Below are 242,924 nucleotides of genomic sequence, written 5' to 3' on the forward strand. Positions count from 1 at the left end.
ACGGTACCCCCCGATTTTCGTAATACTGAAGATTGTGACGTCAATATCCCACCAAAATGGCTGAAATTCGTTATTTAGTCCTCCAAGAGTTATAAAATATTCCAGAAGAGTATTATCAGTATAGGTTCACGTCTTCTTATATCCCCATAAAAGCGTACTTCTTGATTTTCGGTATTTTTTAAGTTTAAGCCACATTCTCTTACCGAAATATAGGAAATTTGGTATTTAGTCTTCTTTGAGTATAAAAACTTTCCGTCAGAAATTTGTCGGTACAGATTGACGTTTTGATCTATACCGAAATTACCATTTTACTTCAATACAACTTATGGTGGAGGGTATAACAAGTTCGGCCAAGCTGAACTTAACGCCGTTCTTACTTGTTTTATAATAAAATGGAATGAGTGTTATTTTAGGCATTTATAGGCAAAAGTTCATTCATTTTCACTATAGGAAATGATTTATTAGAACAATTTTTATATCTTCGACCGGCGAATTTTTCGATGTGTTACACTGTGATGTGATGTGTTACAAAAACACCTAAAATCCGGAGACACCGATATATGGGGATTATACCAAAACTAGGTCCATGTTTTGGTCCACAATTTTTGGTAGATAAGCTTCTTGACCGCTAGGAACCCTAAATGGCAAAATAAAACTCATTCAGTTTGAAAAGGTAGGTAAAAACGTCAAAACACTTGAAATCGGGTGGTACCGTTATATGGGTGTCATTCCAAAACATGGACCTATGTTTACAATTTTTGGTAAATATGTTTTCTGACCACTAAAAACCCTAAATGTCAAATTATAGCTAATTCGTTTTGAAAATGTAGCAAAAAACGTGAGAATACCTGAAATCGGATGGAATAGGAGGGTATATCAAAACATGGACTTATGTCCACAATTTTTGGTAAAGAAGTTTTTTGGACACCAGTAGTGCGATTCTGTAACTTTTTTTAATAACGAACCGACATCGGTAGTTAACGAAAATATTGGGTTGAGTTAACGAATGTGCTATTCTGTAACTTTATGTTAACGATTGTAGAAATCGTTAACTCATACCGACGAAAATCGATAGGAAGGAAATGTCAAATATTATATTTTAATATTAATTAAAATATATTTTGAAGCTGAAAACATTATTTCGTCGCGAGTACAAAACATAAAGCGTTTAAGAAGGAAACAATTCAGATTTTTGAAGGAATTTGGCTCAAATGTGTGTCTTTTGGATGAATACGGATGCCAGTAAAGAAGGATTTCTTAAGATGTTTTTATTGTGTGTGTGTGATTTAAAAGTAATAAAATAGATAAAACCATCATTAATCTTTTTTAAAAGCGCAGTTGTATTTTTTTAATTAAAAGTTGGGATCATATTTTGGGTTGTGGCGCTCTGTATGGAAATTCAGCTTTGATAGTTGACATGACTTAAGCAGCTTCAGTAATCGTGGATCCACGTTACCGTCATTTGAGTTTATATACTCACATATTCAATTCACGCCCACATTAAATGAAATTTATCGTAGCAGAGAATATGAAAAGTTCGAAAATCCAGCTTATACGCCATTTTTAGCATTCTGATTGTTAGTGATGCTGAGTTAAAATCTATAAGATTATCACAGAACAAAGTAGGTTATAGTAATACTATTCACGTGTTGGCCTCAATGCTAAATTAAAGCCAACGAAAACCTCATAGAAAGATAGTGTTACGGACATTGGTATAGGTCTTACATAGCAGTACCACACTTGAGTTCTTTTGAAGCATTAGATAACGTTTTTCCTCTTTAGTAAGTAAAACAAAGGTTAGCGTAGTCTTCATATGTAGGATAGCATGGGGCAGCTTCGCCACTGTTGCGCCTTCGCCAGCGCCGATTTAATTGATGCTACATGAAGGTGGTCTAAAGGAAATTTATGAGTTAATCGAAGATCAAAGAGAACTTTGAAGAAGATCGGCGCTGGCGAAAGCACAACAGTGGCGAAGCTGACCCATGTTATCATACATTGTTAACCCTTATGTAAACGCTTTAAGAAGATTTTTTTCTCAATAAGGCAGAATTTACCTTGTGTACACTCCTCATTAACATAACATATGCTCATATAAAAACGCCGTTTTTAAAAGAAATCAACAAAATATTGCAATAATGTACTGTCGTTAAGACTTAACAACAACTTTTTTTTGGTTGTTAACTTAACAATAATTTTCGGTAATTAACGACAAAATTTACCGACAAAAATTGTTAAAATTGGTATACAGAATAGCACTTACCGAAAATTATCGTTAACTACCGACATTCGTCGTTAATTCTGTCGTTAAGGAGTTACAGAATCGCACTACAGGAACCCTAAATGCCAAATTATACAAAAATCGGTCTGACAATGTTGCTAAATAAGTCAAAACCCCGAAACCGCGAAATACCGTTAATGGGGCTATAGCTAAATAAAAGTCCATGGGCGTAGCCAGGAATAGCGCAGCTGCCCCTCCCTAGATCCTACAAAACAGTTCATTTGTATGTATAAAATTATAAATATTACGAAAAACAAGCATTAGCCCCCCTAGAACGATCAAAAAGCATTCCTCGCTACGCCCATGCCTATGTCAATAATTTTTGGTAGATAAGGAATTTAAATGGCAAAAAATTAAAAATATGCCTATTGCTATATCTCCGTTGTTTGACCACCTACAGCAACCTACTTTGCATTAGTGTAAATGTGAGATGTTCTACTTTCATTGGCATAGGCTTCTTCCTCACTATCTATAAAATTGCGACCTGTAGAGTGATTACAAGTCGAACTTTTGAAAATTTTGTTTTGGGTGACGTTAGGATGTGAATGATACCGGCTTTAACTTGGGCCCTCTTTCATATCAAGTGGACACTGACTGACCAGGCACAATAAAAAGGTTGGGCAATCACAACAGATAACCGAAACTGATAACACATCAGCACAGTGGCAGAATATTGCACACTCCATGCAAACAACCGCAAAATCCATACTTGGATACCGAAAAGCAACCCATGGTATAACAAGGACTTTTGTGCTTCTGTCGAAGAGAAAAATGAGGCATATAGGGCTACTATACAATCAGTAGCAAAGCGTATCGGACGAAAGAGGTATCGGAAGAAGATGAAAGAAGAAAAAAGTGTTTTCCGCCGAAAAAAGAGAGAGTGTGAAAAGCGGGAGAGTGAAAAACTCGAAATGCACAGGAGCCAAAATTAAGTACGAAAATTCTACCAAAGAGAGAAACATCAAACTGATGCCTTTGTTACAGCCAAATCCTCCGATCGAGAAGAGCAAGGTAGTGTGGTAAAGGACACAGATAGATAGCTCAGGATATTTTCTAAATTGACCAAAAATTTACCTTGTGGAAAATGGCTTTGCCACTAAAATATGCAGGTTAACACTTACCATATTTTTGTCGATTATAAAGTAACCTTCGACAGTCCCCTACGTTCAAAGACATCCCAAAGCTCCTTTAGCTCTGTAAGATGAGACTAATTGATACCCGCTTCTCAGTCAAAGTGGGAAAGAACCTCTCCCACCAGTTTAGTACCAAAAGAGGTTTCAGCCTTTCATGTGACCTCTTGAACATCCTGCTGGAAAAGGTTATACGAGATGCAAGTTTTAAAAGAACGGGCACAATATTCACAGACAGCCACATGTTAGTTGCTCATGCCGACGATATCATTATCATGGGTCTATCAGTAATAAAAGTAACTCAAAGAGAATCTGCTAAAGGATGTCTGTCAGTAAAGGTTGACAACACCAAATTGATGGTATCGACGCGCAATGTGTCTACTGAACTCCGACAAACTGTGGAAGTTGGTATCTATAATTTGAGGAAGTTAAAGTCTTGGTCTACCTCGGCACTGCCAAAAACACAACACACAATCAGTTGTGAAATAAAAAGAAGAATAGTACATACAAACAAAAGTCATACTTAACAAAACACTGATACTACCCGACTAAAGTATGCTTCCAAAGCATGGCAAGAGGATCAGGCAGTGCTTGGTGTGTTTTACAGAAAAAATATTCGAAACGGGCCAATATGCGTTGACGGTGAATATCGATGTCGCATGATCCACGAGTTGTATGGGCTATACAACGAGATAAACGATTGCGTTGGTTAGGCCATGTCATAAGAATGAGCGATGAAGACGTATAAATACTGGCCGCACGGCGGTACACGCAGAACTGAAAGGATAATCGAAGGAGTAAACAAGTGGAAGATGAAATCAAAAAATGCGATATTTCAAATTTGGAACGAAAAGCAACAAATTAAAATGTTCAAAACCGATTCAGCTCCCCGAAAAATTCATTTGAATATCCTCAGCCTTTAGGTAACGTACATATGTAGATAAAGAATGTCCTTCATGGAAACAATGGTTTTAGACCCCATGGTTGTTTAAAAGAACTCCATTTCAGACGTTCCATCAGGCTGGATGGAGCATACGATACATTTCGAACGAATCAATCAATTTGGCCCAAAATTTGGTTCTCGCAAAATGTTGTCAAACTTAAATCAAGTTCGAAGAATCTTCAATTAATAGATTTAGCGTTCTTTTGAAAACAAAAATCGCCAAATAGGCAACATTGTTGCAAGTTCCAACATTTAGGCTTAGTCGGATTATTCACTCCTTGTTGTTTTGTTAAAAATGGATTTGAATGATTTGTTAGGATTTCTGCTACTTTTTTGTTTTTGTTTTTTTTTATTGTTTTTGTTGGCGTTATCGTTTCATTGCTGCAACAAATCAAGCACATATGAATGTCGTTGATTATTGAGTGGCAATCTTTCACCTTTGGAAATTTCTACGTGATACATATTGTTGCTGTCTTTACGCTGCAAAAGAAAGCAATAGTGTTTTTGTTTTCTTTATTTAAATATGTAAAATGCAAATATATCAGCATTATAATGACTAATTGCTTTTGATTTGATTGTTTTGCTCATATAAATGCATATGTGTGTATGTGCATATACATATGTTATAATTATAGTAGTAAAACATGTTATAATTATGGTAATGTTATCATAAAGACTCTGAATAATATTTACATATTTATGTAAAAACACTGAATGCAACAACACTGAATACCTTTTGCTGGGATTAGAGTGATTCAGTGGCTTGACTTCGAAGTTACCAATACCACACAAAGTAATACAATTCGTAAAGTGTTCAAATTTCATTGATTGTCGGGAATATGGAGCTTAGAATCAATGGGATCCATCATTGACTATAGGAATGATTTTTTTATAGAAGAATTCAACACATTTCGAATAAGAAACAACTAAAAACAGACAAACTTAACGGCCAAACCGAACTTTTTATAACCTCCACCACGAATTGTACAGAAGTAATATGGAATAATTACTTTCTAATACAATAATTACTACTAACCTTTTTCGCCAAGCCATTCGTATGATTCATATCAATGAAACTTCAATGTTTTCTACGCATAGCAGTTCCCCGAGGGAACAAGACTTCTCTCATACCAATGTTTGCACTCCGATTCATATTAGCTCAGTTGTATGGGATCTACTTTTTATAGCCGAGTCCGAACGGCATGTTTTACGACTCCATTTCTAGAGAATTAGAACATGGCTGAACTTCTTAGGAAATGTAAAAATCTACAAATACTTATAATCGGGAGATACCGTCATAACGGTCTTATACATTACTACCACCTTATTTTTTTCCATTTGATTCAAAACCTTATGTATGAAATTGTATGGTTAACGTTAACCTGTGCCACGTGAGCAATCTTTGTTAGTAAAGGGGAATTTTTACGAAAATGCTCTAAATACCGCATTTAAAGTTCAATCGACCAAAAAGTCCATTGTTGTGGCTACAAAATGGTTTCTACAAAAATTTATGATGATCGGTTAACGTCAACCCGTGTCTCTCTCTGTATTTCCCATAGTGATTTGTATGAGGACCAAAGGCGAATTTTAGCGAAACCGCTGTAAAGGCCACATTTATCTTCCAGTCGATGAAAATTTGTTACCAGTTCGTTGTTGCGGCTAAAAATATGCCGTGGCATAACTCCCAACATTTTTGGCAGCTTTATTCGACCCCATAAGTTTAGATCAAGTCCGAAAATTGTGCAATCTTCTACAGAAATCCTCCCCACAAAATTTCAAAAATGTCAATTAATTTCATTTGTTTATACAGATAGTGAACGAAATTATTCTACCGTCGTACAATGGTTCAGGAATCGATTTTCCTGGCCAAAACTCCATTTTTTGTCGTCGCCGATTGTCAATTTCCATTTCGGATTCGATAGTAAACATATTGAAACTAAGGAAACAAAAAAAAACAAGTAAGAACGTCGTTGAGTTCGGCCCGGTCGAACTTGTTATACCCTCCACAACGAGTTGTATTGAAGTAAAACTGAACAATTAGTTTCCTTTCGTTTATGAAGAAGACTAAATACACAATACACAGCAATTTCGGCAAAACGATGTGGCTAACTTTCAAAATACCAAAATTCGGGAGCTACCGTTCACCTGTACCGTTCACTATATGAGCTGTGCGGACAAATTTCGGGGGGAACGTATTATAAGACCAACGAAGACTAAATACCAAATTTCAGCCATTTCGGAGAAATATTGAAACCACATCCTTTAAAATACCGAAAAACTGGTGATTCAAAATACCGAAAACTGGGAGGTGCCGTTTTATTTGGGTACATGAAGGCGAGGGCCTATACCGACATATTAAATACCAAATTTAATGGGTTATTGTAGCCATAACCATGAAAATACCGAAAATCGGGAGGTACCGTTCTGTGGAGCTATATTAAAGCGTGGACCTGTATGGACACATTTCCGGGGAAAAGTATTATACCACCAACGAAGGCTTAGTAAAGAACTACAGCCATTTAGGTGGAATATTGAGACCACAACCTTCAAAATACCGCAAATCCGGAGGTACCGTTTTATGGGGGCTATATGAAGGCATGGGCCTATACCGACAAAATTCATATGGAAAGTTTTATACCCCAACTGAAGCCTTAATACCAAATTTCCGCCATTTGGGAGGAATATTGAGGCCGCAATCCTCGAAATAAGAAGGTACCGTTCTATGGGGGCTATATGAAGGCGTGGACCTATACCGACAAAAATCTGGGAAAAAGTTGTATGCCCCAACGAAGACTAAGTACCAAATTTCAGCCATTTCGGTGTGATAATGAAGCCAAAACCTTTAAACTACCGAAAATCGGGCGGTACCTTTCTATGGGGGCTATATCAAAACGTGGACCGATATAGTCCATTTGCAATACCAAACTTCTATACCAAATTACAAAGCATTATCTTAAAAATTGCGAGCTGTATCTTCACGCAGAGAAAAAATATTTTTCGCTTTTGTTGGAACAAAAATATATGTTTTGGTTCCAAAAATGTATTTGTTTTGTTCAAACATTGTAATCCAAATCCAAAAATACCATCTTTTGTTCCAAACATAGAAAACAAAAACAACTTTCGAATTTCCGCAATATTGTTAAAATCGTTAACAATACCGATTGTAGGAACTATCATAATCTAATTTTGTTTACAAAAAGTATTGTCAATACAGAAAACCAGCCCAGAAATTTTTGATTTGAGTGCATATACTTCTCATATACACTTTTCGCATAACTTGGATATAAATGTCGCGTATAATATTGCAATCATTGATGAACACAATACATGGTTTGCTGCATTGGCTGACAACAAAGACAAACAAAAAGCCACAAGAACCCACCACAACATAAGGAATAATTAAACACCATAACAAACATGAAAAGGAAAGAAGAATGAAACAAAACAGAAACAAATAAAAACAAGAGTCTCACAAGTACATACACACAAAAACAAAGGTAAAGGCAGCATGTCATACAAACACACCACAACTCACCAAAATTGTTTTTTCAACACGGCATCGAATAGCGAGAGAAGAGAAACAAATTTTCGAAGAAAAGAGAGAAATATTGTTCAGTTGACACAAACTATTTTTGGATTTACAATACTACATGAGGAATCCAACAATATGTTAACAATACATATTTTGCTCTTGGAATATTGTTGGATCAAACATATTTTTTTCTCTGCGTGTTGATTTCAACAGATGGGCGGACTGACAGACGGTCATGTTTATATCGACTTAGAATTTTACCCTGATCAAGAATATACAGTGACTGTCCCTGAAAATGATGCAACCTGAAATAAAAAATGTAAACATTGATAACTTGATAACGAGTAGATATTTTTTAACAATTCAAAAAACAAATTTGTAGACTGAAAAGTTGTCTTTAAGATGACATACAAAAATATTCCATTTACAATACCGTTATCTAAAATTTTACCGGAAAACAAAAAATGGGCATTTTTAAAATGAACATTAAAAATGATGCACCACAATAATCGATTAATAATTTCCAAAATTGTCGCTTTGTATGCCATTTAAGTCATCAGAATGGTGGAATAATTGGTTTTGTACCGTTTTCAGTAGTTTTGTCATTGATTCAGACAGAAAGAATGATGTTCCTGACGTAATTTTGGCATGATAGTAATTATTGTCCCAAGTTTTTGAACTCGATTAATTCAATTAATAAAAACTTTCATAAATAATGGTCTTCGTCCTAAAAAGACAATAATAAATAAAAACTCACAGCAGAGCCCGGCTGCCCCGGCTGTGGTTTGAACAGACAATGTTGTCGAGGTCTTAGCGTTCTAAGCCACTGCCAACCTATCATATCAGCACTTCTTGATATGATATCAACAAAAACACTTCCGAAATGGAGGGCATTACAATTCATGAAGGAAACCCCCTTCGATTGTACATGTGTATGTATTGAGAAAATGATTCCTAGACAAGACACTAGGGTGACTTGATATAGAAAAAGACTTCAAAAAGTACTTCATATCTACAAAAAAATGGTTGTATAAATAGAAGTTATCAAAAATCAGCCTTTGTCTTCTAGCCATTTATATTCAAAATATGCCTGATGACCTGGCTTAAACCACCAGCGAAACGATCGTAGCATAGTGGTTGGGTGTGTGGTACTTCGCTAGAATACAATACAATTTTTCAATACAAATTCCTTAGGCCATGTTAGCTCGATTAATTCAATTAATTAATTAAAAACGTTCATAAAAAATGACAATAATAAATGAAAAAAATATTTTTTTTTTAAATTTTACGAATTTTTTAGTTTTATGGTTTGTTTATTGGTGTTTGACCTTTTTTAATAGATTGGAACATATCGCACCTTTATTCAAAGAGTGATACCACTCAAAAAATCATGTTTCGAGGAAAACGTCGGCGATTGAAATTTGACTTCCAAATTTAAAAAAAAAAATTATTACACAAAAAATAAAATAACTATTTGGACCATATTATGCAAGCCAGATATCAGTGCTAAATTTCTGTGCATGATCAAGAATGATTTGATGTGTTTTAGTGTTTCATAAACTCAAAAAACATTCTTGTTGATTTATGCCAAACTCCTAGTAAAGGAACTGTAACTCGTTGTGTTTTAGAGATATCAACATGAAAATTTGATACGAGATAAAGTATATGTCGTAGAAAAATAGAAATTACTATCACAAAAAACTCATTTAAAAAAAACTCAAAAACTCATTTTGATGCAAAATATGAAAACAAATCTAAATGTTACCTTTTAATTTTAACCATAGACTAATGAAATATTGACGAAGGATAACTCAATTTTTCGGCGGTGAAATCACTCAAACCCGAAAACTCAAAAAAGTCCGAAGACGATTTCTGGGGAAAATTACAATATTTTCTTGGATATTTTTATCTGAGAGTATAGTTTCTATCAGAAACTAACACCATGTAGTCTTTTGCCATAACAAAATATTTTTTAGCTTGTATTTTTCTTGGCATTTTTTCGAACATACTTGGTGAGAGCATTCCGTCATCTATACCTTCATTAGTCTATGTTTTAACTTCAATCCCTCTGCAACTACTAGACCGAATTTGAATGCATCGGAAAGAAGATTTTGCTATCTGTCGAACAAAAAAATATGAAAATATTTCTATCCGTTCAAAAGTTACAGCGTTTTGATCAGAAACAAAAACATTTTGAACCACTATGCTTCACACATAGGGTTGAAAGCGCTAAAAACGGAGATTGATTCAGAGAATCTTTTAGGGGTTCAACATTTTGTATTTTTTTTTTTTTTTTTTTTTTTTTGTTTCAATAATCGGCTGAAAAAACAGTTTGTAAACATAAGTTAGAGATAATAAATATTTAAGATTCACATTGGCAAATAAAAGGCAATAAATGTGTTTTTGTTTATTTTTTTAATGTTCCTCCCTCAGATCGCCAGATGTGTTTGAATAACATAATATGTACATATTACTCATTTTATAGCTGAAAAATCATAAAACTCTCTATAAATATGTATGTATGTGAGTGAAAGTAAAACAAAGCCAAGGTTCGCCCCATTATGACACCCGAACTGTTATGTCAACTGTCGATGTTAATACGTTTTTTTATGTTTTCATTCGATTGCTGCTTGAATCTTACAAATTGCGGATATATGTCCAAAGTAAGAAGTTGAAGAATACAAAATGATGACACTTACACTATGCAACACTGCAAATGAAAACAACTTCTAGCATGCATTTTTTGAAAGTACATATTTAGACTACAGAAACCCTAGTAGGGTTTTGTCCTGCCAGATCCAGTTCGGATTTTATGGCCTCATCTAAATCGGGCTAAATCTACACTTTTTTGCATTTATCAGGCCTTTATCTCAGAAACAAATAGGAATTTGGCCTTGCTGTCTTTAGCAATATTAGCTGTGTTCCTGTACTTACCTGAGGTTACCATTTTAACCGTTTGTTACCATTTTTAACCTGCAAAGCGTTCCTTAACCCCGAAAAGTGGCAAAACTGGAAGCAATTTTTAAGAGAGTGAGAGGGGAGAGAGAGCGAAAATGGCTTTCTCTTCTACCACAGGCTACCAGCAAAATTTCTGCAGGTAGAAAATGGCAGAACTGATTTTTCGACTTTTGTTTGACGATTATTTCACAAAATGGACGAAAAATCGAAGAAAAAGTCGAACACTGACAACACTAAATTAAAAACTGTGAAATAAAAGACGAAAATTGATTTTTTTATGTTTTTTTCTGACATTGCTGCCGGATCTACCATTTTTCCGTTCCTTTACTTTTCTGGTAAAAATGTTCATGAGAGAGCAATTTTGAACAATTTTTACACTTTTCTCTTTTACCACTCTTACCATTAAAAAAGTAAAGGAACAAAGCTATTGTTGCCCTAAACTAGTAGAAATTACCCTGTGAAAAAAACACCTGAGAAAAACTCCATCTAGGGCATCAAAATCTATAAAATATAGAAATAAAACGAATTAGGCCCAGAAATTTTTGCATATCGTGCATATTTTGACATATTTGCATAAAATGAGCATATGCAAAATCATATGCAAAAATATATACAAGGATTTGTGGTCTAAAAATCCAACCGAAATGACTGAAATGTGGTATTAAATCTTCGTTAGGTGTATGCAACTTTACACCTGAAATTTGTCCGCATGGGTCCACGTCTTCACATAGCCCCCATAGAACGGTACCTCCCGATTTCCGATATTTTCAAGGTTGTGGCCTCAACATCACACTTCAATGAATGACATTTGGTATAAAGTCTTCGTTGGGAGTGTAAAACTTTCCACCTGAATTTTGTCTGTATAGGTCCACGTATTCATATAGCCCCCAAAGAACAGTACCTCCCGATTTTTGGGTATTTTGAAAGTTGTAGCCTCAATATCCCTCCGAAATGGCTGAAATTTGGTATTAAGTCTTCGTTGGGGGTATAAAACCTTCCACCTGAAATTTGTCGGTATAGGTCCACGTCTTCATATAGCCCTCATAGAATGGTACCTCCAGATTTTCGGTATTTTGAAGGTTGTGGCCTCAATATCCCACCGAAATGAGGGAAATTTGGCATTTTGTCTTCGTTGTGGGTATAAAACTTTCCACCTGAAATTTCTCGGTATAGGTCCACGTCTTCATATAGCCCCTATAGAATGGTAACTCCAGATTTTCGGTATTTTGAAGGTTGTGGCCTCAATATCCACGTATTCATATAGCCCCCATAGAACCGTACCTCCCGATTTTGGGTATTTTGAAAGTTGTAGCCTCAATATCCCACCGAAATGACTGAAAATTGGTATTTATTCTTCGTTAGGGATATAAAACATTCCACCTGGAATTTGTCGGCATAGGTCCACGTCTTCATAAAGCCCCTATAGAATGGTACCTCCGAATTTCTGATATTTTGAAGGTTGTGTCCTTAATATCCCTCCGAAATGGCTGAAATTTGGTATTAAGTCTTCGTTGGGGTATAAAACCTTCCACCTGAAATTTGTCGGTATAGGTCCACGTCTTCATATAGCCCTCATAGAATGGTACCTCCAGATTTTCGGTATGTTGAAGGTTGTGGCCTCAATATCCCACCGAAATGACGGAAATTTGGCATTTTGTCTTCGTTGTGGGTATAAAACTTTCCACCTGAAATTTCTCGGTATAGGTCCACGTCTTCATATAGCCCCCCATAGAACGGTACCTCCGGATTTCTGGTATTTGGAAGGTTGTGGCCTCAATATCCCTCCTAAATAGCTGAAATTTGGTATTAAGGGTTCCTTGGGGATATAAAACTTTCCACCTGAAATTTGTCGGTATAGGTCCACGTCTTCATATAGCCCCCATAGTACGGTACCTCCAGATTTCCGGTATTTTGAAGGTTGTGGCCTCAATATCCCACCGAAATGACGGAAATTTGGCATTTTGTCTTCGTTGTGGGTATAAAACTTTCCACCTGCAATTTGTCGATATAGGTCCACATCTCCATATAGCCCCAATAGAACGGTACCTCCGGATTTCTGGTATTTTGAAGGTTGTGCCCTCAATATCCCTCCGAAACGGCTGAAATTTGGTATTAGGTCTTCCTTGGGGGTTAAAAACTTTCCACCTAAAATTTGTGTGTTTAGGTTCAGGCCTTCATATAGCCCCCATAGAACGATACCTCCCGATTTTCGGAATTTTGAAGGTTATAGCTGTGGTTATACATTTCTCTATTTAATTGATTTGTCTGAAGAGAATTTTAAACAGAAAAAATATACACACAAGCATCTTTGTACCTATTATTGAAATATTTGTTGCATAAGAAAATATATAAAATGCATAAATTTTGCATATGCAAATTTATGCATTTTACATATAACACAAAAGTTTGTAAAAATTTATACAAACTTTTACAAAATACTGTTCGATAACAAACTTGTTCAATAAAATAGAAATGAGAAGTAGTTACTAGTACACTTGCAAATATTTTTTACTTGCGAAGTTATCGAACAGACCTAATGCCATTTTACCCATTAATAGACGGCGGAATTTTATGCAACCCCTATTTTTGGTCCGATTCATGTCAAATTTTGGGACTGGGCATATTTTTTGGCTTCTGATTAAATTGCAATCGAAACATATGACATATGCAAAATTATGCAAAATGCATAAATTTTGCATATGTATAATTTTTTACAAACTTTTGTGTTATCGAACAAACCTAGTAGTAGACTGACAGGCATCCTTACATGTTGTGCAGGAAACAGTGAATACAGGTACTTTTATAGCGGCTCTTAAAATAAAGGACGAAAAGGACATTGAAGGAAGCGAGTTAGAAGGTCGAAGTGCTCTACGAAAATAATCCTTATTCGATTTGACTGAAGACATGTCATCTCAAAAACAAGCTAAATCAACAGTGAACAAAGATATAGCGCTAACTCCTAATGGCTTACAGGGTCTCTAGCAAAAACTTCATCACGCCATAACGCGGAAGTTCGACTCACGGCGGGTCTGTCCTTCGGGATTCTTAATATACTCACCAAGGGCTTTCATCTCCAAAAGGAATTATCTGTGCCCCAAAATTTGTGTTCACAGTGTTATTTGATTGTCATACATAAATATACAACGATGGGGCATAACAAAAAAAATATGTTCAAGGTCAAATAAATATTGTTATTACCTTCACACTCTGCCGATTAATTAGTAGACCTATTTTGTAAATACAAATGCGTATCAAAAGCCCCGTTTAAAATAAAGACGTAATCAGCGATAACAGTTAAACAAAACAACAAAGCAAAGTCATTTTGACAATTTCAAAATCAACGGAAGTTTAATAAGAGGAACTCTGAGAAAATTATAATTTGGAGCATTTCCATCCATTCCATTCCATTTATCAAGTTCAAAATATTAATATAAATTTGTTGTGGAATTAAAAATTACAAGCATAAATTCACCTCTATAACGAATACTATCCCACACCATGAATGGAACAATAAAACAACAATCATTATTCCTAAAGCGATAGTGTATTGTGTGTATATAATATGCCTCTAATAACGCCCTAAGGTCGTGCACTGCAACTAAATCATATCGTTAAATATCTTCATTTAACAGCTAATGATAGTCATAACAGGTTCCGTTGGAAAACAAAAGGTAAGTGGAAAATCATGTCTTAACTTCTTACATCAAAGCGAAAAAGACAAGTCTGCAATGACTCAAAGCAAAAAAAAAAAACAAAACAAAACAAAACAGAAAAACAGAAGGTTTTGTTATTGGGAAAATAAAGCAAAAACAAAAAAGAAGTGAAACAATAGAAAAGAAAAGTGTTTGTTGACTCCATGAAAATTTCTTATAAGATTTTTTTCGCTTGTGCAAATGTTTGATCCGGGGGGCATAAGCAACATGCCCTCTTCTCCATCATCATGTTTCCAACAAAAGTGTAAGTGATTTTACTGTAAGACCAAAACAACAGTTACTAACACTTACAGCCGCCATCGTTGGAGATGCTGCCTGCTACTTGCCTTTGATGGCAGACATACCAAGAAGAAGACAATACGAGTTTTCGGTACCCAAAAAATCCCATACCCAAAGAGACGTGTTATCTCTTATCTAAACTGAAGACCGCTAAATAAATGTAAGACTTCAGGGAAATATGTAGCTACAACAAGCCGCTGTTACAAACATCACAAAATTGTGCATCCGACCGAACCATACAACGTGTTTGTTGTAAATATCCGTTCTTTGGGACATCTATCGGATGTTTAGATTCAATATGAATGAATAGCCGAATACTCGTAAGGAGGATATTTTGCTTGTTGCAGTTTATGTTTTAACCAGTCTCGCTGCGCACAATATTCCTGTGAGTGTACAGTGTTTAATATTTCAGACTAATAATAATAATAATAATATGTGAGATGTAATATCCCTCTTTTATACCATCCACTCCGTTTGTAACTAGAGCTCCGAAATACTCGAATTCTACTCGCGAGTGAAATTCGAGCGAGTTCCAGCGGGAGTACTCGCGCGATTAGAAGTATACTCTATTTTTACTCGTCACTCGCGAAGCTTATTTCAGACTTTCTCGTTTTTACTCGCGAGTGAAAAGTGTTTGCGAGTACGAGTACTTGAAGAGTACGAGTTTTGCAAGAAAAAACGAGTGGGAGTGAAAATGCTCGTAATAGAGTACGAGTTTAGTCAAAGAATAAAATCGAGTATAATCGAGTAGGAAAAATTTATTTGTTTTTTTATTGTTTTTTTACCGTTTGTGTATTCGGCGGTTCGGATGAGGTTATTCCGAAGTTAGGAGGAGGGTGGTCGAGGTCCAGAGGAGGTTGTTCTGAAGTTCGGAGGATGGTGTTCGGAGGTCCGGAGGAGGTTGTTCCGAAGTTCGGAACTCCAAACTCCTTCCTTTGAACCTCCGACCAACCTCCTCCGGACCTCTGCCCACCCTCCTCCGAACTTCGGAAGAACCTCCTCCGACCACCCTCCTCCGAACTTCGGAAAAACCTCCTCTGGACCTCCGATCACCCTCCTCCGAAATTCGGAACAACCACCTCTGGACCTCCGACCACCCTCCTCCGAAATTCGAAACAACCTCATCCGGACCTTCGACCACCCTCCTCCGAAATTCGGAACAACCTCGTCCGGACCTCTGACCCCCCTCCTCCGAACTTCGAAACAAGCTCCCCTGGACCTCCGACAACCCTCCTCCGAACTTCGGAACAACCTCCTCCGAACTTCGGAACAAAACCTCCTTTGGACCTCCGAACCACTTGTTCTTTCCATATTCAGTCCACAGGAACATCAAAACCTGTTTGCTACTACAGACGCAACAACACACAAGCAGCAAAAAAATATTTTTTTCACTCGATTTTACTCTTCGAGCAAACTCGTACTCTATTTCGAGTACTCCCACTCGCAGGTATTTTTCACTCGCGAGTAAAAACGAGCAAATCGGAGTTCTGTTTGTAACACATCGACATATTCGTCTGAGCCCCTATACGAGTAAAGTATATATGTATATCAGCATAAAGTTCTAAGGCGCTATAACCATGGCGTGATGTAGGGGATGGAAGATACCAAGGAACGGTCCTGATCGGCTTTAACATGGCAAAGCCCAGGATTTATCATGGGCCCTCTTTCATCTCAAGGGGACACTGACCTCCCCGTGGTGTCACCTGGGGAGCTGCCTTTAACACCCGTTAAAGTTAGTGAGCTAACATGTGCCGCGCGTTCACCCATAAGAATGTTAAAAACTTAGGTTTGGGCGTCGGGTTAGTAACCCTGCCCTAGAAAAAGTAATCTACTATGAAAAAACGAGAGAAAAGAAAAACAAACCCCCTCTAAAGTTGACGAACCCCGCAAACGTTTTAAGGACCATGATCTGCGAATCTGCACCTGGAATGTTCGCACTCTTTATAGAGAAGGTGCAGTCTTCGCATTGGCAGACGTACTTGAAAAGTACAAGGCCATGCAGGAAATACGATGGATTGGGAAAGGCGTCACAACAACACCTAAAGTTGACGCACTGTATTATAGCTGCCATGACAAAAAGCATGGGTTTGGTTGCGGATTCGTAGTCAGTCGGAGGCTAAAACATCTGATATCAAGCTTCACCCCAGTGAGTGAAAGACTTGCTGCAATTCGAATAAAAGCTAAATTCTTCAACATCAGCTTGATTTGCTCTCATGCTCCCACTGAAGACAAGGACGAACAGACCAAAGATATATTTTAAGAGCGCTTAGAAGAAACTTATGACCCATGACATTAAAATTATTCTAGGCGATTTTAATGCCAAAATTGGAAAGGAGAATATCTTCGGGAAATTCAGTCTCCACAGTAAAACATCAGGCAATGGTATGAGGCTGATAGACTTTGCAGCTGCAAAAAAACATTCTGGATAGCTGTACCGGATTTAAGCATCTCGATATTCATAAGGACACCTGGCTGTTTCCAGATCAAAGAACAAATAATCAAATTGATCATGTTGTGATAGATGGAAGACATTCATCGAGCGTGTTGGATGTACGATCGTTCCGAGGAGCAAACATAGATTCTGACCACTACCTTGTTGCAGCAAAGGTACGTACCCGTCTAAACGCGGCATATAAAGCACGAACAGATACAACGCGGAAGTTGGACATTGGTATTCTGCACACACAACAGATAGCCACAGCATATTCCACTCAAGTGGCCCCATTGCTTAATGACAGCACTCCTCGTCCTGATAACATATCAGCACAATGGCAAGATATTGCCCACTCCATGCAAACAACCGCAAAATCCATACTTGGATACCAGAGACCTCCACCAAGGAATCCATGGTATGAACTGGAGTGTCGTGCTGCTACCAAAGAGAAAAATGCGCCATATAGAGCTACTCTACAATCAGTAGCAACGCGTAGCGCACGAGAGAGGTATCGAGAGAAAAGGAGAGAGGAAAAACGTCTATTCCGCAGGATAGAGAGAGAAATGGAAAGGCGGGAGTGTGAAAAAATCGAGATGTACAAAATCCATACTTGGATACAAGAGACCACCACCAAGGAATCCATGGTATGATCAGGAGTGTTGTGCTGCTACCGAAGAGAAAAATGCGGCATATAAGACTACTCTACAACATTGATGCTCAGAAAAGTTGGTGTATTAGTAGTGGTAAGACACTCTTTCCATTGCTAAACAATGACAAATCAAAAATAAAGAGAGAATACGTGTGATTTGTTTCCACTTTTGTGTAAGAGAGCGAGCATCGCTGCTCTACAATCAGTAGCAACGCGTAGCGCACGAGAGAGGATCGAGAGAAAAGGAGAGAAGAGAAACGTCTTTAACGCAGGAAAGAGAGAGAAATGGAAAGGCGGGAGTGTGAAAAAATCGAGATGTACAGGAGCCAGAATGAAGTCCGAAAGTTCTGTCAAAGAGTAAAACATCAAACTGATAGCTTTGGTACAGGCACATCCTCTTAAAGAGACCAGCAAGGTAATTTAGCAACTGATACAGATAGTGTGCTCAGGATATCGAAAGAACATTTCTCCAAACTGTTGGTATCCAATACTAACGAAGACAACGAAGATACCACAGATCCAATCCCAGAAGATGGTATTGATTGTATACCGCCCAGCCAAGATTAGGTAAAGACAGCAATAAACCGGCTGAAGAATAATAAGGCAGCAGGAGCCGATGGCTTACCAGCCGAGCTGTTCAAAACCGGAGGCGACACGATAATAAGGTGTATTCATCACCTGGCAGGAAGAACGAGAACCCGATGATTGGAACCTGAGCATTCTGTGCCCTGTCTACAAGAAAAGAGATAAGACTGTGTGCTCTAACTATAGGGGCATAAGTCTTCTCCCTATCGCCTACAATATAGTGTCAGGGATATTGTGCGAACGACTAAAGCCCATGGTCAACGAAATAATTGGACCATACCAATGCGGCTTTAGACCTGGCAAATCCACCATTGACCAGATATTTACCCTGAGACAAATTCTGGAAAAGACCCAAGAAATGCAGATCAACACCTTCCATCTTTTCGTCGATTATAAAGCAGCCTTCAACAGCCCTATACGTTCAAAGGTGTTCCAAGCCATGTCTGATTTTGGTATTCCTTCAAATCTCATTCGGCTTTGTAGAATGACTGATACTCGGTCCTCAGTTAAAACAGGAAAGAATCTCCTCGAAGAGTTTAGTACCAAAAGAGGTTCCAGACAAGGTGATAGCCTCTCATGTGACCTTTTTAACATTCAGCTGGAAAAGGTTATACGAGATGCGAAGGTCAAAAGAAGTGACACAATATATACAACCAGCCATATGTTACTTGCTTATGCCGATGATATTGACATCATGGGTCGATCGGTAAAGGAAGTAACTGATACCTTTGAAAAAGACGAAAGGGAGTCTTCTAAAGTGGGTCTGGCGGTAAACGGCGAGAAGACCAAGTTGATGGTGTCGACGCGCAATGCGTCCATAGAGATCGGGCCAACTGTTGATGTTGGTTCCTATAATTTTGAGGTAGAAAAGGACTTCGTCTACCTCGTCATCACCGTAAACACAACCAACAACATCATTTGTGAAGTACGAAGAAGAATAAATGCTACTTCGGACTAAGTAAGCAGTTTAGGAATAATGCCACATCTCGTCAAACAAAAACAACGCTTTACAAAACAATGATACTACCTGTGCTGATGTATGGTTTCGAAGCCTATGTACTTGCGCAAGCAGACAAGGCAGTGCTAGGAGTATTTGAGAGAAAAATTCTTCGAAAGATCTATGGACCAATCTGCGTTGACGGTGAATAACGAACCACGAGCTGTATCTGCTATACAACGACATCAGTATAGATAAACGTATCGAGATGCAACGTTTGGCTAGGCTATATCATAGAATGAGCGATGATGAACCCACTAAAAAGGCGTATAAATACGTGCCGCATGGCGGTGCACGCAGAATTGGCAGGTCTAAGCTTAGCAGAGAGCGGTTAACAGAGAGAGAGAGAGAGTTAGAGATCTTTTCTTAGTTCGGCTTATGGAACAAATGTTCTGTAATGGGCCAGCTAAGTAAGTAATAACCATGGCCGTCTGTCTGACCGTCCGTCTGTCTGTTGAACATTATTATTTTTATACTCTTAAGATGTTTGGTATTTAAGATGGGGTATATGGGGTACATGATATATCCTCCATAGAACGGTACCTCCCGATTTTCGGTATTTTCAGGTTTTAACATCTTTATGCAAACGAAATGACTGAAATTTGGTATTTTGTCCTCATTAAGGGTAAAAAACTTTCACACCGAAACCGCTGAAATTTGGTATTTAGTCTTCGTTGGTGGTATACCAATTTGTCGGTATAGGTCCACGTCTTCAAATAGTTGAAAAGGTGCAGTGTGTCCTACAAGCCGAGATGTTTTGCACGGTGTCATGACCACTGACGCTCCTCAGCTTCGATAGATGGGGTATCTTCTCCGAGGACCTGCTTGATAAGCTTATCTCGTGTAATGGTCTTCTAAATCATGAAGATCTCTCCTAACATGCCTGGGTGGGGAGTAATTTCAGCCATATGGTGATTAGGAGGACTTTCACAGTTACATCCGAGCAAGTACTGCAACGAGAGTATGTCAATGTGTTGCTGTGCTGAAAGAATCTTTGTTTCCAAATGTAGATGATCCACTGAAGATATGAGGAGGGACCCTGTTGCAGGTCTCATGGCGGCATTCTGACAAGTTTGAATATTGTTCAATTGCGTATTACTTAAATTCGCGGTCCACAGACCAACTTTTCCTTTATCTGCACTCCAAGTAATAGCGGCTAGGGACTTTAGAACCTTGTTTCTACATCTCAGCTTGCGGCAGATTGCTGTGGCATGCGTGGACAACGTGAACGTGTTGACGAATGCGATTCCTAGAATCTTAGGGTAGTTGACGTTCGTAATTCTGATATCATCGTCCATAACGTTCAACTCAGTGCTCAACTCTCTCTGCAGTCCATGTGGTGAAAACAGTGTGGCCGTAAATTAAGTGCGAATATCAGATCAGTCAAATAGGAATAGGAGCCTTTCACAAATGACACCAGGGAAGGTACCTGACGCTATGGTCGTACAATCATCGGCATACGTTACGATTTCAATGCCGTCTGAAGGGAGCGGAATAAAGGGTAGGTAGTGGTTAAACAGTTCCAGAGATATCATCCCTCTTCGGAAACTGTCTGTTGCACTCTACGGCATGCACGTATGCAGGGTGTTTTCAAGAAGGAACGCAGCCCCCTCCCCCCAAATGAAAATTTTTCATACACTTGTTGAATATTTTCCTTCCAAAAATTTCAAATTTGGTATTGGTACTATACGTGGCTTGGCCTTCTTGTTTCTGAATTCCACATACGACTGACGTACACACATATAATTGATTATCCAACGTTTCAAAGTTAGTCGGAGGGTAGTCCTGGCAGTCAATGTTCTCAAACAGCGTGGAGTCCTTGACAGTATCAAAGGATATTGATAAGTCGAGCGCCAGCACCACTGTTCTATCACACTGCTTGCTCTGGTTGAGTCCTCCATACTGCTTATGGAACCCATGCTGATCATCCTCGGCAGAAAGCAATCTAATGCGACGTAGTACTCTTCTCCTCGTCCTGTCACTTCCCGGATGCTCGACAAACTGCCCATTAAAAAAAAACTTACGCACTTCTTCGGATCTGTCAGTATAACGTCGCCAAACGTGACTGAGGTCCTATCTTCTTTCTTTCCAAGGTTCGAGAGTGTTGCCCACAATTCACTTATTCCGGCTCCAATGTTGCAACTCTTCAGATGATTTAGACACTTGTTCCACTTATGCTCAACGACCAACTTACTAACTTCCAGTGTCAGCTCCTGAAGTCTAGGGTCACGGGGTTGGCAAGACGAAGCTGTCAATTTGGTCTTACTTCGGGTATTATCAGCAGCTATATGGCGAGCGGCTGCAGCAGGGATGATGTCTCGGATCGTCCTTTCTACTACCCGAACATCACAAGGGTTGGATAGATCTCTGAGGCGGTGATTAGTGAACTCTCTGAAACTAAGTCAATTAGCTTGCCCATGATTGAAAGTGTCGCGTTCAGAGGTATGGGAAGATCGTTTGACCCAAGAGAAATGCCGTATTGCCAGGTGACATCATTTGTCAGCACATGTGACACGATGTTTATATCTGGCGAACTGTGACACTCTACGCTAATTCTAGTAGGGGCGTTCTTGTTGACCATGCAAAGCGTAGAGGTATCAATCTGCTGAGCTAGCACCCGCTGTTCATTGAGGAGAACCGAACGCCACAACTAATGATGAGCATTAAAGTCTCCCATGATCAGGCGGAAGACCTTCTACAAGTGGGCTAATCTGAAGTAAAGATATTAATCGATACATTAAGTAACACTACCTAGCAGTTCCACACCTGACTGCTACCCCCATACATTCAATGTACGGGTCATTAGATTGACCAGTATTGATCAGATAGGTGCAATAGGAAAGCTAATCCCCCACATCCACTTATGGTGCGAACTTTCCTCAGTACGTTGTAACCATCAAAACGCTGCAAGCAATTAAAGCGATAGTCGTACTATCGATAGTTTGCCACATCTACATAGGTTATTTTCCTCTTTACTCCATTTCCATTTAACTTGGCGAAATCAGTTGCTTCAATGAATAAACATTTTGTTTTTTCTGAACTGCTAATACTCTTCCACAAGTTTTATTCCAGAGCTCCACTCAATTCCATTCTTAGAGTAAACTCTTACTCTATTTCGAACCTTTTGATTTAAATTCTTATTTTTCAACAAGGAGTCCTCTGGAGCTCTGAGACATAAAACAAAAAGAGAGGAGAGTAAACATTGAGTATTTTTCACTCGCGAGTAAAATCGAGCAAATCGGAGCTCCGCTTTTGTAAAAATTGGTTGATATGATATATGTGGCAAGTTCAATGCTTTGTTCCAAAAGGCTTCGACCGCTCATAAACCATTCCCAACGGGTAGCCAATGGAAAAAAACACACACCAACAAAAATTCTCAATATTCACGGTCTTAACTACATTTTTCATAACATTTCATGTCAAATGTCAAATTAAATTTTTATACCCTCCACCATATTATGGAGGGTATAATTAATTTTGTCATTCCGTTTGCAACAGATCGAAATATTCATCGGAGACCCTATAAAGTATATATATTCTTGATCAGGGTAAAATTCAAAGTCGATATAACCGTGCCCGTCTGTTAAAATCAAGATGCAACTCGCAATTTTGAAGATACAGCTTTGTAATTTGGTATAGAAGTTTCTACTACTCCTAGAATGTTTGGTATTGCAAATGGGCTATATCGGTTCCCGTTTTGATATAGCTCCCATAGAACGCTTTTTGGTGTTTTGAAGGTTTTTAGGGTTATGAAGGTTTCTGTTGGGGGTATAAAACTTTTCCCCAGAAATTTTTCGGTACATGTCCACGCTTTCATATAGCCCCCATAGAACGATACCTCCCGATTTTCGGTATTTCGAGGTTTCGGCATCAATATTCCACGGAAATAGATCAATTTTGGTATTTAGTATTCGTTCTGACTATAAAACTTTCCCCAGAAGTTTGCCCCTACAGGTCAACGCCTTAATATAGACCCCATAAAACGGTACCTCCAATTTTCCGTATTTTGCAGGTTGTGGCACAATAACGCATCGAAATGGCTGAAATTTGGTATTTAGTGTTTGTTGGAGGTATACAACTTTCTCCTTCTCGGTACAGCTCCACGCCTTAATATAGCCCCCATAGAACGATACCACCCGATTTTCTGTGTTTTGAAGATTTTAGCCTCATTATCACACCAAAATGGCTGGAATTTGGTACTTAATCTTCGTTGGGAGTATAAAACTTCCCCGCAAAAATTGATCGGCGCCTTAATATAGCGCCCATAGAATGGAATCTCCTGATTTTCGGTATTTTGAAGGCCTTGGCCTCAATATTCCCCCGAAGTGACTGAAATTTGATTTTTAGTCTTCGCATCAATCTTTTCCCCCGAACTTTGTCCGTACAGGTCCACGCCTTAATATATCCTCAATAGGACGGTGCCTCCCGATTTTCGGTATTTTGAAGGTTGTGGCCACAATAACCCATCGAAATGGCTGAAAGTTTGGTGTTTAGTCTTCGTTAGGGGTATTCAACTTTCCCCCCTAAATTTGTCGGTATAGGTCCACGCCTTCATATAGCCCCCATAGAACGGTACCTCCCAAATAGTTTAGTCTACGTTGGAGGCAAAAGCCTTTCCGATTGAAATTCGTCGGTATAGGTACACGTTTCGATATAGCCCCCATAGAACGGTACCTCTCGATTTTCGTAATTTTGAAGATTGTGACGTCAATATTCCACCGAAACGACTAACATTACCGCGACTATCTGGGTAATGAAAGAGCAGATGAATTAGCTAGACGAGTCATCACTGGACACTGCTATATCAGGGCCTTTACCATCAAATGGGATAGTCTGTGAGGATGAGGAGGAGTTGGAGACGATCGAGCACATCCTGTGTCGTTGTCCAGCCCTGGCTCGTAGACGACATAGGTTAGTAGGTGTTCACTTTTCACCGTGTCTAACTTTCTACTCAACTGTGGAACTTGCTGTGATCTACAACATCATCAAAAATCTGAAGTGGCTGGGACAGCGCAACCTGAACGCGTAAATGATGTTTTAAATATTCTGCCTACCATCGAAATAAAACTTTTTTCCCTTCTCAAAAACTATTCCTCCCCTCTTAAACTTTCTGTAATTTATTTGCTCTTTACTTTATAATAACTCCCTCTTTTAATTTTTTCCCTCTCTCCTCCCTTTTCCATCTCCTCTTTTCTTTACAGTATTTTCCTCGTTTTTCTACTGGATGATCACAATAGACTGGAAGGTCTCCGAGTGACGCAGTCACAAGTTAGTGGCTGGACATCCCCAAACCTAACCTAACCATGGGATAATAAAATATTCCAGAAGAGAATTATCAGTATTATTATTATCCATAGAACGGTACCGTCCGATTGTAGGTATTTTAAAGGTTCGTAAACAAAAGGAAACTAATTGTTCCATTCTACTGCAATACAACTCGTGGTGGAAGGTAAAAAAGTTCGGCCCGGCCGAACTTAACGCCGCACAATGGTTCTAGAAACGATTTTCCTGACCAAAAATCAAAATTTTGTTTTGTCACAGATATTTAATTTCTAATGGGATTCGATAGTAAACATATTGAAACTAAGGAAACTAAAAAATTAGGTCAAAATATTGGAAGGTGTGGGCGTGGGGTGCACCTAAAGACGAACAGTTTTCCCATTTTTGGGAACGAACTAGCTATTTCTCGGAAGCTATAACAGATATTGTGTTCATTGTTTTTTTTGTTCGGTAGGATTGTGGTCTTTAAAAGCGTTTTAATAACGTTTCGTAGCGTTTACATAACATGAACGATTTTATTTATCCTCAGGTACTAAATTTTATGAAATTCCATATTTTGTGGACTAGAACTTTTGTGGAACAACATGGAACAATGTTCTACTCTTACAGAAAGATGCCCGAGAGTCTCCTCTTTCAGTCCATATGTACTTTTGTATCCGTCCCGTTCCGTCCGTTTAACCCTTTTTAAATTTATTGAAATTACATGGGTAAAAATGTGTGTTTTTTCCATACCGTTTCCAATATGAATTACAGCTTTTTTACACAAATGGACATTTTTGGAGTATATTATTTATATCAGCTTTATGAAAACCCAAGTTATATTTTTGTTAATTAAAAAAAATTAATTTTTGAAAAAATTTATTTTTTTGTATTTTTTTTTTTTAAATTTTGTCACTATTATTTTTTTGATTTTTTTTGTTTTTTGGTATTTTTATAGTTTATTTATTGTTGTTTGACCATCTTTAATATATAATGTTGACCATCTTTAATTTAATTGATTAAAAGTTTAATTTTGACCTTGAATTTGGCCGCTTATAATTCATCGGAAAGATAATTGTGTTATCTGTCAAACAAACAAAAAGAATTATGAAAATATCTCTATCCGTTCAAAAGTACAGAATTTTGACCAAGAAAAAACTATCCTGAACCACTATGCGCCGTTCTTACTTGTTTTTGGTTAAAGTGTGCATTTTGCGTATCTCCTATCGACTCTATCATTTGATTTATTTCCTCATACATTTATGTATTTAGTTCAGTAATATCTCTTCCCATTTCAAATTAAAGTGTTATATTGGCAAACTATCTACCCGGTAGTTGATTTGCATGTGCCAAAAATCAGGTTAGTAAACACTGTGCCAAAAAGAAAAAACATTAAAGAAGCACTGCCACCGGTGCACAGTGTTGCCGCTTCCATACAAAAGTTGACAAAAATAGAAGGAGTTGACCTAGGTTGATGAATTTTTGCACAAGTACTTGTAAGGGCATAGGAATGAAAAATTCCAACTTTGGTCCATATCGGTTCAGATTTGGATATAGCTCCCAAATATATCTTTCTCCGATTTTGCTATAACTCGGTCAATTTTGATCGAATAGCCCTCAAATTTAATATGTAATATTTTCTTAGGCCCCTGAGTAGCTCTACCGATTTTCACAAAAATCGGTTCAGATTTGGATATAGCCCCCGTATATATCTTTCCCCGATTTTGCTATAACTCGGTAAATTTTGATCGAATAGCGAAATCTGAACCGATTTTTATGAAAATCGGTGAACCTATTCAGGGACATAAGAAAATATCACATATCAAATTTTAAGGCTATTCGATTAAAATTGACTGAGTTTGTGAAAATCGGTAGAGCTACTCAGGGGCCTAAGAAAATATTACATGTTAAATTTGAAGGCTATTCATCAAAAATTGAGCGAATTATAGCAAAATCGGGGAAAGATATATCTAGGGGCTATATCCAAATCTGAACCGATTTTTACCAAAATCGGTGAAACTACTCGGGAGCCTAAGAAAATAAGACATACTAAATTTGAAGGCTATTCGATCAAAATTGAACGAGTTGTAGCAAAATTGGGAAAAGATATATATGGGGGCTATATAAAATCTGAACCGATATATCTCAGAAGGTTGCAAGGATGGGCAGAATGTTTTTACACATTTTGTTTTGGAAGATATGTCCAATTAACGGAAAACAGGACCCAAGGTGGCAATAGGTGGCAACCAAAAGATCTGCTCTACTAAATATTAAGAATTTTGAATATTTTTTTTTATCAAATTTAAATTTTGATTTCTTGATAACGGTACATTGCCAATGTGCAGTTAATGTCAACTTTTTGTACTAAAACGTTATATTTATAGCCCACTCATCAAATCCCCATCCAAAACTTTTAGTATTATCAACAAGTTTTTCAGAAAATGTTATTTTAAATGTCGCCTTATTTTCATATGATTTTCGCCTTAGATTACCTGGGAAATATTTTTCATATTTAAGGAGCTATAACTTCATTATGGATGCACATATCGACAAAATTCTTTCAGATACCTTGTATCGGATGTGTTTACTGTAAGAAAAAGACATAAACATATGTAAAAGTTAACATCACATTTTTTGATTTTTGTCCACGCGGCAACACTGTGCGGCGCATAAAAAACGTACAAAAAATCTTAGCATTTTGATGTTGGATATTCGTGGTTGTTGTTCAACTACTGTGTGTTCAGGAATTCAACTCTTAAGATATGAGTTTTCACTTTCTATTGGCTAGCTACCTATCCAGCTAGCCATGTAATAAACAGAAGTTACTCCGTAACATCCATCGGTCGATTATGGAAAATCAAAAGACGACAGTAGTAACAAATTAAAGAGTCATTTAAACACGAAACAATTCTTCAAGGCATAGCAGACACAGGAGTGCAATGGAACGAACAATTGTTCGCTCACTTCACTATTGCTATTGGGAAGTTAACTTCAATGTCATTCATCCATCCATTCATCCCATAGATAGTTGTTGTCATGACAATGAATCTATTGAAGCGTCTAACGAACAACGATGGCAAGTTGTCTAAAATTGTTGTTGTTTTGTTGCGACTATTATTGTCGCTGATGTTTTTCTGTTGTTATTGTTGTTGATTTCTTGAATTGTTGGTAAATTGCTGCTGCCACAAATTATTAACATTATCATTTTTGTCCAGGCTTCTTTTGTACCATCATCATCATTATTATTATTTTGTTTTTGTTAGTTTTTCTTTTGTATGTTTGTTTCACATTTAAACTACTGCTTTAGGCTATTACGGTACAAGTTGGGTTTTTTGTTTAGAGTGTCATCTGTTGGCTGGACTTTGGAAAAATATAGTGGCTCACAGTGAATTTTGTAATCTATTGGTTACCCAGCGAAAAGTTTGCCTCCAAAGAGGCAGTTAAATGATATGTACAAGTGATTTGGAAGTGCATCAAATTATGCATTTTCACTCATGATTTTTACAAGGGAGTGACTACTGAAAGAGGCACTCCATTGCACCGCATTTTAACTGACCCTTTGGCATTGCATTTTAACTGAACCTTTGGCACTGCATTTTAACTGACCCTTTGGCATTGCATTTTAACTGACCCTTTGGGGTAGAATATGAGGCAGTCCAGAGCACGTGTTTTGAATAACAAAATAAAATGCATTTATTAATTGTGTAAAACAAATATATTAATAACTTTATTAAATTAACACAAATTATGAAAATTCTCTATCGAATTCAATCGCAAACATGTGTGTGCTCTTCATTTAACCCAAGCTTAAGTGCTTTTGCTTCATCTGCTAAATGGGTTTGATATTGTCTTCCCATCACCAGTTAAGATTTCGACATGTACTCCAACAGCACTCCATTGGGAAAGTTTCTTCTCGTGAGTTACCGGAAAAATGTTCACAAATTAAATATTATTTAGTTTGTATTAACAAATGTTTGGAAATGTTAACACGGTTATCTCCTTTTGGAAATGTATTCCGGTGCCTGTAGAGATGTACAAACTGATTTATGTACATGTAGGGATCTCTAACAACTGCTAATAAAATGTAGTGAACGGAGTGCCTTTTTCACGACTCCGTTTGCACTGCATCCGGATGCTGTTAAATTGTGAGGAATTGGAGTGCCTTTTTCACGACTCCGTTGAACTGCCTCCGTATGTTGTTAAAATGTGACAAATGGATGTGATTCTTTGGATTGCTTCCAAATGCGGTTAAAATGTGGGGAATGGAGTGCCTTCTTCACGACTCCGTTTGAACTGCATAAAAACATGCCGTGAAAGAACTAGTCTACATTGCACTACTTCCAATTTATTTTGCTGGGTTAATGGTTATTAACATTTGTCAAGGTCAATAGTGGATATTTTCAGATTCTGGTTTCATCAAAATGTACAAAAACAACAATGTTAAGTTCGAACGGGCCGAAATTTTATACCCTCCACCATAAAATATTTTGAACTAAATTGGAAAAATTAGTTTTCTTTCCTTACCACATGTTTAGACGGATACTGCAAATAATAAACAAGTGAGCAAAGGCTATAGTATTCAACAAATTACATAATTGGTCCGCAAATTGTATTTCTCATTATTGGAAATTGAGATCCAATGCATTGGTGCAAAATGTCATGACAAAGAACTGGTGCACGATGCCACAATGAACTGGTGCAAAATGCCATGACAATGAATTCGTGAAAGCGTGTGTCACTCCCTTGTAAATTTCATAGGTTATTCACCCGAATTTTCATCGATGTCATGTCACTTGCACCCATGATTCAACTCATGATTTGTCATCGAACATTTTGCTGGGAATTTAAAGCTCAAATGGTTTAGTCTCATAATCAAGCTCTCTCCTTGGAATATGTCCAACAGATGCAGAAATATCTGACATAGAAATAACATTCCATAAATTGGAAATTGGGATATCCCAGCTTCTTTTTCAACATCACAAGCATTATACCAATTTTGGTAACGCAATTGGAAGCATTTTAAAGCTTAGAATGTCTTCATTGATGAAACGCATCCAACCAAAGTTGAGATACTCGTCGGTACAATTCAAATAAACTTACTTAACTGGCCCATTACAGAACATTTGTTCCATGTTCATGGTTCATACGACGACGATATTCACCGTCAACGCAGATTGGTCCATAGATCTTTCGAAGAATTTTTCTCTCAAACACACCAATCACTGCCTTGTCTGCTTGCGCAATTACCCAGGCTTCTAAACCATACATCAGCACGGGTAGTATCAGTGTTTTGTAAAGCGTTGTTTTTGTTTGACGAGATGTGGCTTTATTTCTAAACTGCATACTCAGCCCGAAATAGCATCTATTGGCCAAAACTATTCTCCTTCGTATTTCACAACTGATGTTGTTGGTTGTGTTAACGGCGGTGCCAAGGTAGACGAAGTCCCTTACTACCTCAAAATTATAGGAACCAACGTCAACAGTTGGCCGGATCTCTATGGACGCATTGCGCAACGACACCATTAAATTTTTCTTCTCGCCGTTTACCGCTCTCTCTAAACTCTTCGCAGAAGTTCTTTCCTATTTTAACTGAGGAACAAGTATCAGTTAATGTCATTCTACAAAGCCGAATGAGCTTTGCAGGGATACCAAATTCAGACATGGCTTGGAATACCTTTGAACGTAGGGGGCTGTCGAAGACTGCTTTGTAATCGACAAAAAGGTGATAAGTGCCGATCTGCATCTCTTGGATCTTCTTCAGGATTTGTCGCAGGGTAAATATCTGGTCAATTGTGGTCTAAAGCCTCATTGGTATGGCCCAATTATTTCATTGACCATCGGCTTTAGTCATTCGCACATTATCCCTGACACTATCTTGTATGCAATAGGAAGAAGACTTATGCCCCTATAGTTAGAGCACACAGTCTTATCTCCTTTCTTGTGGACAGGGCACAGAATGCTCAGGTTCCAATCATCCGAGTACCCTCCAGGTGCTGCTAACTAGCTGATGAATACACCTTATCAGTGTGTCGCCTCCGGTTTTGAACAGCTCGGCTGTAAGTCATCGGCTCCTGCTGCCTTATTATTGTTCAGTTGGTTTATTGCTGTCTTTACCTCATCTTGGCTGGGAGGCATACATTCAATACCATCTTCTGTGATTAAATCTGTGGTTTCTTCGCCGTCTTCGCTACTATCGGATACCAACAGTTTGGAGAAATGTTATTTCCATATCCTGAGCACACTATCTGTATAAGTTACCAAATTACCTTGCTGGTCTCTACAGTAGGATGTGCCCGTACCGAAGCTATCAGTTTGATGTTTTACTCTTTGGTAGAACTTTCGGACTTCATTCTGGCTCCTGTACGTCTCGATTCTTTCACACTCTCGCCTTTCCATTTCTCTCTTTTTCCTGCGGAAAAGACGTTTCTCCTCTCTCCTTTTCTCACGATACCTCTCTCGTGCGCTACGCGTTGCTACTGATTGTAAAGTATCCCTATATGCCGGATTTTTCTCTTCGGTAGCAGCACGACACTCCTGGTCATACCATGGATTCCTAGGTGGAAGTCTCCGGTATCCAAGTATGGATTTTGCGGCTGTTTGCATGGAGTGGGCAATATTTTGCCATTGTGCTGATATGTTATCGGGACGAGGAGTGCTTTCATTAGCAATTGGGCTAGTTGAGTGGAATGTGCTGTGTGTTTGCAGCCTACCGATGTCCAACTTCCGCGTTGTATCTGTTCATGCTTTATTTGCAACGCTTAGACGGGTACGTACCTTTGCTGCAACAAGGTAGTGGTCCGAATCTACTCGTAGTTAGCTGCATATTTTCTAAGTGTATTTTGTAATGCCAATTCGATCATATACTTAAATTTGATCTAAGGTTTTTGTCATGATGCCCACCAGTGACCACCTCGGGAATAATTTTCCAAAGTAGGTCATGGGTTTAAGATTACTCAGTATTAAAATCAGCTGCCATCTAGTGCCAGACTATAAATGGTGGGTCGATGACTAAAGCTGCCCTAGAATAGGGTTTCCATAGATATATTAGCGTATAACTCTGTTATCTGACCAGGTACGTTAACATAATTGGCATCAGTGGCAAGATGAAGAAATCTTCTTCCAAATTATTCTTACTTTGGCGGTATGTGCCTTCCAGGAAGAACGCTATAAAATTTATATTAAAAATTTTACCAATTTTCAGACAAAAATATTGATTTTTTTAATCCGCTAAATTGGTTGGATTTTATGTTGCTTTGGCGCTTATTTTGTTTCCCCAAGTCTATTTTTGCATCATAAGATAATCGGGACTTTTGTTCATGTCATTTTGTATTAACAGCATAGAACAATTCTTACCATATACCCGCTCCAGAGGGGAAAAGGGGGAGAATGTCACGCTCGTGGTTTCTTAAAACAATCTTCGCAGCTGCACAAAGCCGTAACCGGCGCATTAGCTTTATTTTTACACACTAAATATTTTTGGCCACTTTCTCCATATAAGTAGATCCACTGTGCAGTGTGGCAGTGGATTTAGCGTCGAATATTTTCATATTCCTCAGATGAAGGACATTTATCCCATCACATATATCATCAACGATAGGATCCGACGCCATGATCGTACAGTCATCGGCATATATTACACGATCTCTATGCCGTATGGATGGTGTAGAATTTCTGAAAGGTAGATGTTAGACAGTTCCGTAGATTTCACCCCGCCTTGGTGAACTTCCTATTTCACTCAACGGGCTTTGGACTATCGAAAACGGTGGAAAAGTTTCATGACTGCAGGGAACATCAAATGGTAGCTAATTTCCACAAAACAGAAAGTACCGTTATATGGGGACTATATCAAAACAGTTTTGCGATCTCTGGAAACCTCGAACGTCAAATTACAGCTAGTTTGGTTAAAAAATGTAGCTAAAATTCTCAAAATACCGACAATCGGGAGGTATGGAGTCTATACATAAAAATACCCAAATACGGCACCTCCCGTCCACCCTCTGCGGGAATATGTTCTACCCCCAACGGAGACCAAATGCCAACCATTTCGGTCGGATATTGAGATTAAAACCATAAAATACCGAAATCCTCCCGATTTGACCACGGGGCTATATTAAAACTTTATAGGGTCTCCCACCAATATTTCGATGCGTTGCAAATGGAATGACAAAGTTAATAAACCCTCCATCTTATGGTGGATGGGATGGGATAGGAACTTATGCGACATTACCATTGTTTGACCACCTACGCCAACATACTTGTCATCATCAATCCCGCACCGTTCTGTTTTGTGTACCGGATTGACCCGAGGATACATCAGTACGGCCAGTTTTCATCATTCCAGTAAGTACATGTTTGTATTTATTTTTTTAGAGCGGTTTGTAACGGTATGCCTGCTTCGGAGTCTTCTGGTCTATGGATTATGCTGCTTCGTGCTGCGCCATCTTGATCCCCAGTGAGTCTTCCTCGTCATTATCAGATTAAGAAACTCCAGTGAAATTTACTCAACTGCACTACCAGCCGTCGTCTTTAGCACCGTGTATTGCACTTCCTGTTCCTGACAATATAACATTCCTGAAGTATAACAGCGAACAATAAGATGGCGAATTTTATAAGTCGAAGAAGTAAAATGGTAGCGGCGATTCAATAAACGAAGCTGTAGTATTCGGAGTTGTGATGGATACAACGTACTTCGCTTGGATCGTACGAGAAGTGGAGACAAATCAGCTAATAGATGTGTCCCGCATTATTCACCTGACATCAGATGACAGATGGAAAGTGATAACTGGATGGTTCTAGAGATTTTAATTCGCATCATTAATTTTGACATACAACCAAAGAAAATGACCAGAAATGCATAGAGCTGGCTGAGCAAATAGGTACATAGCTCCAAATTTGGCACAGTGGACGGTTCGCCTAACATATCTATCGTTTCACCCGATCCGACGTATGTTGTGACTAGGCAACCAAACTCATTTCCCTTGGGTCGGACTATCTCCCTATCCTCATCTTCACAATAGACCACCCCACTTACAACCTCTGAACGTCGTACTTTCCTTAACCATGAGAATGTCAATGGGCAAGGATTCAGAGAATTCACCAACAAACGCTTCATAGAACCTCTCTGATGTCGGGTAACAGAGAGGAATTTCCGAGACATCATCACTGCTTCTGCCACTCGCCATATTTCTACAGGTCGAATAACTGAAATAGGACCTAATTTCTCAGCAGATGCAACGGGCTTAGCAAATAAGCTTGATGACCATCGCCGTACGAACCCTGGCGTCAGAAAACTGACTGGAACCGGTGGTAGTGAATTGTGGGCATCGATTAAGGCGTTATCGAACCTTGGTAAAAAGGATGATCGGACATTTGTCGTGTTTAGCGGCGTGGTTGTGACAGATCCGAAGAAGTGCGCTGGTTTTTATCCGTGGAATATAAGTGTTTTACGTCGTTGGCCATCTCTTCAAGCCAAGGAGGAACCACCACAATTTATTATGGGTGATGTTTCAAATGTTATTTGAGGCGCAAAATCATCCAAAGCGCGTGGACCTGAGGGAATATCAATGGTGATGCAAAAGATGATGGATGATCCACTAGCCGAGTATCTTAACAAGATCCTCAACCTATCGTTAGTCAAATAGAGCCACCCTAATAGTTCCAGAAGCCTGGAAAATAAGACCTGACAAGAATGCCAGCAAAGGTGTTACCAGTAGCAAAGTACTTGAGGCGTTACTCATCCCCAGCATCAGAGCATGTTATCCAGTTGCGGATCATCAACATGACATGCGGACGCCATTTCCGTGGTCTCAACCAGAACAGGCCGTGTCACAGAACAGTGATGGTAGCATTAGACTTGAATGAAGCTTTTGATACTGTCAGCCATGCTTGTGATTTGCCATGCATGTGATTTGCCAATGTAAGTGATAAGCAATAGAAAAACTTGTCAACTTGCCAGAATGCAGCCTTGCGAACCGCAGCAGGGTTTTGGCTTATGCCTTCAGTGGACCACAAGAACTACCTGATTTGAAATTTTTAAATTACATTCTATTTTGAACTTTTTTGTGAGAGGTACCGGAAATTTTGTAGAAATATTAGGATGTGCAAAAATTGTTGGCATTTATATTGTTGTAGCTCTCGTATAACGGTATCTACCGATTGTAGTATTTTTGAGGGGCTAAGCCACATTTTTCAAACGAATCACGTGTAATTCGTTATTTCGAGTTCACTGTGGGCAGAAAATCTCTTCTTAAAATATTGTTGACTAGCAAAGTGCCCGCTACTTCGTATGCCGAAAGGATATAAAAAACAAATAAACAATATATCATATGAAAATGGCGAACACTGAAAATTAACAGCGAGACCAACATTACACACCAATACTCACACTAAATCCAAAAAATACAGATTCCAGCACTGTCCCTACACCCAATAGTACGATTTTCCAAAACTACCTCAATCATTCACTTCACCAGTAATCTTAATTCCAAAAACAGGATTCCAGCGCTATCGGTGCACTCAAATTCAAATTGTTCAAATTTCGTGCCCATAAGTACGCATTTCAAAAACTACTTCCATGTCTCAATCCTACACTCCAACCGTAGTCTTACCAAATTCCAGGATTCCAGCTCTATCCGTTCCCCAAATACCTACTGTACCAAATTTAGAACCATTTAGTACTCTTCGTACCCATAAGTACGAATTTCCAAAACTACCTTAATCCTATACTCCAGCAGTAATCTCAATTCCAATTTCAAGGTTTCCAGATTCCAAATCCCAATTGTACCAAATTTAGTAATTTTCGTTCCCATATGTACACATTTCCAAAACTACCACAATTCTACACTCCAACAGAAATCTCAATTCCACATTTCAGGATTCTAGGTCTATCCGTTGACCCAAATCCAAATTATACCAATTAGTGCTTTTGGAATCCCTAAGTACGAATTGCCAAAACTACCTCAATCCTACACTTCAACATTAATCTCAATTACGAATTTAAGGTTTCCAGCTCTATTCGTTCACCCAAATCCAAATTTGGTACTTTTTGTACCCATATGTACGAATTTTCAAAACTACATCCATTTTACACCCCAAATGTAGCCTACAAAGTACGAATTTCCAAATTATTTCAATCCCATACTCTAACATCAATGTTAATTCGAAATTTCAGGGCTACAGCTCTATCCGTTAACCCTAAATCCAAATTTAGTACCACTTAGTACTTTTCGTAACCTTAAGTACGAATCCATTCTTCCATTCTAAAATCCAACAGTAGCCAATCTTATACACCAGCAGCAATTTTTATTCCAAATTTCAGAAATTCAGCTCTATCCGATGACCCAAAACTTAATTGTACAAAATTTATTACTTTTCGTAACCCATAAGAACGAATTTCCAAATTATCTCCATACTACAACATCAATCTTAATTCGAACTTTCAGGATTCCAGCTCTATCCGTTCGCCCAAATCATAATTGTACCAAATTTAGTACCATTTAGTACTTTTCGTTCAAATAAGTCGAATTTTCAAAACAACTTCCATTCTACCCTCCAACTGTAGCCTTAATTCAAATTTTCAAGATTCCAACTCTATCTGTTCAACCTAAATCCAAACTGTACCAAATTTAGTACCATTTAGTACTTGCCGTACCCATAAGTACGAATTTTCAAAACAACTTCCATTCTACTCTCTTACAGCAGCCTTACTACGTCCATTCTACTCTCCAACAGTAGCCTTAATTCAAAATTTCAGGATTCCAGCTCTTTCCGTTCGCCCTAATCATAATTGTAACAAATTTAGTACCATTTAGTACTTTTCGTACACATGTGTACACTTTTCCTAAACCACCTCCTTACATCAACCGTACCTTTTAACCTTGATTCTCACACCAAATTTCAATCTTTAACCTTTATCCGTTCACAAAATACGAATTGGTACCAAATTTAGTACACTTTAGTACTTTTCGTACACATATAGTTCGAATTTCTAAAAATTTAGCACATCCTTCCTACACTCCATCAGTGACCATCATTCCAAATTTCAAAGTTCTAGCTCTACCGGTTCGCCAAATACAAACGGTACCATATTTAGTACCTTTTAGTACTTTTCGTACCCTTCCAGTTCGAATTTCCAAAAACCCAGCCTTATCTGACCCCTTCGGACCAAGAGTGATCCACACCCAAAATTTCAGGATTCTAGCTTCAGCCGTTTCGTCTGGGCGTTGATGAATCAATCAGTCAGTCAGTCAGTCAATCACTTTACTCTTTTATTATACCCTCAGCCTTTAGGCTAAAGAGGGTATTTATTTACACTTTGATACGGCCAAAAATGTGCCTCATCGAAATAATGGTTTTAGACCCCAAGTATGTTTGTACGATATCCGTTTCAGACAATTTTGAGTCGATCTAGCAATGTCCGTCCGTCTGTCTGTCTGTCTGTCTGTCTGTCTGTCCGTCTGTCTGGCTGGTGCGCACAATAACTCTCGAACGGATCAATCGATTCGATTCAAATTTTGGTTGTCGAAATATTTTGTCCAGATTTGATTTAAGTCCGAAGATGGGCCATATCGGTCCACTCCTTCAGGTACCTCCCCCACAAAAGTTCAAAAATGTTCGGAAAAATTGTCCGCACGATAACACTTGAAGGGAGTAACAGAATTAGTCCATACTTTGCACATCGTGACATTTCTACCAGATATAGATGAGGTTCCAATATGGACCCTTTTGGTTCACTCTTTCGGGTACCTCCCACACAAAATTTTGCTTAAGTGCAGTTTAAGGCCTGCTCTCGAATCGCTTTGATTTTTGTTGCAGCCACTTGTATTCACTACCCTCATTACGACGATATAATTTTTTTCAAGAGCAAGTCCAAATATCCTGAGAAATCAGCACGAAAACTGCAAACAGCCCATATAATACCATGTGTCGTAGTTGGAGCGCACAATAACTCTCGAACGGATCAACATATTTCGTTAAAATTTTGGGTCTTTCAATATTTTGTCCAAACTTAGTTTACGTTCGAAGATAGACCATATCGGTCCACTCCTTCCGGTACCTCCCCCACAAAGGTTCAACATTTTTCGCCAAGATTGTGGCCATGATAACTCTAGGAGGGAATAACCGAATTGTGCCACACTTTGCTATTGGTAATATTACTTTCAGGCATAGATCGAGTTCTAATATGGACTATATCGGTCCACTCATTTGAGTACCTCCCACACAAAATTTGAAAAAAGTATAGTTTAACAACTCCTCTCTGATCTTAATAATTTGTGATGCAGCAGGTTGCACTTGCGGCCCCTGTTACGACGATGTAATTTTTTTTCGTGGGCAAGTCCATACTTCCTGAGATAATGACCCAAAAAGTCCAGAAAATCCTACCGGCACCACCTAAACTGGCTAATGTGTAAAATAACCCTTTAAAATAAAAAAAAAATAAAAGTAAAATTGTAATATATTTAAATTCAGAAAATTAAGTACAACATATTTAATTATATAGTCTGTAAGGAAAATATCCATACCCCCATTATTATAAGTCTTCTTTTGTTATAGTTTGGTTTTACCGAACAGATTTATAGCGTTCCGGTTAACTTAAAGTTAAAAGTGATGATTAAATTTCAAGGAGGAGCTTCAAGTCATTATCTTTCAATGTGAAAATTATACTTTTAATGCCTCCAAATTAGTTTATTTTGCATTTTCAAATCCATCAGATAGTAAAAGAACACATGTAATAATGGCCCATAGACTAATAAAGAAAAAAAAATATTTCCTACAGATTTGTATTAGGTCCGAATATGTACTACATCGGATCACTCCTATGGGTACACCCTACCCAAAGTTTGGAAAAAATGCACTCGTCTTGGATCATTCTGAATTTTGTTGCAACATGTAGTTTTTTGCGGCCCTTTCTTTCCATCCTGGAAAATTTCCCAACAGCTAAAAAACCTACAAAGTATTGTGTTAACTTTTTTTCTTCGGGTACGTGGCTGAGGGTATATCTCGGTCGGCTCAGCTGACTGATACTTTCTTACTTGTTATTAATATAAGATATTGGTCCATGATTTAGTTTAGCCCCTATACAACGTTACCTAGTGTTTTTAGTTATTATAAGACTTTAGATACATTCAACGTTGATAGTTGAGAAAAATTAACAAAAACAACCCTCCGGAGGGATTCCTAAATAAATCGCGATCAAAGATCACATTTTAGGGTTTTTTTTTAATTTTTTGGTTTTAGCTAGGAAACCACTGGCCCTATCGAAATGGGACTGAAGAAAATGTTTTAGAGAATTTTCAGTGCCACAAAAATTTCTTTAGCCCTATTTGGATAGGGATTTGTGGTTTCTAAGCAAAACCCTGAAAACATAAAAAAAACTAAACATGTGACCTCTGACCGCGATCTATTTAAAAAGCCCTCCGGCAATTTTTATACTCTCCACCATAGTATGTAGGGTATATTACGTTTGTTTTTCCGTTTGTAACGCATTGAAATATACATTTGCGACCCTATCATGTATATATATTCTTGATCACGATAAAATTCTGAGTCGATATAGCCATGTCCATCTGTCCGTCTGTTGTAATCACTCTAGCGTTCACAATAATTAAGCTAGAACGCTATATTTTTGCACCCGATTGTCTTTCTTTCATTGGCAGGTCAAGTTCGATGAATGGCTTTATCGGCTCACGTTTTGGTATAGCCCCCATATAACAGTACCTCCCGATTTTTGGTATTTTGGCGATTTTAGTTACATTTTTTGACCGAACTACCTGTAATTTAGCGTTTGGGGTTCACAGTGGCCACAAAACCTCTCCACCAAAAATTGTCAACATAGGTCCATCTACTACTTTTTACCATTTATTCGATATCGTAGTAAAAATTTGTAGATTCTTGCAGGTTCTGGAACAGACATTTAGTCGGCATATCTTAATAAGTTTCTTGGTATATTTGAATTTTTTCTTATTGCGTCACTGTAAATCTTTTTAAATTGTCCATGAAAACATCTATGTACATATGTATATTTCTTATTTATTTTTTTATATTACAATTTTTTAGTTTTCGTTTACAAATGTATTTGTTGTTTTATTACAGTTTGTTGCAAGTGAAGACACTGTTTTGTTTTCAAAATAACAGGTGGCTCGTTTTTTTTCAAACCACCAAATATTCATTTCTTTCTGTTAATAACCTATCAGAGGCATGTCGTGATTGAGTGTGACATTTATTATTATCACCATGTTTATAACATTGCCTATAAATCATTAACGAAGTTTTTTCTTTCATCTCAAGATGTTACTGAGCTAACAGTATTGTGCCATAAAAATTTGAGCCCATCATCAGAAAGAAATGGTATGACAAACAGAGAATTCGATCAGAATTCGATGCCAATGTTTGTCAAGGTGATAGTGAATTCGAAGCTTATACTTTTGTTCGTGGATTTTATTGACCTGCTCGATGATGAAACATATAAGAATCTACAAATGTTTACTACAATAACAAATTTTCCTTTATGTTATTAAAAAAAATAGTAACAATTAGTAGATGTTTGCAGTTCTGGAACAGACCAAATATTGAAAAGGTATTTTTAATTTACTGTTTTCTTAACTATAACATTATAACTGCTTAATTAATAATTACTTTCCAAAAGTAAAAGCAAGTAGTCAACGTTCTGTTGTAAATGAGAAATATGTAAAACTAATGATGAACTCCGTTTACTTTGTTAAAATATGTAAATGATAAGAAAAAATAGCTTATGGCTATAATGTTCTATTTAGCTTACATTCCTCGAATTCTTCTTCTTCGTCGAAAATCAGCTTTTAGTTTCAACAGAAAAGTCATTCATTTTAATTTTAATGAACAGAAATTTAAACAAAGTCAAGAAAAAATACATACATATAAACATAAATATGTGTATCTTGAAGCGATTTTACGCTTTGGATTGAGAATAACAGTGGGACCAAAATTCGTAACCAGATAATATTTCGTAACACTTGCTGGACCCCGTGGATTAATTTACCCACAGTGTCACTTGGAGTTGTTTTAATTTTGTAAACAACTAAATTTGGAGGCATTACTACGATCGATTGTCCCAAACCATACTTTCTAGGGACAAAAAACAGAAAAGACGGGCTTAATTGTAGTACCATCCAGTACCAGATAGATGCTTTCTGAAAGAATGTTTGCTTCGATTGAAAACACGGGCTTATTTTTAATACCATCTACACACAGAAAACAATGGCCTCTCTAACATATGTCCCAAACATATTTTGCAGCAAACATATCGTCTGCTCCGTCGGAAAAGGTCGTAAGTCCCTCTCAATAAATGTTTTCAGGAGGAAGAAAAAACATTCCAGCGCTTTCTGTATTAAAGATTTTATTATGGTGGTAAAGGAAGCATTTTTCATTTATTTATTCCGCTTCAATACCTGTACTTTGTTTGATAAAATTCCGTCGCGTTTGGGAGATAATTGGTTGTCTTTGGACTTACGACCTTTTCCTTGTACAGTTTTGTATTTTTACCATTTACGGACGTTTTTAAAATAAAATATTTATACTTTACAAAACAATGTGGAAAGGGTATTTTAAGTTTGTTTTGTCCAATGTTCCTGTAACAAAGCGCAGTATTTATCGTAGACCTCCTCCCCTTGCCATTTTTTCATATCTTGACGAGATAAAGCGATTTAGATATGTGTGTCCGTCCATCCATTAACAATTGTGATAAAACTCCAGGCCTCAATTTTGCACCGATCGTCACGAAATTTTGTGGAGAGGTCGGGTTCCGACCAGAAGTGATCCCATTAGATGTTGGTTATGATCGAAAGGTATGAAATGGACCAAACCAAAAATTTTTACCCGACTTTGTAGTTGCCCTTTAGATCTCAGTAATATTCCGATCGGAGCGAAATTTTAAGAATGATTTGAGTTTAAGACGAAGAATAAGCTTGCAATTTAACATGGTGATCAGATAATTATTAGCGGGTTTAATGGACCAAAACTTTTGTGTGAAATCTTATATAAGTAGGCTGTATATTTTGTTGAATTTCGGAGGAGCGGGTTACACCTGTGCCCTATTTTTTAAATGCGCTATATATAAAACTTACGAACGATTCCGTTTCCCTAATCCTGGGTACATATTTTAGCAATAAGACCCGACCAGAGTAAAATTCTAAGTAGGTATAACAATGACCGTCTGTCCGTCTTTTGAAATTAAGATACAGCTCTCAATTTTTAAGATAGATCTTCGTGATTTGGCATAGAAGTTTCTATTACTTCTAGGATGTTTGGTATTGACGCCTTCATATAGCCCCCATAGGACGGTACCTCCCGATTCCCGGTATTTTGAAGGTGTGGCCTCAATATTCCTCCGAAATGGCTGAAATTTGGTATTTATTATTCGTTTCGGGTATAAAACTTTCTCCCATAAATTTGTCTATATAGGTCCACGCCTTCATATAGCCCCGTAGAACGGTGCCTCCCGAATTTCGGTATTTTGAAGGTTAGTCACATTGTTGAGGGTATAACAAGTTCGGCCTGGCCCAATCTTACTCGTTATTAATATTCACTTGCAAATCCCCACTAATTTGCGATGCAAAAAAATTTAATTGACATAAGAAAAGGTAACATAAATTGTTTCAAGGGCCAGCAATGTGGACCGGTTCGGCTAATATTTAATATAAAACATGACACGTTGTACTTACGACTTTGTACTTTTGCCTTACGACCTTTTCCTTCAATTAAATTTCATGATTAATTCCGTTAATATACGTGGTTTCTTAGCTACATTGTAATCCCAAATAGTGTCCTTCTTTGTCTTCCAAAGTAGTTCTGCCCCAACTTCCTGTATCTTTTGTTTTTGTCTGCAAACCATGTAGAATCTTCAGCATGTAATGTCTTCCTGCGTTTAGGAAGTTTATCATCAGAGCTTTCAGAATAACTATGAAAATCATAGGGAACTGGACCCATGACACCGACGTCTAATTCCATTCCAAATTTATACTGCTCTTTGTTAGCAAAAACATTTCAATCAATTATTATTTTAGAATCATTTAATAACATAAACATTGAACTTACACGTCCGTTAGAAGGTATTACTTTATTGAATTCAGAATACAAACTTATTTCGTTACGTGAATAAATTTCCCTAGAGAAACCACAAATGACCAGTTAATAAAGTTAAGTAAGATATACGACAGTAAAAACAGTAAATATTTTGATTTTTTTACAAATTTTTCAATATATGAGGTATTTGAACATATACAGCTTCCCAATTTGTATAAATGAAAAGGCCAGAAGTCCATCTTTCATAATCAGTTCGCTTATAGGGGAAAATAGATTTTAAATGTAAATTTTCGTTGCAATATAGAAATTATGACATTTTTGTTCAAAAGTTTAGTTCAAAGGCTCCGCCAAATATCATCCGATTATCATCAAAAAGGTGTAGGCTAGTTCTTTACATTGTACCCCAACCATGGAAGACATTAAACATTATATCTGAACTACATTAGATGTAGCATTCTTTTAAAGTATACATTTTCCTGTGGACTTACGACCTTTTCGAACTCAAATTTGTACGTTTTGTGGACTTACGACCTTTTCCGACAAGGGCAAAACATATAGAAAAACGCGACGTACTACCATTTTCTTTGTATCATACGACGTGTTTTGACTTGTACTATCATCCTGTAACAAAAACGCGATTTCGAAAAAAAGTGGACTTACGACATTTTCCGACGGAGCAGACGATATATTTGTTTCCAATAGTTCCAAACATAACATATGTTTGGGTCCTGCAAACAAATATATGTTTGGGTGCAAACAAATACAAACCCAAAAGCCACAAAAAAAAAACAAACACATGCACCAGTGAGCGCTTTCTGAGAGCAAGGGAGCGTAAATATCAATGTAAAACACATTGAAATGTATGCTCACTTGCTCTCAGCAAGCCCTCACTGGATATTTCTAACATATATACACATTTATAAATGGCGGTGTTTTTTTATTGAAGGGCATAGGTACATACAAAATTCCAAAGAAATACATAACACACTTTAATAAAAGAAAAACTAAGGGCCATTATTACATGTGTTCTTTTACTATCTGATGGATTTAAAAATGTAAAATAAACTAATTTGGAGGCATTAAAAATATAATTTCACATTGAAAGTTAATGACAAGAAGCTCATCCTTATAATTCAATCATCACTTTTAACTTTAAGTTAACCGGAACGCTATAAATCTGTTCGGTAAATCAAAACTATAACAAAAGAAGACTTATAATAATGGGGGTAAATGAAATAACTTATAAAAAGTCGCACTTTTAAAAAGAAAAAGTGATATCGAAACATCGTTGAACGCTTCTCCTTAGTTGTGAAATAAAAACTTGTTCTTCACTGTTGAAATCATCAGCGGGAAATCGGCATCTGGAATCAAATGACTATATATATTGTAATAAATAGGCACATCCATATTTCAAATATACATATCAAGCTTTTTGTAGAAAATTAACTTATGTTAAAACTGAGGTATGGGGTTTTAGTTTTACTATACCATAACTTTTGACCGCATTTCGGTAAAATAAACTGTTTTAGCCCGATTCACCGAGGGGTTTCTTAAAATAATAATTTGAGCGGAAGCTGCGGTCGTACTAATGTAAAAAAATCGGAAAAAATCGTTGAAGGAAACTAGTTTCATTATGTTATTTTCCAATTAGTGGTTTTACAACACAATGTAGAGCATAATGCTCAAAGGAGATGTTAAAGAGTACACTTCAGAGTTGAAGTTTCTAATGTATGATTTTTTAATATATCCACGGTATCTACCTCAAAAGGATGCTGACATTTCGAAGACTGAAAAATGGGTTTTTTGAATTTTTTCTCTAATCGGGACGCGCAGCTGGATTTCCCTAATAGCTTATTATTTGATTGTAGTACTCGCGATTTCGCATTTTTTTAATGTATAACATGAGGGTGTAGCCCTCAGAGGATCACAGTAATCTGCGCCCAAACACGAATTTTTTTGTGCGTAAATTTTTCTCAAAAACCTATTTTTTGGGTTTAAAATTTACAAACGTCATTCGATTTCCGTTGAAACCTGCGTAATTTTAGTTTTTTTTTTACGTTCTGAATCTAACAAGCCACGAAGCGTACAAATCCACCCACTAGATCGGCGGATATGATATCGCATATTAAAACGCGTTTTGGATGTGTCAGTTCTACTTAAATAAATATGTATATCGATACGCGTGTTTAAACTGCGCGAAAACAGATATTTAATAGATTTTTTCTAAAAATTGAGTGCGATGCTACATCCACGGTTCTTGATGGATCGCGTTGAAACGGCATAGGATGATGTATTTTTAATGGTGATTATTGAAATCGGATGCGCATAAAATGTAAATGAACTTCGCGGAAATTATGACCATTTTACTGTATTTTGCACCCGAATATGCAGCAGATGCTACATCGTGGCCGCCACATAGAATTTGACAAACTGTACACCAAATAAAAGGGATTGATTCGCTGTGTTGGAAAATCGGTGCGCATCATGTCATATTCATAATTACGCGGTTTATATGCGTCTCAAATGTTGTAATATTCAATATAACATTATTTTAACGTTATGCCACAATTGGAATTCCTTGTGATTTAATATAAGGTTCTAATAATATTATCAAATAGGAAAACTATAAGTGAAAATTTTGTTAAAACGGAATATCATCATTATTGCGTGAAATTTTGACGAAAATGCCGAAGAACTCAAACATTTTTTCTCCAACTTTTCCTATTAAACCATAAAAAAATAAAATTAGAATAATATGATTTTAATTTTTTTCGTAATATTTTCTTGGCATTTTTGCAAATAACAACTCCCACCTCACAACTTAGGTTTCATTTTATTCCTCAAAATGTCTGGATGCTGTTATAATTTTTTATATATTTTTCGAAAGTATGAGCGCTATTGTTTCAAAAATATGTTTTTAAATACGTGAAATTATTTAACAAATTTGATTTTTCGCGAATTATGCGATTTGCGATTATTTTTTGCATCATTGCAAAGGCTACGAATTCAGTTAACGATAATAGGATACAGGGTTTAAAAGCCAGCATCTAAAAACATTAGCATTAGCTGTACACTTCAACTGCTACACAATATTGACACACACGGCTAAATAAGCAACCGAACGCATATTTATTTTTGTACATTTTTGATTATTTCGTTTTTTACGCCTAATTTTTTTCGTTAGGCATAATCGACAACCACGCTACATATTTAGCAGTCGGCTGACCATTCGTAAGAACGAATTAGCAACCGAGGGTGGTTTTTTGATTAGAGTTGCCAACGCAGTAATAAAAAAAGGTGTCATTTAATGTCAAAATGCCTCCATCATATGGTAGAACCTATAGAATACTAATTATTATTGTTTAAAACTAAAAAAAATATATATTGAACAGCTACACCAAAAATTCACATGTCCTTTGAACGAAAAAGTGGAATTAATTATATCGTTATTTTTAATGCATTACACTGGTAAGTAACCCCGATCTCAAAAACTATTGTTTGCTGAAAACCTGGCTAAGCCGTTGAAACTTTGTTGCTTATTCTCTTTTCTGATATGTGTTGATGATGTGTGCTGCAAAATATGAGTATGCGCGTCCGATGCATTTTTATTATAGCGACAATAACAAATAGCATCAGCATCGCTAGCAATATTTTTGTGAAATTTGTTGCTACATATTGCCGTTGTTCATTGTTGCTAAACATATTTCGAAGAAATTTTAGCAGGCAAAGCTGCAAATATTCGGTGCTTTTGCTAATATGGCGTTAGCATTTTAAACCCTGATAGGATATAACAGCTAACTATATTAAGCCGCGATTTTTGTAGAATTTTTTCTAATTATCATAATTAAAACGGTCATATCTTTTGCGCGCAACGATCAAAATTAGTAACGAAAACAGATTTGGAATGCAGATTTTTTTTAATCTATGTACCAAAAGTCATTGATGTAGTATCAAAAAATTATTTAGATTTTTTTGAAATGGAAAAGCCAATTTTAGGCATTTTTCCTGATATGTATATATATGAAAAATGTATTGATGTAATTACCAATATTAAATGCGATTTCTTCCTTGTGCAATAAAATATTCCATTCACCTTTTTGATTCAATTATAAAATGTATTGGACGTTTAATTTACTAAAAATCACAATTTCTTTAAGAAAAGACAAAACACTGATTTATTCACTCACTTTACCGATGTTCTCTAGAACAGAGTAAGGCAGAGAACATTTTTGGGTCTCCCTTGTACTCTCAATGAGCGTAAATTTGTTGTTGTTCACAACTGTGAGCGATAACAAATTTACGCTCACTTAGAGCACATGGGCTCTCTTGTGAGTCACAATGCCTTCCCCTGCTTTAGAACATGGATAGGCAATGTGCGCTTACTGAGAGCAAGTGAGCGAAAACTTCAATGTAAAATGCATTGAAATGTATGCTCACTTGCTCTCAGTAAGCGCACATTGCCTATCCATGCTCTAGAACACTGATGAAAAAAGACCAAAACAATGAATACCATTTTTTTCTTTTTCCTTTTTGCTTGCTACGTTGGTTAACAACAACAAAGCACGAAACACACGTGTTTTACGCATACACATCACAAAACGTCTGCGTCTCCTATTACACGATGCACACAGCTATTTATTATAAACCAGCATTCCGCAGCTGCGAGAGCCCTCTCGTTACTCTCTTTGACAAAAGTCCTCTCCACCCATAAAAAATATCTTCTAACATAAAAAATATGTTGGTACCCAAAAAAATAAAATTGAGATATGTTACAAAATGTTGCAAGCGTATATTTGTTTGGACCCAAACAAATTATGTTTGGATCCAAATATATATTTGTTTGTAATCAGTCCCAAATCACTCTAGCATCCACAAAAGTGGAGATAGGACGCTGAAGATCCGTCTTTTGTTTGTAGACAGGTAAAGTTCGATGATGGACTATATCGGTCCACGTTTTGGTATAGCCCCCATATAACGGCACCGCCCAATTTCAGGTTTTTTAACGTTTTTGGTCACATTTTCAGACCAAATTTGGACATAGCCTCCCGATTTTTGGTATTTTGAGGATTTTAGCTACTGAACTCTCTGTAATTTGACGTTTGAGCTTCTGTGTGGTCACAAACTTCTCCACCAAAAATTGTCACCATATGTCCATATAATGGTACCTCCCGATTTTCGGTATTTTTAAAGTTTTAGCTACAGTTTTTGACCGAAGTATCTGTATTTTTACTCACTAGTGAATGAAAGTCTCGCTGCAATTCGATTAAAAGCAAAATTCTTCAACGTCAGCTTTATTTGCGCTCATGCTCCCACTGAAGACAAGGACGAACAGACCAAAGATATATTTTACGAGCGCTTAGAAGAAACTTATGACCGTTGCCCTGCTCATGACTTTAAAATTATTCTAGGCGTTTTTAATGCCAAAATTGAAAAGGAGAATATCTTTGTCCCAACAGTCGGGAAATTCAGTCTCCACAGCGAAACATCTGACAATGGTATGAGGCTGATAGACTTTGCAGCTACAAAAAACATGGTGGTAAGCAGTACCAGATTTAAGCATCTCGATGTTCATAAGGGCAGTACTTTGATACCAAAGACGTCCACCAAGGAATCCATGGTATGACCAGGGCTGCCAGATTATTTTTATTGAAAATCGTCAAAATGACGATTTTTAAAATTAAAATCGGCAAATCTATTTTACAAAATCGTCAAAAAATCGTCAAAAATTAAAATTGTAATATTTATTTATATCTAAATATATTTTTAAGTAAAATAAACATTTAATGGCTATTCGAGTTAGTAAACATATTTTTACTTCAAATCAGTATTAAATTAAATGATTAATTAAACGATTTTGTAAATAAATATTTGAGTTAATATTCTTAACAAGTCGTGTTTAATCAATGTATCAAACAATAGCTCTGTTCCAGAACTAAAAAGTTTTTACAATTTGTACCACTTTTACACATTTTGCGTTCCCGTACACAAAATTTATATGAAAATCGTTTACGACTTTTACAACTTTTACGACTTTTACCACTTTATAAAGTACGGGAAAAGGCCATATGTATTTTGTTAAGTATACTCTACATTGAATCCTTATGAAAATAACTTCGATACATATTTCGTTTGTGAAGATTTACTTGGCTGAAAACTCGTTTAACATTTGTTGGCGAATGTGGTAATACCTATCATTATTTTCTTTACAAATTTTGTTATTATAGGAAAACCATATGAACCATCATCACGTTTCAAATCATATATTAAAATGCGAAATAAATCAGTTTCATAATTTTCAAACATTTCCTCAAAATACAAAAGCTTTAGTTCACGAAATCCTGAATCCAATATTTGCTTTTCCTTGTTGCTGACAAAATGAGAAAATTCGTTAAGGATGTCGAAAAATCAATAAAACTATTTTCAAAATCATATCTATTAAACTTTTAAAATTTCTGCACAAAGCTCAATATAACGCAGTTAATTGCCCAGAACGGAATCTACTATTGTTGAAATTTTGACTTTTTGTTCCTTTATAAATTTACCAAAATATAGGAGATTATTGCAGGTTCTGCACAGTGCAATTTTATATTTTTCTTGTTTCCATTAAATTCAGTTTGGTTCTAGTTAAAAATTCCTTTGCATATGCACCCAAACATATCGTCACCATTGATGAAATCTGATACATAAAGCTAAAATACATGTTCTGGCAAAATTTAAAATTTATACGTTCAAAAATAACGATTATTGTGATAATTGTTTAACAATTAATTTTTAAAATCAACTAAGTTTTTACAAATTCATATTTTACAACATTTTTATGACTGCATTAGCAAAATATCCAAAAATCGTCATTTTTTGGGTAAAAATCGTCAAATCGTCATTCATCATTTTTTGACCAAAAAATCGTCAAAATGACGATAAATCGTCAAATCTGGCAGCCGTGGGTATGACCAGGAGTGTCGTGCTGCTACCGTAGAGAAAAATGCGGCATATAGGGCTACTTTACAATCATTAGCAACGCGTAGCGCACGAGAGAGATATCGGGAGAAAAAGTGAGAGGAGAAACGTCTTTCCCGCAGGAAAAAGAGAGAGATGGAAAAGAGGGAGTGTGAACAAATCGAGATGTACAGGAGACAGAATGAAGTCCGAAAATTCTACCAAAGAGTGAAGCATCAAACTGATGGCTTAGGAACTGGCACATCCTCCTGTAGAGACCAGCAAGGTAATCTGGTAACTGATACAGATAGTGTGCTAAGGATATGGAAAGAGCATTTTCCCAAACTGTTGGTATCCAATAGTAGCGAAATCCAACCCCAGAAGATGGTATTGACTGTATACCACCCGGCCAAGATGAGGTAAAGACAAACCGACTGAAGAATAATAAGGCAGCAGGAGCTGATGGCCTACGCTGATAAGGTGTATGCATCATGTTAGCTCCATCTGGCAGGAAGAACGCGTATCCGGCGATTGGAATCTGAGCATCCTGTGTCCCGTCCATAAGAAATGAGATAAGACTTTATGCTCCAACTATAGGGGCATAAGTCTTCTCCCTATTGCCTATAAGATAGTGTCTAGGTTATTGTGCGAACGACTAAAGCCCATGGTCAACGAAATAATTGGACCATACCAATGCGGCTTTAGACCTGCCAAGTCCACCGTTGACCAAATATTTACCCTGCGGCAAATCTTGAAGAAGACCCAAGAGATGCAGATCGACACCTACCACCTTTTTGTCGATTATAAAGCAGCCTTCGAAAGCCCGCTTCGTTCAAAGGTATTCCAAGCCATGTTTGAATTTGATATCCCCGCAAAGCTCATCCCGCTTTGTAAGATGACTCTAACTGACACAAGATCTTCAGTTAAAATAGGAAAGAACCTCTCCGAAGAATTTTGTACCAAAAGAGGTTAAAGACAAGGAGACAGTCTTTCGTGTGATCTCATCAACATCCTGCTGGAAAAGGTTATACGAGAGTCAAACGTCAAAAGAAGTGGCACAATCTACACCAATAGCCACATGTTATTTGCTTATGCTGATGATATAGACATCATGAGACGATCAGTAAAAGAAGTAACCGATACCTTTAGGAAGGTCGAAGGAGAATCTGCTAAAGTGGTGCTACTTTGGCTTAAGTAAGCACTTTAAAAACAAAGCCACAACTCGTCAAACAAAAATAACGCTTTACAAAACACTGATACTACCCGTGGTGATGTATGCTTCCGAAGCCTGGGTACTTGGGCAAGCAGATAAGGCAGTGTTTGGCGTGTTTGAGAGAAAATTTCTTCGAAAGATCTACGGACCAAACTGCGTTGACGGTGAATATCGACGTCTTATGAACCACGAGCTGTATCTGCTGTACAACGACATCAATATAGTTAAACGTATCGAGATGCAGCGATTGTGTTGGCTAGGACATATCATAGAATGAGCGACGATTCGGGCCACATGGCGGTGCACGCAAAATTGGCAGGCCAAAGAAAAGATGGCGCAAACAATTGGATGAAGAGATGATAAGGCGCGGAATTCCAGAAAGCGAAGCATTAGCATTGGAGATCTTTTCTTAGTTCGGTCTATGGACCCAATGTTCTGTAATGGGCCAGCTAAGTAAGTAAGTATGTGTATTTTTACATTTGAGATTCACATTGGTCACAAAACTACTTCACTAAGAATTGTCAACAAAGGTCCACGTTTTGGTATAGCTCCCACAGAACGGTACCTCCGGATTTTTGGTATATTGAAGTCTGTGGCTTCAATATCCCACCATAATGGCTGAAATTTGGTATTTAGTCTTTGTTGGGCATTAAAACTTTCCACCAGAAATCTGTCGGTATACTTTCACATCTAGAAGGGTACCTCCCGATTTTCTGTATTTTGAAGGTAGTAACCTCAATATCAAACCGAAATGGCTGAAATTCGCTATTTACTCTTCATTGGGGGTATAAAATTGTCCACCTTAAATTTGTTGATATAGGCCCACTTCTATATATAGCCCCCATTGAACTATACCTCCCGATTTTCGGTATTTGGAAGATTGGGACCTCAATATCCCACCGAAATGGTTGAAATATGGCTTTCAGTCTTCGTTGGGGGTACAAAACTTTTCACATGAAATTTGTCGGTCTTTATATAGCCCCCTAAAAACGGTATCTCCTGACTTTCGTTATTTTGAAGGTTGTGGCCTCAATATCCCACCAGAATGGCTGAAATTTGGTATTTAGTCTTCGTTGGGCATATAAAAACTTTCAACCTGAAATGTGTTGGTATAGTTCTACGTTTTCATAGAGCTCACATAGACGGGTACCTACCTATTTTCGGTATTTTAAAGATTTTGACTTCAATATCCAACCGAAATATCTAAAATTTGACATATATTCTTCGTTGGTGATAAAAAACTTTCCGCCTGAAATGTGTCGATAACCTCCACGTTTTCATATAGCCCCCATAGAAGAGTACCTCCCGATTTTTTGTATTTTGGACGTTATGGCCTCAATATCCCACCGAAATGGATGCAATTTGGTTTTTATTCTACGATGGAGGTATAAAACTTTTCACTTGAAATTTGTCGGTACAGGTCCACGTCTTTATATAGCCCCCATATAACGGTACCTCCTGATTTCCAGTATTTTGAAGGATGTAGGATCAATATTCCACCGAAATGACATAGATTTGGCATTTTGTCTTCGTTGGGTGTATAAAACTTTACGCCTAAAAAAAAATATGTCCATAGAACAACACCTCCCGATTTTCAGTATTTTGAAGATTTTAGCCTCAATATCTAACTGAAATGGCTGGAATCTGGTATTTAGTCTTCGCAGAGACTACAGCTCTTTCCCCCAGAATTTTGTCAGTTTGGGTCCATGTTTAGATAAGCCCCCATAGATCGGTACCTTCCGATTTTTGGTATTTTGAAGTTTTCAACTTCACATCAAAATTGCTGAAATTTGGTATTTAGTCTTCCTTGGGGCTACACAACTTTCTCCCAGAAATTTGTGAGTACTGGTCGACATTTGCCACCATATAACGGTGCCATCCGTTTATCGGATTTTTCAAGTTTGTGGCCACAATATACCACCGAAATGGTATACAACTTTTCACTAGAAATTTGTAGGTATAGGTCCACATTTTCATATAGCCCCTATAGAATGGTTCCTCCCGAATTGCAGTATTTTGAAGATTGCGGTCTCTATATCTAACCGAAATGACTGAAATTTGGTATTTAGTTGGTGGTTGGTGGTATAAAACTTTCATCCTGAAATTTGTCAGTATAGTTCTACGTTTTCATATAGCCCCCATTAGAAGGGTACCTTCCGATTTTTGGTATTTTGAAGGTTGTGGCTTTAATATCACTCCGATATGATTGAAATTTGGTATTTACTCTTCGTTGGGGGTATACAATTTTCTACCTGAAATTTGTCTGTATAGGTGAATGATACATGCTATGCCCTACATCTTACAATGTTAACATGGACCTACTGCTCTTCTATTCTAGATCACGAGAGGAAGACGGCTGGAACAACTCAACCTGATTATTATAAACATGCATTGTAATTAGCGATGGAGCATTCCTTCTTGTTCCAAATATTACACAATACTGAACCAAGACCTACTTACATAAATATTGAACATTTTAATTTTCAATTGATTTAACAAGTACATAGTTGTCATTTCGTTTGTGACACGTGACCTTCAACGCTTCTTTTGTGATCCGATTTACATTTCAGTTTTTACATGTCAACAGAGTTGGGGAGGTTGAGGTAAATTAAACACGTTAAAGTGACAATTATTAACATAAATACAAACGAATATGACAACTGAAATACTTTCCAGAGTGTTTATTTAATGCTTAAAACAAAATGTTCGTAATTGTGGATCGCATTGTCCAAATAGGGAAACAAAACTGTCATAAGTATGTACACACGACAATGACATGACTGATATCATGATTCTCATCATCATCATCTCAGCATTTGATAAAATTAAAAGTAACATCAGTATGGGCGAATAGAAAAAAAAACAAATCATATGCTTTCAATTGCTTTAATAAGGAAGATGACTACAAAGACAAAACGGAATGACAGAAATACGACGGACTCATTGTTCACAACAGTTGTAGCGATTTCATAAATGTCCACAAAGTGTAATAATCATCGGTTATTGTAATAACGTTCACACATCTTTATATTATGTAACTATAGGCAACTAATTTATCATCGGAGGTTGTTACTTCTATTGAGCTATTGTAGGCATAATTAAACGACAGGTTGTGGTTAATCCTATTAGAGCATGAAACATAGGAAATTGAATTGAAAGTTTTTATCAATGAAACGCTTCACTCCAACTACGAAGAAAATGTTTACACTGTTTTGGAATGAAAACATGAATGATTGTGTACCTTCATTATTCACTTAAAATAAACAGTAATGCCTCGTCTTCAGAATCAAAATGTCAAACGACTACGGAGTAATGTTTTGCTATAGAAATGTCTATAGCCGTTCCTACACAATTGCTATAGAAGTTTCTGATCTCCTACCTTAAAAGAGATCCTATATGGTAAATTTCAACCATTTCGGTAGGATAATGTGGTTAAAGCATCAAAATAGCGAAAATCGGGTGATGCGTTTTATGGAGGATACATCAAAAAGTGTATCTTTACCGACCATTCTCAGCGAGAATATTTCAATGAGGGCTATATGAAGACGTAGATCAATACCGAGACAGATTTCAGAAGAAATGTTTGATACCACCAACGAAGACTAAATGCCAAATTTCAACCGTTTTACTGGGATATTGAGGCCATAACCTTTAAAATAACTAAAATCGAGAGGTATCGTTCTATGGGATTACATGGAAGCGTGGGCATACACAGAAAAAAATAATTACTGCATTTCAGGAATAGTATTCATAAAGTCTTGCCAAGGTTCAAATTTCTGTATTTCATGAATGCCTTTCATAAAATATGTAAAATTTCTTGAAATATTTTTTCTGTGTATACTGACAAATTTCATGTGAAAAGTTTTAAACCCCTAACGAAGACTAAATACTAAATTTCAGCCATTTCGGTGCGATATTGCGGCCACAACCTTCAAATATCGAAAATCCGAATGTACCGTCCTATGGAGGCTATATGAAGGCGTGGACCTATACAGAAAAATTTCCGGTGGAAAGTTTAATACTCCCAACGAAGACTAAATACCAAATTTCAGACCTTTCAGTGGGATATTGTGGTCACAACCTTTAAAATACCGAAAATCGGGAGATACCGTCCTATGGGGTTATATGGAGACGTGGACCTATACAGAAAAATTTCAGGTGGACAATTTTTTACCCCCAACGAAGACTAAATACCAAATGTCAGCCATTCCGGTTAGATATTGTGGCCACAACCTTCAAACTACCGAAAATCGGGAGGTACCGTCCTAAGGGGGCTATGTGAAGGAGTGTGCCCAACGAAGACTAAATACCAAATGTCAGCCATTCCGGTGGGATATTGGGGCCACAACCTTCAAACTACCGAAAATCCGGAGATACCGTCCAATGGGGGCTATATGAAGGCGTGGACCTATACGGACAAATTTCTGGTGGAAAATTGTATACCCCAACGAAGACTAAACACCAAATTTTAGCCATTTCGGTGGGATATTGTGGCCACAAGCTTCAAAATACCGAAAATCGGGAGATACCGTCCTATGGGGTTATATGGAGATGTGGACCTATACAGACAAATTTCAGATGTAACATTTTTTACCCCCAACGAAGACTAAATACCAAATGTCAGCAATTCCGGTTAGATATTGTGGCCACAACCTTCAAAATACCGAAAATCGAAAGGTACCGTCCTATGGGGGCTATAAAAAGGCGTGCACCTATACTAACAAATTTCAGGTGAAAAATTGTTTGCCCCCAACGAAGACTAAATACCAAATGTCAGCCATTCCGGTTAGATATTTTGGCCACAACCTTCAAAATTCCGAAAATCGGGAGGTATCATCCTATGGGGGCTATATGGAGATGTGGACCTGTACCGATAAATTTCGGATGGAAAGTTTAGTTCCCCAACGAAGACTAAATACCAAATTTCAGCCATTTCGGTGGGATATTGTGTCCACAGCCTTCAAAATACCGAAAATCGGGAGGTACCGTCCTATGGGGGCTATATGAAGACATGGACCTATACTGACAAATATCAAGTGAAAAGTTGTGTACACACAACGAAGACTAAGTACCAAATTTCAGCCATTTCGGTGTGATAATGAGGCTAAAACCTTCAAAATACCGAAAATCGGGTGATTCCGTTCTATGAGGGCTATATGAAGGCGTTGACCTATACCTACAAATTTAATATGGAACGTTTAATACCCCAAGTGAAGACCAAATACCAAATTTCAGCCACTTCGGTGGAATATTGAGGCGGCAACCTTCAAAATACCGGAAAAGGGAAATACCGTTCTATGGGGGCTATACTAAGGCGTGGACCTGTACCGACAAAGTTTTATAGCCATCAACGAAGACTAAGTACCAAATTTCAGCCATTTCAGTGTGATGATGAGGCTAAAATCTTCAAAATACCGAAAATCGGGTGGTACCATTCTATGGTGGCTATATAAAAACGAGGACCGATATAGCCCATTTGCAATATGAAACATGCTAGGAGTAATATAAACTTCTATACCAAATTACAAAGCTCTATCTTAAAAATTGCGAGCTGTATCTTGATTTCAACAGACGGACGGACGGACATGGTTATGTCGACTTAGAATTTTACCCTGATCAAGAATACGAGGAATTCGGGAACATAAAGTCCAAGACCCGTAGATAGAAAAACGGAGTTCCCCCAGGTGGGGTGATATTTCCGGAACTGTTTAACCTCTACTTCTCCTGTATTCCACCTCCTCCAGACGGCATTGAGATCGTAACGTATGCTGACTATTGTACTATCTTGGCGTCAGATACAATCCCTAATGTTATTTGTGAAAGACTGAACTTATATTTAACCGAACTTGACATCTTCTTCCGCTCGAAGAATATGCAAATATCCGCCACTGAAGCTACGGCCACTCTGTTCACCACATGGACTGCAGAGGTGAGCACTGAGTTGACTGCCGTCGTCGATGATAGAAGAATTCCGACCACCAACTACCCCAAGATTTTTGGGGTAAAATTCAACAGCATGTTTGCGTCCGCGCATGCCACAGCTATCTGCGACAAACTAAGATGTAGGAACAAGGTCTTCATGTTCCCAGCCGACAGCATTTGGGGTGCAGATAAAGAAACCTTGTTGACCATATATAAAGCTATAGTTCGGTCTGAGGTATGTTATGTGGCGCCAATGTGTTCAGCGAATATAAGTGCAACGCAATAGAAAAATATTCCAGCCTGTCTGAATGCCGCCCTTAGAACTGCATCAGGGAGCCTCTTCATGTCTTCTGTAAACTATCTACATGAGAAGATAAAGATTCTTCCAATACTGCAACGCATTGACACGCTCTCGTTGCAGTACTTCACTGGGCGTTACCGTGAGAGCCATTTTAATCTTTATATGGTAGATAGGACTTCCCCAACCTGGCATGTTAGGAGGGATTTTCATGATGTAAGAAGAGAGGACCAACATTACAACAAAGAATCCCTAGATCAGCAATAGTATAAAGCAGGTTTGGATAGCATTTACACAGATGCAGTGGCAGATGTCATAAACAACTATCGTGCAAATGCGTTCCTCGGAGTACATCCGCCAGCTATAGCAGCTGAGGAGCGTCAGCTACCATAACAAACCAGAGAAGTTTTGCTCTACTACGCTCTGGATGGTGCAGCCGAATAAATTCCTACAGGGCAAGGATTGATGACATCTACCCAGCATGCAGCACAGGCCCGCACGATTCGCTGCACCATTTCAACTGCCCTGTCAAACCTACTCAATTAACTCCAGTAGCTTTGTGGTTAAAACTCATCGACACAGCCACATCCTTAGATTTGGAGATAGAGCCAGAGACAGATTAAGGCCCATTATTACATCCCTTCTGTAGTTAAATTTTAGCCGGTATCGGAAAGATAACACGTTTTTTGTTTTTACATGTTTCCTTTAATAATAAGTGTCAGATAAATTAAAAGGAGGTTTGTGTTCCTTTTAAAAATTAAAGTGCGCCTGAGAGTATGCTTTACCAAAAACAAGAAAAAATGGAGAGCAAATCCAAGTCAACCAATCAGATTTGAGTAAATTTGATGTGTACAATCTTTTTTGCTTGATATTGTCATATTTTTACAAAATGTAACATTTATTTTAAATGGCAGATGTAATAATAAATCTCCTCACCGGGGATAACAATTTTGAAGCGATGTGGGGGCTTAAGTGCGCTTCTACCCTTTTTGTCTAGCCAACGTACTTATAACGCACATTCTGCTTCCAAGTACATTGTCTGGACTTATAGGAAGTTGTGCACGACTAAAGGTTATTCCAGGTCACTGATCTTCCACCTGAAGGAAGATCCCCTAACACCGGGGTGTTAAGCGACCTCGTGCCTATCAGTGTACCAAGGTTTGCCATTAGGGTACTCACTGTATTCGATCGGAGCCTCGCTGATACCTGGGCACCTCAGCGAGTAGTTAGCCCTAGTTATGGTAGTGGAGGGCTATGCCATGGCTGTCCTTTTCTCATGGAAAATCAACTTAAAAATCTTAAAACCCCCTATTCCGATCTACCCTCGTCGACCACTGCTATGAACACGGACAATGTTGCACCTTGTGCGAATACCCAATCCCTGCGCGGGGACGACAATAAGACGACACTGGACAGTGTGAGTGACGCCATCAACCAGCAAAGCAGGGAGTTGCTCGAGCTCCTTAGGGATAGTGACACCCTCCGACTCAGTCAGGAGAGCCCCCCTCCATGGGACTGGGAGAGTTGGGAGGATGATGAGATGGATATCACAATTATCTTATCTCAGTCGTCCAACGCAGCTCTCTCTTGTACCGTGGAGACCACCAACCTTACGGTCGGGGATCCTGCTCCCTCAGGGGCTGTAGTGTCGGTCGATTCCGAAGCCTTCCCTATGCAGGCAGGATGCTGTTGCTTCCCTATGCAGGCAGGATGCTGTCAGTGTTCCAAGGTTTGCCATTAGGGTACTCACTGTATTCGATCGGAGCCTCGCTGATACCTGGGCACCTCAGCGAGTAGTTAGCCCTAGTTATGGTAGTGGAGGGCTATGCCATGGCTGCCCTTTTCTCATGGAAAATCAACTTAAAAATCTTAAAACCCCCTATTCCGATCTACCCTCGTCGACCACTGCTATGAACACGGACAATGTTGCACCTTGTGCGAATACCCAATCCCTGCGCGGGGACGACAATAAGACGACACTGGACAGTGTGAGTGACGCCATCAACCAGCAAAGCAGGGAGTTGCTCGAGCTCCTTAGGGATAGTGACACCCTCCGACTCAGTCAGGAGAGCCCCCCTCCATGGGACTGGGAGAGTTGGGAGGATGATGAGATGGATATCACAATTATCTTATCTCAGTCGTCCAACGCAGCTCTCTCTTGTACCGTGGAGACCACCAACCTTACGGTCGGGGATCCTGCTCCCTCAGGGGCTGTAGTGTCGGTCGATTCCGAAGCCTTCCCTATGCAGGCAGGATGCTGTTGTGGAAGAGGTTGTGGAGGAGGAAACGACGACGGCCTTCCCCATGTCCCCCTCAACTGAAGCTAATAAGTCTCGACAGAAGAAAGACAGGTACAATTACCGTAGAGCTATCTTCTACTACCAAAGATTTATCGGCAAGGACCCCTCCGTGGTGACTCAGACGGAATTTATGGAGATTGGTTTGAAGATCCAATTTGTGAGGCGTTTCGAAAGGAAATACCCTCACATTGAGAAGATCATTCTGCCAATCGACAAAATTCCGACCCCTGTAACGGCAACCTCTACAGGGAAAAACGCAAATCCTGCGTTGTCGAACTGCTCGAGTCCTTTGCGGACATCCTTGATGACTTGGACTCACACTCACAGGGGACCGGTCATAAGAAGGTAGAAAGGGCTCAACTAGGGAAGGCCAGCAATGCCGACACAGGTCTGATACCCCCACAGTCTTCTGATGGCAGGACAATCTCCGAGTGGAGATCATCGATAAGGCTGATATGGATGGGAGGATCAGCGAAACGCACTGGCTCGCAGTGGAACGGCTCCTTAGGAGAGCTATTACCTCTGATGAGGTAGACGCCGGGAAAACCGGCTTAGGTAGGGCGGTTGTCCAATGAGGGATCAAAATCCTCTATTGTCAGGATGAGGAGTCGAGAGATTTCCTTATCCAGTTAATAGAGGGTGATGGTGAACTCTGGGACGGCTACAGGCTGGCCGCGGTCCCTGCTGATGAGATACCCATGAGAATCGTAGCCACATCGTGGGTGCCTCCTCCCGACTCTGATGCAGGGGAAGTGGTCAAGATGCTGAAGAAGCAGAACAGAGGTCTCTTCGTTGATAGTTGGAGGCTTCTCAACTATTTCAAAGAGAGAGACGGCATGGTGATGCGATTCACCATTGATAGTGAGAGTGCGGACTATATTAGAGACTGTGGGGGAGTGCTGTTCTTCGGTTCCGGTGGACTTCGGTTCCGGATCTCGAAGTCGCAGTAAAGTAGTTCGGCAGCATGGCCTTCGGGTGGTGCAGATCAATCTGCATCACTGTAAGTCCGCGGCTGCCGAACTTCTTCTCTCCTTCACAGACTCTGCAATAGATATCGCTTTGGTCCAGGAACCCTATTTATATAAAAATAGGGTTTCTGGACTAAACGATAAGTACTTCTTCCTGTTCTACACGAGTAGTGGAGACAAGGTAAGAACCTGTAATGTAGCAAGGAAAAGTCTAAATCTTATTCAACTCTACAATTACAGTGATGGCGATACGACTGTAGTGAGGCTAGACGAAGTTACCGGTAGGGCTACATGCCGTATGAGGCACCCGACCCACCAAGCGATTTGGTGCGCAAACTAGTGAAGGAGACGACGGGCAATTGCAGGTTAGTGATGGGCTGTGATGCAAATGCTCACCACTTCCACTGGAGAAGCAGTGACACCAATGTGAGAGGTGAGTCCATATTCGATTTTATTTTAGTTAATAATCTACGAGTATGTAATAGGGGTAACACTGCCACCTTTAATAGGGTAAGGGAGGAGGTCATTGACCTAACCCTTACAAATATGGAAGATACAGCCATAGTGGACTGGAGAGTATCAGAGGAGTGTTCATTTTCAGATCACAGAGCGATACACTTTTAAGTTCACTATGGAAGTAAACTGCAACTGTCTCATAGGAATCCAAGGAATGTATGGGCCGCATAATAATCTCAAGTAAAATACTTTTTATACGAACTGTATTCCTTTATTTATTCAACTTATACGTCACTTTTTTGTCAATTAAAACAAAAGAAAACAAATTCAAGCCAATGAGATCTGCTGGGGGATTGGGTAAGTCTTTGCAAAATCTCCGATAATCTAAATTCGATGACTATAAAATCTCCAACATTTTAGATACCTCCATTGAAATCGAACAGGACAATCAATCTTATACAGATTTTGAAAATGATTTGGTGCGAAGGAGATTCATACGGAAATCCTATCTTATATTGGCCGCCCAACTATTGGTTACAATGGGTCTAGTTACTGCCTTAGTTTTGTGGGATGCTTTTTATGAATATATCGAAGTTCATCCCATGTTGATTTTTGTGGCTTTGGGTATATTGCTCGTAATTTCGCTATTATTGTCATGCTGTTCCGATTTACGACGCAAATCTCCAATCAATTATATCTGTTTGATTATTTTTACACTGGCGCAGACTTTTCTTTTGGCTGTCGTTAGCTGTAGATATGATACAAAAGTTATTCTAATGGCAGCCGGTTCAACTGCACTGATCTGTGTCGCTCTTTCACTATTTGCAATGCAAACTAAATGGGATTTTACACCGCTTCGTGGAGTTCTGCTTATTTCATTGATAGTTCTGCTAATCTTGGGACTGTTGTTATACTTTTTCCGCAGTTATATGCTGATGATAATCTATTGTTCAATAGGAGTATTTGTGTATTCAGTATTTATAATTTATGATACCCAGCTGATGGTGGGCGGTAATCATGCCTATGCCATTGGTCCGGATGAACATGTTTTTGCAGCATTGAATCTTTATATTGATATTTTGCAAATATTTTTATTTTTATTACATATAATTGGATGCGATAATTGATTGCATAATAAATGTTGTTATATTCTTATTTATATACTGTTACGGAATTAGATTTAACTAATCTCCGTGTAGACGTTGTTTTATTCCCCAGTACGATTTATACCAAATAAAACAGGGTTCGTTTAAGATTACGTTTCTACAATGCTTTATTTACTTTATTACACTTATTCGGAAGCGACTTTAATTACTAAGCACACAGCTCGTCTCTAGTTAGCACGCAGCACTTCTTTAACCGATCTGTTCAGTTCAACTCTTAAAACACAACTAACTCGTCATTGCTAGTTCCAACTGTATTTATATCCCAAAATCTCCTTGGTCGAGAATCCTCTTGAACATGTCTGGCAACACCTCGAATCTGTGCAGCGAACACACAGACGCACATTCGCACTAAGCGAACAACAATACTCACATACATACATGGGGGAATACAATTGGACGACAAGCACAGTAATGACGTAATTACAACAACAAACAAATGCAAGAAATAAAAAAGTAACAAACTAAACGATAATTACATGACTATGGCAAACAAACAAAAGCACATTAATAAAAGGTAATGTAACAACTAGAATGATGAAGAGAGTTCTACATGGTAGTTGTTGTTGCTTAAATAAAGTAACTGCGTAAGAAAAAATTTACGTTACAATTCAAATTTTTAAATTAACGGAAATTAAACTAAACTAACTTAAACCTATCAGTTACATTCGTAACATTGCCTCCCGCTTAAGCCTGTTCGTCCCGAATAGGCACAGTTCCCTCTCGGTGGTATGGTAACACTGCCTCCCGCTTAAGCCTGCTCCTCTTGACTAGACGCAGTTCTCGTTCCGTAGTGGTGGCAACTGATTTAGAAGTACCCTCTACTGCGTCAGCTTTGGACTTTTGCTCTTCTGGACGACGTTGCTTTCTTTCCAGGAATCTTGACGTTATACCTTCTTTCTTTGTGGTAACCTTCATAAGTGCCACCTTGTCTTCATCGGACTTGTCCTTCCTTGTTGTACTGCCGCTTTTCGATGTAACTTTCCTCGACGTACATGTTCTCTTTTTCCCCCTCGTTGCGGGATTTTTCCATTTTCCTACGGACCAATTGTCGGCGGCTTCCACCTTCAGCGTACGGACATCGACAGCTATCTCGCTGGATTCTGCCTTCGGGCGATGTTTGCTTTTCTCGTTGTAGCCCACACTTATCGGAATTTCCACATTGGACCATGTCATCACACGGTGCTTTATGTCCAGGTTGATATCGAAGGCAATCATGAAGTCTACACAAAGTATAACTTCGTCCACAATATCGGCCACTATAAAATCGAAATTTACAGATTTTCTACCCATACTTAGCCTTTGGTAGGCCTTTCCATGTACCGTTGTAGTCTCGCCTGTGGCCGTCCGTAATTTGACTCCATTTAACGGCAATACCTTCCCTTTCACCAAATCCGGTCTAATAAGGGACTTTGTTGCACCGGTGTCCAATGTCAAGGTACGCAATACACCATTGATAAAGCCTTTAAACGTTAAGTTGTGATTCTTCTGTTGGACTATGGCTATAGAGATGGTGGGACCTCCGTCTTCATCATCTGCCGGTGGCGCCTCGTGATTGGCAGAACTTTCTTTATTTGGCTCACCTGATGTCTCATTTTTCAGATTCTTGGGCACGGGTTGGTCTTCGCTTTTCGAAGGCGGTGAGGTGGATCTGGGCCTTGCTTGCCGCATTCTGCATTCTCGGGCCATGTTTCCAGTTTTCCGATAGTTATAACCAGTCTTTTTCGTTCTAGCAGCCCCTCGTTTCACACGCATTAGTGCATCCTTCAGCGGGTCGACAACGGTCTGGGAATTGTTGTCCTCAACGTCCAGCCTCCTCACGTTGTAAGCTTTAGGTTTCACCCGCATCCTCGCGGTTTCTTGGGCCAGGGCAAATGTCACGGTTTCCGCAAATGTTCCTATCGGTGTCGCAAATTTTACCTCTGGATCACGAATACCACTAGCAAATGTCTCAATCTTTATGCGGTCCACCAATGGATGTGTCTCTCCTGGATATGCCAACTGCGCCAACCGCTCTATATCAGCCGTAAAATCTTGTAAGGTCTCATTTGGCTTCTGGACTCTTCTCCTAAGTTCCATTCGGTAGATCTCTTGCTTGTGTTCACTACCGTATTTACGTTCAAGAGCAGCCATTATATCTCCATAGTTGTTCCTAGAAGCGGCGGGAATACTCTGTAATACGTCAGCAGCATCACCCTTCAATGCCATAAGGAGTGATACCGCCTTGTCGTTGTCGTTCCAAGAGTCTCTAGCAGCCACTGTATCGAACTGTAATTTGAACACATTGAAAGAGGTAGAGCCGTCGAACATTGGAGGCTTAATTTTTAACGCGTTATGGATAGCTCTCACTGGACCGCCTTTAATTTCCAGTTCCGACATTTTCTTTTCTATGCTCAGAATCTTCTCATCTTGAGCCAGAAATTTCTCGTCAACAGACAAAATCTTTTTATCCAACTCTTTAATTTGTACCTCCACGTTTTCTACTCTCTTTTCAATCACCATCGTGATGTTCTCGAGTTTCTCGTTAATTGTTCTAGAATTTACCTCTAATTTCTCTTCCATGCCCTTAGCGATTTTTCTAGAGTTCTCTTCTAACTTTTCCTCTAATTTTTTGGAATATTCTTCACTCTCTCTGGAATTTTCTTCCATTTTAGCATCTAATTTCTCTATCATTTTACTGGAATTTTCTTCAACCATTCTGCAATTTTCCGCTTTCATTTCCATCACAAGTCTGGAAGTTTCTTCATTCTTTCTAGACATATCTTCTAACATCTTACAGTTGTCAGATTTCATTTCCGCCATAAGTCTGGAAGTTTCTTCATTTTTCTTATTCATTTCCATGGAGCTACCTTCTATTTTCTTAATTTCCAGCATTATCATAGCCAGCATTGATTTCAAATCGTCACCCCTGGCAGCTACCGACGAAACTTCCTCAACGCTGGATTCGCCCTTTGCCGATAACTCGACTTCCTCCTTACCGTCGAACTCATATTAATCGATGTTCATTCCACGGCGCTCGAACTCTTCCGACAAGAGTTTTTGTAGTTCGGCCTTGTTGCCAGTAGAACACAACTCCAACTTACTTAGCTCCTTCTTCAAGTCTTCCACTCGTAGATCCTTAAACTTCATTGTAGGATGATCGTAATCTCACTTCATGACACCAATTGTTACGGAATAAGATTTAACTAATCTCCGTGTAGACGTAGTTTTATTCCCCAGTACGATTTATATCAAATAAAACAGGGTTCGTTTAAGATTACGTTTCTGCAATGCTTTATTTACTTTTTATTACACTTATTCGGAAGCGACTTTAATTACTAAGCACACAGCTCGTCTCTAGTTAGCACGCAGTACTTCTTTAACCGATCAGTTCAGTTCAACTCTTAAAACACAACTAACTCGTCATTGCTAGTTCCAACTGTATTTATATCCCAAAATCTCCTTGGTCGAGAATCCTCTCGAACATGTCTGGCAACACCTCGAATCTGTGCAGCGAACACACAGACGCACATTCGCACTAAGCGAACAACAATACTCACATACATACATGGGGGAATACAATTGGACGACAAGCACAGTAATGACGTAATTACAACAACAAACAAATGCAAGAAATAAAAAAGTAACAAACTAAACGATAATTACATGACTATGGCAAACAAACAAAAGCACATTAATAAAAGGTAATGTAACAACTAGAATGATGAAGAGAGTTCTACATGGTAGTTGTTGTTGCTTAAATAAAGTAACTGCGTAATACAAATTTTACGTTACAATTCAAATTTTTAAATTAACGGAAATTAAACTAAACTAACTTAAACCTATCAGTTACATTCGTAACAATACATATGTATGTAATTTTGTCGTCTGCCTCGCTAAAAAAAGGCGTAAGTCCGTATTATGCAAATTTTCAGGTGGAAGAAAATCCCTTCTGGAGTTTATTTTTAGAACAATTTTCTTCATTTATTTCTTGCGCTTCAATACTCGTTATTTCTTTATGTGTCCACTCTTACCAGCTTCGGAAAGTATCAGAGATTCATTCGACAGCAACATAGATAGTAATTGGGAGGATGGCAATGGCAGCATCAATGAGCAAAAGGATGCATAACCCAAAAGGCATTACAAGACCCGTTGTTATAACCTGAAGGCTGTGGTCCCACTAAGCAGCTATGGCGTGCCAACAGCTTTCCTCTGCGGATATTCTAATTCGACAGCAGCATAGATAGCAATTGGGAGGATGGCAATGCAGCATCAATGAGCAAAAGAAAGCATAACCCAACAGGCATTGCAACACCCGTTGGTGAGATGCGACAAATGCCGGGTGTGGGTACATCTTAGGAGTTGCTATGGACTCGTCCATGTAAGGTACTACAATAGGGACTATGTTTGCTGCTTTAACACAGCCTCCATTGAGCCGTCTTCATCAGAATACAAGCCACACATGCAGTCCTTGACATCAGCCGTTGCTGTTCCAATTCCTGGAAAATGTATCGTTTTTGCTATTTTATTGCAATGGACACCAAGGTAAGATCAAGGAAATAATGGATTTTATGAATCGGAAGAATGGCAAGATCGGGGTGGTGTAGGGAACCAAGCTCAACAACAACTGCCGCAGCTAGAAATCCAAACCCCGTAGAGTGAAACAGGAATTCCCCAAGGCGGGGTGATATCTCCGGAACTGTTCTTTGCATTCTACCTTTCTGAAATTCCACACCCTCGGGTCCTATTTTCGATGCCATATGCAATAGGTTTAATGTCTTCACAGCTGGCCTAGTACAGTTCTTCCATCTGAGGATTATAAACATATCCACCGCTAAATCCACTGCCACAATGTTCGCCACTTGGACGGCGGAAATGAGGCTCCCACTAAACATACTGGTCGATGGTGTACTGATTCCGACCACAAACTATCCGAAAATATTGGGTGTAACGTTCGATTGCATGTTGAAGTCGTCCGCACAAGCCACATCTACTTGCGATAATATCAGAAGTAGGAACAATGTCCTCAAGTCGCTGGCCGGTAGCACTTGGGTTGCTGACAAAGAAACCTTGTTAACCTCTTGCAAAGCAATAAGCTATGCGATGCCAGCGTGGTATGTAAATGTTAGCGTTACGCAATGGAAGAATATTTAAACCTGCCAGAATGCCGTTCTGAGGACTGCAACAGGGTGTCTCCTCATGACACCTGTAGACCACCTTCATGAAGAGACGAAGGTCTTATCGGCGCATCAACACAACGGGGTGTTGTCGATGCAGTACCGGCATGGGTGTTATCGCAGTGAACATCCCTGTCACGATTTAATGACAGGCTCGACAGGAAAGATCTTCATGATCTATAGAGAGAGAGAGAGAGAGAGAGAGGTCCAAAGATCAGCGAGTCTATCAGACAAGCTTGGATAGCTTTCACACTGATGCTGTCGTGCTGGCAGTACAAAGATACAGATTAAATGCCGTTTTCGAAGACCATTCCCTATCCATCGCAGCAGTAGAGCGCCAGCTGCCAAGGCAAACACGAATGGCTTTAGCCCAGTTAAGATCCGGACGATTTAGCCGACTCAATTCGTATTGGGCCCGAATTGATGCCACGATACCCAACACATGCCCGGCATATGGATTGGGAACACAACACACGCTGTATTTGTTTAGCTGCCCAGCCAACCCCACTCAACTGCCTCCTGATTCTATATGGACGCAACCAGTCCAAGTTTCAGAACTTTGGAGTATGGATGCAGAGGAACAAGAACCTGATTACTGAAAAAATACACGAACGAAGATATTTGCGCTGCTACAACAACAACAGCAGATCACAACGTTGTGATAACAAAAGTAGGAACAAGGTCCTCAAGTCCCTAGCCAGCAGCACTTGGGGTGCAGATAAAGAAACCTTGTTGACCACATATAACGCGATAGGTCGGTCTGTGGTAAGCTATGCGGCACCAGTTTGGTCCCCGGGATTATGTGATACGAATTGGAAAAAGATTCAAACCTGCCAGAATGCCGCCCTGAGAACAGCAACAGGGTGCCTCCTTAAGTCTTCAGTGGACCAACTACATGAGGCGGCAAAGATTCTTCCAGTAAAGCAACACAATGAGATGCTTTCGTTACAGTATTTGCTTGGGTGTTACCGTGAGAGCCATCCCAATCACCATTTGCTGGCTAAGCCCGACGCATTCAGGCATATCTAGAGAGGCAGGACCAACAATATAGGAGAGAACCCCTAGATCAACAGGTATATCAAGCAGGTTTAAATAGTATTCACACGGATGTAGTTGCCAAGGCCATAAGCAAATATAGTGTCCCAGCAAAATTTATTTGAAGTTGTTCCTTGTGAAGTAGTGATTGAATAGCTTTTTTTGAAGCAGTCCACGCAGAGTCATGAAAAATGCAGTCCGTTCTTCACATTTTGACAATGCCCGATTTGAATCCATTTCATAAAATTTTCACATTTTAAAAATTTCAAAATTTTGCAAAAAAAAACTTAAAAAGACAAAGAACATAATTTGTTTCTTGTTAATTATAATAACAGCAATATGTTTGCATCCATAAAAAGTAATTTGTATACAAAAAATAATAAAAGTGATTTCGAACTACATCTTTGTTTGTAGCCAAAGAAGTAGTTGAATCATATGTTGTTGTGATTTATTCACTACAAAGAACTAATGCAAAATGTGTGCTTAAGAAGTTAATTAGACAGTATCCTCACTGCACCATGCCCTTGTAAAAATCATGACTTCTTTCACGTAAAAAGATGTAGTCCAGAATCACTTGCACTCATGATTTAACTACTTCTTTGGCTACAAACATTTTGCTGGGGTGAATAAAGTCCTCGAAATCATCACCCCATAATTGTCACCGTCCGCAGACGGTCCGATTTCATCACCTCTGAACACCGCACATTCATCAATCATGTGAAAGCTAATTGGCCTAGTTTCAGAGAGTTCACTAATCATCGCTTCAAGGATTTGCACAATCCTTCTGATGTTCGGGTAGCAGAAAGGACGTTCCGAAACTTCATTACTGCTGCCGACGCTCGCCATATATCTGCTGTCGAATACACGAAGTGACACCAAATTTCCCAGCAGAGGCGACGGGATTAGCAAATGAGTGTGGCGAGCCCAGCCAACGTCAGTGACCCCAAAGTCCAGAAGCTGACACTAGAAGTTAACAGGTTGGTTGGTGATCATAAGGTGAACAATCGGCTAAATTATGCGAAGAATTCCAACATTTAAGGGCGAATAAATGCATCGCAGGCAACGCTTAAGTCACTCTCAAACCCTGGAAAGATGGAAGATAGGACCTCAGTCACGTTTGGCAACGTTATGCTAACTGCTCCGAAGAGGTACGCAAGTTATTTTAGTCGACAGTTCGTCGAGCACACCGGGAGTGACAGGGTGAAAAGAAGAGTACTATGTTCCATTAGATCTCTTCCTGCCGAGGAGGGAGGAACCACAACAATTTACAATGGATGGAAAGGTTAATCATCCAAAGCCCTGGGGCCCTGATGGAATCTCCATTGTAATTCTGAAACAACTGAATGAGCCAAAATTCTCAACCTGTCGCTAGCCACCCATATCACGCTTGAATTCTGGAAAATGGCAGTATGGTCCCGCTACTGAAGCGTTGTAAGGATGCCAGCAAAGGTTTATCGTAGAGACAGATTTCGCTATTGTCGATTCTGGAGGCTTTGCTCCCCACAGTGTAAGAAATCCGCATGGGTTCTATAAGCAGCACAACAGCAGACAACAGCGCTGCACGCCATCTGCACACATATTAGTCGAGGACTCAACCAGAGCAAGTCGTGTGATAGAACAGTAATGGTGGCGCTCGACATATCAAAAGCTCTCCACGCTGAGCAGACAACTCTCAGGCCAATAGGTTAATCAATTAAATGTATGTGTGCTCGCCAGTCGTACGTGGAATTCAGGAACAAGAAGTTCCAGCTCCGTAGAGTAAAACAGGGAATTCACAAGGTGGGGTGATATCTCCGGAACTGTTTAACCACAACCTCTCCTGTAGTCCACCCCCTCCAGACGGAATTGAGATCGTAACGTGTGCTGACGATTGTTCGATCATGGTTGATCTTACCACATTTTTGAGCAAATATCCATGAACATGACTGCGGAGGTGGGTTCTGAGCTGAATGTCATGTTTGATGGTAGCTTAATACCGACCACTCCAAGTCGACTGCATATTCACATCGTTCTCAGATGCCACAGCTATCTGCGACAATCTGAGTCGTATTAACAAGATCCTTGTACGATTCTCCTTTGCTGGCACCCTTCCAGCCGTTTTCGCTTTTGTCGCCCGCAGCAATTATTCTTGAGAAGGAGAATCGTACAAACCGTTTTCGCTTTTGTCGCCCGCAGCAATGATTCTCGAGTCTTTACTTCTCTCCAGCGTCAGAAATCCAGTTGCCGATCATCAGCCGTATAGTCGCCACACGGTTAGTTTAGCCGAAGAAACAGGCTCACTTTCGGAAATCCAAACGGTCGATTCCTGTTTTGTTTCGGGCTCCTAGGCATAGATCCAAGATTCGTCGTCTGTGACGATCTTATAAATTTGTTTGAAGCACCACGATTGTGACGATTCGTCGTCTGTGACGATCTTATAAATTTGTTTGAAGCACCACGATTGTTTTTATTCACAATTTCTTTGCACCAATGTCCAATTTTGCTGGATCTAGCGAGAAAAATCCATTTTTGAGGCCAGGTGTTCATGTAATATCAAATGTTAATTGGTGGAAGAAATGCCCAAGGGTGCCTCTATCTCTGTATATAACCTGGCGATCTTGCATTATCCGTTCACGTAAGGCTTTATTTTTTTTTCTGGCACAACGTCCGATTTTGTGCGACCCTCACGACCTTCGTTCTTTGTCGAGTGCCGGCCACGATTAAATCCATTAAACCAGTTTTTCATAGTGCTATAGCATGGTCCTTTAGTCCCGGCCCACACTATCGTGAATTTCATTAAAAAAATTAATGAAATTAGGCGTTCTTAAATCGAATTCCCCACTAAAGCAATTTTATGATTCTACTCTACTATGGAAGTCGATCTATAAACGCATAATTTCATGCAATTTTTTCAATGAAATCACTCTAGTGGGGACCGGGACTTATCGACATACAAAAATTTATGGTTTGTTCCAGTACTGCAAGAATCTACTAATTTTTACTCTTTTTTCCGATAACATAAAGGAAAAAATGTTATCGTAGTAAAAAATAGTAGCTTCTTGCAGGTTCTGGAACAGAGCATTAGTTTGATCGATGCACTCTTGCCGTGATTATCCACGTCGAACGTTGTGAAAAATTATCGGACGAAAATGTTGGCAAGTAAATTCCATTTTTTTTTTTTTTTTTGATTTTTTTCAAGTCACTGTAAACAACAAAACACATGGTCGTATGTCAAACTGTCCTGAGTACTTAAAGGCCTGGGTACATAAGCTACCTCGCCTGCTTGCCTTGCTTTCCCGCTTCATTTCTGACATAACGAAAATAAAAGAATAAAGAAGGCCGAACCAATTTCGAACTAGGTTGCCCTTTTCTTCGTTATTCTTTTATCAGAAGCAAGCAGGCGAGGGTGGCCCATACATTTGTCGACAGTCTCCCAGCTGTCCATCATTTTTTCACAGACAGTCGGGTTAAACAAATTTTGACATTTTCGTAAATATAAGTGAGATAATAACTGAAATGTGTGGAAATTAAAAGAACATGAACAAAAACAAAATATGTGAACGAAAAACAAAAAGAAATTGACGATTTTCATTCATAATTTTACAACTGTTTTTTGCAGTTGTCTGGATGCCTACGTCACACAGGCAAGTTTTGGGTTTTTGACAATACATGTACTCAACTGTCCTGTCATATGTAAACGCAGTGTTAGCTAAAAACTGTCAAACTTTCCAAAAAAAAGTGAAATGACGCTTTTCATGCCCCCGTATACCCGAAGAGCAGGAAAAGCTTCATCGGCCCGACAGCATGACTGATAGTGAATGGAGGCCGTTTCAAACACATTTTATATTTTTATTGTTTATTTATTTTTTAGAATTTAACAATATGTATATTTTATAATTAATTTTTGATATCAATTATTTATATGAGAGAAAATGCAGGATTACTTATATGGATAATATATAGGAATAGAGGATGGATACAAAGTAAATAGCTTATATGTATGTATGTTATATGATGTCAGTCTTAAGATAAAGCATCATTTCCAATGTAGAATAGAATCGTTTTCGTTTTTCTTGGGGAATTAAAAGAATGAAATGCAATATTGATAAATAAATTCCAGCAGATTGTGTTAGGACGCTGAAGAAGTATATATAACGGCTGGTAAGACAGGCATTTTTGAACTGAAAATAACAAGAAATTAAAATATGTTAAATTTAATATCAATAAATATATGAAGTTGTTTTGGAAAATGGGAATATTTCGACTATGGATTCAAATTGGACGTTATTCCAATGGCGTCTAACCCATTTTCAAATACTAGCTGCAAATTTATATTATTAACAGGACAAACGCTACTTACAACAATTGTGATAAGGAGGGCTATTACAGAAAATAAAACAACATCTACATATGGATTTTTTCAAATATAGTTATTTTGAATGTAACTCAGTTTTTATTTCTACTTTTTAAATATATGTTACTTTTTGTCATATACGTATGTATGTAAGTTTTAAAACTATATTTTTTTCTTTACTTTAATTATATAGTATATATTTATTTTTGTTGTTTGTTTTTTTTTTTATTAACACAGTAACGTCATCATAGATTATTGTAATATTATATTCTACATTACAGTATTTTGAGTATTTATGTAGGTTTTTGTTTTCAAATGTCCACCTCCAGCTTTATATAAAGGTTGTATTATAATGAGAAAAAACAATTGTTTAAAAATACTAAACTAAAAATCACTAGAAATTAAAACGCAAAATTATGAATTAAAATTTTAAAAATATACCAGCAGCACTGTTGCTATAGGACAGTTTTATTTGCGTCGCTAAAAATTGGTAATCTTAAAAGTTATTGACAGATATATTTTAGTGAAATTACGACATTTTTCGGGAATTTAAACCATGCGTGATCGCTAGTATTGCTAAGGATACCAAGTATTTCTGCAATTTACACACATGCGACCCAATTGCAAAGGCTGTGCAAGATAGCATTAACTTATACAGAATCCGCAACGTCTCCGAACAATTCAGTATCAAACGAGGTTTTAGAGAAGCAGTTTTCAAACCTTGTGCTGGAAAATCAAATTCTATGTGCGAAAGTACATCGAATTGACACCTTTAAAGAATCGAAAATGAATTTTTTGATCTGTGTCTGAATATTTCGTGGGCCATAATTCATCCTCTAGGCACATCCGGAAGGACAATCGAAGTTTCAGAGCTGCAACCCAAATGTCATACCAATAGACATGGACCATGTGTTACTCGGCGCTCAGTCCGAGTGTAAATACCTATAAAATCAAACGTGTGGTACAAAAACCTCTGCGGCCCTGTGGAAAGCCAATATAATCGTCAGTTAAATCACTCTCGAATGCGGGAAAGAAGAATGTTAGAACGGCTATTTCTTTCACCGTGGTGACCGTGACAGATCCGAAGAGGTGCGCGCGTCATTTTAACCGGCGATTTATAGAGCATCCCAAGAGTTATAGGGCGAAGAGGAGCGTGCTACGTTGTATAAGAGGAAAGAAGAGAAATGAAGAGATGTTAGAACGGCTATTTCTTTCACCGTGGTGACCGTGACAGATACAAAGAGGTGCGCGCGTCATTTTAACCGGCGATTTATAGAGCATCCCAAGAGTTATAGGGCGAAGAGGAGCGTGCTACGTCGTATAAGAGCTCTCTCAACCGAGAGGTATCATCACAAGATCAGAAGTAGGAACAAGGTTCTGGCAGCACTTGGGGTGCTGAAAAAGAAACCTTGTTGACCTCGTATAAAGCAATAGGCCGATCTATGATAAGCTATGCGGAGCAAATCTTAGCGCTACGCAGTGGAAGAATATTCAAACCTACCAGCATATCGCCCTGAGAATTGCAACAGGGCGCCTCCTTCATCATGGAGAAGCTAAGATTTTACTAGTAAACCTACTCGGGTGTTACGCCGTGATCATCACTGCCACGATCTAGTGGACATGCTTACGCCACCCAGGCACGACAGGAAAGATCTTAATGATCTGTAGAGAGAGATCCAAAAGTATAAACGGATTAGAATAGCATTCATACTGATGCCGTTGCGCAGGCAGTATAAATGTATTGTGTGAATGTCGAAGACCACCCGCCACCCATCGCAGCAGAAGAATGCCAGCTGCCAACTGCAACACGAGTGGGTTTAGCCCAGTTATGATTCGGACAATGCAACCGACTCAATTCATATTAGGCCCGAATTGAAGTCACGATTCCCAACACATGCTCTGCATGTGAATTCGCACAACATGCTGCATTTGTTTAGCTGCCCAGCTAACTACATTCACCTGTCTTCTAATTTTTTATGGGCGCAGCTAGTCCAGGTTGCAGAATTTTTATGTATTGATACAGAGGAACCAGATAACTAAATAAAATATACAGACGAACATGTTTGCGTTGCTACAACAGCAACAAATATGGCCCTAACTCCACTCACCTGTCTCCTAATTCTTTATGGGCGCAGCCCGTCAAGGTTGCAGAATTTTTATGTCTTGATACGGAGGAAACGGAACCAGATAACTGAATAAAATATACAGACGAACATGTTTGCGTTACTACAACAATAACAAACTTGGCCCTAACTCCACTCGCCTGTGTCTAATTCTTTATGGGCGCAGCCAGTCCAGGCTGCAGAATTTTTGTCTTGATACGGAGGAAACGGAACCAGATAACTGAATGAAATATACAGACGAACATGTTTGCATTGCTACAACAACTAATATGGTTCTTCGAAGCTGGATGCAGCAATCTGGCCTGTCCTCCCTCCTAGGATTGTATAGCTATCACTCGACAAGTTTGGGATGAAAATCACTGTGGGCCTTATCACGGGCTACTGAGATCTCTAACTTCAAAATGACCACAATGGAACAAAAGGTCTCCGAGTTAAGCAGTCAAACAGATCATTAGATGGTTGTGGATCCTTTAAGCTAACCTAAGATCGATCTATCGAAATAGTTTAGCCTTTCACAAATGACATCAGGGAAGGTACCCGACGCCAAGTTCGTACAATCATCCGCATATGTGGCTTCCACTTCTTGTCCTTGAATTTCGCTCACGACTGCGGTCTACACATGTCATTGATTATACAACGTTTCAAACTTAACCGGATGGTAGTTTGCACGATGTCCTCAGTGATTGACAGTAGGTCTGTACGATAACTTCGCAAGTGAAAAGTACTTGCAAGTTCTCAGTAACGTCTCTCCACCAATTTTACTCTCTCGCAGCTAAAAATTTGCAGATTGTTATCGAACAGCAATTTGCAAAAACTTGCGGAAAATCAGGTGATTTGAAGAAGATGTTGGCGGAAAAGATTAAATAAATAAATAATAAAATAAAAAAGTAGTCACCACAAAACTGGAAAATAAGTTATTTTATTTACATTATCGTTTTCCATAATTTATTTAATAATTTTTCCCTTTTTTATTTCTATTTACTTTAATAACCAAACGTTTGTTTATGTTTTTGCCAAGAAGTCCGCCACAAAACATTCGAATTAAAATCAGCTGATCAAACTTGCAAGTTCTTACAAGAAAAAATTTCCTTGCAAAAACTTGTAAACAAAACTCTCGAAAGCTCTCCAAAATTCTCTCACTATTGTCTCCAAATTCGCTCTCTTTTACTTTACAAGTTTGTTATCGAACAGCATTTTGTAAAAGTTTGTGCAAATTTGTACAAACTTTTGGGTTATCGTACAGACCTAGTATCAAAGGATTTTTCTAAGTTGGGCGCCACCATTACGGCAGCTATTGTGTGAATGGATTTCTCATAGTAAATCCCCCATCTATTGAAGTTTGTTGTTGTTGCTACGACATAACACAATACGGCACATATTTCCTCCTTTCCAGATCAACCCACAACTTTGAGCCCAATTGAACTGTGGGGTTAGGTCAACCTGTCGAAGTAGCGTCTATACGCATCTCCCAATTCATATCCCTTTATCTCACCAAATCGCCACACACAATACTCGCTATCTCCATTATCATACCTTACCAGCAAACCAATCGCACCGACATCGTAACAAAATCGGAACAAAATTCGGACGCTATGTCCGATGTCGGATCCGAAATCCTAACGATATCTTAACGAAAGTTGTATGAAGTGGTTAACATAATTTCGGAACAAAATCGTATCAATTTCCGTCTGAATTCAGAACGAAATCGGAAAAAAATCCTTGGGAAATTGGGATGTCGAATTTTTTTCTTGCGAATTTTCGTACAGATTTCCGAACGATTTCGGAATAATATCGAATGAAAATTTGAGGTACCTTCCGCATCTTCGTAAAGATTTCTGAACGATTTCGGAATAATGTCGTATGAATATCGATGGAAAAAATTTTTCTCTGACGCCTTTTTCATTGATCAATTTTTCTTTATGTTTTTATTTTAATATCAAACCAACTCCTTGCTGTTAGATACATACAAGACTTGGTTGTTGTGCTAAGGGAAATTTGTTTCCGACATTTCGCTCCGAATTCATATCGAAATCGGAAGAAAAACATTGACACATTCGAAAGGAAATTTAATTCCGATATTCTGTCCGAAATCTGAACGAATCCCCTACGAAAAATCTTATAGAAATCTGTACGATTTTGCTTCCGAAATTGTTCAGATGTGTCGGACATCCGACATTTGGTTTGCTGGGTTATTATACACTCAGCCTTCAAACCAAACCCGTTCGTGGGTATTGATTTGGTTACGAAGTTTTTCGGCAAATCACACACACGCGACCCGAACGCAAAGTAAGAGAGCAAATGTTTTGATTTTTTTACTTCAGTCTTGTACTGAATTTCATACAAGCAGGTTGATGCCGCTTTATTTGTTTATTTTTGGGTACACAGAAAAGATTTTGCAGTTGTACAGCAAATATGTGGAGGGAAGAATTTGAAAATGATTTTTGTTTTGTATTAATATTTTTAATGACGCAGAATGCCTCGTCTGCAATGCAACAATAAAAAATGTATGTATGCTTAGAAAGTCTTAAAAAATCATTTTTATAAACAGTTTGTTTTTTCTCTCAAAAAAATTAACATATGAAGAAAAATACTTTTTAAATTATTAAGTTATTTATATTATTTTTAATTTAAGTCATACAAAGCGAACGCGTCAACAATATATTTTTCATTTCACACTCAATATGAAAATCATCACCCTGTTCTGTCAGTGTAATTTTACCCACACATAAACAATTTAAGCGCTCGCTCTTCTTGGTCGGCTATGCTTCAAACTAACAAGAACGTATAAATATTCGCGCGAGGCACCAAAATGTACCTCATCAAAATAATGTTTTTACAACCCAAGTATGTTTGGACGAAATCCGTTTGAGACCATTTGGAGTCTGTCTGGCTGGCTGGAGGGCACACTAACTGTCGAACGGATCAACTGACAGCACATGGACCGTTTGAGAAAACGAAATATAAATGACTCACCGTACCCCGAAAAAGACATTCCTAAACGTATCAAATTCCAAGTGTAATAACCTCCAAACTGTCAGTGTCAGTTTGAGTAACACTAAAAATTCAGTCGCTTGGAAGTTTTAAAACTCTCTGGACATTTAAACAAAATGTTGTTTCTCACGGAGTAAACAGGTTTTTTGATTCCAAAAATAGAATAGAATAAATATTTATAGTTTGAGTGGAGTATTCCCCCATTGGCTCAACTTCATTTATTACCCTCTATTACAGAGAGTAATGTTTTTCAAAACGAACTGACAGTGTTGCAAAATTTTTCTGATCGCTACCAATATCATGATTTCATCCCGGCGAAGGGAATTATCAATTGGCTTCTCAGTTTTTGAAATGATGCCTTTTTAGCGAAAAACCGAACTCTTTAAGTGTCAAGTATTCTCATATGAATGAGAATCACACTCACTTTTCGGCTTTTCCAAAGAAACACCAAAATCAAAATATTTTGCAACATGTCAGCACGTATCAACTAAGAATTCTTCGAATTCTGTGAGTTGAAAAGAAACACCAACACAGTTGCCTGTGAGGTAGTTATTGGAATTTTGTTTTTTTGTTTGAACTTCAACAATAAACAAAACAAACAATAAATATTTATATTTTTATCTCACAAAAGTTATTATTCATAAAGGCATGCTTACCGATTTGAAAATAAAATAAATAAATAAAAAAACAATAATTCAACTAAAAATTCTTTGTAGTGTCACAACTACATATATATTCGAAAAAATAATAAAAAAAAAAAACAATTTCAAAAAATATTATATATTAACTAAGGAAAATAAACTTACAGTTAAATACAGAGCTACACTTACTTCAAACACAACTCATATACGTAGTATGGGAACTAAACTATTTGCAATATTATTACATTGTATACTAGAAACTATTACAAGTTATGGGGGATAGATAAGAAAAATAAAACGTTTTTAAGTTCAAAAATTTTATTTAAATTTCTTTGTTATTATTTCGGTTAAATTTCAAATTGTAATATATATAAAACATAATTAGGGGTATTTTGTTTTTCTAAAAGGAGCTTTTTATTAGTTTTAGTTTCTTAATGGAAAGACATAATGTGTGTATGTATATAGTTGTAGGATTTGTCTATTATGTGTAATACTAGAGTAGAAAAAATAAATAGATTTAATATTATATTTAAAAAAAGTAGATTAAAGAATACTATATACGTTTACATGAATTAAAATCATCAGCGTAAAGTGCCGCTTTTTATAGAAAAGGAAAAAACAGAAATCAAACCTTTTTTTCAGTTGAATTCAATTTTGGTTTCTTTTTTAAAATTTCTGTTCGCAATTGTTCGAGACTAATGGTGAGTTGGGAAATTTGTGAGGTTATGTTTTTAACTTGTTCTTTTTTGTTTTATTCATCAGTTTGATTTTGCAACATCTAAGCGCAGTGCTGTAATGAAAAATATAAAAAAAGGTTATTAAAAATTGTAATAACAAGTAAAAAATATCAGTCGGCTTTGCCAACAGAATTATACCCTCAATATACATATGTGTATTGAGACTTTCATCTATGGATAAATCGAACACCGTGGTCCGACCAGCGGCCGCCACCACAGTGTACATATTTTTAAAGTTTTTCTGTGTTGAGAACAACTTATACGGAATGCCTGTCTCCGAATTCTTTAGGTCCGTGCTGGGACGCAGGAGAACCCAGGACCAATATGGATGTGTTTAGTTTGCCACATCCGTTTCCACCACACTCAAACTTCGGAGATATGCAATAGATGCCTGTGGTGGGTGCATCTCATGGGTTGTTCTGGACTTGTCCATGGGACTATGTTGCGGTATGCTGCGTGATCACAGCCCCCAGCGATCATCGTCGTCAGATTGCGAAGCTCCCCCGCAGTCCCCACCAACAGCAACCGTACACGCAGCAATAACCATCAGCCGTTGTTGTACCAATCCCAGAAAATGCATCTTTTTTGCAATTTAATTGCAATGGACTCAGAGGTAAGATCGTGGCAATAGTGAACTTCATGAATCGGAAGAAGATCAAGGTCGCGGCGGTGTAGGAAACCAAGCTCAACAACAACTGCAGCTTGCAGCGTTGTGGTGGTTACAACGTACTGAGGAAGGATCGCACCAGAAGTAGAGGTGGGGATTAGCTTCCCCATTGCACCAGTCTGTTCAATACAGACCTATCACGCTTGAGCCTAACTCTAATGACCCGTACATAGAATGTATGAGGGTAGCAGTCATGTGTGGAACTGCCGAGATAGAGATGCTAAACGTATACATCCCACCGGTAAATAGCTGTATCACAGTGTATAAGCCTGACATTAGCCCGCTTTTGGAAAGTCCTAACCGTCTGGTCTTGGGGGACTTTAATGCGCATCATGAGATGTGGCATTTGGTCCTTGGAAACGACCAGAGGGGCACAGCGTTGGCTGAGCAGATTGATAGCCTTATGTTTTTCTCGGTCAATGAGGACGCCCCTACAAAAATTAGCGGAGAGTGTCACATTTCGCCAGACATAATCATCATGTCCCCTGGTTTGACAAATGACGTCACCTGACAAGTCGTCGTTTCTCTTGGGTCAAAACATCTAACCATAATTGTCTCCATCAGCAAACCGATCGATTTCATCACCTCTGAACGCCGCACTTTCATCAATCATGGGAAAACTAATTGGCCTAGTTTTTAGAGAGCTCATCAATCACCTCTTCAGAGATCTGCCCAACCTTTCTGATGTTCGGGTAGCAGAAAGCACGTTCGGAGACATTATCACTGCTACAACCGCTCGTCAATATCCGAAGTGAGACCAAATTTCCCAGTAAAGGCGGCGTGATTAGCAAATGAGTGTGATGAGCCAAGGAACTGAAACTGGAAGCTAAAAGGTTGTTCAGTGAGCATAAATCATCCGAAGAGTTGTGGGCAACGGTGAGGTCATTCCTGAACCCCTGGAAATAATGAATATTGGACCTCATTCACGTTTTGCGACGTTACGCTGATTAATCTAAAGAGGTGCGCAAGTTATTTTAATCGACAGTTTATCGAGCACCGCGGGGGTGACAGGTCGAAGAGAATAGTACTACGTCGCATTAGATCTCTTCCTGTCGAAGATGAACCACCACAATTTACAATGGATCATGTTACGAATGTCATCCGGAACTCTAAATCGTCCAAAGCGTTGGGCCCTAATGGAATTTCCATGGTAATGTTGAAACAGTCGTATAAGCCGGGAGTTGAGTATCTCACCAAAATTCACAACCTGTCGCTAGCCACCCACATCGTCCCTGAAGTCTGGAGAATGGGCAGCTGTCGCTACTGAAGCCAGACAAGAATGGCAGCAAAACCGTACAGACCGATTTCGAAAACAGCACAGCACGACAACAGCGCTGCACGCCAACTTCACACAAATTTGTCGAGGACTCAACCAGCGAAAACCGTACGATAGAACAGTGTTGGTGGCCCTCGACTTATCAAAAGCCTTTGATACTGTCAAGCACTCCAGCCTGTTTGAGGACATTAAGGAGACTACACTCCGACTAAGTTTGAAACGTTGGTTAATCAATTATATGTGTGGACGCTAGTCGTACATGGAATTCAGGAACAAGAAGTTCCAAGTCCCGTAGAGTATAATAGGGAGTTCCCCAAGGTGAGGTGATATCTCCGGAACTGTTTAAACTCTACTTCTCCTGGTACCTTCCCTGGGAAGGCAACAGGCACAACTGGGAACACATGATACGACGACGAGGGAGAAGTATGAGATTCAAGGAGTGGATGGAAATGAGATTAAGGAATTTTATGAAGAACTGGTGAGGAACAATGCGAAAGAGGAGAATATAACGTATATACGCAGCAAGTATACTCAAGAAACAATAAGAGCGAAGCAATCCAACCACATGACTACGAGAAGAAATCCCTTTGAAGTGGCGAAATATCATTGTTATTCCATGGAGAACAATGTGGAAGAGTTACAACGACTTGATTACGAAGGAAAAAATATAAATGTTTGTGACAATTATGGTTGGACAGCCCTCATGATGGCGACTTGTGAAGGTCATGTAGAGAGAATTGGGAATTGACAAAGACATCAAAGATAAATATGAACAAGTTCCTTCAAGCCCTGGCAGGCAGCACTTGGGATGCAGCGTAACCTCGTTGACCACATTAAATGTGATAGGACGTTTTGTGGTAAGCTGTTCGGCGCCGTTGTGGTCCTTGAATTTAGTGCAACGCAACCTCTCAGAATTTCGTCCTGAGAACTGCAACATAGTGCCTCCTCATGTCTTTCGTGGATGACCTACATGAGGAGACAAAGATTATTCCAGTACAGCAACACAATGGCATGCTTTGTTGCTGTATTTGCTCGAGTATTACCGTGAATGTTTAGGATGACATTCACGGTATGGTGGATATAGGACATATGGTGGATAGGACTCCCCACCCACACCCAGGCTTGTCAGGGGGGATCTTCATGGTCTACAATGTAAGGTCCAACGTTACAAGAGAGAACCCCTAACTATCGCGTGAATGCGATCCTCGGTGAACATCATCAATCGCTGCTGAGGAGCTTCAGCTGCCACGACAAAACCAGAGTAGTTTTGGCTTGACTACACTCGGGATGGTGAAACTGTCTAAATTCCTATAGGGCCAGGATTGATGACACCATGCAAAACATTTGCCCACCATGCGGTACAGGCACGCATGACACACTGCACCTTTTCAACTTTCCTGCCAAATCTACTCAACTAACTCCAGTAGCTTTGTGGTTACAACCCATCGGAGCAGCCACATACCTAGAAGTGGAGATAGACCCAGAGCCAGATTAAGCAGTAAAATGAACTTACAAATATTTCATATGCTGCTACAACAACAACTTAAACCGTCAAACGCTTTCTGTGATCATATTTTTAACTATTTAAACTCATGTTTTTAATTTCTTTTATGATAAAATTACTTACTTACCAATTTTATTTTGTTTGCTCGTACATTAGATTTATATTTGTGTGTGTGTGTGTTGTCACGTAACGGCCAAATATTTGGTCATTTCTGTTTGTATGTATATAAACAACTACTTATTCCATTTTTTTTCTAGTATTGACTTGAAACGTAGATTTAAAAATATGTAAATGTCCACTAACATCAGGTTGTTGTTTTTTGTTGATATTTGTTGTTGTTATTTTGTGTTGAATTCTTCAGAAGTAATCATCTTCTTCGAATTGTAAGTTTTCATTCTAGGCATCATGACTGGCTACTGATTCTAAATCGCTATTATCTTCGCTGCCGGTTGCTTCGGTGGGATCGCCCATAGCAACACGGGCATATTCATCAGTATCAATGCTTTTACAGAAATGTATGGCATATTTGAGTTTTTCCATTAGAACGGCCTGAAAAGAAAGAAAGAAAGAAGGAAGAATTGCGGAAATTGTCCAATCAAAGAAGACGGAGGGGTTTAGTTACTTTGCATGAATATCTGGGCATTTTCAATAAAAAGAAGCAGGTATATGATTCGGGTAAAAAGTGATCGGGCGGATTTTTCTCCAAGACTTGTAAAACAAAGTCACGGCCTCTAAAATCGGCAATGGTCCTAGGCAAGCGTGTACGACCCCATACGAAACGTAAGAATAAAGAACGTTCCTGAAATTTTGAAAAAGAAAATTTTAAAATTGCGACAATATGTTGCTCGTTTTTAGCCACTTTACCTGATTTGAAAATTCTTCCATAACTTCCCAGAACCATTGTACCAAATCGGAATTGGGATCAAAGCCTTTATAGGTGGCCACAGATTTCAATAAACCTAGCGGTATATCCGGTGATCCACATACCATAGCTTGTAACTCGGCTGCCGAGAATAGAGAGAGTAGAGGGACGGGTATTACTTTGGACATGCCATCTCGTACTGCCTTAACTTGTTCATCGAATTCATGTAAACGGAAATTCAAGGCAAGCCGAACATATTCATGGCGATTTTGTGATGTTATGCGTGTATAACGTGTCGATAGTGGTACTTCATGGCCCTTGGCCGATGATGTGGAAAAGGGTAATTCTAGGGTACTGAAGACTTTCGGATCATCATCCATGTTACGTATGCACAATAAGCCGGCTACATAATCACGATCCACCTCAGTAAGATCTGATGGTCGTAATTGTTCACCAGCCAATTGGCGCCACACGGGTTCCGCAAGACTGTGTGAACAAACAAACAAAGAAGATAATTTAATTATAAATTCCATAGAAAGACTTACTTTGTCAAACTTACTTCAAACTAAGCGGTGAACCTGTCCTAACAGCAATACCCATAAGAACACCCAAAAATCGGAACATGTTCATTTGCAAAACCGACGTCAATGTAGGATCTAACAAGAAACAATCACGATTCGCACCAGCCTCGCCGCGGCCATTAGGCGTACCAATGAGGAGTGGTACACTACCGTTTTGCAACTCATCACACATTTCCGCAATCGATTCACTATAACCACCACCACAATCATCTACGGATTCACCAACAAATTTCACTTTCCACACCCGGTGGGGCAAAGATAAAGCCTCCTGAGTAAGTAACGGTAACTTTTGTACCATTTGTCCGAAAACACTTTTCATGCCATCCACCCCGGCCAAACCATTGGCAGATTTATTGCGTGACCGTTTCACCTGTATACGATTTAACTCAATGACTGGTCCATGTTGTTTATCCCTCACCATGGTGGTTTGTATGACTTTGCGGAAGGCAGCCTCCTTTATGGTGTAAACTAAAACATCTTTTAGAGCTCCTAGGCTAAGATCACCTGAAACAAAAGGCAAACACATCATTACATCCAAACATCTATGAAAATGTTGAAAACTAAACAAACCTGTAATTGGCAACATGGCCAAACAAGGACACAAGAGCTCTGAAAAATGATGTAGCAGTACTAAACGTGCATGCAATGCTTCTGGTGGCAAATCTCGAACCAAATCATATTCCAATGGCGGATTTGGTGGTGGCCTAACTCGTTCCGACAGTTGTGACGTGGAAAGTGCCAGGGTGTGGGCCGATCCGCATGTAACTTTAACAATGTGTTTTCCCACCAATGCATGTACCAAACGAGGCCTTTGAATGGCACTAACCGTACCATCTCCCAGTTGACCTTCATCGTTATCACCCCATGTATACACTTCACCATTATCCGTACAAGCCACACAATGCAGGGATCCCGTAGCAATTGAAACCACTTTCTTACCCTGCAAAGCTGCCACCTTTTTAGGTCTCCGTACATGATCCACAGTTCCATGACCAAGACGATGAAAATCTCCTTTACCCCATGTATAAACAGCTCCAGATTTGGTAAGGGCAACAGAAAATTGAGAGCCACATTCCACCTTGATGACACCCAAACCCGAAAGACTTTCAATTTTGACGGGTACCTTACAGCCATCAGAACCACCTCGACCCAATTTGCCATAATCTCCATCACCCCAACTCCAAACATTGTCATCATCGGTAATGCATAAAGTTTGCGCATCACCGGAACCACAAGCAATGTCGATGGCCCGATAACCCAAGAGGGCTTCCACCAATTTGGGCCTTAACTGATCTTCCGAATCACCATGACCCAAACGACCATAACGTCCTTTGCCCCAAGTCAAAACGTGACCCGAGGCTGTAATGGCAGCTGAGTGCGCACTACCGCAGGCTATATCCACAATGCCAATACCGGTAAGATCTTCAATTAGTTTTGGACGATCATAGCCCATGCGGTTACCATGGCCCAGTTTTCCATCTTCTCCTTCACCCCAGGAATAGACTTCGCCATCTGTTGTTAGGGCCAGACAATGTTTACCGCCAGAATTGACAGCCACCTTCTTTACGAAAACATGTTGCAACGATGCAACCAATGTGGGAACTGCCCAGGAATCCGTACCACCCACACCCAGTCGCCCACCGCAACCATAACCGGTTGCAAAGAGTTTTCCATCCGGTGTCACAGCGAAAAGAGTTTGTTCTCCTCCAGCCAGTTGAACCGGTCGTAATAAACTTAAAGCTTCACATGGAGTTGGTGTTTTAATGCGACTTCCTTCTAAACCACCCAATTGACCACGATGATTATGACCCCAGCCGTAAATGGTACTTGCCCCACCCCATGAAAGGGCCCAATCATCGGGACGTCTGTTAAGCCACTGCAGCAATTGGCTGTCATGTTCGGTCTTAAAGAGATTATGATCTTCATGCATAAACTGTAAATGTTCACCCGCACTTGAGCTGGGAGTCATGGGACCTCCTGAAGCACCACCACCGCCGCCACATGCTCCTCCTGACTCCTGCAATGACAATGTCATAACCGTATCTATATACTGTATCAAGCTACTAGTGCTAGGTGTTAACGTATTTACCATGGCTGTCAGACAAGGTTGTGGCGATGGATTGGTAGCTGTACTTGTCGATGATCCCAGGGACGTTGTTGAGTTCATCATTGAAGATCCTCCCGGTTGAGGTGTATGAGCCTGCGAGTGTTGTGTCGGCTGTGGCATCATTTCGGCAAATTTCTTTCGCACTTCCATGCAAAATGCTTTTGGCAATTCGGTTCGTTTTATCAGAGATTGGGCCACTCGAACAGCAATGCAGTAACGTTTAAACCACGCCCATTTGTGTACATCGGCAGGTGGTAACACGGCGTCCAATTGCATATCACAAGCAAGGGCTGCCAAAGTTTTGAAATAATCCGAATGCATGAGATGGATACCTCCCCTCACCTGTGGTTCTTCATATTCATACTGTCGCAATAGTTCCGGTATCAAAGGCATTAGTATGGGATTCAATGAGGCATCCAAAGGTTTGGGAGCATGTTTTGTCAGCAGCACAGCATGTAATCGTTTCAAAGACCATATTCTTTGAGTTGTTGTTAGGGAATTTAATTGAGCACAAGCAGCCAAGGCCGCAGCCAAACGCAGCATAACACTATTATTATGGGGACCCAAACGCTCGTCCAACAAAGCCATCACCAATGGCATCGAAGGTTGTGAGAGCACTGCACGATCTGAGCCTCGTTCATTCATTGTAGTGGCCGGCATTATGGCATGTACCCAAAAACGCCATCCCCAACCATTCACGGAACTGTCAGAGGTGAATTTCCATTTCATTTCGTCGCCAGGTATACGTATCTCCGAAGCCCATTGGGCAAATTCACGTCCAGAACGCATGGCGATAACACGACCCGAACCATCCATAATAACCAAAGGATCGTTGCGTTTTTCTGTTGAACAATTCGAATCGAATTCGAGACGTAAAGCTTCAGCCCCTGGTATCTTAACATGGCCGGTTGTGGTAACATTATCAACATAAGGATGACTGCTTTCTTGCATCACCGGCTTTGGAACTTTACCCAAACTATAACGTGATGTGCAGAGATCTTCCAATTCTGTTATGCATGTCTCCAAAAGCATAGCACCAATTGTGGGGCTATTAGAACCTAAAGCTATAAGGGTTTCGGCAATGGTTTGTGCAGTACTTGAGGGGCCAGTGCGACCAGCAACACTTAGTTTTAATAATTCCACCAAACTCTTGGCCTCAGATTCTCCCAGTAGAGAGGTAAAATCATCCAATCCCGTAAGGGATGTTTCATTTATCATTTCCTCTTGATTGTTCATCGTCGCAGCCATAACAGACATTGCAGAGGCTGACATTTTTGAATGTTTGTGCGGTGCAGTGCTAGATAAAGATGCTGATAAGGACATGGAACCTGTTAAGCTGTGGAAAGCACTCAGATCCGAGCGTATTCGCTCCGAACCTCTATCCAAAGTAGAAGAACTTGGCATTACACTGTTGGGTATTTCAGCTTCTGGTGAAGGTTCATGTACTGCTGGGTCAGAGGCATCAGCCAATGCCTCTCCACCACCTTGAGCTATAACTTCATTGGTATTATTGACAATTTGTTGTTGGCTACTTTGGTTACTGAGGGTATCTCTCACACCACCCATCAATCCACCTCCTCCTCCCCCTCCGCCCGCTTCTGAATCAATATCACTGCTCAGTCTTTCATTTAAATTCACTTTACTATGACTAGTTAAGGCGGCCACAATTAATTGTCGGGCCTGTAGAATGCTCATGGCATTGAGAACATAATTCAAGGCAGTTTGTCGTGCCCCATTGGTTTCCAACGATAGTAGGGTCTCACTTAGGCTAGCTTTAGTTGGGGTTTTACTATTTGCACTGCTGCTGGATGGTGCCACACAGACTGTTGGCTCGGCATCATATATACCCAAACTTGTACCACCCAAAGGATCTTTGGTGGTGGCAAAAGGTACGGGACCTTTCTTTTCATCTTCCGATGGTGATTGTGGTAGACCCCAAGCAATGGAATGGGAACTGCCACAAGCAACGCGATTTACAAACACTGAATCCAAACCAATTACCAAGGCTGGTTTTTTATTCACCACAGTGTTACCAGAACCCTGTTGGCCGTGATCATTATCACCCCAGGCAAATACCTGGCCGGTGTCAGTAACAGCCAAGCAATGTAGAGCTCCCACAGCAACATGTATCACCTTTCGTCCCCGCAGGCCTTGTATTGGTTGAGGTTTGCGAACATGTTGATCACTACCATGACCCAGCCGATAGTAATCACCTTTACCCCATGTCCATACTTCTCCAGTGCGTGTCAGAGCAAGGCTAAATTGTGCTCCACATTCTATTTGTATGACACCAATACCACTCAAACGTTCGATTTCATGGGGAACCGATGAACCTTCAGAGCCACCTCTACCCAACTTGCCAAAATCACCATCTCCCCATGAATAGACGGCACCATCCTCTGTTAGTGCCAACGTTTGGGCATCTCGACTTCCACATGCCACCTGTATCACCCTCTTGCCACTTAGACCAGCCACTAGCTTTGGTTTTAATTGTGTTGCATTATCTCCATGACCCAAACGCCCGTATTCTCCCAAACCCCAGGTATACAATTCACCTGCAGATGTTATGGCTGCACTGTGCGATGAACCACAGGCAATATCTCGAATCTTCTTTGAACGCAAAGCTTCAATCATTTTTGGCTTATCCATTGTCAAACGGTTGCCATGACCCAACTTGCCATCTTCACCCTCACCCCAAGAGAACACTTTACCATCCAAAGTTAAAGCCAATGCATGTTTGCCACCGGAATGAACAGCTACTTTCTTAACAACATATTGATGTAAAACTGGAACTTGTCGCGGCACGGAAACATTGGCACTGGTTCCCAGACCCAAGCGGCCATTGGTCCCCTCACCACAGGCATAAACTTTACCATCTTGAGATACAATAAACAGGGACTTTGAGCCACCAGCAATGTGTATGGGTCGCAAACGGCTAATGGTTTGTGAAAATGTGGGTACCTTTACTTTCGATCCCTTAAGGCCACCCAGTTGTTCTTTATCATTCAAACCCCAAACCATAACGGTGCATGGTGGATCACTCAGCGATGACGATTTGGGATCTGCATATGATGTCATGGAAAGATTTTGATTGGAATCTGATAGGTTGTCATATTCACAAGCCAAGAAAGAGGCATTCATTAGCATTAAATCCAAATCGGTTTGCTTACGTCTTCCAACTATATTCAGGGAGTGGACCTTACACTGGATGCCATTGTTGCGACACTGTTTAATGACTATTTCAATCCAGGGATAATATTGTCTTACATCTGTCATTAAAGCCACTGTGGTATCGGTAATCTTTATTGATATCCAGGAGTATTCTTTCAAATTGCCAATACTGTCACCAACCCTTGTGACAACCAAAGATGGCATGTGGGAGTGGTCACTGGGACTAACTGTGATCGATAGACTATGCACCAAGACATTTTCATGCATCTCCAGTCGTATCCAATGTTTTCCCTGGGTACTTGAAGAACTTTGCCAACAATTGGGGCTGCGGTCTAACAAATGTTTGGCCGTCGATTCATTGGAGGATACACTTAGTGAACGTATACATCTGGACCAATCTTCAATTAGATCACTTGCATTTGGCACTGTGTGGCTATTCAAACCCAAAAGTGTGCAACCTTGGGCAGAGGTACCTACTGTTTCAATGTCATTTATGGAACCCTTCCAGCCAGGATGTTGGGGGAAATCAACACAAACATTTTTACCATTCACAGCTGTGACAGTACCCACACTGCCACGCATGATATTTCCCCATTTGTATCGGGGAGCTGCACGCATGCGTACCTGTGAACCAATTACCACCTGAGATGATGTTGCTCCACTACCGCTTTCCATACTAGCCACCGAAGAAGTGCTCAATTTATCCACGGGTTTTTCCAACAACTCAATATGGACAAAACATACCCAATAAGTATTACCATGCAGCTGCCAATCTACCTGTACATTAAGATCATGTAAACCCTCTGTGTCCACCTTCAACACTGTACCAATATCGCCTTGCTTAATTTCTTCAAAATCACGACAACAACGCACAATCATGCCGGGACACACTAAACCGCGTACATACATGGCATATTGGTCGGCTGTTTGGAAATCTTTACGAGTTTGATATTTAAATTGATGATCTTGCACTGAGGACCCCTCTACGGTGTCCGAACTGGTATCAACACTATCATTATCTGAATCACATTCAGGATCTTGTATCGTTAGGGATTTTTGATGGGAAGCAATAGTAATGCCACCAATGCCGACCACTGCGTCTGATGATGATGGTGTAGGTCCCATTAAATCTGCCGGATCATTGTAATCTGTCGGATCAATGGTATTATTACAAATATCAGGATGTTCTAATATCCATTGAACAATTTGTTCGGGTGTGGGCATCAAGGGATAGACGGTTAATTGTTTAACAGCCAATTCTACAGATTTCTTGCTGAAACCCATTTCCATAATTTGTGAGATGAGAGACATGGATGAGTTCATTGTGGTATCGGAATCTTTAATTTCAATATTTGAGGGAATACTGGTTGAGCTGGTGCCAGTGGCTTCATCATATACTCCCATATTATAGATGGGAGTACCATGGATCATTGTAGCATGCATTGAGGGCATTGCGGCACCATTACGCGAGGAGGAGGAACAGTTATCATTGAGTTCCGAATGGACATGAGATGCCAGGACTTGGGAACAATTTAAAGCTGCCGTTGCCAATTCACTGTAGGTGTAACAAGCCTTAACGGGTGAGGGTTGGGTGGCTCTTATCAATATACTTTGAATAAGTAGTTCCGATTCATTTGAACCCATCATAAATTGTGCGGATGAAGTATTAATTTGGTCATGTTCTTCACTGCCATCATGTTGTTGCTCTTTATTTGCCGCACCCTTTGCAGTTTGTTCTTCATCCGAAATACTTTCCTCCGATGAATAAGAACACATCCCCGGCGATCTTTGTTTGAGTATCTTACGCAGTGATGTTTGATGGCGATATAGCACACAATTTGCATTCAAAACCGCCAATTGGATTTGCTGAGATCGCAATAGACTAATATCGATAACGTTTGGTACTGATTCCTTGCGTTCTCCTGGCCCATATAAAAGCACAGACCAGGAGTTTAATAACATTTCATTCATGGGTAAACGGGAAAGACTGAACACGGAGTAATCGGCACTTTCCAAAGCCGCACTTAGCGAAATCTTACGACATTCACCATTCAAAGATTGATTATCGGTGCTAAGCAAACATTTGCCTTTGGTGGTAAAACCACATATTGTGGCTGTGGTACCTTCATGACAAACTTGTAAACCCACTCGGGGTCTTATATCACAACCACCAATTGTGGTTAGAACACCCATTACAAAAATATATTCATTCTCCAGATGTTGTAAATCCAGACCATCTTCGCCGAACAATTCTGCAGCCACACATAATTTTTGTGATAGAAAGGAATTAATGGCTGTATTCCACACGGGTAGGGTATGCAGCTTTCGCAGTAGAGTTATTATCTCCTCCGCCACTGTACCAGAATGTGAAGATGTCAATAAAATTCTAGGTTTATTTTCTGTTGTTGTTTGCAATAACGACGAATCATTGGGGCAATACAGGGTCAGCTTTCCCAAGGTGGAAAATATTTGTCTCACCAAGGCTGTCATTTTGTTCAAATCACCTTCGTCACTCCAATGCAGTAACACAATTTGTAACAATCGCAAACAATGGATCTTACGAAAAACATCTTGTTCGCGTGTTGTGGGTTGTTCCAAGAGATTGATATAGAAATCAATCCAAATGGGAGAGGTTAGATATTTTGACAGGGTTAGTGATTCTCCTGAAATGAGAGATATATAGCCGAATAGAAATTATTATGTGGAAAAAGCTTTTCTTAAACTCACCTGCAATGGCCTTCAAGAATCCCAATGTTGTCCAATTATCTAAACCACAAATATTTGCCAGTGTAGAATCAGGATTCAATATTGAACGGAACATTGAAGAAATTCCTCGTACAGCATTTTTATCCATCTTTTCGGAATGCAATCCAATACCCACAGAGACAATTTGTAGGAATTTTGTGCAGGCATAACGCAGCAGTTTTGTAGGATGAGATTCGCCACTCAGCGAGGAGTCACAACTGATTTCTTCTTTTTCCGTTTCAGTATCAGGAGAGACAATATTTAGGGCGCTATCAGCTAGCCGCAAATCATATTGACCCTCCTTACCCATACGATAGGAGTTTGTGGCCCCTGTATACCATTCAACGCGAACCCAACTGAAAGAAGAAGAAAATATTTTCATGTAACAAACGATTCTGAGGAAAATAACAACCCAGCAAAATTAAATGGAAGTGATTCCATGTGAAATCATGATTTCACTGGTTCTTTTGCATGAGTGCGAAAGGAGTCGTGAAAGATCCCATCTTTTTCATCGAATTTTCATGAGTGCAATTGAAGTCGTGAAAGGTCCGATCTTTTTCATCGAATTTTCATGAGTGCAATCGAAAATTTATATATTTTAATTAAAAATACAATGTAAATTGATATAAAACAAAAGAAAAATATATTTTGTGTTTGGAAACCCGTTTCGTTTTGTGGATATTAAAAAGAAGTATGAAAAAGACCCGGTCTATAAACCACGAGCTTCCCCAGCCGACCAAACCGATATAGTAAAACACATCGAGCTGCAATTATTGGGTTGGTTGGGCCATGTTAACAGGATGGATAAAGATGTCACCGGCATATGAATACGAGCCATTTGACGTTATGCGACCCGAGGGAACGAAACTCCAATGGAAAGATCACGATATCACAAGCATGGCATGCGAAGTGAGAGAAGCAAAGTAGAAGATCGGTAAAATAAGTATAAAAGAGACCATAACGTGGTAACTATTACAGGATGAGATTTTTCTTTTGAAATAAAATAACAGAATTCAAATTTATACTAGATTTCCCAAAAGATGAGCTTGGTTCAGAGATTGACACATAATTTATCGAATATTGGAAAAATGGAACCCCCCAAGTTGAAAGAAGTATCTTGCAGCCATCGGAAGAGATAAATATGATATTGCAGATTAATATAATATATAATTTTGAAAATTACATACAAAATAAAGAAAAATAACATCTGGCGATACAAATCATCTGCGCATTGTATTCTTATTAATTCAACAAATTACATAATTGTATTGCGAATTTTATTTCTGATTGGCAAAAATCCGGATCCAAAGCATTGGTGCAAGAAGCCATGACGATGAACTGGTGCAAGAAGCCATGACAATGAACTGGTGCAAGAAGCCATGACAATGAACCGGTGCAAGATGCTATGACAATGAACTGGTGCAAGATGCTATGACAATGAACTGGTGCAAGATTCTATGACGATGAACTGGTGCAAGATGCTATGACAATGAACTGGTGCAAAATGCTATGACAATGAATTCGTGAAATCATGTGTCACTCCCTTGTAAATGTCATCGGTGATTCACCTAAATTTTCACCTATGACATGTCACTTGCACCTATGATTCAACTCATGATTTGTCATCGAACATTTTCCTGGGAAGTGAGCAAATGCTATAGTCGTTACAGGACCGACAATGTGATACCAGTACCGCTGTACATAAGATTTTCACTGGTAAAATTTATTTTAGGGAGATACTAAAGTTTTCACCAATCCTGGCTTTTATACCAAGCTGAACCATTTTTTTTTTATTCGAATTATTTTATTTGTAATTTGAATTATTCCATTTGTAATACGAATTGTTCCATTTGTAGTTCGAATCATTTTATTTGTAATTCGAAACAAAAAAATACAAAATATTTTTTGTATTGATTTTATATCTGGCTTTTTCGAATTACAAATAAAATGATTCAAATTACAAATGGAATAATTCGAAATACAAATGGAATAATTCGAGCTACAAATGGAATAATTCGAATTACAAATGGAAAAATTCGAATTACAAATAGAATAATTCGAATTACAAATAAAATAATTCGAATTACAAATGGAATAATTCGAATTACAAATGGAATAACTGAAATAACAAATGGAATAATTCGAATTACAAATGGAATTCTCGAACTACAATTAAAATAATTAGAGATCCATCTGAAAAGGTGCATCTATCAAGCTCTTTCTTCGAATATGCCCAACAGAAACAGAGACATCCGCTTTGGAAATACAATTCGACAAACTGAAAATTGGAATATCAGAGCGGCTTTTTCTATATCTCTAGTATTTGACCACTTATGGTAACGCTATTGGGATCAATTTAAAGCTCAGAATGTCTTCATTAATATAGCACACTTTTGTTGAACTGCGCCCCACCAAAGCTGGAATATTCGTCAGTACAATTCAAATAAAAAAAAATGGAAACTGGGATGTACGACAACCTACTTTGGAATAATTCGAGCTACAATTGGAATAATTCGAATTACAAATGGAAAAATTCGAATTACAAATAGAATAATTCGAATTACAAATAAAATAATTCGAATTACAAATGGAATAATTCGAATTACAAATGGAATAACTGAAATAACAAATGGAATAATTCGAATTACAAATGGAATTCTCGAACTACAATTAAAATAATTAGAATTCCATCTGAAAAGGTGCATCTATCAAGCTCTTTCTTCGAATATGTCCAACAGAAACAGAGACATCCGCTTTGGAAATACAATTCGACAAACTGAAAATTGGAATATCAGAGCGGCTTTTTCTATATCTCTAGTATTTGACCACTTATGGTAACGCTATTGGGATCAATTTAAAGCTCAGAATGTCTTCATTAATATAGCACACTTTTGTTAAACTGCGCCCCACCAAAGCTGGAATATTCGTCAGTACAATTCAAATAAAAAAAAATGGAAACTGGGATGTACGACAACCTACTTTGCAGCTTTGAACTTTTGTTCTTCCATTTTGGAATACACCTACTTTACTTTTGGAATACACCTACTAGAAGATATTTGGAGATATTTGCATAAGAAAAAAGCGTTGAATGTTTTCCACATTAGTTTTTTGCCCATTCTGGTTCCTTAATACTATCTAACCCTCACCACAATCAGTAGCCTTCTTCCTTTCTGGGACCCCCATTACCGCCATAATTTCGTGACGATCCGATCAAAATTGCAACCTGTAGCGTGACTACAAAATGGAAAAATAGGATGTAATACCGACTATTGCGATATCTCCGTTGTTTGACCACCGGCGTAGGTGGGTTGGCGTAAACCTACTTAGGAATTCCCCTATTAGAAGCAGAGATATTTGAATAAGAACAAAACGATGATTTTTCTCCACAGAAGTTTTTTGTCCATCCCGACGCTTTAATATGATCCGACAATCAACAAAATCAATAGGCTTCTTCCCCTCCGGGACCCTCATCAACACGCAAATTTTCGTGACGAACCGATCTAAATTGCGACCTTTAGCGTGATTACAAGGTTTAGATGGACAGACACTCACAGCAAGATCGTCTCAGCTCGTCAAGACATTCATTTTGGTATACATAAGTATAGGTCTACGACCTTTATTTCGATGCGTTACAAACATTTTGGCCACAACCAACTTATAATACATTTCCCACAAAATGGTGTAGGATATAAACACAAAACTTTAACATGCTACTCACCCATCCTCACCAACTTCACTTATGATTCGTCCCTCACCAGGCGGATTTCCATCTTGATCACCCCATTTCCAATCAGCACCACGAACAATACGCGTACCAATTTTCATTAGTTTTGCCAGCTCAGGACCAGTCAAATTTGCTTTATTCGATTTCTGTTTAAGGATGGTATCCTCATATACCGTGGAAAGTTCATAAGTATTTTTTACAGCCGGTATATCGCCACCAGTTTGACTTAACAAACCCAACACAGTACCCAATGTACCAGAATTTATTAGCAAACTAAGTTCATTGGAACTCACGTCTTTGGCCAAAATACCAAAGATACTCAAAAGAAATCGTGCTCTTGGCAATTTCTTGAGAAACACATAGGTTCCCAAATTCGAATTATCCTTGCCGGTATTGTTGTATTTTGATTTTAAATGTATTTGTTCTTGATTAACCAGTCTTTGTAGTTCTGCCACACACCATTCGAGTATTTTCGCTTGGGCCAACATGAGATTAGCTTTTTGGAATGCTGTTATAGAGCCGAGATCATCCAATATATTGGTGGTGGTTTGTTTATTGCCCTTCAAATGTAGACCCAAGTAACCGCTTAACATATTGTATTTGACAGCATCCATTAGACCATTCACTTGTAAAATGGTGTGAAACATTTCCAAACCTTGGCGACGTATTTGATAACGTTGCACCTGGCAATACATGGCTCGTCGTACTGTCTCAACATCACAGATTTCTTGCATTACAAATTCGACAATTTCATTCATTATTGTGGTATTAACATCTCCTGAAAAATACCATTTTTCACATAGCCTACGTATGAGATCACTGCTAAGTCTTGGTTCAGCTTCTGGTTTTTTATCTTCATAATCAAGTTCGGCAGCTGCTTGTTGCTTAATATCATCGTGTGATGCTTTGCGCTCACTTAAAATAACATTATTATCTCCAGTTTCTAAGAGATTTTCATTTGAAGGATGATTTGTGAGGGTTGAAGGTATATGTACAGTGGCCAGAGGTGGCATTGCCACTATTTCAGCAGCTGGTGGCATATTACGATCAACATTGGAAGCTTCCAAAAGAGATTCCTGCAACAAACAAAGTCGAACATTAGGCAATTACTTGGGAAATTTGTTTGGATATTTACAACTTACCTGTGATTGATTGAGTTTTTGTGCAACATTTTGACTTTGTATTGTAACATTGAGTATATCCTCGGGTTTGGCACATATCAACTGCTTCTTGGCCACCCTCATTTCACAAATAATTTTACGCACAATTTGCTTGAACCGTGGTTGTTTGTGTAAAATAGGTAATTTGTGAAGTCCCTCTTGTTCCAAACTAACAGCGGGCCGTACTTCATACAGCAAAAAGCGCAAACGTTCCAACATTGGTGCACATACCTCTTTATAGCTACGATTCAATTGTTGACGAATCCTCACCACCGACCACTTGGTTTGATAAATTAGGCGAATAATCTCGGCAATTTGTTTTGGCAACTTTCCCGCGGGATTTGTGGTAACCCCACCCAAATCTCGTTCAATTGTTGTCAATATTAAACCGCCCAAACTTTGATGTCTTATCAGCACAGCAGTAAGGAGACGCTCCAATTCTTGTACTGGATGTTCGGCTGGAAATTCTTGATGCCATATTAAATTATTCTCTTTACAAAAACGTTCGGAAATTGTCATCCATGTTACAACTAAAGGATCTGTTAAACGTCCATCCGATAGGCCGGAGACAAGTGTTTCTATACGTTGTTGTACATTATTTGGTGATAAAATTGTTGCTCCAATAGTTGCCATGGTGTGGGCTGGTGGTTCTGTTGGTGTGCTACCAGCAGTACTAGCACTGCTACGGGCTTCACCTTTTTCTTCATCAAAAGGGTTACTGGGTTGTAGAACCTGTAGACCACCACTGAGGATACTTGATTTTATAATTGTTTTACATTGTAATTCTGCGGGCTGTGGAGGTGGACCAATTTGCAAGGTATTAACAACTAATCCCAAAAGATAAGCCAAGGCTCGTTCCGAATTGAAATGGGTAAGAACTTTGCTTTGTTGTAAGTGTGGCTGGAAGTAAAGAAAAAATAATTACAATTAAATTTATCAATCCAAGAAGTAAAACCTGCAGAGAAGTGGTGGACTGAGTGCCAATCACATCTAGCGTATACTCAGTAATTGACACGTAAAGAGAAACTGATATTTCTAGAACAAACATTTCTTGAGTTCCCGAGCCAAATCGGCTCAAGCCCGTCAGTTATGAAGACACTTGCGTGTCTCCTGCTAACCAAAAACCATTAAAATAAATTATTACAAACTTAAATTAAATTAGGCTAAATTAAAATTAAAATAAAAATTAAATTATAATTAAAATTAAATTTAAACTTAATTTAAACAACAACAAACAATACTTTGAGGGCTACATTAATTCAAATCCGAAAAATATTTCGAGCGGGTGTGAACCTTATTAATCAAAAAAGTGAAAAAGGAAAAATAGTTCCTCAATCTTACCTTTTCTTCACTAATATTTGGAGCATAACGTCCAACCTTGTAGTGGCTCAATATGTATTCCAAACATGAACGATAATTTGTGTTATTAAAATCAATCGAAAGATCTTTTCCAATACTTTCATTTAGATAATCATTGATGCAGGAATTATCGTTTCTAAAAAAGAAAGAAAAGCAAAAACAACACAAAAACTTATTAAGAAAGAAAAACAATTATCAAGAGCAAGCATCATACTTACTGATAATCATTGATGTCACAAACATAACCATTCAGTATGATCCATTTACCACCATCTAGCAAATGATTTTCAAAATCATTTTTACGTATCAACATCAGCTCTTCCTGTTGTTGTTGGGTCATAGACGATGTTTTCAAATTACCCCTACATATAATGCCGGGCCATCCCAAATCATCGGAATCTTGTATATCACTATCACAAATGAGTCGATTTAAATTATCTAAGGCATGTAGTAAAGGAACAAAATGGTGAGACCAATCAAATGCCGGCATTAAAGTGGGGCGATCACGTTTCAAAATGATAAGGCCAATCAGAAGTTCATAGAGCAGCGTATCCGAAATATCAGTCATTAGGATGTCGGCAACACCTTCCTTGCCTTGCAAGGCAACCTCATGGGCTTTTTGTAGGGAATGTATACATAAACTAATAGCACTTTGGACATATTTGCTGAGTAGTAATTCAGCACCGGTAAGATCCTCATTTTTGGGACTTTCATGGATGTGTGAAAATAGTAGCCGTTGAAAGCGATGTAGTAAGTCTAAACTGGGACTAGAATGTTCAAGCGATTGTAGGCTGTTGAGGGAGGGATTATTGTCTTCTTCTGCTGCTGTCTTTAGACAACCATTATTGATTACTAGTTGTGTCAGCTTGGCCTGGGATAAAGCTGAGTTGTTACGTAACAATTGTTTGATTAGATGTAGCAAGGGAAGATTGTGACCATTATCGGCACAGCAGTCATTACATTCAAGACGTATTGCTTGTTTGAGGGCCGTCTCCAAGCCGCCTTCCGCCATTAAGGAACCCACAAGTAGATCTGTCATAAATCTATGACCAGCTGTTGAAATACCAGGTTCTGATGGCAGTAGTGAGGTCAGAGTTTGTGCTCTCTCCGATGCAGTTGGTAAGAGGACACTCCAGCCCACTTGTAAAGACCATTGCGCAGCTTCTTGCATGGTTTTTAACACATTTGCTCCTCCGGCCAAGCTAAGAATACGCGTTTTCAAGCTCACCAATAAACGTGAACCCTCTGAGAGGCCCACACTTTTTGCTGGTATACCATTTGCTATGAGGGCATGCAGTTGTAGTCGCAACAGATTCAAACAGGCCACAGCCACACATTCCGCTTCTTGATTAGGTGTCTGGCGATTATTTGAATCCTGGCCACAAACCATACCCAGCAATTGATCCAGTAAGCGGAATGTTTGTTCACTTAGATCGATCACAAAGGGTATACGTGCCGGTATTCCCTGTATAGAAGTTTGACTCCAAATAATACTTTGGGCCGCTCCGCAAGCTATGCCATAGGCAAAGACCGAAGGATGGGTAGCAAGTATTGGTTGTTTTACCAAAGGTTCTTTGCATATTGAGGCTGGACATATTTGCTGGTAGTCATTGCGACCCCAGCCAAAAACTTCTCCGCCATTGGCACTCAAGGCCAAACAATGTGACACCCCAATGGCCACATCAATTATGGTCTTCGTTTGTAGAGCTGTTATTAGTTTCGGAGTGCTTAGACACTGAACTTGTTTATCCAGTTGACTATGGCCCAAGCGACCTCCACTAGACTTGCCCCAAGAATATAATTTGCCATCACAGGTCAGGGCTACCGAGAATTGTGCTCCAGCAAATACCCGCTGTACTCTTGGTAAGGTGTCAATAAGTTGTGGTATCGGCGATCCATTACAAGAACCATTACCCAGTTTGCCAAAATCACCATCACCCCAGGCATAGACCAGACCTGTGGCGGTTACAGCCAAAGTGTGGGCATCACCACTACCCAATGCTACATCTATTATTTTGTGTTCAGCTAAGGCGGTAACAGGCATGGGCAAGAGTTTATCATCAGAGTTACCGTGGCCCAGTCGACCATATGTTCCGCGACCCCAAGTAAATAGGGTGCCGTTGAAGGTAATGGCAGCACTGTAGGAACAACCAACATGCACGGATTTTACTGTACTCTCAAGGGCAGTAATTTTTGTAGGATGTTCGCGGGGCAAAGTGTCACCATGGCCCAAACGTCCTCCAACACCATTGCCCCATGAATAGGCATTGCCTGAAAAGAAACCAAATACATTATTCTTATTACATTACACCAGTAACTTATCAAACTTACCCATACTATCCACAGCCATATAATGTCTACCCTCACAGTGAGCCGCCACAGCAATTATATGTACCTCAGACATTTCTTCAATTAACATTGGTTCCGTTTCCGGTTTTGAAATTCTCCATGTGTACATCTTACCATCTTGGGTTAAGAACAATACATATTCTTCCGATATGACCACTTGTTGTACTTGAAAATAAAAATTCAAAACTGGTGCAGAATATTGACTATAAGTTGTTTGGTTGCCATTTAGGGGCATGCCAACAGCTGGCTCTGCTGTAAAACCATTTTGATGAGGATTCAGCGACAACCATCCCAGAGCATAAATTCGCTGTTCATGCAGCTGTGGAGTGCTTGAAGAGATATTGTTATTATTATTTGTTGTTATAGAAGCACCAGCTCCGCAAGATCCACTCTCTTGTGAGCTTTGATTAATCAACGATGTCTTTCCCAAAGCTGCCGTATATTTATTCATAGCATTATAATTAGTAGTTTGTATGGAATGTGCTGTAGGCATATGCGGCTTAGCCAAACGATCCAAATGTGATATAACGACAACAGCTGCCTGTTTCAGATCAACATTGGCATTTTCCTGATCGGGTAGTGTAAGGAAACGTAAAAAGCACTCGGTTGCACTTGATGGTAAAACATTGGCTGAACTGTTGGGCGCCAGACCATAATTACCAATGGATTCGTAACGTTTTAAAATCGGTACCAATGGTGCACCCGAATTTTGGGGTACATCGCGATTATCGTCGGTGGACTTATCTTTCTCCCAAAGGGTTAACAAAAGTACCACAGCCTCTAGTGATGCGGCTAAACTTCCCTTTTGGGCACCCAATTCCAAAAGCAGACATAGGGCGGTGTGACGATCTTCTTTGGGTGCTAAACATCGTCCTCCTAATGGGTCACCTAAAGCTACTTGTCGTAGAAATTTAATTGAACGTTCCAAAACTTCAATCCACAGCGGCGAAACCTGAAAATTAATTAAGGGGGAAACATTAGCAGGGAAAAATATGTATTAAAAATCTGTGTATGGTGCAGTTTCACCACTACCAAAATCAAGGAGAGAAAATTGTTATTTTTTTCATGGACATGATAGGGTGCAATTGTTAAACGATAAAATAATCAGTTGTTCAAAAAATCCAAATGAATTTTGAATATAAGCAGCATCAATCAAGGCAAGCTCTTTTTGTTCTGGTACAACTAAGCATCTATTACATGTCCCTCCTGTTACCTAATCATCTAGGACGAATGGTAATCCCATAGATTTGTGGTGAAGGAAACAATCAAGAGGTATTTATCACAGTAAAATCCGTAAGAAAATAAAGATTTACGGCAACTGAAGTAACTGCTTCGATGTTAATTATTTTTGTGTTTTTATCGACCTTTTTATTTGTTGATAAATAAAGTTTATTCGAGCTTGAGGTCTATATATACATATGTATATGTATATATTCATGTAGAAGTTGCAGACACTTACATATTGTCCTTGGCAGAAAAAAACGGCAGTTAATATTAGCGTATAGCTAATGGCCTTGAAGTTTTTGTTTTAAGCGGTTTGTCTTCTGCCTTCTCCTTATATACATTTTCCAAGTTTTAAAGATGCCCACATCGGTTCTTCATTCACATTTAAGATAGAATTCAATTTATTACTTACATGAAATTTCTAAAATTCTCACATAATACTTTTCAATAAGTTGAAGTTTTCTTATACAAATTGAACATTTTTAAAGGTCAATTAAAAGATTCCTCATTTGAAAGCCTTTGATTTTGTTCTTTGTCAAAAATGCGTTTCAAGGTCATCGAACCGATATCTTTGTGCTTGTCTGCTACTATGAACTCCACAAAGAATAAATTATTATTGAGCATGAAAACACAAAAGTCAGTGACATGTTTTAACTGTTCTTTGTTCTTTTAACGATGTTAACTAGACAATAAGTTTTTGCAGTAGCCAAACATTTAATATGAACGCATTTATACAACGAAGTGAGTTTTAAGTGAACACCACACAAAAACACTTTGTTTGTGTCCAAATTAGGATAAAATATATAAGCTTCTATTACTGAGGAAGGTATGGGAATACGGTTTCGTTGTTGTTGTTGTAGCAACGCATATATGTTCGTTCGTATATTTTATTCAAAAATTCTGCAAACTGGACTGGCTTTGTCCATAATGAATCAAGGGACAAGCCAGTGGGGTTAGTTGGTTATGATTGAGCTATAACCCATCGTGTTTGCCTTGTAAGCTGGCGTTTTTCTGTTGCATTCATCAGGGCGGCATTCTGGTAGGTTTGAATATTATTCCACTGCGAAGCGCTAACATTCGCCTACCACAATGGCGCTGCATAGCTTACTACAGACCGGCCTATAGCATTATAAGAGGCCAAGAAGGTTTCTTTGTCAGCACCCCAAAGGCTGCAGACAAGCGACTTGAAGACCTTTTTCCTATTTCTGATCTTATCGCAAATAGTTGTGGCTTGCGCGGACGACTTAAACAAGCTATCGAACGTTACACACAACATTTTGGGCTAGTTAGTGGTTGAAATCAGGTTTCTTTGTCAGCACCCCAACGGCTGCAGACCAAAGACTTGAGGACCTTGTTCCTACTACTGATCTTATCGCAAATAGTAGTGGCTTGTGTGGACGATTAAACATGCTATCGAACGTTACACACACAAGTTTGGGCTAGTTAGTGTTCGAAATCAGGACGCCATGGACCAATATGTTTCGGGGGGAGCTTCACTTCAGCCTTCCAGGTGGTGAACAGTGTGGCAGTGGATTTAGCGGCGCATATTTTCATATTCCTCAGATGGAAGAACTGCACTATGTCAGCTATGTAGACATTTAACATATCTCATATGTCATCGACGATAGGATCCGACTTCAAGATCGAACATTCATCCACATACATTAGGGCCACTTTGCCGTCTGGAGAGTGTGGAACTGGGGAACTCTCTGTTTCACTCTATGGTTATTGGACTTCTTGTTTCAGAAAGGCTGATTCTATAGACCTTTACTGAAAGGAATGTTGTTCTATAGACTCTTTCTGAAACAAAAGTTGCTTCAATAGACCCTGTATGAAAGAAAGAGTGCTTTTGTAGACACTGTATGAAAGAAAAGGTTGTCACCATAAATGCCCGAAGACGTAACCGACATGAAAATCGAAATTTGTTTTTTGACGAAATCTGATACCGAAAGCTAAAATACATGATCTGGCAAAATTTCAAGCTTCTACGTTCAAAAACAACGATGCTATTCAAGAAATTGCATTTCGGAAAATGGGATAATATTGCAGATTTTGTTGTAATGGAGGATCTCAAAACTATGCACTTCAGCGGTTTTGGTTTCACTACTAATTCCCCTTCGTATATGATCGATAATATCCCAAATACTCGCCTTCATAAGATTAATATTCCATAAAACAGTTTTAACTTTATAACGTTTTTTGCTTCTCCTGTAAAGTTTTGGTTTTGTGGGTTACGTCTTCCGGCATTTATGGTGACGAGGTGCTTCTGTAGACCCTGTATGAAGGAAAGGGTGCTTCTATAGACTCTTTATGAAGGAAAGGGTGCTTCTATAGACACTTTATGAAGGAAAGGGTGCTTCTATAGACTCTTTATGAAGGAAAGGGTGCTTCTATAGACTCTTTATGAAGGAAAGGGTGCTTCTATACTCTTTATGAAGGAAAGGGTGCTTCTATACTCTTTATGAAGGAAAGGGTGCTTCTATACTCTTTATGAAGGAAAGGGTGCTTCTGTTGTTGTTGTAGCAGCATATAATGCTGGGTTGGCAGCCGCTGGCCGAAACACTTTTGGTTTCGGGTCAATCCGGTACGTAAGAACCCGCTGCCGTGGGATTGAGGGTGCTTCTGTAGACTCCTTATGAAGGAGAGGGTGCTTCTATAGACTCTTTATAAAGGAAAGGGTGCTTCTATAGACTCTTTATGAAGGAAAGGGTGCTTCTATACTCTTTATGAAGGAAAGGGTGCTTCTATAGACTCTTTATGAAGGAAAGGGTGCTTCTATAGACTCTTTATGAAGGAAAGGGTGCTTCTATAGACTCTTTATGAAGGAAAGGGTGCTTCTATAGACTCTTTACGAAGGAAAGGGTGCTTCTATAGACTCTTTATGAAGGAAAGGGTGCTTCTATAGACTCTTAATGAAGGAAAGATTGCTTCTATAGACTCTTTATGAAGGAAAGGGTGCTTCTATAGACTCTTTATGAAGGAAAGGGTGCTTCTATAGAATCTTTATGAAGGAAAGGGTGCTTCTATACTCTTTCTGAAGGAAAGGGTGCTTCTATGCTCTTTATGAAGGAAAGGGTGCTTCTATACTCTTTATGAAGGAAAGGGTGCTTCTATAGACTCTTTATGAAGGAAAGGGTGCTTCTATACTCTTTATGAAGGAAAGGGTGCTTCTATAGACTCTTTATGAAGGAAAGGGTGCTTATATACTCTTTATGAAGTAAAGGGTGCTTCTATACTCTTTATGAAGTAAAGGGTGCTTCTATACTCTTTATGAAGGAAAGGGTGCTTCTATAGATATTTAGCAGCAATGGCTTGGCCGTCAGGGTTCTATAGACACTGTATGACATTTTAGAAATATAATATCTACGGGCGCCATCGTGGTGCAAAGGTATGCACACCCACCTTGCACGCTAAAGGTCGTGGGTTCGATTCCACGGCCAGGCAACATCAAATTTTTCAACGGTGGCAAAATACGCCTCAGTAATTCTGGCAACATTTCCTGGGTATTTCAGCTATGTAAATCTTCTCTATAAGTGGTGTCTTACGACACGCCGTTCGGACTCGGCAATAAACCGTAGGTCCCATATCATTGAGCTAATATGAATCGGGGTGCACTCATTGATATATGAGAGAAGTCTCCCTTGTCCCGTATGGGATGTTTGTGGAACAATTATAATAATATCTACGGATACATATTAAATGGTGTTAGCAATTTATGAGCACACTTTCTCATTACAATAAATAACAAAGAGAATAAAAACCCGAACTCTTGTCGGTGTACAATATGCAACTATACCGTGTCTCTTATTTAAAACAATGCTCTCAAGGACATATAACGATGATTTCGTGTCTGCTTTCAAACTTGCCTAACAATATTGCCTAAGATCTGTAATTCTCATGATTTCATTCATTTGTTCAAATAGCACGCCCTGGGCCTTAACCAGATCAACTTTCCTCGAAATCATCGAGTGTTAGAATATTTTACTTTAAACACAACAAAAATATCTCTACAATACTTTTTTCAACCTTTTTCAACTCACCTGAGATGTATCGAACAGCAATGCTTCTGGTAAATCTTGTAAAGATTCTAAGGCTTCACACAGTAATTCACTGCACATTTCCGTATCTTCGCCAGAACGCCATGCTCGACGGAGGAAAAAGAATGAAAAATTCAACGCAGCACGTGTACACACTCTGGCCAATCCCAATGTGGCACGTTCACTATCACGGCCAGGAGATCTCAATTCTTGTGATGATGTCTGACGATATTTACCAAAACGATCACGTGACGAGAAATTGCTCTCTTCCGATAATCTTGCTGTCTTATCGCCAACATTCAAAAAAGGATTATTGGGATTCAAGGAAGTTGGTATATCTGCCGATTGCATTTGTTGTAAACTATGTTGTTGTTGTTGCATTGCCTGTTGTTGTTGCAATTGTTTTTTACAACGTGCCAAGGCTACGAAATATCTTTCATAAATAAATAACTGTTGACGCAAGTGGATGGCCGAAAGACAATTGCCAGCCGCTTGTAGGGCAATGTCATGCAGCTCATTAATGAGGGTCTTTTGACATTCAATTTTAGCCACAGCATTGGGTGTCTGGCCCCATAGCCAAGATTCAAAAATGGCATCACTTGCAATACGTTGGGCAGCTACAGCCGCAGCCTGGGCCTGTGTGGTGATTTTCTTAATGGTCGCATCCGAATCTAAACTGTGGCAAGCACTACAGTTACAAGCCGACAATGGACCACAATAGTCACTGGCGGGACAACAGGAACATTGCAATTTCTGGACGCCACAATAATGTTTGCCATCATCACCCAAATATGACCAATTGCCGGCGGTGTTTAGAACTGGGCCAGCTGGCGATGATACCAATTCACAATCTTGTATCAAGTTATTCCACAATACTGCAGCATCTTCAGGGCTACGCAAACTTGATATGAGATCTGCTCGTACCCATTTGTGATCAAGATAAGGCAGAGGTCTCAAATATAATTCGGAATTATTTGAATTTGCTGACATCTTTCCAAATGTCTAATTGTTGCCGCTTCAACTGCTTCTCTGCTATGATACGTTTGCTGTCTAGTTTGGATCTAGTGGATGTTTGGATGTTGCACGACGTCGATGATGATGACCTCCTACAACATCATCAACAGAATACATATTGTGTTAGAATTTTCATTACGTTGTTTGGATGTTATTGTTGTTGTTAATATTCAAATGAATTTTTTTAATCAAATCGTGTTTGTCGTGCCAATTCGACGTAATTCAATTCAAGCTCAATGAGATCAATTTTCAATCGGAACGTCGTTGTCGTCGTGATGTGTTTGTGATATTGTGTCGCGTCGCCGTCTCTCCTATATGTGTATTGTTGTTGTGCACAAAAAAGTTGCAGTGGAAAACCAAAAAACAATAATAAAAAAAAAACAAATTAGTTACATACAGATAATTATAAACAATACTACATATATACGAATATGATGAAAATATGACGGGATTGTAACCGATTTGTTTACTTCAATGGCTTTAACCTCACGTTCACATTGCAGCTAAAAAAGTGACAAGCTCACATGCGCTTATTTTATTTGTATGAAGTGATCCGATACATTTGCATTATTATTGTTGTTGTTTATTTTTAAATGCTGAATTCTACACCTTTCCCCATATACACACCCTATGATTGCACGTCACAGAGTTCCACACACGCATCGGCCGTCAAGAAGAGTTGATGAAACAGTCTCTTGTCGAGCTGAGTATTCTCCACTTACTTGTCACTTGTTTGTAACAAAAGTATCTGAGATTTGTGAGTGGTTACGTACGTTTGGTTTGTTCGCCGCCAACCGCTCGCTTGCTACATTGGTTTGGGGTGTCAACAAAATAATAGATTCCAATTTGCTTTGTACCTGTTTTCTTGTTGTTTTCGTAAAGGATGCCAGATTGTTTTTTCAGATTGTAGGTTTGGGGCATGATGGATTGGTTAAAATGGAGCTTCTATAGTAACTCTCTAAAAGAAAGCGAACTTCTATTGACCCTTTCTGAAAGAAAGCGAGCTTCTGTAGACCCTTTCTAAAAGAAAGCGAGCTTCTAAAGCCCCTTTCTGAAGGAAAGCGAGCTTCTATAGTAACTCTCTGAAAGAAAACGAGCTTCTATATACACCTTCTGAAAGAAGGCGGACTTATTTATACGCTTTCTAAAAAAATCGAGCTTCTATACCCCCTTTCTGAAGGAAAGCGAGCTTCCATTGAAACTTTCTAAAAGAAAGGGTGCTTCTATAATCCCTTTTTAAAGGAAAGTGAGCTTCTATAGAATCTTTTTGAAAGAAAGGGAGCTCCTATAGACCATTTTGAGCGAGAGAATACTTCTATATACTCAACATAAGGGGAAATAACCTTTGTTTTCAGCTTGCTATTCTGTTCCACTAATAACGGCTGATCCAACAAGAGGTACTTTTTTCAACAGCCTCTTTTTGACAGACCGCGTGTTATTCATGTCACGTGCTAATGTTATTTTTGTTTAGTACTATTTGATATGTTATCATGGAAAAGCTTACGCCTCTACAACGTTTACAAAACGGTCAACTTTATCACGAAAATTCGCGTTATGTGGGGAGTGTGTTTCGAGCCTGATTTTGTTCAGTGATTACGCACATTTCTGGCTTTATAGGTATGTAAAAAAGCAAAATTGGAAGGAGAGCAACTGAAAGAGATTCAAGAGCTTCCACATCATCCAGAAAAAATAACGGTTTGTGGGTCTGTAGAATCTTCGGACCCTATTTTTCAAAGTTATGCCGGTTAGGACTTCATCGTCAATGGCGACCGTTATTGCGCCATAATTGCCGAATATTTGATGTCTGAAATGAAGCTTAATCACGGCATTTGGTTTCAACAAAACGGCGCCACTTCCCACACATCCCATCAATCAATGGATTTATTGAAAGAACACTTCGGTGGGACCAGTCGATTGGCCACCAAGATCGTCTCATATCATTCCGTTAGACTTTTTCCTGTGAGAATATGTATGTAAATTTGAAATTGTATGCGGACAAAGCCGATTCGATTCCGGTCTTGCCAGTCGAAAAGCTTGAACGAGTCATTGAAAATTAGACTCAACGGATGGACCGTCTGAGATGTAGCCTCGGCCAATATTTGTTAGACATAATCTGCAAAAAAATAAATATCATCGAATGTTCTTTTAAATGATAAGTACCAATTTACATTAGGCAACTTTACTTGCGGCAAGTCTCAGTTCGTAGGAGAGACACTTAAGGGGAATGGAAGTGGAAAAAATAGCTCGTACCGGCAATTCCTTTAATATATTTTATGTTTTTGACATTATTTCTAATGTTTTGATAACAAAACTTGCCGAAACAGAATTGCTTGTATAAACGCAAGAGGCAACTTTAGAAAAGAACGAGAAAAATTGCCGCAAGGAAAATCGTCTAATGTAAATCGGGACTAATAAACATTCCTCATCCAATTTGATTTTTCTTTAAAGATAGTAGGAACCTCTAAATCACCCTTTATTTTAGAGTTATTCGGGAGTCTCATTCCAAATTCTACGGAATTCTAGTTTAGTAAAAACTGTTCGATTTTTTGAAATTTTTCCAGAGGTAAATACTGTTGCGCTCATCATGGGAATATATAATTTTCTTGGGGGACGGACTCGAAAGTCCGGGTACAATACCCGGGTTAAACCCGGCTCTACTGATCCGATTGTATCACTGGAAAGCCTATCCAAAAAGTGGTCATATGATGGGGTTACTTCAAGATATTAATGTGATATAACCCAAAAATCAATTTATGGACCCGGGTTTTTGCATAAACACCTCAAAAAGTAAAAACAAAATTACCGCTTAGTTTATGTCAGATTATAGCTCGCACTTTAATCTTTCCAAATTGGTGCTATATGTTGTAATACCTTCTCTGGATCCAGAGATATGGCCCTTAGAATCTTGACAACTCGGTTCTGTAGAGCTCATTTCTTTACATTATAGGTGTCTATGGAAAAATATAAAGTTCCAAATTGAACCAAATTTTTTTTTAAATTATAATTTTTCTCTAAGTAGACGGCCTTCGGCCAGGAATATAAAATCTTGGGAACGGGAACAAAATTTTCTTCTTATTTTCTTTTGAGGGTTTTATGGAAAAATCCGGGTCCAAAAATCAGTTTTTGGGTTATTTCACTTGTCCACCTGACAACTAGTTGGATAGGTATTTCCATAAGCTTTCCTATGATACCCATTTTGTAGCAATCGGCTCAGTAGAGCCGGGTCTAACCCGGGTTTTGTACCCGAACTTTCGGGTCCAATAACCGGGTCCGTCACCCAAGAAAATTATACATTCCCGTGTCAGCGCAACAATATCTATCTCTGGAAAAAAATTAAAAAAAAAATCGGGAGGAGTCATGGAGTATGTTTATGTGTACATTTTCGCAAACTTCCACAAATTTGATTAAATTTGCATTAAACAATCTGGCAACGCCATACATAACGTCACTTTTGTTTCATTTCACTGTGTGTGTGTGCGTGTGTGTGCATAAAATTTAGAATATTTTTTTACACAATAAAAAAATTGAAATGACCGTGTCACAATTTTACAATTATTTTTATTTAGAAAACCTTGCAGGAATCCTTCACTTTTGAATATTTTATGCGATTTTCACTTTTCATTATATTTTATCTGCTTATTTTCAATGAAACTAACTCAAGGTAGTTGGTTTGCAAAACTTTTTAACTCCACCTTAATTTTTTTTCTGCTCGATTTGTAATCGCCACAAAGTTGTAATTTTCATTAATTTTGAAATTTTTTATTTGCTTTTGCAATCACTATAACGCGTTTAATATTTTTCTGTTAAATAAATAAATTTAATTGCGGATATTTTGGGGAAAATCGAAAATCTCCTTGGCAAGCTCGCCGTCGCTATGAAAACTTCTATTATTTTTTTACAAATTTTTCAGTACACTTGTGCGAAAAACGAACTACAGGAAAATGAAGAATGTCTGAATGGAATGGATAGAACGTGAAGAGGAAAAATTGTGTAAATGTCAAATAAGAAAAAATATAAGGATACATGACAATGAAGGAAGAGAAACAAAAACACAGAGAGAAAGAGAGACGGCATTTAGATAAATTCTCTGTTTACGTTTATGCCGAGCAAAACAAAACTGATTTGTTTTTGTTATTTCATTTTCTTGTTTTGTTCGTGTAAATGGTTGGAGGGTTGGAGAGAGTTGATTGGCGGCAAAATAAGAAAAAACAAGACCAAAGGAAGACAGCAATAATCAACAACAACGTTGCCACAGAGGTTGTAGTGTCTTTCGAAAGTTTTTAAGTCGCTAATACTACGTTTACATATAGCCGGATTTAATAAAGCCACTGGGTTTCAAATGTCAATTCCAATGCGTATGCGTCAAATAAATCCTCATAAAGATAAAATGCTATAATACAAACAAGCTATAACAGCACGTTTACATATTACTGAATTTAGTTAATCCAGTAGTTTTAAATTGTCAGACCTGGAGACCGGGGATGGAAGTAAGGAAGTAACCAATTTGGTCCAACCCTTCTTTTTTATGAAATGATAAATTACGCGGCCCAACTCGATCTTACTCACAACTATTTTCATAATTTATTGTGAAAATTGATCTTGAAAAAAATTAACAAGTACGGACACCAATTATTAAAAAACGCACAATTCATTGGCGACACTGAACATCTTAAATACGTTTCACATACCTTTCATTACAATTACAAAAAGAAAATATTTAATAACCGTTGTTTATTTTGCATATTATCATAGATTTATAAACAACTTAAATATTAAAAAAAAATAGGGTCACTTCGACCTGCTTTTACACCCACTTTTAAACAAGAAATGTATATATTTTTTCATAAGAACACGCACTGGTATCCTATAAACAATATCTGATCCTTTTTAGTGTAAATTGATACATTTTTTCGATTTTTGGCCAGGTTTTTTGGAAAATCGGACACTGTGCGATGTGTCAAAAATGGAAGAAGACACGGGATCTGGTGTGTATTGCATACACTGAATATCAGTCTTTGCAGTGCGAAAAGCTTTAGAACTACTAGTGGGAATGACAGACTTTGCAGATGGGATAGTCACGGTGTACGTGGATAGACAGGCTGCGGTAAAGGTTTTAAGATAAATCTAAGACAGTTCAATGTTGCAGATCTTCTTGTAAAGTTTAATATTGCCGTTACGTTTTGTTGGGTACCAGAGCACTGCAATGTTGATGGAAATGAAACAGTTGATGTGCTGGCAAGAAGGGAGCCTATTCTTCTAACTTTCGGGCGGAGGCGGAACCGTAAGAATTTGGCCAGACGCACCGTGTTGTAAGGTATCGAAGTCAATCTGGCCGGCGTCCCTTCTCTCACTACGTAAATCAGAATCGCTGTAGGGGTCATTACTGGTCACTGCGGCATCAGATCTATGACAAGCAAGTGGGAGGACAACAACTTTCAATTTTTGCAGGCTAGGTGAGGAGGAGGACGGCCAAAAACCACTTGGCGAAGAACCATTTCCAATGAAACCGGAAAAACATTCAATGAGTTAAGATACCCCAGCAAAATTTGGCGGAAGAGGTTCTTTGCGATGACGTGATTTCATGTCATCTTTTGCATTGGTTCAAAGGATGTCGTGGAAGATCCGATCTTTTCATTAGGATTTGAGCCAATGCAAAGGAAGTCGTGAAAGATCCGATCTTTTCATCAGCATTTGTACCCATTCCATCGATCCAATAGAGATGATGTTTGTGTTTTTATTTACACATCTGTTTATTTTCATTTTGGTACGTTCCAGTACTGCAAAAATCTACTAATTTTTACTATTTTTTCCGATAACATAAAGGAAAAATTGTTATCGTAGTAAAAATAAATAGATTCTTGCAGTTTAACAGACCAAAGTTGTTAGAACTGTCGTCGTGATGTTGTCTTACATTTCCTGCATATCAAACAACTAAAACTTCTAAACAATTGGTATTATATAAAGTCCCAACCATCGAGCTAAAAATAGAATCGGACTGCACACATTGCTATTTTAAAAGTTCCCTTGTCTGTTCTAGATCTGACATAGAATGAAATCAATCAAATCTCGCTTCTTGGAATTTGAAAAAAAGTCCGAAACGAAAACGAACAAGAATCTGAAAATAAAGAAGAAACTACTTTTGGAAAGAAACAATTAAAAATAAATTAATTAAGCATAAATGGTATTTTCCATAAAAAGTCTCTCCTCCCCGTTCGTTACATTTTGTTCTTAGAGATCCCTAAAGCAAGCCGGGTTGTAGATCCCTACATATTTCCGTCACTTAACAAAAGAGTATAAATTACCAAAATGTTGTTATAAAATAATAGTAATTTACGAAATAAAAATACTTTAAGGAGTGCATTTGGAGTCCATGTCGAAATCTGAACTGGTGATGGGAAGATAATTGAAAAAACCTTTTGTAAGATGAAAGAATATCAGTTGCGGAGAACGGAGGAAGTAATCTTTTGCGTTGCAGCGGTGGTGATTACAATGCAATTTTGGATGTAAACTTTTGAAAAACTAAACTGATAAATTAATTGTAGTTATTTCATGAATTCGTTTGAATTAATAAAGAGTTTTGTTTTTCATGAAAACCATATTTCAATACAGCATTTCCATTTTCCAAACAATATGAAAATTTCATGCCAAGGGGTTGGTGAAAATGACATGCCAAAGCATTGGTTAAAATGACATGTCAAAGCATGGGTGAAAATGACGTGTCAAAGCTTTGGTGAAAATGACATGTCAAAGCATTGGTTAAAATGACATGCTTAGGATTCAGAAAAGAACGTCATCTTTTGGGGTCCACGCTCATATAAAATTCATCGATGAAGATGCTAAAAAGATGACATGCTAGATCACTTGCACCCATGATTGAATGTCATCTTTGGCATCGAACATTTTGCTGGGTACATTGCATCGGATAGAGTAAGATGGAGATTCTATGTGAATAGTTTATGTTCCTGATGGAATATGCTAATAAATAATAAAATATGTGAGGATGCGGTGTCATAGACTGTCTTACTCTTATTTTTCCTCCATTGACCCTGCAGCCTTGTTAAGCTACTGCAGAAGTCTTAAGCAGAAAGTTCAACTAAATACTTATTCCTCATCTCTCTGTTATATACTGTCCTTCTGCCTCTTTCCTGTAATAAAGGTTATTTTCGGAACCCTATTGCGACGCTACCAGTTCTCCAAAGGCAAAACAATACTTCCTAAGGAAATAACTGTAAAAATGCTTACGAACGGCCGATGCTCACGAACAACCTTTGCATATCATTCTGTGAATCTTTGATATAGTTCGAAAATGGTGCTTTTGGGTCCACTACCTCCCCCCACAAAAATGTCATGATGAACAGAGCAACCCATTTGTCCATTGGCCATATCGGCCCAATCCTTAGCGAACTTCCCTCAAAAAAGTTAAATATTTTTATATAGACGCTTTTCGAGGAACATTTGGAAAATTTTTTCCTTGCAGTCCTACTAACACCGATATTATGTTTTTCGTTGTCAAGTCCATGCTTCCTGACATGGAAATGATTTGTGTGCACAATACCTATTAAAAGGAAAAAAACAATGCGGTTCTTTCCTTTAGGTACCTCCTTGTACCGCAGAATTCTGAAAAAAACTTAAATACATAATTTGGGGCTAAAATAATGGCCGATATTCGATCTGTACATAGGTGAAAGTTCGTTTGAGACAGAGATAAGGCTAAATTTACAATACATATTTGCATTTTTCGATCCTTAAAACAGTTCAACTGCAAAGAGAATGACGAGATTTCGGTCTTTCTACAAGTAAAAGGCTTACATTCTGCCTCTTCCAAAACGTTGCGTATTTTCTGTTTGCAGGAATATTGTGGTTTAAACATTTTTCTAAAATAGTCGATCATTTTCCTTCGCATCCATATCGGAAAAAATTTAATTTTGTTTGTGTAACTGTGTAACTATTAATATTATTCACTAACCCCCATTATTGTATGTCTTCTTTTGTTGTTGATTGGATTTAACGGACAGATTTATAGCGTTCCGGTTAACTTAAAGTTAAAAGTGATCATTAAAATTCAAGGAGGACTTTCTTGACATACATTTTTAATGTTAAAATTATATTTTTATTTTGCGTTTTCAAATCCATCCAATAGTAAGAGAAGGCATGTAATAATGGCCCTATGAGTTTAGATTTGTGTTGTGAAAAATTCCCTAAACAGGCGCGTACAATTTAGCGGAAGTGTGTGGGGTACTAGTAGAAAAAGTTCAAGTTCGGAATATGATATGAACCAAATTGTTTATTTCTGAAATGCTAATGGAAAATAAGAGATATTTTTTTTACTTTTCCAGTATAATGAAGACGACGGGATATCAAATAAACATTGCGTGTAATAATGGCGAGGAAGATATAAAATATAATAAATTAAATTAACCTTTACTCCTTTGAATCAGTTCTATTGCAAATTAAAACAACTCTTTTACAATATACTACTATCTATTATTTATTTTCTATTTTTAATTCTGTATTATTTTTAAACATATTTTCGATCCTAAGTGCAGCTTGCTGTATTGCCAATAGACTTTTGGCGAGAGATTCAGTGGCATCAGCACTTCTTATTGCAGCATCAGCTTGAACTGCAGCAGCATCTGCTAGCCTCTTTAATATCTCATTCTGGGTTTTTGTTATTGACAAATGTTCTTCTGATATTTTGATTTGTTGGCGGATAAGTTCATTTTTCTCATCATCTGGACATTTGTTCTTCTTTGGTGAGGAGCATGGAGTGTCTTCGATTTGATCTGAAGTCATATGTTTTTTCTTCTTCTTCTTTTGTTTGCCCAAATTACTGGCCTTTTCTTCCTGGCTAAACTGATTATCAACAATTTGCGTTGGGGGTTCTGATATACAACTTTCATTATTTGCAGGTGGTGAGATCACAGAGTTCGATGTTTCGATAAAGGAAAAAGAACCATCTTCCAACATTTCCTCTTTCACAACAATTTCATCGTTGTCTTCATTGTAGGCAAGGGGATCACAATTTGAAACTGAACAACATGAAACTGAGGAGCATGTTATTGCTCTGGCAATAATTTCCTCCACCTTAGTTAAATCAGACATCCTATAGATACCACCATGACCCTCCAGAAGACTTTTCTTGTTGTCAGATAATTTTTTCTTGGTTCTAGATTTCAAATCAGCCCACGTCTGCAACAAATAAAAAAAAACATATAAGGAGAAATTAAAAAAATGTCCTACTGGTAACCCCGAAATGGTGGAGGGTGCAATGGAACAAACGAAGCAAACGACACATACCTTTTTCCATTCTGCAAGTGAGCGTGTTGGGGGACCAATGGAATTAAGTTTAATTGTTATCTCCCTCCAACATTTTTCTATGTATGGCCTATTGCTGTTACATACGGGTATCCCCTTTGCTATTTCCGGATGTTTTTCCATATATAGAACCAATGTTTTCATTTGATATCCTGTGGTTTTCTTTATTCTGGAAAAGCATAAACAAGCCGGGTAATATTTGTATTTACGTACACAGTAAAATCACAATAATTCGTATCCCAATAACTACAATGGCTTTTCTTTCCTTTAACCACCCATCCCAGAAAAGTTTGAAATGTCTTAAAAACTTGACCGATGGCCCCAACTATGTACAAAAATATAATTTTTAAGGGAATTATGGGTATTTTTGGGACTTTCAAGTGCCATATCCCGGGAAGTATACATTTCCCAGAAGAAAATAATATATCGTTGGAGTCAGTACAAAAACAAGTAAAAAAGTATCAGTCGGCTTTGCCGACAGAGATATGCCCTCAGACTGTGTATATTGAAACAATTTTTTTTTCCAACAAACGCATGTATTTAGGGAGTTTTAAAAATGTTGGGCGTTTGAATTGACAAAAATGTTGATTAGGATTTAATATCAAAAGTTTTGCGGAGGAGATACTAAAAAGAATGGATCTCCAGCCACTACATATGGTACCATAGGGGTTTTTTACAACTTCAAGGATGTTTGCTCAAGAAGTATGAACTTGCCCCTGAAACAACTTTTACCATCGCAATTGAGGCAGCAATGCAAGTTGCTTCAACAAAAATCAAAGTGATTCGAAAGCAGGTCTTAAAGTGAACATGTATCCGAAATTTTGGGTGGGAGGTACCGGATGGAGTAGACAAATATAGTCCATATTTGAACCAGATCTATTAGGATGTGTAAAGTATGGACCAATTCGGCCACTCTCTTCAAGAGTTATCGAACGCACAATTTTTCCGAACATTTTTGAACTTTTGCGGGGGAGGTACCTGAAGGAGTGGACCGATATGGTTTATCTTCGAACTTAAACTATGTTTGGACAAAATATTACTAGGGCCAAACTTTGGACCGAATCGGCAGACCTGTTCGAGAGTTATTTTGCCCTCCAACCTCGTCACACGGTGTCATAGGGTTTTTTTTGCAACTTTCAGGCTATTTTCTCAGGAAGTATGGACTTGCCCCTGATGAAACTTATACCGTCGTATGGAGGGCAGTGAATACAAGTTGCTAAAGCAAAAATCAAAGCGATTCGAGAGATGTTCCTAAACTGAACTTTTCCAAAATTTTGTGTGGGAGGTACCCGACGGAGTGGACCGATTGAGTCCATATTAAAACCTGATCTAAGTCGGGTACACGCTCCACGATGAGCAAAATATAGACCAAATCGGTTACATCCTTCAAGAGTTATCGTGCGTACAAATTTTCCGAACATTTTCGAACTTTTGTGGGGGAGGTACCGGAAGGAGTGGACCGATATAGCTCATCTTCGAACTTAAACTAAGTTTGGACAAAATATTACGAAAGCCAAAATTTTAACCGAATCGGTTCATCCCTTCGAGAGTTATCCTGCGCTCCAGCCAGCCAGACAGACGGACGGACATTGCTCAATCGACTCCAAATTGTCTGAAACACATTTCGTCCAAACATACTTGGGGTCTAAAACCATTATTTCGATGAGGCACATTTTGCCCGTATGAAAGTGTATATACCCTTCATAGCCTAAAGGCTGAGGGTATAAAAAATACTTGAAATGTTTTTTTTTTAATTCTTCCGAGAGGGTTTGTTAAAGGAAATGCTTTCCACGAATTATTATAGCAATTCTACTGTATATGTGACATATCACTCATGTTCAACAAAAGGGTAGTAACTCAAAATTTTCTATTTTTCAGTACATTACATACGTAGTTATGGGTACATTACACGATATGTTTTTTTACATATGGGTTGTTACTTTTTATATACAAAGTGACAACATAATGCTAAATAACAAATAGTGTAAAGAAAGTAGCCATTACTCTGAAAACTTGAAGAGTGGCATAACGGTAGGTCCGTGTTTAGACACACAAATTTTACGGGAAAGTAAATTCAGTTTTTGGGCAATAGGGGGTAGGAAAGAGTATTGAGGAGCTCTTTCCTCTCCGCTCTCTCCCAAAAAACTCAATTTACTTTCCCGATAAATTTGTGTGTCTAAACACAGACTAGGGTAGGCAAAGTAATGGATTATTTTTACAGTGGATGGAGTTGAAGTTTTTTATCGTTTTTTTTTAATAAAAAGTAAAAATTTCACTATTTTGATTTAATACCCTTTCGATGAACAAATGAGAAATGAACCGGAACTTACCTTTTATTTTTCATTGCTTTTAAGAAATGATTTCTTTCTCTTGGTCCTTTTATATTTCAAACTTGTTTACGGTGTAAAGTCAAACTTGTTAGATTGGGACTAATTTTAATAAATAGGTGATAAATTAACAAATTAAATTAACAAAAAAACTTATGGTGGAAGATCCAATTATTGTTACGTTTCCTATCGAGCTGTAACTCTGTTATGCGATTCTCTAACTCATTTTCGATGACATGGAAATGAAAAGATTGGAAGAAAGGCATGTAACGTACAAATAGTTTACAAAAAATTGTAGGGGGGTTGCCAAATTTCATAATTTTATTACATAGTAATTTCCAATAAGTTAAGTATTGCCTTTGCGGTTAAAATTGCTATCAATGTTGTTAAACTGAGGTTATACCCCGTTTATATATAACCGGATTTAACAAACCGACTGGGTTTTAAATGTCAATTCCATTGCTTATATTTCAAATAAATCTTCATAGAGAAGGTTAACCCTGCAAAAAGCTCTAATATAAACATCATATTACCTCCATCTATTGACAAATGTTAACAATTGAGTTTTCCTATCCTAATATAAGGTCTGTCTGGTTACCCTAAAATTTGTAAACTTGTACCAATTGTTGCTGGAAGTCGTCTGTTAACACAAAAAACCAGCAAAAGAGGGCGATGGGAGTGAGACATTTTGACAGTTCTTTCACTGAGAGTTTGCAAATTCTTGCTGGACAAATTTCTTCTAGCAAGCACTAGCAATTCTTCTTCTTCCTGAAAACAGTCAATCATCTGTTTTTAGTTTTTTGTTGATTTATGTGTGTGAAAATTAAAAACTATTTTATTGTGATTGCTTGCTGGTTTTTGCTGGAAGGTGTCTGTTTACTTTTTACAATTTTCTAGCAAAAGTAAATAAAAACCCCTTACTCTATGAGAAAGTTCTTGCTGGGAAAGCAACCAGACAGACTTATAATTACTTTGTCATTATTAAATAAAAGTTAACAGCACTGTTACTATCGCAAGAACTATCAGGCATGTCACAGAAACCAATTTCGATCGAAAGTGGAATTGATTCTGTATTTAGCTTCTTCAGAAAACGAAACTTTTTTTCGAAATGAAACCACTTTTTGTTTCGCAAGTGGAATTGTATTTTTTGGAAGCATGTCACTTTAAAATAATGAAAACATTGTTTTATTAAAAAAATCACATTTAATTTCATATTAATTATCATTTTATTTAAAAAATTCGCAAATTTGCAGGCATGTCACAGAAACCAATTCGGATCGAAATTTAGCTTCTTCAGAAAACGAAATTTTTTTTCGGAATGAAAACACTTTTGTTTCCGCTAGTGGAATTGAATTTTTTTGGAAACATGTCACTTAAAACCACTCCAAAATTACATAAAAATAATAAAAATATTGTTTATTAACAAATCAAATTAATTTCGTACTTTTTTTTATCATTTTATTTAAAAAATTCCAAAATATCCATTATTTTTCAATTAATAGCTCTGTTCCTTTACGTACAAGAATCTTCAAGTTTTACCACTTTTTACTCGAAAAGCGTTCCCTTACTTCAGACACCATTCAATTTATATGGAAGCAGTTTACAACTTTTACCACTTTTGCCGGTTTTACGATTTTCAAAAGTAAAGGAACACACCAATTGAAACCAATTATTAGGTGTGTCTTTTTACGTGATAATTTGTAATAATTATTACGAAATGTTACTAAATGCTGTCTTTTTACACAAAAGTTCAGTAAAAGAGAGCGAAGTGAGAGAACAAGTTTGACAGTTGTTTGCTGAGAAATTGCTAAAAGTTGCTGAAAGAATTTTTCCCAGCAACCTTTAGCAAGTTCGATCAGCTGTTTTTTAATCATCTGCAAATGGTCAGCTGCTCAATGTTTATCTTATTTTTTGTGGAAAAATACTATAAATATTACGACTCAGGTTTATTTATTGATTATTTTATTAATATATTAATTATTTTCTACTTATTTTGCTTAAAATTGAAGAACTTTTTCATTGCTTTGGAGTTATTTTTTTGTTCATGCATTGGCGCCAATGTTTTTGTTTTGGTTATCAACTATTATCTTGCTAAAGTTTACTAAATGCTGTCTTTTTACTTTTTTCTCTATTTTCGTATCAAAGAGTAAAATCTCTCTTACTCTCTGAAAAGAAGTTACTGAATAATTATTACTGAAAAAGTAAAAAGACACAACTATTAACAAGCTATTACCATATAATTTTTTCGTTGTAAATTTGTACAAACTAAACAATTTGATATTACCATGACAGAACTACCAGGTAGTGGTATCACACCAGCTGATCGAATATGATAAGTCAAATTCCTTTATAAAAAAATGGTTTTTGTTATAATTTCCCCAACAACATAAAGAAAGTTTTGACATAACATATTCAAAATTTTACGACGCCACTACCTGGGCAGTTCTGCCATGGATATTACGAATGATAAATTGTGCCTCGATTACAGACAGAAATAATAGAAAAATTTAGAATCCAATAGAAATTAACTAATTTTTCGCTCAAAAAGGCTTTTTTAAACACAATAGCTTTGTTCCTTTACTTTTTTAATAGTAAAAGTAGCAAAAGAGAGAACTGTCAAAATTGCTCTCACATAGGAAATTTTGCACAAAAGTAAAGGAACGGAAAATAGTAGATCTGGCAGCAATGTAGAAAAAAACAAACATGGCTGACTAAAACAATAACAACAAACAAAATAAAAAATTATATTTTATTTCTCTTGTTTAATTTTTTTATTATACTTATTTTATTTCTTTTTATTTTGCTTTGACAGTGTCTTAATTGTCAAATAAATGTCAAAACACCAGTTTGACAGATTTTCCACTTTTTACACCACGCAATTTGTCGAGCAGAAAGTAGCAAAAAAGAGAAAACCATTTTGACATGCTCTCTCTTAAATTTTGCTTCAAGTTTTACTTCTTTTAGGGGTTAAGGAACGCTTTCCGAGTTAAAAATGGTAAAACTGGTAAAACATTAAGAAACTTGAACGTAATGGAACAAAGCTAATAATTTCACAATTCCCATTTCTACAGTACTCATGTGTTTTCGTTTTGTTTCTTTTGATTCCTCTAATATTGCCATATTTATACTAAATAATAAGATTTTCGGAATTCACCAAATCGATCGCAATCTGAAGAAGCTAAAACGAAAACGATGGATATGAAATTACGGAATCGAAACCATTTCGATCGGAATCTGTGACATGCCTGTATGATGCAATAACAAGGTGACCCTGTAAGCTACTAAATGTACCTTTGATAGAACTTTACGAGTAATTCGTGCAGGTTCTGGAACACGCATAGAAGAATTCCTACTCCAACATTTGTGTACAAAGCTCTGTTCCAGAAACTTTGAAATTTTTTTCAGTAATAAATTTGCTAATTTTACTATTGTTTTTACTATTTTTTTGATAACAAAGAAAAAATTGTTATCGTAGTAAAAAGTTGTAGATTCTTGCAGGTTCTGGAACAGGCATAGAAGAATTCCTACTCCAATATTTGTGTACAAAGCTCTGTTCCAGAAACTTTGAAGTTTTTTCAGTAATAAATTTGCAAAAAAAAAAATTCAAAAATATTAGATTTTCATATAGTAGAGTTCATATTCGTACACCCCTAAAAATTGAATAAAATCGTTAATAATTCCATATTTTATGTGTAGATATGAAACAATTGATGGGAATTACCATAATGTAAATTATTAATTTATTATTTCTGTTAGATTTTTTGTTTTATTCGACCTTTTCCATTAAATTTTGAAATAATAACAAGTTTGTCGAGCTTGATTCACTACTATTGTCGGCGGTAGAGTGCAATATTTACTCCCAACAATAGTAGTGAATCTACGTTAGTTTGTAAGAAATATTTGACGAAATTATTTTTACGTATATATTAACGCCTGATGATGCAATTAAATAATTGCGAAATATTGGGAATAAATGAAGAAATAAAACAAACAATTGTAATGACCTCAGGCTCATCAAACTTCTTATTATTTCAAAATTTATTAGTCCTAGTAATTTGCGATATGTCTTGACAATAAATGATTTTCGAAACGGTATTCTAAAACTTCAATACATTTTATGTAAAATATAAAACGAAACTTGCGATTTTTACCAAGTAGAAATCAAAAATGTGTTTACTTTCCCTTAGCCCGGATTACGTTTCTTTAAATTTCCAAACGCTGACAAATTTTATTTTCATATCGACGCCTCCAAACAATAGTATGCTAAGTCGACTTAGCATGTTTTCAAGTTCTTTACATTTTTACATTTTACGTCCTTTAACTTAAATTCTGTCAAATTTTGGTAATGATCGGTCAATCCGAACAGAAGTTATAAACAAATGTTTACTCAGAATAGTAGTGAAGGTCAAAGAAAACTGTAAACTTTGAGAGCTTCTCCTGCAAAACTCATTTTTCGGACTTAGCATACTATTATTTGGAGGTGTCGATATTAGACCTCGAATATTGTTGCAGAAGTACTGCTATTAGCTATATTCGGCCAAAATTCGGGAATTAATTGTCGTAGTTAATCATATCTACCATGGTGTAATGGTATGCACACCCGCCTTGCACGCTGAAGGTCGTGGGTTCGATTCCCTGACCAGCCAACATCAAAAAATTTCAACGGTGACAAAATACCCTTCTCGCTACCAAATCTGGATGGTATTGCCCTAAAACTTTCTTTGGAAGCCAAATACCTCGATGTTATCCTGGACCAACGTCTAAATTGGAAAAGGAACACTGAGGAGAGGGCTAAGAGAGGTTTTATGGCACTCTATTCCTGCAAGAACTCCATCGGTAACAGTTGGGGTCTCAAACCAAAGATCATACACTGGTTGTATGATACCGTGGTTCTCCCAATTCTTACCTATGGAGGGCTTGTCTGGTGGCATGCACTCGGGTACAGTGCACTTCTGTCCAAATTATCTAGTGTTCAAAGAGCCGCATCTCTGCTAATCTCTGGTGCCATTAGATGTACACCTCAAGCCGCCCTGAATGTGATACTGGATCTCCAACCTCTGGACATCACTATCAACTTTCAGGCGGCGAGGACGGCTTTCAGGCTTAGAGAGGCAGGTATGTGGCAGTGTTCACGATTTGGACATGCAAAGGTCCTCTTCCCCTTCACCGATTTACTTAAGTCCAGTGGACCCGATCACATCAGTGATTATATACCCACTGCACTCAACTTCAACCAAATTAACGCTACAATCCCAAGCAGAGATGCCTGGTCTAGTGGTAGCCCTCCTCTTAGCGGTATGGCCATCTACACAGACGGTTCAAAGATGGAGGATGGCACAGGTGCCGGGGTCTTCTGCGAAAACCCACAAATTAAGCAATCCTTCAAACTCAACGATAACTGCAGCGTCTTTCAGGCAGAGATTTTTTCAATTAGGAAATCAGCGGAGATGATCAAAGAACTTGGGAGTGTCCTTAAAGGACCGGTGACTATTTTTGTCGATAGTCAAGCGGCCCTTAAGGCTCTCAAGTCATGTACCATAAACTCAAAAGCTATCCTCGATTGCATAAACGCTCTGCTTGAAGTACGCGACATCGTTGATCTTTGCTGGGTTCCAGGACACAGTGATATAAAGGGAAACGAAGAGGCGGATGAACTAGCACGGGGTGGCTCTCAGTCGACTGACTTACCAGTTGAGTCATCTATCAGACCACCAAAGTGCTACTACATCCGGAAACTTCGCGGTTACTTCCTTGAGAAGCCGGGGCAAAGATGGCAAATGGAAACTGGCTGTAAGGTATCCAAGGCAATCTGGCCCAGCTATTCTCAGCATAGAACCAACTCTCTTTTCTCACTAAATAAGTTAGGGATAAAGACCATTGTAGGTCTCATTAACGGTCACAACATGGTCAGGTCCCTAACTTCTAGATGGGACAACAGTAGTGTAGACTACTGTAGGCTATGTCAAGATCCAGAAGAAACAGAGACGGTCGAATATCTACTACGTAGGCGCCCCTCATTACTCACGAGGAGACATCGATTCTTCGGTAGATATGAGATAAATACTCTGACTTTCTTCTCCGACATAGACCCCATCTACTTGTACCAATTTGCCAAAAATCTCACATGGCTGGCAAACAAAACTAATTAATCATTGTTTTTCTTTCTCCTTCACACAGGGGGATAGAAATCGGCTCAACACTGAACAACACCCTCAGCGTCAACACACCCACATCACATCCACTACATCAACATCTTTGCCACAATCACAGCAGCCGCCCATCCTTATCCATTACTCATCGCACCCATCACACCAAACCACTTTACATCAACAAACCGGCAATAGACCAACCACCTCATATTACTTCAGAATAAACCAGTCACCACTTTCAACACCCATCTTATAAATCAGCATCCATCATCATCACATCTAACCCACCAAAACCACTCTACAATTATAAACTTACATCCACCATCACAACCTCAACAACAACCTATAAACTCACATCCATCATCACAGCATCACCTACATACTCAACTTCACAACAAATCCGCAATAGTCCAGCATCTATCATCATCACATATAGCCCAACCACAACACACAGTTTCTTTAAGGATGATCACAATGGACCTCAAGGTCTCCGAGTGAAGTAGCTGCCAACAACGGTAGCTGCGCGTCCTAAAACCAAACCAAAACCAAACCAATGTAGGCGACATTTCCTGAGTAAAACTTTTCTAAAAGTGGTGTCTGTAAACTGTAGGTCCCATATCATTGAGCTAATATGAATCGGGGTGCACTCATTGATATGAGAGGAGTCTCCCTTGTCCCGTAATGGATATTTTTTCTTAAGTATTTCAAATATTCGTCCGAATTGTTTGTTATCGGAAAACAAAGACATAAATACAACTAAGACATGACAAAATGCATGCAACAAAAAAATGTTTACGAAACTTTGTATATAAACATTACCCTTAACAGGTTGCAGTTAATTCAAAATCGCAAGCAAGGAGGAACATTTCATGTAATGGTATCAGAAACGAAATTTGTGAATTCAAGGATCTATTCAAGAATAATTCTATGTCAACTGGATCGGTAAATTCGGTTAAATACGTAAAAATCATGGTAAAATGATTAATAGCCCGTTTTCACGGTACGTCGTTCGTGCTCTATTCGTTGTTCGACCCATAACTACGAATAAATTAGTTATTTCCCCACACAAAATTCTATGAACGAACGACGATTTTTATACGTTGTTCGATTAGAAATACGCTCTGAACGACGAATAAGTATGTCCCATCCCTAACAAATGAGAGAATTTATCGAAAAAATTAATTATGACATGTCTAAATTCAAAATTGAAAAATTTGTTATAAACACAAAAAATTTTAGAAAAAAGGATAAAGATGAATGAATATTAATGAACTAAACATTTTATATAGATGCAGAAGGTAGGTGGTTGTGTTTCTTTCTTAATTCCACACACATTTCTTGTCCATTAGTTCAAAATCGCGTAAAAAATCAGAAACAAAAAGGAAACAAATAACTGAAAGTCTGTATACACAAACATTGTTTTGACATGTCTTTCTCTCTCTTTAATTTTGAAAATAGAAACATATAAAAATATATTGAAAATACAAAATTATTCAGAATTTATGGAAAAAATGAATGAAATGTGTGTAGTTAAATATAGAAGATACATTTGAAGGAAAGTCTATTGCTTTTCCTATTCATTTAATGTAAATTTTATGTGTTTTCGGTTCAAATTTTCGTGAAAACAAGGAAACAAAAATGAAGGAAATTTTGTTTATGTTTCTGTTAATTACGAATGGTGTCGTGGAAACGGGTTAATTCGTGTACGTCGTTCGACAGGCGAACAACGTAATTGAAACGCTCGTGTGAACATGACATAAAGGTAGTCGCATCTCAAAAATGTATGTAGATGCAACTCTGTATATCTGTACGTTACCGTGTCAAATACAAAGCAAAACAAAAAATGAATGACATTTAATATCAAAAACAAAATATAATGATTTGTTATTTGTTTTTGAAAATACCAAAAGTAACAATTTATTATCCAAATATTTCAAAAAAGAGCAAAATATATGTATTTGTACATGCGTGCGACCCTTCAAATTCATTTGTGTTGCTGCAAATCTGATCTGATATTGGAATAGTCCTTTACGATGCCTACCAATGCCTGTGTTTGTGGATGCATGTTTCGAAGATGAAATCGCTTAAACCTGTATTTTGTTGGTAGGTCGAAATTGCAGAACATGAAAAAACAACAGATCCAATTTAGTCCACAAGGTCCTGCAGGGAACGTTATGGCTTGGAATCCGAGTTATGAAAGATGGTCACAGGATGGTTGGTACAAATTCAAGCGAGAGACCGTGGTATACTCGTCCGTCATGCATTCAGAAGGTCTGCAGAACATCAAAATTTTGTGCTGTGCCAAATCGCTTCAGTAGAGTTCCCATGCATTTCCTGAGTATTTCAGCCAGTTTATCAGTGGTGATAGATTATCCCTTCGGGAATGTTTTGGGAACATGCATATGTATGCGTATACATATGTAAATTAAACGGAACAATAAACCAATTTTGTTTTTTCTCAAAATATTTTATTATAACCAAATGAAGTTTAATTTACCCAGCGAAAAGTTTGCCTCCAAAGAGGCAGTTAAATGATATGTACAAGTGATTTGGAAGTGCATCAAATTATGCATTTTCACTCATGATTTTTACAAGGGAGTGACCCCGGAAAGAGGCACTCCATTGCACCGCATTTTAACTGATCCTTTGGCATTGCATTTTAACTGAACCTTTGGCACTGCATTTTAACTGACCCTTTGGCATTGCATTTTAACTGACCCTTTGGGGTAGAATAGGAGGCAGTCCAGAGCACGTGTTTTGAATAACAAAATAAAATGCATTTATTATTTGTGTAAAACAAAAATATTAATAACTTTATTAAATTAACACAAATTATGAAAATTCTCTATTGAATTCAATCGCAAACATGTGTGCTTCCTTCGCCCTTCATTTAATCCAAGCTTAAGTACTTTTGCTTCATCTGCTAAATGGGTTTGATATTGTCTTCCCATCACCAGTTAAGATTTCGACATGTACTCCAACAGCACTCCATTGGGAAATTTTCTTCTTGTGAGTTACCGGAAAAATGTTCACAAATTAAATATTATTTAGTTTGTATTAACAAATGTTTGGAAATGCTAACACGATTATCTCTTTTGGAGATGTATTCCGCTGCCTGTAGAGATGTACAAACTGATTTATGTACATGTAGGGATCTCTAACAACTGCTAATAAAATGTAGTGAACGGAGTGCCTTTTTCACGACTCCGTTTGCACTGCATGCGGATGCTGTTAAAGTGTGAGGAAATGGAGTGCCTTTTTCAAGACTCCGTTAAACTGCCTCCGGATGTTGTTAAAATGTGACGAATGGATGTGATTCTTTGGATTGCATCCAAATGCGGTTAAAATGTGAGGAATGGAGTGCCTTTTTCACGACTCCGTTTGAAGTGCATAAAAACATGCCGTGAAAGAACTAGTCTACATTGCACTACTTCCAATTTATTTTGCTGGGTTATATTAAGATAAAAGAAAAGCCTTACTAAAAATTTATATATAATCTTTTTCTAGCTTCTATGAGGTTTTAGTGAATATAATACGCTTTTTTGTGGTTAGGTTTCTATTCCTTATCCGTTCTCTCTGACCATTTGAGCCACATTCAAGAAATCTTCTTCAATAGCGCAGAATTCAAGGCATTAAGAAAATCCACATTTTCTCAATGTTGTCGGTGGTCGAGTTCTCATCCAACTGATTTGATTTAACAATTCAATAGAGTCATAAATTGTCTTTTTCTGGCCGATAATTTCTGGTAAAGAGAAACCAGTCCTCAACAATGTATCAGGTTGACAACTATTCAGGCCATAGAGAATTTGATGTAAATGGACACTTGAAACCAAATTGCTATGGACTCCTTGGTGATATTATCAACAGCAGGAAACGTTATAGTGGTCACCATCATGACTCGAGCTTAAAGGCAGATAATATTTGAACATGCTCACTAGCTTGAGACAATTATATTTGCGGTATTCCGTGGCAATATTCAATTGGTTAACTTGCAAAGATTTCTCTTCATTATTTGCCGAGGACTTACCGCTCCATTCAGTCAAATTATCGTTGAGTTTTTGTACCAATTCACGTAACTTAGCGCTACCAACCGCGGGAGCAGCGGTGAATACATTCACATTATAACGATCAAACAGAAAGAAAATATTGAACAAAACATTTTTATTTTCAATATTTTTTGTAAATGAAAATGACATTTGTGTACATGTTTACATTCAGTGTCAAATCCCGTTTGACAATGAACGTACTTCAAATTTGAAATTTGAAAAAAAAATTTTAAACAGTTGTGAGCATGAAACTACCTTTCTTCTTGTACCATGGTAAAAATGTATAAAAGAAAAAAATGTTATATCACCATATCGTGATATAACATTATGTTAAATTCAAAAGCCATTCACTGAAGAATGATAGCAAACAAAATGTCTTATCTTGTTGTATTTATGTCTTTGCGGAAAAATAAGTAAGAATTACTAGATTCTTGCAGTTCTGGAACAGAGCATTTATTTTTGTTAACAATTCCTTTGAAGTTCGCAATTTATTATTATATTTACAAAATTACTTAAGGCCTGCGTACATAAGCTGCCTTGCTTACTTCTGATAAAAGAATAAAAAAGAAAAGGGCAACCCAGTTCGAAATTTCCCCGGCCTTCTTTATTCTTTTATTTTTATTATGTCAAAAATGAAGCAGGAAAGCAAGGCAATCAGGCAGAGCAGCTTATGTACGCAGGCCTTTAAGTCTTATGCCAGACTATGAAAATGTTCATGTACGTGAAAATGAGTATAAGCAAGAAGGGGGTGAAACTCTGTACACAAGGTTCTGTAATCTGAAATTATTCTTTGTGTTTAAATTCATAACTCTCAAACCAATGTTAGTCCCAATTTACATTAGGCGAGTTTACTTGCGGCAATTGTTAGTTTGTAGGTGAGAGAGAGTGCTGAGAGGCAAAGGGTTACCATATGCCTCACCTCTCTCTCCTACAAAATGACAATTGCCGCAAGTAAACTCGCCCAATGTAAATTGGGACTAAAGCAATGAAAGTCCCAATTTACATTGGGCGAGTTTACTTGCGGCAATTGTCATTTTGTAGGAGAGAGAGATGAGGCATATGGTAACCCTTTGCCTCGCAGCACCCTCTCTCACCTACAAACTGACAATTGCCGCAAGTAAACTCGCCTAATGTAAATTGGGACAAAATAACAAAATTTTTCATTTGAATTCCTATACGCATGATACAATAAGAAGGTAGCATTATCAGCCCAGCTGATGGTAACATATGGTCTGTTCCTTTACTTTTAAAAATGGTAACAGTGGCAGAAAATGGTAAAAGTGGTAAACTGCTATCATATAAATCACAGTTTATACAGTTGGCCATTCAGAGTTCTGTTAACAACATTTGACAACAAACATAATAGATTGTTCATTATTGTGATTTGATTTCCTTTGTATTTTATGTATTTGACAGCAAACTACAAAGACGTATAGCAATAAAGACCCGAACAAATGCATTTTCCAAAAACATATGCTATTAGTTACACATTTTGGTTACAGATGGCTACACAACTCACTGGAATTGATAACAGCAATGCCAATCGTTTTTTATTCCCATTTCTCGCGGCAGAAAACATTAACGTCGTGTTTTGTGACTGAAATTTATTTCTTCACTATTTATTATTTTTTATTTAATAAAAAAACAAAAGTCAACGCCGTAAAATTTGAGTTTTAATGTTTTTCTTGTCAATATTCCAATGAGTAACAGTTTTCGTTTAACAGAATGTTGCTATGATATCATAGCAACAGAGGTTAACTCCCTCTACAGTTAATTTTTCACAATTGACTTTTCCTATCTTATAATATTGACATCTTTGCAAACTAAATAGTCAGGGCTAACTAGTTTGGGCTGAATGGCCAACTGTATAAACTGTGATATAAATTGTATGCTATTAAAAGTAAGGGAACACTTTACAGGTTAAAAATGGTAAGAAATGGTATCCTCAGGCACGTAAAGGAACAGAGCAATAATTTGTCAATTGCATTGAATTTATGTCAAATTTTGACATCTTATGTTACCAAAAACGGCAGTTGCTGCTACCTTCTTATTTTATCATGCATATACGTGTGTGGATGTCAATCAAATTTTAGAAGAAAATGACAAAGAGATTTCAATGAAAATGTTCATAGTCTGGCATAAGACTATGGGCCATTATTATATGTGTTATTTTACTATCTGATGGATTTGAAAACGCAAAATAAACCAAAATGGAGGCATTAAATATATAATTTTAACATTGAAAGTTAATGCCTCTATGAATTTCAATCATCTCTTTTAACTTTAAGTTCACCGGTACGCTATAAATCTGTTCGGTAAATCCAAAATAAAAGAAAAGAAAACTTATAATAACGGGGGTATGACTGTTTTAGCAAAATAACAGAAAATCGTAATTTTGGGGTAAAAATCATCATTTATCAATTTTTGACCAAAAAAATCTTCAAATCTGGCAGCCATATGTCTAACCTCTATATAGTCCATATTTACATTAGGCAATTTTCCTTGCGGCAGGCAATTAGGTCTGTTCGTTTTATTTAATTTGTGTTTAATAATTTGTACAAATTTGTACAAGTCCAATAACTTCTTGAAATCGACTAAGGTCTTTTGAATTGTACTGTAGAGTAAAGGAACAACATCCAGTAACAATTTGTACAAATTGTCAGTTTGTTGGTGAGAGAGGGTGTTGAGAGGCAAAGGGTTACCATATGCCTCACCTCTCTCTCCATCAAACCGACAATTGCCGAAAGGAAAATTGCCTAATGTACATATGGACATATGGACAAAGCATGGCAAATCTAAATTGAGGCTTAAAGTACGGTTACATTTGAGAGCTTAAATTTCCTTTAGCGGCACCTATGGTAGGAAGACAATTTCTTCACCACAGGTAGCGCTTTCTATTCTGATTCCAACGATGTATAATTTTTGTTCCGGAAACGTATTTTGTTCCCATACCCCAGATTTGCACCTGTCCATAGGGAAAAGTTCTTAATCGCCGACCGAAGGCCGGCTACTTAGAGAAAAATTTACAATTTAAAAGAAATATTGTTCCTATTTGCGAGATTTGCACCTGTCCATAGGGGACATTTTTTAATCTCCGGTCGAAGGCCGACTACTTAGGGAAAAATTTACAATTTAAAAGAAATTTTGTTCCCATTCCCGAGATTTCCAGCTGTCTACAGAAGAACTTTCGAGGCCTTTATCTCGGGGAGTATACATTTCCGGGACAAAAATGCAGGGTGGTGAAAATGCCGTATTTTTCCGCCAGGTGCCGCTAAAGGAAATTTGTTCCATTCAATTTTCAATTCCATTGCATATACCTCAAACGAAATCCACTAGAATTCAGATGAGTTTCTAAAGGCCTGCGTACATAAGCTGCCTTGCCTGCTTACCTTGCTTACTTCTGATAAAAGAATAAAAAAGAAAAGGGCAACCCAGTTCGAAATTTCATCGGCCTTCTTTATTCTTTTATTTTTATTATGTCAAAAATGAAGCAGGAAAGCAAGGCAATCAGGCAGAGCAGCTTATGTACGCAGGCCTTAAGACCTTGGTACATAAGCTGCCTCGCCGGATTGCCTTGCTTTCCTGCTTCATTTCTGACATAATAAAAATAAAAGAATAAAGAAGGCCGAGCTAATTTCAGACTGGGTTGCCCTTTTCTTTTTTATTCTTTTATCAGAAGCAAGCAAGGTAAGTAGGCCAGGCAGCTTATGTACGCAGGCCTTTGGTTCCTTATGGGTACTTTACACGATATGTTTTTTACATATGAGTTGTCACTTTGCATATACATTTTGTATGGCAGAAGTGACAACTCATATGTAAAAAACATACCGTGTAAAGTACCCCTTACGTGGCAGTTGTTGCCACTTTTTAATCGAAAAGTGTTTTCTCACTTCAAAAGCATACTATTTAAATTAGATCAGTTCACCAGAGTTGGGCAATCTAGTTCCCGGAGCGGATCGATGCTTCTAGTTCCTTTTCCCAAAAGGAACTAGTTCCTTAATATAGTTCCATAGTTACGAGACCGATATAGTTCAACGAATCTTTCTCTTTCATCGTTTTTTTCGTTACAAATAGTTCCGAGACCGAAATAGTTCAACGAATTTTTCTTTTTCGTCTCTCTGTTTTGTTTCCTTTGTTCCAAATAGTTCCGAGACCGAAATGTTTTCATGGTTTGGTGGATGAATGACATAAAATAAATTGCTGCGAAAAAACAGCAACAGCAAAAAGTTCGACGTAGGTTTTAAATTAGAGGAACAAGAAGCTATATAAACTAACGGGACTGTATAAACGCAAGAACTGGATATAGTTCCAATTGTTCCTTGTCCGGAATAGTTCCTTGGAACAAGTTCGTTCCGGAAATACACATCTCTACAGTTCATCGCTATCACAATTTTTCTATCACATATAAAGTCCTAACAGCATTTGGGACAAGGAAAATGAGGGGGCAGCAAGAAAACAATAACTCTCTATGAAGCTCTCCCACGAAGAAACTATAAATTGCCAAAACTAAAGTTGGCTTAGTAAATTAAGGAAAAAATTGAATGTCAGTGAAATAAACAAAGATGCATATTATTTCTCTGTTTACGTCCAGGACGGTCACAACAAAATCAAAATGTTTTTCTTTGCTTTCATTTTGTTGTTTTGTTCGTTAGTACATATTTCATTTTGGAATGGATACATGTGGCAAGCATGCAAATGAAAACTATGGCAGCACCAAACACGTCACATTTCTTCTTCGCATGTGTATGTACATAATATTTGTGATTTGTATATTTTCACTTTTTTTCTTAATGCACAATATAATTATTAATAAGAAAAAAACTATTTCGGCAAACTAAATTTATCTTATTAGGTGCTATTTAATATCTCTCACTTGTTTATGGTCACAAATTAAACATTTAAACTATGCTTTTGATGAGGATATAAGAACTCCACCTCAATTTTTCAAATGTATTTTATTTGTTATATATCCTGTTTAAACACAATCTTCGCATAAAAATCTATCAAACTGATATTAAATTTCAATATTATAATCGATTTAACCGTACATTTGACAAATTGAAGCCGTTTTTTATTAACTAAAAATATCTTCGAACGTCTGCGATTAAAATTTCTCCGTATACTATTTTTTCAGTATTTAAGCGAAATTAGAACGAAAAGAAAATTAGAAAAAACAATGGAATACGTAAAGAATGATAAATGTCAGTTGCTGTCAAATTCGTCGATAAAGATGAGCATAAAGAAAAGTCGAATAGTAACATAAATGCTCTCTGTTTACGTCTATGGTAATAAAAACAAAGTAAAAAATATGAAAAAAAGAGATACATGCTTTGTGAAAGAATCTAAATTTTAGATTCTAAAATATTCCAATTCATTTGAAACCCCTGAAATGAAATAAAAGTTACTTACATATGTAACTTTTAATTGCCTTATATCGCGATGTATGGAATGGACTTTCCCAACAAAAAACGGTTTTGACCAAAATCAAGACCCCAAGAGATACTTGCGGTAAATCTATATATACAAAGTATTGCAAGTTTCTACAAATTCACTAACTATTGTGCCAGACATTAAACATATCACGTGAAAATATGTTAGCTTTTAGGATACACAAGACATAATCAGCTTTATGCTTAACGAAAATTCCGCGTGAGTTGTGTCTTCCGCCGTTTTAACTTAAAGGAGGGAGTGAGAAAACTCACAGGGGATTTACGTTCAGAATAACCCCCAATAATGCTCTTCGAATTGTCATTTCTTTGCACCGTATTTCAATTTCGAGTCAAAACGTACATATTTTAATTTAGATCATATTTTACACATCAGTTTTATTAATTCCCCCACAACTTGTACATTTATACTATTACCTAATAAACGATATTTTTGACGATTTGTAGTACCACTGGGAAATTGAAATGTGTCTGGAAAACACATTAACCTAGAAACTTCACGAGGTGTAAAATAACGTAGATTTAGTTTTTGCAGCAGATCCCAATATTCTGGTTTTTCACAACTCTTTGCGTCATCCATAGCTTTCAATTTGGCAAAAGTGTTTTGCATTTCGTTCAAACTCAAAGGGCAAAACACCGAACCAGTTCCCTCACAGTAGTGTGTATAGGCTTTGGTAAAACACATTGTATTTGTGGCATCTCGTGTAACAATATCCATTAACCACACTCTCTTCCTTAATACTTTTTCATCTAAATGCAATTCTTTCGGAATGGCTTCTTCCAACAATGATGAAAGTGATTTTGTTTGAAATTTACTTTGCGTATCTTCAACAGGTAAGGAAGTTAAAATTGATCCACCAGGAAAACTAAAGTCATTTTCCTTTCTTGCTATACAATAATAACGATGTCTTGTATTGGGTACACCCATAATTGTGGGTGTTAGAATAAATTCACGATAATAAAATCCCGATTTTTCTAAAGCCTCTACATATTTTGTTCTTGCCATGGACTCTTCGAAACCCTTCACATTTTCCATCAGAATATATTGCACAGACTGACACATTGGCAACAATTCACAAATATGATTCAGGGCATCCGATCGATTGTCTTCTATATCACGTTTCTGCCCAACGCGCGTGTGGGGTTGGCAAGGTGGCGACATCAAAATCGCATTGATTTGGAGCTTTTCAATAGTTTTAACGCTTAATTTTTGTATATTATTATTCATGACTGGTGTTTGTGGGTGATTATAAGCATATACCACATTAGCCACGGTGTTTATGTCCATTGCTGCACACACCTTTCCTTCGAGTTGGGAGTCTATAAATGAGAACAATATCATTATGGATCTTCTTATTATTCTTCTAAATGGATAACTTACATTCAAATGCATAGTGCATTCCTCCAATACCACTAAAAAGTTCCAATATTTTCAATTCCATACTAATAAACAAACTCCAATTAAAATAATAAAACAGTACACGCGACGAACCGTCAAAAATATAAATCTCTCTAACAGCTGATATTTGTTTTTGTTTACATTTGCATTACTTCTTAGGTGGCTTGCTAACATTTCAAATTCATAGCTTTGTTCCTTTACTTTTTTAATGGTAAAAGAGAAAAGTGTCAAAATTGCTCTCTCATGAACATTTTTACCAGAAAAGTAAAGGAACGGAAAATGGTAGATGTGTCAAAAAGAAACATAAAAAAATCAATTTTCGTCTTTTATTTCACAATTTTTAATTTAGTTTTGTCAGCGTTCGACTTTTTCTTCTGTTTTTCGTACATTTTTTTTTTCATTGTGAAATAATCGTCAAACAAAAGTCGAAAAATCAGTTCTGACATTTTTTACCTGCAGAAATTTTGCTGGTAGCCTGTGGTAGAAGAGAAAGCCATTTTCGCTCTCTCCACTCTCACTCTCTAAAAAATTGCTTCCAGTTTTGCCACTTTTCGGGGTTAAGGAACGCTTTGGAGGTTAAAAATGGTAACAAATGGTTAAAATGGTAACCTCAGGTAAGTAAAGGAACACAGCTCATGCAAGCATGTCGGCAAGCGTCTGTTTGTTGGAGAGACAAGTCCCGGTCCACAATAACTAGGCGTTTACACCAGACAATTTGTCTTCAAATACAACTTTGATTTACACATACATATGTACATTTGTCGACTGTCCATTTTTGCCAGGCAGTCGGGTTAACAAATTTTTGACATTTTTGTAAAAATAAAGCTGAAAACACATCCAACGTTTGTGTAAATTTTTGTGTCATTTCTGGTAGAAGAATAAGGAAAAGTTGAAACTGGGCAGCACTTTGCCTTTTATTCATAAAACCAGAAATGACACTAAAGGCCTGCGTACATAAGCTGCCTTGCCTGCTTACCTTGCTTACTCCTGATAAAAGAATAAAAAAAGGGCAACCCAGTTCGAAATTTCCTCTGCCTTCTTTATTCTTTTATTTTTATTATGTCAAAAATGAAGCAGGAAAGGAATTCAATCAGGCAGAGCAGCTTATGTACGCAGGCCTTAAACTTTTCCAACGTTTGTGTAAATTTTTGTGTCATTTCTGGTAGAAGAATAAGGAAAAGTTGAAACTGGGCAGCACTTTGCCTTTTATTCATAAAACCAGAAATGACACTAAAGGCCTGCGTACATAAGCTGCCTTGCCTGCTTACCTTGCTTACTCCTGATAAAAGAATAAAAAAAAGGGCAACCCAGTTCGAAATTTCCTCTGCCTTCTTTATTCTTTTATTTTTATTATGTCAAAAATGAAGCAGGAAAGGAAGGCAATCAGGCAGAGTAGCTTATGTACGCAGGCCTTAAACTTTTCTCAAACGTTGGATGAGTTTTTTGACATTTTTGTAAAAATAAAGCTGAAAACACATCCAACGTTTGTGTAAAATTTTGTGTCATTTCTGGTAGAAGAATAAGGAAAAGTTGAAACTGGGCAGCACTTTGCCTTTTATTCATAAAACCAGAAATGACACTAAACTTTTCTCAAACGTTGGATGAGTTTTCAGCTTAAGTAGCATAGTCGAAGGTCACACTAGAGTGGTTTCACTGAAACTTTTAGGTATTTATATATCGAGTTCCCCACTACAGCAACTTTATGATATCACTCTACTGTGAAACTCGACCTAGGAACACTTGTTTTCATGAAATTGTTTCAATGAAACTCTCTACTGTGACCTTCGACATAAATGGTCTGTTCCTTTACTTTTAAAAGTGGTAAAACCGGCAAAAGTAGCAAAAGTTGTAAACTGCTCCCATATGAATTGTATGGTGTCTGAAGTAAAGGAACGCTTTTCGAGTAAAAAGGTGTAAAACTTGTAATTGAAAATGAAATTCACACACATTCTTCTTTCGGCATACAGAAACAGACTGTAAATATTTTATGGTACCAAATTTCGAGTTTTTATATTTCATGAGTAGATCTCAACTCGAAGGAAAGTTGTGTGCATCAATGGACATAAACACCGTGGCTAATGTGGTATATACTTATAATCACCCACAAACACCAGTCATAAATAATAATATACAAATTTAAACGTTAAAACTATTGAAAAAGGCACAAATCAATGCGATTTTGATGTCACCACCATGCCAAACCCCCACACGCGCGTTGGACAGAAATGTGACATAGAAGACAATCGATCAGATGCACTGAATCATATTTGTGAATTGTTGCCTATGTGTCAGTCTGTGCAATATATTCTGATGGAAAATGTGAAGGGTTTCGGAGAATCCATGACAAGAACAAAATATGCAGAGGCTTTTGAAGAATCGGGATTTTATTGTCGTGAATTTATTCTAACACCACAACTATGGGTGTACCCAATACAAGACATCGTTATTATTGTATATCAAGAAAGGAAAAGTGACTTCAGTTTCCTGGTGGACCAATCTTAACTTCTTTACCTGTTGTAGACATGCAAAGTAAATTTCAAACCAAATCACTTTCATCATTGTTGGAAGAAGCCTTTCCGCAAGAATTCCATTTAGATGAAAAAGTATTAAGGAAGAGAGTGTGGTTAATGGATATTTGTTGGAAAAGTCCATTCCATATATAATAGACAATTAAAAGTTCCAAAAGTCGATGGTCAGACTAGCAAGGTTTCTTGAAACTAATTTCGTTAAAATTTCTTTTCAAGTTTCGCTAGTGTCCACACACATTAACGTGAAATTTCAGATTTTTTCGTGTCCTCTTTATTTTACCATTCGCGTTTGTTGTGTTTCTCATACCAATAAAAACAAAACAAACATAAATAAACTAAAAACAGCACAAAATAATTAACATTTATAATTAAATTAATATTTATACATAGTTAAATTTTCACTATTTTATAATTTAATGTTTTTATTAAATCTTTTTATGCTTGCTTTGTTCTTATCGTTTGCTTGAGAAAATAAAAATGAAAGAAAAAATCTTGCTACGAACAACAAGAAGCGGCAACACAACAAACACAGAAAACCATGTACATGGTTTTCACTACTTAATACCCCTCGCCTATAAACTTGTCGTCGCCATGTTGAAATCGTGCTAGTCTGACCATCGACTAAGTAATAGTACTTTTATATATAACCGGATTTAACAAATCCACTGGCTTTCATATTTCAATTTAATTGCTTATATTTGAAATAATTCCTTATAAAGAAGGTTAACCCTACAAAAAACTATAATATAAACAGGCTCAAACTTTGATTTCATTTCAGGGGTTTCAAATGAATGGAATATTTTATATTCTTTCACAAAACACGGACATCTTTTTTCATATTTTCTACTTTGATTTTATTACCATAGACGTAAATAGTACGTTTACATTTACGAATTCGAGTGGATTTCAACAGTCAATTCCTTGGAATATGCCCAGCAAAACATTTTGGAAGTTGTGCAATTGGTGTTATGATTTCACAACATCTTTCGATGTAGTCCAACAGAGTTATGAAAAATGCACTCCGTTCGATATATTTTATAAGCAGTTGCTGTAGAGATCCCTACAGAAAAAAACAGTTGATTGATCCCTACAAATTTCTTCTCAAAAATAAGCAAGAGTGTATACTTTACGAAGAATTTGTTATAAGGTAAAGAAATAAAAACTTAAGTTGCGAACGTTTTTGCCGTATTTCACGAAACCGAAATTTTTAATGGAGTGGAGTCCATGTCGAAAGCTGAACTAGTGATGGGAAGGCAACATAAAAAACTTACCACTACTAATGCACGAAACATTAGCTTTGTTCCCGTCCTTTTTATAGTAAAACTCGTAAAATAAAGAGAGAAAAGTTTTTGTCACACAAAAGTTTTTTCAAAAAGTTCGGGAACGCAAAAATGGAAAAACGTCAAAAAAAGCTGGAACAAATGTCAAAGTCTGCGTACCAGCCAATCAAACGCCGGCATCCATGTTACTATTTTTTACATGCTCAAATTTGTCGAGTAAAAAGTTTTTAAAGAGAGCGTCATTCAGCGCCATTTTTGTTTAAAGAGAAGTGAACACTTTACAACTTTTTTGTTTACGGGAACAGGTATTCTGGTAAAATGTGTAAAAGTCGAAAAAATTTTAAAAACTTTTTAGTTCTGGAACAAAGCTATTATGAGCATCGATGTTATAAACTCTTAAAATCGAAAACACATCTGACGTTTAATCAAAGTTTTGCAACATTTCTTTTTTAAGAATAACGCCGAAAACACGTCCAATCTTTCAGTAAAAATTGATGTCATTTCTCATAAAATAATAAACGTAAGGGGAATGGAAATGGAAAAAATTGCCCCAAAACTCGCCTATTGTAAATCGGGACTAACAACAATGTTATTTTCATAGTTTCCATAACACAGTAGTTTTTTATTTCCAATTTATGTTATTATTCTTTTTGATTACTTCTTAAAGGAGTTTATACAGTTTTTATACCCTCCACCATAGGATGGGGGTATATTAAGTTTGTCACTACGTTTGTAACTACTCGAAATAATCATTGTAGACCCCACAAACTATATATATTCTTCATCAGCGTGCAATTCTACATCGATATAGCCATGTCCGTCCGTCTGTCCGTCTGTGGAAATCACTCTAGCGTCCGAACGGATTGACGTAGGTGGATGAAATTTTGGAAAAATCTATTATTTGTACGTAGGACTTTTGATATTGAAAGCGGGCTATGTAGGTCCACGCTTTCGTATAGCCCCCATACAAAATGACGCGTGACGCGTCGTCGTTTTATAGAATTTTCAAGATATTTGTCCCATTTCACCACCGAATTGGTTGTCATTTGGTATTTTGTGTCCCCAGAGGCCAAAAAACATTCCTACCAAAGTTGGTTTATATAGGTCCACGTTTTGGTATAGCCCCCATATAACGCCCCATATAAAGTACGCGTCATTTTAATATATTTTGAATGTATTAGTCCCATTTGACAACAGAATCGATTGTAACTTTGTATTTTGTGTTTCCAGAGGCTAAGAAACATTTCTACCATAAAATTTGTATATGGTTCCTCGTTTTGATATAGCCCCGATAGGACGAGATCTCCTGATTTTCGGTATTTTGAAGGTTGTGGCCACGTTAATCCACCGAAATGGCTGAAATTTGTGGTGGAGGGTATAAAAAGTACGGGCCGACCGAACATAACGGTTTTCTTACTTGTTATTTCATTAAAGCTTATAGCTTCTTATATTTAACTTCGACTAATTTTTGTAAGGTACTTTTAAGATTATTGATAGCCTCGATGTTGATGCGTTCGATTTTTTCCTACTGCAGCAAGGACATTTTAAGTCTGTCTGGTTACTTTCCCAGCAAGAACTTTCTCAGAGAGTAACTAGGCGTTTACACCAGACGGTTTGTCTTCAAATACAACTCTGATTTACTAACACATGCATACATTTGTCGTTTGTCTCTCAGCTGTCCATCAGTTTTTCACAGACAGCCGGGTTGACAAATTTTTGACATTTTTGTGAAAAAGAAGTGAGATGATAATTCAAATGTGCTGAAAACAAAAGAATATGTACAAAACAAAATATGTGAATGGAAAACAAAAAGAAATCGGTGATTTTCATTCATAATTTTACAACTGTTTTCGCAGTTGTCTGGACGCTTACGTCACACAGGCAAGTTGTGGGATTTTGACAATCAATACATGAAGTCAACTGTCCTGTCATTTGTAAACGCAGGGTAAGGGGTTTTTATTCTCTTTTGCTAGAAAATTGTAAAAAGTAAACAGACACCTTCCCAGCAAGCAATCAGCTGACTTGCCAAAACAGAACAATTTGTCCGCCAACAAAGGAAGCAAACACGTTGTATTTTATTAAAAATAAAAAAGAAAATGAAACAAAAAAGTATTTTTCCACTTTACAAATTTGTTCTCCATAAAACAATACAATTAGACTATGTTATTTCCACAATAAAATTGTTTTTAATGTTCACAAACATAAATCAACAAAAAACTAAAAACGGCTGATTGATTGTTTTCAGGAAGAAGAAGAGCTTGCAAGTGCTTGCTAGAAGAAATTTGTCCAGCAAGAATTTGCAAGCTCTCAGTGAAAGAACTGTCAAAATGTCTCTCTCGAATCGCTCTCTTTTGCTGGTTTTTTGTGTCAACAGACGACTTCCAGCAACAATTGGTACAAATTGTTACAAATTTTAGGGTAACCAGACACAGCTTTTATTGAATTGCATCAATTCACGATGAATTTCTGTTTGTAATTTAATTTTATCAAGTTGCGTTAAGTTTTTGGTCAACACTATCGAAGGAATTATCGTGATATCGGAGGAGGTCTTTCAAGATTGTGAAGATGTAGATTACATATTAATTGGAAAACTGAGCCAAGACTGCTTAGAAAACGCCTTTACCCGCTTCAGAGCACAGGGCAACAACACACACAGCGCGATATGTTTTACAAAAAATCCTTACCAGCGCCCGGGGTTAGTTGTGCTAAAGATTGCGAGAACGACACTGAGCAATTTTTGGAGTTTTGAAACACATTGGATACACCAAAAGAAGATGTCGTTGAAAGGAATGCTGTGGTCGCAAGTATGTTGTCCTTTTTGGACGAATTAAATGTAATAACCACAAACAAGGTGGAAATGCAGGCGGAAAGATATGTAATCGGCTTTACTATTTTAAAAACACTGATATTAAATGTGTCAATTGCCAACAGCAACTAACAAAGGCAACATCATAACAACGTCCAATATCCCTTATTCCGAATTATTTTTTAAAAATTGTAATCCAAACAAAATGGCACTAATAAACACAAACGATCAAACCTTTATGATATATCAACTAGTTATACATTGGTATAAACATTTATTTGACAAATTTGCTCTTATTTGCAAATTTAATTCCTTGGTGTACGACGTTGTATTACAAAAACTAACTGAACACTGTCCATGGTTCATAATTGATGGAGAATGTGGAGATCACAGACAGAATTTCATGCATTTTTTTCAATGAAATCACTCTAGTGTGTACCGGGACTTATTATTCATTCAGGGCAATCATGAATATTTCCCTCGGAATTTTCCGCACGGAAAATAATGGTTATAAGAAGTGATTTTTTTAAATAAAATATTTTTATATATTTAAAAATATGTTAAAACGATTAAAAATACTAGAATCACTTAATTATCGACAAATATATTGCCTTTTTGGACATAAATATGGAAATAAAAAATTGTGAAATTTGGGAAAGGGAACAAATTCCGCTCGGAATTTTTATTCACGATTGCCCTGATTATTATTATTATTTTTTTTTTTGAAATTTTATTTTCATTAACAAGAATGTTGTTTTTTTAATTGTTAGTTGTTGTTATTCATGCATGTACCTTCTTTAAATAAGCTTTGGATTTATTCAAAAAGTTTCCATATCACAGTCGTTTTTTATTTCCAATTTATTTTATTATTATTCTTTTCGATTACTTCTAAAAGGAATTTTACAGTTTTTATTACATTCAAGCTTATAGCTTCTTATATTTAACTTCGACTAATTTTTGTAGGGTACTTGTAAGATTATTGATAGCCTCGATTTTGATGCGTTCAATTTTCTCCTGTTGCAGCAAGGACATTTTATTGAATTGCATCAATTCACGATGCATTTCTTTTTGCAGTTCAATTTTTTCACGCTCCACTTGTAGTTTACGATCAAAGTAATCCTGCCACCATGATTGTGTATCAACTGTTCCGTTCCCATCGCTAGCACCACAAAATCCCCCAAACTTTTGTATACTATTTCCTGTACGCTTATTTTCTATTTTATTATTTGTCCCATTATTTGTATCACCTATTTCCATGGGAAACATTTCGGGGCTATCATCTTCATCTTTAATCTCCAACTTGGGTTTCTTTAGATCCGACAACGAATTGCTGTCTTCTTCGTCAAAATCATCATTTGATTTTGAATCAATTTCAACGTGTGGTTGTATAATGGCTGGTTCAGAATTGGCATTCGAAAATGATGTATTCGTTGTTCCCTCTGGATTTACGTTAGATGTGCTAGCCGGTCCACCAGGCATTATTGCTTGCATTTGTCTTTTACTGCCATGTGCACTTTCGTGAAAATCCGCCTTTTTACCTTGTAAATATTTATACATTTCTTCAAAAAATTCCCAATGAACATAGCCAGAGGTGAATTTTTTACTCAAATTCTTGTTGTAAGTTATCAGTATATTATGCCATTTCTTTTGCACTTTACCGGCACTATAACGAAATCCCATTTTCTGCAATTGCCTTGTGCAGTGCAGCCATAAAGCGGTGCGTTTTTGCCGCCCCTCTGTAAAACGATGTTCCATTGGGCCGCGGATATGAATTAATGCTCTCGTGGCATCTGTTGTCCATGCTCTTTCGTAGGGACCTCGAGTATGAGTACCACCCAGCGACTGTGATGTTGTTGCATTCCCTACATCAGTTTCTTCCAGCAGACAATCATCGGGCAAATCTTCGCAATCATCTAAGTCATCATCACTAATTTGATAGTAATCTGAAAAGAAAGCAAACACATGCAGGAGTTAACAATGTTATTTCTATGTCCCGGTCCACACTAGACCGATTACATTGCAAAAATTGCATGAAATTATTCGTACCTAGATCGAGTCCCATGGAATTGCTGTAGTAGGGAACTCGATCTAAAATCGCCTGTATTCCAATTCGAAACCAAGCTAAAATCTGTGATGGGAACTCAAATGCCTCAGCATGAACGCTTTTCGAGTAAAAATATTAAATCAGAGATAATCTGTGTGTTTTTATGGGAAAGTGAAACAATTTCATCTCTGAGGAGGTTAGAAATTTTACTAATTTAAAATTTAGATTAAAGGCATGTAAAGAAGTCCCGGCTCACAATTTAGCGATTTCAATTAAATAATTTCATGAAATTAACCGTTCTTAGATTGAGTTCCATACTAAAGTAGTTTTATGAAATTGCTATAGTGGGGAACTCGATCTAAGAACGCCTAATTTCATGAAATTATTTATGGTCTGTTCCTTTACTTTTGAAAATGGTAAAACCGGCAAAAGTAGCAAAAGTTTTAATCTAGTTCCATATGAATTGTATGGTGTCTGAAGTAAGGGAACGCTTTACGAGTAAAAAGTTGTAAAACTTGAAGATTCTTGCACGTAAAGGAACAGAGCTTTAATTGAAATCGAAGCAGATTTATTTCGTTTGAAATAGTTTTTTTACAGTTAAGGTGAAAACACAATGAGAAATTCATGCTTATCCAAGTCTCTATTTGTGCAAAAGATTAAAGAAATGCAGGATCGCATTTGAATTAGCTAGTACTAGGCCTTTATTCATTTACATACAACTGAGCAACAAAAGAAAATCCCAATTTACATTAGGCGAGTTTATTTGCGGCAATTGTCAGTATGTAGGTGAGAGAGGGTGTTGAGAGGCAAAGGGTTACCATATGCCTCACCTCTCTCTTCATAAAACTGACAATTGCCGCAAGTAAACTCGCCTAACCCTTTCCGACCTATAGCCTAGCCTAGTGACCGATTTATCTGATTTTTTGAATTTTGTTGTTTCAGTATACACAAAACATTTTAAGTTAATAAGTTTCGTCACTAAGACCCTTTATCCTTATTTTTCAGGATACGCACAATTGTTGCAGTCCGGTTTAATTTTAAAAATAAAAAAATCTATTTCTTTGAAACAATATTATTGATTTGTATTTTTCATTGCAATACTTAAAGAAACAGATTTTTGTTTTACTTAAACATAAATATAATTTACTATATGAGTAATAAGTTCACGTTCTTGATTTCCATCCTACACGTCGGCAGCATCTTGCTGAAGGCAAATCATGTTCAAGGGGTCAGAGTTTGACGGATAGTTAAGTCTTTTGTTTTTACGTGGCTGTTTGGATGAACGATAGTTTGGGCAAAATTCTTCTTCATCCTCACCTTCAGATTTATACTCAATATTTCATATATATATCTATAGGTGTTAGTTGTTTAGGTAACGCCAATCTAAAACTTAGTAAAGTCATGGGCATCTTTCTGAAGTTGGGAATTCATTTTGCAACTACTACGATATTGCATCCATGCACTGCAGCAAGCAAGGACAATGGAATTGATGAATACTTTTAAAGTATTCTGACTTGTATGATTCCAGCTGACCTGTATGATTCCATTAATTGATAGCAATATGTGATTCTGTGACGTACAACTTCAACATACATTTTCTCTTTTTTCCCAGCGCTTCGTCTTTCGACGGTTCACGTGTTGTTTGCAGTCCTACGCTGAATATGCAAGGGCTACGGACTTGAAACCTTCCACTGAACAACGACAGTATTTTATACACTACGACAGAATTTTTCACATCACCCCTCTTCATGTGCTTTTCATTCGTGTACATATTTATTATGTTCTTCTTTATTGTACCAGTAGCAAAGATTCCACGATTCAACTGATCTTGTAGTAGTGCTATTGTCATGAAATAAGGGAGTTTCAGGAAGTGTTTAAAAAGGAACAACGAAAAACAAAGCCTGATCCTAAGACTAAATTCATATTTGAAACTGTTGAAGTTTAGCCCTGTACAATTTTAAAATCAAGGACGAGCCCTTCAGAGGTTTTTAAAACTTCGTTTTTTAATCCTACTCCTCTAGGCTTATGTGGAAGGCTTTGTCTAACGGGGCACCGACAAGTAACTGTATTATTATCTCATCTATTAAGTAATTAGCATTACATTTTCGTAGAATATCTTTACAAGTAGGTCTCACACTCTCAAGTAATAGATTTATTTCCAAACTACATCGCACAGCACAAATTTTCCAACTGAGTCTCAAATTGCCTTTTCTCACAAATATCACGACTATTGCCATTTGACTTACATTTTCTATTGTCTCTGGTAGAACATTCGACTCTTCTTTATTGACGCTTTCCTAGTCCGATAAATCGTTTGCAGCTATAGGTAAATCCCAAGTTGCATCTGCGCACTAATCATCACCGCTAAAGTGTTCCAAACCTTAATCTAAAAGCTGATCTAATATTCCGTATTCAGTTAACCTTCTTGAGAACAAGAACAAAAAAGTAAAAATATGTTGATAATCTAGTCCGAACACGCACAATTGTGGTACCTTAAATAGTTTTGACGTAAAAATATAAAAAATCACAAAAAATCACGAAGTTAACACTTTACACACGATATTTACTATTTATTTTTACTGACGATGATTATTTGATACAAGATTTCTCAATTTTAATAATTTTAATTAATATTCAAACTTACCCTTTCGACTGATTTTTACAACTTCAAAAAGTTCACTACTTGAACAACGAAATTAATATGAAAAGACAAAATTGAATGACGGTTCTTTACAAAGAGTAATGAAAAAAGGGCATACACTATGTTTGTTTGCCGATCTCATCACATAATGTCAAATATTGATGAAATTATACTGATTTAATCTTACCCGCACAATTGTGCATATACGGTCGGAAAGGGCTAATGTAAATTGGGACTTAATGTTGTTTCTACCATTACTTTTCACTTTTCCATCCCTGCCACCCTGTCCGATTGAATAACTGTTATAAACTCATAACAGCGCCAACGAATGTCAATAACATTAAACAGAATTACAGTTAAGTTTGTTTACATGTTGATTAACACAACAGTTCTATAAATTTACAGCGAATGTTATCACATCCATTCCCCACATTTAACGAGAACACAGCTAGACTGTTATATGTTTCCTATATACTAACTAAAGTATACTCTTTGGCGTTTAGCATCCAGCATCCTACTAAAATTTTGCACGTCACACACACAGGATACATTAAGTATACCCAAGCACACACACACCGACATTTTTAACACACAACAAATAGTTTGCCCATCTCTCAAGGATAATAATCAAACAACAACTAATATATTCTACAAAAGCGTTTTTCTTTGATGCCATGTTTAGTATACACAAAACTATAAATTTGCAATAATTTTTCATCACAAAAATTTTTTGATTGTATTGATTTTCTTTTATTAATTTCAAGTAACTTACTATCACACTCTATACTAGCTGCGGCGGCTGCCATTGCTAAATGGAGAACTTAATTTAGCTTTTTTATCAACAAATTAATATTTTTCTTAATTTCTTTATTTTTCCACTAGGATAGATTCCATGCAGACAGATCTTAGAATGATTCCGTTACAGTTCTGTTGTCCTTCCTTACTAACACTGAAATACAATACTCAGCATCCAATGACTTTTACTTAGCAAAAGAGAATAACCACACGAATAAATGGGTCTCTGTTTGTCTATGCTCGTCAGTTAGTTCGTGTAGCCGTCGTACTGTTACTATTAGATCTGATAAAAAGGATGAGGCTGGTTGGGGGTAATGCTTTGTTTGTCGTCACCGCAATTCGTTTGTGTTCTAGTTTCTAGAGTTAGCTAAAGGTACAAAGTGTGTCTGCGCGTTAGCAGCATCCTACTCTTTCAACACATCACAGCCCTCGATGCTGTGATATGAGAGCATAAAATCTAAATGTCAAAACAAATGTGGGGCACATTGCAAATGAAAGAGAACTAGGCAGGGAAGTGAGAGAAAATGTAAAATTAAATGAAACAACCCTCAATGTTAACTTCATAATGCGGTGTTTTAACATTAGAAACAAGCCTATAGAAGGTCGGCCATTCAGAGTTCTGTTAGTCCCGGTCCACACTAGAGTAATTTCATTGAAAAAATTGCATGAAATTGTGCGTCTCTAGATCGACCTCCATAGTAGAGTAAAATCATAAAATTGCTGTAGTGGGGAATTAAGACTTTTACCTCTTTATAAAGTACGGGAACAGGCCAATAGTATGAAGATTTTCATATTCACATCCAAATCCATATGTACAAAAAAATTGTCATCTACATAAGGTCAGTACGATAACTTCGCAAGTGAAAAGTACTTGCAAGTTCTCAGTAACCTCTCTCCACTAATTTTACTCCCTCGAAACTAAAAATTTGCAGATTGTTATCGAACAGCAATTTGTAAATACTTGTAAGAAGTCAGCTGATTTGATAAACAAGAAGAAAAAGAAGTTGGCGGAAAAGATTAAATTCAACAATTAAAGGTGTTTACCAATTTTTTATTTTCCATTTAAAATTAGAAAAATATGAGAAATAAGAGGAAAATGGAAAGCAGTGCGATGTTTTGCATACATATTTATTGATATCGTTGGCAATACCAGCCGTCTACATTATGTATCTTCTACTCTATGGATGCACCGCTTTTTGCTGGGATTTAATGCCTTTAAAATCAAAAAAAAAAAATAATTGTCACCACAAACTAAAAAATAAGTTATTTTACTTACGTTATCGTTTTTCATCAATTATTAATTTTTCCCCTTTTTTATTTATCTTAATAAACAAACGTTTGCTTATGTTTTTGCCAAGAAGTCCGCCACAAAATATTCGAATTTAAATAACCTGATCAAACGTGCAAATTCTTACAAGAAAAATTTTCCTTGCAAAAACTTGTAAACAAAACTCTACAAGACTCTCCAAAATTCTCTCACAATTGTCTCCAAATTCGGTCTCTTTTACTTTACAAATTTGTTATCGAACAGCATTTTGTAAAAGTTTGTGCAAATTTGTACAAACTTTTGGGTTATCGTACCAGACCTATACTGTTTATGATTTTTGCTATCATACCTGGGGCTGGATTCTTGTTCTATGAAAATTTGAAGTGAAAAATATTTTCTTTATATTTTTTTTCATTTGACAGTTTTCTCCTTTATAAAAGTTTTCATTTCACATTTTCATAGAAACAGAATTGAGCCCTTGGTTAAGTTTTTTGATATGACATAACCTAAAAATGTAAACAACAGCTTTGCCAAACAAACGAAACAGGGCCTTGATTCTTGTTCTATGAAAATTTGTATGTATCACACGAAGAATATTACTTACAGATCTGAAAAACAGATACATAACATACGAAAAACAGATGGTCTTATGGCACTCTTATGGGTGTTATACACAATATGTAATTTTACATATGTATGTGTTGTCACTTAAAACAAAGAAGAAGAAGAAAAATTACTGATTACTTTCTAAACCCTTTGCGTATACGTCAAATAAATCCTCATTAAGAAGGGTAACCCTGCAAAAGGCTATAATATAAGCCCTGTTCCTTTACGTTCAAGAATCTTCAAGTTTTACAACTTTTTACTCGAAAAGCGTTCCTTTACTTCAGACACAATACAATTCATATGGGAGCAGTTTTCAACTTTTACTACTTTTGCCGGTTTTACCATTTTCAGAAGTAAAGGAACAAACCAATAAACATGGTCTTGGTATATGTATTCTTTTATAATCTTTGCTTTTTTATTTTCCTTGGTGCTTATTTTAAATGTTATTACTGATTCGGACTTTTTAACATAAAAAAACTCTTTTTCTTGATGTTATCATTTGGTTGGGGAACCAGGAAATTGGAATGTATTTTGTGAAAGTTTGAATATATTTTGAGAGTGTATTTAAAAATTGGATATCTTTTTGAAGTAGTATATGTTAAAGCATAAATTTGTTATGTAATAATTTTTAATTTTGGCCTAATGAGGCTTAATTATTACCTTATGGAATAAATAAATAAATAAAAAACATATCGTGTAAATTACCCATTAGGCCGCCATCAGACCATCTGCTTTTTATCATGTATGACATCAGCTGTTCTGTATATTAGTATACCCAAAGTGACAACATACATGTGAAAAAATGTGGAAGTAGTAGAATCCCAGCAAAAAATTTTGGATGTTGTGCATGTAGAGTTATGATGATTTCACAACATCCTTCGATGCAGTCCACACTGAGTTATGAAAAATGCATTCCTTTGGATACAATTTATAAGCAGTTGCTTTAGAGAACCCTACCAAAAAAAAAAAAAAAAAAAAAAAAAAAACAGTTGGTTTATCCCTACCCGCCGCTGGCGAAATCATTTATTCTAAAAATAAGAGAGAGTGTATAGTCCCGGTCCACACTAGTGTGAATTTCATTAAAAAATTTCATGAAATTAGGCGTTCTTAAATCGAATTCCCCACTACAGCAATTTATGATTTTACTCTACTATGGAAGTCGCATAATTTCATGCAATTTTGTCAATGAAATCTCTCTAGTGTGGACCGGGACATACTTAGAAATAAGACTTTGTTATACAATAAAGAAATTAAAACTTATGTTGCGAATATTTTTGCGGTAATTCACGAGACGGAAATTTGTAAGTCCCGGTCTACACTAGCGTGAATTTCATTAAAAAATTTCATGAAATTAGGTGTTCTTAAATCGAATTCCCCACTACAGCAATTTTATGATTTTACTCTACTATGGACGTCGATCTAGAGACGCGTAATTTCATATCAAAATTTCAGTGAAATTACTGTAGTGTGGTCCGGGACTAATGAAGTGGAGTCATGTCGAAATCTGAACTTGTGATGCGAAGGCAACATAAAAAACTTTTAGGATGACAGTAACAGTTCAACTCATGGGAGAATAATAAAGGTAATTTCATGCTAACAGCTGATTAAAATTTTTTCAAAATTCGAATTTGAAGTACGTCCATTGTCAAAGGGTATTTGACAAAAGCTCTGTTCCAGAACTAAAAAGTTTTTACAATTTTTACCACTTTTACACATTTTGCGTTCCCGTACACAAAATTTATATGAAAATCGTTTACGACTTTTACAACTTTTACGGATATTTACCACTTTATAAAGTAAGGGCAAAGACGTATAGCAATAAAGACTTGAACAAATGCATTTTCCAAAAACATATGATAATAGTTCCACATTTTGGTTACAGATGGCAAAACAACTTACTGGAATTGATAACAGCAATGTTGTCAATCGTTTTTGATTCCCATTTCTCGCGGCAGAAAACATTAACGTCGTGTTTTGTGGCTGAAATTTATTTCTTTTCTTTTTTTATTGTTCATTCAATGAAAAAATCAAAAGCGAATGCCGTCAAACTTGAGTTTTAATGTTTTTCTTGTCAATATTCCAATGAGTAACAGTTTTCGTTTAATACCCCGGTTACACTATTGAAGGTTAACCTACTGGGTTTAATAGATCCAGTGGGTTAATCTTTGCTGGTTACACTTAGCTTTTCGAGGATATAAACTGTCAGCTGATGTTTGTTTACGTATACATACAAAATAACTAATAAAGTCGTGTTTAACACTATTACAATTTCTCGCATGAGATATCGTCCCCTCTTTGCTCATATTGGTATATTTTACACACAGGGATACATTTTTTGTATCAAGGTATCAAGCGTACTTTTTGTTAAAAAAGTGTCTAATGTAAAAAAAATAAATAATTTTATGATTTTCAAATAACATTAGATTTGTTAACTCCATAAAATCTCATGCGACCAATCGTAAACGTGTAAAACACGACAAACTCTGTTGCAAAAACAGTTGCAACTTTTGGTACTTTTTGAGTAGAGTTGGATTTTTTTGCACAAATACCGAATACAACACTGTATTTTTGGTGGATTTATGCCGGATTTAAAATAAACCCAGTCGTGAGAGGATTTAATTTTTGTATGGCAAATCTGGTCAGATTTGACCAGATTAAGCAATAAATCCTCATAAAGTGGGTTACCCGGCAAAAACTGTAGTGTAACCGCACTATAACAGAATTTTGCTATGATATCGTAGCAACAGAGGTTAACTCCCTCTACAGTTAATTTTTCACAATTGACTTTTCCTATCTTGTAATATTGACATCTTTGGTAAAGCCGCCATCAGACCATCTGCTTTTTCACATGTATGAATCAGCTGTTCTGTATATTAGTATACCCAAAGTGACAACAGACATGTGAAAAAGCAGATGGTCTGATGGCCGCCTTAGGGAACAGGCAAAAAGTCCCAATTTACATTAGGCGAGTTTACTTGCGGCAATTGTCAGTTTGTAGGTGAGAGAAGGTGCTGAGAGGCAAAGGGTTACCATATGCCTCACCTCTCTCTCCTACAAAATGACAATTGCCGCAAGTAAACTCGCCCAATGTAAATTGGGACAAAGCAAACTGAATACGTATGTGCGCACATGTATACATACACACATGTCAGTAAACATTTAATTTCCAATAGATTTTTAAATTAAAATTAATAAAAAAAATTTCTAAAATATGGATTCAAAAAAGAAAAATAAACCCTCCGCTGTCCCCGCTACTAGTGTCCCTAAGATCATCCTTTGCAAGAATCCCGCATTTATCCAGCCTGTTATGATTCGGAGAAACTTTTTGTTATCCCAAGTGAACTATTAGACGAAGCCACCTAGAAGAACAACCTTTTACGAAAATGAAGTCGTCTCAATCCGTGTCGATTGACATTCGGTATGCACAAATAAGCAATCTCCGTGAGGTTTACGACTGTTATTATTGTGATCAAGGACTTCGATGAAGAAACCCCATATTTGGATGTCGTCAAGGATCACTTAAGACAAAGCTACTATGGTGTTTAGTTAAGACACCCAAAAAACCAATCCCAATAAAAGTGGCTAAGCCATTAATAAAATAGATATAAAAAGTTAAGATGTGAAGATGTTTTTATTAAAAAAATGGTTGTGCTAGTTATGGAGAATGTTGTTGTTTTAAAAAGATGTCTGCAACCATTCGTTTTCCTCGTAGATTCAATACTGAATCAGCTATCTTGGGACCGGCCAGTTAAAGACATTTATATGGATGTTATTGTTTCTATTGGCTGTTGTAACAGTACATATATGTCTGTAAGTTCATTATTCTGCTTTGGAATGTGGCTGCTTCGATGGGTTGTAGCCACAAAGGTACTGGAGTTAGTTGAGTAGATTTGACAGGGCAGTTGAAAAGGTGCAGATGTTTTGTACGGTGTCATCGATCCTTGCCCTATAGGAATTCATATAGTTTGTGCCAAACTACTCTGGTTTGTCGTAGCTGCTGACGCTCCTCAGTTGCGAAAGATATGAGCTGATCTCATAGGACCTCATTCATACCATAGTTGTTTATGGCATCAGCGACTGCATCTATGTGAATACTATTTAAACCTGTTTGATAGTCATGTTGATCTAGGGATTCTCTCCATTGCGTTGCACTTAGATTCGCGGACCACACTGACGCTACATAACTTGCTACAAGGATTATTTATACTGCCGGCAAGGACTTGAAGACCATGTTTCTGCATCTAAGCTTGTCGCAGGTAGCTGCGAAATGAACATTACGGCGGAAAATGAACATTACGGCGACAAAAGTTGACGTCGTCGTGCGACTTTTGCCATACGTAATGGAAAAATTGCAACTGGCAACGCGACACGACTCGCCTCGCTGTACGGAATCGGCCCATAAGACTTTCTCCTATGGACAGGTGCAAATCTCGGGAATGGGAACAGAATTCTTTTTAAATTGAATTTTTTCTAAGAAGCCGGCCTTCGGCGGGTATTTAAGACTTTCTCCTATGGACAAATGCAAATCTCGGGAATGGGAAAATAATTTCTTTTAAATACCATTTTTTCTAAGTGGCCGCCCTTCGTCCGGGGATTTAAGACTTTCTCCTCGACCAATGCAAATGTCACGTACAAAAACATAATATCTTTTAAATGGTAAATTAAGATACATATAAGACTGAATAAAAAATATACACTATTGTAAAAATTTCAATCAATATTATTTGTTATGTGCTAATAAGTTTCATAAGCCTGACTATGACACCCATATCTAATTTCATAAATGGATATAACCTTAAAAATATCAGACCTTCGGATAAGTATTTCTCGAGGACTGTGGACCTTTCCTATACATATTTGGCCTGTTCCCGTACTTTATAAAGTGGTAAAAGTCGTAAAAGTTGTAAAATTCGTAAACGATGTTCATATAAATTTTGTGTACGGGAACGCAAAATGTGTAAAAGTGGTAAAAATTGTAAAAACTTTTTAGTTCTGGAACAGAGCTATTGTACACTAGTGCATATAGGAGGACGTTATACCCCGGTTACACTATTGAAGGTTAACACACTGGGTTTAATAGATCCAGTGGGTTAATCTTTGCTGGTTACACTTAGCTTTTCGAGGATATAAACTGTCAGCTGATGTTTGTTTACGTATACATACAAAATAACTAATAAAGTCGTGTTTAACACTTTTACAATTTCTCGCATGAGATATCGTCCCCTCTTTGCTCATATTGGTATATTTTACACACAGGGATACATTTTTGTATCAAGGTATCAAGCGTACTTTTTGTTAAAAAAGTGTCTAATGTAAAAAAATAAATAATTTTATGATTTTCAAATAACTTTAGATTTGTTAACTCCATAAAATCTCATGCGACCAATCGTAAACGTGTAAAACACGACAAACTCTGTTGCAAAAACAGTTGCAACTTTTGGTACTTTTTGAGTAGAGTTGGATTTTTTTGCACCGAATACAACACTGTATTTTTGGTGGATTTATGCCGGATTTAAAATAGACCCAGTCGTGAGAAGATTTAATTTTTGTATGGCAAATCTGGTCAGATTTGACCAGATTAAGCAATAAATCCTCATAAAGTGGGTTAATACCCCGGTTACACTATTGAAGGTTAACCCACTGGGTTTAATAGATCCAGTGGGTTAATCTTTGCTGGTTACACTTAGCTTTTCGAGGATATAAACTGTCAGCTGATGTTTGTTTACGTATACATACAAAATAACTAATAAAGTCGTGTTTTACACTTTTGCAATTTCTCGTATGAGATATCGTCCCCTCTTTGCTCATATTGGTATATCTTACACACAGGGATACATTTTTGTATCATGGTATCAAGCGTACTTTTTGTTAAAAATGTGTCTAATGTAAAAAAATAAATAATTTTATGATTTTCAAATAACTTTAGATTTATTAACTCCATAAAATCTCATGCAACCAATCGTAAACGTGTAAAACACGACAAACTCTGTTGCAAAAACAGTTGCAACTTTTGGTACTTTTTGAGTACAGTTGGATTTTTTGCACAAATACCGAATACAACACTGTATTTTTGGTGGATTTGTGCCGGATTTAAAATAAACCCAGTCGTGAGAGGATTTAATTTTTGTATGGCAAATCTGGTCAGATTTGACCAGATTAAGCAATAAATCCTCATAAAGTGGGTTAACCCGGCAAAAAACTGTAGTGTAACCGCACTATAACCCTGCAAAAAACTGTAGTGTAACCGCACTATTACATACCTATAATAACCAAATTTCCATAGTCCCAATTTACATTAGGCGAGTTTACTTGCGGCAAGTCTCTGTTTGTAGGAGAGACACGTATGGGGAATGGAAATGGAAAAAAATTGCTCGTACCGGCAATTTTCAGGCAATTCCTTTTATATTTTTCGTATTCGACATTATTTTGAAAACAAAACTTGTCGGAACAGAATAAAACAAAAAAAAAAAAACATTGTTCCACAACATCCCATACGGGACAAGGGAGACTTCTCTCATATCAATGAGTGCACCCCGATTCATATTTAGCTCAATGATATGGGACCTACTGTTTATCGCCGAGTCCGAACGGCGTGTCTTAAGACACCACTTGTGGAGAAGTTTTTCAAGGCTGAAATACTCAGGAAATGTCGCCAACATTACTGAGGGGTATTTTGCTACCGTTGAAAAATGTTTGATGTTGCTTGGCCGGGGAATCGAACCCCCGACCTTCTGCGTGCAAGGCGGGCGTGCATACCATTGCACCACGGTGGCACCCAATTTTTTCGGAACAGAATTGCTTTGTATAAATGCAAGAGGCAAGTTTAGAAGGGAACGAGAAAAATTGCCGCAAGTAAACTCGCCTAATGTAAATTGGGACATACAATTCGAGTTTATTAAATATATTTAACTTAATGCTTAGATTACATTTGGCGTCGTTTCGTGATTTCGAAGGCGTTTCGTGATTTCGCGCAAAATCAAGCAAAATTTTTCTTGATTTCGCATACAAAAATGAAATCATCTCCTTTCGTGATTTCAGCGAAATCAACATCGAAATCACAGTACACATGATATACAACCCTGCTTTTGCCTAAAAAAGTACCAAAAGTTGCAACACTTTTCACGTATCACAATAAACAAGGTAGATGGTCAATTGCTGCAACAAAAAATTTTAGTGTCAAAATTTGTAAACAATGTGAAAAAAATATTAAATTACTTTGTTACAATGCTATTTTTCATTGTGTTCCATGCTTGCTGCTAGTTTCTACTAGGCCAAAATTGTATGGCGAAAACAGGAGAAGAGGGTGTTATTCGGCGCTATTTTTGTTTAAAGATAAGTGCAAGTCTTGCTAGATTTCGGAGTACGGGAACGCATTTTTAGCACTAAACGGGAAAACTACTGCAAGTACTAATATTGTGCAGCTTCTGAGCACAACTTTTACCTATCAAAATTTATTATAACGATGTCTCAACAATAAAATCATTTTTTTAGTTTTTCATTTGTTAGTACTATACACAATTAACACCATATATAGATAATTTTACGATAAGTTTCCAAATAAAGTTGTAAAGTTCTATATTGTCGTATATTTTTGATGATTAATTCAATTTACAACAAGTTGTTTTGAAATTTCGTGTGCGATCAGCTGCGCATATGCATCTACCTTGATCATTGTGATATGCTTGAAATCAACAAAAAATAAATGTAAACATAGGGGTGTATTTCAGGATTTCGTGAAATCCAGTGGATTTTATGTATTTTCCGGAACTTTCGAGGCCTATATCTCGGGAAGTATACATTTCCCAGACAAGTGTTATACACCGTTGGGATCAGGATCGGAAGGACTACCTGGCGAATTTTTCCACCAGGTGCCTCTAAAGGAAAGATAAGCCTTTATTTCTTCTAAATTTTTAAGGTTTTCGGTTTTCTTTTTATTTTCTCAAAAATATGTACCTTAAAGAAAATAAACAAAATGAATTTTGTTTTTGTTATTAAATGTCATATTGTTTTATTGTTGTTCTGTATTTGATATGCTCCCGTACAGACATACAGGGTTGTACTTATCTAAATTTGACAGATGCGACTACCTTTTATCATTCTACCATGGACAAATTTGCAAAAATTATGTTTTTTGTTTTTGAATTAAGTCAAATTAGTTGTATGTGTAATTGTGTGCGTATGTATGTCCCGGTCCACACTAGCGAGAATTTCATTAAAGCATTTCATGAAATTAGGTGTTCTTAAATCGAATTCCCCACTACAGCAATTTTATGATTTTACTCTACTATGGACGTCGATCTAGAGACGCATAATTTCAATCAAAATTTCAATGAAATTACTGTAGTGTGGCCCGGGACTATATGTAAAAGCAATTTACGCAAAATAACAAATATAAAAACACTTCTTTTATTTTCAGAATTTCGTAAAACGAAATCGTATAATGTGCTAATCTAATGCTTTAATGGTTTACATTCGGCGTCGTTTCGTGATTTCGCGTGGAATCAAGCTAAATTTATCATGATTTCGCATACAAAAATTAAATCATCTCATTTCGTGATTTCAGCGAAATCAACATCGAAATCACATTACACATGATATACAACCCTGCTTTTGCCTAAAAAAGTACCAAAAGTTGCAACACTTTTCACGCATCACAATAAACAAGATGGATATGCGAATTGCTGCAACATAAAATTTTAGTATCAAAATTTGTAAACAACGTGAAAAAATATTAAATTACTTTGCTACAATGCTATTTTTCATTTTGTTCCCGTACTTTTTTAATGGTAATTTTAGAAAATAGGTCGAATGGTCAAAAATTTCTTCCCCATACAAATTTTCTTAAAAATACGGGGACGGAAAACCGTTCACGTACACTAAAAAGTTGTAAAACGTTCACTTCTCTTTAAACGAAAATGGCGCTGGATGACGCTCTCTTTAAAAACTTTTTACACGACAAATTTGGGCGAGTAAAAAAATAGTAACATGGTTGCCGGCGTCTGATTGGCTGATACGCCGACTTTGACATTTGTTCCAGTTTTTTGACGTATTTTCCATTTTTTCGTTCCCGAACTATTTTAAAAAACTTGTGTGTGAGAACAAATTTTTTGCAGTTCTCTCTTTTACGAGTTTTACTATTAAAAAGTACGGGAACGAAGCTAATATTAGATACCAATGAACATGCTTGCTGCTAGTTTCTACTAGGTCAAAATTGTTATTCGGCGCTATTTTTGTTTAAGAAGTGCAAGTATTGCTAGATTTCGGAGTACGGGAACGCATTTTTAGCTCTAAACTGGAAAACTACTGCAAGTACTAATATTTTGCAGGTTCTGAGCGCAACTTTTATCTATCAAAATTTATTGTTATGATGTCTTAACGATAAAATCATTATTTATTTTTTTATTTTTTTTTTTTTTTTTTGGTACTATACACAATTAATATGATATATAGATAATTTTACGATAATTTTCCAAATAAAGTTGTAAAGTTCTATATTGTCGTATATTTCTGATGTTTAATTCAATTTACAACAACTTGTTTTGAAAATTAATGTTCAATCAGCTGCATCTACCTTGATCATTGTGATATGTTTGAAATCAACAAAAAATAAGTGTAAACACCGGGGTGTATTTCAGGATTTCATGAAATCCAGTGGATTTTGGAGCGCAAGTGTTAACTTGGCATAAAAAGTACTCTGTTCCTTTACTTTTGGAAATGGTAAAACCCGCAAAAGTAGTAAAAGATGTAAACTGCTCCCATATGAATTGTATGGTGTCAGAAGTAAAGGAACGCTTTCCGAGTAAAAGTGGTAAAACTTGAAGATTCTTGCACGTAAAGGAACAGAGATAAGGCTTTTAAGGCCTGCGTACATAAGCTGCCTTGCCTGGTTGCCTTGCTTTCCTACTTTATTTCTGACATAATAAAAATAATAGAATAAAGAAGGCCAAGCAAATTTCAGACTGGGTTGCCCTTTTCTTTTTTATTCTTTTATCAGAAGCAAGCAAGGTAAGCAGGCGAGGCAGCTTATGTAGGCAGGCCTTTACTTTTACCGAAAAATTGTACGTGTGTTTTTATATCGTGCGCATATGGTCTTGGTAACCCGGCGCCTTAATTAGTACATTTTATAAATTAATTTATAAAATATGTTCAAAATAAATAAATAAATAATTGTACGTGTGAATTCCAAAATTTTTTCAAGTATCGTCATCTCTATTTGTAACCTATTTTGGTACTGAAAAAGTAGTATACTACTAAAATTTCCATTGCTGATTTGATGTTACAAAAAACAATGTACAGATCCCTATTGAACGACGCAAATGTCAACTGTATTCTTGGTGCCAGAGAAAAGTGAAAATCGTTTATTTGTGTGCGCCAAAATCCAGAAGTTTTCCTCAATTCATGGGCCAGACAAATTTATCATTATGCAAAAGAAACAAATATAAAGGAAATTGAAAATTTACATTTACATTTTTATCGGGAAATTAAGAATATTTGTGTAAGCAGGTTCGACAGCAATAAGTTGTGTATGTGTATGTAAAAAAGCTACACAGAACTGACGAACTGATAGAAAAAGGAAAGGAAACAATATTGAAAGAAAATCCTAAACTCTTCGAATTTCACCAAAGAAAAACTTACTTTTTTGGGGAAATGTTTAATAAATTGTTGCAAAAGTGGCGTTTGTAAGCGATAATTTAAGTTTTGAACGTTATTTTCTTCAGAAAATGCAGGTAAGTTTATCATCTGTATATTTTGGGGGACTCTTGTAACCTCCTCTGTGTGAATGAGTGTGTGTATGCGTACGCCAGAAAACTCCAGACAATTGCCCTCCCAAAGCGATGCCTTTTAGTTTGTTAGCTTCTTGTTGTAGAAAAAATAAGCGTCTGTCTGTAAGGTGTTTTCTTTTACGTTGACTGCTCACTACTCCACATAACACATAACCTTATCATAAACTATTCTAATATGCATCTCTGTTATTCTAGCAAGTGGACGATCCTCCCTATTTACAAGTGGGCACGGAAGTCAGTGCCAAATACAAAGGCGCCTTTTGTGAAGCCAAAGTTAGCGAAGTTGTTCGCAACATCAAAGTCAAGGTTGCCTATAAACAGGGCCTTGGTTCTGGAGTAGTTTCCGATGATGACATTAAAGCAACGCCTGGACAGCTTAGGGTGGGAGCTGTTGTTGAAGTACGCCACCCCGATCGCAAAGATTACGTGGAGGCAACAGTTACAAAAATTCAAGATTGTTCCCAATATACAGTAGTTTTTGATGATGGCGATATAACGACGCTAAGACGCACCGCTTTGTGCTTGAAAAGTGGTCGTCATTTTAATGAAAGTGAAACACTGGACCAATTGCCTCTCACCCACCCAGAACATTTTGGTAATCCTGTTGTTGGAGGTAGACGTGGTCGCAGACGTGGACACATGAATGATGGCAGTTCAGATGAAGATGATGAAAGTGATGCTAAAGAGGTTGTGAATGAAAAAGAGGAACATATAGGCAAAGTTGTATGTGTGGAGACGGAATCAAAGAAAAAAGACAAAGAGAAGTGGTTTCCAGGTTTAGTAGTTGCTCCCACAGCTCAAGCTACAGTGCGGATTCGTGTTAAAGATGAATATTTGGTGCGTTCGTTTAAAGATGGGCGTTATTATACGGTACCGAAAAAGGAAGCAACTGGTTTTACCAGGGAAGCAGCTGCCAAACAAGATGGCCCTGCAATCCAGGCAGCTTTAGAATACCTTGATAGTGATGTACTACCGCCACATTGGGAACGGGATGCCTTATTTGCCCTAAGTAATACATCAAGTGAAAATGAAGATGAGATTGATTCAGATTCTTCAGATGACGAACCACGTGAAGAGAAAGATCGTTTTGTTGCCCAATTATATAAATACATGGATGATCGTGGTACGCCATTGAATAAAGTACCATCAATACAAAATAAAGATGTTGATTTATATCGCCTTTTTCGTGCGGTGCAAAAACGAGGAGGTTATAATCGTGTCACAGCTCAAAATCAATGGAAATCGATTGCGGTACGTTTGGGCTTTCAGCCAGTCACCGTTAGCATTACCAATTTGGTTAAACAGGCCTATAAGAAATTTCTCCAACCCTATGGAGAATTTCATCGTAAATTGGGTTGTTCCATGCTAATGTCACCACGTAATTCCAATCGCAGTAAAGGTCGCAGTTTAGTACGGGCTAATTCAGTTGCTTCACCAAAACCCCAAGAAACTCAGAGAGAATCATCCATGCCAATTAGTAAATTGGCAACTAATTCGACATCCAGCGCAGCTTCAACATCAGCTGCGGCTGCTGCAAACACCGCATCCCTATCGACGTCCAATACCAATGTTTCAATTACTGAAGAATCAGAAAATACCAGCGAATCTAGTAGCCAGGATAATACAAATAAATCGAAACGTAAATCATCTTTGGGTGGATCTTCAACAGCTGGATCCAGTAGTGGCATTGCTGCTGCTGGTAGTAAAGTCAAGGGCATGGTAGAAAAATATGATGAAAAGAATTTAAAAGATGATGGAGATGTTCCACTGTCTAAAATAAAAGCCGCTGCTGCTTCCAGTGCAGCGAACAAGGACAAAGCTGAAGAAAACAATAAAGAAAAAGAGAAGGAGCGTGAAAAAGAACGCGATAAAGTTGAGACGGAGAAAGAAAAGGAAAAAGATAAAGAAAAGGATAGTGGTAGTTCGAAAGATTCATCGGGACATGCTACAAGAGATTCATCGCCCTCGGGTAAGTTATGAAATAAATATTATTTTTTTAAACGCTCAAAATGAACGTTCGTTACATTATTTTATTTAAGGACAAATACCACAAAATAGAGATAGGGGAATAAATTTGTTAATTTTTTCAGAATTGTAGTCACTTTGATGCAATTGCCTACATGAAAAATGAGTCGGATAACGTGTCTAGCATTTGAACTACTTGTAAGCTCGAAGGATTTAGTGCGGGATAGGTCTGTATTGAACAGAATGGTGCAATAGGGAAGTTAAAGAAAAACAGTGCATCCGAATTTCGATAGCTTGTGTCAGCGTTGCTCACCTTAATGAAATTGTCAGTCGGGTAACGTATTGTTTTACAGCCCAGACTGTTCCAGTTTGGCAGTACCTAACACTAAACCAACCCTAGGGTACCACCGTGGTGCAATGGTATGCACACCCGCCTTGCACCCTAAAGGTCGTGGGTTCGATTTCCAGGCCAGGCAACACCAAATTTTCAACGGTGGCAAAATACCCCTCAGTGATGTTGGCGACATTTCATGAGTATTTCAGCCATGTAAAACTTCTCTACAAGTGGTGTTCTTAGGACACGCCGTTCGGACTTGGCAATAAACAGTAGGTTCCATATCATTGAGCTAATATGAATCGGGGTGCACTCATTGATATGAGAGAAGTCTCCCCTGTCCCATCTGGGATGTTTGTGAAACAATTATTATTATATTAACCCTAAACCAACATTCATTAACAATTTCAGACAGTGTGTGGTAACTTCAAAGGCAATAACGTTCCGTTGTGGCACAACTTCGTTCCCCATACGTTAAAGCCCTCTGTTGAATCAACGACAGCTGATTCAACATGACCATAAATTGCAGCTGATCGTTATTAGCATAAACTGATGGTAACATCATCAACATAAAAACAAAGTAAAACCTGATGGCAACGTCATTGTTGTCATAAGAAAAAACAAATAAAGTACAAAAGACAGTCTGTCACAAATAAACGTTTTTGCAGTGTTTTTCTTTTATTAAATATTAGCAAATTATATTTGCCAATATTAAACACCCTCAATTCCTATAGTTGCTGGTTTTGCAATAAGGAAAACACGGTTGTTCTTTTAGTATTTTTAACCGTCTTCAGTCCAGCTACAGTACGGGTCTCCTTTGCAGGCAGGACCACCCTGCCCGTTTTCCAGACTTCGGGAAAGATGTGGGTGGCCAGCAACAAGTTGATGGCTTTGGTGAGATACTCGACTCCCGGATTATCAGGATGTTTCAGCATCACCATGGAGATTCCATCAGGGCCCAAAGCTTTGGGTGATTTAGCGTTCGTTATGACATTCGCAACATCATCCATTGTGAATTGTTGTGTTTCCAGCTCGGCAGAAAGAGATCTAATGCGGCCTAGTACTGTTGAGCAACATTTCGGATCAGTCAGGGAGATGTCATGACTTCCTTTTTTCCATGGTTCGAGAGTGACTCAACCGTTGCCCACAATTCACTTATGCCGGTCCCAAAGTTGCAACTTTTCGTTCCGCTTATGCTAACCGAACAACCTGTTAACTTCCAGTGTCCGCTTCCTGGGTTTGCTCAACTAAGCCTATCTCGCTCATTTGCAAATCCCGTCGGCTCCCCTGAGAAATTTGGTCTCATTTCAGCTATTCGACCACGTCTTTTCTGCTACCCGAACATCTGAAGGGTTGAGCAGATCTCTGAAGCGGTTGTTAGTGAATTATCTGAAATTAGGCCAATTAACTTTACATGATTGATGAAAGTGCGGCATTCAGAGGCGATGAAATATAGCTGTCTGCGGATTGAGGAAATGGTCTGACCCAAGGGAAACCGCGGGTAATTCTGGTAGGATCATCCTCATTGGCAGTGCAAAACGTATACTATACGCTTCTGTTACGCTTAAAGTTCCCCCTTTTTGTTTTAGGCCAATCTGGTACAAAAAATCCACTGTCGTGGGATAGCACTCCTATAGTTGTTAGTTTTGCAATACTATTTTAATAGATAAAACTCAAGTGTTCTTTCAGTAGATGTATTTTTATTTTCAGTCATATTCGGAATCAAGTTGTTGCATAAAATATTAATTTTATGAACATTAATTCAACAAAACTTTAACACGATGATAGGCATTTGAGAGGACACCTCTTAAATTCCAAATATTTGCAAATGATTCTGGTTGGACATTGTAAGCTGAATCGACAGCCTTTGACCAAATTTCTACCTCCTGTCCTTTGAGTTTGGCATCAACGGGTATACGAGCTGTCCACAAAGACCAACCATAGTGACGTCCATCAGGTTCGTTTTCTTGCTCTAACGCAGCTACATGCCATGATTTACCCTTGTCTGCTGTCAAGTCAACGCGTACAATACGACGGCCACCACCAGACCAGGCATAACCACGCACTTCAACAAAACCATCTGCAGTAACTTTTACTTTTTCTCCTGGCAGTGGGGTGCAAATCGCCGATGTTACAGGCATTGCTTGAATAGCTGGTGATTTTGTGAAATCCACGGTATCCCAATCAGTGCTGGGACTGAAACCTTTATAATCGTTTTGTTGCCAGTGTGAATTGGATTCATGATCAGCAACAACAATACGTGTTAGCCATTTGACATTGCGTGCACCCACAGTTCCGGGTACTATGACGCGTATTGGGTAGCCATGATCACGATTTAGAGGTTTATCATTCATTTCATAGGCTAAAATAACATCACCTCTTTCATCCAAAGCTTTGGAGAGAGGTATGGAAGCACCATATGGATTTGAAGTGGGATCTAAATCAGCTCCTTCTAGGATCACGTGAAGATTTTCATTTGGCTGTACACCCATGGCTAATAAGACATCACGCAAACGGGCTCCAGACCATTTGGCATTACCAACGGCTCCAGCACCCCAAGAGAGACCTGTAATAGAACATACTATTAATTTTCTTCTCATTTTCTTAATGATAATCTCTTACCTTTAACACTCTTAACTTCTGTCATTTCGGAACGTCTATTACCACCACACATTATGGCTGCGGTAACGCTGTGCTTAGGCAATGCTTTGATATCATCAAAACTCAGAACCTTTTGATTTTTGTTAGCTCCTGCTTTATCTGTTTCAACTTCTACTTCCAATTCATAGGTCTTTACATCAATAACTGGCACTGGCAAATGATTTCTTACGTAGAAGAATTCATTGGGTGTATAGAAATTATCGGCTAATATTGTCAACGGAGGTTCAGCATTAAAAGGCCTTTCAGAGGCAGGTTTTAATAAAGGATGCCTTTTGGGTTCATGGGCCCATGGTGAACCCATATCTTCGGTAGATACTTCATCTTCTGGTGAAATGTTACCAATACGATAAGATTCCAGTAGAGTTAAAATCTCCTTTGTATTGTGTTGTTGATAAATTGCCCAAAACGGATCAATGGCACTACCGGCACCCAACATAATTTTATCACTACCCGGATGTTTTGGTATGAAATCGGTAATATCATATACACCGATACCATAGGTTACCCAAATACCTTTCTCCAGGCTATTGTGTTTTTGTACATCTTCCAATTTGAATGTTGGCAAATCTTTACGTTCCGTAGAATGCCATTGCTTATAGGTTTCTTCGTCATCATCACCCGCATTCTGATTGGAATTTTGTGTTTGAATTGTTGTAGCTGCTGCTGTTTTTTCTGTCTTATTTGATTTTTGCATAGCTGCCAGTTTTAGTTTTTCCAAATTATCGAAAAACAAATAGCCCAGTGTTATGCCACCCAATGTAAAAAGGGTATAAACGGCTGTTTGATTTTTCGCAGGTTTTGCATTACCAGATGCATACCTATATTGTTGTTTTTGTTGGCCATTATTGTGATTGTTGTAAAGTGAGGTATTGCATAAACCCGAAGATAAACATCTTAAACCAGGTTTATATGCATTTCTTATATTGTGTGTAGCTTTTATTAGGAAGCTCATTGTAATAATCTAAAAGTAAAAATATGATAAATTAGTCACTTGTTTTTTTAGGGGACTAGGTTAGATTCAAAAACGCTTCTATGAGATTGTTATAAACAGCTACTTCACTTTGGAGACCTTGTGGTCCATTGTGTTTACCCTAATAGATTGCTGAAAAGTGAAGTCGAAGAAAATAGATAATTGTGAACGAAAGGAAGAAATGACAGAAGTATTCAGAAAGACGGTAAAAAGGTAACGATTTTTGTTTAGAGAGGTTTGACAGAAGGTTGTCAGAGATTGGATCTTGTGGTCGATAAGTGTTCGATTGTCTCCGTTTCTTCTTTATCTTCACATAACTCCTTGAACAGGAGTGTGCTCTTGGCTGCCAGTTTCTGCACTACCGGTGTTGTTGTAACAGTATTTTATATGTTATTTTTCTTGCTTAATCTGCCTCTGGGTCTATCTCCAGCTCTTCAAATGTGTCAGATATACTGGAGTTAATTGAGTAGGAGGTTCAGATATACTGGAGTTAATTGAGTAGGAGGTTTGGCGGGGCAGCAGATGTTTTGCACGATGTCATCCATCCTTGCTGAACGGCTGCACCATCAAGAGCGTAGTGGCAGCAGACTCTCCTCAGCTGCAATTTATGGGGTAAGTTCTCCGAGGACCGCATTCACACATTCGTTTATGGCATCCTGCAACTGCATCCGTGTGTATGATATTTAAATTTGCTTGATAGGCTTCCTAGATCATGAGGATCCCTCTTGACATGCCTGGGTGGGGATCCTATCCACAATATAATAACACCCGAGCAAGTACTGCAACGAAAGCATGCCATTTTGTTCTCCTTTGTTTCCTCATGCAGAAGGTCCACTGAAGAAATGAGGCACCCTCTTGCAGTTCGCAGGGCGGCATTCTGACAGGTTTGCACTTATATTTGCGGGTCAAACTGTTGCCACATAGCTTACCACAGACCGAACTATCTCGTTATATAAGTTTTCTTATTTCTACATCTCAGCTTATCGCAGATAGCTGTGGCATGCGCGAACGACATGAACATGCTGTCGAATGTCGGAGCTCATGTCACCGGTGCTGCCTCTCTGTGGACGTTGTTTAGAGAGATACTACGTTTTGCTCAAAGCATCCCACCACACCACATAACCATACCTAAAAATTGGTCGTACTATAGAAAATCCAATGGTCTCAGTCCCCACCTCTTTCCAATGGAATTATTGCATGGATATGGAGCTATTAGACCTCTATTAGAATGTTCCATGACATTCCTTTTTCAAGATAATTGTTTGTCAGATTTTTTAATTGAAGGAAGACTGATCAGATTGCCTTGGATACCTTACCAGATCTGACTAACCTTATCACAAAATCCATGTTGAACTGCCGCATGAAGTGACATAAAGGTGGCATATAGGTTGCTTCCGTAATAGATCGGAAATAAACACAAGGTATCGAGCGGTTTTTAGACTTCATAGAATGGCAACTGAGTGGTTTATGGGCCGCTGACTATCCACGTAGATCGCCAACGATCCAACTATGTCCCTTTCCATGTTGTCTATCAGTTCTGTAGCTTTTTTGCTTGCAAAGATCTCCACCTGAAAGACAATACAATATTCGTTCAACCTGTATGAGAGCCGTAAGGTGAAGTTATCGCTGTAGACGCCTGCTTCTGTTCCAGATAACATCTTGGAACCATCGGTATATACCTCTATAGAGAGTTGAGGTGGGTGAGTTGGCGTGCTCTGTCTTTGTTGGGTTCACTCCAAGATCACTGTTGTGTGTCCATATCGATAGTTTGAATAGAGTTCATCGCATGAGGAACTTCCCGTTGATCATTGTGACCACGTCGTCACCACAAGCGATCGTTTTTATTATACCCTCAGCATTTATGCTAACGAGGGTATATACATTTTCATACGGGCAAAATAATGGTTTTAGACCCCAAGTATGTTTGAACGAAATCCGTTTCAGACAATTTGGAGTCGATTTAACAATGTCCGTCCGTCTGTCTGGCTGGCTGGAGCGCACGATAACTCTCGAACGGATCAACCGATTTGGTCCAAAATTTGGCATTCGTAATATTTTGTCCAAACTTAGTTCAAGTTCGAAGATGAGCTATATCGGACCACTCCTTCAGGCAACTCCTCCACAAAAGTTGGAAAATGTTCGGAAAAATTGTGCGCGATAACTCTTGAAGAGAGTAACCGATTTGATCCATACCATGCAAATCGCGAAATTTCTTCCAGACATAGATAATTTCCCAATGTGGACTGTATCGGTCCACTCCTTCCGATACCTCCTACACAAAATTTCGGAAAGGTTCAATTAAGGATCTTCTCTCGGATAGCGTTGATTCTTTATGCAAACATTTGTATTCATTGCCCCCATTACGACGCTACAATTTTTTTCAATGGCAAATCCATACTTCCTGAGCAAATGCCTGAATTCTGTAAAAAGCCCTACGGCACCATGTGTAGTGCATGGGGCACACGATAACTCTCGAAAGGATCAGCCGATTCGGTCCAAATTTTTCCATCCAAACTTAGTTTAAGTTCAAAGAAGAGCCATATTGGTCCACTCCTTCCGGTAGCTTACCCTTAAAAGTGCAAAAAAAGTAATAGAATGTTACGTACGATAATCTTGAACGGAGCAGCCGATTTGGTCCAAACTTTGGATCTGAAACTCTTTAATACATAATTATTGGTGAAAAGTATTTTGGTTACGTAGCCGGCATTTAATTCAATTTTGGTAATAGATTAAAGTTTCAATTCACACAGGCTGAGGGTATAACTCGGTTATGTTAATATTAGAACGGACTTTAGGGTCAATTTAACTTTTAAGGGACTTGATAAGAAAATATGATGAACTATTTAGCTTATACAGAACACACAGCTATCTTCAATGGCCAGCTTGGCCGCTTTGCACGTACAAGGCCTTAGCAGAACATCAACCAACCAATAGAAGAAAACATCTTAATAAGATCCTCGACTTTCTGATTCTTGAAATTGTACCGAGCAAAAAATCCACTAGACCATACGACTACGGTGAAAATTGAGCTTCGTAAACTATTTGAAATTTTAACTTATTTTTGAAAATAAAGTTGTAGCTGTTGTCTCGGGCTACAATTTCCCTGAAAATATTACTCAGAAAAAACTTTGTTTTCATGGTAAAAAACACGAAAATGTAGAAAATTCATATTTTGTTTGGTTTGGTCATATTTTTGTTTTCGATCCAATGCTAAGACAAGATTTGTAGCCAAGACATTGGTTAAGAACTCTTTTGTACAACGCAAACGAATAAAACACTCCTTCAGGCAGTTTCGGTCTTGTGAAACTGTAATTTTTCGGAAAAATATTGAAAAATGACCAAAAATGACTCGACTTTCCAGCTTAAGCGTAATGGTATAATGCGTTAATGTCTTTGACAATATGATGGGACATTTTGCGAATAGATATCTTCAGGCAGAATACATGTTTTTGTCCGTTTTAATTAAATGGCTTTACTCCAGTGACTACACGATTCTTTCCATCCCAAATTTAGATGTGTTGTACTGGCGTATTTGTTGGCTCTATTAGTTAACATCTTTAGAGTTGATTGAACTTTTAAAAGAAAAAGTTATGCCCCGTTTTCTTTGTAAAGTTCCTATTTTTGAGAAATTATAAAATTAATTTGTATTGCCTAAAAAGTATGGTCTTTGAAACCAGTTTATATATCTGTTGCGAAAAAATGGAAATTTTTTAATAATCTTTGAACGAAAATATACGAATTCCATCAATCAATTTTCGTTAATTAATTAACATGCTACCACGATTTTTATATAGAGTATTGGCATAATTATTTTGTAGATGCGCGTGCTATACAACGACCAATGAACATGCTGTGCTATCATATCAGCACCTAATTTGCAATGTTAGTTGACCTCTCTTGAATTTAAATCGCCGAATAGCAGATAAGAAATTCCAAAATACTGCCTTGTGATTGCGTTGAATTTTGGAAAACTTTTGAGAAGGAAAATGTTTCATTATGGAAACATATTTTTAAGATTATTTATTACTATTGAAAACGTTTGCTGGATTTTTTTTATGGAATTTATTTATTATCCATTGAGTTGTTCGTTATTACCTCTATTCAGACTTTGTTTTCTCTTAATAAACTTATTTACTTCTGTTAGTTTCACTTTTTACTTTTTATTAAAATGATCAATCAGACTGTCGGCAACTTTATTCCCCTTTTGTTATTGTTGTGTAGTGGTTCTGCGGTGTTAGTGTATTTACAAATGTCAACATATAGACTGAAGATGATAATTGTCATACAAAGCGAAATGTGAAATGAAACCACAAAAAGCTTTATGTGGATGTAGAATGGGGGGCATAATGTACATGCTAAAAGAAAAGCTTTTAAACTAAGCCATCAACCATATAAAAACTGAATGTGTAGTTTTTTTAATTCCAATGTAATTTGGCATGTAGGTCCCAGTCCGTACTAGAGTAGTTTTATGAAAGAAATGTCATTAAAATATGCCTTCTTAGATCGAGTTCCCCACTAGCAATATCATAAAAATACTCTAGATGGCACGCCAGCGGGTTCTTTTGTACCGGCTGATAACCCAGCATCATATGCAGCTATAACAACAACAACAACTGGTGCGCACCATGAGTCTCGACCGAAGTACCCACTGTGGGCCAAAATTTGGAAGATCGTAGTATTTGTTCAAAATGTACAACAATTTCGAAGATGTACTTGTTGTTGTTTCAGCATGAAACCTACGTAGAAGCATATGTTTGATTTTGGGTTGGCAGCCACTTCCCGAAACACTATGGTTTTGGGTCAATCTGGTACGAAAGAATCCACTGCCGTGGCATACTACAGAAGATGTACAAGATTGTTGAGTCCAGTAGTGCGATTCTGTAACTCCTTAACGACAGAATTAACGACAAATGTCGATAGTTAACGACAATTTTCGTTAAGTGCTATTCTGTATACCAATTTTACCGATTTTTGTCGGTAAATTTTGTCGTTAATTACCGAAAATGATTGTTAAGTTAACAACCAAAAAAAAGTAGTCGTTAAGTCATAACGACAGTACAATATTTCGCTGATTTCTTTTAACAACGGCGTTTTTATATGAACATATGTTATGTTGATAAGGAGGGTACACAAGGTAAATTCCGCCTTATTGAGAAAAATCTTCTTAATGCATTTACATAAGTGTTAACTGTGTAGAATAAAACAACAGGGGCAGCTTCCCCACTATTGTGCTTTCGACAGCGCCGATTTTATTGAAACTGCATAAAGATCACCAACTGAATGTGTTGTTTTTTTTTTTTAATTCCAATGTAATTTGGTATGTAGGTCCCGCTCCGTACTAGAGTAGTTTTATGAAAGAAATTTCATTAAAATATGCCTTCTTAGATCGAGTTCCCCACTAGCAGTTTCATAAAATTACTCTAGATGACACGGCAGCGGGTTCTTTTGTACCGGCTGCTAACCCAGCATCATATGCAGCTATAACAACAACAACTTAAAAATATTTTTGCTTAAAGGCAATTAATTTATTTATACATTTTTTAAATTAATTTGTAAAAAAAAACAAGTAATTTCGATATTTTCCGAATAATGAATGTATCAATCGCTTTTCTAGGTTCGAATGTTTCAGCCAAAAAAGACAAATCTCAACGTAAACAATCATCACAAAGTGATGATAAACGTAACAAACGACGTAAAGATGAAATTGTTGTTGAAAAAATTGATACTGGAGATTTTGTTGTAGAAACAGGTGACAAATTGAAGGTGTATTATCACGAGAAGAAGGTCACATATGAGGCCAAGGTACTTGAAATAACCTTACAACGTAATACCCCCATGTATTTGGTACATTACACTGGATGGAATAATCGTTATGATGAATGGGTACCAAGAGAACGTATAGCTGAAAATCTTACAAAAGGTTCGAAATTTAAGGGAGGAGGACGTTCATCGAATAGTAATGAAAAGACAAAAGAGAATCCACCAAAACCACCAACTGCATCTTCATTCGCCTCAACAACAAGTGGTGGACCGAGCGGTGGGGGAGGGGGAGGAGGTGGAGGAAATACTGGTTCAACATCATCATCATCAGCTTCCAGTAGTAATCAACAGCAAAGTGTATCAGTATCAGGCGGAGCAGGAGCAAAAACACCAACAGCGGCTGCTAAACGCGGTAGGGGACGTAGTGATTCAATGCCACCACGATCGACCACTCCATCATCGGTGGCATCGAATTCTAGTCGCACCAAATCACCAGCCACTTCATCGGCTTTGAAAAAACGTCCACAACGTCAAATGCAGGGTAATATTAGAAGGACATCGGCAAATGTTTCAGATGTATCCATGGCCACAGAAGATGATTCAGATACTGATTCAGATGAACCGGTTAAACCTCCCAATCGCAATATGAAAGAATCACTTAAATCCAGGAAATCTCCTGGGAAGTCTAAAATGTCTGTGTCAGCACCAAATAGTCAATCAGAAAGCGACGATAATGATGAAGACGAAGAGGAGGAAGATGAAATGCCTTCTTCTAGTAAAACAAATACACCACGCAAGGGAAGAGATTATGATCTGTCACAGATACGTTCAGAACTCAAAGGTTTTGAAACAATTAAATCTTCCAACGAAATGGAGGATTCTACAGATATCAAAAACGAATCAAAGGACCTGCCTTTGGGTAAAATAAAAACTGAAAAATCAGAATTTGATTCAAAATCTTCAACAACCTCTGCAGCCTCATCGGTAATCATCAAAGAAGAATTGAAATCAGAAACCAAGGAGGAACCTAATAAGAGATCTTCAACAGAGATGTCTTCGGAGACGGATTCATTTGGTGATGATGAGTCACAATCTTCCGATAAAACCACACAACTGGAAAATATGCGTAAGAAATTCCAACAGCTAATCCATGCTGAAAAGTCGGCGGACAAATCAACCGTCAAGGCCCCAACATTTCCCCCAGGCGGAAATCGTGTGGTAGAGAAAATCATAAAGGAACGAGAGTCTGAGAAAAGGAATGAAGCCTCAAAAGCGAAAATAACCATTAAGGAAGAAATAAAACCTTCCATATCATCCATGAAAATAGAAATGGAATTGAAAAAGGAAAGCACACCCATCAAGGACGAAGAAAAGAAATCATTGATAGCCACAACGATTGGTTCTGAAACGAAATCTACATTAATACAACCCACACGGTTCCCCACCTCGGCAACATCGTCAATAACTCCCTCATCCACTCCCAATAAATATGCCTCGGTTATTGTGGAGAAGCCCTTATCTGCTGTAAAGAAATTGGAAACTTCATTTGCAAAGAAAGTTGAAACTCCCAAGAAATCATCTTCTCTAACTGAAAGTCAAATGTCTGTCCACACAATTAAGAAGTTCATTGAGCCAAATGTCCACAAAGAAATCTTAAAAGTGGAGCCCCCAGCAGCATGTTCACCATCTTCAACATCGTCTACATCTTCCTCAACATCGTCATCCTCTTCCTCGGCCACTTCATCTTCATCGGGCTCAAGATTTTTACCCGATATGAGTAAATTGGATATAAGTGGAACTTCATCATCCTCCAATTCGACATCGTCACCATCAAATTCAACCTCATCCTCCTCGACTACTTCCTATGTCAGTGCCGTGGTAAAGGAACAGAAATCGGGCAATGTCATGGCTGTAAATAAGCCACCATCACCTGATATTTATGAATTTAAAGACACCGAACCATTTGAATTTGAAATACGTAAATCACCAATGGTAACTGCAGGTAGCAGCGCCAGTAGCTCATCAGTAATTACAGCCAACTTGGGTAGCTCTTTAACTGCATCATTGGCTGCTTCTTCGTCATCTACAGCATCCGCTGGATTTGGAACTGGAACTACTAACACTAGCTCAGCGGCACAACGCTTGAAGGTTTCTTCAGCCAAAACCACGGAACACCATATGTCATTGGCACAAAATCCCATGGCGACCATAGTGAAAAGTAAAAAACGTGGTTCACCCATGAAGGAATCGGTTATTGAAAAATCCAAACTCTTGAAGTTGGAAGATAAACCACCCACCAATCCCAGTCCCCTGGTGCAGGATGCAAAACTTGTACATCATTCCTCCATGACCGCGGTGGGTCCAACAACAACAATTGTTAAGACTCAAACAAGTGCAATCAGCAAGACGATTGGCGGTGGTACAACAATAATGCATGCCCCTGCTTTGCCCAAAACCACAGCACAATTGATTACACCAGCCTCAAGTGCGTCGTCATTACTGGCTCCAGTCATATCAATACCACAAAAACACAGTTCTACAGATACAACATCTGTTTTTGATGCTTTACGCAAATCTCCAAGCTTCAATTTGAATATTAATGATTTGAACAAAGAATTGGCTCAAACTGTTCAAGAAACCACAAGAGCTCTAACGGATGCTTTGCAAACACCTCAGTCGCCACAGGTCATTGTACCAAATAATCCAAATGAAAGTACACCAACAAAAATGATTACCGTCGGATCAGTTTCGGGAACAAATTTAAAAGCAGCACCACCTCTGCTACAAACACCCCCTCCTCCACAGTCATCTTCGTCAACTGCAACAACAACAACAGCAAGTGGTTCAACCACATCAACATCAATTTCCCAAGCAACGCAATCGCCCAAACTTACCACACCGCCCAGTACTAGTACCAATACCACTGCCAAGCCTCAAGTAGGAAGTCCTTTTATTGAAACCAGAAGTGTTTTCGAATTATCCTTTGGAGCTGGTAGCAGTGGTCGGGAAAATAAATTCGAACTTGAGAATGCCAAGGTATTGCTTTCAGCAACAGGTGGTGTGTTTGATTTGGATGTTTCCAAACTGGAAACTAAACCTTCAACCTCATCCATTGCTGACAAAGTCTTGAAAGCCATTTCCCAAAAGAAAGAGGAAGAAGAGAATAAGAAACAAGAAGAATCAAGGAAAGAAAAAGAGAGCACACCATCAGAAACTAAGGACCAAACCAAGGACTCTATTATTAGTACCAGTCTCACGGGTCTTTCCACAATACCACCACCACCAACTAAAAGCAATTTGGATGTGTTGTCACAACCTTCCAGTAATTTCCCCAGTACATCATCTATACTCCTAAGTGAACCATTGAAAATCAATACAGATTTAACATCGTCTGGACAAGTCTGTGCAACTCTGCTAAGTGGACCTCTTACAAATTTCTTGGCCAACAAGCGAACACCACTTACCTCGCCAGAACCGAAAATGGGTATACTCGAATCTATGGGAGGTACCAAAAATCAGCTCTCGGAAACCATACAAAAATTGGAATGTGCCATTCAAAGGCGAACACCCGTTACTAGCCATCCTGTAACACCTACCACACCTTTGTCGACTACAAACCCTGAAACCTTTTCCGAAGATAGTAACGACAGTACAGACTCCGAAAGACGTTTGGTTATTGAAGATGTGGTCGATGAGACTGCAGCTCCACAACCACAATCGACGTCCACAACACCAGTTGAACAAAAACCTAGTCCGGTTTTACTGCCCAGGACAGAAGAGTCTACTTCGTTGTCATCTAAATCAACAACAACAACAACAATGGCAACTATTGTTAGCAGCAGCAATACATTACCCATTAAACTGGAATCAGCAATGATACCCACGAAAATTGCTTATGCTGCACAACATGACATTCCTGCACCAATACCCATTAAAGCTGTAACAGCCATTACAGCGACAAGGGCCACAATTACGCCAACTATTGCATCAAATCCCACCAATATTGTCAATATAGTGGCTTCATCAAGTTTACTGGTAAACAAAACCGGAAGTGGAACCGTTGTATATCCCGGTGGCACCCTTAAACCGGTTATACAAACCAATCCACAATCAAGTAGTGGCGTGACAACCACATCCCCACCAACCATACAAAAAAGTGTAGTGGTTATGTCCAGTGCAATACACTTGCAAAATAACGCACAAGTCGGGGGTACCGAAGCCAACGCAAATATTAGCAATACAGGTCCAGCAAATGTCGCCATATCAACCCCACAAAAAACCAATCAGACCATAAGAATTAGTAGCGCAGGTAGTGGCGTAGTTTCAGCATCAAGTGCTGGTGTGCCCATAGATTTGCCAGATATACCAGCCTCTGTAGTGGTTGCCTCCTCGGCGGTACCCTCTGTTATGGCAGCTGCTCAAGCTGCTGCAGCTGCTTTACAAACCCCCAAACACACACCACAAAAACAAGTGCCACAAACACAGCCAGCATCTCATGTTACCACACCATCCTCTCTCAGTGGAAATATACCCAAACCCACACCTATTATACCATCATCCACAGCAACCGTATCAAGTCCCATGCAAAGTCTTATTACACCCGTCCAAAGTGGTGGTGGTCCCACCGCATTTGTAGCCACAACGAAATCATTTGAAAATTCCACCACCATTCGGCCCATTGTACCGCAAATAATAAAACCCATTTTAACATCCGGCAGTATACCGTTAACGGCTACAAAATCAGCTGGTGGATTTCATCCTATTACAGCATCTCCTGGTCCTCCGGCTTCTTCTTCAGGTTTTTATTTAGATCCTCGTACAGAATTACGGCCTGATGATGGTCTTAAACCTTTAATTGATATTCCGAAACCAGGTAGTAGTTCCACAACGAATCCAACAAGCAGGGGTGAAAATATCATCACCACCTCCACAAGTAGTAGTACGACGAGCAGCAATATACCCTCCACCATGGACATTACCTCCAATATAACAGACACCCACAATGATTCCATTAATCAATTACGATGTGAGGAGACCATACCGGGAAGTCCGGCTTCAGTTATAGCAGGACGTGAAGATTCTCAAGAGCGTACAGCAACATCTTTATTACCGGATCCCATGGTGGGCGGCGGCGGTGACAAAGACTTTTCAGTGTTAAGCAGTGGTAACAAAGTCACACCAACAGAATCTTCGAATATGGGATCAACGGCTATTTCAAGCGCTGCTAATGTCAACAGTTCTCCCAATGATTCTGGTAGTCAAGAAGATGAATCCAGTGAAGATATCAAAAAGGATGTGGATCTTGATAGTGGTGTATCACCACAAAAACGTAGGCGTACACGAAAACAGGGTGATGGCCACAATAGTGGTTCGTTATCACTTGATCAACAACACCACCAACAACAGCAGCAGCAGCAACATCTTCAACAACAATCCAAACGACGTCGAGCTATGACAATAAACAAAAATAAAACAGGTAAGGATGTGCTTTGATAATTTCCGTTTCAGATTTTTATTGGTAAATAACTTGGTTTTCCTCTTTCTTCCTTTGCAGCTGGTTCTGATAGCGATGACAATTCAGATAATATTTCTCAACGAAGCGCACACACATCATCTAGACATAGTTTACAACAACAATCCCAGACACAGCAAGGTTCATCATCATCAGGTTCCAAACCGTGTCCATACAACTTCCTGGTGCAATTAGGTAAGAAATGGATTTTATACGTTAATGTTTTTTTTACTTATTGTAATTAGAAAAAAACTCGTACCGGTAAAAATATCCCAGCAAAATTAAATGGAAGTGCTTCCATGTGAAATCATGATTTCACTGGTTCTTTTGCATGAGTTCAAATGAAATCGTGAAAGATCCGATCTTTTACATCGAATTATCATGAGTTGGAATGGAGTCGTGAAAAATCCGATCCTTTTCATCGAATTGTCATGAGTTCGACTGGAGTCGTGAAAGATCCGATCCTTTTCATTGAATTTTCATGTGTGCAATGGAAGTCGTGAAACATCCGATCCTTTTCATTGAATTTTTATGAGTGAAATTGAAGTCGTGAAAGATCCAATCTTCGTCATAACATTGTCATGAGTTTAAATAAATTGATAAGTATCCGTACAATAATTGATCAAATAGTCATGTACCCGAATAATTGTTTACTTGCAAAAGTAATTGTTTAAATGAAAATAAAAGTCACATAAAAGTGATCAATAGTGGCCAATTGTTATAAAACAAAAAGAAAAATATATTTTGCGTTTGGAAACCTGTTTCATTTTGTGGAATTAAAAATATGTTTAAAAGAGACCCGGTCTATAAACCATGGGCTGTACCCGCCGATCGACACCGAGCTGCGTTGGCTGGGCCATGTCAAAAGGATGAACCAATGCCACGGACATATGAATACGAGCCATTTGACGACAAAACTCCAATAGAAATACCAAGTTGAATATGATGTACCAGCCAATCAGACGCCGGCACCCATGTTACTATTTTTTACACGCTCAAATTTGTCGAGTAAAAAGTTTTTAAAGAGAGCGTCTTTCAGCGCCCTTTTGGTTTAAAGTGAATTGAACATTTTACACCTTTCTTGTGTACGGGTTTTCGGGTAAAATGTGTAAAAGTCGTAAAAATTTCCAAAGCTTTTTCGTTCTGGAACAAAGCTATAATGTATTGTTGCAAAATGTCATCACAAAGAACAAAATACCATGACAATGAACTGGTGCAAAATGCCTTGACAATGAACTGGTGCAAGATGCCATGACAACGAACTGGGGGGTTACTCTCTATTGCGATGCGTTAGAAAAATGCGATGCGAAAGGAAATTAAATGCGTATCTAATACGATTTCGTATCTCCTTTCACAAGTATTTTTGTTCCATTTTCCTTTCTGGCACCGCCGCAATCTGTGATACAAAAGCATATGTCAAAACGTGCGCTAACGCAAATATCTTGCGCTAACAAAATACCAAACGCATCGCAATACAGAGTAACCCCCCTGGTACAAAATGCCATGACAATGAACTGGTGCAAAATGCCTTGAAAATGAACTGGTGCAAAATGCCATGACAATGAATTCGTGAAAGCGTGTGTCGAATTTTCATCGATGTCATGTCACTTGCACCCATGATTGAACTCATGATTTGTCATCGCACATTTTGCTGGGATGTCGTTGACATTAGGAGGGTACGCACGTAGGTTGTTGTTGTAACAGTATATTTATTATAGTTTGTATGTTCGCTTTTCTGCTTAATCTGGCTTTGGGACTATCTCCAGTTCTAGAAATGTGGCTGCTTCGAAGGGTTATAGCCACCAAGCTAATGGATTAAGTTGAGTAAGTTTGCAGGGCAGTTGATAAGGTACCGTGTGTCGTACGGGAGATATTTTGCACCGTGTTATCGAACCTTGCCCTATAGTAATTTAGGCGACTGTACCATCCCGAGCGTAGTTGTACCAAAACTACTCCGGTTTTTCGTGGTAGCTGACGCTTCTCAGATCCGATAGATGGGGGATGTTATCCGAGGACAGCATTCACACGATAGCGGTTTATGACTTGTTGATCAAGATTTTCTCCCTGGTAACGTTGGACCTCTCGTTCTAGATCATGAAGTTCCCTCCTGACATGCCTGAATGGGGAGTCCTGTCCACCATATGGTGATTGGCTGTCATGGTAATGGCTGTCATGGTAACACCAGAGCAGGTATTCCAACGAAAGCATGCCATTATGTTGATGTACTGGTAGAACCGTTGAAGATAGTCCACTGAAGTCATGAGGAGGCGCCCTGTTGAAGTTCACAGGGCGGCATTCTGACAAGTTTGCAAATGTTTCCATTATGTTGCACATTGGCGCCGCATAGCTTACCACAGACCGACCTATCGCGTTATATGTGGTCAACAAGATTTCTTTATCTACACCCTAAGTGCTGTCGGCTAGGGTACTGAGGACCTTGTTCCAACATCTCAGCTTGTGGCAGATAGCTTTGGCATGCGCGGATGACATGAACATGCTGTCGAATGTCTTGGCGTAGTTGGTGGTAGGAATTTTGCTGCCATCGACCATGACATCTAACTCTGCTGTTGTAGCTGTTTTATAAGCATAGGTTTTTTGCTGGGTTGGCAGCCGCTGGCCGAAACACAATGGTTTCGGGTCAATCCGGTACGAAAGAACCCGCTCACCTCTGCCGTCCATGTGGTGAATAGAGCAACCGTAGATTTAGTGGCGGATGTTTGTATATGGTAAGATCGTTCAAATAAGAGTTCAGCCTTTCACAAATAATATCTGAGAAGGTACCTGTTGTTGTCAAAATCGTACAATCAACCGCGATCTCAAAGCCATCTGAAGGGGGTGGAATACAGTAGAGATAGAGATTAAACAGTTCCATGGATATCACCACACTTTGTCGAACTCGCTCTATGGGGCTTGAACTTCCTGTTCCTGAATTCCACGTACAACTGACATTCATCCAATAATTATACTCTCAGCATTTATGCTAACGAGGGTACATACACTTTGATACGACCAAAAATGTGCCTCATCGAAATAACGGTTTTAGATACCAAGTATGTTTGGACGAAGTTAGTTTCAGACAATTTTGAGTCGATTTAGCCATGTCGTTCCTTCTGTCTGGCTGGTGCGCACGATAACTCTCGAACGCATTAACCGATTCGAACCAAATTTTGTATTTCGTAATATTTTGCCTAAACTTAGTTTAAGTTCGAAGATAGGCCATATCGGTTCACTCCTTCAGCTACAAAAGTTCAAAAGTTTTCTATGAAATGGTGTGAACGATAACTCTCGAAGGAAGCAATCGATTTGGTCCAAACTTTGCATATCGTATAGCTCCTTCCAAGTATAGATCGGGTTCGAATATGGGCTATATCGGCCCACTCCTTCGGGTACCTCCCACACAAAATTCGGAAGAAGTAAAGTTTAATAGCTCCTCGCGGATCCTGTTGAAATTTGTTCAGTATATTGTCCTAGCGTCCCCCTTTAAAACGATAACATGTTTTCCGGAATAAATCCATACTTCCTGAGATAATGGTTGATTAATTGCAAGTTATCAGTTAGTGAAATATAGATGTGTTATTAGTCATGGCCTGTTTTTATTCCTATCGTGGATATTAATCTATATCCCTATTTTTTAATAAGGAAATTTATGCTATATTTTGTTTCATTGTTTATTGTAGATTGTAATTTCTTATATGTGGCCTTCGGACTTTGAAATTACCAAGAATAAATAAATAAATGGAAACCATGACGGCGCACACTAAAATGGCTAGTGTGAAATATAACTCTCAAACTTTTTTTTTTCAAAAATGTCCTACAAACCTAAACTAAATCTGCTTCCTAAAAAAAAAATTTGGTAATTTCAATAATTTGGTATAGTCCCACAAATTTCACGTATATAAAGCAAACTCGTGATACAAAATCAATATACACATAGCCCAGAAAGTCTGCGTTCACCTTACTACTTTTCAAAAACGATGCTAAAACTTTAATAAATAGGTAAATGAGAACAGTTTTTCTTTCATAAATATGTTATTGGCACTCTTTACTACAAAAATAAAAAGAAAAATTCCAGAAAATATATTATTATTACGAAGATAACGGTAAAAAAGTGTTACAACTGCTAGATTAGAGCCCCATAAACTCTGCGTTCACTTTGTATGTTGCAATAATATCTTTAGTTTTTTTGAATTTTTTTTGCAGTTTTCTCCCATTTTTAATCAATATTGTCACAACTGGTCATTCTTTGAGGTCGTTTGCACACTTAACTTAAAAAAGTAAAGTATTTTAAGAATGGAAAACAAGGGCAAAGAAATTGGCATCGATAAAAGGAAAATTCTAGGTAAATTATGGAAAAAGCTATCGAAATATTGGCGAACTGTAGGTAGAACATATTAGTCTATACATAGAGTGATAATTAACTATAAACAAATCGGAATTTTGAAGTCAAAGCCCAGATCTGGACGGTCAAAGCTCAGTTTTGGACGGTCAAAAATATTATCAGAACGGGAGGAGCGTAACATAACTAATATAAGGTGTGTACGATAACCCAATAATTTGTACAAATTCGTACAAATTTTTGCTGAATGCTGTTCGATAACAAAATTATCCAGCAAAAGAGAGCGAGTCTGGAGAGATTTTTGGAGAGTTTTGTGACTGAGAACTTGCAAATTTTTGCTGGGAAAATTTGTCCCGCAAAAATTTGCAAGTCTGATCAGCTGACTTTTAATCACATGTTCAATGTAAACAAATCGAAATGTTAACATTTTCGACCAAGAAAATTTCACGATTGCACATTTTTTTAGATTCTAAAGCGTTGTGGATAGGATTAAAGCATTAAATAAGTAAAGTGCAATTTTAAAATTTATGTTTTTGTTCCGTTTGGTTTGAAATATCAAAAGAAACAAAAACAAATTTCATACATTTTCGGAAACAGCTGACTTTCTTGCAAGTTTTTGCAAAATGCTGTTCGATAACTTTCTGCAATTTTTCTTGCTTGAGAGAGTAAAATTCACTGAGAGAGGTTGCTGGAACTGACTGAGTAATTATTGCTGGGAAAGTTATCGTACACACCTATAGTTAAAACAAACAGTCCGATAATTACTTCGAAAATTGTTGAAAATTTGAAAATGGCCTCCAAAAAAAGTATTCAGCAATCAAGTCATATTTTCGGACGAAACCATGTTCTATATGTTTGCAATGAAAGGACTTCAAACTGTTTGGAGAAAGCTCGAACAGTGCTTGAAAAACAAAATCTTGATTTACACTGTAAAAAATGGCGAGGGTGCTGTTTTGGTTTGGGGGTGTGTAGCAGCTTCTGGAGTGGACCAACTTGTATTTATTGAATCGACAATGGACAAGTATTGTTACCTAAACATCATGAAGCGCAATTTGAACCAAAAATGCAGAAGAACTTGGTTTAGCTACGAAATTTTGGTTGCAACAACACAACGTTTCAAAGCATACTGCTGAGATTGTAAGGTTTTGGCTCCTATATAATGCCCAGATCTGGGTTTTGACGTAAAAATTCCGGTTTGTTTATAGTTAATTATCACTCTATGTATAGACTAATATGTTCTACCTACAGTTTCGCCAATATTTCGACAGCATTTTCCATAATTTACCTAGAATTTTCCTTTTATCGATGCTAATTTCTTTGCCTTTGTTTTCCATTCTTAAAATACTTTACTTTTTTAAGTTAAGTGTGCAAACGACCTCTCAGAATGACCAGTTGTGACAATATTGATTAAAAATGGGATAAAACTTAAAAAAAAAACTAACAGTATTATTGCAACATACAAAGTGAACGCATACTTTTTGGGGCTCTAATTTAGCAGTTGCAACACTTTTTTACCGTTATCTTCGCAAAAATAATATATTTCCTGGAATTTTTCTTTTTATTTTTGTACTAAAGTGTGCCACTAACATATTTATGAAAGAACAACTGATCTCATTTACCTTTTTATTAAAGTTTTAGCATCATTTTTAAAAAGTAGTAAGGTGAACGCAGACTTTCTGGGCTATGTGTATTTTTTGGTCAGAGGCTGAGGGTATATCTCCGTCAGCACAGCTGACTGATACTTTCTTATTTGTTGATTATCCTGACTATGGGGTCACGGTTGGGATTGGTACGACGAAGCTCATCAAGCTCACTTAGGGCATTCAATCAGCAACTATATGGTGAGCGGCTGCAGCAGTGGTGATATCTTGGAACGTCCTTTCTGAACTTTGTAAAGCTGAAAACACATACAACGTTTGAGTAAAGTTTTGTGTTGGGCGTCGAGAAAAAAACAACAATAACAGGGCGACGCCGATACCAAAGTCCAGCGTTTATCTGTTTGTCGGCATATATTTCAAATGAATTTGAATTTTTCGGCATCATGCCCAACAGTGTGAAAACGCCAAAACGACACAAACGTTGTATGTGTTTCAGCTTAAGTCTAGGCCAGTTAGCTTTCCCATGATTGATGAAAGTGCAGTTTTCAGAAGCGATGAAATCAGGCGGTATGCTAGGCGATTTTAACGATTATTTATTTGATTAATTTATTTTAATTATAAAAACACTCGTATCGTATATAAAAATATGTCGTTGACATAATAAAGTACCCTCAGCATAGGTGGTTTTATGAAGAGTGTGTTATTTCTATTCCACACTTATATATGTATTTACATTTTATATGAAAAAACATATTTTTAATGTTATTCTATAATATATTGTATATCTTTCCCTTGCACTTTTTCAGATCCATCCCTTAGTTCTGATCAATGTATTGCGATACTATTGAAACAAATACAAGATTTACGGAAGACATACAACATTATTAAAAGTGATTTAGCCAGTATTGATAGAAGACGTAAGAAGCTACGTCGACGAGAACGTGAGAAGAAACAGCTAATGCAAAATCAACAACAAATGAAGGTGGGCACATAAGTGCTGTTGCTGTCGTTGACCAGTAAGGTGTGACAATACATCCCAATCCACCACCTGCCTTACTCCCTCGCTCAGCCTCACTTTACACACAATTGTATATGTAAATGGAAGATGAAACAACGTTGCAATTTGATTATCATCTATTAATTAAATAAGTCCCAATTTACATTAGGCGAGTTTACTTGCGGCAATTGTCAATTTGTAGGTGAGAGAGGGTGCTGAGAGGTAAAGGGTTACCATATGCCTCACCTCTCTCTCCTACAATATGACAATTGCCGCAAGTAAACTCGCCCAATGTAAATTGGGACAAACCCTTTAATTGTAAGAGTATTTTCGAAGAAAACAATTCGAAATCGAATTTCATGTATAACTTTTTTGTACGTACACAACATACATTGTTAATGTTCAAAACATAAAGAAATGTATTTACCACTAACCAATCATTTTTTGGGCAGAATGAAATTCAGATTTTAGTATAATAAAAACAACCAATACTCCAAGTACACACATCATATATTTATGTATGTATGTATGTAGTAATGTAAAAAACACACAAAATTTTGTAAACATTATTTTTTCGGTAAAAAATTAAGATTCTGCCAAAATCGATTTTCATTAGAATTTGTTTTTATTTACACACTTTAGTTCGTTTAGAATTAACAAAATGAAATTTGAAAACATTACATCTTTGAAATGTATAAATATATTATTAATGTACGTTAACATAAACTTGTTTTAACTTTTTCTTCTCTTTTAAATTTATTATGTGAATATATTGCATTATTAATATTTAAAAACAAAATAAAACAAAAAATTTTCAAAAAAAAATCTGCGTTTTTCTTTTTATGAAACCGAATAGCCTCCCTCTAAATTCAAATGATGACCATTCACAAAACTAGATTTTTCACTCAGCAAGTAGACGATACCATCGACAACTTCTTGGACTTCACAAAATCTACGCTGTGGTATATGGGCCAATAGCGGATCAGCTTTGGCAGGATCACTCCAATTATCACGTCCCATTTTGGTTAGAACAACTGTTGGGTTTACCGAATTTACACGTATTTTTCGTGGTCCCAATTCCAAAGCCAAGGAGCGTGTCAGGGAATCCAGAGCTGCCTTGGTGGCACTGTATACAGTGTGACCATCAAATGATCTGGATGCAGCCAACGAGGAAACATTGACGATACTTGCATTGGGTTTCAGTTTGGGCAAAACTGTTTGGGTAACATTGAATACCGCCTTTATGTTGACATCAAATGTGCTGGAAATGGATATATGAATAAAATGAGTTTAAAGAAATTATGAAAAAAAAAATAAATTAAAAACTAATAATAACTCCTGATTCTGAAGAATGAGAGTGGTGCCTACTACAATAAGACTAAAACCTTAAACCAGAGCAAACAGCACTGGTTTAGCTGTTAATAGTGCCATGAATTCGTTTAATACAGAGATGGCTCGTACAAAAGCTAGACCACTGAGTGATCGGTTTGTAACAGCCACGACTGCAGTGATAGCGACTACAGAGAACACCCTGAGTGTATTGACGCTACCTCATGCGCCAAATAGGCCGGAGCGATTTGTATGGAAGGAAAAACACCTTATTGGGCCCTTCGCATTTCTAATTCCAGGGATCGACTGGGCAAAGAAGTCCAGAAGTCATATGTCCACGGTGAAAATCGAGCCTTCCGATTTTGACTTGTACAACTCTATCATGAATATCAACTCCCCGTGAAATTTCTCACTCTCTCCTTTAAGTTGCAACGACAGAGAGACAAAACTCACAGGGAGTTTAAATTCATGATCAGGCTGGAAGTTTTTTTTATCCACAAGTTAAAAACTGCCTTAAGGAGGAGTACTATAGAGTTCTTAATTATTGTCTTGGCTACAATTTTTGTCTTAGTGTTGGATCGAAAATCTCAATGGTTTGCCTTTTATATTCAACAATATCCAAAAAACGTGGATAAAAAACTTCAATATCGGGAGGCTCGATTTTCACAGGCAACATCCTCCTGCAACAGCGGCAACTTCCTAGACGAACACGTTCCATTCTGGCACTTTGGTCCGGTTATAGAAATGTTGCATCGGTGGAAAATCATCTAGGCTAACAAGGTAGAATTAAAAAAAAATAAACGGAATGCAACTTATTAACTGTAAATATGAGGAATATGGGGAATAACCCATTTCAACGATAAATGACATGACCGCAGATGGAATGGATATTGCTTCAAATAAGCAGTTCAGAGAAAAATTAATGACTTCGTGACAACACATCATAATCGACCCCCCAAGACAATAGAACTTACTTATCAAAATCTTGCTCCGTCAATTCAGTAAAAGGTCTAATAATTGCCACACCAGCATTATTCACCAAACCATCAAGATCCGGAACTGTTGCCAAAGTTTGGCGTACTTGTTGCCAATCTTTTAAATCAACCTGTAGGGTTTTTATTGAGGGGCTAAATGAGCGCAATTCCTTGAGTTGTTCCGTGGAACGGGCTACAGCGATAACATTTGCTCCCGCTTGGGCCAGTTGTTTACACAATTCATTTCCTATACCTGTTAAAAAAGATGAAAATTAGCAGCAGCAACAACAACAATTAGATGCAATATAGTAGATTAGAACAGTAATTAGTTGATAAGTGATTATGGCTTGGGAGAAAGAGAATAATAAAATCCAACAACAACGCAAAAGATTATTTTGAAGTGGCCCTCAGAAAATGTCCGAATAGGAGTGACATTTGTGGTTTATTTATAAATAAAGGAAGTACAACAGATATCCTTTCTTTGTATTTACCTGCTCCGGCACCGGTTACCAATATTGTTTTGTTCTTCATATTCTCGTACATAGTGTTTATGTTTTATTTCACTTTGAGGGGTTTCTTCTATCCGCCTCTATCCACAACAACTTGGGAACGTCAAGCAAGCAATGAAAAGATGAAAAAAAAAACTAAATATAAAACACACAAAATACTTGTTCAATGTGCCATGACTAAATATATGCCTATAAAAAGCTTTGAGCTTTTCATTAAGTTAGTAAAACTTTGAAATGTTATCCGATAAAATAACGGTGGGTGGAAATTTGAAATCTAGTTGGGCAATGTTTTTTTGACAACTTCTAGGGGTCATGGTAGAACAAAGAAGGTAACAGCAGTACCCAGCTGACTGCACCGGGCGGTAATGTTAGTGTCAAATTCCATATGACGTTTTATCAGGCATGTCACAGAAACTAATTCCATTTCATTTTTCAATACAAATTCCTTAGGCCATGTTAGCTCGATTAATTCAATTAAACTTTCATAAATAATGGAGTTCGTCCTAAAAAGACAATTGGTCTGTTCCTTTACTTTTGAAAGTGGTAAAACCGGCAAAAGTAGCAAAAGTTGTAATCTACTTCCATATGAATTGTATGGTGTCTGAAGTAAAGGAACGCTTTTCGAGTAAAAAGTTGTAAAACTTGAAGATTCTTGCACGTAAAGGAACAGAGCTAATAATAACCCCCTGTTTTTGTAAACATTTTTATTCTTCTCACACGAATTGTCAAATTTTTTAGATCGATTTACTCGCTTTAGCGCAAATGTAGAGCGCTGATTTTTAAATGAGGAATTCTTAACGATATATGGAACTGGTATACGAAAAATTATGTATGTATGTTTTCTGGGGGCTGAGCTATGGGTGCCTAAAGTATTACGAATATAGACGAACGAACAAAAATAAGTTACAAAAACAGGGGGTAAATAAAAACTCACAGCAGAGCCCGGCTGCCCCGGCTGAGCTTTAAACCTGGGTCCTCTCCAACAAACAGACAATGTTGTCGAGGTCTTAGCGTTCTAAGCCACTGCTAACATATCATATCAGCACTTCTTGATATACAGTGAGCGTCAAAATAATGTTTCCACCTCTCAACATTTTTTTTTATTGCATTATTACACCGACTAGAGATATTATATGTGTAGCATATAAATGTAACTTTTTTAAGTATTTAGTGGTGAATTAAAATCCAGAAAATATTAGGCCCTTCCAACGTTTCATAGGAAATAAATGAGGATTACATGGTAGAACAAGAAAAGGTAGCAGCAATACCCAGCTGACTGAACTGGGTTGTAGTGTTAGTGTCAAATTTCATATGACATTTTATACATTTTTTTATATTTCGATGTACATTAGGGACATATATTTTTTGAGAAAAAAAATATATCATTCGGAAAAAACCATTTCCCAGAAAGACTTATTCATATCAATGATATGTAACCTCCTCCAAGTTCGAACGATAAGCCGCGCAGTAAATCACCGCTTGTAGAGGCGATACAACGTTTGTTAATATGTGAGGTATTTTGTAACCCCCAGTTTTTGTAACTTATTTTTGTTCGTTCGTCTATATTCGTAATAATTTAGGCATTCATAGCTCAGCCCCCAGATGATATACACATCTAATTTTTCGTATACCCGTTCCATATATCGTTAAGGATTCCTCATTTAAAAATCAGCGCTCTACATTTGCGCTAAAGCTTGTAAATCGATCTACAAAATTTGACAATTCGTGTGAGAAGAATAACAATTTTTACAAAAACTGGGGGTTAAAATTTAAAAAAATAAAGCCCTAATAAACATGTGCTTCTTTGATTTCTAAAACAAAACATTGAAACTGCTTCTCCTTTTTCTATGAATTTTCAGGGAACCAAAACTTTTCTGCAAGAATTCTACTTTCTGGGAGAATTTATGCATTTAGTGGAATGATGTGGAAACATAAAAATTGAAAATGTAACGAATTTTCATTCATGTTTTGCAAAATATTCAACCAAATGTGAAAAATTATTAGTTTTTTAAATTCCAATAATTTATAGACATTTCCTTGTTTTGTATACAAATACAACTGGCAGTAACGTTACAAACAAAAACAAATTCCTTTATGGTTGTTGTTCGAGTTGTATTTGTTGTAGTATTAACTTTACCTTATATTTGTTCTACCATGTGAGGATTACCAAAATAACCCAAAATTTGACGCGTCAAAATAAAGTGTACACTTTTGCCAAACGCAAGAATTTTTTTATTTTCTCGACAAAATTAAGGGATATTTTGGATTTTGAAAATCTTTTTATTACATTCGAGCCTCCAAACAATAAATCAACGAGTGTTTTAGTGTAATCCGGTGATATTTCCCCCCATTTGACCCGTGGTGTCGCTTTCGTGTCTAGATACTTCAATAGGTCTGTACGATAACCTAAAAGTTTGTACAAATTTGCACAAACTTTTACAAAATGCTGTTCGATAACAAACTTGTTCAGTAAAGAGAATTGAGAAGTCTTGCAAGAACTTGCAAAAACTTTTTACTTGCAAAGTTATCGAACAGGCATAAGCTTGGTTCCAGTACTTTTTTAATGATAAAAGTGTCAAAAGAGCAAACTGTCGAAAATGAGCCCAACATACACATTTTTCCAAAATGTACGGGAACGGAAAAAGAGCAGAAACGTCAAAAAAACTGGAACAAATGTCAAAGTCGGCGTGTCAGCCAATTGGAAGCCGGCAAATATGTTGCACATTTTTGCTCGCTCAAATTTGTCGTGTAAAAAGTTTCTAAAGAGAGAGCCATTCAGCGCCATTTTTGTTCGAAGAGAAGTGAACATTTTGCAACTTTTTTGGTGTACGGGAACGCATTTTGGGCAAAAATGTGCAAAATGTGTAAAAACCATGGTATAAGTAAAGAGGTAGGTTTAAATGAACAAAATCTATAGAACCCTTGTTTTTCTTGAATTCCTAAAACTTCAAAATAATAGCAACAAGTGGGTTTGTTTACAATGCATTTTTGAGCATTTTATAAAAAACGCGAAAAATGAATGAGGAGTTAAGTTTTCTCCACATAATCGAGTTGTGAATATGATAAACTGATTGTTTCAATGCAAATCACACCAATTTCTTCCATACAAATGGTCTAAAAACAATTTTAAAAATCATTGAATTCGATTGTTTTTAAAATTGTTTGGCATATTATTCAAACACCACACACACATACACAGTTTGTTTATATTATTTTGAAGTTTTAGGCATACTCGAATGAAAAAATTTAAATTGACATAAAGCTTTGGCTAACCTTTCTTATTAAACCATGGTAAAAACTTTTTAGTTCTGGAACGAAGCTATAATGGGTGATCCGATACATTAGGGTCTTTAATATCGTGTCAATAAAGATGGAAGATATTGTTCTCATAATCCGAAAACCATGCAATCTATTTATCCGCACTTCGTCACTGTCATGGACCCCCTGAACCTATAGAAGCCTTCATAATGTTTAAGTATATTTACCACATTCCCATCATTGAAAGCTTCGTATGCATTTCACGACATTTTTGAAGATTTTATAGCAAAATCTATGTAGGAAACCATTTTTTTTCAATAATTCACTCGTTTTGGGCAAATCGTTTTCATTACAAATCGATTCGAAATTCATCACATACCTGGGGCCTAATTATCAGCCCAATTCTGAACGCATGGGAGTTGGGAATTTTTTCCCATTCCCATATTTTCGTATTCTGAATAAAATGTTGTGGGATTTTTTCCCATTTCCCATCTCCCCTCATTCTGAATGAAGTTCGAATTGGGAATTTGTTCCCATGGATAAAGTATGCATTCTCTATCTTGAATTATGGGAGAATTTGGTGTCTTTTTGTGCGAAAAATCTCCCCAGCAAAAAAAGTTTCAAGAAATGTCATATTTTTATGAAATTTCATATTTTAAGACATCTTCATGACAAAATTATTGCAAATATTTATAATTGGCATGTTTTTGCTTAATACGACAATTGTTGTAATTTTAGCGTCATTCCAAGGACGGATTTCTTGGGTTAAAAAGAGAACTTGTTTTTTATGTATTGAAATACGAGAAAAAGAGTCATGGTTGATTCTATTAACGCCGCACAGCGAATAAAAACAAATCAATTTTAAAAGAATTTTAGGCAATGATTATTAAAATATATTGGAAAATATGTAACTATAATATAAATAATTTTTACAACTGGTATTCATTTTCGTAATATGTGTAACCTTCGAGTTTTTATCAGATGATTAACTTTCTATTTCTATCACTTAAAAAATCCATAAATTAATGCACGGTTGTTGAATTAGGAGGGTTGTGCGTTTACTAACCTAATTCAAAAACCGTGAATTCAATGCAAATATGAATTTTTTATTAAAACCATGGTATAAGTAAAGAGGTAGATTTAAATGAAAAAAATCTATAGAACCCTTGTTTTTCCTGAATTCCTAAAACTTCAAAATTAAGCAACAAGTGGGTTTGTTTACAACACCAATTTTGAGCATTTTATGAAAATCGCGAAAAATGAATGAAGGACCAATGTTTCTCCGCATAATCAAGTTGTGGATATGATAAAATGTTTGTTTCAATGATAACCTGACGAATTATTTCCATACAAATGTTCCAAAAATAATTTTAAAAATCATTGAATTCGATTGTTTTTAAAATTGTTTGACATATTATTCAAACACCACACACACATACACAGTTTGTGTATATTGTTTTGAAGTTTTAGGAATACTCCACAGGAGTATTCAAATTATTATAGCATAGGTACTTTTGATGGCTGTAATTTTGTTTTAATCATGGTTTAATAAGAAAGGTTAGCCAAAGCTTTCTGTCAATTTAAATTTTTTAATTCGAGTAGAATTAATTAATTAGAATTAATTCGAGTAGAATTAAAAAATTTAAATTGACAGAAAGCTTTGGCTAACCTTTCTTATTAAACCATGATTAAAACAAAATTACAGCCATCAAAACTACCTATGCTATAATAATTTGGTGTAACTAATTTCGAATTTTCTCCTCCCATTTCTTGCTGTTCCCACGTCGTTAAGAATCTGGGAAATTTTGCTCCCATGGGAATGTTCAGAATAGGGCTGTATATGTAAATATTTTTAGGGGTCGATTATCGATAGCAATTATCGTTGAGTGGAGTTGTCATAATTACTTTATATATGGCAACCTTCAACTGAAGTTGCGAATCTCAGTTGACGAACCGGATATTTTTCAGCAAACAGTTATTGGGGGTTATCATGAATGAAATTTCCCCGTCAGTTTTGTTTTTCCGCCGTTGCAACTTAAGGGAGAAAGTGAAAAAATTCACGGGGAATTGCCGTTCATGATAACCCCCATTTTCAGTTGCAGTGAATATTTTCGAAGAAACAAGAAGTAACATTGAAAAAAAAAAACATTTTCTTAAGAAATGTTGATTATTTGCATGATTAATTAATTTTGTGTATCAAAAATATGGTGAAAATAGCAATAAAACAACAGTTTGAAATATTAATAAATTGTAATTACATAATTGTACATATGTACATACTGTTACGGAATTAGATTTAACTAATCTCTGTGTAGACGATGTTTTATTCCCCGATACGATTTGTACCAAATAAAACAGGGTTCGTTTCAGATTACGTTTTTAGAATGCTTTATTTACTTTATTACACTTATTCGGAACCGATTTTTATTACTAAGCACGCAGGTTGTCTCTAGTTAGCACGCAACTCTTCTTTAACCGATCTGTTCAGTTCAATAATTAAAACACAACTAACTCGCCGTTGCTGATTCCACCTGTATTTATCTCAAAATCCCCTTGTTCAAGAATTTTCCAGAACACATCTGGCAACCACTTGAATCTGTGCAACGAACATACAGACACACATTTGCACTAAGCGAACAACCACATTCACACACATGGGCGAAGATCAATACAAGTGGACCAGCACACTAATGACGTAATTACAAAAACAAACAAATGCAAGAAATAGCAAACCAAACGATAATTATATGATTGTGGCAAAACAAATGAAAACAAAAGTACATCAATAAAAGAAATAGATGATGAAGAGAATTCTATCCAATATTTAAATCTACGCTACAATCCAAATTAACGGAAATTAAACTAAATTAACTTAAACCTAACAGTTAGGCCATGTTTATATTATAGCCTTTTGCAGGGTTAACCTTCTTAATGAGGATTTATTTGACGTATACGCAAAGGAATTGGCATTTGAAAACCCAGTGGGTTTGTTAAATCCGGTTATATATAAACGTACTATTACATTCGTAACAATACATACATAATTGATGTAATAACATATGGTGTTCCAGTACTGCAAGAATCTACTAATACTACTACTACTTTCTTCGATAACATAAAGGAAAAAATGTTATCGTAGTAAAAAATAGTAGCTTATTGCAGGTTCTGGAACAGAACAATAATTATATTTTCGAGTATCTATGATATTCATGTAGATTCCTTGTAATTATGGGGTCGATTATGGATAGAAACCCAACTACAGTTGCGTTACCGACTGCAAATTTAATAGAATTTTCCATTTCCGCATTGAAATTCATACTTTTTCACAAATAAATTAATAGCTGAAGGTTCAAAACACTGATATTGAATGGATTTAAAAAATTCTGTCGTTTCAGTTATTTTATTTGTATGATTTTCTCATCTGGCAACGCGACTACAGTTGAGTTGCTATCCATAATCGACCCCTATATTTAGGGGGTTCCCATGGGAGTGCGAAATTTCCCATTCCCACGTTTTCCATATTCTCAACGACGTGGGAATATCAAATCATGGGAATTGAATTTTCGAAATTCGAAATTAGTTACACCAAATTATGATAGCATACTTTTGGGGTGCTGTAATTTTGTTTTGTAATACAAAATGCCTATTTGCATTGAATTCGCGGTTTTTGAATTAGATTAGCAAAACCACAACTTACTTAATTCAACAACCGTGCATTGATTTATGGATTTTTTAAGTGAATGGAGTCAACGATGTGTGATGTTATTCTAATAAGCATATTTTCTTCAGATTGTGCGAATTGGTGTAAGCATTTTTTTAATTAGTAGGCAAACATAATTTTTATGTAAAAAGTAATAGGAACTTTTTAAGTTTGTAACTAATTTAGAAATTGTCTGTTGATACGGAGTAATTTTAGTTAGGTGTTTAACGAGTATATCGCTAGTTTTACTTATTCCTAATGATCGCTAGAACTCGTATTTTGCATATTTTTAAAAAAATTCAAAAAGATAAGTTCGGATATTTTTCTCGATTATTACATATTTTTGCTTGTTATTACATATCGTCACCATAAATATCCGAAGACGTATCTCAAAAAAAAAAAAAAAAAATAATAATAATAATAATAATAAAATACGTTTGTGATTGAATCTAAAACTAAAACACATGCCCTTGCAAAATTTCAAGCTTCTACGTTCAAAAATAACGATCCTATTCAAGAAAAGGCATTTCGGAAAATGGAATAGCATTGCAATAATTTAGCATATATGTATGTATGTACGTTTGTGTGATCGTTGTCGTGTCGTTGAGGAGACTAACACGTTTTCAATAGAACGTTGGTCGTCTGATTTAAAAAACCCGAAGGTTATATTACGAAAATGAATAAAAGTTGTAAAGATTGTATATATTATGGTTATTTTCCAATATATTTTAATAATTATTGCCAAAAATTCTTTTGAAATTGATTTGTTTTTACTTGTTGTTCTGCGTTAATAGAATCAACCATGACTCTTTCTCGTATTTCAATACATATGGTCTGTTCCAGATCTGCAAAAATCTACTAATTTTTACTACTTTTTTTTTGTTTTGTTCGATAACATAAAGGAAAATTTTTTATCGGTGTAAAACATGTTAGATTCTTGCAGGTTTTTGTATCATATAAGAATATGCAAAATCCGAAGTCTACTAATGACATATTTTACAGTACATGTTGTATGCTTTTATTAAGCAAACACATGGCGATTATAATTATTTGCAATAATTTTGTCGTGTAGATGTCTTAAAATATGAAATTTCATAAAAATATAAAATTTCTTGAAATTTTTTTTCAAACTCCCACACTGTTTGCTGGGGAGATTTTTCCCACAAAATTCTCCCACAATTCAAGATAGAGAATGTATACTTTTTTCCCATGGGAACAAGTTCCCAATTCGAACTTCATTCAGAATGAGGGGAGATGGGAAATGGGAAATAAAACTCCCACAAAATTTTATGGGCCGATTCCGTACAGCGAGGCGAGTCGTGTCGCGTTGCGAAATGCAATTTTTCGATTCCGTATGGCAATATCGCCTGACGTCGTAAAATTTTGTCGCCGAAATGTTCATTTTCCGGCGACAACAAATTAGCTGTCGCCGTACATTTTTACTAACGAATAAAAATAAAATAAAAAAAAATAAAAATAACTTGTTATGTACGTAGTGCATTTTTTAAATTTTGTCACAGAGACGATAGACGACGCGACATGACTCGCCTCGCTGTACGGAATCGGCCCATTATTCAGAATACAAAAATGTGGGAATGGGAAAAAATTCCCAACTCCCATGCCTTCAGAATAGGGCTGATTGTGTATGAAAATTACCTTAAAGTAACCTTTACTTATATCGTTCTTAATTATGTGGCCAGGTCGATTTATGACTATTTTAATAAATCGTGGTTTCTTTCGTATAAACAAGGGAGAATTAAGACATGTTTTGGCTTTATTTGAAAGTGCTTACCCTGTACTTTATTTACAAATTTTTGTTCCATATATTCAAATATTTGGAACATAGCAAGTCAACTACTTTTTAATACGATGTCGTTCTTAATTATATGGCCGCCACTGTAGATGGCGAACATCATCCTTTGGTCCCATTATATGCACGTGTTTTTTTTTGGTCAATGCAAACGACAACGCCCGGGAAATTTGTTTTTGAATAAAAATAATTTTATTTTTTTGAAATTTTGCCTTTTTAGGGCGAAGATCATTTTTTTAATGATTTTTGTTAATTTTCTCGTTTAGAGTTAAGCTTGATGATCTGAAATTATTTGCAAGTGAAAAAGGAAAGCCAGGGACTCGAACCCACATAGTCACCAAATTACGTTACCTGGTTTCATTGGTGGTAAAGCAAATCTTCGGACGTATCGACTATGTAATGGCTTCTCTGTCCTAGAACTTATCGTTTTTCAAATGCAAATGTGTTTTCGATAAGTTCTAGGACAGAGAAGCCATTACATAGTCGATACGTCCGAAGATTTGCTTTACCACCAATGAAACCAGGTAACGTAATTTGGTGACTATGTGGGTTCGAGTCCCTGGCTTTCCTTTTTCACTTGCAAATAATTTCAGATCATCAAGCTTAACTCTAAACGAGAAAATTAACAAAAATCAAGACGATAGACGACGCGACATGACTCGCCTCGCGATACGGAATCGACCCATTAATTGCATGATCTTCTCTTCTGGCAACGCAACTACAGTTGAGTTGCTATCCATAATCGACCCCTTAAATTGGCCATAGAATTGTAAACTGACATCAATAGTACAACATTTCATCTCAGTTGTGCTGACAATTGACAACGCAACTCAAGTTTAGTGGCAATGCATAATCGACCCCTTAGTGTTTGTGTAACATGTACGGTACCTTATGTTAAGGTACTGTTTGTTTCCGAACACTGACAAGGGGCCTAATTACGTGATTCGATATCGAGTTGTTTCGACCCGAGTACTCAAAGTTGGGATGACAACATTCGTTATCGAGTAAAATTGTCGAGAAATTGAGCATAAATTTGCGAGTAATTTCTCGTAGCCAAATGACCTATCGTAAACAAAACGAAATGAAAGATTTCTTATTGTATTTTTGTTTAAAATGTAAAAAATTGTTGTTTATTGACGGTTTATAGAGGAAAAATGATATTAGTAAATAATTGTGAGCATTCTTTACACAAAATAACAAGAGAAATTGGGAAAAGTCCTTTTCAGTCGTTTTGAGAAATTGTGATAAAATTAGAATTAAAATAAATACATATGCATGCAATCATTAACCAAAAATTAGTGTTTGCAGTCGTTAAAATACAAGTTGAAAAAATATGAATTTCTGCAAAACAAAAAATTATTTATGGCCTGTTTCACTAAGACGATTCGAACAGAAATTCGTTCGAATTACTACCAAACTTCTGTTTTTTTGAAAAATATTTGATTTATGTTTGTTTTCAATCAAACAAAAATATTCTACAACAATAGGAGATTGGTCGTAGTTCGAACGAATTTGAATTCGAATCGTCTTAGAGAAACAGGCCATTAATATTAATAGCCTTCACTTTATATGTGGACAGGTTTTAATAAAGTGCATTTTAAACAGTTCATCCCCCGTTGTTTACCAAAGGAAATACTCTCTCAGAGATGCTATGTCAAAACACCCACCAAATTCTCTCATTTATTTTGAGAGAGAATTATTAAGGTAGATGTATTAGCAAACTGTAACAAGAATGTCAAAACAATTTTGCAAACATTACTAATTTTCATATTTTCTTAGCACAACTTCATTCCGAAATTATTATTCAATGTATTGTTCAAAAAATTCCACAAATATTTACATTTTTCATCCATAATTTTGTCTTTTAGTTTTTGCTTTGAAATAAACACATTTTTTTGACATCTACCTTCATAAAATTCCCTGAAGAACACATAGTCGATTACCGGTTACTCTCGAAACATTCGATCAACGATTTCGATCGAGTCTTATCATGCCGTTTTTTTCTCGTGTCGAAAACTTATTCACGAGTAAATTCACGATCGAATCGACTCACATACAGGCATGTCTCAGAATCCGATCGGAATGGTTGCAATTCCGAAATTTCATTTCGATCGTTTTTGTCTTAGCTTCTTTAGATTCCGATCGATTTTGTGAAGTCAAAAAACTTAATTATTTATTTTAAATGTGAAATTAAATGTAAATTTGTTATCGAAACAACATTTTAATTATTTCTAAGTGTTTTTAGAGTGTTTTAAAGTGGCAGATTTAAACAAAATAAAAATACAATTCCGTTTGCAAAATCAAAAGTGGTTTCATTCCGAAAAATTCTTCGTTTTTCGTTTTCTGAAGAAGCTAAATACGGAATCAATTCCACTTTCGATCGGAATTCGTTTCTGTGACATGCCTGATAATTAGGCCCAAGGATTGAGTTAGTACGTGGTACCATGTTGCAGCTCGGAATTCCTTTAGATCGTGTGCGGTTTACTTTTAATGCTTTACATACCTTTTTTATTCCAAAAAAAATAAAACACAAGTAATTTGTTTGTTCGACTGGACCTGAAAGATCCAGGATTTTGTTGTTCTTGTTTTTTTTTTATAGCCGTTATCATGTTTCCATTTTATTTTTTTTTCAAGGTTTTTATGTGTTTTTTTGATGGAATTTTTGTGTTGCGAAATTTTCTTTCTTCTGTTGGAATATATAATATAATCAATTGTTTTGTTATAAGAAAAATCAAATTTTTTATATAAGAAAAAAGAAATTATATATGTATGAATATATAAATTAAAAAAAAAAAATAAACAAGTTTACAAAAAAATTCTTAAAATTAATAAAATTGTGTGTGATATATAAAATTATTTGGATAAATGTGTGTTAGTAATAATAATAAAAATGTTATACAAAAATCAAATTGTTAGTAAGATATAAGAGAAAAAATAATAAAAAAATATGAAAAACATGGATTTAATATCTGTGTATTTTTAAATATTCAAATGTTTATTTAGCTTTGTTGTCAACTAATGAAAAATATATCCAAAGTTTTACATTGGCGTTTACATCATTGGAGATGTTAAATGGCGGTGAAATAGTTTTGGGAACATCCAATAACAACTTCCACAACATCACATAACTCTAAGAGTCAAAAGTAATTGGCGGTTTGGTTTTAAACTCAAAGATGTCATTGTGCGTGTTTAGGTTGTAAATTGTGTTGATCCCAATTTCCTAACTCAGCGTTATGATAATGTAAACTTTTTCCCAATGAAAACTTCCGCATGTTGTCAATTATCTTAGTTATAAATGTAGTCATATATTCAGAACCTTATACTAGAAAATACAGAACTACTTAAAAATGTATGTATATGTTTTTTTGAATTCTCTACATTCATTTATTGAAACTAACATTGATACATATTATGCATTTTTGTGTTTTTGCTAATATTTAAATTACTATTTTCTTTGTTTTTTTTTTAAGATCATATTTATATATTGTTGTTGTGTATTTTTTAACTTCCGTTTACAAAGTATTTTTTCTATTAGTTTTTGTTGTTTGTTATGGTAGTTATTAAAAGAAACTATAGATGTTGTCTATTTAAAAAATAAAGTTCTGTAAGCCCTCTTTAAAAGTTGAATAAATGTATAGATGGATTATGTTGTTGATTATGGACTCCCCTTTTAATTTGGAGATAACCATTCAATGTTGTGGGCGACTTACTTGGATGATGTTATTTGTTTGTTATCTTATAATGGTTCATAAAAGATAATCAAAGCATCCAGAACATAATTCGATATTTTCTCAATAGAGAGAGAAAGACAATCTAAAAAGAGTTCGATTCCTAAGAATCAAAACCAGGGATCATCATTGAAATGGCGAAGCCTGTGAGACTGAATTGTCAAATTTTTTAATAATCGTCGAAGGGGTCATTTCAAATATTTCTAGGAATAAATTTTTCGTAAAGAAAATTATCCACAAGAATGCCGAATGAAGTTTTAATAACATTTTCGAGAGAACAAAATGTTCACCACTATTTTTTTTTTCCTAGAGTAACCAATATAAAGTTGCTCCCTAGAAAGGCGTGTTGAACACTTTTGAGATATTTGTAAGGGTCATTCAATTTAGACCCTTGCTAAGAAATTTTAATATCAACGTTTATGGTGGTTTGCTAAACATTTTTTTTAATAGTTTCAAGTTTTGTTAGGATTTTCTCGAGCATCAAAAATGAAGCTTAGGAAGCCTAGCGAGGCACAATAAATGAATTTGGCTTTGAAATATTAGTGACCTTTAGAAGCTCTTGAAACGTTGCTAGTGGCTTTTAAAACTGTTGGAACTGTTAAGAAAAACTCATAATACGATTTGGAATTCCTCTAAACTGTTAATAGTGTATAACCTCAAAATTATAACCTCAACATTTGACTCTTCAGTTTTATAATAGGTTCAAAAGGACCCTTGGGTGTTAAAATGTACAATTTAGATGTATTCTCGGGGTTTTAATTTTGAGTTTATGTTAAGAAAATCGGCCCCCTCTTGTCCCTTTCTAAAGAGAATATTATACGAATGATATTCACTGTTGTTTAAGTTTGTTTTTATGGTTGTTCTGGTTGGTTTTTTATTTGAATATTTTTTTTGCAAAACTAGCCATAGAAAGTAGATTATGGATACACCATTCCAATACATATTGATGGTAGAGTTGGCGGTATGGAGGTGATCAAAATCCACAATTAATCGGTATAAAAAGTTTTTGTAATAATCATCAAATCTTACATAGCTACTAAATATATGTATATATATAGATATTTATATATGTTGTTGTAAATCAATCAATTGGCGATTTTTTCATTAAGAGTTTTTTTCATACATATATAATTCTTGTTAAGTGTTAATTATGTTTTTATATATAATATATATATTTTGCATTTATATTTATAGAATAAGATTGATTAATAATAATTGTTGTTGGTTTTTCTTAGTATTTATATTTTAATTAATAATTAGATTTTTTATATAATTCTTATTATATACTTGCATAGAGCCGTGTATTCCGTTGTATATATATATCTTATGCTTCAATTTGTGGTTTGAACTTTTCTTAAATCTAGGTTTGGTTTTCCAAAGAGAACTCAGGTGGTTGTTGTTGTTTTTGAATTCTGCATTTGGACTAAAAATTAAAAAGAAATTGTTGGTTTTTGTTTTTTTTCATGTTGTCTTGTATTGTATTATTATTATTTTATAGTAATTTTTGCATATATTTTTTTATATAATTAATATAAATGATAAGATATAAGAGAGAGATAATAATTAAAATGTATAAAAGAAATGTAATTTTTGTTTTTGTTTTGTGGTTGTTGATGTTTTTGCTGCTGTTTGTTGTTGTTAGCATTGATATTTTTTATTAAAATAATGTAAACATTCTGTTTGTTGTTGTTATTATTATAATTATTAGCTGCTGTTATTGCTAAAGATGCTTAAGCACGTTCACCACGGATACGGCGAGCCAATTGGATATCCTTAGGCATAATGGTTACACGCTTGGCATGAATGGCGCACAAGTTGGTGTCTTCAAACAAACCGACCAAATAGGCTTCAGATGCTTCCTGTAATTGTGAGAGAAAAAATGAAGAAAAGAATAAAGTTAAATAGCAATTAATATAAGTGAAAAAAATATTAAAATTTGCTTTACAAGTTTGATGGCACAAGAACACGTGGAGTTTTTAAAACAAACATATGCAATTTTTTAGCAAAATTCTCAAAATTTATGACCTTTTTAAGAGGACTATCTGCCTAAAACTGAACTGATTTTAAATTGGTTTTTGACAAATTTGAGTTTGAGTATTTAGCAAGTGTGCTCAATGTACCTTTAACCACCCACATTGTAGCAGAAGTCTGGAAAGCTGGCAGGTTGGTCCCGCTACCTGTAGCAAAGATTCTAGAGGCACTACTCTTCCCCATGATGAGAAGACGTTGCCCACAAACAGCAATACACGCCATATCCACACATATAAGTCGATGACTGAACCAGAGCAGGCCGTGCCACCGAAAAGTTTTGGTGGCTTTTGACCTATCGAAGGCTTACGATGTTGGAGAATATAGAGAAGACTTCCCTGCAATCGCGTTTGAAACGTTGGATAATGAACCATATGTGTGAACGCCGCCAGCCGTTTGTAGAATTCACAAATAAAAAGTCCAAAACCCGTAGCGAGAAACGGGGTGATATCTCCGAAACCGTTTAACCTCTACCTTTCAAAAATTCCACACCCTAAAGACGTAATTTCTATTTTTTATGATATATGTGATAGTCTGAGGCAAATGAAAATATCCGCCGCTGAGTTTCCACTGTCACACTGTTCACCAAATGGACGGCTGAAATGAGGCTCCCCCTGAACATATTGGTTGATGGTGTACTGATTCCGATCACTAAGTACTCCAAGAATGTGGGTGTAACGTTCGACAGCATGTTTGAACCGTCAGCGCAAGCCACAGAGAGCAATTTGCGACGGGATCAGAAGTAGAAACACGGTTCTCAAGTCGCTGGCCGGCAGCACTTGGTGTGCTGACAGAAAAACCTTTTTCACCTCTTATAAAGCAATAGGACGGCCATTGGTAAGCTATGTGACGCCAGAGTATAATATGCGAATGGGCTTACTTGAATTGTTTGACAGAAAAACTGATTCTTTAAGTGACCTTTATTGACGGCACAATGTTTAATCCAAGCGGGCGAAACAAGAAAAGAAGTAGAGAAATAATTTTATGTGATCACTGTCACATGGATCATTAGCCCTGCATTAGCTATATTTGAAGAGGGAGTAAAGATCACAAACAACTTTGAAATCTTTGTTGATTCCCATATCGTATTGACAAGAAGTTACCAAATTGTAATTGCTGCGATAATAATAATACATCGCTTCGAACATCTCCTATTCCAAATACAAAAACCGGGGTTAAACAGATGTCATCTATCTACCGCGTTTGCAAAGACTTTGATTTGAATAGTCTAATTTCAAAGTAATAAAACTCTAAACAACAACTCTTTCTATCCCTAAAAATGTACTCAAAAATAAAAATTAAATAGACGACAACAATAAAAAAATATTAAATTTTCTACTAACCTGAAGGGCACCAATGGCAGCCGATTGGAAACGCAAATCGGTCTTGAAATCCTGGGCAATTTCACGCACCAAACGTTGGAATGGCAATTTGCGAATAAGCAATTCAGTGGATTTCTGGTAGCGACGAATTTCACGCAAAGCTACGGTACCAGGACGATAACGATGGGGTTTCTTGACACCACCGGTAGATGGGGCCGATTTACGGGCGGCTTTGGTAGCCAATTGTTTACGGGGTGCTTTACCACCAGTGGATTTACGGGCTGTCTGCTTGGTACGGGCCATCTTTAAAGTTAATTACTGCAAAAAAGAAGATAAGAAAAAATTAATATTTTTACATTACCCAAATGATTAAAATTTTCCTTACTTTATTATTTATTTATCAACAATTAAAAATAATAAAATTTAATAATAACTATGTTTACTTTACAAAATAAAGTCTCTTGTAACGTTCTCTTAGAATGCTTGTAGCTAACTGATGTTGAGGTTAGTCGATTCAAAGGTTACTTGAATTTTTACCAATTTCTAAATTGGGTTTACCATGGCCGGCATCTTTAACCATTTAGTCAACAGGTTAGAAAGAGAGGGTGCTATATTATTACCTACACCACTTTGTTGGTACACACACATAACGAAGTAGTGAATAGATATCAGATGCCACCTTGTTTTTGTTAGACTTTGCAGCTGTACCTTTTTTGCTTGAGATTATACAACAACCACATAAATGGGCATTGTTTTCATTTTCCAAAAAAAAAAAAAAACTACCTAAGTTATAAGAAAAAGTGATTACCACCACTTAAGGTACTCTCTTCTCCCTGAAATTGAAAATTTGGACATTTCTCCCTGCCAGATGTTTTCTTAAAGAAGGCACAATGTTGTAGAACAAAACATACACATTTCCGATATAAATTGGGGATTGTGCTTGATGACACATGTCTACATATAATCTGCCATTACGTGATGTATAATTTGGCGGGAAAATGTTTATCATAAATGCGACGCTGACTACAAACAAAAATGATTTTCGCAGTAATAGATGTTGTCCTAAACAAACCCAGCGAAAAGTTTGCCTCCAAAGAGGCAGTTAAATGATATGTACAAGTGATTTGGAAGTGCATCAAATTATGCATTTTCACTCATGATTTTTACAAGGGAGTGACCCCGGAAAGAGGCACTCCATTGCACCGCATTTTAACTGACCCTTTGGCATTGCATTTTAACTGAACCTTTGGCACTGCATTTTAACTGAACCTTTGGCACTGCATTTTAACTGACCCTTTGGGGTAGAATAGGAGGCAGTCCAGAGCACGTGTTTTGAATAACAAAATAAAATGCATTTATTATTTGTGTAAAACAAAAATATTAATAACTTTATTAAATTAACACAAATTATGAAAATTCTCTATTGAATTCAATCGCAAACATGTGTGTTTCTTGCGCTCTTCATTTAATCCAAGCTTAAGTGTTTTTGTTTCTTTTGTTTCAACTGCTAAATGGGTTTGATATTGTCTTCCCATCACCAGTTAAGATTTCGACATGTACTCCAACAGCACTCCATTGGGAAATTTTCTTCTCGTGAGTTACCGGAAAAATGTTCACAAATTAAATATTATTTAGTTTGTATTAACAAATGTTTGGAAATGTTAACGCGATTATCTCTTTTATTCCGCTGCCTGTAGAGATGTATAAACTGATTTATGTACATGTAGGGATCTCTAACAACTGCTAATAAAATGTAGTGAACAGAGTGCCTTTTTCACGACTCCGATTGCACTGCATCCGGATACTGTTAAATTGTGAGGAATTGGAGTGCCTTTTTCACGACTCCGTTGAACTGCCTTCGGATGTTGTTAAAATGTGACGAATGGATGTGATTCTTTGGATTGCATCCAAATGCGGTTAAAATGTGAGGAATGGAGTGCCTTTTTCACGACTCCGTTTGAACTGCATAAAAACATGCCGTGAAAGAACTAGTCTACATTGCACTACTTCCAATTTATTTTGCTGGGAAGTAAATGGTTTTCTATCGTAACATTGCAATAATCTGAGAAAAGAAACAATCCATAATCATAGATTATAGACAGTATTAAAAGTAACGTTTATGTCAGTTCTTCCGAAATCTGTTAGAAGTAAATTTATTAGATAAACTTTAACTCTGGCATCAGGAACGCTATATCCATGGTTATATTGAAACTGCTGGATGAGCCAGGAGTTGAGTGTATCTCACTAAAGTTCTCAACATATCGCTAGCCACCAACATCGTTCCCGAAGTTTTTAGGATTTACACTCCAGCGTCAGAAATAGCTATCCAGTTGGCGATCAGCAGCATGGGTTTGTAGCGCTCGACTTATCAAAAGCCTTTGGTAATGTTAAGTACTCCACGCTGTTTGAGAACATTGAGCAGACGACCCTCCGGTCAAGTTTGAAACGTTGGAACAAGAAGTGCAAGCCCCGTTTAGTCAAGCAGGGAGGTTCCCCAGGGTGGGGCGATTTATATCTCCGGAAATGTTTAACATCTATCTGTACTGTATCCCACCCCCTCTCCAAACGGCATTGAGATCGTAATGTATGCGGATGATTGTACGATCTTGGCGTCAAGTACCTTTCCTGATGTCATTGTGAAAAGCTGAACTCCTATTTGACGACCTTTTTCCACGCGAGGAATATACAACTACCCGCTACTAAATCTAGGGCCACCCTGTTCACCACACTGACTGTAGAGATGAGCACTGAGTTGAATGTCATGGTCGATAATAGCAAAATTCGGACCAAGATTCAAGAGGTCAAATTCTACAGCACGTTATCTGCGAGAAGCTGAGATGTAGGAACAAGATCCACAAGTCCCCAGTCTGCGGTACTTGGGATGCAGATAAAGAAAACTTGTTGGCCACATATAACGCGATATGTCGCTTTTAGGTGATTTATGTGGAATTAATGGGATCCAAGAAATATAAGTGCGACGCGAAGGAAAATATTCAAACTTTTCAGAATGACGATCTTAGAACTGCAACAGGGTGCCTCTTCATGTCTTCAGTGGACAGAGAAGACAAATTCTTCCAGTACAACAACACAATGGCATACAAGTGCCTGACCGGGTGTTACCATGAAAAGCTGTCCTAACCGCCATATGGTGGATAGGACCCGCCATATAGGCATGTCAGGAGGAATCTTCATGATCTGGAAAGAGGTCCATGTTACAAACAAGTAAAAAAGTATCAGTCGGCTTTGCCGACAGAGATATACCCTCAGCCTGTGTATTTTGAAACAATTTTTTTTTCCCAAAAACCCATGTATTTAGGGGGTTTTAAAAATTTTGGGCGTTTGAACCGACAAAAATGTTGATTAGGATTCAAGATCAAAAGTTTTGTGGAGGAGATACTAAAAAGAATGGATCTCCAGCCACTACATATGGTACCATAGGGAGTTTTTACACTCTTCGGGCTGTTTGCTCAAGAAGCATGGACTTGCCCCTGAAAAAACTTTTACCATCGCAATTGAGGCAGCGAATGCAAGTTGCTTCAACAAAAATCGAAGTGATTCCATACCAGGTCTTAAAGTGCACTTATCCGAAGTTTTGTGTGGGAGGTACCGGATGGAATGGACAAATATAGTCCATATTTGAACCTGATCTATATCTGGTAGATATATTAGGATGTGAAAAGTATGGACCAAATCTGTCACTCCCATCAAGAGTTATCTTATCTATCGTACGCACAATTTTTCCGAACATTCTTCGAACTTAAACTATATTTGGACAAATTATTACTAAGGCCAAATTTTGGACCGAATCGGCAGACCCGTTCGAGAGTTATCTTGCGTTACAACCACCTCACACGTTGTCATAGGTTTTTTTTTGCAACTTTCGGGCTATTTTCTCAGGAAGTACGAACTTGCCCCTAATGAAACTTATACCGTCGTATGGGGGGCAGTGAGTACAAGTTGCTAAAACAAAAATCAAAGCGATTCGAGAGATGGCCCTAAACTGAACTTTACCAAAATTTTGTGTGGGAGGTACTCGAAGGAGTGGACCGATTATGTCCATATTGAAACCTTATCTAAGTCTGGTGCACATTTCACGATGGGAAAAGTATGGACTAAATCGGTTACTCCCTTCAAGAGTTATCGTGCGCACACATTTTCCGAACATTTTCGAACTTTTGTGGGGGAGGTACCGGAAGGAGTGGACCGATATAGCCCATCTTCGAACTTAAACTAAGTTTGGGCAAAATATTACGAAAGCCAAATTTTGAACCCAATCGGTTCATCCGTTCGAGAGTTATCGTGCGCTCCAGCCAGCCAGACAGACGGACGGACATTGCTCAATCGACTTCAAATTTTCTGAAACACATTTCGTCCAAACATACTTGGGGTCTAAAACCATTATTTCGATGAGGCACATTTTGCCCGTATGAAAATGTATATACCCTCGTTAGCATAAATGCTGAGGGTATAAAAAAGAACCTCTAGTCAGCATGTAGCCGAAGAGCGTCAGCTTTCACAACAAACCAGAGTACTTTTTGCTCAACTACGCTCGAGATGGTGCTATATGCCAAGGATTGATAATCCCGTGTGTAAAACATCTACCTAGAATGCACTGGCCCGCACAACACACTGCACTTATTCAACTGTCCTGCCAAAGCTACTCAACTAACTCCGGTACCTTTATGGTTGCAAACCCATCGAAGCTGCCACCTTCCTAGAACTGGAGATAGACTCAGATCCAGATTACAACAGCCCATCTTTGTTTGCACTTCGGAACCAAAAACTATGTGAGTAGTTATGAAATAAGTTTTGAGATAAAAAGGGGAATAATACTGGCCAGAACAAAGCCACTTTATCAGCCCAATCATAAACATTCGTAAGGAATTTATTACCCACGTAAAAGGTTTCCCTTGGGACAACGTTCCTCCAATAATGAAAAATTTTACAAACATTTTTGCCAACCTCATTATTATTAAGGGTTTGTGTTTTTAAACGATAAAAATTAAGCAAATAAAGTACAGTATAATACATCGAAAAGAATCGGATCGCAAGAATCGATCAGGACAGACCTGAATGTAAGATATAGAAGTAAATTTGGGTGGTAATCAGGGCGTAGAAATTCATCCCAGATACTGCATGCAGGAGTCTTAAATGACTGTGGGCGGAGTATTTCCCACATCCCATCTCTTTTAATTTATTCACACGTAAGTTCGACTTATCTTTCTTCATCTTTCTTTGTCGCTTCAATTCACTTCCCTCTTCCTGTCGCCCTTCCATTTTCCATTAACTCTCCTTTCTCTCTGGTGTCGAGTAGCTGTCTATAACAATGATTACTGTGCATCCTACATACAACCTAACCTAGCGTACCTAATCCAATGAGATAATGGCAAATATCGTAAAAATTTACCTTTTTATTTTGTATGTCAAAAATTCTCTTTTCCCATTGTTTTAAAAAATACTCGATTTTTAAAAATTTTCGAATTATATCGATGCAAATCGAATGTTCCTAAAAGACGAAGACCATAGTACATTTATGATGATCATCTGTGAGCTGTACTACTGTACTACTTCATCCTGAAATAACAATCTAAAACAACTTGGAAAATAAACAATTACCTAAATTCTTATCAAGTACCCCAAATTACAAACATACACACAACATATATTTAAGGTCAATGGCACATCACAGCAGTATGTATGATGCTTGATCCCGAATACAAAAGGGAAATGTCACCATTTCTTTAAGATTTATTTTTTAAACATTAGATGGGTATCGGCTGCTACAGTTGAAACAGGAAAAATGCTAAAGAAGAAACAGCGTGAAACTCACATCGCCTGCTGTTAACAATTAAAATGAAATCAACCCTCCACCATTTTAGCAATTATTGTCTGGAAGTAAAAATTTCCGCCAAAAATTGAAGAATGGGCATGCATAATACAACGCAAATTTATACCAACAGAGTAGGTAGACAAGAGAGAGGATGCTCGCAAACTCATAAAACAAATCGAGTGTCGGAAATGAGTGTATTAAAAAAAATAGAAAATAATTGGCATTCAAATCATTAGTAGTAAAACTTTTTATCCTTTTAATATTTTACGCTTGTTAGCACGAAAACTATGGCAGGATAACACATCACGGAACGACATATTGTTTTCAGTGAAAAACGGTTTGACAATTTTAACCCTTAAATTAACGAAAATCAATAGGAAATTCTAATTTCTTCTGACTAATCGCCGTTAACGTGGCTTTAAAGTTTATCGTGCCGGAAAATGTTTTATATATAATTTGATATAATCGGCTTGATAATTTAATGGGATTGGGAATGAAGTGTACATTACAATAAATCTGAGGTGGGAGGACGATGTCGTATGATTTAAAACTTTGTCAGGAAACAAGAAAAGTTTTCAATACAGTAACAGATTTCGATACAATTTACGGCATAAATTCAACGACTTTGTTTAAGAGCTTTAAATTTCATTAACGAAACAACTACAAGTAATAAGTTGGGGGGAAAATCTCAATACGTGACGTGTGCTATACATGATACCTTTTTAACAAGAGGGGTAGCAACATTTGGCATTTCCTAGAATTATATTATTTGACGCAGCATCAAAGCGGATATGCATTTTGCTATAGGTTTGGAAATGAAAATGTTGTTGTATTTGAAATCGTTTGTCAAGAGGCATGCGTGTGAAAGATACAAAAAAGTGACAAACATGAGAATCTTTTTATGCTAACAAGAGAACAAAAGAAGGATAAATTATTTTAAATGCGAAATTTATTCGAATGTATGAATTGAAAATAAATAGATACATAACATAAAGTTTAAACCTAATATAATAGGTGCACAAATGAGACTTTTGAATGTGATCAACATTCGTACCGGATTGACCCGAACCCATAGTGTTTCGGCCAGCGGCTGCCAACCCAGCATCAAACCTATGCTACGTAGGTTTCATGCTACAACAACAACTATTGAATAATACTAAATCGAGGTCGAAGGTACAGTTGACGACTTCAGACAGATGTGATACAGATAAACAGAAATCGTAGTAAAACATTTTAATTTGGAATACCAAGGAATACTTCATTTTGATTAAGAAGTTGCATCGTTTTTTTAATTTTTCGTCTTCAGCGTGTAAGCTTATCTTTTCGTATTTGTTCCGGAGGTTGCAATATGTGAGTTGTAAAAATTGTGTTTCGAGTATCCTACCTGTGAGTAGTGGTGTGCCCCAAGGTTCTGTCCTTGGGCCTTTGTTGTTTATAATGTATATTAATGATTTGTTTGGTTGTATTAATAGTAGAAATTGTATGTCATTTGCCTTTGCTGATGATATACAGGTTTTGTTTAAAGGGGAATATGTTTTTATGTATGTTTTGCAGTCTTCTATTGATTTTAATATTCCCAGCAAAAATACTCATTACAAATTGGCCTACTTTCTCATTATTTTAACATGGGCATGTCATAGGGAGTAAGTACTTATTTTTTTGGCACTTAAAAGTAAATAAATAAGTACTTAAATAAGTAGTTACGACTTGAAGTAACCAGGGAGTAACTACTTATTTATCTACTTTTTAGTGGCCAAAAAGTAAGTACTTACTCCCTATGACATGCCCATGTTAAAATAATGAGAAAGTAGGCCAATTTGTAATGAGTATTTTTGCTGGGTTAATATGTTAGTCACGTGGTTGTCCAACAATGGGCTCTCAATAAATACTAATAAGACTAAGGCTATGTTTTTTGGCAACTTCCAAGAGAGTTCTATAAATGTTTCCATCTATAGGGAGTCTATAGATGTTGTAAGCTCGATGAAGTGTCTTGGTTTGTTGCTTGATAGTGGTTTGGAGTTTGATCTGCATGTTAATTGTTTAGTTTCCAAGGTAAACTTTATTTTAAGAAAGTTGTACTGTTTGGATATTGTCCTACCTAAGAAAATTAGGAAACAGGTAGTACATGCATTGATAATGCCGCATTTTTTGTATTGTATTGAGGTTGTTGGTGGAAGTTGTGGCTACGTTTTGCGTAAACTTAAGCTATTGTTTAATAGGGTCATGCGCTATGTTTTCGTGCTTAAACGTCGTGATCATATTTCTTCGTATGTAGAAGAATTTCTTGGTAGTTCGTTTGATGCTTTTCTGAATATTAGGTGCATGTTGTTTTTCTTTAAGGTGATACAAATCAAAGCCCCTTCCTCTGTTTTAGAGTTATTTGTTTTTAGTAGATCGGAGAGGAATAAACAAATTCATATACCGCGTTTGACCCCTTTTTTGGAAAAATCCTTTTTGGTACGGGTTGCCCGTGTGTTCAATGGTTTACCGCAAGATCTTAAGACATTCAGTGGCTCCTTAATCTGTTATAAAAGGAAGTTATTTGAATATTTCAATCGGAGTGGTTTTGAAGATTAATAATTTTTCGACTAGTACAAATTTTTGTTATGATTGTTTATGTTCCTTATTTTTAATATTGCTTAGCTGATTTACTAAACAGATCTTCATATTTTCTTTAATTACATCCTGTTAATGAATTTTAAGACTATTAAATGTAATGTATTGTTAGTTTTAAGCTTTTGGAGTAGTGTATGTTTTGTAGCTTTTGGAACCGCTCTTGGCCCTATGGGCTAGGTTCCCATTTATGAAAATAAATTGAAATTGAATTGAATTGAAATCAGGACGTAAAGAGCACAAAAGAATACGCACTGGTTTTATGGTAAACATAATGCTTAAAAACCTGGTCTCCAGACTCAATCCGGTAGATGAAAGAATTGCCACAATCCGTATAAAAGCAACGTTCTTTAACATCAATATCATCTGCGTCCATGACCCGACCGAAGAGAAAGATGAACAGACCAACGATATATTCTACGAGGCCATGTCATTAAGATTGTTTAGGAGATTTTAATGCTAAAATTGGGAAGTAACATCCGACAAATTAATGAGGCTGATCGATTACGCAGCCGAAATAAGTCAACATGTTTCCATAAACGGAAGACACTCTTCCAGTGTGTTTGAAGCAGGGTTTCGGAGTCGAGGTATTTTTGGCTCGACTCCAGACGAGTTTTTTCACGACTCCGGGTCGACTCCGAGAGTGAATTCCTAGACCACTAAAAATGAATAAAATGTGCACAAATGTTGAACCTTTTCATATATGTTGGCCTATATATGCTAATGTGTTAGTTTTTCCTTACATATTCATTAGAAACATTCGTTCGAATACATTCGAACATATCAATACTGTTTCTCCGAATTTTACATTAAAAAATAGCAAAGTTAGAAAGTTTGTCGGTTTTCAAATAAAATAGAGATATTAAGCTATTTTCTTAATGATTGATGGGGGTCAATAAAAAAAAAAAAAAATCATTATGTCATCTTAACTTCCATTTTTTGTCGCAGGGTATTCAGTAAGATTTCCATAGAGACCACAATGTCTTTAATAGAAGACGAGGATGACTTCTCATAAAAAACAGGATGAGAATACCAATAGACCTTTGTGAGAAGACCAGTAAGACTTCTGACGAAAGAAGTTAAAGGTCCAATCTTAATTCTATTGTCATAGAACTTTACTTTTGTTCACAAAAATGTAACGAATCAATTGGATCAACAAAATAGGGATGAATAGACTACACTTCAGAGGATAGTAAATATTCTGTGAATTGTCCTTTAACTTAGTATAATATATAAATTGCATATATATTTTGTTATACCTTTCTATTAAAATAAATAGATTTTTTTAAAAATATGTTCTTGTCCCAAATTTAATGTTATAAAGCGTTGAAAAAATTTTGCCCGGAGTCGGTTTATTATGAAATTATGAAATAATAAATTATGAAAAGTTGACAACCATGCGGTATCGGTAAAGGTTAGCGACAACTTTATTTTTGTTGGTAACTCTTGCCGACAAATTTCGTTAATTCTACAAATTATAAGCAAAAAATTCCAGTTATCGATAATTGTCAGTATTACCTGTTGTGAACTAGTTAAGGAGGTCGGAATGAAGTCCGAAAATTTTACCAGTGTAAAACACCAGACTGAAACGTATGGTACAGGCACATTCTCCTGTAAAGATGATGAAGAGAACCAGATAGCATACTGATACCAAGTTGTTGGTATCAAATAATGGCGACGATGAAGATATCCCAATCCCAAACGACGGCATTGAGTTTTAGCCAACTAGCCAAAGAGAGATGGAGGACAGCAGTTAATGGACTGAAGAGCAATAAGGCAGTAGGAGCTGATGCCGAATTGTTCAAGACTGGTAGGGACATACTGTTAAAGAGGAAACATCAGTTGGTTAGCAAAATTTGGCGGGAGGAATGCATAGCCAATGATTGGAAACACAATGTGATAACTATAGAATTATAAGTTTCCTATCCATCGCATAGTCCCAATTTACATTGGGCGAGTTTACTTGCAGCAATTGTCACTTTGTAGGAGAGAGAGGTGAGGCATATGGTAACCCTTTGCCTCTCAGCACCCTCTCTTACCTACAAACTGACAATTGCCGCAAGTAAACTCGCCTAATGTAAATTGGGACATATAAAGTGTTGTCGGGCGTATTAAAGAAATTTTGTTACTATCGACGTCATAGCTCGAGCCGTAACAGCCAAATTTAAAAAAAAAAATTAAAAGGCGATAAGACCAAGTTTTTGGTATCAACACGGAAGACGTCAAGTAGACTCGGACCAACTGTGGACGTCGAAAACTACAAATTGTAAGTAGCTAATGAGATTATTTACCTCGGCATCGCAAAAAACCCCCTCGACAAACAAAAATACACTCTACCCGTACAGTTGGAGAAGTAAAGTAGAAGATCGGTGCGTTTGGTAATCCACTATCAGATCGGCTTCCATAAGCCGTTCTGTTTAGAATAAAAACCACCTAAGTAATACAAAACCCTTAATTCAGGCTTTTTCGTTCCGCAGAAATTTGCGTACATTTTAATTCAGCTAGTTTTTAAAAAAGAAAAGCCCTTCAAAACGAAATGCATAGACCTTAAACAAACTACGACTTACAGCGTACAACAAACACAAGCTGTTGAACATCGTCAACGACGATCCAGATTAACTGAAAAATGTGTGTGAAGAACATCCCCTATCAATCGCAGCTGAGTAGCGTCAGCTTCCCCGACAAAGCAGAACCGTTTTGACTCTGCTGCAGATGTCTGAATTCCTATAGGGAAACGATCGACATCTCCGTGCAAAACATCTGCCCAGTATGCGGCACAGGCCCGCACGACGCTCTGCACTTTCCAAATGCCCTGTTAAGCCTACTCAGCCAACTTCGGTAGATCTGTGGTTACATCCAATCGTATTCATAGAACTGGAGATAGACCCATAGGCAGATTAAGCAGAAAAATGACTTTCCAAACATCCAGAAGAGCCAAGACCGGAAAAAGACGTCAATTTCGATTTAATGTGAAAGTTTTGCTCAATAAAGAATAGTACCTTGAAGTTAAAGTTTGCGCGAAGAAATTCGTTAGAAACGCACAGAAATGTGGCAAATCATGGATTTCGCACTATGATAACGCAGTAGCTTACACATTGATGCTTGTGTGTTCTTGGTCATCCTCAACCACCGTATTCACTGGACTTGGCCCTGCTGTCTTTTTCTTCTTCCCAAAACTGAAAACACCGATGAAAGGAAAACGTTTTGCTACGATTGAGGAGATAAATGGGGGTTTCGAAAAGATTTTCTTTCACTTAGTCAATGAAGTGTGTAAAAAACACGGCGAATTATCGTTTAAAATAACCCCATTTATTTCCTCAATCGTAGCAAAACGTTTTCCTTTCATTGGTGTTTTCATTTTTGGGAAGATATACTGTTTGATATACAAAAAAGCGCGTTAAAGTGTTTCAAGAATTGGAAAAAACGCCGACGTAAGTGTATTATATCAGAAATGAAAGGATTTTTAAATTAATTTAAATAATCGTGGGTTTTCTTCAGGGGTCTGGTGTTGGTTACGTCTCTGGAGTACGGCCAGATTTGTATCATTACTTAGCATTTAGGTTATATTTTAATACCTGAAAAGACCTTTTCGAAAAGATCTTCTTTCACTTAGTAAATGAAGTGTGTAAATGTAAACTGCGAACCAATTTATATTAAGCAACTTAACAATTCTATTTTTTATAATATTAGAATCCAGTAATGGGTACAGGCTTCTTTAAGTACTCTTGTTCAGTTCTAAAACCTGCAAGAATCTACTATTTTTCGACTGTAATTTCTCAAGTTTTTGTTGTCACTTTTTACATGCTACATTTTTTGGTTTAATTTTACGGAATAAAAAAATGTATTTTTTTAATTTATTATTACCTTCAAATATAAATTGCGTATTATTTAGTCCGGGGAACAAAGTTTACATTTTCAAAAATTTGCTTCAACTACACATACAGAACATAACAAATTATAAACAAGCTTAGTTTATTTATATTTCAAATTGTAATTAATGCCATATGCATTGGTAGGTTTGCATTTCTAATAATATGCCAATAAAACAGGTTTAATATCTCCAGTGATTCCCACCATTCGCATTTTACAGAACAGAAAGAAAAATAAAATTGGTGAGACGATCAGGAATTGTTTTTGGCCCTATATAGAAAATGGTTTTTCTTTTTTCCCCAACTGATATATCTTGAAGATTAGTTTTATTCTTCATAAAAAATCTACACTAAAAATCACTGTTTTTATGTAGGCGAATCAAAGATATCAACCTTGACCACCGCTATCATAATCATCACCCAACCACTTCACATACCAAAAGGGAAGGTAAGTAAGCTTGAGTGCATTTTGACTGCAGTAAAATGTAAGGCAAAAGAGAAACATAAAAGAAGCTGTCATGCACCACCTATCATATACGTTGAAATGGTTGTCTTAAGTATTTTCTTTAAATCTGATATTAGAATTTTAGAATGCTTCAACATTTTACAAACAACTTTTGTATACACATAAAGACACATAAAACAAACATTGAGAAATTTGAAAGTTCTACAGACAGAAACAAGCTTGTGTCGAGAGGTGAAGAGCGTGAATTCCAGAACATACCTGGAATTTTACAAAGTGGACCTCTCTTTCGATTCTCGAAGGTCAGACTCAGCCAGTATCAACATGGTCATTTACAAATTTATGTGTAAAAAGGGTGCGATAAAATGATTCGTCTTCTTTCCCACACCAAAAGTGTCGAATCGAATAGGTGGTAAAGTCGACTGACTCAATTACAATTATTGAACAAAGTTTGCCGACAAATATGCAAATCATCAAAAATCAATCCAAATTTTCACAATCAAAACACGAATGTCCACAATTTGTTGTTGTAATAGTTCCGCTCATGTATAATTAAAACGGTATATGGAAAAGAAGAGAAAAAACACGTTAATTATTTGTGTGCATGGAGTTGAATACGGGCAGCCGGAAAAACTGCACCACCTCAATTGGGCTTGACAATAAATCTATGGAACGAATATTTTTGTTGGGTTAAATGGACAATTGAACAAATGCGAAGTATCGTGAGGGCTCTAAAGGCCGGAAGGGCACCTGTTTAATCGACAATCGATTGACGTCAGATGGAATGACGTCTTTGATGGCTTGACGGTAGCCCCTGAAGTTCTGATGGATGTGTCGATCTTCCATCTGGGACGACACGGCAGTTAGGGTGCCAGCAGGAACTGTCTAGTCAGCAAGACATATTGTCTGACTGACAAGCATCCTTTGGTGCGATTCTCTAAAGGTACACATTGTCAGTTTTGAATGAGAGCTTTGTTGTTGCTTGCTAGTGTGGCCGTTCAGTTTTGTCATTCATCATGCAACCACAAAATATTTTGTGATTGCTGGACGGTTGGACAGTTATCGATAATAGCAAAAAAATCGTCATTCAAAACTCGCAATGTGTACTGTACTTTACTCATTTTTTAGTTATCGACAAAAATCGGTAAAATTAAAACGCAAAATTATGAACGAAACTAGCTAGTGCCTGAAGGAGTATTACTGGTTTGTACTTTCCGGTTTATGTAGGTGTGTGACAAGAAGTGGAGGAGATTATCGAAGACTACCGCCGGTATTTTAGGTTTATTGACTGCGGGGTATAAGCCTGTTTTTTGACCACTAGAAACTATAAATGCCAAATTACATCCAACTTTGGTCAATATAGTGCTACTTTTATATGTGGGCTATTTCAAAATGTGGACCTGTTTCATGGCCACATGGGAACCCATAATGCCAAATTATACCAAAATCGAACCGAAAACGTCGATAAAAATTTCTGAATACATGAAATCTGTCGGCACGGATATAGGGTAAGTGCACCTAATGTCGGCATGTACCAGTAGTCGGCACCTTTTGAATTTGAACTCAAATAACTGAAAATTAAAAAAACAAAATAGGAAAATAATCTTAAAAATGCTTTAACAATATTGTCAGCTAACTTTATATAAAGTTTCATTGAGCTAGGACCAATTTTTATATCGAAATTTAAGTTTTTGTCAGTGAAGGGTTTTCACCACAACCGAAAATTAATTTTTCTTAAGAAAAAAATAGTGGAGATGTTAACCTTATAAGCTCTGTAATTATATCAAAATGAAGAAATTCTCCACAACATTTTTGTTGTATAGGTAGAGAACAGTTAAAAGAACACTTTAGAAAAAGAAATTTGTAAAAAATATTTATAATTGTGCAATTTTTGCTGATGCCGACTTTAGGGACAAAAAAATATAAAATTTGCCTTAAGTCGGCATGGGGTTATAAACATTGGTTTTTATCGATTACTTTTAGCTAAAAATTATAAAAAAATACTAAACAAATACTTTAAAATTGTTTCAATTTGAAAGGAACTTTAGCGATTTTAAGCAATATTAGCCATGATTTGAAGTACGTACGTTGGGGGTGCCGACAACTGGGTAATAGATGCCGACTATTGGTACGAAATAATTTATTTAAACAATATGTTTAAATTTCCTTATTTTTTGAAGTAAAATCAATAGAAATGAGTATAATAAACTAGAAATGTATAAATAACTAATGCTTAAGCTATTGTTCTTTAAAATATTTAAGAAAAATATAAAGTATGCACGTTTTCTTTATTTAAATATAACATGCCGACTACTGGATCATATCATGCCGACTATTGGGTAATGGTGCCGACTACTGGTGAAAAAACAGTATTTCACTAAAATTGTAATTTTTGCATGTTGAACAGGAATAATCAAAAAAATTGTTTATATAATCTAAAACTACACAAAATAACGAATCATAACAACTTAAATTCAATTTGATTGGACATTTACACTCGGAATGACATACGGCTAAAGTTACGAGAATCCTTAAAGTGCCGACTACTGGTGCACTTACCCTATGTATATAGGCTATTCTAAAACGTGACCAATTATTATGATTTTAAAGAAAATTTTGTTCCCGTTCCCGAGATTTGCACCTGTCCGTAGGAGAAAGTCGGCAGAAGTCGGGTTTAAGTCCCGGTCCACACTAGAGTAATTACAATGAAATTTTTACATGAAACTTTACATTTTTTTTTTTGGAAAACACATCATTTCTAGAAACTAGTGTACACGTTTTCATGTGTTCTGCTTTTTTTTTTTGTTGCAATATTCGTATGAAACAAACAGACTATTTTATTTTCCATTTTCTTTTACTTTCATGTCATAATTTCAGTGAAATTACTATTAGTGTGGCCCGGGACTAAGCTATGATCGGGATGAAATTTTTTCACGTGTAGATCATCTTCGTCACCCTTATCACAAATATATACAACATTTGTTGCGGAAGTCCATACTTCCCGAGATATGGGCCTCCGAAATTGCGAAAATTCCCCTGTTAAAGCAAGGCTACTTAGTGAAAAATTTACAATTTTTGAAAGGACCTAGAATCTGGTATACAATTAGCGAGTAGGGATACGTAAAATCGATTTCGGTTAATCGATTATTAACCGTAAAATTTCCAAAAGTCGTGGTCGACTATTGACTGTGCGAAACCCGAATAATCGATTATTCTTAGTCGACTATCGGAAGACGGAGTCAACTAATATTCGTATTCAACCATTAGTCGTAGTCGGCTATTAGTCGTGGTCGACTATTAGTCGTAGTTGACTATAGGATGTGCTAAAACCGCATAATTGACGGTACGCATCAACGAAAATGGTCGATTATAATCGGTTTTCGGCGGTTAACGATTAATCGAAAGTCGACTTTTACAACACTCTTAAATAATCGACTAACCGAAAATCGAGTTTTAAGTGGGGTACACACGATCAGTTTTGACTGTCAGTTTTGCTCAAATAATCGGTTGCTTGCCAGTGTGGCCGTTCACTTTTGTCAGTCATCAGGCAACCACAAAATATTTCGTGGTTGCTGGACTGTTTGACAGTTATCGATGATTCCGAAAAATCGACAGTCAAAACTGATCGTGTGTACCCCGCTTTAAGTTTTTCACGAAAACCGAATAATCGAAAAACCGATTATTGCAATTCACTGCGTATCCCTATAAGCGAGCGCCCATAATGGGCCAATTTTCGACTTTTTGATGGTTTTATGGAAAAATCCGGGTCCAAAAATCGTTTTTTGGGTTATATCTTCTAAACATCTGCAAATCGTATGTCTTGTTGGAAAGGTATTTCCATAAGCTTTCCAACGATACCCATCTTGTAGGAATCGGTTCAGTAGAGCCGGGTACAGCACGGGTTTTGTACCCGGACTTTCGGGTCAAATAACCGGGTCCGTCCCCCAAGAAAATTATACATCCCCATATGATCAGCCTAAGAATATCTACCACTGGAAAAAAATTTCAAAAAAAAAAAAAAAAAAAAAAAAATCGGAAAGTGTTTACTAAACAGAATTGTTCTTTTTAGCCTCTCCCGTTCGTTCAAAGGAATATTGTCAAAGCTATTTCTAAATCCAATTGACCTCAAAAAGCGAACAAAAGAAAATGTGCCAACCAATAAACAGGTATCCTATTCGTCTATTTGTTTACTAGAAATCGATATTTTCCTCTTCCAATCAGCTGGTGTGTTGTCCACAAATTCTTTCCGAGTAGATTGTAATCATCAATATGCCAAAATGTGTCTGTGTTAAAGATGTCATAATAAATTATCATCAATTCCAAGTGGAAAGAAAACAGCACACACAAAATAAAAACGTGAGTTTTTCTCGCGCGCAAAACATGTTTCCAATGCATCATTACAGCAACAACAACACAACCTAAAAATCTATTGAGGGATTCTCCACTAACAACCAAACACAATAGGAATTGGGCGGCAAGAGACGCAAAGCCATAACGAACCGCCAAAAAACATTACCTCAAAATACACACAAACAAACCGACACATTTCGCAGTTGAAACAGTACTCGAGTCACGAACCATAAACGAACGACGACACAACAGTTTGGCGACGGCATGAGAAAAATCGACTAACAACAGCAACGATGACAATACAGACCGAGACCATTAAAAAAAGATACACAAAACCACATTTCAGAAGTTACAGAACTTTAGTGCTTTGTAGCTACTTCTTCGTTTTCTAATTTAATCTGATTGTTTAAATATTTCTTCTTACACAAAAATTAAAATGTAAATTGCAGTGATTTGTTTTTTACTTTTTTGCAAATAAATTTAGGGATACTTTTGACTATTTTAATTGCGCACTATTGTGAAAAGGAATATATCGTCGTTGTGTTCCAGTATTTTCTGCATTGGAGAAGAGTCGCCATTTTGATTTTTTTCACAGACTAAAGAAATGGTAGCAGCACAAAATAGTCTGGGCCAGAAAAAATAGATTTCACGATCCCCACTTCTGTAGGAAGAAAATTCGCATAGAAAAAATTTCACTAACAAAATGCATCCAATTTTTCCTCTTAAAATTCACAACTTTTTTTTCATTTCATTTTTCTTATTTGAATAACACTTGTTAGGGATTTTTCACTTGTGAAATTCACTTACCTTTAATTAGTTTTTTTTTCTTGTTGAAGTTTTGTTTTGTTGAAAAGATTTTTACCTTTTTCTTTGCTCTGTACTAGCACGAAAGCGCGTCCGTTCACAACAACGACTGATTTTCTAATGAACCACCAATGAATGAATTCACATACAAACGAGTGCGATGAATAGATTGTTGGAAGTAACAGTGTTGCCACATTTTGTCCTATATATTTAATTTAAAACAATACTATTTTCCATTTTTCCTATAGATTTTCACTTAAATTTAAACACCAATTATGTAAAAGATGTTCAATGAATTTTTTTCTTATATTTGTTATTATTATTGTTAATTGTACAAATTTGAATTTGTTTTCTTTTTGCCACTGTCATATGGCATCTCCAATTAGAAAAGGATAGCTCTCTTGTTGGCACAACTTCGATATTTCATCACATTCATCCGTTCGAGTGGAATGACCAGAGCTGTATTTTACATTCCATTTCTATAGAATTCATTTCGTTAGCAAGCAACCTAAATAAAATACGTGTTTGTCAAACATGTCGACCAATAAATCATTGATATATGGTCTGTTCCAGTACTGCAAGAATCTACTAATATTTACTATTTTTTCCTATAACATAAAGGAAAAAATGTTGTCGTAGTAAAAAATAGTAGCTTCTTGCAGGTTCTGGAACAGAGCAATATCTACCGGAGTTTTGAATGACTGCTTTGCTCAAATTTCGGTTGTTTGTTAGCTTGGTCGATGGTCAGACTAGCAAGGTTTCTTGAAACCAATTTCGTTAAAGTTTCTTTTAAGTTTCGTTAGTGTCCACACACGTTTTATTTTACAATTCGCGTTTGTTGTATTTCTCATACCAATAAAAACAAACGTAAATAAACTAAAAACGACACAAAATAATTAACATTTGATCTGTTCCAGAACCTGCAAGAAGCTACTATTTTTTACTACGATAACAATTTTTCCTTTATGATATCGAAAAAAAATAGTAAAAATTAGTAGATATTTACAGTTCTGGAACAGACCAATTAATTGGCCAGTTCCCGTACTTTATAAAGTGGTAAAAGTCGTAAAAATTGTGAAAGTCGTAAACGATTTTCATATAAATTTTGTGTACGGGAACGCAAAATGTGTAAAAGTGGTAAAAATTGTAAAAGCTTTTTAGTTCTGGAACAGAGCTAATAATTAAATTAATATTAATAGTTAAATGTTCACTCTTTCACTAATCAAACGTTTTATTGAATCTTTTTATTCTTGTTTTGTTGTTAACGTTTGCTAGAGAAAATAATTTTATTGAATCTTTTTATGCTTTTTTGTTGTTAGCGTTTGCTAGAGAAAATAAAAATTAAAGAAAATGGAAGAAAAAACTTGCAACGAATAACAAGAAGAGGCAACACAACAAAGCATGTACTCGACGCATATAATCTCGACGTCGCATATAATCTCGACGTCGCCATGTTGAAATCGTGCTAGTCTGACCATCGATATGGTAGAATAATTGTAAGGTAGGCCAGAGCTAACAGCTGATTACAAATTTTTTCTTATTATGGCCTATTCTGTCATAAGCAGGGTTGGCATATTTTATTGTTGTTGACACTAACAATAATAAAGGTAGATGCATCGGTGAATTGTTCCAACAAAAAACTTCTGCTGCAACACTATGGGCCATTATTATATGTGTTCTTTTACTATCTGATGGATTTCAAAATGCAAAATAAACCAATTTGGAGGCATTAAAATATAATTTTTACATTGAAAGTTAATTTTGAGAAGCTCCTCCTTGAAATTTAATCATCACTCTTAACTTTAAGTTAACCGGAACGCAATAAATCTGTTTCGTAAATCCAAACTATAACATATAATATAATAATGGGGGTATATCTTAAAAGTCGTGTTCCTTTACGTGTCTGAGGTTACCAGTTTTTACCACTTTTTACCCGCAAAGTGTTCCCTTACTTTTAAAAGCATACAATTTATATGAGAGCAGTTCACCACTTTTACCATTTTTTGCCACTGTTACCATTTTTAAATGTAAAGGAACAGACCAAAAACTAAAAACAAGGTCAAACGATTTTTACTTGCGCGGCAAAATTAAATTGTTATTTTTTCATAGTAATAAATACTTGCGATAGAACAAATATTGATGTTAATTTAAATTTATTCCAAAAGTACGGGAATAGATCAGCAAAACTTGCCAAGTAAAAAATAAGAGAATGGCATTTTTACTGTTATAAGTTTGGGTACAACTTTTGTTATTTTTGGAACACTTATCTAGCAACAATATTCTGAAGCATATGCTTGATTTACATTCGGCGTCGTTTCGTGATTTCGAAGGCGTTTCGTGATTTCGAAGGCGTTTCGTGATTTCGCGCGGAATCAAGCAAAATTTTTCATGATTTCACATACAAAAACGAAATCATCTCATTTCCTGATTTCAGCGAAATCAACATCGAAATCACAGTACACATGTTATACAACCCTGTTTTTGCCTAAAAAAGTACCAAAAGTTGCAGCACTTTTCACGTATCATAATAAACAAGGTAGATGGTCAATTGCTGCAGCAAAAAAATGTAGTCTCAAAATTTTTAAACAATGGGAAAAAATTTTAAATTACTTTGTTACAATGCTATTTTTTATTGTGTTCAAGTACTTTTTTAATGGTAATGTTAGAAAAAGAGCGAATTGTCAAAAACTGCTTTTCCATACAAATTTCTTAAAAAATACGGGAACGGAAAAATGACGGAAATTGCAAAAACACCAGCAGAAATGTCAAATTAAACGTATCAGCTATCATATTTACGTATCACTTATCATGCTTGCTGCTAGTTTATACTAGGCCAAAATTGTATGGCAGAAAACAGGAGAAGAGGGTGTTATTTGGCGCTATTTTTGTTTAAAGAGAATACAAGTCTTGCTAGATTTCGGAGTACCGGAACGCATTTTTAGCACTAAATGGGAAAACTAATGCAAGTAGTAATATTTTGCAGGTTCTGAGCACAACTTTTGTCTATCAAAATTTATTATTATGATGATGTCTCAACGATAAAATCATTTTTTATTTTTTCATTTGTTAGTACTATACACAATTAGTACGATATATAGATAATTTACCGATAATTTTCGAAATAATGTTGTAAAGTTCTATATTGTAGTTTATTTTTGGCGATTAATTCAATTTACAACAACTTTTTTTGAAAATCCATGTTCGATCAGCTGGGCATATCATCTACCTTGATCATTGTGATATGTTTGAAATCAACAAAAAATAAGTGTAAACACCGGGGTGTATTTCAGGATTTCGTGAAATCCAGTGGATTTTGGAGCGCAAGTGTAAACTTGGCACTAGCTAAAGTAATTAGGGGTGTCCTCGTACTTACTTAATGTTGCTGAAACACTTTTTTCAGCACCTTTTCCTTTATACAACTGTAAAAATTCGAAACATTTGTAATAATTATTACAATATATCCAGTACACGGACAGGCATATTATTATTATTTACTCTATTTGGTAATTTTAACACATAAACTGTGAAGTTCTACATTCCATACACTTTTGTAAAACAGATGCTTTGTTCCAGAACCTGCGAGAAGCTACTATTTTTTACTACGATAGCATTTTTCTTGCAGTTCTGGAACAGACTAAGAGTAACTATGCAGATACATCTACCTTTTTTATTGCACCATACCATTTGACGTTATAATACTATGTTTACATTTACGAAATCCACTCGATTTCAACTGTCAATTCCATTGCTCAAATGTCAAATGAAATCCAATCGATTTCAGATCAGTTTTCATTTGACGTATACGCAAAGGAATTGACAGATGTAATCGAGTGGATTTCGTAAATGTAAACATAGTCTATGCCATGGTTGAAGGGTTGTATTTTTCACCGATTTTCATACCCTACCTCTACTTTAGTGTACCATGTTTGTCAGTCTGGGCTTTCATTTTTGTTATAGTTGTGTTTCTTTATAGCCCATTTAGATATGACTTCATTAGTCGGATTTAGCATATTATCAGGTTTTATTTGCTAAATCCAGCCGAAATCTACCAGATTTCCCATACAAAAATAAATCCTCGTATTGAGTGGATTTGTTTTAAATCTGGCATAAATCCTCGTATACAACTCTGTTTTTAGCAACATGTTGCTAGAAAATACAAAAAGTTGCAAGCTGACACAAGAAACAGGGTAGATGCATCGATTACAAGAAGTTACTGGACTTGTGCAAATTTCTACAAATTATTTAGTAAGCAAACATGCCTTATGAAGAAGAAATATTTAAAAATATCAAAACTAATTATACCCTCAGCCTTTAGGCTAAAGAGGGTATTTACAATTTGATACGGCCAAAAATGTGCCTCATCGAAATAATGGTTTTAGACCCCAAGTATGTTTGTACGATATCCGTTTCAGACAATTTTGAGTCGATCTAGCAATGTCCGTCCGTCCGTCTGGCTGGTGCGCACGATAACTCTCGAACGGATCAATCGATTCGGTTCAAATTTTGGGTATCAAAATATTTTGTCCAGATTTGATTTAAGTTCGAAGATGGGCCATATCGGTCCACTCCTTCAGGTACCTCCCCCACAAAAGTTCAAAAATGTTCGGAAAAATTGTCCTCACGATCACTCTTGAAGGGAGTAACCGAATTAGTCCATACTTTGCACATCGTGACATTTCTACCAGACATAGACGAGGTTCCAATATGGACCCTATTGGTTCACTCTTTCGGGTACCTCCCACACAAAATTTTGCTTAGGTGCAGTTTAGGGCCTGCTCTCGAATCGCTTTGAGTTTTGTTGCAGCCACTTGTATTCACTACCCCCATTACGACGATATAATTTTTTTCAGGAGCAAGTCCATATATCCTCAGAAATCAGCACGAAAACTGCAAACAACCCATATAATACCATGTGTCGTAGTTGGAGTGCACGATAAATCTTGAACGGATCAACATATTTGGTTAAAATTTTGGGTCTTTCAATATTTTTTCCAAACTTAGTTTAAATTCGAAGATAGACCATATCGGTCCACTCCTTCCGGTACCTCCCCCACAAAGGTTCAAAAATTTTCGCCAAGATTGTGGGCATGATAACTCTAGTAGGGAATAACCGAATTGAGCCAAACTTTGCTATTGGTAATATTACTTTCAGTCATAGATCGAGTTCTAATATGGAATATATCGGTCCACTCATTTGAGTACCTCCCACACAAAATTTGGAAAAAGTATAGTTTAACAACTCCTCTCTGATCTTATTAATTTGTGACGCAGCAAGTTGCACTTGCGGCCCCTGTTACGACGTTGTAATTTTGTTCGTGGGAAAGTCCATACTTCCTGAGATAATGATCCAAAAAGGTCCAGAAAATCCTACCGGCACCACCTAAACTGGCTAATGTGTAAAATAACCCTTTAAAAGAGAAATCGATTTAGCTCAAACTTTGTAAATTGAAAAGTAAAATTGTAATATATTTAAATTCAGAAAATTAAGTACAACATATTTAATTATATAGTCTGTAAGGAAAATATCCATAGACTAATAAAGAAAAAAATATTTCCTACAGATTTGTATTAGGTCCAAATATGTACTACATCGGATCACTCCTATGGGTACACCCTACCCAAAGTTTGGAAAAAATGCACTCGTCTTGGATCATTCTGAATTTTGCTGCAACATGTAGTTTTTTGCGGCCCTTTCCATCCTGGAAAATTTTCCCAACAGCTAAAAAACCTACAGAAGTATTGTATTAACTTTTTTTCTTCGGGTTCGTGGCTGAGGGTATATCTCTGTCGGCTCAGCTGACTGAAACTTTCTTACTTGTTTTTAATTTATTCCGTCATATAGGTATAGATGGCGCCTTGTGGGTGGCAAAGTTCGTATTCATACACCTAGAAGCACTATATATTCGTGGTATTTAAGGATTTTTAAGCAAAATACCACTAATTTTTATTCTTTTCGTCTAGTGGAAGTCTGTGCTGTAGAAAAATGTAAAAATAACGATTTTTTTATAAAAAAAATTGCATGACTAAAAGGTTGGACGAACATTCGAAATACTTAAGAAAAATGTGATAGATATAACAATTTATTCCCAAATTTTGGACGAAAATAGGTAATGGTAGTCGCTCTGCAACAATATCCGAGGTCTCGTACGGAAATAAAGCGTTGGAAATGCAACGAAACGTAATCCGGACTAAGGTAATGTAAAGACTTGTTTGGTTTCTACGTCGTGAAAATCACAAGATCCGTTTTATATTTGGCATAAATGTATTGAAGTTTTAGAATACGTTTTCGAAAATCATTTTATATGGAAAACTGTGAGAAATTATGAGTAGCAATTAAACTATACAAGTTTTCATATGACTGCGTACGACTGAAATTCTACGCTTACTATGAACTAGAGTTATATATAATTGTTCCACAAACATCCCATAAGGGACAAGGGAGGCTTCTCTCATTCAATGAGTGCACCCCGATTCATATTAGCTCAATGATATGGGACCTACAGTTTATTGCCGAGTCCGAACAGCGTGTCTAAGACACCACTTTTGTAGAGAAGTTTTCATGGCTGAAATACTCAGGAAATGTCGCCAACATTACTGAGGGGTATTTTGCCACCGTTGAAAAGTGTTTTGATGTTGCCTGGCCGGGAAATCGAACCCACGACCTTACGTGTGCAAGGCGGGTGTGCATACCATTGCACCACGGTGCCACCGAGAGTTATAGCTTACAAAATTGCAAAATAATGTTTTTTTACTTCTAGAGAATATTATTTCTTTACCCAACGGTCCAAATTAATACACAAATTTCAAAGGAATGAAGTAACTAGGCGTTTACACCAGATAGTTTGTCTTCAAATACAACTCTGATTTACTAACACATGCATACATTTGTCGTTTGTCTCTCAGCTGTCCATCAGTTTTTCACAGACAGCCGGGTTGACAAATTTTTGACATTTTTGTGAAAAAGAAGTGAGATGATAATTCAAATGTGCTGAAAACAAAAGAATATGTACAAAACAAAATATGTGAACGGAAAACAAAAAGAAATCGGTGATTTTCATTCATAATTTTACAACTGTTTTCGCAGTTGTCTGGACGCCTACGTCACACAGGCAAGTTGTGGGATTTTGACAATCAATACATGAAGGCAACTGTCCTGTCATGTGTAAACGCAGGGTAAGTTGGCCAGGAATGAACCTGGGTTAACCTATTGAAGAAATGCATTATTTTCGAAGAAATTTTCGTCCTTAACAATCTTCACATAATATGATTTTCAAAACTGTATTCTAAAATTACAATAAATTTTTCGTACAAAATTCCAAAATAAATTGCCATAGTTAATCATAGCTACCACCTTTTTCTCAAGTATTCCGAATATTTGTCCGACTTTTTATTCATGCAAATTGTTCAATAAAAATATCGTTATTTTTACATTTTTCCACTGAACAAGCATTCCAACAGACGAAAATAAGAAAATTCATTAAGTACCACTTCTCGGGGGGATGCTGTAATCCCTAGAGAACGCGTCGCAGGTGGCGGATAGCGAATGCTTCCCAGATATGGGTGGTAGGAGGGAAATGAAATACCTCCTGCGGATCAAACAGCCCGGAGAGTTTACTTCGTAAAAAAACAAAACTAAGCTGCTTCTGCCTTATATTAAGCATTGGCACATGGAATGTACGGAGTCTCTATGAATCTGGTAAACTCGCGAATACTATATCTGAAATGGAATGGTTAAATATTGATATCCTCGGAATAAGTGAGACATGGTGGCCCAATAACGGAGAATTTTCTTCTAGAAACATGAAAATCTATCACTCAGGTAATAGCAAGCTTAATCATAGGAATGGAGTGGGAATAATCGTAAAGAATACAGTGGCGCAATGTATAACAGGTTTCATCCCGAAATCTGACCGATCTTTGCTTATAAAACTTAAATGCAAGTCTATTAATATAAATACGAAGAAGTAGATGATCTTTTAAAAATGACAAAGCCACACGAAATAACTATAATTCAAGGCGATTTTAATGCTAAAGTAGGGAGGGAAAGAGTTCCTGGAGTTACAGGATTATACGGACTAGGTGAAAGGAACGAAAGAGGCGATAGGCTAGTTCAGTTCTGTCAAGAACACAAAATGAACATAGCTAATACAATGTTCTGTCTGCCCCCGAGAAGGCTGTACACTTGGAAATCACCCCAAGATAGAAGAGATCACATTGTACGTAATCAAATAGATTTTATTTTAATCAACTCGAGGTATGGGTCATCTGTTTTAAAACCGCAACCTAACCGGGAGCAGACGTTCCATCAGACCACAATCTTCTGATGATGAAGTTGCGAACAAAGATTGCTGTAACGAAGAATAGAAAATCTCGACGAAAGCTCGACGTGGCAAAACTTAACGATATCTCTATGAAAACAAGCCTAAAATACCGGATAAACTAGATAGCAAAACCGTTGAAGACATATGGAACGCAGCGTGACCGCTGGAAAATTTCAAAAAGTGTCACAAAAAGTATCATTTCTGAAAAAAAGTGACACACGTCTTTTGAAAAAGTGGCACAAAAAGTAGCACACTTTTTTATTATTAAAATCTGAAAACCATGGCAGAATAAGAAGGTAATCTCATTAGAAAAACCCGTCCTTGAGCTGTCAAATACAACACTGCTTCGAAACAATATGAACGTTTTTGTTGTTATTGTATGTCAATTACAACAAAAACAACACACTGTTTGTTTACGTTTGTGTGTTTGTGTATATAAAATTTATATTATAAATTGTTGGATCAGAATAAAAATATTTTCGTGTTTCTAAGAAAAATTTTACAAAAAATGTTGAGCAGTGTGCACAAATGAAACGGACTCGCGGTGTGAAAACTCGCTAAAATAAGTGTGTATTTATGTAGAAGCAGATCGAAATGGTGTTTTTCTGTTTCTCAGAAGTAGACTGGAATATCTTTGTATTATTGCAGATTTTAAACAAAGCAAGACCACTTGTCTCCGTATAAAAGATAAGAATAAACAAATCAAGTGTTTGCATGCCAGCAGCAGTTTTTGTTCATCCTTTGAATCCTCCGCCTTCGCGCCGATTTGAATTGGCTAAGATCTTTACTAAACGTATCTGGTGATAACACCTGTTACAATATGAGGAACCAGAATACGGCTCATGGAAAAGTGAAGAAACGAAAGATTTCTCCGACGATGAAGGAACAAAGGAAATAAAAAGGTATGTTATCGCTTCATGGTTCTTATAGTTTGACAAAATGCAAATATTTCTTCTGCAGACGCGAGGCAGACCAATCACCAAATATGTTGTCAACGCCTGGAACATGTAGAAGAAGAAATTAGTGGAGACAGTCAATACGGACACATATAACACCAAGCAAATCAATCTCAATATAGTACAAAAACCTCAGAGAGTCAAGTCACTATTAGAAAATGAGGTTTCGGAACTCCTTTCCTTTACCGACCCACCGCAGAAAATATGAAAAAATTACCACAGATAGTGCTTTTTCTGAGGTGTGTCGGTAAAGGAAAGATAAGCCGAGGATTCTCCTAAGAGCTAACGTCCTGTCCCCAAAGGAAATGTTTAGTTACGAATCCTCTTTAGATAGTGAAGCCAATGAACAATTGTGTTCCGATGGAATATACATAGTAATTAAAATATGGGTACTCACTCATTAATGCTTAAAACGTACTTTTTATTCATGTTTGTACTTTTCTAATGTATAGAAAATTAAACTACAATTATAAGATACATATATATAACTTGTTTGTGTTTTTCCTGCGGAGAGTAAGAGGTTTCTCCTTGTAATGTGGAGCGTTGTGATTGGGGTTGACTTCGCTGGGAATGATCTACCGTCGACTTCAAGGTTGTGCTATTTATTTGAGATGTGTAGTGTAGTCTGTTTCAGTTAATGCTCGTGCATTTTAGAAGAATTTTAAAGTGCACACCGTTGCAAAATCTTCTCTGCGTTTCAAATGCATAACAGCGACATTATGGAATAGGATGCCTAAGAGATTTACAAAGCAACTGATGTTTTGGAAGTTAGCCATAGTATTCCGCATTTTTATACCCTCAGTCTTTACGGGCAAAATGTGCCCATAGAAGTAATGGTTTTAGACCCCAGGTATCCAGGTATGTTTGGACGAAATTCGTTTCAGACAATTTGGAGTCTATAGTTAGTATAAGTTCGAAGATGGACAATATTGGTCCACACTTTCCGGTAACTCACCCAAAAGTTAAAAAAATTTCACTAAAATGGTACCTACACGATATATCTCTTAAACGAAAAAAGCAAACAATTTGATCCGAACTATGGATAATATATAGTACAAATTGACTTTAACTTCTAAAATGGTCCATATCTGACTTCTCCTTATTTTACCTCCACCACATAAGTTCAAATTTTTTGTTGAAGTACAGTTTAGGTACGGAAGGATATAGCACTAATATATACGTTTACCAACTGAAAGTACAGGGCGCGATATCTTTCGAAAAGAAAGTAGGAAGTGTTGCTTTCCCCGGCAGCAAGAGCATGCAAATGTTTGAAAGAAATATTACGATGTACAATATCAAATAAACTGCATTTAAGGAAAAATTTTGTGTCGAGGTACTCGAAGGATTGAAACGATATATTCCATACACGATCTAGGTCCGAAAGAAATGCTAAATTTGATCCATTCGAGAGTTATCGTGCGCATCACCTAGACGGACGGCCATGGATAAATCAACTCCAAATCGTCTGAACCATTATTTCGATGAGGCACAATTTTGACCTAAGCTTATAGGCTGAGGGTATACACATTTACCTTTTATGTGTAGCTGAAGATTAGGTGCTTCAACACCTATAAAATTATACATCTGCATCCAAATTCATGCTTTATGTCACGGAGCTAATGCGAAATTGTTCAATGCTTGGAAAAATATTTCGAGGATCAACATTTGGACCGCATCGGCTTATGCGTTCGACAGTTATTCTCCAGCCAAATAGACGTACAGGGCAAAATTGACCTCCATCTGCCTGAAAAATATAAATTAAACATTTTAATTAAATTGGTTTGAAATTTAGAATGTAAATAAACCTGACATACCTAACATATTTTAACATATACATACAAAGTTTGTCAAAAACATTTTGTCAATGAAGGGACGGCAAGGTGAATACAACTCTGTGAGTTGGGAGCGTGAGGTTACCTTGTATCATGTCTGAAAACAATATAAGAGCATAACAGAAATAATTCGTGTACCTATAAGTAGTAATGTATAATATAATAAGGATAGAAGGAGGACCTGCTAGAGGTAGAAAGGAGACAACATGGATCGATAACATCACAGAATGGACTGGCATCCGAGACATTACAACCCTATTGTTTAATTCTAGAGATAGAGAGGCGTTTGCAGATATACTAAGCTATCTATAAACAAAAATATTACAAATATTGTATCCATATATATTTATAAAAAAATATTCGTATTGCTTTGGTCGCTAACATTCGGAAAACGAATTAGCAAATAAAGAAGAAGAATAATATATTAAAACATAGATTATATCACATTTCTTTGAAATTCTAAGGGTTAATAACTTATCGGACAGATAACAGGTCTTTTATTCTTACAAGTTTGCTTGAAGAATAGGTGTCAGATAACTTAAAATGGAACTTCGCGTTCCTTTTAAAAGTGAAAGTAAAAAAGATACACCAAAACCAAGGAAAATTTGACAGCAAATTCAAATCAACCCATTAGTAGTGGAATTCTGTAACTCATCAAAAGAATTATCGGCAAAAATTGGTAAAATTAAAAGACAAAATTATGAATGAAAAGTATCTTTAATTACCGAAATTATAAACATTTTAATTTTAGCGATTTTTGTCGGTAATTCGAAAAATTAGTTACAGAACTACAGAATGGAGTAAACTTAAAGTATACTGGGTTTTTTTGGCTTGATATTGCCACATTTCCACATAATATTATTTGCTCTGTTCATTAAAGCGGGGTACACACGATTAGTTTTGACTGTCGATTTTTCGGAAATATCGATAAATGTCAAACTGTCCAGCAACCACAAAAAATTTTGTGGTTGCCTGATGACTGACAAAAATTAGCGATGACTGACAAAAATTAGCAAACGATTATTTGAGCAAAACTGATCCTGGGTACCCCACTTAACGTGCAAGAATCTTGAAGTTTTACCATTTTTTACTCGAAAAGGTTTCCCTTATTTCAGATACCATACAATTCATATGAGAGTAGTTCAAAACTTTTGCTACTTTTACCATTTTTAAAAGTAAAGGGACAAATGATAGATGAGATGTAATAACAAATCCCTGGTAATGCGAACTTTATTCCTTACTTGTCTTAAAGTAAGGGATAACAAACATTGACTATAAAGATACGATATAAATGTCCTAAATGCATTATCCGTAGAAATTCTCACAAAACTCTTTTACGGAAAGTTATGACAGTCTAATGTAGATAGGATGGTATTGTAAATATCTTCACTTGATAAGAAAAATGAGTCTTGAGTGTAGCCGTTATGTGGACCAAACTGTCTAACTACCATTACCAAACATTTTCGCTCATTCCTACAGATACAAATATTTCCTAAAAACAACCTAATAGGAAAACGTGCCGTATGTTACTTCAACTCCCTAATTCAAAACAGAGTAGTTGGGCAATTCTTCTAGTGATTTTAGTAGAGAGTTTTCATTACAATGTTGTTAATTTAAAAATATTGGCACAAAATTTGAAAAAGTGTCACATTTGGTATCAAAATAAAAAAGTATCACAGAAGTATCAACGCCGAAAGAAAGTGGCAAAATTGATACTTTAGTGGCACAACGGTCACGCTCATGGGACGATGTTAAAAATAAACTCAAGCTCATAGCAGAATACGCTCTAGGATATTATAAACGATCCAAAAACAAGGAATGGATGACACAAGATATATTAAATTTGATGGATCAGAGACGAAAATATAAAAATAATAATTATGAAGTATATTGGGAGCTGAATAGAGAGATGCAAACATCTATACGCGTTGCAAAAAATGAATATTTAAAAAGACAATGCCTGGAGATTGAAAGATTACAAAAACTTCACGACGATTTCAAACTGCATCGAAAATGAAAAGAAACTGCCGGAGCATACCGAAAAACGTCAGCGAATATTATATATAATAAAAACAATAATCTCGTATTCGATATCAATGAAAGGAAAATTCTATGGCGAGACTACATAAAAGATGTTTATACCGACGACAACAGATCAATCTTTGAACAGCACAACCAACAAACACTAACAGGAACAGCAATAAATAGAAGAGAGGTGGAAGCAGCAATAAAGTCGCTAAAAGATAAGAAAGCGTTTGGCCCAGATGAGATTCCCTCTGAAATCTTGAAATTGATTAATAATGACAATATAGATCTCTTAACAGAATTATTTAACAAGATATATGATACATTTCAATATCCACAGGAATGGCTAAAATCAACTTTTATTACAATCCCCAAAAAATCTCACGCCAAATATTTCCATGAATTCAGTCTAATTAGTCTTATGAGCCACGCATTAAAAATGTTCCTTAGAATTATTCATTCAAGAGTATTTCCAAATTGCGAAAATGTAATGCAAACGTCCCAGTTCGGCTTCAAAGAAGGTATGGGAACCAGAGAGGCTCTGTTCTCCATACAAACTTTGATACAGAAATGTAGAAACGTCAAAAAGGATGTATTTCGATGTTTCATAGATTATGAAAAGGCCTTCGACAATGTCCGACACGATAAACTGATAGATATTCTGAAAACTTTAAACATACAGCAGAAATAAATTCAATGTATAAAGAGCTTTTACTGGCATCAGATTGCTCAAATCGAGGTGAACGGAGAAATGACAGAATGTGTACCTATATCCAAAGGAGTCAGACAGGGATGTATACTGTCTCCCTTGCTTTTCAATATTTACTCCGAACAAATATTTCAAGAATCGGTCAACAGACTTCGATATGGTATAAATATAAGCGGTTCGATTTTAAACAACATTAGAAATGCTGATGAAACAACTTTAATGGCACATAGCATATCTCAGCTTCAGAAACTTGTGGCTACCCTCGCAACTTGTAGTGAAAAGTATGGCCTAAACATTAATATCCAGAAAACCAAGTTTATGGTTATAAGCAAAAAGCAAGGACATAATAACTCAGTATTAAAAATTCACAATTTAAACGTAGAGAGAGTTAAGAGTTTTAAATATCTCGGAGTCACAATTACCGAGCAATGGGAGTCGTCGAAGGAAATAAAATGCCGAATAGAATTGGCGAGGGATGCATGACGTTAATCTTGACATGAAAACTATATAGTGCTTCTAGGTGTACGAATACGAACTTTTCCACGCACATAGGCGCCATCTATACCTAAATGCCGGAATAAATTAAAAATTAGTTTTGAACTTTTTAAATCTTTCTTCTTCATAAATATTCCCATTAATTGTTTTACATTTGCATATTAAATATGTAATTAATAACGATTTTATTATTTTTTAGGGGTGTAGGAATATGAACTTTCCATACTGTAAATTGAAACACTTTTTTCCAAAAAAACTTACATGTGTATTTAGGGGGTTTTCAAAATTATGAATTATTATGAAAAGGCAAAAATATGGATTAGGATTAAAGTTCAAATGTGTTGCGGAGGTACTTAAAGAAATGGACCTACATAGTACATTATGGAAGTGGATCTTAGTTTGGGAGTCATATCTTTTCGCGCCCACTGGTCATTTCAGTTTGGACCATTATGCCAGGAAGCATGTATACATTTCCAAAATATCTTCGACCAGATCCTAAACTGCACTTGGACACAAATGTTGAACTTTTGTGGAGGAGGTACCTAAGGAGAGGACCGATACGGGCCATTTTGGAAGGTAGATTGGTTGCCCCATTCAAGAGATATCGTGCATATCATTTTAGTGACATTATTTTAAATATTGGGGGGAAACTAGGTTTGGACAAAATATGACCAAAGACCAAATTTTGGACCAGTTTTCGTGCTCCCCAGCCACTACATATGGCGGCATAGGGGATTTCTACGCTACGGACTTGCCCATGAAAAAAAAACGTTTACTTCGTATTTGAAGCATCGAATGCAAGTTGCTTCAAGAAAAATTAATCTGATCCGAGAGCAGGTCTTAAAGTTAACTTATCCGAAATGTTGTGTGGGAGTTACCCGAAGGAGTGAACAAATATAATTCATATTCGAACCTGATCTATATCTGGTAGATATATTAGGACGTGTAAAGTATGGTCCAAATCGGTCACTCCCTTCAAGGGTTATCATGTGCACAATTTTCCGAACATTTTTGAACTTTTGTGTGGGAAGTACCTGAAGGTGTGGACTAATGTGGCTTATCTTCGAATTTAAACTAAGTTTGGACAAATTATTACGAATCCCACATTTTGGACCAAATTGGCAGATCCGTTCGAGAGTTATATTGCGCTCCAACCACTACACACGGTTTCCCGGGGGTTTTGAACCTTTCAGGCTATTTTCTCTGGAAGTATGGACTTGCTCCTAATGAAACGTATACCGTCGTATGGAGGTCAGTGAATACAATTTGTTACAACAAAAATCTAAGCGATTCGAAAGCAGGTCCTAAGCTGAACATTTCCAAACCTGGAATACCTCATCTGAATCTGGTAGAAATTTTACGATGTGCAAAGTATAGACCAAATCGGTTACTCCCTTCAAGAGTGCGCACAAGTTTTCCGAACATTTTCGAACTTTTGTGGGGGAAGGACCGATATGGCCCATGTTCGAACTTAAACTAAGTATGGACAAAATATTACGAAGGTCAAAGGGTTAGGTTGAGGGTTATGTCTTTGGGCATTTCAGGTGACGATATAATAAGTGTGTCTGCGTACTCGATATTTTGTAACAATTATTAAAAATTATTACTGAATGTTGTTTTTTTACACAAATGTTCAGTAAAAGAGAATGAATTGAGAAACTTGTTTTGAAATTTTTATTACTGAGAACTTATAATTTTTACTGAAGGAATTTTGTTCAGTAACATTTTGCAGCTTTAGGCAGTTGTCAAAAGTTTAAAATATTCAAATATCATAATCGTAAATATTAATCAAATGGAAAATTTTCTGTTTACTTTTTTATTTTTTTCTTTTGAAAGAGTATAAAATGCTTTACTCTCTAAAAAGAAGTTACTGAGTAATATTTACTGAGAAAGTACAAGGACAAACCTAATGTGTGTGTTGGGGTTACATTTAAAATTTTATTTGAATACAAATTTAAATTTCACACAGAACATTCAATATTTTTAACAATTCCCACCAAATCTGCATTCCATTTCCAAAATGAATTTGTCATTGGATTAGATAGGCTCAATTATTTGGGTTCCAAATTCGAAATGATGTTACCTTTTTATTATACCATAATCTAATCCAAAACAGTTATCGAAATGATGGTAGAATATTATTCTTTCTTAGGTTTTTCATTATGTTCTGGGGCGTTATTATCTTTCTTTTGTTCTTCATGAGGTTCTGGAGCGTGATTATCTTTCTTTGGTCCTTCTTCATGATGTTCTGGAGCGTGGTTATCTTTCTTTGGTCCTTCTTCGTGAAGTTCAGAAATGTGTTTATCTTCTTCGGATTCATTGTGGTGTTCTGGTTCGTGTTTATCTTCCTCAGATTCTTTATGATCTTTATCCTCCTCGGAGCCTTTGTGGTGTTCTGGAACGTGATTGTCTTCATCTTTGGGTTCTTCATGGTGGCTTGGTACATGGTTGTGCTCCTGAGGACCCTCATGGTTATCGTTGTGGTGTTCATGATCATGGTTATCTTCTTGCGAATCATGGTGGTGTTCATGATCATGGTTATCTTCTTGCGAGTCATGGTGGTGTTCATCTTCTTGCGAATCATGGTGATCGGGCAGTAAACCATGTGGATGATCTTCATGGAGTGGAAAATGGGGATGAGGCTTAAAAGAATGTCCTTCGTGGAATGCTTCTAGCTGTTGGTATAGAAGGGTAAAAATTACTTTTGAATTTTGTCAATACTAAGAATGTTCGCGGCAGTCATTTTCTGTAAAGGAATAGTAGATTCCCGTAGCCAAAATGTAATTAGGTCGCGCTTGCTCTTTATTCGTGCACCGAAAATTATAGGTCTGTTCGATAACTTCGCAAGTAAAAAGTACTTGCACGTGCATGCAACTACTTCTCATTTCTCGTTTACTGAACAAGTTTGTTACCGCACAGCATTTTGTAAAAGTTTGTACAAACTGTTGGGTTATCGAAGATACCTTATATGAGCTAAAGGGCAACCTAGTTCGAATTTGACTCGGCCGTTCTTTGTTTTTCCCGAAATGATTTAAGCCCTGAATGATGAATACCTACCACAGTTTCAATTAATTGATTCGCAACAGTCAATAAATGTTCTACGTAACGATGAATTTCTTCAACATCACCAGGACCATAGTGGTGGGGAGGATCTGTAGGTTCTGCGGTTTCAGTAGTTTCAGGGGCATCAGTACCTTTGAACTCAAAATCATCGTACTCGATAACTGGACTATTATACGTAAGACCTTCGGAATCAATGTAGTACGAGTTTACATTGACCTATAAAGTACCCAAAAATTAATGTCAAATATTTTCAAATTAGAATCGTTTGCAACTTACCGCAAATGCCATAAGACATAGTGCCAAAAAGCTAAACAAAGTTTTGAATTCCATTTTTCCAGAAGGTTAACGATTGCAAAAACAAATGTGAAACTATTGCCTACTCGTACAATGGCACTGCGTATTTATACCATCTAAAATGTGAAGAGCAATGTTGTTATAACTGATACGGGCGGGAATATTGTTTACTTCAATTAAACAAATTTTTGATATTCCAATTAAATATACACTTCTCAGAAGTGCTTCAAGTTTTCTAAGGCGTAATTTTGAGATAGTTTTATTACATAATAAGTTAGGGGCGTTGAGAGTGTGTCATTGAAAATTGTTTTGTGAAAATACTGAAAAACAAACTATTCACATGACTCATGTCGTTATGACGAACTGTTGGACATAGAGATTGGGTTTTTTTAATTTTTAAGGGAATTTCCAAACACACTATAGATTGTTTACATGAGAGCCTTTTTACCTGTCCAATAAACCCAATTTCCAGAGTGCAAGGATGCCAATTCTTATTTGCCTAGTGTGGATAAGAATAGGATCGCTGATGAGAAGGCTTTTGTTGATAGGTTTATAAGTAATCCAAGGATTTCATGAACAATCAATACTTTGTATTATAGGCCCAATTTCAAGTTTCTTAGGCAAAAAGTCTATTTTTAAAGTCATATATTTGAATAAAGTGGTAACGGGATTAGATTCTTGACACTGTGGACAACTTAATAAGAAACACATTTCAACCTGACAACGATTCATGATCAATACGTGGAAAGGTATGCTTAGTAAGATTGTGATTAAGAATTAAAAAATTTAGAAGCGGTAAAGAATTGTTGGCGTAGACATAAAAATCTTAATCTGGGGCTGGATTCTTGTTCTATGAAAATTTGAAATGAAAAATATTTTCTTTATAACTTTTTTCATTTGACAGTTTTCGCCTTTATAAAAGTTTTCATTTCACATGTTCATAGAAACAAAATTGAGCCTCTGTAATTGTAAAGTATTCAAAAATCGGACGCGATCGCTGTACTCTACTTCCAAATTATCAATTAATGATAGAGGCCACAATTACTATTGTATTGTATAACGAATGGAACAGGATTGTGTCATTCCGGCGATCCTTCAAAACACACCACCTGTCTTGATTACCATACTGAATGAAAGTCCACGTTACCGAAGAACTATAGACCGTGGGTTATATAGAAAAAAAATATAGATGATTCGGACCACACCCTTGTCACCTTTCAAGACACAGAAGTAGTGTTCAATGTAGTGAAATTCGAATCCATCTATTCGGCCCTAAATCTAATGAGTGTCCCCTCTATTCCACTTGAAACAGGATATGGGTGCAGTTCTTCCCAGTAATCCTGGGTGCTGCTTGCTGCGCCAGAACAACCCCCAGTGTGTCTCCAACATCGTCGTCAGAAGACGAGACGCTCCCGCAGTCTCCCCAAAACCAGCAAACGCAGCATTTAACACCATAAGTTGTAATTCAGCGGCCCGGAATTCCTGCAATTCAATTGCAATAAGGTTATCGAATCCAGGAAACAAAGCTTACTGCCACCTGTAGCTTGCAACTTTGCGATGGTTACAATGTTCTGAGGAAGGATCGCACAACAAGCGGTGGAGGAGGACTTGTCTTCTTAATATAGTAGTCTGTCCAGTACAGACCTATCTCGCTTGACTCTAGTGAACCATACATGGAATGTACGGAGGTAGCAGTAAAGAACGGTATGGTAAAGTATGTGCACATACCGCCTATGAATAGCTGTGTCCTGCCTTATATGCCCGATATTAGTTCGCTTTTAGGAGCAATAACAGTCTGGTGCTAGGGGACTTTAATGCTCTTCATGAGCTTTGGTATTCTATCCTGGGTAATGGCCAATCAAATTGATAGATCCACGTTTTGCACGGAACCATGGGAAAGCTCATTGGCAAGGATGAAGAGAATTTACCAATCACCGCTTCAGAGACCTCGGGTAGCTGAGAGAATGTTCATCATTGATGTTGTTGTAGCAGCATGATACCTACGTAGAATCATAGGTTTGATGCTGGGATGGTGGCCGCTGCCCGAAGCACTATGGTTTCGGGTCAATCCGGTACGAATGAACCCGCTGCCGTTGGATTGTTCCGCGACATCATCACAAAATCAGACCAAACACAACAGACTAGTAGGCGAACATAAACATTGGTACAGGATTAAGTAAATTGTGAGCAACGGTTAAATCACTCTCGAATCCGGGAAAGAAGGATGATAGAACAGCTGTTACTTTCAACAGCCTGAAAGTAACTGACCCAAAGAGTTGCGCGTGCTATTTTAGTCGGCAGTTTATAGAGTACCCCGAGATTGATAGGGTGAAGAGAAGTGTGCTACGCCTTATAGGAAAAGCCCTTCCAGCCGAGAAGGTATAACCACAATTTACAATGGGCGATATTGCAGAGATCAGCCTGAAGGCAAAATCATCCAATGCATTGGGACCGCACAGAATGTCAGTGGTAATGCTTAAACAACTGGATAAACACGGAGTTGAGTATTTAAAAAGGGTCCTCAACCTATCGTTAGTCACCCATATTATATCAGAAGTTCAAAAAGTTGGCAGGGTGGTCCCGCTACTGAAGCCAGGCAAGGAATGCCATTCATTCCATTTTTTTAAAAAAAGGTTCAGCACAAATCAATTTAATTTGTTTTTCTTTTTTGAAAAAATTCTATGAAATGAAAAAAAATCTCAAAAAAGTATTTCCTGTTGCAGGAATGAATGGCCTTTTGCCTGTTAATGACTAAAATAATTTTTATTCCATTTAAATTTTAAAAAAGGTCCCGCACAAACCACTTTTAATTTTTAGGATATATGAAATAAACTTGAAATAAACGATGATAAAATTAAGCGCTCGGCACATACGGTGCGTTGAGCATCGCGCTACAACAACCACATGAAAAATGTGTAAGTGATGCCAAGTTTTTTGAAAAACAACAACATGGCTGACGCATTAAACAATGTATCGGGGCAAATGACATAACCAAAATGACATAAAGCGTTCGGCACATACGGTGCGTTGAGCGTCGCGCTACAACAACCACATGAAAAACGTGTAAGTGATGCCAAGTTTTTTGAAAAACAACTAGATGGCTGACGCATTAAAGTTAAACATAATTTAACTGTTTTGGGACAACGCGTGTCCCAACGTGTCACTAAACGGACCGTATGTGCCGAGGGCTTTAGTGAGAAACAAACTGTTAAGTCCTCGGCACATACGGTCCGTTTAGTGACACGTTGGGACACGCGTTGTCCCAAAACAGTTAAATTATGTTTAACTTTAATGCGTCAGCCATCTAGTTGTTTTTCAAAAAACTTGGCATCACTTACACGTTTTTCATGTGGTTGTTGTAGCGCGACGCTCAACGCACCGTATGTGCCGAACGCTTTATGTCATTTTGGTTATGTCGTTTGCCCCCATACATTGTTTTCAGTGAAAATTGTCAAAAGTTCTGAAAAATAAAAACTTTAAAAGCTTTTTGTGCGGAAGCTTTTTTCGTCGAATAACCTTCTAAGGTAAACAGTCATCAAAATATCATACAGGGATTTGAGGTTGTAAAAAAGTTATAACCCTAGTCTACATAGCTGTCCTAAATCCATTGCCACACCATTCGATGGTGCACTAATACTGACCACTATCTACCCCAACATTTTGGGTGTAACGTTTAAGTCGTTCGTGCAAGCGACAGCTATTTGCGATAAGATCAGAAGTTGGAACAAGGTCCTCAAGTTGCTGGCCGGCAGCACTGACAAAGAAACCGCTACGCAGTGGAAGAATATTCAAACCTGTCAGAGTGCCAACCTGAGGATTGCAAGAGGCAACCAGTAAACTACCTTCATGAGGACGCGAAGATTTTACCGGTGCATCAACAGGATGTTGTCGATGCAGTACCTACTTGGGTGGTATCGCAATTAGCATCCTTGTCACGATTTAGAGGGATCTTCATGATTTAAAGAAAGGGGCCAAAGGTATAAACGAGAACCTCTAGGCCAACGAGCCTATCAAGCGGGTTTGGATAACATTTACAGTGATGCTGTCGCGCAGGCAGTTTAGAGTTAAAGTGTGAATGCTGGCAATACGGCAAACACAAGTGGTTCTATATCAGCTAAGATCTGGATGATTCAACAGCCTCAATTCATATCGGGCCCTAATTGATGCAACGATACCAAACACAAGCTCGGCAACCCCACTCACCCGTCTCCT

The 242,924-nt window shown here is 37.1% G+C and overlaps 10 protein-coding genes across 15 annotated transcripts; 2 read left to right on the top strand and 8 right to left on the bottom strand.

Annotated features, from left to right (window-relative positions):
- Positions 1-61,182: 61,182 nt before the first annotated feature.
- Positions 61,183-62,057, top strand: LOC141400149 (protein lifeguard 1-like). The gene is made up of 2 exons (XM_073979598.1): positions 61,183-61,261; positions 61,325-62,057. Exons 1-2 carry the CDS (start codon positions 61,240-61,242, stop codon positions 62,029-62,031), a joined length of 729 nt encoding a protein of 242 aa, XP_073835699.1. The 5' UTR covers positions 61,183-61,239; the 3' UTR covers positions 62,032-62,057.
- Positions 62,058-78,399: 16,342 nt separating this feature from the next.
- HERC2 (E3 ubiquitin-protein ligase HERC2) lies at positions 78,400-133,821 on the bottom strand. Of its 3 annotated transcripts, none has more exons than XM_073974557.1 (14): positions 133,749-133,821; positions 105,853-107,174; positions 100,571-101,540; positions 98,458-100,510; positions 98,222-98,375; positions 96,863-97,780; positions 95,715-96,796; positions 91,979-92,352; positions 84,544-91,914; positions 83,952-84,477; positions 83,395-83,878; positions 83,153-83,329; positions 82,658-83,079; positions 78,400-79,136 (listed from the first exon to the last, which is right to left on the bottom strand). In XM_073974557.1, the coding sequence occupies exons 2-13, from the start codon at positions 106,837-106,839 to the stop codon at positions 82,927-82,929; spliced, it is 15,249 nt and encodes a 5,082-aa protein (XP_073830658.1). In that variant the 5' UTR covers positions 106,840-107,174; positions 133,749-133,821; the 3' UTR covers positions 78,400-79,136; positions 82,658-82,926. The 3 variants fall into 3 exon arrangements, with proteins under 3 accessions (XP_073830658.1, XP_073830656.1, XP_073830657.1); XM_073974555.1 differs by lacking the exon at positions 133,749-133,821 and adding an exon at positions 110,556-110,782; XM_073974556.1 differs by lacking the exon at positions 133,749-133,821 and adding an exon at positions 110,520-110,782.
- On the bottom strand, positions 115,326-133,834 carry LOC141397816 (uncharacterized). 3 transcript variants are annotated; one of them, XM_073974558.1, is made up of 4 exons: positions 133,574-133,834; positions 118,509-118,607; positions 116,161-116,347; positions 115,326-116,052 (listed from the first exon to the last, which is right to left on the bottom strand). In XM_073974558.1, the coding sequence occupies exons 2-4, from the start codon at positions 118,520-118,522 to the stop codon at positions 115,348-115,350; spliced, it is 906 nt and encodes a 301-aa protein (XP_073830659.1). In that variant the 5' UTR covers positions 118,523-118,607; positions 133,574-133,834; the 3' UTR covers positions 115,326-115,347. The 3 variants fall into 3 exon arrangements, with proteins under 3 accessions (XP_073830659.1, XP_073830660.1, XP_073830661.1); XM_073974559.1 differs by having other exon boundaries at positions 133,636-133,819; XM_073974560.1 differs by lacking the exon at positions 133,574-133,834 and adding an exon at positions 132,604-132,900.
- A 659-nt stretch (positions 133,835-134,493) lies between these two features.
- Mt2 (tRNA (cytosine(38)-C(5))-methyltransferase) lies at positions 134,494-135,660 on the bottom strand. The gene is made up of 2 exons (XM_073979599.1): positions 135,529-135,660; positions 134,494-135,467 (listed from the first exon to the last, which is right to left on the bottom strand). Exons 1-2 carry the CDS (start codon positions 135,587-135,589, stop codon positions 134,506-134,508), a joined length of 1,023 nt encoding a protein of 340 aa, XP_073835700.1. The 5' UTR covers positions 135,590-135,660; the 3' UTR covers positions 134,494-134,505.
- A 7,324-nt stretch (positions 135,661-142,984) lies between these two features.
- LOC141400152 (uncharacterized) lies at positions 142,985-147,968 on the bottom strand. The gene is made up of 2 exons (XM_073979600.1): positions 147,618-147,968; positions 142,985-144,103 (listed from the first exon to the last, which is right to left on the bottom strand). Exons 1-2 carry the CDS (start codon positions 147,649-147,651, stop codon positions 143,085-143,087), a joined length of 1,053 nt encoding a protein of 350 aa, XP_073835701.1. The 5' UTR covers positions 147,652-147,968; the 3' UTR covers positions 142,985-143,084.
- An 11,823-nt stretch (positions 147,969-159,791) lies between these two features.
- On the top strand, positions 159,792-184,910 carry htk (AT-rich interaction domain hat-trick). Its single transcript, XM_073974562.1, has 5 exons — positions 159,792-160,240; positions 160,493-162,266; positions 171,842-177,463; positions 177,542-177,694; positions 184,240-184,910. Exons 1-5 carry the CDS (start codon positions 160,235-160,237, stop codon positions 184,425-184,427), a joined length of 7,743 nt encoding a protein of 2,580 aa, XP_073830663.1. The 5' UTR covers positions 159,792-160,234; the 3' UTR covers positions 184,428-184,910.
- On the bottom strand, positions 164,277-170,493 carry shop (sulfite oxidase). The gene is made up of 3 exons (XM_073974563.1): positions 170,323-170,493; positions 165,219-166,218; positions 164,277-165,162 (listed from the first exon to the last, which is right to left on the bottom strand). Exons 2-3 carry the CDS (start codon positions 166,207-166,209, stop codon positions 164,354-164,356), a joined length of 1,800 nt encoding a protein of 599 aa, XP_073830664.1. The 5' UTR covers positions 166,210-166,218; positions 170,323-170,493; the 3' UTR covers positions 164,277-164,353.
- A 126-nt stretch (positions 184,911-185,036) lies between the features above and the next one.
- LOC141397819 (L-xylulose reductase) lies at positions 185,037-187,407 on the bottom strand. Its single transcript, XM_073974564.1, has 3 exons — positions 187,225-187,407; positions 186,734-186,986; positions 185,037-185,691 (listed from the first exon to the last, which is right to left on the bottom strand). The coding sequence occupies exons 1-3, from the start codon at positions 187,274-187,276 to the stop codon at positions 185,271-185,273; spliced, it is 726 nt and encodes a 241-aa protein (XP_073830665.1). The 5' UTR covers positions 187,277-187,407; the 3' UTR covers positions 185,037-185,270.
- Positions 187,408-198,547: 11,140 nt separating this feature from the next.
- On the bottom strand, positions 198,548-221,172 carry LOC141397820 (histone H3.3A). Of its 2 annotated transcripts, none has more exons than XM_073974565.1 (3): positions 221,021-221,172; positions 203,110-203,406; positions 198,548-201,597 (listed from the first exon to the last, which is right to left on the bottom strand). In XM_073974565.1, the coding sequence occupies exons 2-3, from the start codon at positions 203,389-203,391 to the stop codon at positions 201,469-201,471; spliced, it is 411 nt and encodes a 136-aa protein (XP_073830666.1). In that variant the 5' UTR covers positions 203,392-203,406; positions 221,021-221,172; the 3' UTR covers positions 198,548-201,468. The 2 variants fall into 2 exon arrangements, with proteins under 2 accessions (XP_073830666.1, XP_073830667.1); XM_073974566.1 differs by having other exon boundaries at positions 221,076-221,099.
- A 16,101-nt stretch (positions 221,173-237,273) lies between these two features.
- Positions 237,274-238,847, bottom strand: LOC141397824 (uncharacterized). Its single transcript, XM_073974573.1, has 3 exons — positions 238,695-238,847; positions 238,413-238,634; positions 237,274-238,030 (listed from the first exon to the last, which is right to left on the bottom strand). Exons 1-3 carry the CDS (start codon positions 238,746-238,748, stop codon positions 237,494-237,496), a joined length of 813 nt encoding a protein of 270 aa, XP_073830674.1. The 5' UTR covers positions 238,749-238,847; the 3' UTR covers positions 237,274-237,493.
- Between the last annotated feature and the right edge of the window lie 4,077 nt (positions 238,848-242,924).

The sequence above is a fragment of the Musca autumnalis genome, unplaced genomic scaffold (assembly GCF_047663935.1).
Source record: "Musca autumnalis isolate F117 unplaced genomic scaffold, ASM4766393v1 scaffold_3, whole genome shotgun sequence".
Classification (NCBI taxonomy): Eukaryota; Metazoa; Arthropoda; class Insecta; order Diptera; family Muscidae; genus Musca; species Musca autumnalis.

Excerpts from the sequence above, each read along its gene's own strand:
- LOC141397820 (XM_073974565.1), bottom strand. The coding sequence starts at position 203,391 with ATGGCCCGTACCAAGCAGACAGCCCGTAAATCCACTGGTGGTAAAGCA. Across the intron at positions 201,598-203,109 it reads CTGCCATTGGTGCCCTTCAG|GAAGCATCTGAAGCCTATTT; the intron begins GTTAGTAGAAAA and ends TCACAATTACAG.
- shop (XM_073974563.1), bottom strand. The coding sequence starts at position 166,209 with ATGAGCTTCCTAATAAAAGCTACACACAATATAAGAAATGCATATAAA. Across the intron at positions 165,163-165,218 it reads AGAAGTTAAGAGTGTTAAAG|GTCTCTCTTGGGGTGCTGGA; the intron begins GTAAGAGATTAT and ends GTTCTATTACAG.
- htk (XM_073974562.1), top strand. Across the intron at positions 177,464-177,541 it reads AATAAACAAAAATAAAACAG|CTGGTTCTGATAGCGATGAC; the intron begins GTAAGGATGTGC and ends CTTCCTTTGCAG. Across the intron at positions 177,695-184,239 it reads CAACTTCCTGGTGCAATTAG|ATCCATCCCTTAGTTCTGAT; the intron begins GTAAGAAATGGA and ends GCACTTTTTCAG.
- Mt2 (XM_073979599.1), bottom strand. The coding sequence starts at position 135,589 with ATGGAATTGAAAATATTGGAACTTTTTAGTGGTATTGGAGGAATGCAC. Across the intron at positions 135,468-135,528 it reads AATGCACTATGCATTTGAAT|ACTCCCAACTCGAAGGAAAG; the intron begins GTAAGTTATCCA and ends TCTCATTTATAG.
- LOC141397819 (XM_073974564.1), bottom strand. The coding sequence starts at position 187,276 with ATGTACGAGAATATGAAGAACAAAACAATATTGGTAACCGGTGCCGGA. Across the intron at positions 186,987-187,224 it reads GGTAACCGGTGCCGGAGCAG|GTATAGGAAATGAATTGTGT; the intron begins GTAAATACAAAG and ends CTTTTTTAACAG. Across the intron at positions 185,692-186,733 it reads ACGGAGCAAGATTTTGATAA|CACATTTGATGTCAACATAA; the intron begins GTAAGTTCTATT and ends ATCCATTTCCAG.
- LOC141400149 (XM_073979598.1), top strand. The coding sequence starts at position 61,240 with ATGAGATCTGCTGGGGGATTGG. Across the intron at positions 61,262-61,324 it reads GAGATCTGCTGGGGGATTGG|ATACCTCCATTGAAATCGAA; the intron begins GTAAGTCTTTGC and ends CCAACATTTTAG.
- LOC141397816 (XM_073974558.1), bottom strand. Across the intron at positions 116,053-116,160 it reads CACTTGCAGAATGGAAAAAG|ACGTGGGCTGATTTGAAATC; the intron begins GTATGTGTCGTT and ends TATTTGTTGCAG.
- LOC141400152 (XM_073979600.1), bottom strand. The coding sequence starts at position 147,651 with ATGGCAGCCGCCGCAGCTAGTATAGAGTGTGATA. Across the intron at positions 144,104-147,617 it reads AGCTAGTATAGAGTGTGATA|ATTACTATCAAATTAGTGAT; the intron begins GTAAGTTACTTG and ends CTTTCTTTTCAG.
- HERC2 (XM_073974557.1), bottom strand. The coding sequence starts at position 106,839 with ATGTCAGCAAATTCAAATAATTCCGAATTATATTTGAGACCTCTGCCT. Across the intron at positions 91,915-91,978 it reads ATTCTTGAAGGCCATTGCAG|GAGAATCACTAACCCTGTCA; the intron begins GTGAGTTTAAGA and ends CTCTCATTTCAG. Across the intron at positions 83,879-83,951 it reads GGTTCACCGCTTAGTTTGAA|TCTTGCGGAACCCGTGTGGC; the intron begins GTAAGTTTGACA and ends TTGTTCACACAG.
- LOC141397824 (XM_073974573.1), bottom strand. The coding sequence starts at position 238,748 with ATGGAATTCAAAACTTTGTTTAGCTTTTTGGCACTATGTCTTATGGCA. Across the intron at positions 238,635-238,694 it reads TATGTCTTATGGCATTTGCG|GTCAATGTAAACTCGTACTA; the intron begins GTAAGTTGCAAA and ends GGTACTTTATAG. Across the intron at positions 238,031-238,412 it reads ATCAATTAATTGAAACTGTG|CTAGAAGCATTCCACGAAGG; the intron begins GTAGGTATTCAT and ends CTATACCAACAG.